This window comes from Cibotium barometz, chromosome 15 (genome assembly GCF_041138505.1).
Source record: "Cibotium barometz isolate CiBa-2024 chromosome 15, ASM4113850v1, whole genome shotgun sequence".
NCBI lineage: Eukaryota > Viridiplantae > Streptophyta > Polypodiopsida > Cyatheales > Cibotiaceae > Cibotium > Cibotium barometz.
The window spans coordinates 34,950,256-35,238,613 of NC_141060.1; the positions used below are offsets into that span (position 1 = coordinate 34,950,256).

The window sequence follows — 288,358 nt, forward strand, 5'->3', positions numbered from 1 at the left end:
AAAGCAACCATGGGCTGGGATCTGTAGGGAAAATGTGAGAATGCAAAATACTAAGGAAATAGAGAAAAGGCAAGGTAAGCAAAAAGAGGATGGCTCACGAGAAATCAACATGGAATTGCCAAAAACAAGCAGAAGAAAGCATTCAGAGCACCTCTATAGGGAACCAGAAGGATGCTGAATGGTTACAAACCAATATGACACCAATGTGTAGCAATATGCAAGCCAAAGAACCCCTCAATATCCAAAGATGATGACATGGCCAAAGTCACAATTCAGTTGAGCAATGTACTCATCAATGATGTAGTTATGGATTGTGGATCTAGACTGAATGTCATCACCATGGAAACTGCATTGGGATTGGGTCTCAAGTGGGAGCCCATTCCATTCAACATAAGAATGGCAGACAACAGGGTAGTGGTACCTAAAGGAATAATAAAAAATGTTCCAGTGAAAATCAAACAAGTTGACTTTAAGATAAACTTAGTGGTGATTACCATAGAAAACCACACTGGGTCTTACCAAGCATTTTTGGGAAGGCCCTAGCTAAGACACGGCAAGGTAAAGCATGACTCAGGTGTAGGAACGTAATCACCATCAGAAAAGGAAAGCGGAAAATGCATGTTGATCTCTCTGACACAAGGGGAACAGTGAAGGCTGCTGAGAGACCCCATGCTGAAACATTTAACATGTTAGAAGGCTTGGATGACAATGAAGAGAACATAATACTTCGTGAACACCTGAACCTAGTGCCTTTGTACATGTTAAATGTGGGGGAAGTAATAAGGCATTATGCAAAAGTAGAGAGTGAAAAAGAAGGAGGCACCAGATAGGCAAATAAAGAAAGAAGAAGATTCTGAAAAGACAGAGGGCTTAAAATTAAGAAAAACCATGTAGGAAAAAGCCCCGAAAGAAATCAAGTGGGCTTGAAATTTTAGAGCAAGAAGAAGAGATTTAGGAGATCTGGGACTGGGTGCAAAAGCAAAAGGAGAACCAGGAAAACAATGCAACAAAGGTGAGCCTAAACAAATTACAGGAGATAAATCTAGGGGATGGAAAAGAAGAAAAGCATGTAAAGATTAGCCTTGCACTGGAAGATGAATTCAAACAGGAGTTGGTATCCTTGCTAAAGGAATACTAAGATGTCTTTGCTTGGTCATACGAAGACATGGAGGGCATTGACCCTAAATTCTTCCAGCACAGCATCAACTTGAAAGAAGGAGTTATACTTGTCAGGCAACAGAGGTATAGAATGAACACGAATTATGCAAAACAAGTGAAAGAAGAGATTGACAGATTATTGAGAGTGGGTTTCATAGTACCAGTAGAAAAGGATGCCTGGATATCCCTGATTGTGGTATTCCTAAAAAGAATACGAAAATCAGGATCAGTGGTGTAGACTATTGCAAGCTGAATGCCGCAACTAATTCAGATCCTTTTCCACTCCCTTTCACAAACTCCTTGCCGGATGAGGTAGCTAGAAAGGAGATGTACTCTTTCTTAGATGGCTGATTATGACGGTGCAAGGCACTTCTAGTTGCAAGCTTCCCAGAGGGTCTCTTAGAAGGCATCACTTTTCATCATTCTTAGATCACTGAACATGCGTGTAGCATGCCTAAAGTTGTGGGAAGCTCTCCAAGTGTTGACTTCTCCGAAGAATTCCTTCCATGCTCTTATTTCTTTTCAGACTTGTTCAAAGCAATTGTAGTCCCAAGGGGATCACCAAGTTTTTCTCGTTGTTTTCCTTCACAGTGGAAAGGCAAGACAGCATTCTATGGTAATAGACTCATCAGGAAATGCCGTGGGAGATGTGCAGTCACCCACCAAAGTTTCTGGGTACAAACACCAACTCCCATATGGTCATGGGGGCAAGCTGAACATAACTCTATTAAGCCACCCTTCACTCTCTCTCTCTCTCTCTCAGCTCACTCTCTGCACACTCCATTAAACATCTCACACACTTTCTCATAAACACACATCATATTCAGCACTAGAGTGATATGACAGACTTAGACATATAAGACACTCAGAACAACAATGAGATGGCAAGCTTGCTCTTAGTTACATTCCAGAAATATGATAGATCAATGCAGAGCAGTTGCCTGAGAGTGCTAGCATTCCCTAATTAAAATCACACTCTCCAGTTCCATAACACAATTGTCAACTATAGTTGAGAGCATACAACTATAGCACTCTTTATCTATCTCAGTATCTAACTCTATTCCTACCTATCAGTGCACTATCCTCTCTTGTCACCGTACATAGTGATCAGTTGCCCTTTTACACTAAGTCTTCTTGTTCTTGGCAATGGATCCTTGGTGGTTACGATTCGCCACCTTCACACTTGTGATACCGAGGTGGTTCTCACAATATGGGGAGTGGGTTGTCGATGCTTTCTACGACCTCTAAGGTGTAGGGCGCAATGTTTAGGAGTGGTGCTATGACATGGAGCAGCAAGAATTAGCCACAGTCACTACCTTGTCAAGTACAGAGGTAGAGTATAGGGGTGCTGCAATGGCAGCATGTGAGGATGCTTGGTTGCGCAAGCATGATAAAAAGGCGATCAAGCGATTGAAGGCAAGATCAATCAGAGCAATTATAAGTTTACAATCGAGCGATCAGAGGCGCCTGAAATCGACAGTGCATGTGCCAAATGAAGGCACTGATTGGCAATTGGAAGAGGGTCGATTGAACCCGGTGATAAGTAGAGAAGGCAATTGCTGATGCAGATTGTGCAAGAGACAGCGATCAATTGTACCATAGAGCTAAAAGCTATGGAGGTTCAAAAAGATCCATGGTGGGTGTGTGGATGAGTAGAGATAGATGTGTAGGTCTTCACATGTAGCGATGGTGGCTACAAAATTGGTGGCATAATAAAAATGAGGAAGCAAGCGGATAATTATAGTGTTAATAACCTTAATTATTTACTATAGTTGACGATGGCAAGGTTGTGGCTAGAAACAATAATAGGTGTTAGTGGTGTGTGGCGACATCATAGGTGGCTGCTGTAGATATGATATGGATGGGTGAATTTTCTTCTATCTTCTTGTCTTCTCTACAACCATTAACATAAAGAGATAAGAGTACATACTATAAGGGAAAGTACTCCTACTATAACATACAATGGTCAGTAGTCCACAGTGTAAACCTGTCTACATGAGTTGGTGCTATAACCATGCCATAACTCTAGTACTCCAAAGTGGTTGTCACATAGCTTGTCATCCACTAGCAGCATATTAACCATAATCTCACCAACCATGCCAGTGGCATAAGGGCAAAAGCAATCACCCAAATGGGTCATCATGTCCGTAGCAAAAGCAATCACCCAAATGGGTCATCATGTCTGTAGCAATCACCCAAATGGGTCATCATGTCCGTAGCATTTGTTGAACTTGATATCTCAACACTCCTCCTCGAGCAGCTCAACTACACTCCTCCTCGAGCAGCTCAACTCACCCAAATGGGTCATCATGTCCGTAGCATTTGTTGAACTTGATATCTCAACACTCCTCCTCGAGCAGCTCAACTACACACACTACACTCAAAGTAAGCTCATAAACCTATGGAGCTTCTTTGTGCCCAATGACTTCGTAACGCTATCAGCAGCAGCAGCCACTTGATCCTCTCTACTGACATATACTAGATCTACATCACTTGTTACTAGAACCTTCTTCCTCACAAAGTGATAATGCACCTCAATGTGCTTCATCCTAGCATGATATACTGGGAGACTAGCCAGATATACTGGGAGACTAGCCAGCTGTATGCACCTCAATGTGCTTCATCCTAGTATGATATACTGGGAGACTAGCATGATATACTGGGAGACTAGCCAGCTGTATGCTACTTACGTTATCACAATAAATGATAATGGCCCTATCCATGGACTCATTCATATCACCAAGTAAGCTACATAGGCAGTACCCCTATACTTTGCCTCTGTGCTCGACAAGGCAACTAGCTATTTCTTGTTGCTCTAACTCATAGTAGCACTTCCAAAGAAAACATAAAGCTGCTAGTAGATCACCTACCTGCGATACTACCAGCCCAATCAGCATCTGTGTACCCATGTAGTTGTATCTCTATACCAGCCTCATAGAAAAGTCCATAATCAATTGTAAACTTTATATACTTGAGAATCTGTCTAGCCACATCCAAGTGTGGCTTCCCTAGGAGCCTACATAGACTGACTCACAAGTCTAACAACATAGCTCAAATCTGGCCTATAAGCTACTCACTATGTACCTATACAGAGTGGGATCCTCCAAAAGCTCACCTATATCTGTGGAAAGCTTTGTGTTCTGCTCTAATGGCATTGAAATAGGCTTATAACCTATCATACCACACTTGGAAAATATATCAAGCCATACTACCTCTGTAATAACAAAATTCCATGAGGTGATCTCACCACCTTTATGCCCAAGAAATATTGTAGCTCAATCAAATCCTTCATCTCAAACTTTCATATCAAAATCCTCGTGACATCATGCATGTTAGCATCAACATCACCATAGCGATAATCAAGTCATCCACATAAAAAGACCATATTAGGGAATTTGGAAAAGTCCCAATTCCCATTTTGCAAGATAAAAAATTGGGGACATGGTGAACCCTTTTAAGATTTTGTCAAAACCCCCTCATGTGACATATTGTTGGAAAGCTCTTGAAGAGTAGATTCTAAATCCTCATTCTCCAACAACTTTGGAATTAGTATGCTCAAGATATACTGAAAAGCAGATTGAAAAGAAAATTCCCATAATAATGGGATTTTTCCAAATCTCCTAATATGGCCTTTAAATGACATAGTATGATCCATATGTCTTTCTTTTTTACATAAAATAAGAAGTCTACATTAGATATCTGAAATCCAATCATAACAATTTACTCCTTGATCTTGTTTGACCATACTTTGGGTTTTTGCTTCAAGCCATATAAGGCTATACATAACCTATACACAAAGTTTGATTGTGCATCACTCTCATAACCTAGTGGTTGCATCGTGTATACTTCTTCTTGTAAATCACCATGCAAGAAAGCATTCTTTACACCCACCTTTGCTCTGCAACCATAGTAATAGTGATAGCTCTCATAGTTGCCATTCTCACAACTGGGCTGAACGGCTCCTCATAGTCAATGCCATAGGTCCATGCATAACCCTTGGCAGCAACCAATCTTGCCTTATACTTGCTCACATTGATCCATCTGCATTATGCTTGACCTTATACACCCACTTACATCAAATTGCCTTATTTTCCTTAGGCAAAGGCACTAACTCCCATGTTGCATTTGTGTCCAATGCTGCTATCTTTGCATTTATAGCATCTTCTCATTTTTTATTTCAAAGTTTGTGTGGAAAATAAGATATGATCGATATACACAATCATTATGCGGAGTGTACCTACATGTAAACTATCTCTTGATTCGTTGCTTTCTTAAGAAATCATTGAACTCATTCAATGATTGAAATCATTGAACTCATTCAAAAAATACTCTCCCCCACCATCCGATTTTATACATTTGATCTACATGCCTTTTTCCTTCTCGACCAAGTCTTTAAATATCTAAAAGTGAGAAAACACCTCACTTTTCTCCTTCATAAAATAAACCCACACTTTCCTCGTGTGATCATATCAATGAATTTAACATAATATTTACAACCTATAATTTTTGTAGACTTGGTCCCCATACATCCGAATGTATAACATCCAATGGTCTTGCCACCACCATTGACATGCTTTTCATGTGGGAAAGCATGTTTAGCCTACTTACCAAGTTGGCATCATGCTTCACATACTTTATACACACCATAAACCTTAAACTTTGGCAAACCTACAATAATATTTTAGGTATGCATAGACTTTAGCCACTGTGTATTCACATGACCAATGTGCTTGTGCCATATGTCAATATCTGCAGCAACAGAGACACCTATTCCATGCGCAAACATGGTTGCCTTCACCTCATGCATGCTCACATACAAAGTAAACATTATGTCATTTTTGTTATCCTTTAACCAAGCGGGCACTAATTTTTAAAGTGTTCCATAAAACATTCTTGAGGATTAAACATCACTTGTAGACCTTGCTCAACCATCTGTTTAATAGAAAGCAAGTTCTTTGTAATATTTGAAATATGAAGTACATTTGTCAAGTACTTCATTTTGTTATCATGTATGGACAATGGTACTTTGCCAACATATACATAATGGGATGTGTAGTATCATCACATTTTTTTACATAACTTGGTTTTTTCATTTTCTACATATCTCTAAACCACTCACCATGGCTAGTCATGTGGTTAGAGGAGCCAAAATCTACATTCCAAACATCTCTAGAACCTAACACATCTCCTATTGTGGAATTGAGCATATGCTGCATCACAAATACCTGCTCACATCATCATCATCATCACCATCCTATTTACTTGATAATGCATAGTTACCTTGCTACAACTTTTCACTTTGAATATCATTCTACTTTTTATAGCAGTTATTTGCCATGTGCCCTAGTTTGCCATATTAATAACACTCTATGCTATTTGTACTCTGATTTCTTTGCCAACCACCTCGAGCCCTCTGGCTTCCCTTGTCTCTAGAGTGGCATCTTCCATTTGTTTGTATATTTGAATCATGTTGTTATTTCTACCCATGATTTATGTTTCCAAAATGGCCTCCACCTCAATCTTTAGACGATCCCTCTACCTCTACCTATATCCGAGTATAAGGCTGGCTCATTTGAATTTCTAAAGAAACCTCCCCCAATATTCATCTCCTCACAGATGAGAAGAGCAATTAATTCATGAAATCAGGAAAGTGCTCTCAAACTCTAATGGAGGTCTAAAATTGGTTGTATTCTTTGCCAAGACCAATCAAGGTCATAATCACCATATCATTGTCATCTACTGGTGTGATCCAATAGACACAAGGGCATCTATAATCCCTTTAACCTTCAATGAGTAATCATTTATACTCAGCTTTCCATTGGTCACATTATGCGGCTCTTGCTTTAGCTACATCTTTTGAGCTTGGGTATTTGTGTGGTACATCTTCACCAAGATGTCCCAAGCCTCCTTAGGCATTTGTGCATCTTGTAAATGCACAATCATATAATTTTTCACATTAATAGACAACCAATACATCACATTTTTGGATTTTGCATTCTTTATATGGCTACACTTACTGAGGAGTTGAATTTTCTTCAACAATCTCTGGCTCCTTTTCATCACTTGTGATAAACTCCCAATATTCTTTTCCCATAATGAAATTAGTCATCCTGAACTTCTATGCTTGGAAGTTATTCTTGTCTAGCTTCTCACTCATAATCTTTGATAGAATGTCAGACATCTTTACTTAGAGAGCAACTTACCAAACAATGCTTACAAAACACCTTCTACATCTTTACTTGCAAAGCAACTTACCAAACAATGCTTACAAAACACCTTCTACATCTTTACTTGCAAAGCAACTTACCAAACAATGCTTACAAAACACCTTCTACACTTGCACAACAAATCTACAACCTTCAACAACCACACTAGAAACTTGTTATAATGTCATTGTATGTGAACCAATCACATATACATACATTTTCCAACACCTACAATATTTAGATTCTCTACACATACTATTCTATAACTAGTTTTCTGTTGCACCTTTGTATTGAGCCAAAAATTGGGGAAATACAATCAAAATTGACATTTTATAATGTTCTTGCTTTGTAGAAAACTTGCAAAGCCAAAAGGACCCGAAATGTGTCTAAATCGCGTAAAAACACAATTAACTACGTTAAAATTGCACACAATATGGTCTTCTTCCTTCACTCAAGAGGATGCCTCAATCTGAGATAAGGAATTTTCATGTCTTCCTGTAGCTCTCTTATTTTCCTCAGCTCTCACACAAATTGGAGCTCTGATACCATAAAGAGAATACGAAGGAGAGGGAGAGCTTGAGTTTCTTACAAGAAAACACACACACATAAGAGAGCAAGACACAAGAGAGATAAATGGATAAATTTTCTTCCATCTGCTTCTCTTCTCTACAACCATTAACATAAAGAGAGAAGAGTACATATTATAAGGGAAATAACTCTCCTACTATAGCATACAATGGTTGGTTCATACTGTGAACCTCACTACCTAACTCAGCACTATATTTATGACATTACTCTACTACTCCATAGTGGCTCTGTCATGCAACATGTTGCCTAGAGGCATATTACCATAATCTCACCAACCATGCCAGTGGCATAAGTTTTAGAAGCTAATCTCATCAATGTTTGTAGCACTAGTGGAGCTTGATATCTCAACATAGATTACCATATGTAGAGAGTGTGTACATGTAAGAATAGGTTTGTGTGATGTACTATATGCACGTAGGTGTATGTGCACATTTTTAATGTTTTTATCATTTTTAGTTTTGTTTTGGGTTTTTTAAGTTTTTAATCATTCACAAGTATATGTGTTATTATGTACAATTGATAGGAAGTTCTATGTTACATATGTACAACAAAGTTTTAAGATTTTAACTTACCATCTGACTTCACTAAGTAAAGGCTGAGTCGTTTGTCCATATAATCCAAACCTTGATGTCACTATTGTCATGTATGTTGGCATAATTAATTAAGGTTTTTCTTTCTAATTCTAGCTAGTGAGTTAGTGTTGGTGAGGTGGTGCACAACACAGGTGTTGTGGTGATCTTTTTAAGCCTCAACACCATGAATGGCTCTTCTTTTATAGGAATAGGAATCGGTAAAACCACCACACATGAGAAAGGTACTATCTCTTGTTGCTTGGCATCCATGGACTCCTCCGGCTTCTGTGGGAAGCACCAACTGAAGCGGTCATATTTTACTCAAGCCATTAAAGAGTTATGTTATGGATTTCTTATAAGACATTAGCTTTAGTCACTATGAGGTTGTAGCTCAAAACATGGTGTATCAGCATTATCTATTCTCTCTCTTTCACTTGACACTTTAATGTTGAGATATCAAGCTCAACTAGTCTAGATATAGATGGTATGCCATGATGACACCTCCACACTAGTTCCCCTGGCATGGTTAGTAAGATTATGGTTGATATGCCACCAATGGTTTACAAGCTCTATGACAATCACTTTGGTTAGTAAAGTTACAGCATAACTAGAGTGCCAACTCACATAGTTGGGTTCATGCTATGGATCTTGTATGTTTTAGTAGTTATTAACTCTTATCTTTATGTTATGGTTGTAGAGAAGTAAGAAGAGAGAAGAAAATTCAGCCATCCATCTCTCTCTTGTTATGTGCTTATATACTCTTATGTGTGTATGTGCGAAGAAGTTTGCTTCTTGCAATGAGCTCAAGCTCACTCTCTCCACCACAACATTCTTCTCATGGTATCAGAGTGCCAATTTGCGTACTGAGCTCAAGAGGCAAGCAAAGGAAGCGTCGTATATGGGTAAGGATACCGCATTAATCTCTTTCCCTTTAATTTAGAAGCAACCCTCTGCAAATAGGTGCTAGTTAAGGATAACAGTATTAGGGCACAACATAAGGGGATGCTATCATATTGGGGAGTCATCTTTGATAAAGCAAAAGCATAGTGTATACCCCCTGTTTACAGTTCAAAGGGCCTTTCTATCATTATTTTGGTCATTCAAGGTCATTTTAGACCCCGTTTTGGCCTTATAAAGTTATCACACAGACACTATAGAAGTGTTGCTAGTGTGATAGTTTTTACCTGTGTAAGGTTATTGGATACTGCAGAATTGTTAACATAATGATCGTTTCTCGTTATGTAGTGGTTTTGTGCATGTTTTGTATAGATTATTATGCATAGTGGTTGATTTGAAGTGCCTATAGAGACTTTGGGATCTGTACATATATGATAGATGTATGTTAATGTGATTGGTTCACATAAAGTGGTTGCATAAATAGGTTTACACAGTAATGCTAGGAATTATGTATATATCTATCACACAGATTATTGGGAGATTACAAGATTGTTGTGAGTGTAAAAGTTTGTGGAAGTTACGTTTGGCCTACATAATACCATATTTGGTGTAGGTGGAAGTTACTATAGGTAGTAATAATGTGTGACAGTCTATCCCTATTAGGAGTATATTACAAGTGACAAGAAGGAGATTCAACTTCTAGAAGTAAATCCCACGTCACATCAGGTGCATCCCTTCAAGGCATGGCATGAGAGGGCTAGCAAGGTTATGTATTATCTTGCTATTAGTGTGTCCAATTCTATGATTGGTCGTATGTAGGATGCAATGACACCTAAAGATGCATGTGATACCTTAGTTAATTAAGTTGTATAGCACAAGTACCAAGACTAGGAAGATGTAGTTAAAGTAAGTGTTGCATAATGTGTAAAGGAATAGGTTATGTATTAATGATTATTCATTGAAGATTAAAGGGCTTGCAAATGCCCTCACCTCTATTTTGGAGCACCAATTGATGATGAATGACTTAGTGTTGGTCACTTCTTTGAATGGGCTTCGAAAAGACTATGGTGATTTTTGGACATCAATCCAATCTTGGGAAAAAATTCTAAACTTTCAGGACCTTATAGCCCTTTTGCTAAGTGAGGAGATAAATGTTGTGAATAAATCATTTTCTAGTAATATGCATCAATGGGCCTTCTACTTAAGACACATGTAGAGGTAGATCTTCATCTAGAGGCTGAGGAGTAGGCCAATATGGAAACTTGAACCATGGACAATAATAACAGGATTCCAACTCACAACAAACAGGTGGAAGATGCCACTCTAGAGGTAGGGGGAGCCAGAGAGGATGAGGTGGATGGCAAAGAAATCAAAGTGGAAATAGCATAGAGTGCTATTACTATGGAAAACCAAGGCATATAATAAAGGACTACTATGAAAAGAAGAATGACATAAAAAGTGAGAAGTTAGAGCAAGGGAACTATGCAAGTAAGCAAGTTGTGTGAAGATAGAAGTGAATAACTTATGATTGAGCAGGGTCAAGTGAGGTTTAACCCTTATGCTAGAGCCAAGTATCTTCACATGAGAGATGCAGTCCCCCCATGAGTTACTAGATGACTTATCACTATGGATTAATCTATGATCAATCTTAAGTGTAAGAGGCTTCATGATAATCTCTAAAAGTCTAGACACTACATCTCTTGATGAGCGTTTTTTGCAAGGTAATAGGCCTAGTAGATAACCTTAAAGATAAGAATGTAGAAGTCATCCACCTGAACTAAGGGATAAGGGCCATAGCATTGAAATCCTCCGCAATGACTAAAGGAGCTTAACCATAAGGACTAGCAAGAGTCTCCTAGTCAAGGACACGAGCATGGAGTAGTGGTAGGGCTAGCCCCAAGGGCAATCCCAAAAACTAGTTCCTCAAGGTGGACACCCAAACTTTTTTCCATAGAGACATGGTTTGGTGTTGTACAATTTGCCATCAAAACCATGCAAGTATAGAGTGTTTGTTGTTGCTAAGGCCTAGAAGCCAATAATATTTTTATGCTTCACCAATGCCATGAGAACCATGATACCACCCATTATTTGTACTAAGGAAACCCAATGCCAGTGCCATGAGAACCATGATACCACCCATTATTTGTACTAAGGAAACCCAATGCCAAAGTAACCATTAGACTACCAACCATTCCAAATACACCTCAATCGCTACATAACCTAGTGGCCTTTGAGAAAACCCCCTTACAAAGAGGTATGTATAGACTACACCAACAATATACCCACCCCAATCGATAGCTCTTGGAAATGCACGATTACAACAGTACCAAGAGTCTAGAATAGAAAAGCTACGAGTCATATGAGTAAATATGATTCATATGAATATTCAAAACAGCCCTAGCCATTGACTATGCCTCCTTGTTCAAAGTGATGGTGTAACAAAGTGCGAGACTTCAATAACATGTTACACATGCCCCACCTCTCTTCAATGTTTCCATTATTGCAAGGACCACACCATGTTGCTGAGTGTCCTCATAGAGTCATTGCACCATAATTGCCTCAAATCTATCCTCAAATATAGTGCCAAATCCCAATATTATTCCATATGGAGGCACATGTTACAAGTAAGGATTAGAACATCCTTTCAAGGATTGTCCCAAGAAAGTGACAATCACACTAATGACAAGAGCAACATCCACTTCGATGAGCCTTATCTTGTTAAGTGTATAAAAAGGATAACTCCAAACCAAGATGAGGGTAGTCGCTAAGGAAACATTCAAGTCTCAACTTCAAAGCCAATAGCCAAAGAGCCCAAGGAGGCACAAGCCCCAAAGGTTACAATAGCCTCTCAAATAGTTAAAACAAACCGAAACAAGAGGTCCAAAAGAAGAAAACACTAAACAACACACATGAAAACGTAACACATGGTCAATTTTCAAGGACAACGATGTTGTGACCATTGAAAGTGGTTTAAATGAGAGGTGTGAATCTACCTTCCTCATCAAGGTGGTAGAGACAACGAGTGATCTCTTGCTCAAACAAGAGAAGAAATCAATTAACTACGCAAAACCTACAAAAAAATCAAGGTGTACCCTAACCCAATGTTGGAGAAAGAGCAAGTGAACAAGAACAAGAGCTTACAAGGAAGGTGTACATTAAACTACAACCATTGAAACAAGCCCAAGAGTTTATGAGAAAGGTGTAGGTTAAACTATAAACATTCCTTAAGCAAGTGTTCAAGTGTAAACCACTGACTTCGCTTGAGCTATCCCTAAACCTCCCTAACCCTATTCCAGAACCAATCATAAAACCAACAAGAGAACCTTAGAGCTTGCCAAAGACCTTAATGAAACCTATGTCCATTCTTAAGAGGCCACAAAAAAAAGAGCTAGTTTCGAAGCCTTCACCTCTAAAACCAATTCACTCGGACCTCACACTGCTAGATGCAATAAAGGAAGACTTAATGGAAGGTGAAAGTTGGACTTCCATGGGTCATCATAGTCACCACAATATTTTCTTAGTGGGAGGTGAAAGTTGGCCTTCCATGGGTCATCATAGTCACCATAATATTTTCTTAGAGGTGATTGGTGAGACAAAATTCCCAACTCAAAATATTGATTCCTCTTCTATAAGAATACAACCATGTTTCTGCTCCCTATGATTCCTCATAATATATGGCTTTAATAATGTTTTTGGAATCCTTCTAGCCTTATAATAAGGAAATACATTTAAGTCAAGAATCAGTTAATTCTTTTTCTTGATAGGAAGTGTGCTTAGTAAGAAAAAAAACTTGCAATTCTAAGAACATATTGCTTGTAACACCAAGAAAATACATTAATAATACATCCCCAGATTAAAAAAACTATTCTTAAACTCCTTTAAATGCAAGAGCATTATTTACTCGTATGCTTTGATTTACCATAAATCCAAAGAGAGCAGTATATCTATCGAGAGTCACCATTCTCTATACCAAGTTTCTGTGAAATCAACAGCTTACAACTCCGTTCTGGTCTAGGTATAAAAACTGTAACACATATTGGAGGAGAAAGAGAGTTATAGGCTATGACAAGTATTAATATCTTCTCTTCTTTTCCTATGTTATAGGTGGAATGAGCATGGTTCCAAGCATGTTTGGGCCTCCGATGGTTCCTAGTGTTTTCGGGGCCCTCCCTGGTCGAAATCCATCACTACCGCCTCGTCTCCCTCAAGATCACTCACGAAGAGGGCAGCAGTCATGAGCGGAGCATTGGGTGCACACACTATAGCAGGCTTGCTATACCTCCCCCATGACACCGTAGCCGAAGCCACACATTGGCTATATAGTAGTAGGTGGAGCTTCATTCTCTTTCTTATTGCAACACTTTATTTACCTTTGTCAACAAATATAGCCGCAATTATGGTAATAACTTTACTCATATCCATGCATTGAATAGGTTTTGAAACCTTAAAGCAATCGGACTAAATACCTTGGCATAAAAAAAAGCCCAATAAGGACTAATTCACATGCGTACTCTAAAAGCCTAAAACTCCTTGCTCACATTAATCAAAATGGGTTTCATCAATTTTATTACCGAAATTTGGTTCCTTGCCATGGTGTGTATGCCTCAAATGATTATATTGCACATACTCATGCACATACACTGCGTCGGATAAAGTAAGACTTAGAAACATTTGGAGCAAGATGTTATGTGCAAAAGAGGATTTGAACTTAAGACAATCGGTCTCCAATGAAAATCTCTTGTAGTTTATTTGTCCGAGTTTACTTTGAAGATGGATGGTCAAGATTCGTGAGTTTACTTTGAAGATGGATGGTCAAGATTCGTGCGCGCAATCTTCATGAAGGGCACGGTGGCCATGGATAGGGTCTTGACCCTCTGGTGTATAGTGGCGCACTGGCGTGGTGTCTGAGGCCCACGTGTTCTGGTCTTCTGTACTATAGCTGAGTGGTCGTACTTTAACCTAATGGCATCTTAATTCTTTGTACCCAAAAAAGTAAAGGGCCTGAGTCCTGTCCGGGCACTGCTTTATTTATGTGAAAGTTGAAACGTATATATAGAAGCTAGTACGCAGCTCTCAGCAGCAGAGAAAAAGAAGAGGCAGAAACCAGAAACGAGTGGTCGAAATGGGAGAGACAGCACAGGCAGAAGCCACCATTGTGAAGCCCCGTAACGACATAAGGGAATATCGAAGGATCGTCCTCTCCAATGACCTCCAAGCTCTCCTCATCAGCGATCCCGACACGGACAAGGTACACACACACACACACACACACACACACACACACACGTACGTATGAGCGATGCCTACACGGACAAGGTACACACACACACACACACATCCCTTATCACCAATCCCGACACGACAAAGTACAAACACACCTCCTGACACGGAGAAGGCGCGCACACACACAATCTACCTTTCTCCTGCACCAGATAAGCGTGCCATCAATCATAGATTCTCCCTTTCGGTGTGTTTCTCCATGGCAGGCAGCGGCTTCCATGGACGTCTATGCAGGCTACTTCAGTGATCCGGATGGCTTGGAGGGTTTGGCTCATTTTCTAGGTTAGTCACCCTCTTGCAAACTGTATGCTCCGGATGGTTGCTTCTCTGCATTTTGTTTTGTTCTTAAATAAAATAAAATAATTCATTTATATTGAACATGCCAATGGGAAATTTTATGTGGTAACATCGCAAAGCCTGTAATTATTTTCACACAATAAAAAACGATTCTTTTTGTTGTGTATAGAATTCAACGGTGTTTTGATGACACATTTTACCGCTGGTATGGGGGCCTTTTATTTACGACTCGAAGAGTTGAACAAGCCACAGCCAGGGATTGAAGCCAAGCAGGCCGGGCCCTTATCATTGGGTTGTTCCATTACACATTTGTTGTCACATAAATAGAGATTGCAATGGAATCCCCTGGATGAAGGATTTGCTTCACTTGCAAACATCTTCCATATCAAAGTTTCTGAACCAATCATGCCTTGGAATCAAGAAACAAGCTCTCTGTCCGTTGTTGTACAGTTGGAAAGCTTGAGGGTAGCATTGCACATAAGTGTAAAAAAACTTATGTACCTTGAAATTCTTCTGCTATTGATGGCACCTCCGGTGACTGAGTTTTGACCTTTCGTGGAAGAAAAATTTTGGTGCTCCCTTCAATACCAGCAAGTTGCCTTGTTCACATCTTAACTGTTCTTTAAACAGTGCAAGTTGGTCAGCTCAAGCTTTCTTCTCTGCTACTGCTTGCTTTGCCCAGCGTTCTAAATCAGCGTAATGTTTATTTGTTTTCGTTGCACCATGCGTTTCATCATTTGCATCAGCATCAGGCATTCTGGAGACTTATCGGATCTGGAACTAGGGCTGTATTCATACGATAATAGAATTACTGATAACACGAACACTTAAAGATAGGGAAACATAAACACATTTGGAACTAGGGCTCTTGGGTGCTAGCACTGTGAATGGGGAGTATGTCGTCTATGCTATGCTTGATGGAGTTGATTATTTAAAACTTTGTAAGTAGACTCTCACAGAGTAACAACTACACTTATGTTAAGTTTGGGAAATAACCTGAATTTTCTGTAGGTTTATTAACATTTAACAAGAGGAGTTTCTGTGGCCGAAAATTGGATATCTACATCTGCTCTAGTAGCCTTGTGAGGTAATCGTTAGATTTGGTCCTCTTTTTCTAAGCTGGCTGCCCCAAAAGACTTCGATAGAATGTGAAGAGAGAGGCAGATCTCCAAAAAGTAGGCCAACTTGTGTTAAATTGCATTGGTTGCGTTATATTTTATTTTATTTCATTTGCAGTCACACTTGTGTTAGTTTGGGTAGGCAGCCTTGTTGCCTGTGCTGGGTGCGCTAGCTTACCTCTTTGCCCTTTATAGATTGGGGCTCACAACACCACCAGTAAACTATAACCCTAATTATCAGCTACAGATCCCTTTTTACTCTAAAGATAAAATTGCTATATTTTCCCACTTTAATTCTACTTTGCAATGAGTGTACACTGCAAAGGCCCTTAGAGGGGTAAGATTCCTTTCATATTTTGTTATCTTCATGCCTTGTTTTGTGATGTAATCATGTCATTAGGTTGCTACGGCCTTAGTGCCGAGAGTATTGGGAAACAGGTGATGTGTGTTCATAATCGCTTTCTATTGAGAGCAGTGCTACTCATGGTGATCTGGATTGTGCTCGGAGTGTTCTAGTATTAGTCATTATGGGAGGGCAGTGGAGGTATTGCGTAAATTGTAATCACTCTTATCATGCTATGAAATTGTCTCATTGGGTAGAGCTTGTCAAGAGCTTTGACTGACACCCAACATGTTATTAATTTATTGAGCATGCCATGTCAGCATCAATGTTAGTGTTGGAGGTATTAGTCAATGTGTCATCATGTAATGAAAGTAAGCATTTGATTAGTTAAAAGTTGGAGTGTCTTCAGTTCAGGGTAAAAGTTAAATGGCCCCTTTTACCAATCAAAATAGTATGCAAGAGACCTCCTCATAGCTTGCTGTATTTTAGCTGGTGTATTGGCAAGATAAGAGATTGGATATGGGCATATTGGATCAAATTTGGCAGCCCAAACGGTACTTGGATGTGCTTAGTGTAATGTTTCAGGAGGACCATGAGAGAACCTCTTGGCCTCTGTATGGGGAGATAGTGATTCTAATATGGCTTAAAAAAAAATTAAAATAAATCCATGTCCCAAATAAATGGGCAAGACAAAAGAGTCCCATAAGTCCAGATATCATAATCATGTCCCAAGTAAATGGGCGAGACAAAATAAGTCTCTTGCCAACAAGACATCGGTCCACATGACCCTTGGCATAGACATAAGTCTTGTGCCAACCAGGTGTCTTGTCCACCTTACCACTTGCAATCTGTGTTGGTACTTTCACCACACACCTTGGATAGGAGGTGGGCTCACGTAACAAGATAAAACAATCACTCGCAGGCATAGATAACCTGGTGTTCAAGAAGCATTCTTGCTGCACATAGTTTATAGGCATTTCGGCCACCAACTCACACTACCCTCTCAAGTGCCCATGTTCCCTTCCATCTGCTGTCTATTGTTCCACCTAGATATGGTAGAAACAATCTCCAAGAGAGCACGTAGGACAAGAGAACACTACACACGGTATGTTGTGCTCGACACTACCCTCTGAAGTGCCCATGTTCCCTTCCATTTGCTCTCTATTGTTCCACCCACATGGTAGAAACAATCTTCAAGAGAGCACGTAGGACAAGAGAACACTACACAGGGTATGTGAACCATGAGTTTCATAAGTCCAGTGCTGTAACACGCGGAAGCTCTGGGTAGTCTTCTTTCAGCCCTAAACACTCTTGGAAACCTTCTGATGCAAAAATGCACCATCTGATGCAAAAACGCAGGTAGAGAGAGAGTAGAGAGAGAGAGAGAGAGAGTAAGAAGTGCTGGAAATTCAGTATATACTATGGTACAAAAAGGTACATATCTTGCAGCCCTTGGCTGCCTTCTTGAAAAGGTGGTAAAACACCAAAACCTGTCCCCTATGGGACCTCTAGTGATCCCAACCCCTAGTGGGTTTGAATGCCTAACACAGAGAGCAAGTGTGCCTTTATATAGGCCTTGGGATCCATGGGAAACTGGCCGACTGCTGGTCGGCCAGCAGACTTGCCATAAACACCAAAAACGCATGTGGAACTGGCCGACTACTGGTCGGCCAGCAGCCTTATTGGTCAGCCGCCCCTGATGAAGCGCTTCAGTCCCTTCTGCTTGCGCCTGCTGCTGCCCCTTATCTGCTGGTTTAGCCGACCATGTTATGGGCAGCCGACACCCTCTTTCTTGCAGCCAGCCGACTCAACTTATCTGGATCATGTGCTTCAGCTGTCTGCTTCCTTCCATGATCCCACTTGTCCTGCTCCATGCTCACCTCAGATGCTACACCTGAAGCTCCTACATTCTGGTTCTACTGGTTCATAGTCTTTATCTGTTTGCCTCTTCTGGATCTAGCCCTGAGAATGTCCATGGCATCTGTGATGCACATGACATCCCCCTCTGCTAAACTTGATGACGGGAATCCAACCTGCTCTTGGATGACTGTCATCATCCCAATCCTGTCCCGAAGTCCCTCTGTCATCTTCCATCCCGGGCAAACCTTTTTCTCTAAAAATCCGGTCTGTTCTCCAAACCACTCTGTCTCTGATGAAGATCTATGCATTTGGTCTTCCTCTTGTCCACAATCCATTCCTGCCCTGACTCTGAACACCGTCTTGGTCTTCTTTCCTGGAACTGAGTCTGGCACTCTCACATCACCCTTGGAGGATCAACCTCCCTTGGGACCGTTACCTGAGAACCTATCTGGCTCACGGAACTGCCATCCCCATCTGGCACTGTGGAACACCACCAACAAACCTCCTGGGAGTTCTTCCCGCTTCTGTGCTCCTCGCCTTGGGCTTCGAATCCGTGTACTTTCCTGTACCTTGGACCTGTACACCATCATCTGGGACTGAATCAGTGTTTAGCTTTGCTGAGCCTGATGCTCTGATACCAATGTAACACGCGGAAGCTCTGGGTAGTCTTCTTTCAGCCCTAAACACTCTTGGAAACCTTCTGATGCAAAAACGCACCATCTGATGCAAAAACGCAGGTAGAGAGAGAGTAGAGAGAGAGAGTAAGAAGTGCTGGAAATTCAATATATACTATGGTACAAAAAGGTACATATCTTGCAGCCCTTGGCTGCCTTCTTGAAAAGGTGGTAAAACACCAAAACCTGTCCCCTATGGGACCTCTAGTGATCCCAACCCCTAGTGGGTTTGAATGCCTAACACAAAGAGCAAGTGTGCCTTTATATAGGCCTTGGGATCCATGGGAAACTGGCCGACTGCTGGTCGGCCAGCAGACTTGCCATAAACACCAAAAACGCATGTGGAACTGGCCGACTACTGGTCGGCCAGCAGCCTTATTGGTCAGCCGCCCTTGATGAAGCGCTTTAGTCCCTTCTGCTTGCGCCTGCTGGTGCCCCTTATCTGCTGGTTCAGCCGACCATGTTATGGGCAGCCGACACCCTCTTTCTTGCAGCCAGCCGACTCAACTTATCTGGATCATGTGCTTCAGCTGTCTGCTTCCTTCCATGATCCCACTTGTCCTGCTCCATGCTCACCTCAGATGCTACACCTGAAGCTCCTACATTCTGGTTCTACTGGTTCATAGTCTTTATCTGTTTGCCTCTTCTGGATCTAGCCCTGAGAATGTCCATGGCATCTGTGATGCACATGACAAGTGCATCCCAAATAAAGGGAACCAAAAATAATAATCCATAAACCTGAGGATAGATCCAAATCCCTAGAAAAGATGTCCAGGAATCCATAGACCTGTATACCATAATCGTTGTATACCATAACTCTTACGACATACTCCGTGCTAACCACACACCTTGGAGTAGAGGTGGACTTTATCCATAAAAGCATCATATCCATAAGATATCCAAAGATTTCTTCTCTATAAACTCGGACAGATTCGTCCATAGAAATTGCTTGTGAAGCCCAATATCTATATAAATCCCATCCAAGAAAAAAATCTCCATAGATATAATCCATCCCAATAAAGGGAGCCATAAACAATGTTTCCCTGAAACCATCTCAAGGCAAACAACACCACCTTTCTCCTTGCATGGCTATACAAGGATTAGTGAACATCAAAAACACTTTATAGTAAATAGCAAAAGCACCAACTTTGCAAACTCAAAGTATACTTAGCTTTTCTTTGCCACGTTGGTCGTGAAGCTAAAAGAAATATCTCCTCACCATATCGTTAAGATATCCCGAGATATATCTCCATATAGCTTGCTTGTAAGCTTGATAATATAATCCACAATATCCATATGGAAAGAGTGCTAAACGTGTGCACATAAAGCCAACTCCACACTTCCAAGATAAAATTTTGTGAATTCATAAGTCCTTAGATCAACAAGCTGTCTATTGCTCATGCTCTTGCTTCATAAGCTATAAAGCGGCTGGCCATGCTTAATAGCAATGATGGTAAGCGTGGTCCCCACTTGAGATCTTTTCTCTTCCTTATTGATAGAAGGAAGCCTCTGCTTCCAAGAAAACCTATCCTCTAATACCAATGTAACTTGCGGCGGGTGCCCGGGGGACTAGGGCCTTTGACACACTTGTTGAACCTTAACACATATCCATCATCACTTTGCATAAAAGCTAGACAAAACATCCACAAATGTTGAAAATGGAGCTTGCACACGTGACACCACATAGAGGCCGGAATGGGCCGACCCCCCCCCTCCCCCCGCTCCCCCCCTTGGAGTATTTTATTACCCAAGGAGAATAATATCATGTACAAGCTTTGAGGGCCTTACTCTCCCCACGGGAGATGCCGGATTATCCATATACAAATGCCATAACACAGCCCAACACGAGGCAACCAAGCCGGAACATAGGTTGTAGAAATGCCGAGCCAACAACATAATCCATATACCTCTGTGTGGGTACTGATTCTTCCCCAAAAACCACGGGTCTTCATGCAATAGAGCTGGTACAGCAAGTACAACTCTCCATTCAGCCGGTACAGTAGGTACAATGGTTGGTACAGTCGGTACAGTGGCTGGTACAGTAGGTATAGTGGTTGGTATAGCCGGTACAGCAAGTACAAATGCTAGTATAGCATGTACAGTGACTAGTACAACAGGTACAGTGGTTGGTACAGCAAGTACAGAAGTTGGTACAGTCGGTACAATGGGTGATACAAGTACAACAAGTACAAGGACTGGTACAGCCAGTATAATGGCTGGTACATCAGATACAAAGGTTGGTACAACAAGTACAATGGCTAGAAATCATAATAAATGATTAAATACCCTTGCCTTCAGTATTTCTTCGCGATGGAAGCCTCCAAAACAGTCCCCAACAGCCGGTATTCTTCATGGGCAGCCTTCAAGAGAGAGAAAGAGAGTAGGCATCATTAGGGCAGCTTGATCCACTTTCTAACAAGTGTCAGGCCACTTGTCTCACTTTGGTCCACTTTCTTGCCACATGTCCCAATCTAAGAGATGGGTCCTTCCATAAACTTTATCTCTAAAGATATCCCAAGTGGTAGACATTCTGTCATAGGTACTTTGCCAACTCTTGGTATCTGCTCAATTCTAGATGTAATGACGCGAACAGAATTTCCATCGGAGTCGGGCCAAAAATAGCAACTCTTCTAAATTTTAGGAGTGTGGTCCTTTGTATTCTAGGATAATCCCCCATTCCCAAAGCTTGTACTCTGCAAATATTTAGATATCCTGAGGTCCACCAGACTCCTTTCATACTGGAAAATGTTCAGGCTGGTGATAGTATCTCCTTGCGGAGACCTTCGATCCGTTTTTCATGTTGGTTCAGGACCTTGACCAACACCTTCTGCTGCTCGACCAATGCCTTCTTGGTGTTGTCCTCCAGAGTCTTGATGTATGCCTCTAGCTCTTGTAGGTTCATCTTGTCTATTTGATAACAGGAGGGGTGTGCAGCAAGGCACGTGGATAGCAGGGAGGGGTGGGTAGCAAGGGACGCATAGCGTGGACAGTAGGGAGGCCCAGGGGTCCGTAGCGCGAATAGCCACCTGTCATGTGCACAGTGCTACACGCACGCAAGACTAGTTTCGAGGCTTGGGGAAGCTTGGAGCTAGGCAGGCTGATTCACGAGCTGAGTTAGGGATAGACTAACGGGCGGGCACCCAAGTATGGACGGGCGGGCGCCCAAGTGTGGACGCCCGATGACCGGCCAAGAGCCTATAAAAGGGTGGCCAAGGTTAGTTATTGTGATATAGAGAGTCTCGCGAGTTTGTGAGAGCTCTATGGTCTTGGAGCCTGGATCTAGTGCAGACATGCACGTGCTTTACGCAGCCGAGGCCGGCAGCAATCTCGAGGCCCGCGAGGGTAGCTTCGTGGCGGTATGGGACGTCGCGAGGAGGAGATTGGTCGGTACGTCAGCCTAGTTAGCTCAGCTCGTGGCTCGGTGGGGACAGCCAAGACTGTGGGCTCGCCCACACAGCTGTCGTGGTTGGGAGGTGAGTCAGGCTTGCACCCCCTTGTTGTTTGTTTATTTGTTTGTTTGCAGGATTCGAGTCTCGTACCAAGAACGATCACGAGGAGATCCTTGGGGATTTGACAGTGGTATCAGAGCATGCCTCGTGAACGAGCAAGTCGGTAGGTAGAGAAGATGAGGTCGAAGAAAGGTATGTGTTAAAAAAGCTTGCTGTTTTTTCTGTGCGTACTGCTGTTTTCAAATTCAGTATGTGTTTTTCTTCATCAAAGAAACCCATGTTGATGGGAGGTGGTAGTCTAAGAAGGGTTGTTTGCTTGGCAAAGAAGAGGCATGATTCGTTTATGCAGTCGCATGAACGTAGAGAGAAAACAGAAACAAAAAAGCATATTCATTGCTTTTGGTTGAACGCGAACGGGAGAGAGAGAGAGAGACAGAGAGAGAGGAGGACACCGCGTGTTGTATGCGCAGGGTACTGCGGGGACATTCACGCTGGCTGGGACTTGTGCGCAGGAAGTCAGGCTCTGTACGCAGGCAGCTAGCCACGTAGGCAGGCGACTAGTTCTATTCAGCGCAGCGTAGGTGCAGGCAGGCATGCTTAGGTGCAGGCGGCCATGCTTGTGGGCAAGTGTGCAACATGGACAGGCAGGCTGGCGCAGGCAGCCACGGTCACTTGCGCGATGGCAGCGTCGGCAGGACATCAAGCGCCGACAGCAGTTGGCGACGGCAGCAGATGATGTTAGCAATGCAACAGCTGACGGCTAATCCAAGAGGGATGAGGGAAAAAAAACCAGGAAAGCACTCGTTTTTTTTAAGTTTATTTTTTTAAAAAAAGTTAAAAAATCCCTCCTCCAAGGTTTCAAGGTGTTTTATTTTTTTTAAAAGAAAATAGAATATATATATATATATATAAACACAAAAGCAAAAGCTAAAGATAGCTTTTGGGGATTTTTAGCTTTTGGGGAAACCTTTATAAACCCCTTAAGTTGGCTTCTTGCCAGACATCTCTCAAGTTTTCAAGCTCTCAAGCTCTCAAGTTCCCTTGCACTTTCATTGTGCAAAGATCGAATTTTCTCCCCTTGCCCTCTTCACGATGTCGACCCAAGAATCAGAGTTGGAGCCCCTTGTGGAACGCGAAGGCTTGTCGGCTACGCCGATGCCGATCTTTTTGACGATTATGTGTCAAAATCAGATTTCCAAGAGTTCAAAGTAGCTCTCGAAGCTTCTTCGTCGGAACGTCAGGCACAAATCGCAGCCCAAATGCAAGCTTTGCAAAACTCCATCGCTCTTTTGACCACTACCCTCTCTACTCTATCGGGTATGGATACCTTGGCTTTTGCTTTAGGCCCCAACATTACTCCGGAACCGTTCGGGGGCGAGCAAAAGCAGCGCACCAAGGAGATCGTGGACACATAGTTCACTTTCAGTTTCATCCATATGATGATGGAAAAAAGATCCAGTTAGCAGCAGGTTTCCTCTCCGGCAAAGCTTTGCTTTGGTGGAAGGAACTCAACCCTAAGCCAACGACTTGCGCACAATTCAAAGACGTCTTCAAGAAGGAATTCCTCACGAAAGAGGATGATTATGATGTTGTTGCCCGGTTTTTAGCTTTGACCATAACCGCGCAGCACCTCACTTATGAGGTCTACCTCCAGAAGTTTAGGGACTTGCAGATGAAAGCTACAAAGATGGATCCCACTACTCTTTTGGGGTTCTTCGTAGCTGGTTTACCAGACTCATATCGTTTATAGGTTAAAAATAACAAATGCAAAGCATTGGACGAGGCCATTCATTCAGCTCGTATCTATGATGATACAATGGTCTCTTCCAAGTCGAAACCTGTTACCGAGCAGGGGAACAAGCATAAAAGAAAGTTCTCCGCATCTATGGCTAATACGATAGAAGGAAAGTCTTCGGACCAACCTTCGAAGAATTCAAGTAGCTGCCTTTGACAGGTACGTCAATTACTGTACTTTCTCGCCCTAGTACTTGTTCTGATTATCTGTTCAATTCTAAAGTATTTGGCTTGCATGATCTTCTCCGAGTTTATGGAGAAGTGAATGGCCATAAGATTCACATTCTTTTAGACCCTGGTAGCTCACACAACTTTGTTAACTACAAACTTGTGCAGAAATTGAGTCTTGATACGACACCCAGCGATCATACCTATGAGGTACGCCTACTTGCGGGAAGGTAGGTATGGGATCGAAAGGTGGAGATGCTTCCAATCCAGATTCAGGACTACAAAGATATTCTGGAATGCTATGTTATGCACCTAGAAAATGTAGACTTGTTATTAGGGATTGAGTGGTTTAAGACTCTTCAAGTCCAGATAGATTGGTCTAGTCATATTTTTTCTTTTCAGCATAGGGACACCAAGTATAGTATTTTAGGTGATTGTATACATCCCTCTCAGGGACCTCTTGTAAATACAATTGATTTTGAAAATATAATGGATTTTTCTTTGTATACCGCTTTCCATTGTGTATTGATTCCACTTTCTTCCTTTCTCATCCCTTCCTTGGATGTAAATGAATTAAGTGTGTTTGAAAGCAAAGAATTACAGAAGATACTTGGTTCGTTTCAAGATGTATTTCCTAAGGAACTGCCATCGGGTTTACCACCTGAACGAGCAGTAGATCATCGTATTGACTTGATCCTTGGTGCTCATCCTGTCAATATTTCATCTTACAGGATGAGCCAAGCTAAGGAAGATGAGTTGGCTAAACAACTCGAAGATTATTTAAGGATGGGCCAGATCCGTCCAAGTAAATCACCTTGGGGTGCACCTGTGTTGCTTAGGAGAAAGAGGGACAACACCTGGAGAATGTGTATAGATTACAAGAGATTGAATAAGCTGACCATTAAGAATTGTTATCCTCTCTCTAGATAAGATGACCTGATTGACCGGTTACCAGGAGCGAAATATTTCATGAAGATCGATTTACGTACTGGCTATCACCAGATACGTATTCATGAAAGGCATGTCAAAAGAACCGCCTTTCGGACTAGGTATGGCCATTACGAGTTTCTTGTATTACCTTTTGGGTTAACCAATGCTCCAGCCACTTTCCAGTAGATGATGAACGATCTTTTTCGTGAACATTTGGGAAAATTTGTGGTGGTGTTCCTGGATGATATTTTGATATATAGTCGTACTCTTGAGGATCATGTCAGACACCTCACGATTGTCTTATCTATTTTAAGACAGAATCGACTATATGCTAAGTTAAGTAAATGTGAGTTCTTTATGACAGACATCATTTACTTGGGACACAAGATCACTCGAGATGGATTGAGCATTGACTATGACCGAGTTCAGAAGGTCCTGGACTGGCCTATACCGCGAACAGTGAAACAACTTCGTTCTTTTCTCGGTTTTGTTGTTTTTCTTTGGAAATCTGTGCGGGAGTACTCTCAGCTCACACTACCGATGACCGACTTATTGAAAGGTCGTGGACGTAAGTCAAATCAGCCTATCACTTGGAATAATGATTTGGATATGGCCTTCAGACTTTTGAAAGATAAAGTCAAGGAAGCACCTATCTTAGCATTACCTGATCCTAGTCGGCTTTATGTTCTTGAAACTGATGCCAGTGACTATGCTATCGGGGCTGCTCTATTTCAAGATGGTAGACCGGTTGCTTTTGAAAGAAAAAAGCTAGACGACACTCAATCTCGTTGGCCAACCCTTGAGAAGGAGCTTTATGCTATGATTCATGCTCTCAAGGTTTGGAGACAATATTTATATGGCTCCAAGTTTGTGGTATTGACTGATCATCAGTCAATCAAGTATGTGTGTGATGCGAATGATTTGAGAGGAAGGAAAGCTCGTTGGACGGAGTTAATGCAAGATTTTGATTTTGAGATCCGTTATCGGAAAGGGTCCATGAATAGTGTTGCAGATGCGCTTAGTCGAATTAGAGAGGTGAATTCTTTGTCGTTCACCGAGATTTCTATTGACTTATTTCAGTCATTGAGAGGGCTTTGCAGGACTGATAGTTATTTTGGTCCATTTTGGCAGAAGATCCAGGACGGGAGCTCATTGATTGACCAAGACACAATGACTGAGCAGTCTATCATTTAGGTTGCAGGAGGCCAGTGGATGATTCGGAATGGTTTACTATTCCGTAATGACAAAATTTGTGTACCACAGATCCAGGACATTAGGTCCAAGATTCTTAAGGAGTGTCACGACGCCCCTTCTGCTGGACACCCTGGGGTACATAGGACATTGTTAGTGAAACACACTTTTTATTGGCCAAAGATGAAAGGGTATGTAGAAGATTATGTTCTCAAGTGTCAAATTTGTCAGGCAAATAAAGCTGAACGCTTTAGACAGGCTGGGTTGTTGCATCCTTTGCAAATCCCAGGTAATAAATGGGAAAGTATTTCCATGGATTTTATTACCGGATTGCCAAGAACACATCAAGGCCACGATTCTATTTGGGTTGAGGTAGATCGCTTGACAAAAATGGCTAGATTTTTACCGACCCGGAAGACTATTACAGCTACGCAATTAGCACGGTAGTTTATCGAGCAAATGTTTAGACTGTACGGGCTACCGCAGGACATAGTCAGTGATAGGGACTCTAAGTTTACGAGTGATTTTTGAAAACTTGTTTTTGAGAAGTTGGAAACAACTTTGAATTTGAGTTCCTCAGATCATCCTCAATTTGATGGCCAGACTGAAAGAGTGAATCAGATTTTGGACGATATGTTTCGAGCATATGTATCCAAAAGACAGAGTTCATGGGAGGATTATCTTCCTATGTTAGAATTTGCATATAACAGTACTAAGCATACGAGTACAGGTTTTAGTCCTTTCATGCTTATGTATGGTTTTCAACCTAGATCACCTGTTGCAGTAGGATTCTCAGGACTTCAGCATGATGCAGCACGTAATTTTTTGCAAGATATGCAAGAAATGTTACAAGTTGCGAAGGAATCTATTAGAAGTGCTAAAGACCGAGACAGGTTTTATTCTAATAGACATCGTTCACCCAGAGATTCTCTGAAGGAACGATGGTGTATTTGCGAGTTCCGAAAGATTCCGAGACTTTACGGACAGGTCGATCTCCGAAATTATCTCCTAGATACTGTGAAACATTTCGTGTTACACGACGGATTGGTTCAGTTGCATATGAATTGGATTTGCCTTCTCATGTGAAAGTTCATCCTGTATTTCATGTCAGTAGACTTAAGGAAGTACTGGGTGGAACATATCAGTTAGTTACTCCTCAAGAAATTATAGATGTCGAAGACATGACATTTGTTCCGCACGAACCTGAAAAGATTCTTGGATTTCGTGAAAGAAAATTGCGTAATACACTTATCACGGAATACAAGATCAAGTGGAAGGATCGTGTTGAGGAGGACGCTACATGGGAGACATTGACTACTCTTCAGAGAGATTACCTTGGCTTTTTAGTGAGCTCAGGAGTGAGCTCAGGAGTGAGGGGAGTATGTCATGTGCACAGTGTGTATCTACTATGTGCTACACGCACGCAAGACTAGTTTCGAGGCTTGGGGAAGCTTGGAGCTAGGCAGGTTGATTAACGAGCTGAGTTAGGGATAGACTAACGGGCGGGCACCCAAGTATGGACGGGCGGGCGTCCAAGTGTGGACGCCTGATGACCGGCCAAGAGCCTATAAAAGGGTGGCCCAGGTTAGTTATTGTGATATAGAGAGTCTCGCGAGTTTGTAAGAGCTCTATGGTCTTGGATCCTGGATCTAGTGCAGACGTGCACCTGCTTTACGCAGCCGAGGTCGGCAGCAATCTCGAGGCCCGCGAGGGTAGCTTCGTGGCGGTATGGGACGTCGCTTTGAGGAGATTGGTCGGTACGTCAACCTAGTTAGCTCAGCTCGTGGCTCGGTGGGGACAGCCAAGACTGTGGGCTCGCCCACGGCTGTCATGGTTGGGAGGTGAGTCAGGCCTGCACCCCCTTGTTGTTTGTTTATTCGTTTGTTTGCAGGATTCGAGTTTCGTACCAAGAACGATCACGAGGAGATCCTTGGGGATACCACTAGTGTAGGCAGAGGGGTGACAGCACCGCGCAGCTTTGTGCACAGGTGAATAGCAGGGTAACACGGGCATAGCAAGGTGCATAAGAGAGAGAGAGTAGCAAGGTGCATAAGAAATGAAATGAAATGTTATATTAACGTCTTCAAAAGGCCATAATGACCTATGAGACCAAAAGTTACACGTGCATAAGAGAGAGAGAGAGAGAGAGAGAGAGAGAGAGAGAGAGAGAGAGAGAGAGAGAGAGGAAGGAAGAAGAAGAAGAAGAAGAAGAAGAAGAGAGAGAGAGAGAGTCTGAGAGAGTACAAACTCCATCTACGTCTGCAACCTCCCGCCAGGAACCGACGAGATCTTGCTGCCTGAGCACTTCGGCACCATCGGTGTTCTGAAGACCTTGCGTGCGTTTTGAAGTCTTTGCAGACTGCTGAATTAGGCTTTGCAGGTGCTGAACTAGGGTTTTCAGGTACTGAATTAGGGTTTGAGAGAACGGGTTTTCTTTGCTTTTGTACATGGATTTGGATGACCCGGCTGCTGCTGGTGGTGGCATGGCTGCCAATAGCCTTAACATGGATCTTATTGAGGAGATGATCGAGAAGGATGTGGGTTATGCTTCAGATGCCTCGGAGCAACAAAAACGTCAAAGGCTTGATGTTGATGCAAGCTACACTCCGGTGAATGTTGGAGAGAATGCAGAGGAAAGTTCTCATGTACCTTCTCTGGAGTTTGCACGTTTGCTGCAGATCACTTGTGAGCTTTTGCAAGAATATGTGAAGGCAAACAGCGTGCAAATGGCTGCAGTAGATAATGGTGGTGTGGCTGATGTATGCATGGAGACTCCTTTGTTGCTACAACAGCTAGTAGATTTTCATGATCGTGCTGCTATCTTCTTCTTTACTGGGCGGATTCCATTGTTGCCTCGTCTTAGAGCATGGTTGGGCCGCTTGGTGTCGCCTGAGGCACTTGAGGAGATTTATGATGGTCCGAGAGGCTTTTATGAAATACTTTTTCGCACTTCGGAAGCCCATACAGCAGTCTTGGAGCAGGTGCCACTCTTTTTGGATGGGCAGTTGGTTCATGTGGTTCCGTGGAAGCCTATGGCAGAGTACCAAGATATGTTGCGCCAGGCTTGCCCAGTTTGGGTTGAAGTGAAACAATTCCCACCAATGTTTTGGCGTGTTTTCCAGGTCTCATGCGAGGTATCGGTGATGTCTTGGTGGTGCCTCGAATGACATCTAGAAACCGAAATCGTCTATGTATGTTGTGGGATACTGGGAGACCTAGGCCGACACATTTGCGTGTCAATATGGCTGGGCTGCAACCTTTAATGTATGAATTGAGGTGGGATACATTTGCTGGCCACTGTTTCAAATGTGGTGAGATGGGCCACTTTGTCTCCAAATGTCCTTAGAAAGAACAAGTTATTGCTACCAAGGATATCGTTGATGGGCAGATGCCCGTGGAAGATGAGCATGACGCTCCTTTACATGATGCCTAGCACATGGATGTACATGTGGATGTTCAGAATGAGGTTGAGCAGCCATGGGTGGAAGTACGTGGTAAAAAGACACGATTTGTTGCCCCGCGGGGAAATTTCTCAGATGCTGTTTGGCGGGGGCCTTTGCGTACTCATCAGGGGCCCTTACATACATATGCTCGTTGCCCTTTGGGTTCAGGTGCCCAGCAAAACAGACCAGGATTGAGAGGTCGGGAGGCCAACTTTCTCAGGGTACAGGGGCTCTTGGGGTGGATAGAGTAGAACGCTATCCTATTAGAAGTCGCCTAACAAAAGAAGCACAACAACAATTGCCTCTTGTGTTTGGTTCGAAGGGTGAGGTCATCTCGCCATGGGATGGTCATTACCCTTTGGCACGTGCTCGGGAACTCCAAGGGCAGTCTGAGATCACAAATACCATGTCTAAAAATGCAATGCTTCAAAAGGTTCGTGATTTGGCAGATTGTCGTGGGCCTAGTACACGGCCTTGTTGATTCCTTTTCTGGGAAGGCTTATGAAAATTGTACAATGGAATGTAAAGGGTATTTCTTCGCGCCAAAAGCAGTTCAGGCTTTGGCTTACAACTTTTTGTCATGGTTGGGATGTTTTGTGTGTAGTCGAACATAAGCAGCATAAGTTGGCTAGCAAAGCCTATGTATATAAGGGGTTTCATGTTTTCTATAGCGGACATCCTGCTTCGCAGTCAGGTGTTATGTTTGCTGTTCGTTCGCAGTTTCAGCCTTCTCTTGTGATTCAAGATGTTCATGGAAGATTTCTAGTGATACAAATTGTTTGGGATGATACGCCTTTATGGTTGTTAGGGGTGTATGCTCCAAATAATGCTCGTGCACGCCGTTTGCTGTGGAATGACTTGTGTGCTCTTTCAATCTCTCATCCTGGCTTTGTGATGGGAGACTTTAATATGTGTGTCTCCAGGGAGCAAGCCACGTTGCCTCATTCTGTAATGGATGGCCCGGAGAGAATGGCGTGGGAAGCTTTTGCAGCAAGGTCGCTAAAACAAGACATGTGGTCTTGGTTGCATCCTGATGAAAGGGGTTACACTTATGCCTCACAACAGTTTCGGGGCACTTATGCTAGATTGGATAGGATGTATATTTTACATCAAGATCAGAGGTTCTTACTATGATGGTTGATCAGCAACAAGTTTTGTCGGATCATTGGCCACTTGTGTTTGAAATGGTCTATCATCTTGTGGATGCATATAAAGGCTTGTTGTTGGGACGCTTGCCTTTGCGCTTAAATCACACTTTTTTGGAGCATGAAGTTTTTGATGTTTATATGTGTTAGTTGATACGACATTTCTCCACGAGAGTGTCCATGGCTGATTATCATGCTTGGCCAGTGTTCCTTACCAATACTTGGAAATTAGCGCGGCATTATGGTCTTGCTAATGCCTCTATACAAAAACAGCATGTGGCTCTTCTTGAGTCGCTTTTAAAGGGCTTGCAGGTGTTCATGTTTACTGACTCTATGGATGCTGAAGTTGTGGATGCCATAGAATGGCTGAAAAAGGAGCTATCTAGGGTGCAGGAAGCACAATATGTTTGCTTTAAACTACTTGCACGTCTTGATGCTTGCGGGATGCTAACTGTCAATCTCATCGCTTCTATGATAAGTTGCATAAAAAACATATGCGTGAGAATATTGTTAGGCTGATGGATGCCCAAGGCAACATTGTTACTCAACGTTCTGAGGTTATTCAGCATTGCATCAGGTTTTATGAAGATTTGCTTGCCCCTCGAGAGGATGTCTCGCCGGCTGTCGTGGCTGCAAGGGAGTCATTGTTTGCTGAAGTACGATATCAAGTTGACCCTGATGTGGTGGTTCAGCTTGATGCTCCTGTTACTCAAGGGGAAGTGGAAGCTGTTCTCTCCAAACTTCCCATGGGAAAGAGCCCTGGTTGGGATGGTTTGACAAATGAGTTTTTCCGAAAATATGCTGATCAGCTTGGAGAGCCTTCGACGCTTATTTGTCAAAGGGTTTGGGATGAGGGATATATGCCTGCCGATTGGAAGTTGGGCATACTTCGTTTGTTGCCCAAAGTCCCTTCGTCTACTTCTTTGGCTCAATGGCGCCCGATCTCACTTATGGGTATTATGTATAAAATCTTTACAAAGATTTTTGCCAATCGCTTGCAGAAGGTGCTTCCTACTCTTATTCATCCATATCAATATGGATTTGTGCATGGCAGGAATATTTTGCATAATATTCTTAATGTTCAAATTGGAGTGGTTTATGCCAAGGCAAAGAAGCAAGAGATTGTGATGGTGGAGCTGGATCTTGAAAAAGCTTTTGATCATGTCAGCTGGTCTTTCCTTTCTCAGTTAATGACAGCCATGGGCTTTGGTCCCAAAATGGCTAATTTGGTGCATTTACTTGGCTCTGGCTCTATCACGCGGATTATGCTCAATGGAGGACTTTCGGATGGTATTTCTCTCATCCGTTCTCTCCGGCAGGGCTGTCCTCTTAGCCCTCTTTTCTTTGCCATTGCGACTCATCCTATGTTATCTCGCCTAGATGCTATGGCATCGCATGGTGAAGTGGTTGGTTTGCATCTCCCTCATGGCAAGCAATTGGTTACTCAAGCCCTTGCGGATGACACTTTTATGTTTCTCAGGGCCGAAAAAACCAATATAGATCGAGCAATGGAAGCTTGGAATAATTTTGCCTTGGCTTCTGGGCTGAAAATAAATTCAACAAAATCAGCCCTCATTGTATGCACGGAATTTGATCTTGAGGCATTAGGGTGGCAAGGCCGTGTGGTGCATACAGGAGACATTGTTCGTCATCTTGGGTATCCGGTGGGTGTGGATGTGGACCCCCAAGCGCTTCTTGCTTGGATTTCTGCTCGGATCTCAGATAAATTTGTGTATTGGAAAGCTCAAGGGTGGCCTATGCACGTGAGGGTTAAGGTAGCTCAGGTTATTATGCTTAGCATGATTTCCTATTTTTTGCCTTTGCTACCTTGGACGCACAAATCTCTTCTCCGTTTGGTTGCTCCCATTCGGTTTATGCTATGGAAGAGGCAAGGAAATATTATGGGTCAAACATGGATAGCTTGGAATCACATTACGACGCCCAAAAGAATGGGTGGGGTTGCTTTACTGGATGTCCGCTTGCATATGGTGGCGCGTAGGTGGGCGCTTTTTCAGGATATGTGTTTGCAGGAGCAACCTTGGGTATTCATGGCTCGTGACTTGATTGAGTTGGAGGGAGTGTCACATGGACGGACACGTGTGCAGGCTTCATGGTGGGACATTGTGAATGCGGCTCATCCTGTCCGTATTCGCTCATCTCACATTTTATCGCATATTCTCCTTTCTTGGCATGAAGTTCTACTATTGGCTCGGTGGGATCCTGGTCATGAAAGACTACTTTTGAACTCTTTGCAGTTTGAAACATTTGTGGAGTCGCGTGTCAGTGTTTGGCCAGACAGAGATGCTTCACGCATACAACTCAACCGCATGGTCAGGTTAGGCTTGGTTAGAATCCGAGATGCTGTGATACCTGGTCGTGACAGGCCATATTCGTTTCGTCGTATTCGGCAGTACTTTAGGGTTCCTCGGACATTTCAGCTACTATGGGTTGACATCATGCATGCAGTTGAGCCTTTTACTCCATTGCCTCGGCCATCTGCAGATCAGCCTTGGCTTGATTGGGCACTATGTAAATCTGGTGACTTGATATCACTTTCAGCTAACTAGGTCTATCATAAGCTCGTATCAGAGAAAGATTGGGTTTCAGCCAAGGCCAATAAGGTGTGGGGATTGCACAAGTCTAAATCATGGTGGTAGAAAACTCTTATGCGTGGTTGGCAGTCTAAACTCCCTTACCAAGGTAAGGTTTTCATTTGGAGGATATTGGTGGGAGGGTTACCTACACGGGATCAGCTCAGCCGCCGTAAAATTACATTGGCCTCTTGCTTCTTCTGCACGACATGCACTGAAACAGTTATGCATCTGTTTTTGAGTTGTCCAGTGGCCCGTCAGATTAGGTCTTTTGTCTCTCGCGTTTGGGAGGCAGTAGAGAGGTCTACTGTTTCGGCTCATTAGTGGATATTTGGGATTTGTGCTCAAGTCATTACTTCGGACAGTCACCTTGTGATATTCCATTTCCTTAGATGGACAGGACTTTGGTATATTTGGACTACACGGAATGGGTTCATCTTTGATTCCTTGTCTGGAATACATGGGCACATTCTACGTATCCGCGGTTTGCTGCTTTGGCAGTTTTCTTCTCTTCTCTCAGCTCAGCTACTGGATGCAGATGTTATTTCGTTATGGTCTACGGCGGCTCGGCTGGCTCATCTTTGATGCTTTTATTTGGGATGCTTATTTGGCTAGGAGGCTTTCTTATTAGTGTACAAGTTTGCATGGTCATGATCCTTTAGAGGATCTTTTGTGGGGGTTTTTTTGGGGCCATAGGTTCTGTGTGAGCCATGTGGCTGATGTACATTTTACATATAATATAAAACACCATTTCACGAAAAGAGAGAGAGAGAGAGAGAGAGAGAGAGAGAGAGAGAGAGTTGCATGACTAATATGAGATTAGATTAATGTCGTAACCTTTACCAAACACGCCTTTTTGTAGGCTTTGGAGAAACTTTGGTAAGAACTTGGCTTGTTCCAGATGTAGGCTCAGTGGCTCAACACTAGCATGTCTCGGAAGCTTAACATGCATGGCTCAAAGGTTCATGTAGCTTGTTCCCATTAGAGACTCAGATACCAAGGTTACACTTGAAATTAGTGGTCCATGTCGTCCTACATTGGTTTCAATCATAATATCCCCCCCTTTCTTTAAACGGTGGGTAAACTAGAGTTAAGGAGCATTACAAACATTAAAGAGAAAAACACACACAAGAATTATTTTTCAGATTTTGGGGGACATCTCGGGCTGAGAACCCTTGATGCACACACAAAAAAATTAAACACATAAAATTTTGAGGTAGATCCCCCGGTGATGCCGCCCTTTTGGGGCGACGCTTCCATGGCTCCAAGACTTGGGTCTCGTGTAAGGATAGCAAAGTCGATTGTGAATTGATGAATCCTAAAAAATTGGTCATTATAATGAAATGCATATGTACTAGGATCCATATGACATGCTCTATGTGAACACCCCTTAAGAAGTTTATTTTACACACAAGAAGGGTTCAATCTAGGGTTTTTTCCACAAACTTCTTGAGCCAAGAAATATGAAAAGTTGGATGAATTCTACCCCAAGAAGGCGGTAATTCCAACTTATAACTGAGAGATGAGTTCTTCTTAATAATACGAAAGGGTCCATAATATCTTGGGCGAAGCTTTGGAAAGACTGATTTCACTGTCTTGTATCGATGAGGGGCAATATATAATAATACCAAGTCTCCTTCTTGAAATTCAGTGTGACGACGATTCTTATTAGCTGTGCGCTGATATTGCTCTTGTACGCTGACCATCTTATCCTTAATTTGTAACAGAATATCTTGCATCTCTTGAATGAGTTGGTCTGCTAAAGCCACTTTATGTTGAAGAACAAAGTTGGCAGGAATAAGAGGAGTATGGCCATAAGCTATTTGAAAAGGTGTCATTTCAATAGCTGAATGATAAGAATTATTATAAGCAAATTCCACCAAAGGTAAATATTCTTCCCATGAAGCTAATCGAGACTGAACATAATGATGCAGCATTTCTTCCATAATTTGATTAACTCGTTCCGTTTGTCCATCTGTCTCTGGATGATAAGCAGAGCTAAAGAGTAAATTTGTACCAAGAGACTTGAATATTGAAGTCCAAAAATGTCCTGTAAATTTTAGATCTCAATGAGAAACTATAGATTTTGGCAACCCATGAAGTTTGAAGGTATATTGTATGAACAATATTGCAATATCCGAAGCCTGGGCTGCTTTCTTGCATGGAATGAAACGTGCCATCTTAGAAAATCTGTCAACCACCACAAGAATCTGTGTATTGTCTTTGCGTGCCGATGTTCAGAAATATATTCCTGTCGATCTTGCCGATGCCATACGTTACGCCGAGCGCGTTGCAGACATTAATTCTCGAAATTCGGCCTCTTCCGATCAAGCTAATAATGCCTTTCAAAAAGCCAATGGGTCTCGTATAAACCGAGATAGTCAAAGAGAATCTTCTGGCACTTCTATCTCCCGGCCTAATCCCCAATGGAATAATTCTCAACACCCTCGCCAATCAGAAGGATCGTCCTCTTTTCAGTCTCGACGTCCCCAATCCTTCTAACTACGCAATTCGGATCGTGGACGTGACCAATCTCGCAATCCTCATCCTTCCACTGTCCCTTCTGGACGGGATCAACAAAAGATAGGATTGTGCACAATTTGCAATGGACCTCATCGTTGGTTTGAGTGCCCCAAAAGACTAACCCATCGACAGAATTCTAATGCTGAACCCTCCACTTCCGAGGAGAAACCCCCAGTTGCTGACAAAGGAAAACGTGCGGTTAATCACCATGCTATTGCACATGCTTCGGTGATCACCGCTACTATCACAGCACAATCTGCCTCTTCACCATTACCGCAACGGTCTACTAAGGTTTTGGTTCTTCAGGGTTCTATTTCTAATCACCCTATTCATGTGCTCATCGACAATGGGTGTTCTCATAACTTTGTGGGAACCACCTTGACCCAGAGATTGAAGATTTGGACTTCTCAAAGTGCTGTTATTTATGAAGTAGAGCTTGCCAATGGTTCCACATCCTTGTGTAACACCGTTGCCAAAAACCTCTCCTTTCGAATTCAACACTATCGTGACAAATTGGATTTCCAAGTCATGTCTTTGGCACATTATGATATGATTCTTGGTCAAGAATGGTTGTATCAATATGATCCCCTAAAACGTTTCACTATCAAAACGAAACAATGCTGAAACGATTTATTTTGAAACAAAATGTTTCAACACCAGGTAGGTGGACAATGAAACGTTGGACCGAAACGATCATATACATAAAATGTGAAGCTATTGGCCAACAGTTATAAGATTATAATAGCATATTTATCATCAGTAAACAAATAAGACATACAAAAGAGAAGAGAAACAAACAAATAGAATGAAAGAAGGAAAGAGAATGATTTATAAAAGCTAAAAAGCACACAAAATCACAACCTTTTTTCCCACATGAAACGATATGGTTTCAATGTGCACATGAAACGTTTCAGTTTCAAAGCCACCGAAACGAGTTTCATGGTGACCATGTTCCGGAACCATTCCATACAATTTGCTCAAAATGATACGCTTAGGGTACTCGCAGGCATCAGAGACCAACCCTCTACACCAACCCTTTCAGCTCTTCAAGCAAAGCGGTGGGTCCGCAAGAGTGGTTGTTCCTCAGCACTTTTAATGGTCTATTTAGCCAAAGATCCTCCCGAGGACATAGATACGAAGATGATGTACCTCAAGCAACCTTTCTTTGCTCCATACTTGGATCTTTTTCCTCAAGAACTTCCTGCAGTCGACCATGCTATTGATCTCCTTCCTGACAGTGCTCCACCTACTCGTGCTCCATATCGAGTTTCTTTTACGGAATCTCAAGAGATACAATGTCAACTTATTGAACTTTTGGAAAAAGGACATATTCGACCAAGCAAAAACCCTTTTGGAGCTCCAGTACTTTTGGTGAAAAAGAAGGATAAGTCTATGCGCCTTTGCATCGACTATCATTCTTTGAAATACATCTTCACGCAGCCAATTATAAGCATATCGGGTCGAATTCTTAGCCAATTTTCATATGACAATTGAGTATGTTTCTGGTCTTACCAATGTGGTTGCGGATGCTCTCAGTCTTATGCTGCCAGCTTCAGTCTTGGCTATTTCTACACTTGAAATGGATATACCTCAAAGTTTCAAGGATCGTGATTTTGGAAATGCATTTCGAATTCTCAATTCTCGGAATGCAACTCCTTTCGAATTGAAGATTTATGGAGCATATACATTAGTGGATGGTTTACTATATTATTAGGACCGTATTTGTGTACCTCATGATACTCATGTTTGAAGAGTCTTGGTGAAAGAACATCACGAGGTCACTTGTGCTGCACACCCAGGCATCAACAAGACGTATCGTCCTTTGACGACTACATACTATTGGCCTCAAATGAAGCAAGAGTCGCAGCATGTCTTTCGTGCCAACATATGAAAGCTAGCAGACAAGTTTCAGCTGGTCTTTTTCAACCACTTCTAGTTCCCAATGAACGCTGGAAAAGTATTAGTCTGGATTTTATCACTTCATTGCCACGTTCTTCTAATGTGGGGTTAAGACCTTCAACGAAAGCATGGAGTTCGTCTGCTGGGGACAAGGAGTCAATCTCCAGTATGAAGTTGGTGAACTGGGAGATACAAGAGGCCAAGGAACCATTTTGGTCCAAATGGCGTAAGCGAGTACGAGATTGGAAATCCGCATTGGTAGGTATGAACTGCTTACGGAGGACCCGCTTGAATTTTTTCCACATTGTAACTGATTTTTTGGCGTGCTGTCGTCGTTGCCACCACAATAAAGCATTGTCTTTGAGGAGGGATACCGCAAAAATCATCTTTTTGGAATCAGAAAGGGTCATGGTTTCAAAGTATAACTGCAGTTTGTAGAGCCATTGGTCTAAGATGCGCTTATTGCGTTGACCACCATAAGATTCAGGGGGTTTAATTTCCAATTTCTTTGATTTACTGGCTTGTAAAAGATGATACAGAGTTTTAAGGTCGTCGCCTTCTACCTCGGAAAGAATGACGTCTTCGTCTGTTGGTACTGTTGCGGAAGCTTCTCCTGTTGGTACTGAACTCGTGTGGGAGTGGCGGTTCGTGTGGAGTTGTTGGATCTGTGAAGCCAAGGATGCCATGGACTCCTGGAGTTGTTGGAGCTGCTGCTAAAGGTGCTGCAAAGCTTGCTGCCATTCTGGAGGAGCTGGTATGTCAACAGGTTCAGCCATGAGAGAAGATGCTGATGTAGAGGCTGCAGGGTGACGGGCTCTGGGGTTTTTGGCTGTTGATGACGCCACTGGACTCTAGTAAGAACCATCAGTTGGAGGGTGCGGCATCTGTAAATCCATGAGGAGAGGCTACGTGCTAGTGAAGCGGCTATGGACCATCCAGTATAATGAGGGCGATCCTCTGGGACTAGGCTCGCACGAGACTCGAGAGTCTGCTACTAGAGAAGAAGGTACAGGGGTAGGGACAGCTGTTGGTGTAAGGTGTATAATCTGGTGTAGAAGGGCGCACCGTGAACGAAGATGGATAAAAGTTCTCAGAATAGGTGCAATATTCATGAAAGATGATGCTGCACTCGGGAAGGATAGCAGCGCCCAGATAAGGATGATGCTTGAGTATAAAACAGTAATGATCTAGATCTTGTGTAGAAGTACAAACACGGATCACCCACACATCGAACTCTCGGAGGTGAGAAGTCAGTGTGGCTATCTGAACACGGTAATGAGCGGGCTGTAAAGAGGGGGGCACACTCATTGGAACAGGGACAGAGACCGGTGGAGCAACACGGGTTGGATTGTGAGAGTGTATCGTGTAAAATAACTGAATTCATAGGTTTCTTTTGCCATAAGCCGTCAGAGAAGAGGATAATGTGAGTCCACGTGATCTGGGAGGTGCTCTTAAACCCGTAAAAAGTGACATTGGCCCCTGATGAGTGGAGAGCATGCAAAAGAATGAAGTGATGGGTTTCCGATATTCTAATGCGCCACATTATGTGAGATTTTAATGCCCAAGAAAATGGAAAAATCACACCTGAAAAAGATTGCCATAAATAATGTTGTTGTAGGAGAATCACCAAGGAGATGGTGGCTGGCAATCATACGAAAGTCTTCAATGGGAAGCGGTTGGTCCAAGCGAAGGGAGTGGACAGTAGGGGCTGAGGCGGGCTGAAGCCGTCAAGAAAGGAGGCGGCTGCAGGCTGGCGCACGCTGAAAATCGGGTGCAAGGTGGCGCACGTTGAAAACTGCACGAACAGTTGGCGTCGGTTCGTGAGGGATCCCGTATAGTTGTTTTTTTTGCTTTTTTTCTTTTCTTTTTTATTCGCTTGTATGCATGGCAACTTAAAACCTTAGACCCATAACCTTTGGGTTTGGTTATGTTATGTTATGTTTGTTTTTTAAAAAAATAAAAAAAACAGCAAGTCGTCGTTTGTTTCTCAATAGGCAGCCGGTTGGGGAAAATCCACAAAGGGATGTGGCTATTCGATGGAGGAGTGCCTGTCCACGAAAGGGTGCTGGTTGAAGAGGTATGCTTCCGTATTGAGGGGTTGCATGTTGTCTTGCCTCTGTTCAAGAGTTTTCTGCACATGGTTAGCCTGACATTAATCAGCAAAAATTGGGAGTTTGGGGTTGAATTTGATGGGGCATTCTCCTGCGCTTCCATTCAATACTTGCTACACCCAATTTTAGGGTTTGGGCTGATTGATTTTAGGGTTAGGGTTAGGACTGATTTTAGGATTGGGGTTAGGGTTTGGGCATGTCACATGGCGGAAAAAGTTTGCTCTAATACCATTGTAAAGCTTTTATAGCTTAATTAACATGATTAATGAACATAAGACAAATGTTGCAGTAGGAAAAGACTGAGTGATTGCATTGAGACTGAGGCCTTTCTTAAATAGAGGCTGAAATGGTACAATTGAAGAGGCACATCCGTGTGAAGGGGTGTGGCTCTTGAATCAATAGTTATGTCCTTAGGACTTAGGGGTGTGTCTTTAATGAATAGGTATGTCCTTTGATAGTGACCCATGTGCAAGGGTGTGACCCTTCACATGTGTCTTTACAGTTAATGAGGGATTAAGGAGTAATTAGGGAGAGATTAAGAGAGTTAGTCACAATTGTGACATTACCGCCACCAGGACGTTGGATAGCCTTTCTATGTTGCTACTCCATTGTTGCAACTTGCGCCTAGGACTAGGTGTGTGAACCAAGAAGGTTGCACTACTGAAACACGGTCTTTTACCGCTTACTTCGACTTTTGTGGAAGGCTTGTTGTTGGCCTAAGAGAGCTGTCTTAGATCTCAACCAGCTGCTGCAGGAATAGCTTCTCTTCTGGCTTCTCCTCCGCGTGGTGCTTCAGTGTGGCAGTTTTGTTTCTTGCGCACTTATTGGTCCTCACCGCTTTGCTACTTCGTTGAGTTATTTTTCTCCTTCTTCTCAACGGTGCTTCTTGGTTGTGTTTTTGGCCCTCATTTGCTTCGATTGCCTTAGTGTGTTGACTCTTGAGGTTTGGTCACTGTTGTGATGATTTGCGCAGCTACTTAAAGTTACTGAAAGTCAGCTCCATGCAGGGCTGAATGGGATCTACACATAGTTGCTAGTTCTACACTAGAGTAGACAAAGATGATGTTGATGTTGGAGGTGCTTCATCGCAGTTAAAACATCCTCTGCATCAACCATAATAGCTCGTAGCAAGTATCCAAGTAAGCACGGTACGTAGCCTCAGTGGAAGAAAGAGAAACTGTAGTTTGATTCTTGGATCTCAAAGAAATGAGGCTAGAACCTAAAGTAAAGCAGTAATCAGAAGTGGACCACTTGGTATCTTGATCATCTGCCCAATCAGCGTCTAGAGTATCCAACAAGCTCAGTGCTTGAAAGAGAGACCATAGTCCAAGGTACCATATAAGCATAGTGACATGGGACGGGGGGAACGGACCCTAGGGACGGGGAACGCCTGGGACGGGGGCGGGACGTCCGCGGGACGGAGGGACGGGGACGGCAGCGAGACTGCGAAACGGGAACGTTCCGGGAACGGCGTTCCCTGTCCGTACGGGGACGGTCAAACTGACCGTTGGCGGCAGTTTTTGACCGTTGGTGGGGCTTCAACGGCTGTCTCTCCTAGCCGTTTGGTGATGCGCAACTCCTCCAAGGCTTCTTCCTTGAGTCTCTCTCTCCCACATGGCTCCCCATCTTCTATATAAGAGACCTCCATGCTCTCCTCAAGCCATCTCCTCTCCAAGCTCTCCCTCTCCAAGACCCAAGGCTCAAGCTCTCCCTCTCCAAGCTCTCCCTCTCCAAGCTCTCCTTCTCCAACATCCAAGCTCTCCCTCTCCAAGCTCACCCTCTCCATTGTCCAAGCTCTCCTTCTCCAACATCTCCATCCCAATTCTCCATCTTGACTCTTTCTCAAGCTCTACCATCCATCTCAAGCTCTACTCTAGTCTCTATCACTATGGCATCCTCTTCTCAAACCCCTTCCTCTCCTCAACCCGGGTCCGCCGCCGCCTCCACCACTTCAACACCCGCTCCATCACGAAGGAGGAGGCCCGCCGTACATCGATGGAGTTGGTGGGATGAGGTAGAGTGCTCGCAATACGGTCAAGGGGGTGGTTCAAGACCATGGGTATGTAAGCTTTGCGGCTACAAGCGAACCGGCGGTGCCCACAAAGTGCGTGCTCACTTCTTGCATGAGCCCGGCAACGAAGTGCAATTTTGCAAGGAGGTTTCGGCCGAGAAGAAGAAGGAGCTTCTTGAAAAGCTTGTGGTTTATGAGGCGGCCGAGTTGGCAAAACGCAATCCTCAAGTGGCCGTCGACCCCACATCCTTTGTGAGGACATCAACGCCGCATGTACCTCGTTCATCAAGAGAGGCATCCGCTTCCCGGGGACGCCAAAGTACTCTTGATGAGAATTGGAACCCTCAATTGAAAGAGGAGGTGGACATGGCGGTGGCACGATTCTTCTTTCATGACCACATAGCATTTCGGGCGGCACGGTAAGTCCTTGGCACTATGCTCATGTACTATTCAAAATTCAAATATCATGCTCTAAACTTTAAAGACTAAAACTTAAAAGACTAAATGATGGTAAAAATATGAATTTTGTTTGTGTTTTGCATATGGTGTTTTGGATAGATCTCCATACTTTCGGGCCATGTGCAAATTGATAGCGGAGTATGGACCCTCTTATGTTCCCCCCTCTTCGGAGACCATCCGCACCTCTCTCCTTGACAAGGAGAAGGCAAGCGTGGAGGTGGCGGCCAACCACATGAAAGAGCAATGGGCTGAAAATGGTGTTACCCTCGTCGTTGATGAGTGGAGTGACACTAGAAAGCGCTCCATCCATGGAGTTGTTGCCTACTCACGAGGGGAGACATACTTTGTCGACTCCCATGATGCTTCCGGGACGGGGAAGAGTGCCGAGATACTTGCTGCGGAGTGGGCAACAACACTAGAGACGGTGGGGGCGGAGAATGTCATTGCCATATGTGCGGATGGAGAACCGGCAAATAGGGCGGCGGGGACAATTCTCCAAGCAACTTATCCTCGCATCACCGTATGCTTTTGCATGGCCCATTGCCTCAACAACCTTATCAAAGACATAGGGGCCTTGGATTGGGTTGCACCTGTCATTGAGGGTGCCAACAAAATAGTGACCTTTGTCCTCAACCATCACAGGGTGCAGCACGAGTTTTCCAAGAAGTCAAGCCTCTCTCTTCTTAAGTATTCCGAGACGAGGTTTGCATTCAACTTTCTCATGCTAGGCCGCTTGTGTACATGTAGCGGGGCATTGAGGGGACTCTTCCTCAGTGATGAGTTTGCACGCACTTCAGAGGCTTCCACGACGGTCGGCAAATTTTGCAGGGAAAGGGCGGATGATGCGGCATGGTGGGAGGAGGCCAAGGCGCTTGTGGAGATGGTGCAACCGATTATTGATCTCCTTAGGGTGGTGGATTCCACTCAACCATGCATTGGCAAAGTGTACGAGGCAATGGATCGCATGACAGAGAAGCTAAAAGCAATGTTCAAAGTCAAGCCTCACTATAAACAGGTCAAATCCCTATGTTTGAAAAGGTGGCAAGCCTACCACTCTCCCCTCCATGCTGCTGCCTACATTGTTGATCCTGAGTTTCAAGGCAAAGGGCAACACAAGGACAAAGAGGTGAGCAAAGGCCTTCGACAAACCTTGGATCGCCTTTACACTAGTGAGGAGGATCGCCGCACAATCAAGGACCAATTGCAGATTTATAGAGAGAAGCGGGGGGCTTTTGGTTTGGCAGATGCACAGGCGGACCGCTTCAAGGTAGGGTCTGCACTTTGGTGGGAGGATTATGGTGCGGAAACTCCAAAGTTGCAGGAATTTGCTGTGCGCGTACTCTCACAGGCTTGCAGTAGCAGTTGCCTAGAGCAACTCTGGTCAGTTTATAGCCACATTGCCTCTAAGAAGAGGAACCGCCTTGGTGTACAGCGTGCAAATGATTTGGTGTTTGTCAGTGCCAACTTGCGAATGCTTTGCAAGGGCTTGACAAAGAAGGCAGATCCTTTCACCGAATGGGAGCAGGCACAGCAGGACCCACATCTCTCTGATCAGCAGAGGGCCGAGATTTTAGAGGAGCTTGAGGTTGTGCCCGAGGCATTGTCCCCCCCACCTCCCCCTCCCCTCCCACTTGAGGACCAGCCTATGGAGGACTTCACCGAGGAGGTCACGATTGATCTTCACCCTTTTCAGCCTCTTGCCTAGTCTCTTGAGTCTTGTATCTTGGCACTTAGTCATTTTGCCTTGAGTGTACACCCTCCTTGGGCCTTTCATTATGCCATTTGGCATTTTTGTTTAGATTGATCATTGTACACTTACTTTTGTTTATCACGCCATCGGCGCCCCATTATAGTTTTTTGCTAATACGACTATGCATTTCTCCTCTTTTTGGTGCAATTTTGTGCTTAATGTCTTGGTTTCTAAGTGTAAATCAAGTGTGTTAAAAAAAATTGCAAAAAAACAATCGTTTTCAGATTGCCGTTTTTTCCACCGTCCCCGGGACGGCCTTTTGTCCCGTTCCCGTCCCGTGCCCCGTCCCCGTCCCCGTTCCCGTTCCCCGTCCCATGTTTCTATGCATATAAGTATCAAAGAACCCTTAGAGTGGCTAGCCAATGAGAATGTCGAGGAGTGGAAGAGAACTGATTGAGAACACTGACATTGTAAGAAATGTCAGGCTTGGTGTAAGTCAAGTGAATAGGAGAATCCACAAGCCTCTGTTACTGTGTACTATCCTCAAAGATGGGAGTAGAATCCTTTCGGGAAAGCTTGGAGTTACGATCCATCGGACAGGAAGGAGGACAGCACTCTGCAAAAGTTTCCTCATAGTCCATACCCTCAACCTGAGAATACCCGTTTGCAACCGATCTAGCTTTGTGTTTGTGTAGAGATTCTTAAACTACTTCTGTACATGATTCTTGCACTGTTGATGAGCCAATTTGTCACCGTGTACCACAGTGCATGGGTGCACGTGACACTTCCTTTCTGAAACACAATAAAACCATCCACTATGCGTGTGGGGAGAGTTTTGGGAGTCTAAAAAACAACGGTCCTTCTAGGAATAGGAGTCACACCGAAAGAGGTGGTCCTCTGGTCTAGAAACCAACCACACAAGCGATTTTTTTTTTTGGGGGTTTTTCTAGTTGAATCTTCACACTTGAAGAAGGCTCTGATACCAATGTAACATGTGGAAGCTTGGTGTATAGAATTGGTAACTTCAATGTTCAGAATTCAGCAATCTTTCACGACAAAGATAATGCACGAGAGAGAGAGAGAGAGAGAGAGAGAGAGAGAGAGAGAGAGAGAGAGAGAGAGTTGTATTAACGTCTTCACAAGGCCAAAATGACCTATGAGACCAAAAGGTTACATCATATCGTGGATACAAAATAGTAATAAAGAAAGATAACAAAAATCGAGAACTTTAAAATGTGATCTAGGTACATAAGCAGAGAGCTCTCATATCACCCTAATACATCCCTCATGGGCCGCTGTGACATGGTGCTCAAGGTGGTAAAATTGAGCTGGCGCGAGAAGGTCCTGCGATGATGGGAGATGATGGCCTGGATCTTCCTGTGGTGGAGTGGCCGTGGGCGAGGGCCATGGGGTCTAGGGCGTCGAGCTTTGCATAACTCAGTGGCTCTGTCGAGTGTCACACCTCTCGGCCAAGCTCCTACACTAGCCTGTGGTTTGGGTATGATGGGTGGATCGGCCCTCGGAGTGCTGGTATGGAAGAAGTCGGTGAGAGCTCTCTGTGCTAGTCCTCCAGCAAGTACAGCTAATCTGGATCTCACTAAGGACTTCCTGTGTCTACGGAGCTCTAGAAGAAAAAGTCCCAACCATCTCTGATCTGGAAAGTCCATGATCTTGGAAAGTGGTCCGAACCCAGCTCGGAAGAGGCACTGGAACCTCCTTCGAATCGCATAGTATATAGGGCATCGACATATGTAATGGTCCTCTGTCTCGGGCCCTGTGTGACAGAGCTGGCATATCCTGTCCTCTAGTGCGGCCACCCTAGGCCCATAGCTAGCAGTCTCCACTCTCAGCTGGGATGAGGTGCGGATCTGGCCGATCGTACATCTCACCCCAAAGGATAGGTGTATGTCCATGTAGCGTGGATGGATGATGAACCTATCCTCTGTCAGGCATAGGAGGTGATCTCTATAGAAGGCCATCTTCGTCCCCAGTGGACGAATAGGTGAACTCCATGTCCTTTGAGTATCTAGTCTGACAATGTCCTTTCTGATAACCCTGTTCCGCTCTGTGCGGCTGAGAGCAAATGACGGGGCCTCTATGCTGTACTGGAACGGGGGGAGTGCCTTCATCTGCATACCGTGCTTGCCAAACCAAGTGCCTACTTGTGCATACCAGCACTCTGTATCTCCCTCAAGTGTCAACTGTCTCGAGGACTCCAGGGCTAGCTGGGGGTATCTATCAAGTGGAAGCTCCCATAGCCTATGCCAGTATGTCACTGTCTGGAATAGAGCCTCTGTCACTATCAGTGCAGCCCCCATCTCTGCCCGCACAATCTCATGTATATATATATATATATAGAGAGAGAGAGAGAGAGAGAGAGAGAGAGAAATGAAATGAAATGAAATGTTATATTAACGTCTTCAAAAGGCCATAATGACCTATGAGACCAAAAGTTACATCATGGTGGATCTGATACAATGAGAGAGAGAGAGAGAGAGAGAGAGAGAGAGAGAGAGAGAGAGAGAGAGAATATTGGGTCCTGAATACCCTTTGTAGGGCCTTCACCACGAATGGTGTATTTGCTTTATTGAAATGATGTACAATAATGCACATCTGTAGAGCTGATGACCTGTTCTTGACTTCACTCTTCACCACCCCGGTGACCATTAAGTGTGAGCCAGGTATTCCAAACTTTCCGCTCATAAGCCACTTGCAGGCTAAGTGAGCAGTCAGGAAAGGCGCACAGTGTGCGATGATTTACATCCAGACAGCCCAGATGGTGGCCAGTGCTTCTGAGAAGTACTCGGTTCTCCATGAAAAGTTCCAGAAGATTTTTCTTCGAGACAGCCTCCCCCCCCAGCTCCCCCCGTCCAGATCGGAAGATCACAGGATTGACCTCCTCCCAGGCTCGGAACCCCCGAGCAAGTTTCCGTATCGCCTTTCTAAGGCAATGGAATCGGAGTTGGACCTCCAACTCCAAGAATTGTTGCAAGCTGGCTTCATCCGCCCCAGCATGTCGCCATTTGCAGCACCGATCTTGTTTGTCAAGAAGAAAGATTGTCTTTCCGGTTGTGTGTTGATTATCGTCTCAACAAGCTAACTATCAAGAGCAAATTCCCAATGCCTCGAATTGACTATATTCTCGAGAGGCTAAGTGGAGCAAAGGTGTTCTCAAAACTGGATTTAAAGAGTGGGTACCACCAGGTACGGATTGTAGAGGGGGACATCCCCAAGATAGCCTTCCGGACAGAACGGTCCCACTATGAATTTGTGGTCATGCCATTTGGTTTGACGAACGTCCCAGCTACATTTAACCGCATGATGATGCGGATTTTCCGGGATTTGATTGGAAAGTGTGTGTGCATATTTCTGGACGACATACTCATATTTTGAGCTACAGTTGAGCAGCATGACATTGATGTGGAGAAAGTCCTTAAGTTGCTGGAAAGCAACGAGCTCTATGTCAATGAAAAGAAGTTAGAATTTTATCTGTTCCAGGTGCATTACTTGGGATATATAATTAGTGCGGAAGGCATTCGACTTGATCCGGCTAAAGTGGCTGAGATTGCTAACTGGGAAGTACCTCAGACGGCTTATGACATTAGATCATTTGTGGGTATATGCCAGGCATATTCCACCCACATCAACAAGTTTTCGGATCTTTTGGCAGATCTCACCGATCTGCTAAAGGGAGTGAAAACAAGAAGGCAAAAGATTCGAATGACTCCACGAGCGTTGGAGGCATTCCAGAACCTCAAGGTGGCTTTATCAGAGGCGCCTTGTTTAGTCCTTGCCTCGTGGGACGAACCATTTCAAGTGATCACCGATGCGAGTAACATCGCAATTAGAGGGTTATTGCAACAGAATGGTCATCCAGTAGCTTATATGTCTCGTAAGTTACTGCCCGCCGAAAAGAACTACTTAGTCTATGATCGTGAACTCCTAGCAGTGATACAGGCCTTGAAACATTGGAAACATTTCCTGTATGGCCGTAACTTCGAGGTTCGCACTGACCATTAGGCATTGCGCTGGATTCAGACGATGCCAAGTGCACAGTGGAGTGATCGACAACACCGCTGGAGTCAGATATACCAGCAGTTCGGTGGTATGATTGAGTACATTCCAGGAAAGGCCAATCCAGTGGCCGACGCCTTGAGCAGGAAGGGACAAGTGTCTACGATTCAGACCTTTAGACTTGACCTTGTTGGTACAGGACTAGAGGACATGAAGCACACGTACGCGGATTCCGAGGAATTCGTTACTCAGTGGGAACATGCATTGGATGCCACAAGACCATGCCATTTTTTGATACGCGATGGTTGGCTTTTCTACAAAGGCCAACTATGTGTCATAAAGTCATTCCGGGCAGCTCTTTTCCATGATGCCCATGACGCCATTACAGGTGGTCACAGGGGCATGAATTCGATTCTGGAGAAATTAGAATGGCAATACTAATGGCCAAAGATGAGGCGTGATGTGTTTACATATGTACAACGCTGTGACATTTGTCAAAAGGTGAAAGCTCCTCGTGGAAAGAAGATAGGGTTGTTACAGCCCTTGACAATTCCTGAGGGTCCTTTCCAGGACATTTCGATGGGCTTTGTCACAAATCTGCCTCCCAGTCCGAGTAAGCGTAATACGCAGTGCTTAACTATTGTTGATAGGTTTAGCAAATTTGTTATTCTTATTCCTTGCAGGGCCAATGTGATTGCCGAGGATGTTGCCCAGTTATTCATTCGGCATTGGTACCCGATTGGTGGGATTCCTAGAACCATAGTGTCAGACCGAGATGTCAAGTTTACCAGTCATTTTTGGAGGGCATTGTTTGATAATTTTGGTACTAAGCTGAATTTTTCCAGTGCATTCCACCCACAGACAGATGGCCAAACAGAGATATACAACCAGTTGGCCTTTGATGTGCTCAAGTGTTATGTCCACGATCAGCAAGGTAAGTGGGAATCGTTTTTGCCTTTAGTTCAAGTTGTTTTGAATGACTCTTTTTCTTCAGCTATTGGCAGGACTCCATATGAGGCAGCGTTTGGAAGACCTTTCCAGTCGTTGTTAACCAGGACTTCGTCTTTAGTACTGGAGGCGAACAGAGTGACGGAGTCTTACCAGTAGATTTTAGAGTCAGTAAAGGACAGATTGGCTAAAGCACAAGAGGCATATACTCGACAGGCCAATAAAGACCGAAGGGATATGAAGTTTTCGGAAGGAGATTGGGATTATCTTCGGATCATGAAGCAAAGACTGAAACAGGTGGCCAAACGATGCCCAAAGTTGTCTTTCAGGAGCTTCGGACCTTTTCCCATCCGAAAAAAGATTAATGAGGTGTCTATGTAGTTAAAGCTACCTCTGAGTTGGACTATGCACAATGTATTTTATGTCAGTTGGTTAAAGCCATATGCAGGTCCACCCCCTTTAGAGGTCAAAGACGAAGCGGAACCAGACATTGTGGATGAAGCAGAAGTAAATGGTTCTAGAACAGATCCTTCTGCACCGTTTCAAGCATGGCTCAGGCCGAAGACTACGACAGTTTCTCACAAAGTTTCAGGACCGAGGAACTCATGAAGCGGTATGGCTTGACAAATAGTTCTTCGAAGACTATCCGGCGTTATTGACAGATTATTTGGAGGCTATGCAGGTTCCGTGAAGTTAAGCAGAAGGGGATGCCACGTGCATCCCGCACTTGGATGCCACGTAGACATTTCTGTACAGAAGGTGCAGGACCTGGGATGGTGAACTGGTCACATGTGAGCCCAGTCCGGGACGAGTCAGCCAGGGATCCATCTCAGTCGTCCGAGGTCAGGTGTGCATTGTCCTGCACATGAGTCCAAGGTCAGGTGTGCACTGTCTTGCACATGAAACAGTGCCAGTCCGCGCTGTGAGTCTCCCTCTAGAATGATGTCAGTGGTTCTGTGTATCTGGTATGGTATCGGATGCCAGATCACTGAGTAGATAGTGGTTAGGACAAGGGGCCAGCCCATAGGGCTACCCCGGATCTTAGTGTGGGCATGGGAATGGTGTGGAACCACCCCCATGAGGGCTAGGAAGGCCGAGGCTGAACCCACCAGTCATGGAGGGGCTGTAGGACAGCCCTAGGGCAAAGATAAGGCTATTTCCAGGAGCTTACAGTCTTTCTATGGCTGTAGGGCAAGTATGGGGCAGCCCATACAGGCTGCTCAGCCCTTGGATTGTGGGCAAAAGTGGTGTCCAACCAATCAGAAGCAGGCGCCTGATGACCAGCCAGCCAGGAAGAAATGCGCAGAATTTATGGGGATTTTTCCAGCATTCAATGGGATTTTTCAGCATTAAATGCGGAATATCCAGTCGTGGGAATATTTGATGCCGGCCAACTGCTCCTGATGGGGTAGTATAAATAGAAGTGCCCATAATCCCAATCATTCTTCTCATTATTCACCAAGAGCTCAAGCAAATCAAGGGCTAGACAAGCCAAGGGAATTGCTAAGCAAAGGGGTGGAGAACTGAAGGTCAAGGGTAAGATTTTCCAGCCAAGAAAAGGTCCAAGGTTGTTGTATTTTCTTTCAGATTTCTCATCATGCTAATAAAGCAAATACACCATCCGTGGTGGGGGCCCTACAGAGGGTAATTGTGACCCAATACTGTGTCCTCTCCACCTCTCCCTCTCGCTCTCTATTTTCTGCACTTCTCCTTTCAGTTTGTGCGTTAATTTCCGTCACGAAAAGCGTGTTGAATTCTGAGTATTGAAGTTACCGATTCTTCTCTGAAGCTTCCGCATATTACACCATTCCCAAAGCTTGTACTTTCCAAATATTTAGACATCCTGGAGTCCACCAGACTTCTTTCATACTGGGAAATGTCCAGGTTTGTGACATCCTCCCTCTAAATAAGTCTCCATAGTACAAATATCAAAATCACCCCCCAAGATAAATGGGCGAGACAAAAACAGTCCCATAAGTCCAGATATCATAATCATGTCCCAAGTAAATGGGCGAGACAAATCAGTCCCATAAATCCAGATATCATAATCCAAGCTCAAAGCACACAAACATGTGCCAATCCACATGACCCTTGGCGTACACATAAGTCCCTTGCCAACCAGGTATCATGTCCACTTTACCACTTGCACTCCGTGTTGGTACTCTGACCACACACCTTGGATGAGAGGTGGGCTCAAGTAACAAGATAAAACAATCACTCGCAGGCATAGATAGCTTGGTGTTCCATAAGCATTTCTGCTACACATAGTTTATAGGCATTTCGGCCACCAATAGTTTGTAGGCATTTCGGCCACCAATTCACACTACCCTCTCAAGTGCCCATGTTCCCTTCCATCTACTTTCTATTGTTCTACCCAGATATGGTAGAAACAATCTTCAAGAAGGACAAGAGAACACTACACACGGCATGTTGTGCTCGACACTACCCTCTGAAGTGCCCATGTTCCCTTCTATCTGCTCTCTATTATTCTACCCACACATGGTAGAAACAATCTTCAAGAGAGCACGTAGGACGAGAACACTACACAGGGTATGTGAACCATGAGTTTCATAAGTCCAATGCATTCCAAATAAAGGGAGCCAAAAAGAATAATCCATAAACCTGAGGATAGATCCAAATCCCTAGAAAAGAAGTCCAGGAATCCATAGACGTGTATACCATAACTCTTGTATACCATAACTTTTACCGCATACTCTGTGCTAACCACACACCTTGGAGTAGAGGTGGACTTTATCCATAAAAGCATCATATCCATGAGATATCCAAAGATTTCTTCTCTATAAACTCGGACAAATTCGTCCATAGAAATTGCTTGTGAAGCCCAATATCTATATAAATCTCGTCCAAGAAAGAAATCTCCATAGATATAATCTATCCCACTAAAGGGAGCCATAAACAATGTTTCCCTGAAACCATCTCAAGGCAAACAACAGCACCTTTCTCCTTGCATAGCTATACAAGGGTTAGTGAACATCAAGAACGCTTCATAGTAAATAGCGAAAGCACCAACTTTGCAAACTCAAAGTATACTTAGCTTTTCTTTGCCAGGTTGGTCATGAAGCCAAAAGAAATATCTCGTCACCATATCCTTATGATATCCTGAGATATATCTCGCTTGCCTGTAAGCTTGATAATATAATCCACAATATCCATATGGAAAGAGTGCTAAACGTGTGCACATAAAGCCAACTCCATACTTCCAAGATAAATTTTGTGAATTCATAAATCCTTAGACCAAGCTGTCTATTGCTCATGCTCTTGCTTCATACGCTCTGAAGTGGCTGGCCATGCATAATAGCAATGATGGTAAGTGTGGTCCCCACTTGTAATCTTTTCTCTTCCTTATTTATAAAAGGAAGCCTCCGCTTCCAAGAAAGCCTATGCTCTGATACCAATGAAACTCGCAGGCGGTGGGCGGTGCCCGGAGGACTAGAGCCTTTGACACACTTGTTGATACCATCAATGCATATTAACACAATCAAACATGGCCATAGCCTTAACACATCCATCATCACTTTGCATAAAACATAAAAGCTAGACAAAACATCCACAAATGCTGAAAATGGATCTTGCACATGTGACACCACACAGAGGCCGGAATGGGCCGACCCCCCCCTTGGAGTATTTTATTACCCAAGGAGATTAATATCATGTACAAGCTTTGAGGGCCTTACACTCCCCACGGGAGATGCCAGATGATCCATATACAAATGCCATAACATAGCCCAACACGAGGCAACCAAGCCGAAATGGTTGTAGAAATGCCGAGCCAACAATTAAATTCATATACTTCCGTGTGGGTATTGATTCTTCCCCAAAAACCACGGGTCTTCATGCAATAGAGCTGGTACAGCAAGTACAACTCTCCATTCAGCCGGTATGGCAGGTACAATGATTGGTACAGCTGGTACATTGGCTTGTATAGCTGGTACGGTGGTTGGTACAGTCGGTACGGTGGTTGGTACAGTAAGTATAACAAGTACAAAAGCTGGTACAGTTGGTACAAGGGTTGGTACAACAAGTACAATGGCTAGAAATCGTAATAAATGATTCAATACCCTTGCCTTCAGTATTTCTTTGCGATGGAAGCCTCCAAAATAGTCCCCAACAGCCGGTATTCTTCATGGGCAGCCTTCAAGAGAGAGAGAGAAAGAGAGTAGCCATCATTAGGGCAGCCTGTAACGGTGGTAGAGGCTAGTGTGCAGCAAGAGAGCCTCCATTAATGAAGAGAGAGGGCTCCAATTTATAGATTTGGGCCTCCCATGAGCTAAAATAGCAAGAGAAGGCTACAATGACAAGTGGAGAGCCACACAATAGCTGAAGTGACAAGTGTGAGGCCACTTGTCTTACTTTGATCCACTTTATAACAAGTGTCAGGCCACTTGTCTCACTTTGGTCCACTTTCTTGCCACATGTCTCAATCTAAGAGATGGGTCCTTCCATAAACTTTATCTCTAAAAATATCCCAACTGGTAGACATTCTGTCATAGGCACTTTGCCAACTCTTGGTATCTGCTCAATTACAGATGTAATGACGCGAACATAATTTCCATTGGAATCGGGTCAAAAATAGCAACTCTCCTAAATTTTAGGTGTGGTCCTTTGTATTCTAGGATAATTCCCCATTCCCAAAGCTTGTATTTTCCAAATATTTAGACATCCTGGAGTCCACCAGACTTCTTTCATACTGGGAAATGTCCAAGTTGGTGACAATTCCACAAGTAGAAAGATCAACCTTCAAAATAGGCAACACTCTACAACCTATCTTTAAAAATAATTCGTATGGGAAGGGATATATAGTTGTCTTTGTCATTCTTGTGCCTCAAGAAAACCCTTGTCATTTGTTGTTACCCACCGTGAGATATTTTGATGCATCTAAACTAACTGAATCCTTCCAATTAGAGTTAGATAAAATGGAACAACACACTTCATAATTATCTTATTACAAAGTTTAATAGAGTCCACTAAATATTGGATGGAGGTTGTTGGAGTTTCTATTGCTGTTTCTTAGCCACGGTCTCATCATAAATCTTAGCATATTGGATAGCATCATCCAATGTCTTACTTCAATTTTTTTTGATCTGGAGCTGATATTCGTTAGGCTATTGATCCACAAAGAATCCAAGAATAGTGACGGGGTCCATGTGAGTTGCCCGAGCTTGTAACTCTCAAAACTTTTGCAAATATGTGTCAAAGGGCATATTCTTCATTTCCAAGTTTTTAAACTTGGAGATATTGTCACACTCATCCTCAGGTTGCAAGAACTCTACTCGAAACCCACTCAAAATCTACCCACGTCATGGGTTTCACGTGTAATTCTTTCCACTAGGTAAGGGCCTTTCTTTTAGGAACCCTTGTACCGTCTGTATCCTTGGAGCCAAGAGTCAGTTGTCTCCCAAGTCCTCTTCTTTTTCTCCCCCGTGTAGGGCTATGGAGTAAAGAGGGTGCCATTGACGTTGTCCCAACTCCCTCTGTCGTCACCAAACCTGCCAAAGTTGCTTGCATAACAACCATGGTGTTGGTGAGGTTTGTAATCTGTTGCTTTAACAAGGTCATCCTTACCTCAAAGTTGACCTTAGTGACCAGGTCATCGATTGTCACATCGTCATTCTGATGGCCGTCATCAAATTGAACATTATCGTCCATCCCACGATTGTTTTGTACTTGTCATTAGCCATGACAAACCCAAGATAATTTGCTACTGCTCAAGGAAAACTCGCGTGTTGAGATGAAGTGTTGCCTGAAATCTTACTCGTCCACAATCACAAGTGCCAATCCCACTCTTGGAAGTGGGCCGTGCACTGTCAGTCCTCTTAACCAAGGAGATTGTTTGTGGAGTGTGGAGATCATCTAAGCAAACCTCCTTTTTATACTAAAAGTCGAGAGGTTCACTCGCTTTTGTTTTCTTTCTCAAAAAACTAAAGTGCTTTTGTCACATGCACGCATGTGCCATGGCTAATCCTCTGCATGAACATCATTAATCAGGGATTAAAGATGTTCATGCAGAGGATTAGCCATGGCATGGGCATGCGTGTCATCAAGTTTAGCAGAAGGGAATGTCACGTGTATGCCCGTGCCATGGCTAATCCTCTGCATGAAAATTTTTAATCCCTGATTAATTAGCAGTTAATTCAACATCATTAGCTACAACATGGGAAGGCACAAGGGCGTGTGAGCTGGCAGACACCCTGCTGGCAGCAGGACCTTGTACAGCAGCCGGTTAGATGCTCTACAGTGGGCAGCAGGTGTGGCAAGATCAGCAGGCACAAAGCGCAGGTGAATTATTGTCCACACAACAGGCCAACAGCATTTGCAGCTGGCCGACTGCATCCCAAACCTAATATATAAGCATGAAGTCATTCTCAGCATTTCAGCAAGTCATCAATCATTCATAAATCATTAGAATTCAGCGATAGTCATGTAGATAGGCTAGAGGTCACCCCTCCGGGGCTGACCAAGGGCCTGCATCATGTACAAGCATTTATGCAAACTTTTTGTACCATATTAAAATACAGAAAACCGTGACACCCAATCTCTCTCTTCTTCTCTCTCCTCTGTCTTAATTATGTGTTTATCAGCATCTTGTTCTTAATCAAGCTTAGGGCTATGGATCAATACAGCAAGGCTTTCGTGCATGCAACAGCTTTTCAGTTTTATTGAAAAAACTGTCTTGTGTTTTTATTGACTTAAGCTTTCCCCCCCTTTTTTCAGCAAAAAAACCATTGCCTAAATTTAATGAAAAATTTCTTGCTTTTCTAAAAAAAAACAATGCAGCTTTTTTTTTTCAAAATGTGCCGGCCCGTTTTTTCATGTGCACCAGCCTTTTTTTTAAACGGCTACTCTGTGCATGTTTTTTGTTCCCTGGCTTTCTCCCCTGCGCATACCATCCAGTCTCCTGTGCTTTCCTGCGCATGGTTCTCTGCTGGCTGCCCCCACCTTGTTGTGCGCTCCCCTGCTGTGCATTCTCTGCGACAGCAAAACACCAAGGGTGGCTGGCTGTCCAGGCTACGTGGCCTGGCTGGCTGCTTGACTGGTCCTGGCCGACTAGCTGGCTGTCTGCACAGCCGCCCATGCCAACCTCAGCCGCCTACCGCCCTTGTTGGGTACTCGCTTTAGCCATTACACACGCACATCAAATCAGCGATTCCTCTTTGCATCCCTTATGACACACGACTAAACTTGCAACCTTGATGCCAACAAAAACCTTGTACAACTTCTATAGAGCAATGATTTGATAGAAAGAGAAATGATGAGAGGCATACCTGGGAAATCTGACATCTATGATGCCTAGACACGAATACCTCTTCAGCCTCTGCATTAGGATGGCTCTGATACCAACTGTAAAGTCCATGAATCTCCCTAAACACAGCTGAAAACCAAGGTTAGTCTTAAACTAAAGCATGAGGCAACAAGCTAGCTCACCTCCCAACCGTAGGTTTTGTACATTGAACCACCCGCGAGCCAAGGCTAGGACTCCACCACAATCCCGTAGGCCCGTGTCTAACTCTAGCGTTCCATACCACCGAAGCCCGCTTGTGGGCCTTCGACATGCCAACTTTAGTACGTACTCGCCATGTGCGTGGCATAGGCATGTCTGCTCTCCTGGTCCAAGCGAGAGTGGTGCATCCTCACAACTATATCTCATATTAACCCAAGCTCTCAATTATTTAGTGATAACTACACCACAAATAGCTAACTCACTAGAAAAGGCCATTTAGCTTGTTTTATCAATTCAGCTAATCCTGCCCCCTCCTAACTCCACGGGATTAGTCCCTAATCCATAGATTAGTGTCCAGGTACATAACAGTGTGTGCACATGACAAAAAGATTACATGTGATCTTTTTTGTAGATTTCATCTGCCTTTCTCTTATTGTTGCCATCAATTGAGAACGTGTTTTGGTTCTTCTGATTTTGTTTGACTTGTAAGTTTCAATGTAATTGATTCAGTGGAGTGTTTTCATCAGCAGTCCAGCATCAGGCCAGAGAGTTAGTTGCTCTAGTTTGCTCTCTTCTACAAACTTCAATATGCTTGGTCTTCAATATGCTTGACCTTTTAGGCGGGCAGCTGGGGTAGCCATGTGAGGCAGGAAGAAAATTGGGTAGTGCCCAACCAGGGCTGTTCGTAGAGTATTAACATCCCACAGTTAGTAGGCTGGGCCAACCAGCAGGGGCAGTCCAACCCTATGAAAAGAGCTCATAATATAATTTGTTATTTTAATTATTATTTTTTCTTTTTGAGTCCTAGAAAGATTAACTAAGTGATTAACTAAACTCTTCTTATTGTTTACTCTCTTGAATTTAGAAAATTATGTAGATTAGAGGTTGTGATACAACCTTCGCTTTTATTTCACATCATATAATAAATTGAATGAGTTGGTGAAGCGAATTGACAACTTTGTATCTTCTATAAACTTTCATGGATAATGTCTCATTTACTTACCAAGTGTCTGGTGCTGTTGTTGCAGAACACATGCTGTTCTTTTCAAGTGCAAAGTATCCACTTGAAGATAGCTACATGAAATATCTTACGGAGGTGGGTTTCCTTTGTACTGGACTACATGGTGTAATTGTCAAAAATATCTCTTGAAGGCTTTATTTGAATAGTTACGTGTGGGATACAGGTAATAATTTTAAAAATACATTCTGCATTTTAAAAAAGGGTCTTTGTTGTTGCTTGTTTAGCTCTGCTTCAACAAAACAGCAAGTATGAGTTGTACTTGCAATAGAACAAGCTTTGAATCAGCAAAGATTTTTTTGCAAACTGGACTTTCTTAGTGCCTCTCATCTATTAGCTGATCATTTATTACCCCTACCCCTGCCCCTGCCCCTGCCCCGCACCCAAGCACCTTCCCTTCGATGCAAAACATATGTACGCCTACCTTTTTCAGAGACTGCAATTGGTTCAAGGCAGCAGCCAAAATCTGATAAACTATTACCACTCTGTGCTTCACAGACTGGGAATGGAGCGCTAAATTCTGGTGCACATGAGGGGCTTCGGAGATTTTCTGTAGTTGCTAAGTTTTGTGCTGTTTATGGATTCTTTTCTGGGCTGATTTTGGGTGTTTTTACGCTGCAAAGCTGTGTGCTAGAGGCTTGGGGCTGGAATGCTGAAAAAGGGGCATCCTATTGAAAGTGAAAAAATGCCCTACCCGGCTGGTTGTCCTGCCAGCCGGAAGAATTGCTCCCTTTTTTATGCCCAATCAGGCTGTCACTTAGGTTTGGTCCTACTATGCCACCCTGGAGAGGTTTTGGCATCCAAACTGCTCCAAAAGAGCCACAAATAATTCGTTTGGCTGCTCAGTCCCATGCTGACCTGATTCTCCTGCTTTTGAACTCCATGAACTTATCCCATAAGTAGCCTGCCAATGCTTTCATAGGCCAATGCCTCCAGGACTTGGAGTCGTCCTTCACAGGCGTGCAACATGATCCCTGTGCATACCTATCCTCACAACACTCATTACGTTTGTTTCTTTATCATCAGGGCTCACAATGATCTGAAAACTTTACTGAACCCTAAGCTTAGTATTCATCTGATGTCATCTGATGTCTGGGCTGATGCATGTGAGGTCAAATTCTTGTTATAAGATTTTTTTGGCAAATTCTAACGGTATACAGGTGATTGGGTTCTAGTACTAGGGGGCACATGACACAGCCTTTAGATCCAAACACAGTATTGTAGAAGTTGCAAACAATGTCCATTAGACAGGAGGCCATGGCACAATGCCCTTGAAAACCAAGCAAGTTAAGAAAATCAAATACGTGTGGATGTTCTACTTGTTCAATGGCTACAAGGAAACTTGCTAAGCATTTCAGCCGTGCATGATCAGGTTATGTAGAAGTCATGATCATTCATAAGGGGCATTTAAATGCTGAATACAACTGTGTTGAAGGGTATTGGACCCAGAGATTGCACAAGCTGTTTCACCGAGTGGAGTGGGACAGGAGGGGTTTCACAAAACACTTGACCATTAATGCAATTAAACACTTAAATTGGCCACAACCTTGAACATATGCCACTTAATTCCACAAAACTGTAAAAGAGAGATGTGCACATCTGACACAACATAGAGGCCGGAATATGCCCCCCTCCCCCCCTTCTCTCTTGCCCTCCCTCCCTTGGAGTAAATTATCATGTACAAGCTTTGAGAGCCTTTATCTCCCCACGGGAGATGTTGGATTACCATATACAACATCATTCGATGATACACATGGGCTCATCAAAAGAAGCCCCAAAATACCATGAATGTGTGTAAACCGCCTCTTCCCATGAGGGTACTAATTTTCCCCATCACCACGGGTCTTTAGGGTGCCATATGTGATAGAAAAACTCAGCTCCAACAAATAATACTTCCACATAGACAATAAATACAAAACACCGGTGAAATACAAACTCGGGCAGCTATAAAACTGGTGTAGAACAATCTAGACAGCTTTAGATACCATCCTAGGCACTATAAACAAGTTGTACAAGAGCACCACAGGCAACCAAAATAGGTCGAGGCGGCACCAATAGAGCTGGTACAACAGGTACAGAATCTGGAACAATAGGGGGGGGGGGGGCATTCTGGCCTCTATGCCGTGTCAGCTCTGCACATCTCTTTTCTACAGTTTTGTGGATTAAGTGGCATATGTTTAAGGCTATGGCCAATTTGAGTGTTGAATTGCATTAATGGTCAAGGGTTTTGTGAAACCTTTGGGCCCTACAAAAGTTACAATACTTGCTTACCAAGCGACTGTACTTCTTGTACGTACCCTAGTTTTATTACCCAAGGAGAAAATATCATGTACAAGCTTTGAGGGCCAGATTATCCATATACAAATGCCATAACACAACCCACCATAGTTCATATCATCCGTTTCATACTGCCATTCTTCAGGGAGAATGATAGGTATGAAAAGGTGTGATTGAGCCCTTGGTGGAGTTTCATACATGGCCTTAAATTTGGGGCCATATATGCCTGTGGGAGTTTGGACTTAATGACACTTAGCCATTCACATTGGAGTCTTGGACAATTTCAAAATTGACACTTGATAGTAGTCTTGTCATGTGCAACCATGCACTGTGGTAGACGGTGACAAATTGGCTTATCAACAGTGCAAGAATAATGTACAGAAGTAGTACCATTTAGGATTTATTTGTCGTATGCCGTGACCCCTGTGTGAGCCCACTCCGGGACATGTTAGGCACGAACTATGGAGGTTAGTCTCCCAGCCTTAGAGTGTCAGGTCAGTCCTCTTAACCCACTGTCGAGAATTCAGCAAGTGTTCATCATTTAGGAGCATGTAGATGTCAGCCATAGTAGTAGATGCATTAGAAGCATGTAGATGCATTGCATGTAGAGGGGGCCAGCCCTAAGGCCAGCCCCAAGGCAGCCCCCAAGGTGGGCTAGCCTTGCAAGGGGGTAGCCAATCCCCTAGCCACACACTTAGGTCAGCAGACAGCTTTGTTGGAGACTATTGTGCAGGCCTCGACAGCAGTCGGGCCAAGTGCCAGACTATTGTCGGCTAGCTTAGGTGGCAGTCGGCTAGAAGATTCAGCAGCCCGACCCATTGTCTCAGCCGACTAGGCATTTATGCTAGTCAGGTACAGTTGTTGCAGCCGACCAAGCCTGTGGCATTTTCTGTTGGCCGACAGGCTGTAGTGGCAGCCGACTTGCATCATGAGGCCATATAAAAGGGCAAGACCAGATCAGTCCATAAATCATCAGACATAAACCAGAGTGTTAGCACATTCATTCCCAGTTTTTGCCCATGTTTGGTGTCCCTTTTGGTCCCTTTTTCATGGCCCTTGGTTGTGGGCTGGCCACCCCTTATATATATATATTTTTCTGGGATTTTTCCCAGCCTGGATGTATTTTCCCAGTCGGCTAGCTTTATTATGTCCAGTTGGCCAGTAGTAGCATGTCCAGTCGGCCAGCCCTTCCTACCTATAAATAGGTGGGCTGGCCTCTCACTTTTCCATCTTGCCTAGTCTTTCTTTTGCTCCCTCACTTATGAGACTATTTCTGTCTCTTGTTTGGGACTGTATCACTTCAGTATATTCAGCATAGTTGCTCCATATCTCTCTCTCTCTCTCTCTCTCTCTCTCTCTCTCTCTCTCGCACTCTCTACTCAGCACACTCTAGTGCTTATTTGCTTCCGCTCTGTGCACTCTTTCATGGTATCATCGCTCCTGGTTCAACGATTCCCTCTGCTGCCCCAGATTCAGCCCTATTTACAACCCCTTCACCTCTGTGTTTTTCTCAGATTTGCAGCCCTCTGTATGCTGCATTTTCTGGACTGCTGCTGCTGATTGCTTTCCCTTCACTTTGGCTTCATCGCTTATAGCCTGAAGGTAATTTCTCATCAACGTTTTCTTCTAGTTGGAGTTTGGAACTAGGCGGCCTGTTTTTTTCAGGACAACAGGCTCCTTTCGAGATTGTGCATATTTCTGAGATTGAGTCCAAGCTTTTGTGATGGCTGCCCCGACTACACTTCATATGTTCTCTGAGTCTGCAAAGTTGGATGATTCCAATTACACCTTGCGGAAGGTGAAGGTGAAATCATCATTGCGTGGCGTGGATCTCTGAGATTGGCTTGTTACGCTTGCCAATGCCACCCCTCCCACCCTTGCTTTTGGTGGTGTGACTCAGGCACATATTGATATTTGGCAGTCGAATGATCGTCGTGTTTTCTCCTTTCTGATGTTGAACTATCAGGATTCTGTTCTCTCCCATGTGCGTCCAGCAGATGTTGCACATGAAGTTTGGAAGGCTTCTGTAGATCTCTATGAGATTAAGTCTCCGGGTCGGATTTTGGTGTTGGAAAAGCAGCTCATGAACTTATCAGTTTTTGCCTTTCCATCTTTATCTGCTTTCATCTCGAAGATGAAAGATCTTTGAGACGAGCTTGCTGTTTGTGGCAAGGATATCTCTATAGAGGATATGGCTATTCGGCTTCTCTCCAAGCTTCCAGAGAGGTTTGATGATTATTTTTAGTCTCTTGTTTCTTCTCCTCGTTCTGTTCCAGTTACTTGGGAGGAAGTTCTCCCCTCCATCATGCAGATTGAGTCTCGCTTTGAGGAGCGGACTGGCACCTCTGGTGGTTCTGATGGAGCTTTGGCTGCGCGAGATAAAGGGAAGAATCAATAGAAGAAAGGGAAAGGGGGTTCTGACAAGAACTCCAAGGATAACGACAAGGATGAAGACAAAAGCAAATCTTCTAAAAACAAGGACATTGAGTGTCATTATTGTGGCAAGAAGGGTCATAAATCGCCCCAATGTCACAAGAAGAAGCAGGATGAAGAAGCAAAGAACTCTTCCTCTACCTTATCTAAGAGATCGTGGGATAGGATATCTACTCTTGACAGTAATCTTATTTAAAGTTTGGTAGTCTATGCATATGCGAAACGTTCCATTCTTCTTTTTGACGAGAAGAACAGGTGCTTCGTATGGTGAACTACTAGGTCTAATAAGCTTCCTATCAAGTAGGTTTTGAATTGATTTTGGATCTCTTTTTGCTCTAGAAAATTTACTCGTTTCTGTAATCCTTTCAAACTTCCATTCTTACCATTGAATACAAAAGATAAGCCATGAGAATCATAATCAATGCGAGGATTATGCTCGTGTCTCCATGGTATACCGAGAATAACATCATATGAGTGCAAAGGGGCAACAAGAAAAATGGGAGGTTACCTATATAGTACAATAAATAAACTACATCTTTCACTTCCTTATTGCAATTATACTTTGTTTCTCGAAAAGTAGTCTTGATCTTGTACTTTGAAAGAATAGCATTCAACTTAAGAGCATGCACAAGCTTTTCGGAAATAAAATCATTTATATATCCTTAATTTTTTCATTCAGTTTTAGAAGCATATGAGGTGCAGGAGGTCGGGGGCCGAGTTTTGAGCTGACCAGATCAGTCCGTCAGGGGTGTCCTCTCGCTCCTTTCCTTTTTCTCTTCTTTGCGGAGGCTATGAGTATGTATTTGTCGGCAGAGGAGGTTGGTTTGAGAGGACTTCAGCTCCCAGTCCGGGGGGAGGATTTGCTTGATGCTGAGTTTGCAGACGACACGGGCTTATTTTTGCATGGCCAAGAGGCCAATCTTATTCGGGCAGAGCAGTCGCTCCAGGTTTTTAGTGCAGCTTCGGGAGCATTGATCAATTGGCGCAAGACAGTGGCCTTTTGGATCAGTAGTGCTCCCACTCCGGCATGGAGTCCGGACCCCGGTTTTAGATGGATTCCTCCCGGCACAGCAGTGCGGTATTTGGGATGCCAGATCGGCCTCGATTTGTCACCTGAGCAGCAGATTGCCCCGCTTCTTCTGAGCATTCGGAAGAAGCTATTGTATTGGAGTACAGCTCGACTATCCTTGGCTGGTAGGGTGGTGGTGGCAAATCAGGTGCTGTTAGCGACTATGTGGTACATTACGTCTTGCTGGATTTTCTCGAGCTCTTGCATCAGCCAGGTACAGAGGCTGATCAGGAACTTTCTGTGGTCTGGGCGGGACGGTCAGCCAGCTCGGGCAAAGGTTGCATGGGCAGTTATTACACTTCCGCTGGCTCAGGGCGGTTTGGGCATTATAGATCCAGTCGATCAGAGTAGAGCCTTATTGGGGAAGCTTATTGTTCGGGGGTTGCTTCCAGGCGCTGAGCCTTGGAAAGAGCTCCTCTTGCAGCGACTGCAGGCCCGGGCGCCTCCTGCAGGGGGTACTTGGGCACCAGAGATTCGCTGGATCTTCATAGAGATGAGGAGGACAGGCCTCAGTAGAGGATGGGAGGACAGATTTGCTTTGAGTATCCTGCGAGCTTGGGAGCTGTTGAGACCGGGGCTCTCTCAGCGGCCTCCTTCTTGTGTTGAGGAGCGGGCCAGGCAGCCGCTCATCTGGAGCCCAGCGGTTCGTACAGAGCAGGGTCATATGCTGGGTTCTCGGCCTCGTCTAGCCTGGGGACCTTTAGCGGCAGGCCCGGCTCGTAGTTTTGGAGACTGGCAGGCTTTCTGCAGTCTACCAGAGGAGACCCAGGTGGAGAGGCTGAGTCACTTCAGAGGGGGATTGATTATGAGGGATGATATTCAGGAGGCACTTTCAGAGGAGTGGTTCACACCTCTCGAGCCAGTGGCCCCACGGTGGATGGGAGCCTTTACACAGTTGGAGATCCTGATTGCTGTCAGAGCTAGCACTGAGGATGGCAGATGCCTCTATTATGAGATTCAGGATGAGGGCAGACTCCAGAGAGTGGAGGTGGAGTCGCCTTTGGTTGCAGAGTGCACATTTCAGAGGATTCGGGTAGTGGCTGCCGCTTCTCGGAAGTGGCATATTGACCCCGACCCTGCGGACGTGCTCCCGGATTGGCGCATCTGGGCATATGCAGCGCGCCCCTTGGCCCGGCTGCAGTGGGACCCCGGAGAGTACGAGTGGCATGATCCTTATGCATCCCTTGAGGCCACAGAGATCACATTTTTCCAGTATACTGTTAGGCTGGGACGGCATATCTTGACGGCGAGGAGGACGGTGTCTCCAGCGGCAGCGGGGCATTGGCGATTGCAGGGACTATCACAGGAGTTCCTGGAGGATTTCTGGGCTCGGCTCTGGGCTAGTCGACAGGCCCGCAGGATCTCGGCTTTTCAGTGGCTGGTCGCCCACAGGGGCTCAGCAGTTGGCACTTGGCTTGTTTACAGCGGTCTTCCGGCGGCCTGCGTCCGATGCGGCCACCCTATGGAGACACAGAGACACTGCCTGTGGGACTGCCCTCAGGCACAGCAGATTTGGCTGCGGATGCTGCGTATTCTGGCCCCCCTCTCTCCAGAGGGTATGTTTACGTGGGGTGCCGCTGCTTGGTCGACTTCGTCAGGGCCTGCTATGGGCTATGAGATGGAGCAGGGCAGTCAGGCCATCAGATTTATTAGGGGCCAGCCTCGCCTGGTTCCGGCACCGGATTTCTCGTCCGCCAGCTGGACACAGGAGAGGGATTTACGATGGGAGCTCCTCAGCAGCCTCACCATCTGGTTCACCTGGAGGGCCCGGTGCTTCACGGCCTTTGAGGGGAGATTGGAGCCACCAGCAGAGACTGTTCGGGGTATTTGGCAGGAGTTGATCCACACCCTGCGAGGACAGTACGACCGCATCCGGGGAGACTCGGATGAGGCGATCTTACGGCGCCAGGCCTTTCATACCACTTGGCGCTGCGGCCCGTTCTATACCCTACACACGGGATCCCCCCGTTGGCACTACAGGCCACCTGTTTGGCTCTTTCCCCCCCCCATTGTATGATTTAGCCGCTCAGTCCTTTAGGCTGATGCTTGTATTTTGCAGCACCTAGGGAGAGTCTCCCGGGCTGCCATGATGTATTCACTGCTCTTCTCTCTGGTAGGAGCAGGAGAGATCTCTTTTGTAGCCCTCCGGGCGTTTTTTACATAACTAATGAAAGGATCTTTTCTCGGAAAAAAAAAAAAGAAGCATATGAGGTGAAACTTTCTTTACAATAGGTTCAGGATACCTCGATCATCGGAAACATCTTCATGTTCAGAATTACCCTCTTGCTCATTGCGTCATCGTCCTTTTGGTTGTTGTTGTTGTTGTTAGCACCATGATTATCGTTGTTTGAAACAACAATTCTAGTGTCATTAGTGTGCGTGTTAAATTTACGAGAAGGAACAAACTTCTTAAATTTGTTAGCATGAGAATCATGGGGTGGTTTGTTCTCCCCTGGAACTCCATTCTTTTGCTCATAATAATAAGCCAAAGAGATTCCCATGGATAGAGAATGAGGTTGAAACATATTGATCTCTGCTCTAAGAGTGGGCTTCAATCCGGCAATAAATTTCTGCGTGTGGTTCTTTGATCTCACTCTTCCAATGGCTTATAGTTGGATTAGAATTTTCCAAAACTTGTCTACATATACTTGCACCGTCTCTTTGTCAGGTTTCGAAGCAGAGTCAGATCCACTTCTCTCATCTCTCTACTCCTCTTTTGTTATCTATCTTGTGAGTAATTGATTACTAAGTGCAGTCATTTAGTAGGCTAATCTGTGGCTACAACGATTACAATCTTAGCATGTAACAAGTTCAATAATTAGCCTATTCAGTTTAGCTATCAATTTGATCTTGGTGCAAAGCGATTAGCTTAACTCCAAGAGTGCCATGTGTATAGAATCAATCATCTAACTCCCCATAACTTGCCAAATAGATTCTCTCAAGAACAATCATTTCATGAGATTTTTACATTTATAATTTGAATTTTTGTTGTTTAAGTTGTAAAAATGTTTTTGTTGAGCTTGTTGACAGTCTGTAATGTGTTTGATTAATTATGTGTCAAATATGTTTTAAGGAAGGGTTTTTGTATTAGAGGGCATTTTTATGCTCAATTTATAAATCACTTCACTCAAATTCTCCAAAAAACTTGAACATTGTGTACTTCAAATCAATTTGTACAAAAAACACATTTCTTTAGGGACTTAATTTCAAAGAAATCCTTCAGCAATATGGATAATATATATTATACACAATACACACATTTTGTATCTATATAAAGCTTATCAGGAAGTATTTCCTGTCCTTGGTTTGCAACCCATTAGACATAGGTGGAATCCCCCTTCCAATTTATTAGAATCAAGGGATCAGATGCCTACGTTGCCCAGTCCACACGTGGAGCATCACTCATGTATGTGGGTACCTTACACTAATGCATCACAAAGTCTGTAAAATGTTGTCAAATAAATTAATAAAGGGCGCAGCCATATGGTCTTAGACTCATGGTCATAATTGTAAAAGTTATCAAAATTCTCTTTCCTCTCTTGCAATACTAGGGCTGCCCTATTGTACGCAAGTACAAATAAATGCTTGTGACAACAGCAATGTCTTCAAACTCTTGTGATTCGTGAAGCACAAACTTGAGAATAGATAGAGAAAAGGAAGAGAGGGAAGAGTAACAATGGAAGACTTGAAGAGTTTTCTCAGCCCAATTTAGCATATGATTGAGTTGAAGAAAGCTTACAAATTATATGCTAGATTTGCTTAGAATTGAGCTGGTTGCTGAACTTTTACTCTGTGATAGGTCAGGGTTGTAAACAGAGGAAAAAATTCTTCTCTATTCCTCTCCCAACTGTTGAAATCTCTTGGAGTAAGAAACTGTGGGCTGACCTGCTTCCTTTGTTTAGGCTGAATCTGCTGTTCTTCAAGACTGGTCTAGTCTATCTTGATTGTTCCAAAATACTTGTGATGAAAGATCTGTAGAATGGATTCACCAACCTCAGAAAAGTAGGTCTTCTTGAGTTAGCTGTGTTGGTTTGTGTCAATTGTGCTAGTTTGCCTTATTTGCGTCATTTGGATTCACACTTGCACAAGCTTGTGGGCAGCGTACTGCTTCCTATTGGGGGCAACTTACCTCACACAGATAGCCTCTTGTCCTTTCATAGGTAGGGCTTTAACCCTAACTAGTAGCTCTAGCATCCCCCATGCATTGGAGTGTTGAGGTGATACTTGTGACAGGACCAGGGTTAGAGGATACACATGGCTTTATTATGGACATGCCTGCACAAGTCTAGGCTCTTTTTGGCCATCTAGATGTACTAGAGTAAAGCCTGTTGGGGAAGGGTCCAGTGGCATAAAATGCATTGGTTCTGTGGTCCGAGGGGCCTAGTTGTATTTTTAAGGGTGTATGTCAGTCTTTATCTGGAGTTTTATGTAGTGCGGTATTTTTCTTGCTCCACATCTTTGACGTTCATGAGATTTTAATTTATCATGGCTGCCTTTGAAAAAAGGTAAGTCACAGCTGTAGCTAGCTGAAGACTTAGTGAGAAGCTGACTTATGCTGAATGCTTTTATTCACCAGCATGGAGGCCATTCAAATGCTTACACAAGCTCTGAACATACAAACTTCTACTTTGATGTCAATGCGGATCATCTTGAGGAGGCACTAGACAGGTCGAATTCTCGTCAGCCTTCTGTATTCCTTTTAAGTGTAAGAAAATATCATTTCATTAATTAGCTAAGACAAACATTGGTTTAAGGATCTAATCTTCTAGATGTGTTAAACAGATTTGCACAGTTCTTCATTTGCCCCCTGCTGTCAGCAGATGCAACTTCAAGGGAGATGAATGCTGTTGACTCTGGTACGTACCTAAAAAATGATCTACTACTTTGTAAGAGCGCATAGTGAAGTTCTATAGAACTTACGTGATGCTATCAAGGGAAAAAAAGTCTTGATGAATTTTTTTTTGTTACTGCAGAGAACAAGAAGAATCTTACAATTGATGCTTGGAGATTTGAGCAAGTAAGTTGGTTGAATACAAACAGTACAGAATTGTGTTGTTTAGTTTAACCATGGTATGATATTTTGAATCTGTTCAATATTTCAAGCAAATTTTGTTCAGCTACTTTTGGGGGACATGGCTTGCCAAATTCAGCTGGATACAAAATGGATACAAATGTGGGGGGTGTGTGTATCTAATACGCTTGTTTTGGCCCCATTCGGTATAAAGATAGTACTAGAAGAGGAGCAAAACATGCACACGCAGGCATGCACGAGTACATGGGTGGGGTGAGTGCCCCCCTTCCCTCACATGTGATTTGTACGTGTACGCGCGCATACATGTGTACATGGGTGAGGTGAGTGTCCCCCTTTCCTCGCTGTGATTCGTATGTGTGTGTGTGTGTGTGTGTGTTTCTCATAATGGATACGTGGAATGTGAATTGTCCAGACAAAAGAGGATTCACATTTCAGCATAATGTTAAATCAGAGTATCAAGCGAGGCTTGACATATGCTATATGTTAAATGTACACAATGGGGATCCGAGCCGTGCAAAGGTATGGGTGGATTATACATCACAATTATCGGATCATTATCCATTATGGGTGGGGATCATTTTGAAATTGCTAAAGAAGGATGCAATCTATCATTATAGAATATGATAGATGGTATTTGGGCGGCAAAGAAAGTAAATAAACCACCGCTGTAAAGTAGATGTGTAGGCATTGCATGAGGTTGCACAAACAAGGCAATTGACTCAAGGGGAAGAAGAAAAGCTTTTAAATGCACGATATATGATAGATTGCAACAATTAGAGGAAATTGAAAAAATGGCAAATACAAGCTAGGCAAAAGCCTTTAATAGATAAAGGCTACTGGTCAAAACATTTTTTCAAAAGCTTGCATGCTAAGAGGTAAAAGCAAAGCATACATCGTGTACAAAAGACTTGATGGTTAGTGGACCAATGATGTAAATGATCTTGAAAGGGAATGTGGCACATTTCCAATTAGTCTTTGCTACACCAAGGCACTTCTCGTGAGAAGAGTTGAAAGTGAAAGCGAGGATGCTTATAAATGTGACATCAATTCTTAATCAACAAGAAACTGCACTGTAGGAATTCCCTTTCATGAACATGGAATTGCAAAGTGCTCCTGCCAGACTGGGTAAGCAGAAGTCACTAGGATGGAATGGATTGATTGTTAAATTTTTGCAATATTTTCGAGACATTGGAAGACATTTTATTGGCAATGATAAATGCTGCATGGTTACAAAGAGTGATGCCTACTTCTTGGTAAGTGGGCCTAGTGAGATTGGCTCCGAGAAAGACTGTATGCCTAAATTTTGTTGATTGGAGACCTAGCACTTTAATGTCATGCTATACGAATTGGTGACAAAGATGATCTCTAATAGATTAGCGAATGTGCTTAACAAAGGGTTGTAGCTTGCCCAATACGGGTTCATTTCTAGACGACAAATATAATGCTTATGTGGGAATGGAGTATGCTAAATATATTGGTCAGGAGGTATTGTTATTGTAGGTAGACATTGGCAAAGCATTTGATATAGTGCACTGGGACTTTATTGCAGCCACCAAGAAACATCTGAGGTTTGGTCTAAAAATGACAGAAGTCATCTACTGGCTATATACAGGCAGCATAGCTAGATGTATCATTGAGAAAGGATTATCGTCACCTTGGACTTTGGAAAAAACGGTTAGGCAGGGCTGCCCAATGTCCACTGATTGCAATGTTGTATGCAATTGCCACTCATTCTTTGCTGATGTACATGGATATTCTTACTCGGGAAGGAAAACTAGATGGGCTGGTGGTCATCAATGGTTGCACATGCATATGCTGGTGACTCTTTTCTCTTCCCAGCAGATACTCCAAGGGATTTGATAGTGATTATGGATGTTTTGCATTTGTTTGGGTCAGTAGTGGGGTTGAAAATTTACTTTAGAAAGTGGAAATTGTTACCACTAAAACATGCAGATTGGCATAGTATATCAGGAGATATACTAACTTACCATGTACTGGTTCAAAAAAGTACCATGATAATAACTACATTGACAACCATCGGCACGGATGCGGGCTACAATGTGTACGTGTTACAAAGTTGATTCAGTTGGGCATTGGAATCTTTCCTACTGGGGTATCTTGGTAGGTGAGGTAAAAGGAAAAATCCCATGCTTCCTCTACTCTTCTAGATTGCTGCAAGACTGGAAGTCTGTGCTCATACATTTGTATTTGGCACATAGGCCAATGCCTCCTGGAAACACACTGGTAGATGAAAATGTGCATTGGAGGAGAGAAATTGATATGCCATTGGCTGTGGCTGAACCAAGAAAAGCTTTTTTTTCTTGCATGAAAAAGAAATTCGCAAGGTGGGAGACGACCATTGTCATTTCCACAAGCACAAAGACGATGACATTTGGGAGCCCATCACTGCCCTGTATGGAGACTTGTTGATCAGCTAGTAGGACATGGGGATATGTCCTATATATATTGGTTGGGCAAAGACACGACGATTGACTACTGAAAAACACCTGACCAGGTTACATTACATGTGGATCGGTTGTGGCATATGAATAAGTCCTTAGGCTGGTCATGGGGGATGCCTAATTCGTGGCTCTCGCGGTGGTCATGGGGGATGCCTTATTCGTGGCTCTTGCCCGATTGTGCGTGGCCCTTGCCCGACCATGATAATTGGCTAATTGTTGGAAGGGGAAATCGGCTCCACCCACTTGAGTGGGCCCCGAGTGTGTGCGAAAAAAAAAAGTCCTTAGGCTGGTGGAAAGGTAATTTGGAAAAGATATGTCAAAGCAAATCGCCTTAAAAACGAATGGTTTTTCTATGGAGATGCCTCACAGGAGAGTATTTGGCAAAGTGGAAAATTGCGGCTCCAAATTGTTTGTGGTGCCATCATCAAATGGAGAGTACTGTTCATTTGCTCTGGTTTTGCACTGATAATGTTCTGGATGTTTGGAAGATATCCTCTTCCAGATTGCTGCAAGAATATGCTCTTTTCTTTGGCTGAACAAGATATTGGGTTATATGGACAATATGGCTGGATCGTAATTATGAGGTGTTTGCACAACCTCGGATTGACGAGTATATTTACTTCTGTTGATCATTTCATTAGTCATTGCATGATAATTTTGAGCTACAACAGATTGATCAGTAGAACTACGAAGTGTTTGTTCACTGTTTTTAGATGGAATTTAATGAGAGCCTCTTGTTTTGAGGGTTCTCCAATATAAGATAAAATAGTGGTTTTCACCAAAAAAAAGTGTGTGTGTGTTTCTCCTCTAGTACATCATTTTATCCGAAGGCCAGCCAAATTAGATCACGTCTTTCTACCGTAAAATTATGCAACATCTTCAATGCCCCACTCATCTATTCTCAGTTCTGAAATAGAAGAGTAATCAATATAAAAGCCTCCATTGCATGCTTGGTGATGCAGTGATGTGTAGCCTGTCGTTAGTACAATCTTTACATAAGAGCAAGAAATGTGGCAGACTGCTTGTTCGCCACTCTACTGTAGAAAAAAAACACTAATCATCATCCCAAAGTTATTGTGGATAGCCATCATGAGTCTGACTATAGTCATTGCCTTAGAACTAATATGAGCTCAGCCAGCTAGTCACACTAGGGTTTTAAATTATAATGCCACTATTTAGTCCCTTAGAAGTTAGGAGGTTGTAATTTGGCTTTTTTGCATGCTTGCTTTCCTTCGGAGCAACACCCCCCCCCCCCCTCTCCTCTTCTCCCACTCTTTTCCTTTTTCTGCTAGAAAGTTAAGTTTGAAGTTCAATTTTTTCATTTTTTTTGTCTTGTGCTATGCAGCTATCAAAACACAATAGTTGCAAAAGTCACCCCTACAGTAAGTTTGGGACAGGTGAGTGAGACGAAATGTAATCCTTGTGAGGTTTGTTGCTGTATGCAAGAGCATAGTTCTGATAAGGTAGATATCTTGAGTAGTGCATTGTATCAATAACTTAGGAATTATTTTTTTCATTTTTGAAGCTCCATAAAAGCTTACTCGATTGCTTGAAGGTCCTCAAAGGCCAGATGCTATAATCTTTATTGATTTAAAGTCCTGCTAATGGCAGGGAATATTGAAACTCTCGATGTTCGTCCAAAGTCAAAGGGGATTGATACCCGTGAAGAACTACTCAAATTTTATGAGAGGCATTATTCCTCTAACCTCATGTGTTTAGTGGTGTATGGAAAAGGTGAGTTGATTACTGTCTGATCGTTTGCAAGCTTGAGTCTCTGTACAACTATAATCAAATCCTAAGTTATTTTCTGATGTTGGCACATTTACTGATTCCACTGAGCTTTGAGCTTAGTGATGCTTGTGGGATGCTCAAATTAATTTGATATTACATGCAGAAACTCTGGAAAATCTGCAAAATCTTGTGGAAGTCAAGTTTAGTGCTATAAAGAACACCAAGAAGGAGCGTCCTCGTATCCTTGGCCAGCCTTGTCAACCAGAAAACCTACAAGTATGTTTATCTGCTACATTGCACCTGCTACTGATAGGTCTCTTTGTAATTTTTTGCACGGGGTGGAATTCTGCTGGATTACCTAGTCTTCTGCAAGTGATGTTATGTGCTGGTTGTTTCAAGTGCAAGACTGCTAAGAAATTTTCTTTTTGTAATAGTGCTTTCATTTGGGCAATTGCAGATTCTTGTAAAGGCTGTTCCAGTCAAAGAAGAGCATTCACTCATTTTATGTTGGCCCAGTGCACCAGAACTCCGTTGTTACAAGGAGGGGCCATCTCGATATATCAGTCACCTACTTGGACATGAAGCTGAGGGGTCTCTGTTCGCACTTCTCAAAAGTTTGGGTATGAAGTAGAACAACACTTAAACCTGTAGGCATTTGTCACCACAAGTACATTCTTTTGTCCAGAAATTCCTGAACCACAATGCACCAGACAGCCATGCATTATGTTTGTCGAGTTTTAACATCCTAGCCCAGATTGAGTGATCTGTATGAGGGCTCAAATCTTCAATAATGCAAATCACATATACATCACGTAGAGATGCGTTAGCATGCGTGTGTATGTGTGTGTATACAAATATAATATACATACAAACAGGTGTGTGTGTGTGTGTGTAGAACAACATCGCTTTGTTTTTATGAATCAAGGGAAAAAGGTTCATAAGCATTTGCTTGTCATTGATATTCAGGTTGGGCTACCAGCTTGGGTGCAGGAGAGACAGATGGAAGTTTGGAGTATGCTTTTTTCAGAGTAGTAATCGAGCTCACAGATCTTGGGCAAAGTAAAGCCTTACTGTCTTGTGGATGCTATGATACTCTGTTAGCTGATACCTCTGTTTCTGGCATGTTTCTATCAGGCTTGTCAGTCTGTGTGTAGCCCATATCTATGTTGGTACGGAAAGGAAAATTATTGTGGGCCTTTTGATTATACTTGTGTGTGCCTCGCAGATCATGTAGAGGATGTTGTTGGATTGACGTTTCAGTATATAAGAATTTTGGAAGAGGAGGGGGTGAAAGAATGGATATTTCAAGAGGTATGCATTTCAAACAAAGAGCAGAATGCAGATCTATGAGATATTTTTACTTAACTGCACACCCAAGCCAATGGCTCTTGCCCAGACAGTTTTTCAAGTGCGGTTATCTGCTAATTCTATCAGGTGAAAGCTGTGTGTGAGACAAACTTTCATTTCAAGGATAAGAATGCACCTGTTGACTATGTCCCCCATTTGGCTAGCAACATGCAGGTGAGACACTGCTAACCTAAAAACCAAGAAGTGTGTGGTATGTGGGACACTGTAACTGATTAGCACTGTCAAATACATGGACCATACACAGTTCATTCTTAGAAAACCTAAATAGCATTACATCGTAGTTGAGAAAAGTTCTTATAGAACATCAAATGTTTTTTTTGTGCAAATTGTTGTTTATGATCAAAATCTGACCCCTAAGTAGGTACAGGTTTTGGTAAAGACACTGTCATAGCTGGACTATAGCTAGACTAGTCTGTGTTGGTCGTGGAAGAGAACAATATAGTGTCTTTGACTCTTTTAAGCTCCAAGTTAGCTCTTAGTGGCTTGGAAGTGCAAACTGTGCATCAACACTTCCCTATGGAAGCAGCTAGAGTGGTCGATACATCTAGGACCTATCACCATCCCCCCCTTTCCAAGAAGCAGGGCCTACATGTGAGTGGGTGGCGTCCCAGCTGAGCCAGGCACGCCAGGAGGTTAGAGAGGCAGAGGAGCAGAGACATGATTTCTACTATCATTGCCAAGCCTCACAGTGGACGCAGCTTGGTGATAGAGTGACTGGGGAGTTCTTTGAGATTACCGGACCCCGCCATGCTCGAGCAGGTGTACGCCAACTCAGGAGACGGGACGGCTCGTTAGCCACTGAGCCCGGGGAGATTAGAGCCATTGCCACTGAGTTCTATAGAGACTTGCTCTCAGCGGAGCCAGCCACGGAGGCACGTGATGCTTGCAGACAGACTGTGTGGGCCCATGTACAGAGGAGGGTCACAGATCGTATGCGCACAGTTCTGGGTGAGCCTCTTTCAGAGGATGAGCTGGTTGAGGCTTTGAGGGTCCTTCCGCGCCATAGTTGCCCTGGGGAGGACGGTTTGACGCCAGCCTTTTTTATGCGTTATTGGGACATTTTGGGGCCAAGCCTCCGTAGGGGCTTTCAGTATGTTTTGGACACTGGGGTGATGCCACAGAGCTTTTCAGAGGGCTTGATCTTTCTTATCCCCAAGGGGGAGGGAGTGTCTGATGATATTCGGCAGTGGAGACCTATTACGATCCTCAATACTGTCTACAAGGTCCTGGCCAAGGCCTTGAGTTTGAGGATCCAGCCCTTCCTTGGGGAGTTGATTCATGCTACCCAGACAGGATTCGTCAAGGAGCGCAGTATCCTTGACAATATTTTCACCTTCTGGGAGGCGATGGCCCGAGCTAGATTTCTCGGCGAGGACCTGGTCGTTACGCTTCTCGACTTTGAGAAGGCATACGATAGAGTCGATTGGGGTTTCCTAGAGGGCACTATGCTTCGCCTGGGTTTTGAGCCACTCTGGATTCGAGGGGTGGCGGCTCTATATTCCACAGCTCGTAGCCAGGTGCTGATGGCAGGAGGACGGGGGCCGAGTTTTGAGTTGACCAGATCAGTCCATCAGGGATGCCCTCTCGCCCCGTTTCTTTTTCTCTTCTTTGCTGAGGCCATGAGTATGTATCTGACAGCAGAGGAGGTTGGTTTGAGAGGACTCTAGCTCCCAGTCCGGGGAGAGGACCTGCTCGATTCTGATTTTGCTGATGACACGGGATTATTTTTGCATGGCCAGGAGGCCAATCTTCAGAGGGCAGAGCAGTCGCTACAGGTTTTTGTTGGCAGCTTCGGGAGCATTGATCAATTGGCGCAAGACAGTGGCCTTTTGGATCAGTAGCGCTCCCACTCCGGCATGGAGCCCAGACCCAGGCTTTAGATGGATTCCTCCTGGCACAGCAGTGCGGTATTTGGGATGCCAGATTGGACTTGATTTGTCACCTGAGCAAAAGATCGCCCTGCTTCTTCTGAGTATTCGGAAGAAGCTTTTGTATTGGAGTACCGCTCGGCTATCCTTGGCTGGGAGGGTGGTGGTGACAAATTAGGTGCTTTTAGTGACCATGTGTTACATCACGTCTTGCTCGATCTTCTCGAGCTCTTGCATCAGCCAGGTACAGAGGCTGATCAGGAACTTTCTTTGGTCTGGGCGGGACAGTTAGCCAGCCCGGGCTAAGGTTGCTTGGGCAGTTATTACTCTTCTGCTGGCCTAGGGAGGCTTGGGCATTATAGATCCCGTTGATCAGAGTAGAGCCTTATTGGGGAAGCTTATTGTTCGGGGGCTGCTTCCAGGCGCTGAGCCTTGGAAGGAGCTTCTTTTTCAGCGACTGCTGCAGGCTAGGGCTCCTCCAGCAGGGGGCATTTGGGCACCAGAGATACGATGGATCTTCATAGAGATGAGGAGGACAGGCCTAAGTAGAGGCTGGGAGGAGAGACACAAAGACATTGCCTATGGGACTGTCCACAGGCGCAGCAGATTTGGCTGAGGATGCTGTGCATTTTGGTCCCCCTCTCTCCAGAGGGCATGTATACGTGGGGTGCCGCTGCTTCGTCGACATCGTCAGGGCCTGCTCTGGGATACGAGACAGAGCAGGACAGCCAGGCTATCCGATTCATTAGGGGCCAGCCTCGCCTTGTTCCTTCACCGGACTTCTCGTCCGCCGTCTGGACACAGGAGAGGGATCTACGATGGGAGCTCCTCAGCAGCCTCACCATCTGGTTCACCTGGAGAGCCCGGTGTTTCAGGGCCTTTGAGGGGAGACTGGAGCCACCAGCAGAGACTGTTCGGGGGATTTGGCAGGAGTTGATCCACACCCTGCGCGGACAGTATGACCGCATCCGGGGCAACTCGGATGCGGCGATCTTGCGGCGCCAGGCCTTCCACACCACCTGGCGCAGCGGCCCCTTCTATACACTACACGCGGGAACCCCCCGCTGGCATTACAGGCCACCTGTTTGGCTTTTCCCCCCTCCTATTGTATGATATAGCTCTCAGTTTTTTGTACTGATCTTTGTACCCCTTTTTGCACCTAGGGAGAGTCTCCCTAGCTGCCTTGATTGGATCTCTGCTCTGCCTTCTTATGAGCAAGAGAGGGTTTTTTTTAGCCCAGTGGGCGGTTTTTTAACTAATGAAAGGATCTTTTCTCGAAAAAAAAAAGAAGCAGGGCCAATTTGGCTTGCTGCCCTGCTTACACTGGTGTTGAGCATCAAGTGGCTCAACTGTGCTGCCCACTTGGTTGCCCCAACAATATAGTGTCTTTGACTCGTTTTAAGCTCCAAGTTAGCTCTAAGTGGCTTGGAAGTCATTTTGGCTGCAAACTGTGTATCAGCACTTCCCTATAGAAGCAGCTAGAGTGGTCGATACATCTCGGACCTATCACCATCCCCCCCCTTTCCAAGAAGAAGGACAAATCTGGCTTGCTGCCCTGCTTACACTGGTGTTGAGCATCAAGTGCCCCAACTGTACTGCCCACTTGGTTGCCCAGCTAGGATACCTTGCTGAAGCCTGACACATTTGGGTGTTGTCGTTTGGTTGTCCTATGTGCTGTCCATTTACACCCTGCTTTCCCAGTATGTGAACTCAACGTCTTAACTTGGTAGTTTGGTTCTTGAAGTGTAGCTGGAAAACCCTCACCCTAGCAACAGCTAGAGATGCTGCTACACCCCCCTTGTAAGGTCTCGATAGAGCACGCCCAAGGATCATCTGACCTAGACCTTACACCCTAATGAGGTTTCATAGACCAGACGTCGTACGCATGGCATGACCATGATAGATTGTAGCTGGTGACCCACCACCCAACCTTAGGTTCAGTGCCTTGAGCCCCAACATTGTATGCATTGCATGACTGTGATAGATTGTGGTTGCTGTGAGCTTGAGGGTCGAGTGCTGCCTGCTTGGTACCGATGGCCCTAGCCTAGCATCCCATATGATTAGGCCAAACCACACACCTTGCAGCTTCATGGCCATGAGGTCTTGCATGGATTTGGTATACCTCTTGTCTACTGAGTGGATACTTGAATCATAGTAACAGGAAATGCTGTTCCCAGTGGCCTGGAATGGCAGAATGGCGTTTCCTAGGCAACTGGAACGGTCAGGAATGGGTGCTGAAGTGGCATCACAGTCGGAACGGCTGCTCCGTTTCTGGAACGGCCGTTCCGTGTGAAGGCACAGAATGCAACGGCCGCCAGTAATACCTTTGCAAGTGGAGGTGCTAGGAAATGGAAGTGCAGGTATTGCAAGCAAGCAAAGACAGGAGGTGCCAATCATGTGCGAGCTCATTTGATGCATGAACTTGGCCATGATGTGACTTTTTGCCAATTAGTTCCAGCAGAGAAGGAGGAGTTAAAGGAAAGGCTAAATGCACATGTGTTTTCTGCTCCACCTCCAAGGTCTGTGGCTGTAAATCCCTGTTTTTTTTGCTTCCAGTGCATCTAGTGGTACTTATGCCGCACAGGCTGGGAGTGCCAGCTCTTCTCCGGGTAATCCTCTTGGGCCTTTTGCTGTTCCCACGGCACTACTATCACGAGGTGGCCATAGAACTATTCTTGGTTCATGGGATCCTCGGAAGCGTGAAGCTGTGGATGGTGCGGTGGCCAGGTTTTCTTTCATCATCGCATTGCATTCAATGTGGCAAGATCACCTTATTTCCAAGAGATGGTCCGTGCAATTGCTAGATTTGGACCCACATATACTCCTCCATCATCAGAGACTTTGAGGACCACTTTGCTGAAAAAGGAGAAAGAGGCCATTGATGCAGCATCAGAAAATATTCGTGTTGGGTGGAAGAGGAATGGGGTATCTCTTATCATTGATGGTTGGAGTGACTCTTATTGTGGCTTATTCACGAGGTGGTGTGCATTTCTTATCCTCACATGATGCATTTGAAATAGGGAAGAGCTCCGATGTGCTTGTGGAGGAGTGGGCAAATGTTGTTGACACCATTGGTCCAGAAGATGTGATTCAGGTCATAGGAGATGTAGAAGCATCAAATAGAGCGGTAGGGGCAAAGTTGGAGTTCAGGTATCCCAATGGGCTGAATAATTTGCTGAAGGACCTTGGGGATTTGCCATGGGTAGCATCCGTTCTTGAGAAAGGGAGAGAGATTGTTAGTTTTATCACTTGTCAGCACCATATTCTCTCAGAGTTCAAAAAGAGGTCTCCCCAAAAGGATATCTTAAAATACTATGAAACCTGCTTTGCCTACAATTTTATTATGTTGGAGAGGCTTCAAAAGGTGGGAAATGTTTTGAAACAGCTTGTGGTGAGTTATCAGTGTATTAATCGGCCCACCTCTCGTTTAGTTAGATTCATGATGCATTTTGGGCTGATGTGGGCCATCTTAATGTTGTTGTGAAGCCCATCATTCACATTTTAAGGATTGCGGACAGCAAGCAACCTTGCATTGGCAAGGTTTATGAGGGCATGGACAAGATGATGGAGCACATTAGAGAGGTGGAGCCTAATGAGGGAAGGCAAGAGGAGTTGAGAGCACTTTCCCAAACTCGATGGGATAACTATCATTCACCCTTGCATGCAGCTGGTTTTGTGCTAGATCCAGAGTTCCAGGGGTGCGGCCAAGAGACTGATGAGGAGGTCACAAATGGATGGGAGAAAGTATTGGGAAAATTGATGCCATATCCTTCCCAAAGGAGGTCTATCAAAGATCGATTATTGATTTATAGAAGCAGGCAAGGAAGATTTGGTTTAGTAGATGCGTAGAGAGACAGATGTAGTGTGGGTGCTGCTTTATGGTGGGAGGATTATGGAGCAGGGGCTCTTGAGCTTCAACGTCTTGCCATTTGTATTTTGAGCCAAGGAGCTAGTTCCTCTCCTATTGAGCAATTGTGGAGTGTATTTAGCCACATTGCCTAAAAGAAGCAGAACCGACTTGCTACACAAAGAACCAATGATTTGGTTTATGTGCTGCAAATGTACGACTACTTAGTCAGCTCTACAGTCCGGAGGCAGAGGGTTTCGATGATGCCCCACCCTTCTTCATATTGAAATGATGTAGTGCATATGGACATGGACCATGATGATGAGATTGGGAGCTCTTCTGGAGCAGTTGATGATGATTTAGTTGCTGATGTTGACATTTGATATGTTGTACTCGATCTTTTAGTTTTTTGTCATTTGTCATTTGGGATTTGCTCATGCGCATTTTATCTATCTTTGTAGCTCCTGTGCATTGCTCCTCTCAGTTTACCTGGTTGCCTCAGGTGGATTTCAAATATAGAGTTGTGATTTAGATTCCAAATGTGTGTGATAAAGCTTGCGTTTTTGCTTTATTATTTTTTCAAGCTGTTGACACTGTTAACCAGTCTGCCTCAGGTGGATTTCAAATATAGAGTTGTGATTTAGATTCCAAATATGTGTGATAAAGATTGCATTTTTTCTTTGTTTTTTTTTTTCAAGTTGTTGACACTGTTAACCAGTCTGCCTGCTTTTTGATGCAGCGTTACCCCCCTCAAGATTGGTTGGTGGGGTCATCCTTGCCTCGTACATTCAATGCAGAGTCAATCATGACTACCATCAAGATGCTTACACCAGAAAATGTCAGGTAAGGGTCTGTCCTTCAAATGAGAAGTTACAACTCAATAATGATTACTGAAGTAAAGCATATGATTACGATGATGCCTGAGCGCCAGCTGCCATTTGGTCTCAAAGGACTCAATCATGGCTGCCATCAACATCTTAAGTTAGGAAAGGGGTAATGCCTAAGCACGCAAGCTGCCATTTGGTCTTAAAAAATTAAAGAAACTCACTCTTGAACCTCGTAACTTCCCTCCCACATGCTTAGTGCAGCGGCACTGAAACTGAAGTAATCACCATTTCAAGAGTTTCTGTGCTTTAAGGGACATTTTAACTTGAAATTCCTTTCATGCAATAATATGTGGAAGATGCCAAAAAATCCTCTCATAATGTAGCTCAAGTGCTGTTTAAAATACTTATCATCACAACATGAGGTCTATTAAGGCCTATGTATGTGAAAAGGCAAGGAGGAGGAGCTAGTGCTTGAAGAGAAGAGGGATTGCATGATGAAAAGCTAGAGAGGTTTACAGGAGCTTGAGAGATGAAATTTGCCAATAAGAAAGTTGTTTTTTGAAATAGAACTCATTCAGTGGTTATTCGAAGAGGAGGAAGAGGGGGGGGGTGTGGAAATATGGGTATGAATGCCCTCACCTTGTCTCCTAAGGCCTATGAATGTAGAAAGAAAGATATATTAATGTCTGCAAAAGACCGGAGGGCCTATGTGACCATGAATAGTACAATGATACTTGCCATGGAAAATTAAAAAAGAACATGAAAACTGAAAACTGAAACATGACTCTATAAGCCTCGTGATGGCAGATGTGTCATGTCATCAGAGAATCTCATGGATTTGTCTATGTGTGGTGGAGATCCTCGGTGCTCTCGGTCGGGGGCACTTGGTAAGTAAGATGGAGCTGGCCTGCTCGGTCAAGACTATGGCTGGTAAGAGCTGATGTCGATGCACCGTGGTCACATGGGTGGCTGATGTGGATGCTTGTGCTGTGAAGTAATCAATCATGGATCTCTGGACAATGTCTTGTATGGGTTGGCCTTGTCTCTCAGCATGTCCTCTCAATACTCCATCCCTATGTAGTATGAGCTTTATAAGGTACATCTCGAGACATCTCTGGTCCTGATATTGGGAGAGGTAGTGAAATCTCCTCTGTATCTCATAATACGGTGGGCATCTGAACATATAGTGGGCCTCGTCCTTACCTCCCCTATGGTGCATACTCTACATATCCGCTCCTCTGGTGTTTTAGGAGAACAGAATTTGCATGATGAAAACCTGGAGAGGAGGAGCTAGTGTTTGAGGAGAACAGGATTTGTATGATGAAAAGCTGGAGAGTTGCAAGAAATTAAGGGAAATTTGCCAATGAGAGTTATTTTTTGAAAAAGAACTCATCCAATTTTGTTTTGGGCGGGAAGGGTCTGAAAATATGAGTATGAATGCCATCACGTTAAGTCCCAATGATTTGGAAAAAGCGTGTTATCGTACCTTGGAATGTATTAGACGAGAGAACTCTTATTAGAAGGTACATGAGCATATGATTTATGGTTACATTAATTGTGAAAACATCCCAATAGAATGGAAACGGAAATCCCCCAAGCATTTTGAAAATGGTAAAAAATGAAAATGGAAACGGATCCCAATGCCATGTCATCAGGCCATGTCATAGGGTTAGTTGTATTCCGTAGACAGACTTACACGAACAAGGAGGATTTTGTGCAAGACTACAACACCAGAAAAAGTTAACTAAAGCTGAACCACAATGCAATGACCCAACTGGACTTGGGATGGCGCTTACAATCTTTCCATTGACAACTAGGTGGGACATTATTTTCGTAAGTGCAAGCTTAATAATGTAGCCTTTCCCAACTTGCCAACCAATGCTTCCAATGTTGTTATCATCAACGGGCTTGGAAAAGGTTGGCTGGCAAGTTTGGGATGCAAACATCTAAATGGTACTTTTAGCTCTGCATACACTACAGGACTTCTAACGTTGCCTAGTGCATCTCTATTCAACTACATAATCAGGTGTGGCCTTTTCGTCTCCACATTTACACAAGGGCTTCGATGTTGGGAAATTTTTGCTACATGCAATGTGCATAATAATTTGCACTATTGATGTAAAATGATGGTATTCCTTGTGGTCCTTTGTAAGACGTCAATAAACTGTTTTCCCTTTTCTTTGTCTGTTTCATGGTCTCTTACATGAATTTATTATAGTCTTACATGCTATTTTTGCTATATTGACATGGAAGTTTGGGCACAGAATTCTTTCGGCATCGAAGGAATTTGACAGGAAAACTACTGACATTGAACCATGGTATGGAACTTGCTTTTCCATGGAGAAGATCTCAGAGAGTCTTGTAAAGGTATGCTTGCTTCTCGAATTGTTCTGTTCTGGTTTTTCAGTTTATCTGTCATACTAACAGGGCTTAGTTTTAACTCCTCGGTTTCAATACATGCAGCAATGGAAGACTACTTCTATTGATGCCAGATTGCATTTGCCGGCTGCAAATCCATTCCTTCCAACTGATTTTTCCATCAAATCTAAAGATGAGAAGGTGATGGGTTATACACTGAATTATAACTCTCTTCTGCTTGCATCAACATCTTGTTATCCCCCCTGTCTGCTCCTTTCAAGTACACCTTTTACACAAAAGCAAAATAGGCTTGCTGTGGCCATTGAAAGTTTACTCAGAGGCATTTTTTTTTGGTTACACTTGGTGGTACCAGGTGGATCATCCATGCATGTTACGGAAGTCCAGCATGTCAAGGCTATGGTTTAAACCTGACTCCACTTTCCAGACGCCAAAGGCATGCATTGAAATTCATTTCAACTCTCCAGAATCAAATGGTTCTCCAGAAACTGTTGTTCTTTCGTCACTCTTTTTGAAGCTATTGCATGATTATCTGAATGAACATGGTAAGGCTGCTCGTGTCTAGCAGATTTTTTTAATCCAACAAGATTTTGCTAGTGTGATGATAATCATGTTCATATGGTAGAGTTTTGATGGCATTAATGCTAATGTGACATTTTATTCAATAATTCTCAATCATAGCGGGCTTGCTACATCTGCAGCATATTTTGCTGAAGTGGCCGGTCTTAGCTACAGCATTTATCAAACGACGTCAGGTTTCCAGGTAAATATTCTAATTTTGCAGTGCAAGGATAGTTTTCTTGAATCTGTGGTAAAAACTGTGCACCTAGTTTCTTAGGCTATTTTTAAAAGCCTATGGGAGAGACTTCTGAGTCATCAAGGACGTGACCATAAGCACACCATTCTTGAGAGCATTTCCTCTGAGTGGCTGGCTTTGCTGTTATGATAGAAAAGCATGCTCGCAGACTATGTTACCAAGGTCTATACACATGGAAGCACAAGTATGTTTATCTGATTGTGTGGTGGAGGTGAAGTAGCAAGATGTTTCTACTTGTGTTTCTTAAACAGGAAGCAAGTATGTTTATCTGATTGTGTGGTGGAGGTGAAGTAGCAAGATGTTTCTACTTGTGTTTGTTAAACAGGAAGCTCTGGAAATTTTTGTCATAGTCAATTTTCCACTTTGATATCCAGTAGGAAGGCAGTTGAGAACCAAGGTCCTGGATTCCAGGTACCCCTCATAGAAGATATGAGGATGGATCTGTTCGGAGGCAAGAATAGTGGTAAGTAGGTGGCCTCAACCCAGAAAGTCTCTGATTTTTATCCAAACCCACAGCGAGAAAAGACCTTGAAGGTAAAAAGAACGTTTCAATAACTTCGAGCTGAAGCCACCACCACCCCCCCCCCCCCCCCCCCCCCGGCGGCACGCGCGGGTCTCCCTGTTCCACCTCTGCCCCTTTCTATTTGCTGGCCACCCTATTCGCCTCTGCGCAGGCTTTCTGTGCGCCCCTTCCTCCCATGAGCCTTTTCGCCCTCCTCCTCCCTAGCCCCCCTCCACCTTGCTCTTTGCGGTGGTCCCTGTTACGTCCTGACAGGCCCATGGTTAGGGACGTGTAATAACCCAGGATTAGGGTTAGGGTTAGGGTTAAGGCTGTCCTTGTTACATCCCAACAAGCCTAGGGTTAGCGTGAGGGACGTGTACTAACCTAAGATTAGGGTTGGTGTTAACCCAAGATTAGGGTTAAGGCTTAGCTAGGGCGTGGGGACTTGGAGGGTTCACACGCGGGCGAAGGCCGCTAGCAGGATGAGGGCTAGAAGTTTATAATTAATAGCCTAGGGCTAACGATGGCTAAAAGCTTATAAAGCAGAAAAGCTTAAATAAAGCAAGGACCAATAATAGCCAGGCTATTACTATATAAGTGACCTTTGGGTCACTTATTAGACACAAGAGGTCAAGTAGTCACATAGTGCCCTGGGGCTATCAAGGAAGCATACAAGATCTCGTGGCCATGGAGCTGCAAGGTACTAATCACATGCTTCAGCCTTCAACCTATACTTGATTTGGAAAATATTGAAGCTAAATGTAGGAGTTACTTATCACTTTGCATGCAAATATTTTGCATAAATTTATATGCCCACAAATTGTCTACATTCACAAATCCTTGTCCTTGTCTATAAGAATTCTTAGAATCTTTCTCAGAGTTGCAATAGCATCCTACATTCACAAATCCTTGTCCTTGTCTATAAGAATTCTTAGAATCTTTCTCAGTGTTGCAATAGCATCCTACATCCTACATTCTCCTATATCATAGCCTATAGGATGTTAGAATTTTCTAATTTAGTATTCTTAGAATCTTTCTCCATATTGCAATAGCATCCTCCATCCTCCTACATCCTATGATGTAGGATGGTGTTAGAATTTTCGAATATAGAATTTGACTACAAAATTTGACCACGAAAGGCCCATTGATGTGGGCAGTGAGGAAGAAGAAGAAGGGGCTCCCACTATTCAAGAAACTGAAAAAGAGGCGGAGAAATTTTGATCCTTTCCTTGATCATGGATGAGCTCAAGGGTGCGGCTGGATGTCCAAGAAGCAATGACTAAAATTGAGCTAGGATCAATGATACAAATGCTGCCAGGACTACGTGGTCTCTTATAACCCCAACAACCACAAGGGCACAATCAAGGATGATCAGGGTAGAGATGTAGAAATACAACTCAATGTTGACATAGTGCGGAGTGCCTTGAACATGAAGAGTTCAAGAAGCAGGCGCTCACAAAGAAGGATAAGATGGCTCTTTGAAAGGGTGGATGTCCTCAACAAAGGGGTTTTGAGTACAAAAACCTAAATCCAGTTTACTCAGTACTAGTCAGGGCTCTACAACTCATTACCACAATCAAGCTCGTTGGTCGATACAATAAGTGAGCTAATGTCAACATGGTACATAGGATCAACCAAGGCCAGGCATACTATTTCTATGAGGAAACTGGAGCGCCATGAAAGTGTCTGAATCCTTGTGACAGCTTGGTCCAAGACCCTGAGATCGCCAGAAGAGGAGAGAAGGTTTGGGAATCCCTCACTTTTCTACTGCGAGAGGCGTCATCCACGCTCAACTCCGGATTTCAGGAGATTAGCACCCTTTTATAGAGCGGAGCTCAGGACCGTCTCACGAGGCTCAGAGAGCAGGATAGGAGTCTCCACAGGGGCTTAGCCTCCCTCCAGCGGCTATAGGACCAGACCCTAGAGAGTCCGTGGGTGGAATCCCAGTTGGAGACAACCTGCACAGAGATTCGATCGATTAAGGAGAGGAGGGTGGAGTTATTGATACCATTCCAGGGGCTCCTTTTGGACTCCAGCAAGGGACACGGTCACATGTGATTTCTTTGTGATAGAGGAGGCCTTCACCATCATAGAGATGGCTGAGTCGTCCAGACGGTTCCATTGAGCATGATTCCCCCATGTTCGGGCCATAGTCTTAGGTTTCTTCAGAAATCTCCTTTCAGCAGATTCCCTCACTCTTCGGGTTGAGGCGGCGAGGGAGAGTCTGGCAGCGTATGTAGAAGGTGGTGCCCCCATGCCTCTAGGCCCTCCTGTGCTCCCCTTTCTCTCTTACCGAGTTACGAGATTCACTCCGTGCCCTTCCGCAGGGCAAGTGTCTAGGTGAGGATGGCTTGCCAGTCTCTCTCTTTCTGCGTCAATCGGATCTCATGGAAAACAGTTTCATGGCTGCCTTCAATGAGATCATGGCCTCATGTCACATTCTGAAGAGACTCTCTGAGGGTGGTGACCATTTGGAGATTCGGCAGTGGCGCTACATCACGGCTGATTCGCTTGATTTTGAAAGAAGGTGGTGACCATTTGGAGATTCGGCAGTGGCACTCCATCACGGCTGATTCTCTTGATTCCAAAAGAGGGTGGTGACTATTTGGAGATTCGGCAGTGGTGCCCCATCATCCCCTTAGGAAACACTTACAAAATCCTCGCCGAAGCCAGTAGTCGTGGCCTGCAGCCTCATCCCCCCAACCTGGTCTATGGAGCCCAAACCAGCTTCATCCATGGCACGTGCACCTTGCACTGGGGTACACAGTGACACACTGGCATGATCATCAGTGCAGCATTTGTACAGAAGTAGAACCTTTTCTAGGATTATTTGTCGTACGCCGTGACCCCATTGTGAGCCCTAGTCCAGGGACAGTCAAGGACGAGCTACGTAGGTCAGTTAGATGTGAGTCCTCTTAACCCACTTGGAGAAAGCATCATACAGAAGCATTTAGATGTCTGCCCTAGCATTAGATGCATGTGTAGGCATGCTTAGGACCATTGCATTAGAAAGGGGCCAGCCTTAAGGCCAGCCCCAAGGCAGCCCACTTGGGCTAGCCTTGCAAAGGGCTTCCATGCCTTTGCCATGCAGTCGGCCAGCCCTTGTGGCTTAGGGGGCCAGTTGGCCAGCACCCGACCAGCTCTACAAGGCAGCCGACTGTGCATGTTGCCAGTTGTAAGCATTAAATGCAGCCGACAGGTGAAGTACAACAGCCGACTAGGCATCATTCCTAGTCATGAGCATAAATGCAGCTGACGGGGTTATTAAACCAGCCAATTGGCATTGTTCGGCCGCGGGCATTATGTCTACAGGCCGACTGTGCATTTGCAGTAGCCGATTGTAGCTAGGAGGGCATATAAAAGCATGGCCTCAGTCCCACACCAATTCATTCAGGTATTTCAGCAAAGTACACACAGATTGCAGCATCCAATCAACTCCAAGCAAGGAAGGAAGATACTCTTCACATTCAGCCAGCATATGTGCTGAAACCGGCCTTCAAAAACTTGATGGGCGGTGGAACAAGCATTCGCACACAAAACACTTCATCACCCATGAGAACCTAGAAAAGAAAAACAAACAGGGGAGCTAGAATGCTTTTGCAAATAGTACAAGGACACGGATTGGCCCCAAAACGCAGTGGCGCCCCTTGCGGTATTTCTTTACTTGATCAAATATGAGTACAAAGTACAACTTGTCGAATCCTTTACCAATAGGATCCCTTTTAGCTTTTCACCCAGGACTTTCCAAATAAGATCTCTCGCTATTACAACAAAGCATTCCATAGAGAAGGCACACGTGTACGACACCTCCCTGCTTGAAAAGGTCTTCTCCATCTCAACCATGGATCTCACAACCCTTTCCCAAACAGTAGTAGGGCTGTGCCAAACCATATGTCCTTCCTATGGTCACAGCCTGCATGTAACCTCGAGAAAACTATAACCTGTTCACATGAATCCGAAAACATGCTTTCCTCATGAAACCAAAGACCTGTATCTAATAAACCATAGGCCTATATCCATAAACCATAGGCGTGTATCCCCGATACCAAAGTCCTGTCTGCTCACGAAAGACCAATGTCCTGTTTCCATAACAGATAAATCCTCATATGCATCATCAATCACGATGCCAAAATTCCAGAGAGAGAAAGATAGAGGACGTGTCAAGCCATCCCTGAATACACATAGGTCCAAGACGAAGAGCAACACACATCTCTTCCAAGAACATCATCCTGTGCATATGTAGCTTGATCCTCTGTATCCCAATCTTGTAAACAAAGCCTGCTTGCGAAGAAAGAGAGAGAGACTCCTTGGCTGTTAGCTCCTCGGTGCCTTCGTCAGCTCACCTTCTTTCAAGAGAGATAGAGAGAGAGAGATCCACTCTGACTGCTTCCACACATTCAGCCATCTGGCGTAGAGAGTCTCCCATCTGACCCTCGTCTGTCTGCCATATTGTCTGCAGAGAGACTCTTGCCTGACGCCTGCCTAGCTGTTGCCCATCTGGTTGCCTGCTTGGCTGCCCTATACTGCCCATTGCTGCCCGGCTGTAATCCATACATAGCAGTGATAACACCTGGTGACAGCGGCAGTACTCAGCGGCAACGGCGGCGACAGCGGCAGCGGCAGCGGCAGCAGTACCCGACTGCAGCGGTGGCAGCGCCCCTTTGTACCCGGCAGTGGCGCCCAACTCTAGCAGCGGCGGCGGCACCTGGCAGTACCCGACTGCAGCAGCGACGCGGTGGCAGTACCCGGCGGTGGCGCTAGCGACAGTAGCTGGCGGCAGCAGCTGCTGTACCCGATGGCAGCGGTACCCAACTGCAGCGAGCGACAGCGTACCCATGCAGCCACGCCATGACCACACCCTCCAATCCACCACCTTCCCTTAAATAAGGAAGATGCGTTTTTCATAAAAACGCCAAAAGCAAGGTTTTCAAAAACGCATGCATATTAAATAATAATATTTTTGTCTTCAAAGGTTTTAAAAACCTTAAGATTTTTGAAGATCCTTTTTGTCCCCTTTCACACTTGGGCTGGCCTCCAACATGGGTTTCCTTTTCACATCTAACTGATGCATGTCCACACTGTGTGTCCTGTGCCCGTGCCCATGCCCGCCTGCTCGTTGTCCAGAGGGAAAAACACAGGCTCGTAACATGTGCAGTCCTACCGCTATCTGGACTTGCATTAGTGCCCAAGGAGGGTCTTCAACAGAGCCTCGGGAAAGGTGGATACTCTGCCGACATACGGTCTTCCTTGTCCTTGGGTTGGGCATTCATATCACTCATACTCAGCATTGTATAACATTTCTCCAAAGAATAATATAAGCAAATACTCCTGCTTGCAGAGAAGGGGGGGGGGGGGGGGGGCTTTAGTGGGTATTGGGACCCACCCACCCCCGCAGCATTGCCCCACAGAACTGTTGGTATGATGATGAGTGTCGTGAGACACGAGCACAGCTACAACGTGAGATTGCCATTGGGACTCACACGCATAGACAGGCCAGGATGATCTTTCGGTGCCTTGTGCGGAGGAAGAAACGAGCCTTTCTAGCTAAGCTAGAGGAGGAGATCTACCAACTCTTCCTGGGTAAGGACAGCAAGAGGGCATGGAAGATGTTTCAGGAGAGACAGCTTGGTACTTTGATTACTGCACCTGAGGTATGGCATACTTATGCTAGAGAGCTATATGATGCACTAGGACAGCCCCCCACCCCCCCTCCACTAGACCGGCTAGCAGCACCTTTTTTACTATGCGGATGGTGCTAGATGCGATAGACAGGTTACAGAATGGAAAGGCACAGGATCATGATGGGCTAGTTGGAGAGCACTTCTCATATGCACGTGACACTTTGGCTCCGCTCATCAAACATGTGTTTAGTCGTGCCATTTGTGAGGGTTTCTCGGCAAGCTAGACAGAGCATATCATTGTACCACTCTTTAAGAGTGGGGACCCCATGGTACCAGGCAACTACAGGACGATCATGATAGGCCAAACTATATGGCTTTATATTGGAGTCAGAGCTGAGCCATTGGGCAGAGAGGCATGGTCATCGAGCACATGGACAGGCTGGCTTCTTCAGGAGAGGATTTACTACCTTAGATCACATACTGACACTTCGGGCACTTATTGAAGAGGGCAGGGCACAGAAGAGAAGGATATACTGCTACTTTGTGGACTTCCGCAAAGCCTTTGATACCGTACCATGTGCTAGGCTTATGCACAGATTGCATGACATTGAGGTACGCGAGGATATGCAGTGGGGGATATATGCTTTGTATGAGTCTGTGATGACAGGCAGAGTCCGAGCTCCAGGCGGACTATTCGATATGGTGACCAGCACGATAGGGGTGAAGCAGAGATGCCCGCTACGCCCACCCTCTTTGGACTGTACATTGATGCGGTCTCTGATTATGTCGACAGATTGGGAGACCCAGGGCCATGCCTGGCACGGGTGTTGAGACCCATCTTGTTATATGCTGATGATATTGTTCTAATCTCAGACTCTCTAGAGGGATTACAGGGACACCTCGATGCATTACAGGCTTTCTGTGCGGATAGAGATCTGACAGTGAACCTTGGGAAAACCAAGGTTATGGTGTTTAACACCACACAGGCATGGGTGACGAGATCAGAGTCTCAGTTCACTTTCCAAGGGGAGCCGGTTGAGTACGTTAGGTTATATGTCTACTTGGGAGTTACTTTCACAGGACCGCGTTTCCCCCTGAAGGAGGCAGCAGCAGCTAGATTAGCTCGAGGGCATGCAGCCTTGGGGGCACTTGAGAGGCAGTGTGCACACATACAGTTTCAGGAGCCATGCACCAAATTGTGGCTATTTGATATGCTTGTCACACCGACCCTCGTGGATGGAGCTCCAATTTGGGGGCCCAGCGTACATCACAGATCTCAGAGAGGCACGGATGAGGAATGGAGGCAAATCGAGAGACCACTAATTATGATGATTGCCCGCATGATTCAGAGCAAATCATCAGTACCACATGAGATTGTTCGGGCTGAGCTGGGTGCCACACAATAGTGACCAAGGCCCTATTCTAGGCAGTTACCTTTTTACAGCGGCTATGGGAGCTTCCTCAGCAGAGGTACTCCCGATTGGCATTGACCTCATCCATACAGTTGGCAGAGGATAGAGACACTCATTGCTTGTACGCTCAGATGAGATCATGGTTTTACCTACATGGTTTGCGGATTGAGGCACTACCACCCTTTCAGTACAGTATGGATTGTCCGTTTTTGGATCTCACCCGCTCAGAGAAAAACCGTGTGATCAGGATGGATATCATCAGAGTGGACACAGAGAGGATATAGGCACAAAAATGGCTCATTACAAGAGCCATTTTCTACACCTCTCACCAGATGATTTTAGCACCTGCCCGGCGTAATGGATGTACACCTATCACATGGGATGCGTTGTGCCATTGGACAGATCTAGACCTCATCACACCAGCTGCGGATTGAGACATGGCGATATGTGCATCAGATCTTGGATGACCGCATTTGTCAGCTATGCTACCAGGAGGTAGAGATAGAGGAGCACTACATTTGCTGATGTATAGTCTATTATGAGATCCGAGGGAGATATCACTGCCTCTTCTGAGAGGGTTTTGGGCCGTTACGCAGGGTCATGGAGTTTGAGGATCAGAGATGCCTGGGATTGTTCCTACTTGAGCCGAGGAGACACAGAGAGACCCTCTTGGTAGACTCTTGGTAGACAGGAGACTGAGCCATGATGTACCTAGACAGAGAACCCTGACAGATTTCTTCCGCACCAGCACCAGCACCAGCACCAGCAACCCAGCCCACACACCTCCTGATACCTTCTCCATTGGGCCATTAGGGCAACAACCACGCTCCCAGGGAGTCACCAGTGATAGAGCAGTCATCTTATGTCATGCTCGTCGGCCACGACCACCAGGATCCCGACCACGGCATCCTCACCATCGCAAGATCAGAGCCATTATTGCTCGGCATCGAAGGCGCCTACCTCGCTTCTACGACCTCTCCATTCTAGATAGCCCCATGGCGGAGATACTTGATCTAAGGAGAGGGCAACACTTCAACTGATCAGCATACATGGATCTTCCTGATATACATTTTCTAGTATTTTTTACTCAGTATCATCTCGGAGTCTTACAATTCCGTTTTTATAACTATAAGACAATTAGTTTATTGTACTTTTAGTCTCATTTAGTTGTTCTCTTTGATGAGACACCAACTTCAGATGTACTCTCAGTTTTGGTCTCATAGGCCATTATGGCCTCTTAGAGACGTTAATATATCATTTCATTTCATTTCATTTCTCTCTACTCTCTAAAGTTGATTCTAAAGATTCTCACCATATAAAGGTATAAAGAAGGCCATGTTGTGTGTTATCACGATCAAGCTCAGTGCATGTAACAATCCAGGATAGAAGCATCGTGGATAACATCTAGGAGGTGATAGTTGCATCCAAACTTCGTAGGGAGGACATGGTAATTCTCCTTTTGGATTTTGAGAAGGCCGATGACAGGGTCGATTGAGCTTTTCTAGAGGACAACATGCTTAGGATGGGATTTCCGGCAGGATGGATTAGAGGCGTCTCTGCTGGGTATTCGACAGCTCGTAGTCAGGTCCCCATCCACGGGGCCTCCAGGGATAGGTTTTCGATTTCCAGATTAGTCAGACAATATTTCCTCCTAGTCTTCTTCCTCGTCCTCTTTGTGACAAAGGCGATGAATAGCTTTCTCTCTGCGCAGGAGACGGGACTCCAGGGTCTCCGCCTCCCCATTAAATCCCAGGAGGAGCTACTTGACTCAGAGTTTGCAAACGACACAGCCTCCTACCTCTCCAGAGATGAGGGGAACCTGCAAAGATCTGCCCTCCTGCTGCTTAGTATCCAAAGCTCAGATCAACTAGCACAAGTTGTGTTGTTTTTGGGTAGGAGCTTCACCCACCCCGACTTGGCGTCTAGTTGAGACATTTTAGGGGATCCCCAAGGGCACCCCGGTCAGCTACCTCGGGTGTCGGGAGGATTGACATCTCGGCCGTGCAGTAGCTTGCCCCCTCTATTTTGAGTATTTGGAAGAAGTTTTTGTATTGGAGCACCGCCCGCCTCTTCCTCACCTTGTGGCCAACCATGTGCTCTTGGCCAACTTGTGGTACATCACTTCTTGCTGGGCGTTTTCTAGAGCTTGCCTTAGTTGGGTGCAGTGACCGATCCAGAATTTTCTATGGGCTGGGTTTGAGAGGTCTAGGCCAAGGTTGCCTTGAGAGTGATTATTCAGCCTTAGACATATGAAGGATTGGGCATCGTAGACCCAATGGTGCAGAGCAGAGTCTTGCTAGGCAAGTTGATTGTCAAAGGCCTTCTACCTGATGGTGAGCCTTGGAAGGGTTTTCCGATTGATCGGATCTCACCCCTCCCCAACACCCCCCCCCCGGGCCCCCGCGGCCGCGTCCGGCCTCGAATGAGGAGAGAATCCTCCAACCGTTGATCTGGAACCGCCTCTTCAGGATGCCCGTGGTCAACCTTTGGGCACGCGTTCTGAGATAGCCTGGGCCCCCCTTAGTTTTGGCCCAATCCAATCTCTTGGTGAGTGGACTAGCTTCAAGCGGCTTTCTAAGGAGGCTCATGATAGATGCCTTGCGGAAGATAGTGCTCGCCATCGACTCAGGCATTCCAACCACACCCCCCCCCCCCCCCCCCCGTGGTTGACAGACCCCCCTCCAGGACCGCTGGCCCCCTGCATTGGCTGGGAGCTTTCACACGCCACGACATCCCTTTGGCTCAGACGGGGGACGAGCTCAGTAGGATGTCATGGACATTTGACCCTTTCCCTAGCAGAGGACTTTAGCGGTGGCTCATTTCAGAGGGTCCAGATCATCGGCTTCCATGAGCATCGCTGGCACATCGCCCCCCCCGCACCCCCCCCTTGGCACACATAGTTGGAGACAGTCTTGGAGATTCTGGCTCTAGGAGGGCCAACGCGGATTTAGTGGGATCCAAGCGAGTGGGAGTGGACAGAACCCTTCAGCCCAGAGAGCCCAACCACCCCTTTTTCCACGACTCGGCAAGGCTAGGCTGCCGGATCCAGATGCACGAGATTCGTGGTACTGGCGCATCAGCATACTACTGGTCCTCCCAGGTCATCTCACCTAGCGTCCTTAGAGACTACTGGAAGCGACCGTCGGACAGCTTCTCACCTCGGAAGGTCACTCTTTTCCCTTGGCAGGTAGCTTATAGGAGTTTAGCACTTTGCATGTGGCTGGCCATTGGTGGTCGTCTAGCACAGTGCACGAGATGCAGCTACACCGGGCAAGAGTCGCAGCGACATTGCCTTTGGGACTGCCCAAAGCACAATAGGTTTGGCTGAGGATTCTTTGTCTATTCACCACCTCTTGGACTTCTTCCTGCTTCATCACTTGGGGGACAGTTGCCTTGGTGACAGAGTCAAGACCCGTCCTCCTTTATGAGGAGATAGATGATGGTCAGGCCCTCAGGCTCACCCATTGCAGGATAGAGTCTGCCCCCACCCCCCGACTCTCGAGTAGTGGCCTGGGCGTCCGGCACTTGTCAAAGGTGGGAGATCATTAGCAACATTGCAACATCGCACATCTGGCGGGTACAGTGCAGCGAGGCCATGGAGGGACCCCCCCCACCCCCCCCCAAAAGCGGAGTCCATTTGTGCCGTATGGACAGGTATCATTCATACCCTCTGCAGTCAGCGGGGGAAGCTTCAGGGAGTTTCCGACTGCATGTGGAGACATCGAGAGGCCTTCCTTCCCATCTGGCAAGAGGGTCCCTCCCTCTCGGATAGTGCCGGTGACCCCACTTGGTATGAGGTAGTTCCCTTTGAGAGCGGCCAGCGAGGGAGGGGACTACCCTCACCAGTGTCTCTTCCTCCTTTGGAGGTTATAAGCATGTATTTCAGCCTGTTGGCTGGTTTTGCTTTTAACTAATAGAAGGATCTATTTCTCGAAAAAATGGGGAAAAAAGGACCTTGAAGTTTAGCCCTCCCATGGTAATTGGGTGCATGAGAAGTTCACAATCCAAAATTCTTTTTTCTTTTAAGGAGATAAAGTGGCGGACCAACTTGCGTAAGGAGGGGACATTACCAGATACCTCAAGCAAGGTCAAAGAGAACGGTTCATGGCTGGATGAACTGCCTGGCTCATAGTGGTTAGGGACATGGGGACTGAGTCTTCATTGGGGATAGCTACGTTAAGTACACTATTCTTTTTTTATTACTCATACACATGGAAGCAAGTATTTCATGACTGTCCCTCAACTTACTGTACCTTTTGAGTTGGAATGATCTTGCAACACATTGAGAATCCTCTTTCCATGTGCTTTCCAACTGCTTACCTTCTCGTATTTTAAGTTGGCTCAACGCATGCGTAGAGAACTGGTCTTGTTTTGGATCACTTTTTTGCTGAGGGTTGAATGTTCTCATGTCCTTCAAAAGAAACAGAAGGGTCTTTGGAATTTTCTGAATAACCTATGCTTCAGAAACTCGTTTTTCTAACATCTCACATGCATTAGAGACTGTCCAAAGATTGCAAATTGTTTTAGCTTTGGCTGCTCGTTGATTGTTTGTTTTCAGCTCACATTAAATAGCTGCTTTGAGGTGTTAATGCTGATAGATTGTGCACGTATGTATTGCAGGTGTCCATATCTGGTTACAATCATAAGATAACCACTCTTTTAGAGAAAATAATAGAAAAGATAGTCAACTTTGAAGTCAGAGAAGCCCGTTTCTCGGTCATGAAGGTAAGACCGCCTTCTTGGTTGTCATGTTTATTGTAGTTCAGGTGCAATGTTAGTAATTATTTATGCTTATCCACATGATATTTATGATTGTGTCTGTGAAAGTGTATATATGTGCATGCATGCTTCTTCATGAGCTTCTAACAAAATTATGAGAGATGCTATTTGGATTCTATCCAAAATGACGAAGGCCATCTTGTGCCCATCCTTAACACTATCTACTATCCTTCCAATACTGTAGAGAAAGAGCTGTTTGTGATGTTTTTGCCACCACAACCCCATGCCACTAGGGATCAGGGCACCACTCACTTTAAACCTACTAGCAAGGGGGTTTGGCTCAGTAGACAGAATCTGACAGTGTTGTCAAGTGCTTGTGACATGCTTCCTAACAGTTGTATAGAATTGTGCTCAGATGGATACAAGAGAAGTGTCAACAAGGTACATGCTTTTATTTATGATAGAGTGCAACGTACAGGCTTGTTCTTGTAGTTGGAACAAGATACAGGTGTGCGACTCTTCTGAGTGCAGGATATGCTTGCTTCTTTGATGAGAGCAAGAGAAACAATGCTTTGTAAGATGGGAGATCTATGTAAATGAAGTGTGTAGGATGTTTTATAAGATGAGAGATTGGTGTAAATGATCCCTTAAACAAGAGTTTTTCATGTCATCAATTTTGTTAGTGTGAATGCCTGATTGATTGGATTTGTACGAGAGAGAATGAAATGTTTTCAAGCATGGACTTGCTTGCGTTTTAGTGCTAGTAATTTTATTGGATTAGATATCTATACCATTTAGGCCTTTTTAAATTTTGGTTTTATGTTATTAAACCCTTATAAATGTCTATTTCTAAACTGTTTACCCAGTTTCTGATTAGAAATTCTTGCAACCAGGAAAAGGTTCTTAAGGACTACACAAATTTCCGATTTCGGCAACCCTATCAACAAGCTCTTTACTACTGCTCATTGATTTTAGAACACAAGAAATGGGATATCAATGCATACATTCAAGCTATTACACCTATTGAGGCCGCTGATCTTACTGCATTCTTTCCACGCTTGCTGTCTCGGCTCTATTTTGAATGTTATGTTGCAGGTACTGTAAATATCCCTATCTACTCAGTCAGCGTATTTTTGTATCATTTTCCTTGATGTGTGTGTGCGCACACAAATAAATGAAGGAAGGTGTATCTTGTATATGGTTTTGTACATTTCACAGGGAACATGACTGCATCTGAGGCTGATTCTTTGACCCTAATGATTGAGAAATCCTTGTGTGAGGGGCATCTATTCAAATCTAAGGCTATCTTTGAGGCTCAACATGCGGAGAGAAGGATCGTGAAGTTAGAATCTCAAGCGAATGTTTACTATCCTGTTACTGCCTTAAACATGGCCGATGCGAACTCTGCACTTCAGCTATACTTACAGGTAAGCTCGTTTTCAATCTAGAGATTCCATTTTGAATGATAGGGGAGCATTTTGTAACTCTTGACTAAGTATGTGTGTGGTTTATGGTTTGGGTACGGTATCTGTCTAAGTATCGTAGCTTAGCTTTAGCTTAGATTGATTGCTGGTCTTAATGGGAGCATGTGGTTTAGTTTACTTTGGTTGTTGTTTCTTGCAATGTCTCAATCTAGCAAGAGACAAGGCTGTGTGGCTGTTATGCTAGCTTCCCTTCATGTATATGTGTAGATAAGGCATGCTACAAGGCTATGTGGCGGTGGTGCTTGCCGTCCCTCATGTATATATGTGAAAAATCTTGTGTGAGGCTTTTTAGATTATTGTAGAGTTTAACCTAAAATTGCCAGTCCCTGATTCTGAGAACAGCTTTCCTTTTATACACAGGTGGGTCAGGATGACACACTGTTGAATGTGCTTTTGGAGCTTTTTATCTTGAGTGCGAAACAAGAAGCATTTCATCAGCTGCGATCGGTTCAACAACTTGGATATATTGTAGCTCTATTAAACAGGTCTGTAGAAGGATTTTTGTTTCCATGTATAGAATTCAAGTGTGGTGTTGATGCTTTCTTAAACTGATAAAAGCATAAGAATCATGCATAGAGATATATTAGATAGTAATACAAGAAATGAGGTCCTTTAACGGTTGTGGACCTCAAGTTAGGATCAATGTTTATGGACAACTTTATATATGCCCTAGAAAATTGCAAGATGCTTCATAAAAGATTTTATGATTAAGCTTTGACATGGACTCTTCCATCCCCCCGCTGACAACCCCCCCCCCCCCCCCCCCCCCCCCCTGAAATGGTATGGGGAGTGGACATGGTATGACTCCTATGACAGAGAGGAGGCTCTCGGCACCTCCTCCTTCGCTTACACTGCATGGTTGGGCACTAGGATTCAGACGCCCACGATTGGGGGCACTTCAGGAGCAGCAGGGCATTGGCAGTCTCACGGCCTCTCTCCTCAATTTTTGTCAAATTTTGGAAGAGACTGCGGGATAGTTTTAGGCTGCGAAAGATCACTCTCTTTCTGTGGCACTTGGCACATGAGAGCTTGGTGGTTGGCACTTGGCTGGCCATCGGAGGTAGGCCAACAGTTTATATTCGAGGTGTGGCCATCTTCAGGAGTCCCAACGACATTGTCTTTGGGATTGCCCGAAGACTCAGCAGGTTGGCAGAGGGTGCTCTGCATTTTCTTTACAAACCGGGCCCCCTCCTGCACAGTTACTCGGGGCACAGTGTGGTGGGTCACTGAGGCTGTGGCTGCCATGGCATATGAGGATGGTGGGGCCCTTGCCTTGCAAGGCTCTCATCTTTATATCTTTGCAGTTCCAGTCCCAACGCCCTCCACTGATCATTGGACTTCCGTTTCCTGCCAAAGATGGCAGATTTGCAATAGTATTGCGGCGTGGCATATTTGGAGAGCTCACTGTAGGGAAACTATTGAGGGCACCCTCACCCCGCCAGCAGAGTCCATCTACAGCATTTGGCTTGATATCATTCATACCCTCTGCGGATAGTGGGGGAAGCTTTAGGGTGGCTCTGACCGCATGCGAAAGTGCAACAAAGTCGTATTGAGGATTTGGCGTGATGGTCCTTTTCTCACTGACAGGGGTGGTGAGCGCACTTGGCATTATAGCCCCCACGTGTGTGGATGCCCCCCCTCAATTGTATGAGGTAGCCTTCTCCTCCTAGAGCGGACCCCAAATAGAAGCGGAGGCCGCATTTGTGGGTAAAGAAGTGCATGTAACCTTGGATCATTTGGGAAGTTGCGCATACATATTCAAGGCTACCTTGATAATGAGAACTTTTGGTTGCACCACTCAATGGATGTGATGTATTGCTTGGGAAACCATGGTATCACAGCATAGAGCCATGCAAGGAGTATAGAATTAACAGGATTACTTTTATGTATAAAGGTCACATGCATGTTATAGATGTTGGCCATGAGGGAGACTCCATCCCAGTTGTATCTCATATCTAGATTAATAAAGCAATGAAGAAAAGTATTTCCATGAACTTGGTCTTTGTTCGTGATAAGGTTGAATGTAATGATGTATATGTAGATACTTTCACAAGTGAAAGATTGAGATTTTTAAATGCATGCAAGGATTGCTTAGCAGATGCATTACTAGGAGAGCTACCTCCTGAGAGACTCGAGGATCATTGCATCGATTTGGTGTTGAGGATCATTGCATTGATTTAGTGCCGGGTAGCTCCTTACCAAATAGACCTGCATATAGGGTAAGCGGAGCACAACAAGAGGAGATTATGAAACAGGTGACGGAGCTTTTGGACCGAGGTTTGGTTCAACCAAGCTCTTCGCCATATTGCTCATCGGCCTTGCTAGTACAGAAGAAGAATGGTTCATTTTGTATGTGTGTGTGGATTACCGGGCTTTAAATAAGCTTACTATCAAGAACCGGTTTCCAATCCGGTGCATAGATGACATCCTCAATAAACTTGATGGGTCTACATGTTTTAGTTGCATTGACCTTAAGAGTGGGTATCACGAGCTGCGTGTGGCACCACATGTACACAAAACGGCATTCAGGACGTCATTTGGGCTATATGAGTGTTTGGTTATGATGTTTGGTCTCACGAATGGCCCGACCACATTCAATAGAATGATGGACCACATTTTTTGTGAGCATCGGAAATTCATAGGTGTTTTTTTCGATGATATCTTGGTATTTTCCAAGAATGAGGAGGAACACCGCTAATGCGAAAAAGAGTGAATTTCTCCTTTTCAAGATTCACTATTTGGGCCATATTGTATCAAAGAATGGTGTCAGGATGGATCGTGCAAAGATTGAAGCCATTTGGAATTGGCCTGAGCTATCTTTTGTACATGAAGTACATAAGCTTTTTGGGTTTATGCTCATATTACAGGCATTTTTATCAGACACTTTGCATGGATTGCTTCTCTCATTGCATGAGCTCACTAAGAAGAAGGCAGTCTTCAAATGGACAGTTGATGAGAAAGGGGCTTTCGTTTGCCTCAAGGATGCCATTATAAGTGGGCCTGTGTTGATCATTCCAGACTTGCAGAAACCTTTCTGTGTGGAGTGTGATGCATTTTGAAGTTGCATTGGGGCTATCCTAAATCAAGAAGGACATGCCATAACTTATGAAAGCCATCGTTTGCATGATGTAGAGCTTTCCTTGGGCATTTATGAGGAGGAGTTGTTGGCTGTGATTCATGCCTTGAGTATTTGGAAACACTAACTTCTTGGGGCTGATTGTATGGTCAAGATAGATCATCAAAGCCTAAGGCACTGCTTGACGCAAACAAAGCTTTTGGAGAAGCATATGAGGATGACAAACTTCTTTTCTATGTTTCATTTTCAGATTATGCACACTCCAGGAAAGAAGAATGTGGTGGCAGATGCATTATCCAGAAAGCAATACGTGACTGCAATGTCAATTGCCTCTCATGGGGACTTGTTTGCCATGTGTGAGTTGTACCATATGGATGTTGATTTTGGATGGATTGATTTAGTGGCTGGACATGCACATGCCTCTTATGTGATCAAAGAGGGGTATCTCATGAAGGATAAGTGGCTATGGTGCCTGTGTTGTGTCAAACATGAGGCATAACATCATTGGTGAGTGGCATGCTCCTCTGTTTGTCGGCGTTTCATTCCCAAATGGATGAGCAAAGTGAGGCTGCAAATTCAACTGTGTTGGATGGTCTCAAAAGTTATGTTGCAGATCAAAAAACAGCTTGGGAAAAGTAGCTACCGCTGGTAGAGTTTGCATACAACAACACAATGCGTACCTCCACAGGAAAGGCCCTGCGTGAAATTGTTTGGCACGTGATATTGCCGCCCATCCTACCCACTAAGGATGAGATCTTTGCAGTTGATGAGTATGCTAGAGATCGTGATGTTGGCTTTGCAGAAGTATGGATTCGCTTGTTCACAAGATAAGCATAAGAGTGCTACCGACAAGCGTAGAAGAGAGGTGGACATCAAAGAGAATGATTGGGTATTGCTGAAATTTGAGAAAGCAAGACTCCATAAGAGGCCAGGAAAGGAGGGAGCATGCACTAAGCTCTCTACCAAGTATTACGGACCTTTTAAGGTGATCAAGCAAATCACGAGGTTGCTTTCCGGTTTGCATTGCCTGATTATTGGAGGATTCATAGTGCCTTTCATGTGAGACTATTGTGGAAGTATGTGCCTGTGAGGCCAGAGGTAGAAGAGCCTATCATAGAAGAGCCGCCAGAGGTTGATGAAATAGAAGAAGTTCTTCAACTTGAACAGATTGTGTTTCACAAGGAGAGAAAGCTACCTGCTGGTAAGCTTTCGTGAGATATCTTACGAATTTCAAGAACCATTTGTCTATAGATGCTAAATGGGTTGATGAAGACTACTTCAAAGATTATCCATTTTTCTTCGAGCATATCTGGAGGCTTTTTATTTGAGGTCAACTATTTAGAAGCCGGGGGGATGTCACCATTTGGCCGCCCAAGTAGTCTTCCCCTATTTTGTGCCAAGGTACGGGAGGCCAGGGAGCTTCGTGTGGCCCGTACTGAGCCGAGGACTTGCGTCACCTACGGGAGGCCAGGCCTCGTGTCACCCGTAGTGTGGCCAAGACTGGAACCCACTGTCAAGGATCCCAGCTTAGGCTTCCCAGTGAGCCAATTTCGTGAACAGGAAGACCTGCCATTTACAAGATCCAAGAAGGGGACATATATCCATTGCATAACGTATATGCACACATCTCTGCCTGCTTGAAAGTGATTTCATTTGGCTTGTTTTCCTGTGACTACCTGCTAAGGCATGTCCAGTTCACGAGCAGGGGACCCACTTTCAAGGATCCCAACTTAGGCTTGCCAGTGAGCCAATTCCGTGAACGGGAAGACCTGCTATTTACAGGTTCTAGGAACGAGAGATATATCTATTGTATAGCACATGCACACATCTCTGCCTGCTTGAAATTGTTTTCGTGTGACTGCCTGCCAAAGGCATGTCCAGTTCACGGGCAGGGGACGTCCACCCGTGAACCGTGTGAATGCCTTGTCATCTGACTGAGTTTGTGGCATGTGAACAAGTGGTAAATATCATTTCTAATCTTATTTATATTTGCAAAGGTTTTATAACCTTAAGAGTTCACACTCACTTTAAATACCGGGCCGCCCGTCGTTGGCCAGTGCTTGGGGCCTAGTTCCATAACTATTGTCCAACTAGCGTAGTGGGCACCCTCACCTCCCTTCTCATCCACGTGAGGCCATTTAATGGCTTGGGCAGTGTCCACCGTATACTTAAGGGCCCTGCCATGTGGCAGGAGGGGATTGAACCCCTTCCACCTCTTCTCCAGCAACTTTCCTCCACAACTCTCTCTCTCTCTCTCTCTCATTAGCTGATCACAACATATCTGACTGTATACAGGATCATCCACTGATCACATGAACTGTCAGATGTTTTTCATTTTACTTTTTCGTTCAGTTTTTCATGGCTGAGTATATCCATGGTACCATTGTATTACTATTGGTCTCAAAGGCCCTTGGGGTATTCCGTAGATGTTAATATAACTTTCTTTCTTTCTCTCTCTCGCTGCCGACATGACATGCTCCCATCACATAGGCTTGACATTCACTCCACCATCAGATTGGTTCTTGTTGAGGTGAGTATCGTCATTAGCTGATCACAACGTATCTCACTCTACACAGGATCATCTGTTGATCACATGTACTGTCAGATGTTTGCAGTTTTACTTTTCTTTTAGTTTTCCATGGCTCGGTATATCCATGGTACCATTGTATTACTTTTGGTCTCATAGCCCCTTGGGGTCTTCCGTAGACGTTAATATAACTTTCTTTCTCTCTCTCTCTCTCTCTCTCTCTCTCCCCCATGCTATCACACATTTGGCAGCTGGCGCATCCTTCCTTTGCTCTCTATCCACAAATCGACTAGCTTGAGTGTGTAACTGCTGTGTACTTACTGTAGGCACCTACTGTACTTGCTGTACCTATTACTGTCATAGTCACAGGAAACGGCCGTTTCAGTCCCTAGAAACGCGATTCTCCGTTTCAGGACCCCATCCATTTCAATGGCCGTTTCTCGTTTCCCAAGTGATATTGTCACAGGAAATAGCTGTTTCCACCCCTAGAAACTTGATTCCCCGTTTCTATTCATCGAACGTTTCCGTTTCCGTGCTTGTTTCTCGTTTCTGGTGACTATGCCTAGTGTACCTGCTTTACTTGCTATCCCTAACTATGTATGTGCTGTACCTGCCTACTATACCTGCTGTACCGGACTACCTACAAAGAACAAGCTGAAACCCTAACTGTACCTACAAGTACAACTAATTGCACCTGCAAGTACACGCAGAAACCCTAACTGTATCTGCAAGTACAAGCTGAAAACCCTACTGTACCTGCAAGTACAGGCTGAATATCATCCTACATCTATTGTGCCAGATGTATGTGCTGTGAACTGGCACCAAGTGTACCTGTTTGAGTACCTACTATTGACACCGCATACCGATATGTGTTTGTGTACTCGTACCAGGGAGACTTGAACCACGGTCTCTGAGAGGGTGTTAGCCATGCTCTAGTACGAGAGCACTTGTCTGTGCATGGTCTTGGAACAACAATTTCACGTTCACTTCCCTCCAAGTGTGTGGTCTAGTGGACAGGCCATTTAGAGTTATTCGACGAGTCTGGGATTGACAAACTACTCTGACACACTTTTAAATACTCCAATAATATACTTCAATATTGAGAGAGGGGGGTGTTTGGCTTGTTTGTGGCCCTAGTGATGGTGTACTATGCAATGCTTGTCTCTTTTGCAGATTATCTTGTGCAATGATGTAGCATTCAGTTGTTATGTGCAATGTGGTTTTTACTTTTAAAGTGTGACACGCGTATTGTTGACGAGATGGTGCCCAAGGACGTTCACATCTAGCCGATGTAGTTTCACTAGGGCACCACATCAACTTCACGGGGTTGGCCTTCGTGCGATGGCCAACCATGTGCCCACCTGTGAGACTGTGATGTATCCACAACTAAAGGAAAACAGTAATCTTCCGAGGCTAGAAATGGTTCCAGAGCCAGTGTTAGTAGTCCGTGAGAAACTTGAAGGTCAGTCTCTAGGTCTGCGAGCTGCTGGAAGCTGTTGCGGTCGGGGTACTATCTAGCGCTTGTAGAAAAATGCGTTGGACCAAGCGGGCCGAGTACTGAAAGATGTATTACTGGGGGCCTTTGGTCGGATGGTTAGGTCCCTCCGATACCAGTCCCTGTGATCCCACTGGCAGGCTAGGGGTGGCTCTCCTAGAGCCAAATTCAGTACAACGGATTGTCTGCAACCTCTAGAGAGGAGGGGTCGATGTGCCACCTACGATTGTGGAAACCCATTATCCTCAGCTGTGTTTTTTGGGGTGGATTGAAGCGCTGGGGGGGATGTCACCAGCCTGGACATTTCCCAGTCTGAAAGGGGGCTGGTGGACTCTAGGATGTTTAAATATTTGGAAAGTACAAGCTTTGGGAATGGGGGATTATCCTAGAATACAAAGGACCACACTCCTAAAATTTAGGAGAGTTGCTATTTTTGGCCCGACTCCGATGGAAATTCTGTTCGCGTGGCATGGATTATGCTATCTGGACTTATGGGACTGTTTTCTAAATGCTGAATTTCATATGCATTGGCATGGATTATGCTATCTGGACTTATGGAACTGTTTTGTCTCACCCATTTATCTTGGGACATGATTTTGATATTGGTATTATGGAGGACTTATTTAGTCTCGCCCATTTCTTTGGGACATGGATTCTTCAGTTATATTGGAATTTTTGAGACTGTCTCGTCTCGCCCAATCGATGGGACATGATTATATCTTGAATATATGGCTTGAAGCTTAAAGTTGCGGACAACTTTTAAGAAGTTGGGGAGGATGTCACCAGCCTGGACATTTCCCAGTCTGAAAGGGGTCTGGTGGACTCTAGGATGTTTAAATATTTGGAAAGTACAAGCTTTGGGAATGGGGGATTATCCTAGAATACAAAGGACCACACTCCTAAAATTTAGGAGAGTTGCTATTTTTGGCCCGACTCCGATGGAAATTCTGTTCGCGTCATTACATCTGGAATTGAGCAGATACCAAGAGTTGGCAGAGTGCCTATGACAGAATGTCTACCAGTTGGGATATTTTTAGAGGTAAAGATTATGGGAGAATCCATCTCTTAGATTGGGACATGTGGCAAGAAAGTGGATCAAAGTGAGACAAGTGGCCTGACACTTGTTAGAAAATGGATCAAAATGAGACAAGTGGCCTCACACTTGTCACTTCAGCTATTGTGTGGCTCTCCACTTGTCATTGTAGCCTTCTCTTGCCATTTTAGCTCATGGGAGGCCCAAATCTATAAATTGGAACCCTCTCTCTTCATTAATAGAGGCTCTCTTGCTGCACACTAGCCTCTACCACCATTGAAGGTTTCTCTAATGATGACTACTCTCTTTCTCTCTCTCTTGAAGGCTGCCCATGAAGAATACCGGCTGTTGGGGACTGTTTTGGAGGCTTCCATCACGAAGAAATACTAAAGGCAAGGGTATTCAATCATTTATTATGATTTCTAGCCATTGTATGTGTCGTACCAGCATTTGTACTTGCTGTACCAGCCACCGTACTGGTTGTACCAGCCATTGTACTTGTTGTACCAGCCATTGTACTTGCTGTACCTGCTGCACCAGCCACCGTACCGACTGTACCAGCCACTATACTTGCTGTACCAGCCATTGTACCTACTGTACCAGCATTTGTACTTGTACTTGCTGTACCAGCCACTGTACCGACTGTACCAGCCATTGTACATGCTGTACTAGCCATTGTACCTACTGTACCGACTGAATGGAGAGTTGTACTTGTTGTACCCTCTCTATTGCATGAAGACACGTGGTTTTTGGGGAAATCAGTACCCACACGGAGGTATATGGATTATATTGTTGGCTCGGCATTTCTACAGCCTATGTTCCGGCTTGGTAGCCTTGTGTTGGGCTGTGTTATGGCATTTGTATAGGGATAATCCGGCATCTCCCATGGGGAGAGTAAGGCCCTCAAAGCTTGTACATGATATTATTCTCCTTGGGTAATAAAATACTCCAAGGGGGGGTCAGCCCATTCCGGCCTCTATGCGGTGTCACACGTGCAAGCTCCATTATCAGCATTTGTGGATGTTTTGTCCAGCTTTATGTTTTATGCAAAGTGATGATGGATTTGTGTTAAGGCTGTGGCCATGTTTAAGTGTTTTAACATGCATTGATGGTATCAACAAGTGTGTCAAAGGCCCTAGTCCCCCGGGCACCCGCCGCGAGTTACATCCGCCGCGAGTTAAGGGGGGGGGGGGGGGAGTTTTGCTTTGTGAACACTACGCTAGGTAGTAGGGGTAAGTCCGGCCTAGTCACTAACCAGGAAGGGCAAAGGGGGGGAGTCGTCCTTGGATGCTCAAGATTGCTGTGGATGTCATTCTTGGAGAAAGCGGCCACCCACATAGAATCAAGAGGCAAGGGATGGGTGTGTGCCACTCCGGAGGAATGGCGAAATCATGCGACCTCCCTGCATCGGGCTCTCCATATGTGCCAAGCCGTCATGCTGCTGATCATCTCCCATTTGTGCCCGTCCCCCTCCTGGGAGACTGCTGAAGAGAAGTCTGGCGTCGGAACCACCGCCATCGCCCTGTCAGAGACCTGGATGGTCACACTGCCAGGGACGTCCTCGTATCCAAGGGTTGGGCCGCTGTCCGTGGCCCAAGCCACACTGCCAGGGACGTCCTCGTATCCAAGGGCCGGGCCGCTGTCCGTGGCCCAAGCGACCGCACCCCACGTCGCCATCATCTCACCTGGCGAGCCTGCAAAAAACCATCCTGAGAGCGCGCTGCCAGAGCTGCTAGCAGTGCCGCTGCGACTCCTGTGCATGGCCGCACCGAGGGCAGGACGCTGGGTGTCTGCCAAAAGCTAGCCAAGCCCCCACAGCCAGTCCTCTATGCGCTGTAAGCCAGAGAAAAAAGCGTCACCTTCCGGGGCCGGAAGCTGGCCCAAAGGCGCTGCCAGAAGTCCCGAAGGAAGGCATGGGAGAGCCCCTGTCGCCGCCAATGCTCGGCCGTCGCCGGGGTGCCCGCTATCCTGTGCCTCTGGATCGGCCGCCCCAGCCTCGCTGTGTACTGAAAAAAGGGGGTGCCTGGGCCTGGTAGGGGCCGAGTAGGGATCTCGCCAAAGCCACTCGCCTGGATCCCACTGAAGGCGAATAAGAGGCCTGCTGTCCCCAGGCCCATAATCTCCAAGAATAGTCCTCCCCTATCGAGGCTGGTGAGGGGTCTACATGCACTGTCTCTGATGAAAGCCGACCACCCGCACCCTCTGAAAGATACAACCCTGCAACTCTAGTCGGGTCCTCTGAAGCTGGCCTCCCTCTCCCACCTCGAAGGTGAGTGGGGCGACTCTCTCTGCTGAGCCGCAGACCGCTAGAAGGATCTCATGCCGAGTAAAGACGCCCATCCACTGTGGAGGTGGAGGGTCCTGTACTGGAGTCCGCCACTCCCGGGGGATGGCCGCCTCAATGTCATGCCTCATCAACTCTCTGCCCCTCATCCCGCTGAGTCTCCTCTCCTGAACCTCTAGAGGCAGCTGCTGAAAACATATCCAATCGTCTAGGGACTGGGCTGGGCCGGAACTCAACGGGCCCCACGACACGTGAGATCGCGATCCAACCATATGGCCACTGGGAAGTCGGATCAAGGGGTTCCAGATCAATGGCTGCCTCAGGCGCTCCTCATCGGTGCCCGGGGGAGTATGGAAGAGTGACGGCCTCAGATGCTCCCAGGCCCTCAGACGGCTAGCTGCAAAACGCTCCTCGAAGCCAAGGCCCACTCCTTTGGATCGCTGCTCTGTAAAGATCCACCTGATGCTGGGGTCCAGGGGCCGCTAAGAGAAGGAGTGCGGCTGAGAATCCTAGAAACTAGAAACTCCTTCCACGGCTCAGCGCCTGGTAGGAGGCAAGGAACTACCAACTTGCCAAGCAAAGCTCGGCTCTGACAAATAGGATCACTATGCCCAGGGCGCCTCTCTCCCTCGGCTGGGTGATCACAGCCCATGCCACCTTGGCCCTGGCGGGCCGCTCGTCGCCACCGGACCAAAGAAAGTTCCTGATGAGCCTCTGCACCTGGCTAATGCACGCCCGCGAGAAGGCCCAGCAAGAAGTGATGTACCACATGGTAGCAACCAGAACCTGGTTTGGCCACAACCACTCGGCCAGCCAGAAATAAACGAGCGGTACTCCAATACAGAAGCTTCTTCCGAATGCTCAGAAGAAGGGGGGCTATCTGTTGCTCCGGAGATACGTCAATGCCCACATAGCATCCCAAATAGCGCACTGTAGTGCCGGGGGGCAGCCACTGAAACCCATCAACTGGCCTCCAAGTCGGGGGGGGGGGGGGGGGGGGGGGGGGGGGGGGGGGGGGGGCACAGAACTGACCCACAACCCACACGACTTGTGCCAGTTGATCAAAGCGCCCGAAGCTCTGCAAAACCTGTCCATGGCTGAGGCGAAGCGGCGGAGGTTCTCCTCCTCCCTGAAGATAGACAGCAGTGTCATCCGCAAACTCCGAGTCTAGGAGCTCCTCCGAGGTGCGGATGGGGAGCTGGAGGCCCCGCAAACCTGTATCCTGTGCCGTCAAGAAAGTGCTCATGGCCTCCGCCACAAAAAGAAAAAGAAAGGGCGCCAAGGGGCCACCCCTGCCGCACCGAGCACGAGAGCTGAAACCTCTCTCCGCACACGCCCTGTATCAGCACACCTGGCTATGAGCCGATGTGTAGAGTGCAGAGACCCCACGGATCCACTGAGGGGGAAGCCCCATCCTCTCCATAGTGCCTTTCAAGAAGGCCCAGTCCACCCGATCATATGCCTTCTCGAAGTCGAGAAGGAGCACTACCAGATCCTCCTGCCGAAATCCAGCCAAAGCCGTAGCCTCCCAGAAAGAGAAGATGTTATCCAGGATGCTCCTATCCTGGATGAAGCCTGTCTGCGTGGAGTGGATGATGTCCGGAAGGTGAGGCCTGAAGCCGCTTGCTGATCGCCTTAGCTAGGACCTTGTAGGCCGTGCCTAGCAAGGTGATCGGTCTCCACTGTCTAATCTCCAGTCTGTCTCCTCCGTCTTTGGGGATCAAGTGAATCAACCCCTCTGCCATGCTGTCCGGCATGTCTCCCGCCTCCATGATCTCCTGGAATGCCAATCTGAAACCCCTATGCAAGAGACCCCAGTACCTCTGGAAGAAAGCCATTGAGAGACCGTCCTCACCAGGGCATTTGCCCCGAGGAAGTGCCTGAAGAGCCTCCTCCAGTTCCGTATCCGAGAAGGGGAGAGAAGGGAGTGCTGCAAATGGGCCGGCACAACCGGTCTCTGAAGCTCCAGACTGCCTCCCGAGCCTCTCTCACCCTGTCATCTGCTGGCTCAGCAGAGAGCAGATCCCTGTAAAAATCTGTGGCGATCGCCCGAACCCTGGGGGGATCCACCACCACCTGGCCATCAGCCTGCCGAAGACGCCTGAGACCCTCTCGTTTGAAGCGAGGCCCTGTCGCCTCAAAAAAATCTCGAGTCACTCTGTCTCCAGCCTGTGTCCAAAAAAGAAGCCCGAGCATGGAATCGGAACTCCACCCTCCTCTCCTCGATGGATCTGATCTCTGTGCGAGCTGACTCCATCTGCTCTAAAATCCAAGGGCTCGTAGGCTCCCTCTCCTGAAGTCTCTGAAGGGAAGCTAGACTCCTTCGCAGGCTCCTCTCCTGGTCTCTGAAAGCCTCCAGACGGTCCAGGGCAGCCTGTCTGAGCATCCTACTGATCTCTTGCAAACCCCTGTCAAGATCGCTGGCTGCCGATCCTCTCCTGAACTGAAGCTCCTGCCAGACCTGCTCAACTCTGGTCGCAATCTCGGGCTCCTCTATGAGACAATCTGGAATCCGGACGCCCTGGCCTCGCTCTCCTCTTGTAGGGTCATCGATCTGGAGAAGCACTGGAAAGTGGTCTGAAAACGAGGAGCCTGCAAGTATACCCACAGTGCCACCTCTATCGCAAGCCCACTCATCAATGTAAAACCTGTCAATGCGGGAAAGGTTAACTCCTGTGGCCCGTCTATCCGAGTGCGAGAAAGATAAACTCCCCTGCAACCTGCCAAACTCCGAGAGAGTCCACGGATCCTGGCCTCTCACCTGCAGCACTAGTTCCTCCCAGGCAGCGAGCTCCGGCCCATGAATGGTCTCCTGGCTGCCCCCCATCTTGTCCTCTGCATCCTCCAGCATGTTGCAATCCCCCCTAGGCACCAATGGTCTGCCATGGGGAGGGACTGCCTAATGGTGCTCCAGAACTCAGCTCTCTCGGGCGCCCCATTAGGGGCGTAGAAGTTGAGGAAGCCAATGCGGTCTTCCCCAACCTGAAGGATGATCCACTGCGCTCGACCTGGACCAGAGTGCCCGAATCCACAACCTCGGATAGAAGCTGCTCGCTGACTGAGATGCATACTCCACCCTGGTTCCCCTGGGAGCCATATGCCGGTGACCAAAAAGTGTGACTCCTACCTGGCAAGATCTTCCCGCAGGTGCGGGTACGCCCGGCAGAAAGGTGGTGCTCCTGGATGAAAAGGATATCTATGGGTCCTCCAACGAGAGCCCTCTGGATCTCCTGGCGAATTCTGCTCCAACCAATGTAGCAGCGAGGTCCACCAAGACCCTGGATGTTCCATGAGAGGATCCTTATGGATGAGCTATGGCAAGTGAAGCAGCCGCCACTGGCTCACCCCTCTCAGCCGGCCCGGATGAGCTGCCCTCCACTCTGAGTCTTGGGCGCCGGCTTGGAGGGAGAATAGTCACTGTCTGTCCGGGTGCGGAGTCTCTCCAGAAAGAGGGTGACCTGTCTCTGTGTCCAGCCCCACTCCGCCTTCGCCCTGTCCAGGGCATAGGCGTGAGACCAATCCTCTGCATATATGTATCTAAAGGTAGGCTGCACCCTCGGGGCGGCGTGGAGGAGAATCAGTAGCACCGCCTCAACTGAGGTGTGGACCGGATCCGCCCGCCAATCTCCTATACCAAACAAGCTCATGCGGGCTGAGTGTAATCGGGTCTGCAATAGGTCCGTGAGCCCCAAGTCACTGAAGTGGTGAGAAAACTCCAGTATCTGATCACGCAAAACTTCCTCTACAGAGTTGCAATCCCATGCTGTGTCTGGGGCAACACTGAGAGGAAAGGAGAAGGCCACCATGCTGCTCACCACATACTGCTCACCACTGAAGGAGAACGAGAGGGATGGCACACCACGCAAACTCGCAAGGGCGCGACCAGTGTCTCGAAAGGGCCAGCAGCCAGCTGGAGACACCTGAAAAAACCGTAATCCACTGGGAGCCCCATCACTCGCGGGGGCCCCCCAGGGGAGGCTGGAGAGAACTCTGTGGCGGGCAAAGCTAGGATCGCCATCTCCACCGGCCCGGAGTGGCAGTGGAACAGCCGAACTGAACTCTGGCCTACCCAGCTGCGCTGCCCCGGGGCAGTGGGTGGTCTGGAGGAGTATCCTGGAGAGGCCGAGGGAGGGATGGTGGCTCGCGGAGAGGAGGGGGGAGAGCGAGGAGAGGATGGAGAGGGCATCTGCCGTAGGCGAGGTGTCAGGGGGGGCCGCCGGGGGGAGGCGGGAGGGGGGGGGCTGTGGGGGGAGAGGGGGGGGAGGAAGGAGTGCTCTCCGAGTGAGGGGAAGAGCGGCCGGGGGTCGCAGAGTGCGGCCCGGGATCCTCAGGAATCTGCTCCATGGAGGGGGCGGGGCCCTCCGCGGGGGGAGGCGGGAGCGGGGTCTCCACGTGGGGGGCTCCACTGGTGGCCTCAATGGGCACTGAGACTGAATCCTCGTCCATCGGGGTGGGACCTGCTGGCCGCCTATCCCTGACTGGAGCATAAGTGCGGGGTAGGTGCCTGGACGCCAGCCGGGGTCGCTTGTCCGCCAGCCGGGGTCGCCTGTCCGCCAGCCTGTGCCACCTGCTGGCGTCTGTGACGGTCCCTGCGGGCCGGGCGTTTCCGCCGGCGAACCTCCTGCCATCCGCCAGCCTCCTGGGACTGCGCGGCATCCTCCGCCGGGCTTGCTCGTCAGATGATGGCGCCTGCTGAGACGAGCCAGGGATGTCCGGTCTCTGAGGTGGATGGCCACCCCTCGGGCCTCCTGAAGGGGGTCCAGAGGCGGCAGAGCGTGAAGGATGAACCCCTTGCGGGGACAGGCGCGTGCGAGGTGGCCCATCTCCTGACAGATGTAGCACTGGCCGAGGAGGCCCGATACTCCACGCGCTGTATCAGATGTCCTCGAGAAAGACAAGGGAGGAGGATCGTCTTCGGGAGGGACTCCTGTGACGGAACCACAACACGAATGGCCGGGAGTCCTGCTGCCCGAGCTATCACTGAGGCCGCTGTTTGAGGCGTCTCCACCACCTGCCCAAACGCCTTGCCATGGATGACAAGAGGGGCAAGTACTCCCTGCGGAGTCCAGGAAAGCAGATAGTGATGGGGAAACCTGTCGCGCCTGCTAGCGGGTCAGAAGCGGGGTCGAAACCGTGAGTCCATCGCGCCAGGAACGCTCGGGATGAGCGGAGGGCAATGCGGCTCCGAGCCAGCACCGTCTGAGCTACCTGGGGGGACTCGAAATCCACCTGGTAGTAGCCACGTCCCAAAAAATCGACGCTGACGATCTTGGCAGGCACGCCAACGAGGCTGCCTTGCAGAAGGTCACGAAGCTCTCTCCGCATCGGACGGCTACGCACTATCTTGCAGACCAAGGAGGAGGCCTCAAGAGCGGATACTGTGGAAACAAACAACTGCTGATCTGCAGCTGTGAACTCCAGACGGAGACCGGAATCGGCAGGGGTAGTCGGAGCGGCTTCCATGGAGTCCTCCAGAGGGAAAAGGCTAGAGACCGGGGTCACCAACGGGAGGGACACAGCCCTACGAGGAAACGGAGAGGCGGAAGGTGAGAGGATAGCGGGGGCGGAGCGGGGGGGGGGGGGGGGGGGGGGGGGGAGCTGGGGCGGGGAAGCTAGCGGTGGGAGGAAGGGCGAGACGGAGGGGGAGGTGAGGAGAAGGCGGGGGAAGGAGCCGCGAAGCGGAGGAGAAGGCCCGGGGGGGGGGGGGGGGGGGGAGGCGAGGAAGGAGTCGGGGGAGAGAGGCGGGGGACAGGGGGGGAGGAGGCGAGGAAGGAGTCGGGGGAGAGAGGCGGGGACAGGGGGGGGGGGGGAGGGGGGAGGAGGGGGGTGCGCGACAGCGAGGAGCAGCTGGGGAGGGTAGATGGGAGGGGGGGGTTGGGGCGTAGCTCGCAGGAGCAGATTCTGTGTATGAGGACTTGGCTATGTATTGAAGAGTAGAGGACGAAGGTGCTCGGGATTCAAGAGGCGGAGAAGCCCATCCAAAGCATGGTGCTCTCCAAGAAGGCCCTCACGCATATAAAGGAGTCAAGTATTAGGGTTAGGGTTTATTGCGAAGAAGCAGTACACAGAACTTGCAGAGTGCAGAGAGATAGAGAGACACCAAGAGTAAACAGAGAATGTGTGGAGGGTGAATGTGCTAGTCAAGTTGGCACACTTTAACATCCAATATAATGTCCAAGTACAAAGGGTACGATAAAGTGTCCTTTTTTTTTCAATTGGCCTAGATCCTCCCATAGTTACCAAATTTCACCATCCTTAGACAGCTGCCCATAGGCGCTTATTTATCCACCCGTAGGTGATGCCATCGAGGAAGCACCAAGGGGGGTTTTGAACCCAGGACCTCTTGGTCCTAGGCAAATAAAGTGTCCTTTCACATTGGATATCCAAGGGGAAAAACCACATGGAAAAAAGTGCCCTTGGTTAAGCTCCTGCTCATACGTAGAACTACCATAAAGTATGCATTTGCCTTCAAATCCCCCCTAGTGTAAGTATGAACCTGTACAAGGTAGCATTTTACTCTTTGTATGAGAGTAAAGCTTTTTGGAAAGCTTCAAACTTCTCTTTAGGCAAAGCCTTTGTAAATAGATGGAGCTTATGGTTACACAAACAAAGCCCTTACTTTTATCCGCTAATGTGATATTGCTTTTGGTTCCGAAAACTATTCGGAGTCATCCAAGCTTCGCATGGCTAGCTTACATCTTAGGGAGACAGTGGGTGCACTCATGGTTGAGGAACATATCCCAAGAAATGGAAAGACTTCAAGAAGCAATTTTATGATTAGTTTTTACCTAAGAAGTTTGAAGATGATGTGCACCTTGCATGGGAAAGATTGCGGATGGAATTGGGTGAGACATTTCAAGAAGAAATTCTGGGATGCATATCTCAAGATTACTCCAATTAAAGAGATTTCCGAGAAGCCTAAGTTACCAAAGTATCGGGTCCGTTTGCATGACAACATTTGAGATTTTGTGAATGTGTGCCCGAATGATACCATCCAAGATTTAATGCATTCAACTGCAGTTGCTACCAGAGTCTACATGGTAGACGAACCAAAGAAAAAGACAAGTATTGGAGATCAAAAGTCTTGGGTACTTGAGAAGCTAAGAACTCTGAGAATAGGTTTCAGCCTATGAAGCCAAGGGGTATTCCAAACTCCTACAAAGGAAAGCACAACTTGACCAATGAGAAAATAGAGGTCTATCGCAAGGAAGGGAAATGCTTTAGATGTGGCAAAGAGAGCCACATGTCGACCCAATGTCTAGATCGTCCTAAGGGACCTAGAGAGCAAGTAAAGTCCAAGGGAAAGTCGAAGCCAATGGTTGGTGGGATTCCCGATGTATTGTGAAACACTTCAGAACCCGAGGCTAGAGAGTTCTGCCCCTCTTTGGGTAAAGTGCGGGATAGGAAAGCTCTAGTGGTGTTGGAAGCCATAGATAATTTCATTTCCATAGAGTTTCCGGAACACTTGGCTCCAAATACATCCTATGCCTGTGCCATCACTTCCTCAACAATGCAAAAAAAACCCATTTCTCTACTGCAAACACAAATGCTAGAGCAAAAGTCCCCAACACTGAACTGTATTCTTGCAAGTGTAATGACTTGTAGCACCAAGATATCTCAAATGCACTTTATCAAAAATACATGATGACTTACAAGGATTCGTTTGTTGACATAGATTAATGTTGCCAGAGTCTTTGCCCATGAGCCACGTGTAGTACCTTGTGCCGCCGGATGTCGCCTATATCCGCCCGTGTAGCTCTTCTTACTGCCAGCCGCCGCCTGACCAACTCCTCTTGCCGTTGGCTGCCGGGTGTGTAGCGCCGTTTGTGTTTGGTCACAGCCCATTCAACGTCAATCGCCACTGTTTACCTTGTGTGTGGAGGCTTCCTTGCTCACGTGGTCGACACACTCAACAGCACTACAATCGCAAAGAGAGTCGACTAGCTGTGATGCCGGATGTTAGAAAATAAGGATTCATTACTTAGCAAAAGTAAAAGGTCCCTAATACAAAAGACTAAAGGGGTCCAACTAACATGTGCCATGTGTCTCTATAGTAAAAGGAGGTGCTACTAAGGTTATAAACTATCCAAATGTATGTGCTAATAAAAGCCTAAAGTCCTAGCACAATAACCCCTAAACTAATGTGTATATCTCCCACACAGATAGAACTAGGGTTAGGGCTAGGGACGTGGACTAACCTAGGTTAGGGTTAGGGCTAGGGACGTGGACTAACCGAGGTTAGGGTTAGGGCTTAGTTCGGGCGTTGGGACCTGGAGGGTTCACACGAGCCTTTTGGGGGCAAGGCCCAGGGAAGGATCACTAGAGGAGCATAGAGATAGGTGATGATGTTGTCACATACGATCAGGAGTAAGCCATCTGTACCACAGGACCCACTGGTTACAGATGCCCTTTTTCAAATTGTCACTTATATTCAGCATGTATACACGCTTGACAAAGATCGCCTCCCACACCTAGTACTAGAGTCCTCTGTGCAATTATACTGCGAGAGGGAGAGGGGGCGATTGAGACGAGCCGGACTGCCCTCCTCCTCATTGACATGGCCACCACCATTACCGACACATGCATGGTACTCTGAGGTAGCCGAGTGGTTTCATGCACATGGCATACAGATGGACCATCTCCCCTCGTTTCAGTATAGCTTGAATTCCCCCTACGTTGATCTCTCACGACAAGAGATCAACCGGATCATCCGGTTAGATCATAGTTGTTTCTCATACCGGTACGAACCCATTTGTACCGTACGGTATCGTATGGTACAAGCCCCTCCTTTTTTTTTTGAAAAAAAATAATTCCAAATGCTTTAAAAAAATATAGAAACCCTGCTTAACGAAGATCCCAAATGCTCGCAATACTTCGCACCTTTCGTGTCCACTCAGCATTCCATATGGGGTTGTTGAGAGACCTAAAAAATCTGGCAAGGTAGACTGGTAGTGTACACTTGATTGGTAGGATGAGAGAATCTTGCTAAATCACTTGGAGATCCCTGGTATAGGTAGGCTAGACAGTTAGATTATCAAGTTATGTACGAGGGAGAAGATTTGGACAAGGCCATTTTGATCTAGAGAGGAGTCCCTAAACCTATCACCCTAGATGCACTGCTCGTATTTGTGCAAGGACGGTCCCTTAGTCATAAACGCTACACTGGGAGACCTTTGGTATTGCATTACCTATCCAGGTTCTTTTTTGGAGACAATCGGGAGATCCAACTGGGAGAGACACATATCCATGTTCTGGTTCCTCAAGCACTGTAGACTCCTCCCCTCCCAACCTTCCCTCACATTCAAGCTTGAAGCTTCATAGGTTGTAAGTGTTAAAAAAGAAAACCGTATGTTATCGTACGGTATCTGAAAATTTCATATCGTACCAAAAATTCCCATACGGTATCGTATTGTGTTTTTGTACCGTGACGACTATGGACCGTTAGATCTACTCGGGCTACACATACACCAGACATGGGTGTCTCCATCACTTCTTGAGAGTCTCCGAGGATGGATTCTTTGAGATACCGAGACACATACAGATACACATGTCACATGCTATGCGTATCACGATCGGCCAGCTTAGGGTATCCTCCCACCGCCTCAGAGTAGAGACTGGCAGAGCTGAGGATATCCCACATGAGGAGAGGGCATGCACAATATGCATCACAGGAGTAGTAGAGGATGAGACCCATTATATGTTCAGTTGCCCGGCTTATTATGATATACGGGGGCGGGGATTCCACTGCCTCTTCCGAGAGGGATTCAGACCACTTACAGGGGTGATATAGTTTGAGGATCAGAGGTGCTTGGGCATGTACTTGATGGAGCTCAGACGACACAAGGATGCAGTGTTGAGGGAGCATGCTGAGAGACAGCCCCGGCTCCGACAGGACACCTCCCAGAGAGCCATCGGAGATTTCTTTGTGGTACACACATACACGTCGGAATCCACTGCCCACAATAGTTCCTCTACTACGACATCAGAGCCCACCGCCCGTAGAGGAGTTCTTAGTGAGAGAGCTTGATCCATTCTGCGAGCCAGACGTCCCCGACCTAGAGCATCAGGACCCTCCACCACACAGAGACGGATTCGTAAGGTTCTCAGTCGACATGACACGCTCTCATCATAGAGGCCTGACATTCACTCCACCATCAAATTGGTTTTGGCCGAGGCGGGTATCGTCATTAGCTGATCATAGCATATCTCACCATTGTATTACTTTTGGTCTCATAGACCCTTGGGGTCTTCTGTAGACGTTAATATAACTCTCTCTCTCTCTCTCTCTCTCTCTCTCTCATGCCATGCAGATTGCAGTGGGCTAGTTGCGGGTGTCATCGCACCGTGTGAGGATAGAGACACGGAGAGCCATGGAGATACCTCGCGAGGAGAGGATATGCACTATGTGCCAGAAGGAGGTCGAGTCAGAGGAGCACTTCATATGCAGATGCACCGTATATTATGAGATTCGAGGGAGGTTCCACTGTCTCTTCAGAGAGGGGTTTGGACCCTTATCTAGGATCATGGATAACCCAGATCGGCAGTTCTTGGGCCTCTTCGTGCTAGAGCTTCATCACCACAGAGACTCGTTGATTAGGGAGTCGAGACCCCATGGGAGACATCCACCCCGGCCCCAGGCGACCAACACTCAGTGCTTCCGACCACAAGAGGATGCCTCACCAACTATGGATGACATACCCACACCCTCATTGAGCCACACATTCTAGGGTGCCCGATTCCCCGCTAGACCCCACTCTGGTGTGACTCTAGACCGGGCCACGGCACTATAGCGAGCCCGGCGCCCCAGACTCCCTGGACCTCGCTAGCGACACAGACATCAGCCCTAGCTTGAGGAGATCTTGGAAAGGCACAGAGCCACCTTCCCACGCCCGGTGGATTCGCAGAGCCTTTTACAGGCTAACCCCATGCTCGATATCCTTGACGGGCCCTCCCCTACCAGGAGGTTAGCTCCATAGGTTGTATGATGATGATGGTCCCACTTTGTATCATATGGCTCGGATATGACATTCCACACTCATAGCTCTAGTCTTTGTTTTCTTTTGTACCATGATGAGATTACATGGACACTATTGTATCACTTTTGGTCTCATAGACCCACTAGGTCTTTTAGAGACTTCTAATATACCTTCTTACTCTCTTTCTTTCTTTCTCTTCCACCCTCTCTTGCACTCTTCATCTCCGCTACATTGTGCAATCGTCAGGAACCAAGGTGCTGAATATTCATTATCAAAGTATAATCCTATCGGTAAGCTTTTGCATGTTACAAAGCAGGCTCAAAGGTAATGTCGGGTCTATGAAACCTTGTTAGGGTTTTGGTTCTAGGTCAGATGATCCTTGGATGTGGTCTTTGGAGATCTTACAACTGCAATGAAGATAGATGTTAATATCTATAAGGTAGGGTTTCGGTTCTAGGTCAGATTATCCTTGGACATGGTCTTTGGAGACCTCACAACTGTAGGGAAGATAGATCTCAATATCTACACGATAAGATATGCAAGATAAGAGTCGCCACTAGGCTATATAGTCTGCTAGTGGCGGCAATGTACTAGTTAACTATTGTTGGACTTGATAGAGTGTGCATAGAACGGAAGCAAAGGAAGCACTAGAATGTGCTGAATTGAGAGAGAGAGAGAGAGAGAGAGAGAGAGAGAGAGAGAGAGATATGAAGCCAAAAGGATGAATATACTCCAATGAATATAATCCCGAGCAAGAGACCTTGTAGGCTCATAAGTGAAGGATACAAAAGGGGACAGGTGTGTCAACACATGAACCACACACAACAACTAATGAACATATGAATGGGAGAGGCCAGCCCACGTATATATAGGTATGGGGCTGACTGACTAGAGTTGGCTGACTAGTCATGAAGGACCTGACTTGGAAAAATGTGAGAAAAAAAGGGGTGCCCAGCCCACAATCAAGGGCCCATACCAAGGAGGCTTGAGACACTGGCTTGGTGAACAAATCTGCTGCATTCTCTGTTGAAGGATGATACTCCAAATGCAAATCTCCCACAAGAATCCGTTCATGAACATAGTGATACTGGATCTCAATGTGTTTTGTACGAGCATGAAACACAGGGTTCTTGGCGATGGCGATGCAAGTCTGATTGTCACACCAAAGAAGAGAAGGTCTGGTAGGAGGAAAGCCAAGTTCTCCCAATAATCTCTGCAACCAAATCGCCTCACATGTAGCATAGCAAGCTGCTTGATACTTTGCCTTTGTAGTGGAAAGCACTGCGGCGGCAGGTTGGTTTTTACTGCTCCATGAAATGGCTCCTGACCAAAGTGAGAAAACCCAACCACTGGTTGAACACTGAGTATCCGGATCTCCGGTCCTGTTTGAATCAGTCCATCCAAGAAGAGTGCACTCCTGGCCACTCAAACTCTTGCTCCAAAGCATCTATTATGACTGAATAGATCGTCACAAAATAAGAACCTACAAAAATGAGGTCAACATAGACCACAATGATAACAACTAACCCCCTCTCAAGGAGGATATAAAGGTTCGAAGTTGCATGAGAGCGGTGCAAGCCAAGCTTTTGAAAGAACTCATCAATGTGTTGGTACCAAGCCTACGGAGCTTGCTTCAGACCGTACATGGCTTTCTTCAGCTGATACACGTGGTCTTGTTTTCCTGGAATCTCAAATCCCGGTGGTTGATCAACATCACTGCCTATGTAAGCTCTCCATTCAAGAAAGCCGACTTGACGTCCATCTAGAATACGGGCCATCTATGACGTCTTGCAAGAGCAAGAATGGTGCGAAAGGTAGTCGTCCGAGCCTACAGAGCGAAGGTCTTAGCAAAGTCGACCACAAGGCGCTGAGCATAGCCCTTGGCAATCAACCTCGCTGTGTGCTTGTCCAAGCTGCCTGTCAGCTTTATACTTTGTTTTGAAGATCCACCGCACACCAATCACCTTACGTTGCTGTGGCCTAGGTACCAAAATCCAAGTGCCATTCTGTTCTATAGAATCCAACTATGCCTGCATAGTAGGATGCCAGGCCTCATGTGAAAGAGTCTCCCACACAGAAGTTGGATTAGAAGGACCATGAATAATAGAGGACATAAGAGAATAGTTAACAAACATATTTCCCTCATGAATTAGTTTCCCTGTAACTATGGAAGATTGCCTTAGAGTACCAGGCGGAGGCGCAGAAGGAAGATCTCTCAACCCATAATCATGAACTATCTGATAATACCATCCAGGCACTGATCTACTCGAGCTCTCTGGAGGAGGAGGAGGAGAATCATCATCATCATCCGAATGAGAACCCACAAGGGAAGTCCGTTTTGGAGGTGAAATAGGAGCAGGGGGGGAGGAGGGGGCAGCGGCGAAGGAGGCGGAGCAGGAAGAAGAAGCTCACCACCCCCCTCTGAAGATGCAAGAGTCTCATCGAACACCGCATTTCGGCTCTCATCAACTTTGCTGGCTTGTTGATCATAATGGCAATATGCTTGGGACACATAACTATATCCAAGAAAAGTCATACGTTTAGACTCGAAGTCCAACTTAGAGCAATTCTCCTTGGGCACATGTACATACGCCGAAGAGACATATCTTCAAATTCAAGAAGAAAACCCAAGTAAATCTGGAGAAGTCATCCACCATCACGAGCATGTACAACGCCTTACTCAAAGACGCAATACTCATCGGACCACACAAGTCTGCATGAACTCCTTCTTTATCCCGCTTCTTCTTGTAACATTGGGGCTTGATGACCCTTCTTGCCACAGTAGTGACACCCTACGTCCTTTTTTAAAGAAGATTTGTCTGTGTCTGTCTTTGTCGTTGTTGCTGTCCTTGGAGCTCTTGTCAGAACTCCCTTTCCCTTTCTTCTATCGATGCTTCCTTCTATCTCGAGCAGCCAAAGCTCCATCAGAACCACTAGAGGTGCCGGTCCGCTCCTCAAAGCGAGACTTAATCAATCTGCATAATGGAGGAAAGCAATTCCTCCCAAGTAAGTGGAACAGCCCAAGGAGAAGAAACAAGAGACTGAAGATAAGCATCAAACCTCTCTGGAAGCTTGGAGAGAAGCCGACTAGCCATATCCTAAGTAGAGATATTCTTGCCACATACAACAAGCTCGTCCTGGAGATCTTTCATCTTCATGATGAAAGCAGATAACAAAGAATAGGCGGCCACTGAAAGGTTCATAAGCTGCTTTTCCAAAGCCAAAATCCGTCCCGCTACGAGATTTGCAAGGGCCTTCCAAACTTCATGTGCCGCATTTGCTGTACACACATGGGAGAGTATAGAATCATGACAATTCAGCATTAGAAAGGAGAAAACACGATGATCATTTGCCTCCCAAGCATCAACTCGTGCTTGAGTCACACCAACTGTAGAGACGGCGGGGGGGGGACGGCATTGGCAGCTGTGACTATCCAGCCCCAGAGATCCACTCCATGCAAGGCCGACTTTACCTTCACCTTCCACAAGGTATAGTTGGAACCATCCAACTTGGTAGACTCAGAAAACATATGAAGCAGTCATCACTGTACTCAAGCTCAAATCTCAGGAAAAACGCGCAACTCAAAAGAAAGAAAGTGTCCACCACCACAGGTACCAAGATGCCTCAAAGCAACCCACCACGCCAGACCCCCTCTGCAAGTGATATTTTTCCATTGGAGAAGAAAACGCAGCCAACGAAGGGCTGCTGTCCTGTTGCCTGCAACAATGAAGTGCAAGGAAGAGGAAATCCGACCAGCAGCGGCAGATCAGAGAAAGAATGCAGAAAGGAGGAGCTGAAAACAGGGTGGAAAATGAGGCCAAAAAAAACATAGAAGGCTAGAGCGATGATACCATCATAGTGTGTGCACAGAGCGGAAGCAAAGGAAGCGCTAGAATGTGCTGAACTGAGAGTGTGAGAGAGAGAGAGAGAGAGAGAGAGAGAGAGAGATATGAGCCAAAAGGCCGAATATACTGCAATGAATACAATCCCGAGCAAGAGACCTTGTAGGCCCATAAGTGAAGGATACAAAAAGGGGCAAGTGTGTCAACACATGAACCACACACAACAACTAATGAACATATGAATGGGAGAGGCCAGCCCATGTATACATAGGTATGGGGCTGGCCAACTGGTCATGAAGGACCCGACCTGGGAAAATGCCAGAAAAATAAGGGTGGCCAGCCCACAATCAAGGGCCATAAAAAGGGAACAAATATGGGCTAAATATGGGCAGCATACAGGGATGAAATGCTAACAGGACCAACAAATAACGGACGACCATACCCCAACTGAGTACATGGGTACATGGTACATGAGTCAATCCTGCTACCTGAGGACAAGGTGTCTCGGGAAGATATTATTTTACACAAGAGTGCCATCATTGACCTGCACTTGCATGCATTGTATTTGGCATTGTGCCATCAAGTCTACATAAGTTGTCTCCTAACCATCTCACTGACCAATGTGTAGCATAGATTTCCAACATTTATTAGGTCGGTAATTCATTTATAAGCAAGTGATATAAGGCTTTGATTTTTGAAGGGGAAACCATCAGTGCATTTTATTGTAACAAAGTGAACCAAAGCATTAGTTATTGGAATTTGAAACTGCTATTTTTGCATGTGGTAAAAACTATTTTAACCAAACTTGTTATTTGCTTTTAAAACAACTACTTTTGCACGTGGTTTAAACCTGTTATTTACTGTCATTATGAAAGGGATGATGATGGCGTAAGAGGAGCACAGTTTATCATTCAATCAGCTGTGAAGGTAACGGTCACATCAATGCAGCAACAAAATGTACCTGTTTTCAGCATGCTAGATCCGCGACTGCCGATTCAACTTTTGAATATTGAAGTTTTCTTTGCATATAACTGTGCATGTGCAGGATCCCAAGGATACGGATGCAAGAGTTGAAGAGTTTCTGAGCTTATTCGAAGACAACTTGAAACAGTTGACAGATGAAGAATTTAAGGTAAAAAGATATGCATTGCCCTTAAAGGTTTATTTCATATGTTTCATTGTGTTGAGTGCTTTTGATATTTTACCTCTCTTTTTTATTTGGTCGCTATGGATCATGCTCATTTGTAAATATGCTTGATAATGACATGCAGAGGAATGTCAATGCTCTAATAGAAATAAAGCTTGAGAAACACAAGAATTTACGTGAAGAAACTCGATTTTACTGGGGTGAAATTGATGATGGTACACTGAAGTTCAATAGGCAGAAGGATGAGGTAGTGTTTAAGATCTCCTTTTTAACATAAATGCTTCTCCTTCTTTTTTTTTGAGATCACACACTCTAGGCTATTGTTTCTGTAATTCTGTTTGTGTTTCTTATCCTCGTCACAATCATCAAACTTTTGTGGTCTTCCATTTTAAGTCAATAAAACCTTATTCTCCCCATCTTCCTCGTCTTCTTTCTCTTATTTCTCCTCTTCTTTTTCTTCTTTCCTCTTTGTTCTCACTCCTTGTCTTCCCCTGGTTTTCTTTCTCTTCCCAGAACTGGATTCCAAGGCCGTCTTGTTTTTTGTTAAAAAAATCTTGTCCACGGGTACCTTGACTGTGTTTAGGTACTTTGTGTGTCTTTGGATTCACCTTGTTGAAGGTGCTCATCATATCGTTGAAGATAACTGGCCACCCATGTATGGCGATGCTGCACAGGTCGCATCTGAGCAAGATGCTTTTAGTGGTAAGGAGAGATGTACATGCTCATTGGCAGCAATGAAAGTGGTATGCTACCTTCCTCCATAAAAGTCAACAAGGATCCTCTTATCATGCCTTTGAGAGAAATATCAAGGAATGCTTCAAGAACAGAGAAATATTACTAAAAGAAGCATTCATATTGGGTCCCCCTCATTGATTCCTAAGATACCTGATTTCCATGTCCTTGCACTCATGTCAGGAGCTGACCATTGTCATTTTACCCGAATTATCACTAATCACCACAATCACATCATCTTGGAACACCAGCACCAACTTCTAGCCCTGATCAACACCCTTCCCACAGGCTGCAGCCTAACGGACCTTCACATAGGCCATTAAGTCCATCCAGAAAAACTCAGAAGGCACCACACCCAGAACAAATGGTATGTCGAGGACCATGAAGCACTGCCTGGAAATGGAACGAAGAACTCTGTTATTACCAGCCATATGCCAGGGAGATAGAGATGTGCCTCGTCAGATGTAAGAAATGAGAGTTTCTAGCAAAAACGGACAATAATTGCTTAATACTCAAAACTCCAAAGATTTCTGGCCACATTAGCATGCCCCCTTAGTGACAGGTCATATGGCAAGCCTTATCAGACACCCTGCTCATCAGCATCCCATTGACCACACTTTCTGGAAAGAAAGCCAGCATGCCCCGTTAGTGACAGTTCATATGGCAAGCCTTATCAGACACTCTACTTATAAGCCTCCCATTGATGATACTGACACACATCAGCACACCAAGGTTACACTTTTTACCAGAGTCAAACGTCAAAACTATCCAAAAAATCCAGATTGGTAAAGCAAAAGATCATGGTGGTCTATAATCAGACCATGGCTGTGAGACTCTTGCTTGGATGTCAGCTGAGCTTTTCAATGTCTATTTTCCATGACCTTGCTCAAACTGGTGGAGAGAGCATGATCAATTCTACTGAGAAGGCAGGATTCAATGAACACAAAAAACTATCCAATCATTGTGGTTGGCCGTTTAACAACTAAGATGTTCGGACCAGCTGCTGAAAGAAAGAAATGTATATAAAGGTATGTCACCATTTGGGCATTCTCTGTGCCACCTCATTGCAGGGGACGCCAAGCGTCATGCAGACTGGCATCTCATGGTTGGGACTTTGTCTATACCAAGGGCCAGCAGGCTGGGGACTTTGGTGCGCACTCAGATTCAGAGTACGGTATTCCGGGTGGCATGGGAAGGTAATGTCTATGGCTGGAGTGACTGCCAGCTACAGGTAAAATGAGAGGAAGATTATCCAATACATTTTGTGATTTGCCTGGCATACTTGCATGGAACTGTTTTTGCGTGAACTGGTTTACTGCTTGCAAGATCTACACATGTAGTTTATGGGCAGGGTTTGCCCTGTGGTGAACCATACGCTTGAATATGTATTTTAACCTTGCTTGTGGGATGTAGACAGGCAGTAGGTGCGACTCTAAAATCTTTGTTTATACTAGTTAGAGTTATTGCTCATTTTTTTGATTTGCAGTGACTGGACAATATATAAGTGAGTTTGAGCATCCACACTTTGTTAAAGTGTGGGCGGACATGTTATAAGTAAGTTTGGAAACTTGTTGCATGGCTAGGCTGCCATGAAACAGGCACCCTTTTCATTAAAAGAGTGCAGATAGTGGGCACCCTCTCCACTTATGGGAGAGGTGTGGATGGCCACCCTTTCCATGATGTAAAGTAGGCTCTCTGGGAGGAGACTCAAAGGGAAGAACATCAAATCATTCACACCACCATTGAGGAGGAGAAGCTGAGGCATGCCCGCCGCCTCAACATTCGAGTCACAGGTATAGCCGAGACACCCAACGCCACTCCCGAGAAAGAAGAGGACCCTCTCCCCTTCACCAAAGCATGGAGAGCGGGGAAAGACTCAACATGCAAGAGCAAGCCTCATCCTACAGTTTGCAGGAGAGACGGAGAGGGTCACCTTCATGAGGAAGAGGGTCATACTACGAGGCCTAGAGGGAGCTCCTATTTTCTTGGATGATGACCTCACGAGGATGCAGCTAGAGCATAGGAGAGCTTGCATGCCACGAGTCTTACACTCGAGGAGAGAAGGCAAGAAGGCCTTCTATCGAGATGGTCGGGTCATCATTGATGGCCGGCCCATGGATTAGCGGTTTGGGGCCTATGGGACATAGGCCAAGCCACTGACAGAGATACACATGGCAGTATGGAACTGTAATGGTTCACTATGGGTGCAGCTTGGACGACTGGAGCATGTTATGGGGAGGAGAGACATCATACTTTTGACACAGAGACATCAGAGCCCAGAGAGAGGGCTACCTCGAGTAGAGGGATTCTAATGGGAGTCAGCATACAGGAGGACTACACGCCAGGGTACCTCGAGAGGGTCGAGGGGAGTAGCAGTTTTATTCAGACGGGAGCTACAAGGGAGACTGAGAGTGGTAGCACAGGATCCAGAGGCCAGATACATGTGGATCAGCTTACAGCTCTCACAGGACAGGGTTATATACATAGCCCTATGTTACTTTCCTCCATCAGGATCCTCCTATGTCATTGCAGAGGACATGCCACAAGAGGAGGAGACAGGAGCCTCGCTATACACTTGTCTGTCAGAGGAGATTATGCATTATTCTACACTAGGGGAAGTATTTCTTACGGGTGACTTCAATGCCCACACACAGAGTAGACACTGTGAGGTGTATGACTATGATGACATGGAGATCCTCCACCCTGTGGATCTAGAGGAGATAGGGGTTAGTCAGGCATCAAAGGACACTGGACTAGACAAAGGACATTATGGGGACCACTTACTAGAGTTGGGAGCCAGGCATCGTCTCGTTATTTATAACGGGATGCTGCAGTGGTCGGGATCAACAGGGCTGACATGCTTCCCACATGGGGTCATACACGGACAGGAGGCACGGTGGTAGACTACATTATGGGGTCTTTGGAGGCATCATAGCTTGTCACCTCATTCTCCATCCCACCTCGTCCTATTGGGACAGATCATACATACTTGGCATTTCACTAGCCGGATCACCAGTATCACCAGCCCCCCACATACCGACGCCACACATTACCGTCTACTTCACACACGACATGGCAGACATATACACTGGCAGAGTAGAGGATGGGCTCCTACTCATGGATCCCCTGGTACCTATGGATACTATTACAGCCCAGCTGGCATAGTGGGAGAGTAGTGGCCATGCACCTAGGCATGATTGCCTCATTGACAAAACAACTAGAGCCTTCATAGAAAGGTCTTGGGAGGAGAATTATCGTGTCTCACCAGATTCCAAGAGAGCTTTGTGCAAGAGAGTCACAAGTTATGTACATTGAGCTTTGTGCAAGAGAGTCGCAAGTTATGTACATTGAGCATGGCACTTGCTTTCTTAAGATGACCCAAATTGAGTTGTATTCCTAGGTTGTGGCATTATTTCTAGACCTTAAAACTGGACAAAGGTCATTTGAGGGGTGTAAGCCTTGGTTCTTGAGATATTCACGCGAACATGAGACATCTTTATGTCACTCATGTTGAGTTCCAACTTATTTATGATATGTTTCGTTCTCTTTTTGGGCTTACAGAGTTTCCTCATAGTACTTGTGAGTTTGGTGGTCCCTTATGCCATGGGAAAGGTGCAAGGGCCAACAAAATGTAGTGGGGCTTCACCCAATCACACTTGGGAGCACAAACAGCTTAACCGAGAAGCCAATTTATTGCACAAAATGCAAATGAGGGTGTGTCACTCGAGTGCAGAGCCCTATACTCACGGCTCCGCATACAGAGAGCCTTGAGAGCCATCACAGAGCTGGAGTCGAGGAGAGAGATGAGGAGACTTACTCGCCGCAAAAGGCGGGCCTTCGCAGAGATACAGGAGCTAGAGATCTTCCATTTCTTCATGAGTAGAGATAGCCCTATCTCATGGCGGCACTTCAAAGAGCCCCAGACACCGACACCCATTGCAGACCCACATACATGGCACACATATGCATAGGGCCTATACCACGCCCCACAGCAGCCACCTATACCTTAGCCACAGGAGCCTCAACCTACCACAGCTAGCTTCTTTACCCACTCGATGGTAAAGGAAGCTATCCGCCGCCTACAGCATGGACGGGCCGCCGACCATATGGGCCTACAGGGTGAGCATCTCATATATGCAATAGATTCTTTGGCTCCTTTTCTTGCACACCTGTTTAACAGGGCACTAGCAGAGGGTTTGCCTGCGGAGTGGACGATGCACACCATTGTGCCGATCCACAAAACAGGGGATATGCTCGATCCGAGCAACTACAGGACGGTTATGGTTGGCCACGTGTTGGCCAAACAGGGGTTGACTACTTGATGCTCACTAACTGTGGGGAGCCCTCATGTTATAAGGAGGCTTTACAGAGGGCAGACAAGGCTCTTTGGGAGCATGCTATGAAGTCAGAGATGGATTCTTTGCACAAAAATGGAACATGGAAGTTGGTGCATTCATTCACAGGAGGTGCTGTGTCATGGATATCCAGGATGCAGAAGTGCACTGCCTTATCTACTACAGAGGCCGAGTATATTGCAGCCACAGAGGCTTGCAAGGAGGCATTATGGCTATCTCGGTTAGTGGTTGATTTGGGTTATACAGGGGATATTCCATTGTTGCATTGTGACAGTCAGAGTGCCATCCAGTTGGCAAAGAACCTTGTCTTTCATGCAAGGACGAAGCATGTGGATGTGAAGTATCACTTCATCAGAGAGGTGATAGAGAACAAGCTGGTTCAGCTTGTCAAGATTCATACGGATGACAACCCGGCTGATCTGTTGACAAAGAGTTTGCCTCCAGAGCGGTTTGCTCATTGCAAACACTTGATGGGCATTGGATGAGGCCAGTTTCAACCTTGATATGGCCTTGTATATTATCATGTACATGCTGATTTTTTTCTTTTCCTTCATTTAAGGGCAATTTGCCTTTAAGTGGGAGGTTATTGGGGTAAAGACATTATGCCCACCCTTATAGTGTGTACTAGCCCATAAGTTTTATAGTACATAGTACACTTAGTACTTTTAATGTACTAAGTGCACTATGTGTACTAGAGCAAATATACATGTGTGATAGGGGAGTCACACACTCATACTTTGAGTTGACTTATCCCCACATGTCTCTCTCTCTATCCCTTCTTCTCTGTTGTATGTCTCCCACATGAAACCCTAACTCTCTCCCTTCAGAGAGCTCCTGAGACTTGGACTTGAGGCCTAGAGACTACTCCCTGCTTACATCCGATGGGTGTGTATTGGTGGTATAGGATGCCAGGGACTTTGCATGTGGAGCCATGTCTCAAAGGCTACTATCCCCTTGTGCTCGAGGTGAGCTTGACCGGCTTTATGGTTGGGCGGTGGAACTAGATGCCAATGTCTGTGTGTTTCTTTTTCTAATTTGCTTAATCGTAGATCTGATAGCTTGGAGGATTTACAATAACCTAAGCTTTGGCGTATCATGCCTTCATCGTGCATTGATGTCTTTTCAACGTACCCCAATTTCCATTTGTTTTACATTTTCATTATCCTTTGTTTTGGCTATAGGGTTTCATGCACATTGTAACTATTTGGTCCTCCAAGCTCTTGTCACATGATGGAACTCATGCCCGGACACTTGGACAAGTTGATGGACACATGGAAACAGGGATCCTTAGGTTGGCACAAGAAAAGCATCAGTCTTGATCAAAAAGAAGGAAAAAGCAAAAAGTCAAACTATGTTGACCAAAAGTTGAGGGCACCATTGGAAAGAGGACATCGAACTGGTTCAAAAAGCTAAAAGATGCTTTTCAAAAAGCAGCTCTAGGGCCAAAAAGCAAGGACCTGAAGTCGTAAAAGCACAAATCAAGAACTTTGGCTATTATTAATATTTAATAAAACAAAAGTAAAGAGGCAAAGCAAAAGCAAGAAAATAAAACAAAAGCAAAAAGCAAGGCAAGGCAAAAGCATGGACCCCCTCACATCAAGTATATAAGAAGCTTGTACCCTCATGGTGGAGCATAGAAACTTTTAGAGCTTAACTACGTGGAGAGTAAGAGTAGCCTTGAGCAACGTCATCATCCTCCCTCTCGGCCTCCTAAGCGCTGCCCAGATCCCCTATATCCGTCCCAGCCACTGTTGTAGAGCCACTGCCACCCGTTTTGCCAACATCGTTACCACCTCCATCGGTGCTTCGCCGCCGATTCTACCTCCTGCCACTGTCTCTACACCGCCTAGTGACTAGTGCCGCCTGCGCCTCCATCTACCGCTCTGTGCGCCTACGCCTCCGCTTGCCACCGCCTCTCTGTGCCCTGACGAGCCTGGCTGTGCTGCCACTGTGCCTCTTGTAGCCGCCTTTGCCGCTGCATCCAGTCGCCACCAGAGCTAGCTAGCAATGCTAGTATTGCCACCTTTGCAGAGCCTCCAGTGCTGAAGCCACCGCCTGTGCTGCCATCAACAGAATCTCCGCCTGTGCCTCCAATAGCGCTGATTGTCGCACTTTAGAGCGCCGCTACCCTAAAAGCTTCGTTGCCGTTCCGCCACCTCCTTGGTGTGAGCCTCTTGGGATTGCCTTTGTCCATATTGCGTTTAGAGAACCTTGTGGATATTTGGAAGCATCAGATTTGATTCAAACATTGGATGTTGGTACTAGCCCGATGTAAGACTCTTGTGGGTCATCCTCATGGTGAGCTCGACATCAGATATCTTGTACCTCGACATCGACTTCGGCCCGCGACCTCGACATTGGCACTCTTGTTTGATATTGTATTCATTTTTTGTATTGATCTTGGCTTGGAAAAGCCCGTGGATTTCTCTTGAAATAAATTCCTGAAGAGGAGGCGGGGCTTGTTCCCCGCTCAGCGTGGTGTACTGTGTGAAACCCCTATACCCATCTGTCTCTCTTCTTTCTCTCCATCTATATCTCTTGTACACGTGGTTGAATTTGTCACTGGACGCTCCACTGGGCTTAGAGTGGTATTAGAGCGAGGATTTCTCTTGAAGGAATCTTTTCTGGGGTGACAGAACCATGTGAAGAGTTGAGGGAGACCAAGGGCCTCAAGAAGGGAACAACTACGAAGCCAACCCAGAACATTAAGGAGGGATCCCAGGCCGCTTATCCGTCTCTCATGAGACCATGACATCAACAGAATACGGAGATTTTCAAAAGTTTAGACAGTATCTTCAAGATGAAGAGTTCCTAGCTTGGAGAGCGCCAAGAAGAAGCAAAACTACAGAAGAGCTCAAATGTTAGAAGACTTTATCAAAGACCAAGCCAGTGAAGCTGAAGGTGTGGAAGCCACCAAAGCATACTTATGAGCTAAAGGGGTTACCATTGGAGAGGAACCCAAAGCTATCCGATCTATCACTCATGGAGGACAGAGAGAAGTTACCCCTAGACCTGCTGTATCTGATGCAGCTTCCTCAGGCCTAGCAAAAGATAAGAAGGCAAAGAAGCCTTCAACCGGCAAAGTGGACTTTAAGCCAGGAGAGAAAAGTGTAAAGTTTGATATCTTTTATGGAAAGCGGGACACCCAGAAAGCCCTATCCTTAATCAAATAGTTTGACGCCGCCTTTGGAGGAGAGGACTTCTCCTAAAAATCCAAACTCCACATGGTTCGTATGCATTTGAAGGATGCCGCCTTGAATTGGTGGCTAAAAGTGGTACAAGATGGGACCGAGCCTACCTCATGGACCGATTTCAAAACCATGTTCAACAAAAAGTTTCTTCCGACAAACTTCGAGGCAGATGTGTAGAAGGAATGGAATGAGGTAAAGCAAAAGGCCGGAGAAAGCATGTTAACATATCTTAACAAATTTTCAGCCGTCTCATTGAAGTTTACTTCATATACCCCCATCTCATCATTGATGGAAATGCGTACGTTTGTCAATGGATTGCAACCAAAGCTTATGCAAGCAGTTTATATGGCGGGACCTAAAACCTTGGAAGAAGCCCAAGACAAAGCCTTGCAAGCCGAAGCTCTACATATGCCTTGGATGGTGGGCAAATCAAGGAATGAGAATCGAGATTCGTCTCAAAAGAAGAGGTTCAAAGGAGGATCTCAAGCAAGGAACGAGCCACAAGAAAAGAAGAACAAGAATGAGGATAAACCCCCATTGTACCAAAAGAATCTATCCCGCAAGCAACTTGAGGAGTATGTTAAAGAGGGTAAATGTTTCCAATGTGGAAAGAAAGGACACGTGGCTGCAAAATGTCCTGATAGAACAAATCAAGAAGCCAAACCACTCCAAAGTAATGCCTTGCCAAAAGAACTCTAACATCAAGATGACACCCCACCAGAGAAGAGGCAACTTTTCAAAGCTTGGGGCAAAGTGGCAAACCAACCTGTGCTTATCCTCTTCGATAGTGGTGCTACCCACCACTACATCCATCCTTGAGTGGTTGAAGCCATGAAGCTCCCTCCGGATAGGTTCGGAACTCATACTACTGCAGGTGCCGCTTTTGAAGGGATGTTAGCCGAGGTGACTCCTATTTTGGGAAAGCTTCGCTTACAGATTGGAGACTGTGGATCATGAGAACTTTGTTGTTGGCAAAGTTGGACATTGTGATTTAATTTTGGGTTTGCCCTGGCATAAGAAGATAGACCCGGCCATTGATTGGGTTGGAAACAAGATTAGGTTTCCTTTTAAGGGCAAGAATGTAACTTTTGATGTAGGAGTTGAGGGGAATTCCATTCCACTCACATTAGTCATGTACAAGTTCCTAAAGCAATAACGCAATCTATTTTTTCGTACTTGATATATGTAAGAGATCCTAAGGAATCTGAGAGTGATGAGTCATTCTCAACTCTTGATCATGAAAGGAGGGATTTCCTAAAGAAGTATGAAGATTGTTTTGCAGATACTCTTCCTGGAGAGCTACCTCCAAAGTGACTGGAAGATCATCAGATTCACATCATGTCGGGAAGCTCACCTCCTAACAAACCTCCTTATCGAGTGAGTCAGGCTCAACAGGAGGAGATTATGAAGCAAGTGACCGAGTTTGAAAAAGGGTTTGATTCGACCTAGCTCATGACCTTTTTGCTTCCTAGTCTTATTGGTTCAGAAAAAGGATGGTTCTTGGCTGCCTGAGGAGATCACATTGGAGCAGTCTTGAACCAAGAGGGCCATGCCGTGGAGCAGTCTTGAACCAAGAGGGCCATGCCATGGCCGGATCATAAAAGTCTTAGGTATTTTATGTCTCAACCTAAGATAGTAGAAAAGCATATAAGATGGGCTAGTTATTTGGCCCAATTTCATTTTCAGATTATGCATACCCATGGTAAAGACAACAAAATAGCAGATGCTCTTTATCTCAAAGACCCATGACCCATGCAGTTTCTATGGGATATCATTTGGATTTCACTATGATGAAAGATCTTTATGCTACAGATGAAGATTTCAAGGACATCTAGGGCAGGTTGCAGAATGGAGACTTGGTGACCTCTTATGTCATCAAGGAAGGGTTTCTTATTATGCAAACCCGTTTATGTGTGACCAAGGATTTGAGACCAAAGGTAATAGAAGAATGTCATGTCCCACCTTATATGGGACATAGAGGTATCATGACAACAACTCAGGCTTTGGAGAGCTATTTCTATTGGCCTAGCATGAGAAGAGACATCGACCAATATGTCCAAGAATGTTTGGTTTGTCAGAAGGTCAAGTTTGATCGACAAAAACCTGAAGGATTATTGCTACCTTTGCCAATTCTCAATATTCCATGGGAAAGTATTGCTATAGACTTCATCTTTGGGTTGCCGAAGTCAGGATTTGGGAATGATGGAATATGGACTATTATTGACAGGTTCAGTAAGCAAGCCCGCTTCATTCCAGTGAAGAAGACCATCCGCACAGATCATATGGTGAGATTGTTTATTCAACAAATTTTCAAGCATCATGGATTACCTAAATCCATTGTAGGGGATAGAGATCCTCGGACTACCAGCTTCTTTCGGAGAGCACTTTTTGACAACATGAGGATAAAGCTGAATTTCTCTTCAGCTTATCATCCTCAAACAGATGGACCAAGTGAGATTGCGAACCTCACTATTTTGGATATGCTTAAGTGTTATGCTCTCGAAGCCAAAGATCAATGGGGGAAATACTTACCATTGGTTGAGTTGCCTACAATAACAATGTCCACTCTTCGACAGAAAAAGCTCCATTTGAGATTATTTATGGCAAACCATTGTTGTTGCCTATTCTAAAGACCAAGGAAGAGATGTTCCATGCGGACGAGTTTGTTCGAGATTTGGCTACGGCCTTTGCACAGGTTCGAAAGGCTATTGAGACATCTCAAGCCAAGCAAAAGAAAGCTGCAGATAAGCACAGAAGGAAGGTCACTTTTAAGAAGGGGATTGGGTCTTATTGTGATTTGAAAAAGCAAGACTTAGAAAGTCTAAAGCTAAGGAGCACAAGGAACTCAAGCTTGTCCCCAGATATTATGGACCTTTTCAGGTTACCAAGAAGATCAACGATGTATCGATTGGATACATAATGCCTTTCATGTCAGTTTATTGAAGCCATATACAAGATTACCCCCAAAGGAGCCTGTATTGGAGGATCCACCAGTAGTAGAAGAACAAGAAAAAATCTTATAGCCGGAACAGATTATATTCCATTCCGTGAGAAAAAGAGGAAGGACAGTGGTTAGGAAATTCCTCTTGAAGTTTAAGAACTATTTGCCTATGGATGCAAAATGGATGCCGGAAGAGTACCTCAAGGACTATCTAGATATTCTTCGACCTTATGAGGAAGCATTTGGTCCAGATGTATTTGAGTACAGGCTTGAAACATCTTGTGATCAAGACAGATTTAAGAGGGAGGGGTTGTACCTCTAGCCCTCTTTATTGTATATATTTATACTCAAATGGAATTGATCGTTATCTTGTATATGTAATGGTTAATTGGACATGCTCTAGTTTGGGTGGCAACGATGTCTGAAAACCCAAGGAGCAACATTTGTACATGGGAGGCAATGATGCCAGAAGACCCATTAGCGTCATTGCAACCAGATGGCTCAGATGACTGTATTGGATTTCACAATCGGGCGGTCATTGTGACCAAATGGCCCAGATGATTGTATTGGATTTCGCAGTCGGACGGTCATTTCGACCAACTGGCCCATATGACTATATTGGATCTCATAGTTGGGTGGTCAATGCAACCAAATGGCCCAGATGACTATGGAAGACTTCTCAGGAGATCCTAGTGGCCAGATGGCCTTGAGGATAGTCTGAGCGGTTTCCCTCTGGAGCCAGATACTTCAGCATGGTTTTGATGAAACCAGACATGACAATCCATGAATAGGAGGATCATTACTTGTGCATTGCATACTGATGTATGTTTAAAATTCTTTGACTTTGTGTGCTGTTTTGATGTGTGGACAATGCTTGGATTTATGGCATGTGATAATTCACTGGGCTCCAGACTACCTGCCCAGTATCTGGAATACCCAGTAGACACGAATGATGCATACTTGTTTGTTGACTAGCTTGTGTATAGTTTTTGCAGAAGGTGAGTATGCATTTATTATATCTAATACATGTAACAGGCTATGAAGAACATGTACCATCAAGAACAAGGGCATCGATCAAAGAAAGGCATAAAGATGTTGCCAAAAGCGAAGACACCACATAAATGAGGAAAGACCAGATGCACAAGAGCACCGGATGGGGTAGCACCATGATCATATGGAATATCTTTACACCACAGTTGAGGACAATTGTGATATAAAAGAGAGAGAATGTATCTATTTGGTCCTCCAAGCTCTTTTCAAATGATGGAATCCATGCTTGGACATTTGGACAGGTTGATGGATACATGGGAACAGGGATCCTTAGGTTGGCATAGAAAAAAGCACCAGTCTTGGTCAAAAAGCAAGAAAAAGCAAAAAGTCAAACTATGTTGACCAAAAGTTGAGGGCACCATTGGAAAGAGGACATCGAACCGGATCAAAAAGATAAAAGCCGCTTTTTCACAAAGCAGCTCTAGGCCAAAAAGCAAGGCCTTGAAGTCGTAGAAGCACAAATCAAGAACTTTGGCTATTATTAATATTTAATAAAACAAAAGTAAAGAGGCAAAGCAAAAGAAAGAAAATAAATCAAAGGCAAAGAGGCAAATGAAAAGCAAGGCAAGTCAAAAGCATGGACAACCCCCTCCTCCCCCCCCCCCCCCCCCCCCCGCCCCCCCCTCTCTAATCAAGTATATAAGAAGCTTTTACCCTCATGGTGGAGCTTAGAAACTTTTGGAGCTTAACTTCATGGAGAGTAAGAGTAGCCTTGAGCAACGCCATCATCCCTCTCTACCTCCTAAGCACTGCCCAGATCCCTCGTATCCGCCCCAGCCACTGTTGCAGAGCCACCGCCGCCGGCGTCACCGCCCGCTCCGCTAGTGTCAGTGCCACTTCCGCTGGTGCTCCGTCACCCAGAGCGGGATTCCGCCTCCTGCCGCCACCTACGCCTCCATTTGCCACTCTGTGCGCCTGCTCTTGCGCCTCCGCCTGCTGCTTTTGTACGCCCTGGCGAGCCTGGCTGCACCACCACTGTGCCTCTTGCAACCACCTTTGCTGCTGCCTCTAGTCGCCGCTAGAACTAGCCAGCAGCGCTAGTACAGGCACCGCCTGCCACCTCTGCAGACCCTCCAGCGCCGAAGCCGCCTCCTACAAGAAAAGCTCCCGCTTGCGCTGCCATACCCAGAGAATTGCTGCCTGTGCCTCCAGCAGCGCCCACTGTCCCACCTTAGAGTGCCGCCGCTCTAAAAGCTCGGTTGCCATTCCGCCACCTCCTTGGTGTGAGCCTCTTGGGATTGCCTTTGTCCGGATTGGGTGTAGAGAACCTTGTGGATATTTGGAAGCATCATATTTGATTAAGACATTGGATTTTGGTACTAGCCCGGTGTAAGACTCTTGTGGGTTATCCTTGTGGTGAGCTCGGCATCAGATATATTGTGCCTCGACATCGACTTCGGCCCGACCTCGGCATCGGCAGGCACTCTTGTTTGATATTGTATTCATTTATTGTATTGATCTTGACTTGGAAAAGCTTGTGGATTGCTCTTGAAATAAATTTCTGAAGAGGGGGCCTGTTCCCCGCTCAGCGTGGTGTATTGTGTGAAACCCTTATACCCCCCTCAAGAGCAAATCCTTCCATGGATGAAATATAGCTATTTTTATTTTGAACCTCAATTTCGAACTAGATGCAATAGAACCCATTGTAATTTAAACTCTTAAGAGTCTTAAGAGTTCATTTTGAGTTATTTCTTTTCAGTTTTATGCCTCTTTGGCATCGATACCCAGAGTGGAATGTAAATGGATGTACCTGATCTGTCCCATAGGTCGGATTCGGCCTCCCGTGGTGGACGTTAATATAACTTTCTTTCTTTCTTTCTTTCTATCTATATCTCTTGTACACGTGGTTGAATCTGTCACTGCACGCTCTGTTGGGCTTAACACACATGGCATACAGGTGGACTGTCTCCTCCATTTCAGTACAGCCTAGATTCCCCCTACCTGGACCTCTCATGACATGAGATCAACCAGATCATTTGGTTAGATATTCTTGAACTACACATACATTGGACATGGGTGTTACTGTCAGAGATTGAAGTGTGAGTTTTACACAGATCACTTCTTGAGAATCTCTGAAAATGGATTCATGGAGATCCCAAGATGCATACATATACACGTCACATGTTATGTGTATCGCGATTGGCCAGCTCAGGGTATCCTCCCACCACCTCATAATAGAGACTGGTAGAGCTGAGAATATCCCACAAGAGGAGAGGATATGCAGAATATGCACCATGGGAGCGGTAGAGGATGAGGCCCATTATATGCTTAGCTATTTGGCTTACTATAAGATATCGGGAAGATTGCACTGCCTTTTACAAGAGGGATTCCAGCCACTCACACGGGTTGATACAGTACGAGATGTGTGAGCATGTACTCAATGGAGCTTGTAGAGTTGAGGCAGCATGCTGAGAGACAGGCCCAGCCCCGACATGACACCTTCCAGAAAGCCATTACAGGTTTCTTTGTGATACACACATCCACATCAGAGTGCACCACCCATACCAATGCCTCTGCTCAGACTTTACACCCCACGATCCATGCCCGCACTGTGGCTCTGCGCCCCAGAGGAGTTCTTATGAGAGAACCCAATCCATTCTACGAACAAGATTCCCCCGACCCAGAGCATCAGGACCCACCACCACACACAAACAGATCTGGAGGTTCTTGGTGACATGACATGGTTCCATCACAGAGGACTGACAGTCTTTCTGCACTGAGATTGGTACTGGGTGAGTTGGGATCATACAATAATAATCTGTTATCTGGATGCATATGTTCCAAATTTTTCATTTCCTTTTTCAGTTCTTCCATGGCTCAGTATATTCATTGTACTGTTGTATTACTTAATGGTCTCACAGACCCTTGGGTGTTCCATAGACATTAATGTCATTCAGCTGCCCCCCCCCCCCCCCCCCCCCCCCCCCCCGCCCCTTCTTTTTTTTTGGAAGGCACACAATTTTCATTCTCTCACACATAGCATGTGAACGAGTATACATTAATGAATTAACACCATGAGTATAGTTTAATTTAGTTTCCTTATGCAGCAGGATCTCTTGAGAAGTGCTGCCATACATTCTCAATTAAGGGTATTGGTGCCTGCTTTAGTGATTGTACGTATGTTGTGTGATGAGACTTAAGTTTTTTGGTATTATTGTTGGAGCAGGTTGCTACACTAAGGAAGCTCAACAAAGAAGATTTGATGGCATTCTATGCAAAGTACATCAAGACTGGTGCTCCAGACAGGGCAAAGTTGAGTGTTCACGTGTATGGAGGAGCACATGAGCAGGAATTTAAATCTTTGAATAATGAGGATCATGTTTTGAAGGAAGTTAATGGTATAACTACAATGGACAATGTGAAGGAGTATAAAAAATCCGATGAGAAGAAAGAAAGAGCCCCTGTTTGTATCAAAAACATTTTCAAGTTCAAACGGTCACAATCTCTGTATGGCTCTTTAAAGTGAAGTTGAACAAAGAGAGTACTTCAGCAGCATGTTCTAGAATAATGAATAGCACTTCCAGGTGCATACATAGCTATTATTTTTGAGCCAGAAAATGCCTGGATATAGGTCGGTTCCAAAAATGCCAACCTACCAAAATTTGTACCTATAGCAGCCCTTTTCCCGTATTTTTAAAGGGAAATCAGGGACATCGAGTCCAGCTTTCAGTCTTCCAGCTGTTTGTTTTCAAATGCTTCTAATTAGGCATGTTACACACATGCCCGTTGCCCTGGGTGGGACTTATTGGAGCCATGGCAAGCCTTTGCTTGTGTAAGTCCCATCCATATGATGATAGGCAGGGAGTAGATAAGTCGGTACACAAATCTAATCTTTCATTTGATTGTCTTCTTCAACGTAGACGTGTTCAAGCGGATTTTCAGTTACTGATCCTTCTCACTGTTGTTTCAGAGTTGCATCAAGTATTCGAGCCAAGTATATGTATACCAAAATGTATATGGTGATCATGTTTGTAGTGATTTCTATTCCACTTGTGTTTTCAATTAATGAAGCCTTTGGTAACAAGTAATTTTTATGAATGAGACCCACTATGAAGGGAGCCTTCTACATATTAGATCCCTTTGTAAATTCAAGATTGGTGGAGGTTTCCCTTCCACGATTGGTGAACCTCAACCAAATTTGTTCAAATATTGGTGGTGTTGCAAAGTCAAACTAAACCCTAGGCAAAAACACGAAATTGTGGTGATGGCCGGACCACTTAGCTCCCCGAACCTTGGCTTGCGCCCCTCCGCCTATGTGCCTGTTTCGCCCCAATCCTTCCTCCGCCTCCCATCCTTCCTCCACTGCTGTTCGCCCCTGCCTCTGCCCGCCCTTCTTCCTCCCGTTGTTGTCTCCTGTTTGCGCTGATTCGCCTCTCCTCCTTCCTCCGCCTCATCCCTCTGCGCAGCCCTTGCTGTGCTGCCTCTGCCCGCCTCCCCTCCTTCCTCTGCCTCATCCCTTTGCACAGCCCTTGTGCTGCTGCCCTTCCCCCACCCAACTTCGCCTGTGTGTCCAGCCATCTTCCCCTCCCCCTTGCTTCCCTTTCCTTTTTGCTTTTCCCTTTTCCACCCTCCCTTCCTTTCCTCCACCTCCTTACTTGCCTCTTCCCTTTGGTTCGGATTGCTCCTCATCCGGGTTCAAGTCGCCTTTCTCTTCGATTAGCATCATGGCTAATCATTCTCCCTTGGCCGGGCGAACCATTGTTTTTTCCGAAGCCGAGCTCGCGGTCCTTGTCGCCGAAATCGAGAAGACTCCAAAACGACCCTCCTTGCCAGAATCTTTGGATCTCACCCTTCCCGTCTCCAAGCTTGGGATTGGGTCCTGGCGGCTCTGCCTTCTGACCTCCTCATACTTTCGAGATGTCAGGTTGCTTGGAAGAGGTTTCTTTCAAGTAGATTTTGATTTCTGAGGACGCAGCCTTAGAGGTTTTGAAGGCATTGCAGGATTTTCAGCATGATGCCGTTGCCCTTGATGCCCCACAGGGCGCACAAGTTTCTCGTACATATGCAGGTACTGTGTAGGGCCTCAGACAAGGGCATGTCAGTGGACTTTGCCTTGTGGATTATCCCGTCCTCCAGTATTATGAGAGGCGTCCTCAAGCTGCCCATCGTCTTCTTAGATCGAGGGTCAAACCCTCTTCTCTTCCATGAGAATCGTCTCATGGAATGTTCAGGGTCTTGGAGGGCTTCCCACCCGTGGTAGGAAGCGCCTTTTGAAGGACCAGTTGCACCTTGCTTTTACAGGAGTGTCTATGGATATCGTTTGTGGCCACACCTTCTGGTCCTCGGCTATTGGACTAGAGGGGGTGTTTGCATTTCAGTGGTAGCATCTGTTATGCCTCATGTTATTGGGCATGGTGTTATCATCCCTGCTAGAGCGCAGTGGATCTTGATCATGCATGAGGGTCGAAAATTGGGAATCTTGAATATCTATGCACCTAACGTGAGGTGAAAGGGTGGCCTTTTGGGACACCATTACAAATGTCATTCCCCAGGTTCATCATTGGATAGTGGGAGGAGACTTGAATATGGTTGAGCAAACCTTCTGACAAGAAGGGTGGACGCAAAGGGGGTTTACACCCTTTGGAGTGAACCTCATGGGAGAGGTTCAAGCTTTCTTTTTTTGGTTGGGATTGCTGGATGGAGGATGACTTCCAGAGAAGGCCAAACTCCTTATCTTTCTCTTGGCATAATAGCAAGAGCGGCGATGAGAGCATCTTTGCACGTATGGATAGGTTTTATGTGGATGATTGGTCCCTGGACAGAGAAGGCACGATTGCTATTATGCTTGGCACCACCAAATCCGATCATTGCCCCGTCGTTTTGTGGTAGGGCAGAAAGTTTGGGAGTGCATGCCCAGGCTCATTATAGATGTTGTGTTCTTCCTTGGATGCCCCTTTCTCGAAGGATGAATTCTTTCATGCACTGCATGCTCTTTCCAGTGGTTCATGCCCAAGGGATGATGGTCTTTCTCCTACCTTATTTATTCTTTTTTGGGATCACATTGGAGATGCTATCACTGTTGCCCTTCAGGAAATGTGGCTGTCCGGGTATGATGCCGCCATACCTCACGGAGGGACTGATTCACCTTATCCCCAAGAGTGGGGACAAGACTGACATCAAGCAATGGAGGCCCATCACTCTCCTTGGATCTGCATATAAGATCTTAGCTAAAGCCTTGAGTATAAGGTTGCAGTCGATTCTCCAAAGGCCTATCCATGATACATAGAATGGGTTCCTCCAAGAAAGGAGTATATTTGATAACATATTTTCTTTCTGGGAAGCTGTCGAGTGGGCAAAGTCTAGTCAGCAGCGTCTTGCCACTCTTTTGCTTGATTTTGAAAAAGGTTATGACAGTGGATTGGGATTTTTTGGAGGGCACTATGGCACACATGGGGTTTTCTCAAAATTGGATCAGAGGGGTGTCCTCCCTATGCAGGGAGGCTCATAGCACTATTTTAGCTTGTGGGAGGCGCGGCGAGCATTTTTCAGATTTCCCGTTCGATGAGGCAGGGCTGTCTCCTCGCCCCTTTGTTGTACGTCATTGTAGTTGAGGCTATGAGGAGGATTCTTCGGGCTGCCCCTGGTCTTGTGGGTCTCAAGCTGCCTTTATGCACGGAGGAAGAGTTTTTGGACATTGAGTTAGCAGATGATACGGCGTTGTTCCCTGAGGCTTCACATGCTTGTTTATGTGCTTTCCAGACATCCTTGGAGGTCTTTTGTTTGGCAGCAAGAGCTACTATCAATTGGCATAAATCAGTTGGTTTTTGGATCAGTGATTCTCCTCTTGCAGGCTAGGGTACAGATGTTGGTTTTACTTGGATTGAGAGAGGATGCTTTGCCAGATACCTTGGTTGTCAGGTGGGCATTGACATCTCCCCTTGCACAACAGTTTGCTCCATTGCTCTCAAGCATTAAAAGCAAACTGCATCACTGGAGTAGGAGGAAAGCTCGACTTGGCCTCTAGAGCTTTGGTGGTTAACCAAGTTTTGCTAGCCACGGCTCGGTTTATTGCTTCGTGTTTGATTTTTCATAAGGGTTGCATTGGGCAGCTTCGTTGCCTTATTCGGAATTTTCTTTGGTCAAGGCTTGATGGAAATGCACACACCAGGGCCAGAGTTGATTGGGAAATACCATTATCAGGCTTGAGCAAGAAGGGGGATTGAATATCATTGACCTTGAGGTGCAATGTAAGACTTTGCTCTATAAGCTTGTTGTTAGGGGCTTTCTTCCAGGCACTGAGCCATGGAAGGACTGTTTTATGCAGCAGATCACGAAGTGTGTCCCTGCTTGCGGAGGTGACTGGACTTGTAGCTCACGCTTTATTTTTTCGGATGTAGATCATCGCTCTCCTTCGTCCCCATTGGTTACGTCCCTCCTATGGGCCTAGGACTGCTTGAGGAGTTTTTTGGTACACATCCCCTCGCGTTTAGGGGAGGAAGCTCACTAGCAGCCCATTTTGTTGAATGATTTGGGGCAGCTATGCATATTCTTTGGGCTGGCTGGGAGACCCTATGTCCCACAGTCTTGGCTTGGAAGAGGCTCAGAGCCTCACCAAAGTGGGTGCAGAGATTGGATTTCATGCATTATTTGAGAGGCTGTAGCTGGAGGATTGCACAAATTGATGCAACCATTCCCAACCCCTGGATTATTGAATCTTTTTTGGAAGGTCATCATCATTCTTGGTTTGGGTTTTTTTCTGGGAGGTGTGTTCCTCTTCAGGCTATGGGTCTCTCCTAGCCTAGGAAGGATGATGTATGGATCCTTTTTTCTGTACAGGAGGGATGGCAGCTGGAGAGATGTGATGTGCAGGACCTTATTGAGGGCCCCCAGATTCATCTAGTCAGAGTTGTTGGCAAGTTAGGGAAGCACGTCGTTGTTGACCCCCCCCCCCCCCCCCCGCCCCCCCCCCCCCCCCCAACGGGATGATCACAGAGAGTGTTAGCCTTTGGTTGTATGGTGGCTGCCCTATCAGACATTTGCATTGGGATCCTGATGAGTGGGAGTGGAAGGATGCTTGTAACCCTTTGAAAAGCATGCCTTTTTTCAGTTATACGGTGCAGAATTCCAAACATCTTATCTTGGGACACATTCGGAGTGTCCCTACTCTTAGACTCCATTGGGAGTCTGATGGCATTTCGATTGACATTCTGAGGGTATTTTGGCGGAGATTGTGGCATTCTTATAGTTATAGGAAGCCACAGGTTTCCTCCTTCATCTAGGTTTCCCTTCATGGTTGTTTGGCCACCAATCAGTGGAGGTCTGTTAACTGGTGCTTGCCCAGCATGCCCTAGATGTGTAGGAGTTTCAGAGTCAATTTACCATTGTTTGTGGGAATGCAGGGAAGCACTGAGGGTTTGGTCTACGATTGCACAGCTCTTTGGTAGGATTAAGAGGAATGCTACCTTTTCTTTTGGTTCTATCATTTGGTTGACACAGTCTTGGCCTCAGTTGAGATTGGAGGGGACTGACAGGAGCTTGGCCATTATGGTTAGGCAAGGGGTTGCTCGGCAGTGTTGTCTTCAGGATTTGCCACTTTCACACTTTGTCCCTCCGCCACAGAGGTTAGACATTTCTTGGGAGATTATTGCTAGCATCTTAGCCTGGAATATCTGGAAGGCTAGATGCACTGAGGCCATTGAGGGTACTCCTGTTCTTGTTTCTCAGTGTCTTTGTAGGATTTGGAGTGATATTATTCACACCATTATGGCTACCTGGGTCCTCCAAGGATCTTCAAGGGTTGCGGAGAGGAAGCGCAACCAGTTTATGAGAGTGTGACGGTATCTTTTTCACATCCTCTCATAAGGGACTCTATTGGCAGCATAGGGTTCGTGATTGGTTGAGATCTCCACCTTGCTTGGTGTGAAATCTCTATTTTGTAAAACTTTTTCATACCTAATAAGAAGTCTCCTTTTCGGAAAAAAAAAAAACTTTAGGGCTAGGGTGGTATATATGTGAGGCCAACTACACTAATTGATAACACCTTTACACTAAATTGTGAAGGCATGAGGAGTGTGTGCTTTAACCCTTAAAGTTTATCTTTTAATGCTTATTTTATACTTCATAGGGGTTGATTGTATGGTTTCTGAGTGTGTTAATGTTTTTGAATTTACACGATTTCTCATACCATAAGTATGCTTTTGTGGTTTCTTTAAGCATTCGCTATAATTTTATTAAGATGGTAGTGTTAAGTTCTTTGAAGTAATGGAAGTGTAACTCTTGTGTTTGTACTATACAATGGAGGACATTTGGAGTTTAGTACTTATATTGAGCTCTAAGGATGGAGACTTATCACCTTGCCTTTATTCTCTTATCTTCAGGCGCACCACAGTTTGTATGTGTTCTTGACCTAGTATTCGAATTTTGTGGTGATTGTTTCACTTCTCTTTGGCTTCATTTTTCCCACCTTTGTTTTTGTTCTACTGAGTAAACCACCAAACCAAATTTAAAGGGGCTTCAATTGCGTCAATTCATGTTCTTGGACCTCGGTCGTGACTTTTGCGTTGATGTGCTTTTTCAAATAGAGAGAGAGAGAGAGAGAGGAGATTATATATGCATACGCACATATATATACATATGATACACATACACATATATAACAAACCTTTCTAGGATTAAACCGCCTTTTTAAGGATATACATACACATTTACACGTTTATATGTCACAAACCTCTCTAAGATTCACTCCCTCTCTAACGGGGAGACACTTGGATGCTTTTGATGAGGGGTCCAAGCACATGCACTATTGCTTTCAAGAGGCTTTTGATGTAGGGGTCTAAGCACATGTGCTCATACATACACTCTTGCTTTTAAGAGGCCACTCACATGGTACACACGTCCATTCACGCAACACCTTTGTTGTAAGAGGTTGTTCACATGTTACTTATGTACCAAGGTGTGCGCTAGCAAGCATAAATACTTGTACTATTGCACTTTCTGAAATCTGTTCATATGCTGCACATGCTTACGCACTTTTTAAAGAGGTCATTTACATTTTTGGAGGCATTTCACATGTTATTTAACATGTTACACATGTTACTTATATACAAGGGTGTGCAAATTTGCAAGTATAAATACTTGCAGTCTTGAACTTTTGACAGGCCATTCACATGCTACACATGCTTATGTTCTTTTTAGTTTGTGCTCTATTGATTCATGTATGCGAGATAGATCTTGCTTGAATATGTTTGCTTAGAGGTTTCCCTCTTCCATTAGCTTCTTCTCCTCCACCTTTTGTGAGAGAACCATCACAAAGGACCATCTCCATTTTCCTTCATCTTGGTGAACATAGCTCTCTCTTCACCCATCGACAAGGAGCATTCTAGTGTGATAATGGAGTGAGGATGCGAAAGATGAGCTAATACACCCACATAGGGAAGTTGCAATTGTGGATTAAGGTAAGGCCAAACGACACATACATCAGGAAGACCAAGGTAAGCTCTTGACTTACAACATATTTGGCATCACTGTGAAATTGGGCCTATCCTGATCATTCGTCGATTCTAAGCTATTGGAACCATCCAATATTGCTCGGTATTGATTTTTTAGAGGTTATTGCAATAGGACATTCTATTTTCATCTCTTGGAAAGAAAAAACCTTGGTTTCTTAGAGATTTTTATGATTTTGAAGCCCATAAGACTTTGATCTTATTGCAATGAGCTACGGAAAAGCTTAGCATTGTGATTAGGAGTGGAATGTAGATCTATTAGGTGTGGATTAGAGTGGAATAGTTAACTTTTGTTTATGCAAATTGTCATGTAATAGCTTAGTACATAAAACCAACAAAAATAATTAAACAATCATAATTTTTTCATGTGATATCTTAGAAGCATGTAAAACAAATTAAAAAATTTAGAAAAATCTTAAACACTTTTATAAATTTCATTAACTAAGATTAGGATTCTGAATCATGTCTCGTCAAGTCTAAAAAATCTCCAAAAAAAAAACTATAAAACTAGACTAAACTTGTTCTCAAGCTAGGAGACGTGAGTCCACAATTCCGCGAAAGAACACGAGAGGCAACACACGTGAGCTTGGGGACGTGAGTCCACAGTCTTGTTAAAAAAACATATGGGTCAATACATATGAGCTTGCAGATGTGAGCCATGAGACATGTCAACAAACAACAGTCTAGAGGTAGGTATAGCTAATATTATGTCAACCAATTATTACTTTCTTAAAATACTTGTAAGGATATACCTTCTTATGTAAGGATTTTCTTGTTGTAGAGATATATCTTTTTATGTAAGGATTTTCTTGTCATACAATTTGTACCAGCTACTATATTTTTAAGAAAAATTATTGTCCTTTGTTATTTGAGATATTAAAGTATAATTATTATGGATAATTATTACTTAATAATCACACGCCAATCTTGTCTAAGCCTAGTGCATAAAATTATGTAGACTTATTTCATAAAAATAAAGTATGTGAGCCTAATCCATACAAAAAACATATGAGTAAACATGTGAGTCAACACATGTGAGCTTAGAGAAGTGGATGTAGATGTCTATAGCTTAGCTTTTGGGCAGACTAAGTATAAGCCATGTCTATGTTAATTGGGGTTCTATTGCATGGTTGACTCACTTTGGATCCCACCTTCTCTTCAAGGGCATGGGATTGGACTCGGTTATTCTTGTTCTTGGGGGCACATCACAGACGCTTAGTGCAAAATACAGCTAGGATATATCTCTTCTTCACAGCATATCGGTTTTTGGAGAGGTAAGTCGACAGATGAACACAGAGATGTGAGCTTAGAAAAAAAAAATCAAAAATCTCAAACTAAAAAAAAATGTGTGAAAAACACGTGTTCTTGTAGCTTGAGCAAAACAAACGTGTATAAAATCAATTTTGGGCGTGCTTTAGGAAGCACTAGCTATTGTTTCACCACCATGATGAAGCCCTTGATGTCAATTTGATTTGGACTAATTGTTAAAAACGATAATACAATCAACTATAGTTTATTAAACCACACTTTCTTGAATCCACCCAACGTTCGGTCCTAAAACAAACAAACATAGAGCATCCAATTAAGAAGGCAAAACTCCTATAGATCCACCTCTAATGACGAGATTTGTTGGGGCGAAATAAGCTAACTAAACAAAATCTCAAGCGGAGGAACAATGAAACACTTGGAATTATGAGCTGCCATGATCCTTCGAACCGTCCTAGATTCACCAATGGCTCTGTAAACACTGCAATAAAACTTCATGAAAAGGGTATTAAACCATCCTATTTGTGGGAGAAGCTCCAATAAAGGAGTGGAATTGGACGAGGAACCTTAAGGTTTACTCCCTCACGGTTAAATTGGATCGATGAACACCACAATGTTTCAAACGTTTAATGTTGATCTTGCGTTGAGATTATACCAAGCTAACATGATCACCGAGCATCTCAATAATTGTAGTTATGAAAATTAGTACATGTATCCTTTATTGTACCAAATTTAGGGACGAGCGTTCCAAAAACTACCCAATAGCAAGTAGCAAGCAGCACAAACAGTACAAGACCACTATAGAAACTTCTTAAACCATGGAGCCAAGTTTCACTTCTACTGCATTCCAACAATGACGAACAAGGAATATGAGAAAGAATAAAGAGCCAATGTCCAAGGCTCCTTAGCAAACCTGGAACCTCAAAGAAGTCAATATAGGATAAGTGCCATTGGAAACAACATAGCCCAACCCCATGGGGAAAAAATTCCCAAACCCACCTGAAACAAATGGTTTTGTGCAACCATTCCCTTATGTTCCACCACCACGCGAATATGTAGAAGACATGCTTAGGATAACGTTTGAGATGGAAAGGGGAGTGGGCAAAAACATAGCACCTCTAGAGGTGCAGAGAGCGGCAAAACAAATCCAATCCACATCTCAAGGATGATGAAAAATTCAATGAAAGTGGAGATTCCTTTTAGTATCTAGAGATCCCATTCAGTATCTAGAGAAGTACAATCAAATTGGCAAGGCCATGGAAAGGATTGATGATCCCACCAAGATCTATTCATTCAGACTTTGCCTTGAAGACAAAGCATTGCAGTGGTTTAGGTCTCTAAACCCACATGAAAATGCTAGCCTACTAGGTCTTGAGACACATTCATTGTGGGATTCTCACCCGGTGGAGCTAAATGGAGCCCCATTTCACAAATCTATAACCTTAAGTAAGAGAAGGGAGAAATAATGCAGGACTATATTGCTAGATCCAAGAATCTCCACATGAGATGAAGCCCCCCGCGCGCCCCCCCCACGGCGAGAGACTAGATGATTTATCATTGAGTGATTTAATCTCAAGAGTAAGAGGCTTCATGACCATTTTCACAAGTCTAGACACACTACATCTTTGATAAGTGTTGTGCCGCTCTGCGAGGTAATAGACTTAGTAGACAATCTGCAAGATAAGGATGTAGAAGTTGTCCACCCTTACCCAAGAGATAGGGGATGTGTCAATCCAAAGCCTCAATGGCTAAAGGTGCCCCACTAGCACTAGCTAGAGTCCTAGTAAAAGGCATGAGCATGGACAGGTTGGTAAAAAATCTACTAAATTATTTAGGTTGCCTAGCTTGGCTAGTTCCAGCCATAATCAAGTCCTCAAGAGAGCCAATTCAAGTCCTCAAGTGAGACACCCACATCTATTTCCACATAGAGATATGGTTTAGTGTGCGGTGATACTGGTAGCATAATCACTAAGGATTGGTGGGAGACCTAGGGAAGCCCACCACTCGTAGGCACGAGCCTCATGATCAAGCTAAAAGCTGCCAATCCCGAAACTTAAGCATGAATGGAGAGCAATGGGATCCACTTCAACTCATGTGTGCCAACACTACAATGCAATTCAACATTGTTTCATTCATTTCCAATAATAGATATGAGTGATGCTGAGTGGATAGAGAGAAGAGTCAAGGAATTATTCTCAAGAACTAGAGCAACATCCCTTAGTAGCACTAGCTCACTGGCGAGCTCCGTATCTACAACACATAGGTATCCTCATAATTAATGAGCTCAAGCACCTATTTTGATCAGCAAGAGCAATAATCGAATTTCTATAGTGTCTAGATCTATTTCCATAATAAACTTATCTTCATCTTCGTCCCATATGTTAGAATAATGTAACAACTTATCATTTTTGAGTGGAAGGGTCTTTTTGAGCCATACGCAATTTGATTTATGCATTATTACTTATTTATACATTATTACTTACAATAAAAGATAAATTTGTAAACATGGAAAACAAAGAACATTTTTTTATTATAAGGATTTATTTATGTATAATGAGGAAATTTGTGCAAAAACCTTATCCCTTCTTAGAATTTAATAAAATACTCAAGCCTTAATCTAATTCACATTCCCTTAAGTAAAAACGATCAATTTAGAATAATATTTGAGCCTTTTTAGTCACACAACCGTAGTAATGTACATACACCTAAGGTTTTTGATTGAGAGTGTGCAAAGAGACACGCACACACACTATATAGCATGTATATGTTCATGTCTCTTTACACACTCTCAATTGAAAACCTTCGTGTGTAAGGAAAAGAGACATTCATGCAACATTATCGTACCCGCCAACATTAATGCTAGGGAGTGGAAGAGGACCAAGAGTTGATCTAACCACTTTATTAGCTCTAGATTCCAATTCGAAAACAGACCAAGAATCATTCACAAACAGAGGATACTAGATCAAGATTGTGGGGCATCAGCCCAATTCAACATCCAAACATGGAGATGGATGAACGAGGCCACGAAGTGTTCATGGGAGGAAGGAGCTGAAAGGCCACAAGCTAAAAGACTAATGGGTGAGAGGAGGGCCATGGTCAAACAAATTAGAGTCTAGGCTAACAACATTGGAACTAGTGAAGTATACACTTTACAACACTATGGCTTCCACATAACTAACCAAGTCCCAATCTTCATTGATGCAAATGGGATACCCTTGGAGAGACGATCAATGCCATCCTTATTTAGAATTGAGCTAGAGCTCTCATACAACCCGCGAGTGGTATTGCCGGCTAGTGGACCATAAGTTCTATTTGGACTCCAACAGAACGATGTATATCCTAACAAGAGACATAAAGAGGATTAGACCTATAGCCATGACTGTTTGAGACAAAAAGGCCTAGGAGATTGCAAGAGCTACTAGAGCTCGAATAGAGAGCCCCCTAGTGTAATTGATAGATTCTTCTTAAGGAGGCTTAGAGTTGATAATGAAGGAATGATGCTGTATGCGAATGCCTCATACTAATACTTCTAGGGACTTGTAGTAGGTATCTTTTGGATTCCCTAAAGCACCCCTAGTAAGCAAGTGTTACCAGCCCACCATAGATCAAATGATGAATGACGATGAAGAAGGTAACATCTATACCCCAAGACTTGCCAAGGAAGGCAAGGAATACAGAGAGGTCTAGGTAGAGGGCTTGCACCTCCCATAGCCTATTAGGGTGAAAGGACATTAAGAGGAAGAGAAGGGAGGACCTCTCAGGAGGAAATCACTTCAAGAAGAGGTAGTCCTATGGAGGAGCAAGAATTCTCATTCTATAGCCAACATGACACCAATTTTTAAATTCCTTCCTCACTGGATCTAATTAGGGAATTAAGGATGAAAATAGTGCCATCCAAAGAGAGGTATTACCTTTCAAAAGAGCAAGGAAAGCCACTTCCTTAGAGCCAAGAGTACCCGCTCACGGATCATGGGAAAATAAAAAAATTTATAGCCACGAACGAAGAGCTACAACTAGTAGGTGCGAGTGGGATCCCCAATGATGCATATGGCACAAACATACTTCCAGAACCATTACCTACCTACGAGTATGTGGGACCATCTATGCTCTAGTACATTCCAAAGCTAAACCTAGAGATGTAGCACTGATGGCTCTAAAACCAGCAGTTAAGTTATACAACCTAGAGCACGAGCTCGTATTCTTGACAAAGCAAGAAGAGTGCTAGATGCCATTCCTGTCTATGAGAAATTATATCAATCTCCTTAAGAACTTAAATAGCAGATGTCTTGTTGAGGAAAAACTAAGCCAAACCAGACTAATCTCATTGTTCTTAGAGGGTTTGGAAACAAACAATTGCATGACATATTGTATGCTAGAAGGCACATAATGATAGTGGAGTGTTGCCTAGATGTAATATATTTTGATGATAACTTATAGGCATCCCTTCAACAGAAAGTAGAAGACCATACTCATTGGTCAAAATGGAACCCAATGTCAAAAGCTAGGACACTAGGAAAACGAAAGAGCCCAGGAGAACTAAAGACATTACTATTAATCAAAGGGCTAGAAGAAGTGTGAAAAAACTCTCCTAGGGAGACAGCTCATTCACGTTTAGCTCCAATGTTTGTAGAAGCAACCACATGTGCCCACAATCTTGAGAGTAAGAGGGAACAAGTGATGTGGATATTGCAAAAGATATGAAAATCATGAATTGTCTATAACTGCTACCACGCACAATGAATGGCTGGAATGATAGGAGTGGCTATATTATGAGTAGCACCTGAGCCATTAGCTTTACCATCCCCACCCATAGCTAGACCAAATGCTACTCATGTAGCAATGAACCCTACATATTGACAAGAACAAGAGGTTAGTTAAAGCAATACGGTCTATAGTACCTTCTCTTAGTCCTAGGACCTTGGGTTAACCATTTCCTACTATAGAAGGAAATGGTTAAAGCACTATGGTCAGTAGTACCTCCTCTCGATCCTAGGATCTTCGGGTTAACCATTTCCTACTATAGGAGAGGCATAGCCTTCACAACTCTTTGTATGAAATTTGTGGTTTCAAAATGCCTAGATGACGCAGAAGGTCATGTCTTTAGAGAAGTTTAGGTTATCTAGTTCAGAGTTGGAAGTTGATTAGTGAAGTAGAAAAGGGTGCCTGGCAAAAAATAGAGATGGGTAAAGACAAGGTAGAAGAAGGCATAGAGATCGAGGCCAAGGTAGATGATAAATAACAAGCCACATCAGTACACAACCTCCAATACAACCACCACCAATACAAAGTCTAGCCACCCCTTCTATAGTCTTTATGCAAATGCAAATAGAAGGGAAATGTCCCAAATTTTCCTTCTACAATCTTTATGTAAATGCAAACAGAAGGCCAATTTTCCAAACTTCAAAAAATGCCAAGCAGACAATGCGGATACAAATGAAGATGTGGATTATGCAACTATGATGAGTGTAAAACTAGAGGAGGGGTGTGTATAGCCCATTATCTATGATGCACTATAGCTTTTGCAATCACACACAACAAAGGTGTAGATGTATGATAATGCTTTAAAAGATGCCCAATGTGTAGAGCAGAAGCAGGAATAAGAAGCCAAGACCCTCTACATAGAAAGTATTATTCTAGAAGATCAAAGTGTAGCAACTAAAATTGGAGGTAGCAATAAAAGAAAACATGTCCATTGAACTCACACAACAAATAGCAATGCTCAATGCCCACCTCTCTAGATCCTACATAAAAATTCAATAGAAAAATCATATTATTAGTAAGTGCAATAATGATCTTATAGAAGTACGATCCAGGGAAAATGAGATGCAAGTTAAAGTAGATAAAATGCAAAGAGCCCTAGAGTAAAACACTAAGGATATGCTAATGCAATAGCATGTGAAGCATAGGATGCCCATATAAGGGCATTGGAGGACGAGTTCCAACAAATGCTCAGACTCTCGAAGCTAGCTAAATAAGGAGAATTAGCCTCCTGCAAGGCCATTGGATGGACAACTCTACACATGAATTGCATAAGGTAGAGAGCACGTCGAGGGAAGGGAAACAACCTATAAGCCTCAACACATTGAGTTTAAAGATCTACCTTCTTTTATAAGCTTGTAAAGGAAGTAACATAAGCCTCGACAATAACCCAACCAAACCCCATGGCTTTTCCTATAGCTATTCCGATGGAAGAACTGTGGGGCTGGGGCCCTCAATCCCTTAGCACACACTAATACTAAACATGAAGAAAGTGTAGGAGAGGAAAGCTCGAATGAGGAGATGGAATTACTTAGAGATTCAAAAGCTGGGTGCTTTATGACATAGTTTTTTTATTGTGGTATGTTGAAGATTTTTCAACCTTTCTCTTTCAATTCTCTTCTTTGACATGATGCCATTTGTAACTTCTTGCTCACGTTCCTCTCACTGTGCACAATAACACTTTTGAGGATGGAAGCTAGCCTAGGTAGGGGGCTTGTTATTGCTTTTCTAACACTCTTTGTAATCCCTACCCTAGCTTACAAATTTCACATGGTATATGGCCAAAGGCTCACTGTTGTAATAAAAGCTGGCCATGTAAGGCTTGTATATGTAAAGAGAACACATGTTTTGGCACCCCATAAGTGTGGGTAAGCCGTGCAAAGCCCACTTATGGGAGTGTATAAGGCCACATTTTCAGAATATAATCTACATTTGAGCTCAAGCTTGGGAGCTCCTTCCTTCTTACGTGTCTTGTTCCTTTCCTAATTCTTGCATGCCTCCATGTTTATTTTTGTCATTAGCTATGGAGTCTTGTTGAGTTGCTTGCTTGCATGTGTGGGTGAGAGAGAGAGAGAGAGAGAGAGAGAGAGAGAGAGAGAGAGAGATTGAGTAAGAAGAGAGGATGCAACGTGTCTTGTTCCTTTCCTAATTCTTGCATGCCTCCATGTTTATTTTTGTCATTAGCTATGGAGTCTTGTTGAGTTGCTTGCTTGCATGTGTGGGTGATTGAGAGAGAGAGAGAGAGAGAGAGAGAGAGAGAGAGAGAGAGATTGAGTAAGAAGAGAGGATGCATGCTAGCTTTCCCCTCATGAGTGATTATATTATGAATGTCCAAGCATTAGATTGGTAGAGCTTGAGGCCTGGCCACCCTTTTGAGGTTTTTATTCTCATGTTCAAGTTGCTGTCATGCTCTAGATGGGTTGTACTCCTTAGTGAAGATAATGCTTATTATGAAGCTACAACTTCCCTAAATAGCCCATGATTATCATAGTAGAATCATTTCACCATCTTCTTCTTCCTCTTCTTTCCATAAGAAGAGGGATTGCTTGAGTCCTTCCCCTTACCTTTCTTTATACTAGCTAGAGAAAGCAAAATCACCACCACCATCATATGGGTTTGATACATCTCCTTCTCTATGAGCATGAAAATATACTCTTCACCACCACACAGGAGGATTACTCACCTGAATGTTTAATTAGGTGAACAAGATATGATACTTATAGGGTGGAATCCTAATGCACCTTCATATTAGATCTTCACTTTGATTTATTAATCCCATTTGCCACCAACACCCAAACTTGTAGGTCCTTGAGCCATGTAATGAACTACCAGTATTGTTGCTCCACTTTAGAAAGCTCTTCTCTCTAATGCCAGTTGTTTCTTAAGGTTATGTATCATAGTCTAATTTATTGTTTCATGCTGTAGAACCACCAAAGCCTCTATGATATGATCATAAAATCAATGACTTTGGTGATGGGATCTAGTGATATTATTTGTAATGGATCTCTAAAATTGGACCTAGTTTCATATCAATCCTAGTTGTTGTGTCTTAAAACTCATAATAATATAGAATGTACTTTTATCTTGGTTCCATCCAACTTCACATTACCAAAAACTGGTAATCGAGCCCTTATAGCTATAGGTTTGTAGTTGTAGGTTATGTCATTTCTCACATCTACTCCCAAATAACTACTTTGTCCTAAGATTATCTCTAGAGCTTGATCTCTGATACCAAAAACTGGTAATCGAGCCCTTATAGCTATAGGTTTGTAGTTGTAGGTTATGTCATTTCTCACATCTACTCCCAAATAACTACTTTGTCCTAAGATTATCTCTAGAGCTTGATCTCTGATACCATGTAAGAAAATGCACTAAGTGGAACTTCTTTATCATAAGATAAAGAACTTGAAGTAAGAAATATGGAGAATAATGCTGTATATTATTATTGTAAACCAAAGTTACAAAAATTGACAGGGCCTGTCCACCCACGCACTTCAACAATGGGCAAGGATCTTTGATGGTGATCTAGGTGGATTTTGTATAGGATGTTATACAAGGGTACACAATATAGTGAAGATAGGTCTAAAGCTATTGAGCTTGACATGATATGAATATTATCAAGCTAGTCTGTATAGAGTATCTAGGGTTAATCGTTCGGCCACACCCTATGATTGGTCCAAATGGGGGTTGAACTAGCCACATTATTCGATGGAAACATATTAAACTACAACCTTAACCTACAATCTCCGCACAGCTTCCAAACCCCATCTGAGGTTGTTTGGGCATTTAAAGGGGCATCATAATCCAAGGACCAAGTTTCTCTAGAAGACCTTCTTCTACATTAACATACACCCTACTTGGCATGGTGCAACATTCTACACTAACATACACCCTACTTGGCATGGTGCAACTAGTGTCTAAAACTAGGACTAGTGGGTGCTTAAGTGCTCATAACATGATGACTACTTCTCATAGAGGGGCCATTATTAAAAACAGAGCAACTTTTCATCTTTGCACAATGACAATGAGCATTGATTTTCCAAAAGAAATGTTATCTATCCATTTGGTTGGATGATAATATGAAGGATAAGGTGGGGAAGCATTCCAAAGAGAAGGCTACCTTGGTTATATCCAATGCAACCCATGCCACCACTTTGATACCCAAGAAGCAACCCATTGCTTCTTAGGTGATGAGGAGCTAAGTGTAACTTTGTTGGTAAAGATGGGATATAAGCTTAAGGCAAATGATACAAGAGATGCTATAGGAAATACTCATTTGTATCCTTGTAGAGATCCAGTGTGGTATTGTGCAATCCATTACTAAAATCATACAAGTTCAGTGTGCAATCTACCACCAAAAATGCAAGTTTATAATGTCCTCATTTGAGGCTAAGGCCAAACTTGTAGTGCTATACTTGCATCATTACTTCTAAATATCTCCCCTTTTTGACTATTAACCATGTCCTTAGTCAACTCTTCATCTTATGTGAGTATTTACTCATTTTTGGAGGATTTTTCTTTTATTCTTCTATATATCTCCTAGCTACATTTGGATGAATCTTATTGGTCCATAGGAACCTTAATTTAAAATTTCGAAAAAATCTTCACCCCTAGGATAATGCCTCTTGTGAACAAATTATACTTAATTTCTAATGCACTTTCTGAAAATCTTTTTGAACTTCTATTTTAGGGAAACTTATTTTAATAAGGAGAGTTATTTTTCCATCCAAAAATATTCAAAATCTAAATATTTTCTCTCTCTAGGCTAAAACAGGTAGAAACAAGATCTTTTATATTTCTGAAGAGGGAATTGATTACAGGGGAAGATGCTGGACATCTTGAGAGGCTGGGGAGGAATCTTACATTCTCTCCCAGTTGAAAAACGCGAGATATCCTCATCTCGCAAACTGGGGGTAATCTCGCAACAGATCGGCTTCTTTCTCCCAGGTGGCATCTTCAAAAGGATAGAACTTCCATTTGACTAATAATTCTCTCAAAATTCTGTTCCTGAGAATCTTTTCTCGAATATCAAGGATTTCTTCAGGTTGGAGTTCCATCTACCCTTGGGTTGAAGAAGTTAAGATTTCATCATCAAGCACATGATTCGGGCTTGGTATATACTTTTTAAGAAGGCTGACATGAAATACATTATGTACTTTAAGACGAGGAGGCAGAAGAAGCTCGTAGGCTAAGTCACCTACTTTCTTTGTAATTAGATATGGCCCACAATATCTGGGGGATAACTTCTTGTCCTTCCCAAGAGATAGAGAACTTCTTTTGGGGCGTACTCGAATGAAGACCATATAAGCTTCTTTGAATTCTCTGTTTGTTCTCTTCTTATCTGCATATTTCTTCTGTCGATCCTGGGTAGCTTTAATATCTTTACGAATTGCGTGCATCTGCTGTTCCATGTCGTCAAGCATCTGTCTGGACATCTCGACCCTAATCAATGGGTTGGACCAAGTTAATGGAGTTAAGCAATCTTGTCCATACAGAGCTTTAAAAGGACTCATCCCAATACTTCGGTGATAAGAAGCATTGTAGGCAAACTCGACTAGGTGCAGATAGCTTAGCCACTTCTTAGGTTCCCTGTCGCGCCACAGCATGACCGAAGTATACCTTCAATTACTTGGTTTACCCTTTCAGTTTGACCATCGGTCTCAGGGTGATAAGCTGTGCTGAGATCCAAGAAAGTTCCCACTGCTTCGAAAAATGTAGTCCAGAACCTTGAAGTAAACTTGGGATCTCGATCACTTACTATTCTCCTGGGTAGGCCATGCAATCTGAAGATTTCCTTAAGGAACACTCTGGCCACATCCACTGCAGTGTAGGTTTCTTTTACTGGAATCAGATGGGCAACTTTGGTTAGTCTGTCGACTACCACAAAGATGGAGTTGTAACCTGATTGCACTGAAGGTAATCTAGTAATGAAGTCCATACTGATACATTCCCACTTCATCTGGGGGATGTCCCCAATGGATGTAACTTCCCAGGCATTTTTACTCTTTCAGCTTTGACTTTCTGGCATGTTAGACATTGACGTACATGATTCAGTACATCCTTTTTCAGACTAGGCCAAAAGAAGCTTTTCTTTACAGACATGTAGGTTTTGATGAAACCTGGATGTCCTGCAATAAGGCTGTCATGGGCTTCATTTAGAATTTGTCCTTTGATTCCCTCATCATTGGGAATGCATAGCCTGCGGTTATAATACATAATTCCATCATCCAGGCTGTACCCTTGAACTCGGTTCAACTCTTGTGGAGTTTTGCTTTCCTGCATAAGTAGGGTAGCAATAGGGCCAAAGAATCTATCCTGCATGTTCTTCTCTCTTGCTTCAATAATCAAAGGATTTGACACTACAGTAATTGCAAGTAAGGAGGCTTTCCTGCTGAGGGCATCTGCTACCACATTTTCTTTGCATGGGCGATAATTGATTTCAAAATCAAATTCCTGCAGGGTCTGCATCCACCTTCTTTGGGGCATGTTGAGATCCTTCTGAGTGAAGATCCACTTTAAGCTCTGATGATCAGTCATCATCAAAGTGAATCTTTGACCTAGTAGGTAATGTCTCCACAATTTCAGAGCATATACTACTGAAAGTAGTTCCAAGTCGTAGACAGCATAATTCCTTTCATGCGTTCTGAGTTTTCGGGATTCATAGGCCACTGCATGACCTTCCTGCATGAGTGCACCTCCCAGGGCAAAACCACTAGCATCAGTTATTACCTCAAAGGGTAGAGAGAAATCTGGCAACTTCAGAATGGGATTGGTTACCAAGTCAGTCTTTAGCTTATCAAAAGCACTATGGCAGACCATTGAAACGGAATATTCTTCTTGAGAAGATTAGTCAGGGGGGAAGCTATGAGAGCATAGTTTGGTATAAAAATTCTATACCAACCAGTCAATCCCAAGAATCCTCTGACTTCTTTCACTATCTTTGGTTCAGGCCAATCTATGACTGCTTGGACTTTTACGGAATCTGGAGAAATTCCATCTTTTGATACCAAAAAGCCCAAGTATTCAACATGGTCGGCAGAGAAAGTGCATTTGCTCTTTTTGGCAAAGAGTTGGTGCTTCCTTAGAATCTCAAGAACTTTCCTAACATGAGCTTCATGGTCAGCTGCATTCTTTGAGTAAATTAGAATATCATCAAAGAAAACAAGAACAAAATCATCCAAGTATTCTCTGAGAATGTCCTGCATTAAGCGATTGAATGTAGCTGGGGCATTTGTCAATCCAAATGGCATGACAGTGAATTCATAATGCCCATATCGAGTATTAACGACTGTCTTTGGGATTTCTTGCTCATTAATCCTGATCTGATAATACCCTGATTCGAGATCTATCTTTGTGAAGATCTGGGCTCCACTTAGCCTGTCCAGAAGCTCATCAATTTTGGGGATAGGATACTTATTCTTAAGTGTCAGTTGATTTAGACCTCTGTAGTCCACACAGAGTCTTAGCGTTCCATCTTTCTTTTTCTGAAAGAGAACTGGCGCACCCCAAGGTAAAACACTGGGTCTTATAAACCCTTGTTCCAACAGTTGTCTAAGCTATTCCTTGAGTTTGATGGCTTAATGAACTGGCATTTTGTATGTGCGCAGGGCTACTGGCTAAGCTCCTGGGGTCAATTCTATCACATGATCTACTTCTCGTATTGGAGGCATCTTTGTTAGCTCTGCTCGGAATAAATCATCATATTCACTTAACCATTGAGGTTCTTTAGCTTTTAACTTTGAGTCTACCGGATTCATTTTGACAAGATAAATGTGCTGTTTCTTTCTAAGTCCTTTTAGTAACTTAGAAGCCTTTACTAACTGCAGACTTGGGGATCCTGAAATTCCGGTTCCTTGAACTTTGTTTCCGTGAAGGTCACGGAAGAAAATGGTTCCATTATGGCAGTGAATGTCAGCTTGATTTTTGTGGAGCCAATCTATTCCAAGGATCCCATCAAAAACTCCCAAAGGTATAACTCTGAACTGACAGTCAGTTAAATTCCCATCTAGATGGAACTGAATATGATCTCTCTCAAGGTGAGTGAAAAGAATCTTCCCACTTGCCAATTCAACTTGCATAGATTTCCCTGATTTTTGATCTAAGACTAGCTTACGCAAGCATCCAGGGGAAATGAAAGAATTAGTACTACCTGAATCAATCAAAAGCTTAAAAAGCTTATCTTGATACTCAGCTGGAGTATTGATGACGAAGAATTGACAATTTGGCCCTTGATTTTCAATTGCTGCATAAATCTGGCCTCTTTCTTCTTCCACTACTTCTGCTATTGTGACTGCTCTGGCTACTGCAGTCTGAGGCGAAACTCTTTCTCTTTGGTTGCCCTAGTTCTGGGAAGGAGTTCTGAGGCTACTCTGGACAGAGGCAGATGGCTGAGCTAGAGTTCTCCTGGGATTTCCCTGATTCTAGCACGGGGGACCCTGATTATTGGACTGATAAGGAGTCTATCTCGGAACTCTGGGACCCTGGCTTCCTTGGCCCACAGAAGGAGATGGGCAGTCCTTCAGCTGGTGCCCAAGACCTTGACATCCAAAGCATCTGTTCTCGCTTCGAAGGTCTTCTCTTTGCATTTTGGAGAGAGTCAAAGTTCCGGAGAATGTACTTCGGGGGAAAGGTCTCCCTTCATTTCTAAAGCTTCCCGTCTCCACATTCTGGTTAGGACCTTGGAGTCTCTTTGGAGGCGGAAAGTTGGAAGAACTTCTCGATGTCTAAAATCTCTTGAAGGATGAGGGAGCTGGCTTTGGCGGAACTTTTACGATGAAGGCTTTGGCAAAGTCCTTCGCCATTCTAACAGCTTCAGCCATGGACATTGGCTTGGCATTTTTGACCAATGTGTCCAAGGGTTCGTTCATTCCCCGAATGAACCTCACCATGAGTTGCTCTTCATCAAGAGGTGGTGAATATTTGAGTAGAAGGATTCTGCCAAAAATTATATATTATTAAATTTTTATATTGATATCGTCGTGAGATCCTAAGACTTAAGAGGTTCGGAAATCAATTTCTTAAACAAGACAATGATCTTATTGGAGATCTATGACATATGTCCGATAACAGATTTTTCTTTATCAGATCGTTTGTAAACAATCACTTATACAACAAGAAATTTTTTCTCCAGAAAACATTTCCTTATTTATATATAAGTTACAATATGTACATATGGCAACTTATATTTCTTTATTTATATATAAGTTGCAATATGTACATATGGCAACTTATATTTCTTTATTTATATATAAGTTGCAATATGTACATAGAGCAGCTCGGCTCCAGAATTCAAAATCTCCTCTGTAGATGCATATGACGACGGTACTAGGCCAAAGCCATGCCCTGATACAAACGTCCACTTACTGACAAGGGAGCTATTATTGAAGCAACTAAAGAGTTTGTAGACTTGACATGAAAGTTTGAAATTTCGAGGTGTCGAATGATATATAATGACACCACGCACCATTTTCAGCTTTAACAGAATCATTGCCAATGAGAGGTTCTGCCTTAACATTGCATGCCGGTCACAAGAGGCGTGGACATACTGCCCTGCAAACCACTTACGCTGTCGTCTCTCCGCTTGGTCAGGATTTTCAAATTTTTTGAAGTTTATTCAACATAATATTAGCAAGCGAAAAACATTATTTCTCAAAATTTTAAGCAATTTGCTATTGTTACGTAAATTTTACAACACGGCTCTGATACCAATTGTGAGATCCCTCTGCCCCCTCCACGGACTCCCGGTAGCTGGCAGCAGGCGGAAGTAGCCCCCTCATGCGCGGGGCAGGGTTTCTCACTCGGGGCCTCGCCCACGAATGTCCGGGCACGAGACTAGGCTGGTGGTCACTCCGAAAAACCAAAACCGGGAAAATTTTCCATGCCCGAAAAGTGGGGACGATTCCACCTTTTTGAATTTTCTTAACGAATTTTTCTAACATGATCAATTCTAAGCTATCCTTCAACTGAATAAACCAGATAGAAGGAAACTATTACTGATATAATTTAATCATTTTAGTAAATTCAACGCTTTTTTCTTGATCAAGATCAGGCACAGCGGTTGATCCACTCATTTGAAAAACTTATCTCAGGGAATTGACTAGCTACTCGAATCCTAGCGTAATCCTAAGATTTTTCAGTTTGATTATATTAAAACTCCACTGATTCTAGCCATCCGGCTCATGGGTTAGCCACCACCCTACCACTGGAATCGGTGGAACCGAACAAGTACTCACCCACCCATAATTGAAATGCCATTCTTAACTTTAGCTTTAGAAAACAGATACGCACACACTCCTCTTTAAAACTTTAATCTATAAAACAATCCACCATTGACAAACAATTTACTGGTTACACATGTCATACTTCAAAATTTCCATTGAGTCTTTGTTTCTCACAAAATAGTATCACTCTGGACTCTCCGTTGAGACCAGCGAGTCAATTACGAGATCCAATGATAGATTACAATAAACATAGGTCCATCATATAATATCTTCCTCGACATATGCATGGATGTCCTCGGCATCGCGAGCCCGTGCATCTCCTGGTCAGAACCCTCCAGGATCCTCCTTAGGTGTCCTGGCACTTCACTCAGGGACCGCTTCGTCAGCCCTCGTCCATCGTACCGGAAGCGCACCATTTTAACCATACCAAGGCTAGTCAAGACCTGGGCAAGCTTTGCCGCGTGAGCTATCCCTTGAATACTCCCCCCGCCAGCTGCTGTTGCAACCAAACTTCTCTTAGAAAACATAAATGCCAAATCCTCCCTCCAGCATTCTGGCGTAAGACAGTCCTTTTAAGAAAACAGGGTTTCTATGCAAGTTTTCAGTTTTGATTTTATTGAATACCATGAATAAATCTTAAATCCGTATCCCAATACTTCTAGATCCAGGTCTGAATTCCAAACAAAATTCCTCGAATTCTGTTAACTTGATCCTCATATCAAAATCAAAGTCTTAACTTAGTTTCAGATTCGGAGGGAGATTTAAGTACATTTTTCCTGAACTGGACACATCGTCTCATTGATTGAAATTGACGAAGGAATTAGGTCTTGGTCAATAGTCTGAATCAAAGTTTGGGTCTGTAAAGGTTCCTCCTAAGCTATCTTTCTCGAAAGGTACTATTTCAATTTCTCTTTTTCTAAATTTCATTCAACGAATATTTACTTACAGATTTCTAAAACATGAATTTCTTATGAGGAATAAAATAATCATTTATCTCGATCTCTAACTTCGATAATTTAATTGAATTTTCTCATTACCATCTTAGTGAATATGAAATGGTAGAATTTCCTCTCACATATTATCTACCTACTCATTTTTTTAATTTTTACGAAAATTAACAGAAGATTAAAAAGAACCCTTATTTAATTATAAAGATTCTATATGCATCTAATTATGCATAAAATCCACTTCTGATGAAAGTCACACTTTTATCACCATAAAAATCATTTATGATGGAAATCACTCTTTTAACATGAAAGAATTTCTTTTATGCATATATTTATGCATACAAATCATTTATGATGAAAATCACACTTTTAATATAAAAAATATCTTCTATGCATATGTTTATGCATAAAAATCTTTTATGATGAAAATCATACTTTTTAAATAAAAAAATATCTTCTATGCATATGTTTATGCATAAAAATCTTTTAGATGAAGATCGCACTTTTAATAAAAAAATATCTTTTATGCACCCATTTATGCATAAAAATCATTTATGATAAAGTAACACTTTTATAAAAAAAATAATCTTTTACGCATACTTTTATGCATGAAAATCAATTAAAAAAATTATTCCTTTATGCATAAAAATCTATTTTGATGAAAGTAACACTTTCATAATAAAAAGATTATTCTTTTATGCATTAAAAAATAATAATAATCAATATGCATCTTCTATGCATGAAAATGATACTTTTAGAGTATAGAATTGATAGGAATTACTCTTTTAGCATAATAAAAGATAATTCTTATTTCCAAAAATTTTGCCATAACCTCCGTTGTATGGTTGATCATTTTTTAATTTTTTCCTACTTAATTTTGTCTTAAAAATTAACTCTAATTGATTTAAAGTAATCTATACTAATCAAAATTCACTTCTAAAAGAGAAAACATTATAAAAAGTTTAATTCCAATAATTATCACTTAACTAGTATAAAGAAGGATTGATTCTAAGAAGAGAGAGGGGAAAAGCCTTTCGATCAAGGCATAGCATCCATTTATCACTTCAAACAATCATAAACATTAGAAAAACATAAAATCAATAAAGAAAATTACAAGAATCTCTACTTACATAATTTCTTGGAGCTTTCCTTTGGCTTGATGGTTTGAGGGTTCAACTCTTGTTTGTAACAAGAGTGGCCACCAATCTTTGGAAGAGGAAAATGTCAAAAACTAGTGAATTATTAATAAATTCACAGTTCTTGGCTTGGGAGGAGTAGAGTAACAGTGCATAAACACTATTATTTTTCAACAAAGAGGGAGGATTCTATTTATAGGAAAAATTGAGCTCTTAACCAAACAAACTGATTCTAAAATTTTCCAAATCAGTTTGGTCAATTTTTGACCATTTTTAGGTCAGTTGAGCTAACTTTTTGGAACTAGACTTGAATTAGGAGAGAGGAGAGATGAAATATCTCAATTTTTTAAGATTTAAAACTCAATTGCACATGTGAAGTAGGTGCCTCATTCATGAGGGGGGAATCCCCCATGCAGAGGTGTCAAAAATGCATCATTACTTCTAAATATCTCCCCTTTTTGACTATTAACCATGTCCTTAGTCAACTCTTCTCATCTTATGTGAGTACTTACTCATTTTTGGGAGATTTTTCTTTTATTCTTCTATTTATCTCCTCATTACATTTGGATGAATCTTATTGGTCCATAGGAACCTTAATTTAAAATTTTGAAAAAATCTTCACCCCCAGGATAATGCCTCTTGAACAGATTATACGTAATTTCTAATGCACCTTCTGAAAATCTTTTTGAACTTCTGTTTCAGGGAAACTTATTTTAATAAGGAGAATTATTTTTCATCCAAAAATATTTAAAATCTGAATATTTTCTCTCTGGAATATTTTCTCTCTCTAGGCTAAAACAGGTAGAAACAAGATCTTTTATATTACTGAAGAGGAAATTGATTACAGGGGAAGATGCTAGACATCTTGAGAGGCTGGGGAGGAATCGTACACTCCTGATCCTAGTCCTCTACTCATGCCTTGCCCTCAATGGCACCACAAATCTCAACACCCCCCCTTGGTACCATGATGTATAGGCTATCGCAAGGTGGTTGGATGTGAGTTACAAAAATATCCATCACAAGTGCTACTTAAGGTGGTCAAGTGTGGTATTACAATATGTCATCATTCCCCCTAGGTTCATAAGTTGCTACTCTCAAGTGGTTAGGTGTGATAAAAACAAAATACTAGGTCTACTCATTTGGTCAGCACCTTTTTATAATCATGGGATAAGGTGGTGAGGCTTGTGAATGTAGCTTTGGTTTAAGAAGAGATACTCATTGGGGGTCTTCTCTTTGCTCGATGAAGACTCCAGTAGTTGGCTTCCTAGTTATTCAGTCTACATTCCTCTTCTTTGTGCCCGAGTTTGTTGTAGTGTCCACATTTGGGCTTGTGTTTGATTTTGCACTTGCTTTTGAAGTGTCCTTTCCTTCCATAGTGGTAGCATTCTTTTGTGCCCTTGTTTGTGTATATTGCTTATTCCCTTGTGGTACCTTGTGTTTCATTCTTAAACTACTTCTCTTCTTCAAGTAGGGATGAAATGCAACCCTAAAATATTGGTTCGGGTACATTCTTTAGAGTGGTCACTAGTGCACCATATTCCTCAGGCATGCTTTTTAGAAGTATGGAAAGTGCATCCTTTTCACCTATCTTTGCGTCAATGCCATCCAACTAGATTGTGATGATTTTTATTTTGCTTATGAACTATGCTAGTGACTCATGAAATTTCATCTCGAAGTCATAAATTTCTATTTTCAAATGGATTTTTTGATTTTTTGCCTTAGAAACAAATGTTAAATTTAACTCATCCCATACTTGTTTTGCCATGGTTTTATAATCAATATGATGAATGAGATGCAATTTCAATTATGGGTGTGTGAGTTTACATTAGCTCTATAATCCCAGTGAGATCGAGCAGATGGCTATACCCATGGGATTGGACGGGGCTAGGCTAAGTCTATGGAATTAGTTTAAGTAGTCTGGAAAGTGGGTGGTAGGGTGGACCCGAGCTTGCAGGTACTTTTAAAATGAAACCATGGGATTGGACGGGGCTAGGTTGAGTTTATGGAACTAGTCTATAAGGTCCCTCCCAAGCCATGTATGTATGTGTCTCTTTTAATATAGATTTCAATAAGGAAAGAGAGTGTAATTAGAGAAGAGTGAGACAATAAGGCTAGAAACATTAGGAAAGTGTTAGAATAAAAATATTAGCTCTAAAAATCCTAAAAGAATTATGAAGACAAGAATAGTTCTATATTAAGAGATAAGTATCTCCAAAAATAGAAATTCGAATTTAGGTGATAAGAGGTCATATTTAGAGTACTTTTACACATTTAGAGTCCATGCACACTAAAAATGTGGAAAAGCAATGCGTTTCTAAAGATGGCGCATTTGTGCATATACAGATGTTTTTGCCTATTCTACCCGCGATGGCTTGTAGAACAAATTACTTCCAGTTCTTTTGACTGGTTATATGACCATATTCTGAGTTTTTATCAGAGAGTTATGGCTGAAACAATTTACTGATTCTGTCAGGGTCTCTACATAGGGAAAACTGTAAGAAGGTAGCAAGTAGCCTCAAGGTAATCCTAGAGCTTGAGATGTATATATCCCTTCATTCTTATCTAATATCTTAGAAAAGAAGCTTAGATTGCTATGGTCTTTCGGAGGAAGAGACCAAAACTCCATAACGTTTCTTTCAGAGAATTAATAGTATGTCATAGCCATGCACAAGAGAAGGCTATTTTGCCATAGACCTTCGAAAGAGAGAAAAGTCACAGTACGAGTAAGAGAAGATAAAGTTTGGGGATGATCGGATGATTTCAATCGTAAGAGAAGGTATTTGAAGACTTTGTTCTCATATGTCAAGTTCTAAAGCTCTTGTTATCGAGCAAAGGTAACGATAAACGATAAATTTTTATAAGGTATATACATATTTTATTTTTCAATTACATATCATTCTTAGGGGTTGAGGTATGGCCCCGGCTTCTATATTAATTATTAATAGTGATTTATTTGATTGATTTACTAGTAAAGTTTGTATTCTTTTAAACAATAGCATATGCCTTAAATAAAGAATGCCTTATCGTAATCTCAAGTTGAAATGCAAAAATCTTTGTGAAAAGGATTGTTTTCTTAAGAAGGTAACATGGATTCTAGTCCTATAGTTTAGTTGAGTAAATGGATTATTATCTTGGTTAAATTAAGGTACATGTACAACTTCTCCCTGCCTTGATGCTGCCCCGTTCTTGTGCTTGTGTAGCCGGACAGCGAAGACGTTAGTAAGGCGTGGAGTTGGCCCATGGTATCCCTCATACCATTGGGAGAATGAGGTTCGCCGATTGAGGTGAGTGATTGTGATACTGCCTAGTTCTGAGGGCCCAGGCTAGTGTGGTGAATTAGCCCACCCTACTGTGTAGACATCCCTCTGAGGGACGGGAGGATCGAGCGATGGAGCCTGAGAGGATGACAGGCTGGCTTGAGTCCTCGCCAGTGGGGCCGACGATGAGGTGTATGGTCCCGTAGGGTTTTTTCCCCAGAGGCTGGAAGGCCGAATTCTAGATCATCGGTGGTATACAGGAAAAGAATAAGAGAGCCGGTTTGGCTTGTATGAAATTGATTCATGTATAAACTTTTAAAAAAAAAATCTTGTCTTGGCATTATTGTATTATATAAAAAGGCTGTTTTAACAAACCTTGTGAAAAGGGCCTTAATTAAGGAACATGTTTATTTATGTCAAACAGTGTGGTAAGATTAATTAGAAGACAAATTGACACGTGAGTAGGGTGGAAAGTGGGAGGATGGAATGCCCCGACGGCATCATCCTATGGACGGGTGGACCCGATTAGTCGGGTAGCTTTCCAACATATTAAGTGAAAGCCCTACGTTAGATAAATAGGTTATCGGGCAATTCTATTCTAGAAGACTAGGCCAGGCGGCTGTGCCTTGCATGGGTGAGGAAAAAAGCGTTGTCTCTAGAAATCAAGACTAGTAGTTGCCCAAATTATGATCAATTACCCTATGGGTGATTTGATTTTTAGAAGACCACGCTCCCCCTGTGGGATAGAACTAGGTCCTACCTATGAATCATATCCTTGAATCTCTGCATGGTCAAGGTGTCAATGAGTAGGAAATTTTCTCCAAGATAAGACTTAGTGGACTATCTTAAGTGTCTCCCCTATTTTTGGAAGGGGGAACCTTACAAGTGGTATCAGAGCCGATCTTAGTTCCTAGGATTTGTTTTTCAAAGGTTAACTGCTGTCAATGGATAAAAACAAGTGATTGTTTATATGAGGACAAATCAATCATCTCTACTAGCCATAGAAGTGGTTTGAATATCCTCACATGTTGAGACAATCACCCTATGAAATTGTGCTTATATCTTGGGGATGCACACGCAAGATATTTGTACAATAAATTTGAGAAATAAGATTGGGGAGGAAACCTTTTGAGGAAAAACATAGGGCGATCAAATTAAGAAACTAGTGAGAGACTGAATGACTAGAAGGATAGACTGAAACTTTGTTTAGAGAAATTTTCACGATATATCTCATTAATTTGTATATTATAAATTATTAAGATTATAACTCCATTAAGGTTTGAATAGTTGACGTGTGAATGCCATCCATTAGATGCTTTACACTAGGACATTCATCCAAGATCTTGAACCCATCTCAAACAAACATGGGTCTAACTTCGGATGTAATTCCTAGAGGATCATGTTATTAGATGTGTTAATCCCAAGATACTAGATATGTAATTTTGAGAAAACTAATCATCTCAGACGTGTTAATCCTCATAATCTTTAAATGTGTCAATCCCAAGGCACTAGATGTGTAATTCTCAAAAAAATGAAGATCTCAGATATATTAATCCAGAGTGCCTTTAGATGTGGCGCTATGATACTAGTATTTGATAGTTTTGAACTTTTCATGGATACAATGAAAGAAGCAAGTTCACCCTTGCTCGTCTAAAAATCGTAAGAAATGACGAATTAGTTGGAAGCACTGTTGTCAATCTAACCACACTGGAACTAGAATCAGTTATGAGATGCCATGAAATTACACCTTCGTGAGAAAGTTTTTGTCCTCCAGGATTTCGAGAGGATAAAATGAATGAATTTTTGGAGCTAACCCAATAAAGAAAGACCCTAAAAGAATACCACCAAACTTTTGTTAAACTTCTCCGATTTGCTCTAGAGATGGATGAGGTAACTCTTCTCCATCGATTCATTTGAAAGCTTAATCTACTATTGAATAACCTCGTCTCAAGAATGCAAAACCATCCTCTATTTTAGAAGCCATAATTATAGCCAGAGACTATGATAAAGTTTTTTTATATAGAAAGTGTCGAGAAGGACATGAGTTCTTCCATGTTAATCAAGAAGAGGTCTCCTAATTCAAGAGGAACGTTAAGCCCACCCTTGGCTACAAGGAATCATGAGCTAGAGCAAAAATTAGGTCAAGAAATAGGGATAGCAGGGTTAAAGATAATCGAATTCAACAAGTATTTCTATGAGTAAATAAAAGAGGATTGGTGCAAGATTCATGTGAAGCAATGTGCATGATGAATAGAGGTATTCTACAAGACGATACTAAGATTATGAAATTACTATCATAGGTTAGATTATGTAAAGGATTGATTCCCTTACGTTTCTCCATGACAATTTGTTAAGTACCATATTACATGGGGGTATAGAATAAGGAATTTGAAGGTTCATAGCATTTGAGAGATATATGGATGCATGAACTTAGGATAATAAAGCCAATTAACTTTAGAATAATAGAACTTTTGGAGGCACAACAAAACAAGCCAAACACATGAAATAAGGGACTCGGAACAATGTTTAGATAAAAGAAGATTTCTACCTAGTGGGGATACCACTTTGAAAGAGACGGGAGGATTTACTTAGATACTACCCCAGCTTGCAAGATGAGGACATCTCGAATCTTTTAAGTGGGGAAGATTGTAAGGTCCCTCCCAAGCCATGTATGTATGTGTCTCTTTTAATATAGATTTCAATAAGGAAAGAGAGTGTAATTAGAGAAGAGTGAGACAATAAGGCTAGAAACATTAGGAAAGTGTTAGAATAAAAATATTAGCTCCAAAAATCCTAAAAGAAATAAGAAGACAAGAATAGTTCTATATTAAGAGATAAGTATCTCCAAAAATAGAAATTCGAATTTAGGTGTAAGAGGTCATATTTAGAGTACTTTTACAGATTTAGAGTCCATGCATACTAAAAATGTGGAAAAGCAATGCGTTTCTAAAGATGGCACATTTGTGGCTATATACAGACGTTTTTGCCTATTTTACCCGCGTCGTTGGCTTCTAGAACAGATAGCTTCCGGTTCTTTTGACTGGTTATATGACTGTATTCTGAGTTTTTATCAGAGAGTTATGGCTGAAACAATTTGTTAATTCTATCAGGGTCTCTACACAGGGAAAACTGTAAGAAGGCAGCAAGTAGCCTCAAGGTAATCCTATAGAGCTTGAGATGTATATATCCCTTCATTCTTATCTAATATCTTAGAAGATAAGCTTAGATTGCTATGGTCTTTCGGAGGAAGAGACCAAAACTCCATAGCTTTTCTTTTAAAGAAAGAATAGTATGCCGTAGCCCTGCAAGAGAAGACTATTTTGCCATAGACCTTCGAAAGAGAGAAAAGTCACAGTACGAGTAAGAGGAGATAAAGCTTGGGGATGATCAGATGATTTCAATCATAAGAGAAGGTATTAGAAGACTCTGTTCTCATATGTCAATCAATTACATATCATTCTTAGGGGTTGAGGTATGGCCCCGGCTTCTCTATTAATTGTTAATAGTGATCTATTTGATTGATTTACTAGTTAAAGTTTGTATTCTTTTAAACAATAGCATATGCCTTAAGTAAAGAATGTCTTATCGCAATCTTGAGGTATGGCCCCGGCTTCTCTATTAATTGTTAATAGTGATCTATTTGATTGATTTACTAGAGTTAAAGTTTGTATTCTTTTAAACAATAGCATATGCCTTAAATAAAGAATGTCTTATCGCAATCTCATGTTGAAATGCAAAAATCTTTATGAAAAGGATTGTTTTCTTAAGAAGGTAACATGGATTCTAGTCCTATGGTTTAGTTGAGGAAATGGATTATTATCTTGGTTAAATAAAGGTACAGGTACAACTTATCCCTGCCTTGATGCTGCCCCGTTCTTGTGCTTGTGTAGCTGGACGGCGGAGACGTTAGTAAGGCGCGGAGTTGGCCCATGGTATCCCTCATACCATTGGGAGAATGAGGTTCACCGATTGAGGCGAGTGATTGTGATGCTGCCTAGTGCTGAGGGCCTAGGCTAGTGCGGTAAATTAGCCCACCCTAGTGCGTAGACATTCCTCTGAGGGGCGAAAGGATCGCGCGATGGAGCCTGAGAGGGCGACAGGCCAGCTTGAGTCCTCGCCACCACAGCGGCCGACGACGATGAGGTGTATGGTCCCGTAGGGTTTTGCCCAGAATGTAGAGGCTGGAAGGCCGAATTCTAGATCATTGGTGGTATAAAGGAAAAGAATAAGAGAGCCGGCTTGTATGAAATTGATTCATGTATAAACTTTTTTAAAAAAATCTTGTCTTGGCATTATTGTATTGTGTAAAAAGGCTGTTTTAACAAACCTTGTGAAAAGGGCCTTAATTAAGGAACATATTTATTTATGTCAAACAGTGTGGTAGGATTAATTAGAAAACAAATTGACGCGTGAGTAGGGTGGAAAGTGGGAGGATGGAATGTCCCGACGGAACCATCCTACGGACGGGTGGACCCGATTAGTCGGGTAGTTTTCCAACATATTAAGTGAAAGCCCTACGTTAGATAAATAGATTCTCGGGCAATTCTATTTTAGAAGACCAGACCAGTGGCTGTGCCTTACATGGATGAGGAAAAAAGCGTTGTCTCTAGAAATCAAGACTAGTAGTTGCCCAAATTATGATCAATTACCCTATGGGTGATTTGATTTTTAGAAGACCACGCTCCCCCTGCGGGATAGAACTAGGTCTTACCTATGAATCGTATCCTTGAATCTCTGCATGGTCAAGGTGTCGATGAGTAGGAAATTTTCTCCAAGATAAGACTTAGTGTATCTTAAGTGTTTCCCCTATTTTTGTGTCATGTGCACACCAGCCAGGTGTACAGTGACATGGCATCATTATGGCTTCATTAGCATCATCAGTTTTATCAGGTGTTTTTACAGGTTTTTAGGCATTATTGGGGTAGACGACTAGCATTAATGGTATTTTTATGGGAGATATGCACTGGCCGACTGCAGCCCACCGACCAGCCCTCTCACCCATATAAAGACAGGCGCCTCTCCATTCAGCAGAGGAGGTTGATCATAGCAGCATTCAGCAGTGTGCTCTCCAACGCATCACACCCAGGAAGCATTGGGAGTAGCATAATCAGCAAACGCATCATCCTCAGCCTCATCATCAACAAACGCATCTCCATCAGCATCATCTTCAGCAAACGCAGCAACATTCAGTTCAGATTCAGCCATCAGGTCTGCGTTTCATCATCCCATCAGCATTCAGCATCTGTTCCAAAGCCTCCCTTCAGCGTTTCCTTCCCAGGAGACAAGGGAAAGAGTGGACAGCAGTTCATCCCGCATATTCAGCATATTCAGCAGTACAGATCCATTTGGATCTCATTGTAACATCATTCATTCATCTAATATAGCTGCATTGCATTGACACGTATCTGTTTGTCTCTTAAACATCATTAAGTGCAGTTTAGTCAGACTAAGGTTGTGTTTACGACGGTCATAAGCTCCCACATGTCACATTGGTATCAGAGCGTTACAGGGTAACCAGCCTTAGAGCATGTTCAGTTCATCAGTCATTCAGTCAGTCATCATTTTTATCGCTTCCGCACAGTTAAACCCAGTTCTCAAAATTTTGCAAGCCACCCTTAGGGATTTTCCCTTAGGTCTGCATCAGTAACCCATCCATCTGCATTCTTGCACAGCATATAGGGTTGCACATGGCTAGCATAGCAGTCATCCTAGCAGTCACCTTAGCAGTCAGTCTTGTGTACATGTTGCCCATGAACTCTCAGGGAAGAATGACATCCATCATCAAAGGAAGACATAAGTTTTGGATTTCAACTGGCAATAGCAGGGAGTTTCTCTTCCACAGAAGACGGAAGTTTGCTCCAACATCGCCTCAGGAGGTTCAGAGCTTCAGGTACGACGGAGATGGTAGGTGAAAGGTTTCCAGAGGCAGGTCAGGGGTGACTCAGGTATTTCAATTCCCGCAGTGCATAGAGTCTTGGCTTAAAGGATTTCACTCCTGCAGACGACCTCAGTCCCAGCAGAAGACAGAAGGGGGCAGTGGTTCGGAGGAGAAGGATCGCAGAGTAGTCGAAGGTTGCCAGGTATACCACCCAACAGTTTAGCAGCGGGGAATGTCACGTGCACACCAGCCAGGTGTACAGTGACATGGCATCATTATGGCTTCATTAGCATCATTAGATTTATCAGGTATTTTTACATGCATTTAAGGCATTTTTTAGGCACTATTGGGACAGCCGACTAGCATTAATGGTATTTTTATGGGAGATATGCACTGGCCGACTGCAGCCCATCTGGCCGACCAGCCCTCTCACCCATATAAAGACAGACGCCTCTCCATTCAGCAGAGGAGGTTGATCATAGCAGCATTCAGCAGTGTGCTCTCCAACGCATCACACCCAGGAAGCATTGGGAGCAGCATAATCAGCAAACGCATCATCCTCAGCCTCATCATCAGCAGCAAACGCATCTCCATCAGCATCATCTTCAGCAAACGCAGCAACATTCAGTTCAGATTCAGCCATCAGGTCTGCGTTTCATCATCCCATCAGCATTCAGCATCTGTTCCAAAGCCTCCCTTCAGCGTTTCCTTCCCAGGAGACAAGGGAAAGAGTGGACAGCAGTTCATCCCGCATATTCAGCATATTCAGCAGTACAGATCCATTTGGATCTCATTGTAACATCATTCATTCATCTAATATAGCTGCATTGCATTGACACATATTTGTTTGTCTCTTAAACATCATTAGGTGCGGTTTAGTCAGACTAAGGTTGTGTTTACGACGGTCATAAGCTCCCACATGTCACATTTTGGAAGGGGGGAACCTTACACTAGTCTAAGTAGAACTGGAAAGTGGGTAGTAGAGCGGACCCGAGCTTGCAGGTACTTTTTAAAATGAAACCAAATTATATCTTAGAATGAGTTAACTTGAAGAGAATGAATTAAATTAAAAGTTATGAAAAGGATAGAGAAGTTGCCTTTGTTAATCGAGGAGCCATGATACCTTGTTGAGCCTTAGGGACGTGACCTCCTTTTGTGAGAATTACAAAGGGATACACCTGGTGGAATCATACACATTTCCTCACGTAAGGATTGTTTTGATTAGATCTTTGAGAGCTACTGGGATAGTCAACCATTGGACATTGTGATATGAGACCCCGACCGAGTCACTCTACCCTTAGTGTAGTTTTCATTACTAGCTTATTGTATAGATAATAGAGGGGGGGTAGGAGTCTCACGTTATCGTAATGTATTAGTACAATATATATATCATAAGCTTGTATAATGTTTTGAAAGTAGACAATTTATATGCCCAGAAAAAAGGTTTTGCAACCTGGTATAGCAAAATTGTCCATATGGTGTGGTAGCCTTAGGTGACCAACTAATTTTAAGACAGACTATAGCAAAAAACAGAGGGCTGATCCTTTCTTAATTTCACCCAAAAAATCACCATCACATAAATGCAAGTGCTTTTTTATTCATCATTATATAAGATGGTTTTTTAACAATAAATCAACTTGGTAACGAAGGAGTTTAAGAGTTAATGGGTTCAAATCTCCCCTTGTGCAAGCGATGGCATCTAGTGTGTGTGAGTAGGTGAGCCAAGCCCAAAAAAAAACAATAAATCAACCAATCAACCTTAAGATTAATTTATCCTCTCTCTTCCTCTCTCTCCACTTTCTCTTTCAACTAGAGACCGTTCGATTAGAGTTAAAACTGGCCGCCGGATTTAGGGTTACTGCTATTGCCATAACTATCAGGTCCACCGCCTAAATATTTCTCTGCTGCTGTGTCGACGAGGTCTCCGCAGAAAGTTATACGTCGTCTGCAGCAGCCATGGTGCAGCGTCTCACGTATCGTCGTCGTCACAGCTATGCAACTAAGTCCAACCAGACACGGGTTGTGAAAACTCCAGGTAAATTCTTGCCTCTTCTCGTCGCAGTTTTCTTCTCATTTCTGTGTGTGTCGACGGAATGGAAGGGTTTCAGTATTATTCAACCTGTGCTGGATGGAAATCGGAGCGAAGCTGAAGCTATGGATTTTGAAAGGGTTTTTGAGGCGCATCAGCTAGGGTTTCACAGGAACCATCTGTGGGTTTGATGGGATTTCAGAGGGGCATCTAGAGTTTCTCCGATCTGTCAAAATTGGTTTAGTAACTCTCCATTAGTGGATAGGCAGGTATCGAACTAGGGGTTTTCCCGCACAGTGGTGTAAAAGTACAGATTGAGGTGTGTCATGCTGCGTGAAGAGGATCGTCTTTGGCCATAATCTGTTTAGGAAATGGGCTTTCAGTACCTGCGCTTTCCCCCCCCCCCCCCCCGAAAACTTACCATACGGAATCCTTGTTATCAATATACATTTCCAATATGGAAATAGGAAATAAACTTTCCTGCTGCAACTGTCATTCGAGCGAGGGTTTTAAGAACAGTTCAATCTAGCGCTTCTACACAGGTGGCTTATCCAAGCAGCTTGGGTTTCTAAAGGTCACATTTCAAGCTGGTCTCTTAGGATTTGCCAATCCAGGAGGACTTTAAGTTAAGGATTTATCCTGAGCGTCTGAATGTAGGCCATTAGCTTCCGATTTACCATTTGCAAATGATTAGCTAATTATTCGAATTTGAGCAGTGTTTTGCTAGGGTTTTCTTCTTGATGTGTCTGGTAACTTTGAACCCATTGACAAGCAGGTGGAAAGCTCGTGTTCCAGTATGCCAAGAAGCGCGCACAGGGACCAAAATGTGCCGTCACTGGGAAGCGCATCCAGGGGGTGTGTATTTTAGACTTGCATCCCATGTATCGTTTTCTAACATTATCAGTTTGTGTTCTGGATCCTTAGGACAAGATTTCTGTGGTCAGGTTCCCCATCTCCGACCTGCCGAATACAGGAACACTCGCTTAAGCAAGAGAAAGAAGACAGTTAACCGGGTGTATGGTGGTACTCTGTCAGGAGGGGCAGTCCGTGAGAGGTGACTGTCTGCTAGAAGTCCTCTTATTGAGATCTAAGATCTTTTTCCTTTAACCCACCTCTGAGGGACCTGGTGGTTTTGTTCTTACTGCAGAATTATTCGAGCTTTCCTTGTCGAGGAACAGAAGATAGTGAAGAAGGTGTTGAAGATTCAGAAGTCCAAGGAGAAGCAGGCTGCCAAGGCTCAAGCTTAAACATTTTACCATGCCTTAGCATTTTGTTAGGCAATCCGAAAAGCTTAGTTTACTCTTATTCTGGATGTAATCAAACACTATGCTTTAGGGGAATGGATTCCGTCAGGTGAGTTCTTTTGGGCAGGTATTCTTATGAAGTATTTGTGGGTCAGTTGATGTACCCATTTGCGTTCTTTTATGACTGTTTTTTTGGGTGATAGTATTTTTCATATCTTGCTTCCATCACCATGAAGTACCATTTTGGGCCACAGTGCCTTCTTTTGCCACATGACCTTGTAGTGTAGTCTTGTTACAGAAAGGCCATAGGCTTTGCTTTCTACAGAAATATTGCAGAGACCTCTAACAGCCCCCCCTTTCTTTTTTTAAAGTACAAGGACTAAAGGTTTGAATGCTTTATGGACATGCCAGAAGGTTGGTAGCTGTTTTGAGATACTTTGAGCTAATTCTAGAAGTAGAAAGCTAACTGAGTGAACTTGTCATCCTGCACGTAAAGACGGCCTCTCTACATGTCTTGATGTGTTAGGTTGTATAACTTATAATGTTGATATTTATCTGAGTCTAGGATATGTGTATTGGGGCTGCTTTCCCCCTTGGTCCTGTTCTGGAGGTAACAATTCACTCTTGCTGAAGTGCATTTAAAGCAAGCCTTTCTCTCACATTGGTATAAGGTTTTGGCTCTTTCACTCTTTTCTGTGAAGATGATTTTCTTGGGGTATAGACATCGGCCTTGGTGTACTAATATGTATCATGAGCATGAGCATAAGTATATGTTTGGCTTATGGATACATGAGTATGTGTAATCTATTTTGGAAGCACGTACTTCACTTTTGTGCTTTGGCCAATTTATTGGTACTAGAGTTATTCTGTCAATGTCCATAGCAATCTCTTTTGGACTTATGATGAACTAGACAAAGATGAGATAAGTACTTAGTAGATATGTATTTTGTAGGAGTACAGGGAAGGATGGATTGTTTTTGGCTCTTGTATGTATATACACGGGGAAGGATGGATTGTTTTTGGCTCTTGTATGTATATACACGGAGAAGGGTGGATTGTTTTTGGCTCAAGTTGTTGAAGGGAAACTTTGTTAATGGTTGAAACAGCTTGGTATTCATTATATATGTAATTAGCATATGAATTTGTGGCTTCCTTTATTTGGATGTATTGGACTCATGGATTGAGGAATTTTATATGGATTTTTGTGATGGCAGAAATTCTTGTAAAACTATTGGTGATCAAAATGTCTAAAAACTGTAGTAAAAATGTTTATGGGACACGGATATGTATGCTTGTCAGTGATTCTTATCAAATGTTACAGACTTGAGTCCACCTCCCCTCCAAGGGTGTGGTTAAAGTACAAACATGGAAGTGGTCGAGTGGACTTGAGTGCACCTCTCCTCCAAGGTGTCGTCAGAGCATCTACATGGAGTGCAAGCGGTAGAGTGGACATGATGCTTAGTTGGTAGAAGACAAACGGCAAGGGTCATGAGGGCTACAGGTTGGGAAACTTGAGAGTAGTTTGGAATCTTGCATGTTAGGGACTTGATGTTTATACCCATGTCTAGTGGATGCTTGACATTTTGCATGCACGGTTGTTTGTTCTTCTATTTCTTGGCTTGGTGCTCGCATGTGTAAATGTGGAATCTAGTGGAGAGTAGCATGTATTTGTCCCAACATTGATGGGAAATGAGACCATTTCTTGGAGTTGGGTACATTTGACATCATCACTTATTTGTTTGGATATACTCTTGGAGTATGGATAGAGATATAAAATGATATGGATATTTGTATTATGGATACTCATTAACCTTGTCTGTTTATTTGGGCCATCATTATGATATCTTGATTTATGGGAATGTTTTTTGTTATAATAATATTTGGGACAATGAGATCTTGACATGGGATTGATGTCTCGTCCATATATCTAGGCTTTGGTAATATTTGGACTTATGGGATTGATTTATCTAGTCCATTTATTTTAGCCATGGTTATGATATTTGGATTTATGGGATTGATTTATCTCGTTTACTTAGTCGAGACATGATTTTGATATTGATATTATGAGGGGAGTTGATTTAGTTTGGTCCATTTATTTGAGACATGGAGGATTCTTCGAGTGATTTGATTTATGGATCGTCTTTCTGCTCACTTAGTGGGTCATGATTTTATCTTGGATAAATAGGTTAAAGTCTAAGAAGTTAGGAGGGATGTCATGAGCTTGGACAATTAATTTTGGGATGCCCAAATATGCATTACTATGCAAGCTTTGAGAATGGTGAGTTATCAAGTATAAAAGATCTAGGGCGTGAAGTTGGGTCTAAGCGCTCGAGATGGTGTCTTGGTCATGGAAACAAGTATTGGTTCTATGCAACCTATTTTGCTCACTTGGAGTATAGTTTCACTTATTGCGTTCCTTCGAGATGTACTAGGATTACGAAGTTTATTGGGTTGGTGAGTTCAATTTTATGGTGGTTCCATGTTTCAAAGGAGATTGAATGAAAAATTTAAGTAAAATTGGGACGTCAATGGTTTTTTCATAATCAAGATGGAAGAGGTGCTAGCTAATAGTTGTCATTTGCATATCAATGTGTTCTCCCATCATGTCTCCTCTCTTGTCTATGTGAACACAAGTTAATGTGTTGTAAAGTAGCTATGGTTAAACTTGCTTTCATCCCATGGTGGTCCGTTTACTTTGAAAGTGTGCCAAACAAGTCATGTCTATGCTTCAAGTTTTCCAACATGTGGTTTACTTTCCCAAATTGTGGTGCACTCCTCAAACAAAATTTCTTTTTCCATTGTCTTCCAAAATGTAAACTCATCTTATTTTGTTTGGAAGATAATAATCCCAATATATGTAGTATTTATTGAAGTAATGGTCTAAAAATACTACTTCCTAGACTCACTTTTTTCATTTATACCCTTGTTTCATTCTTCTCATTTTCGACTCTTACATGCATTCTTGACGGTTTACAAGTTGATCTCAATTTTAAGTGTCAACATATCCTCTAAAAATAGAGGAATACTAAAAAATTCAATGTTGATGTTTTTTAAAAAAAATTCAATGTTGATGTTTTTTTTTGAGCGACTTTGTGATGCTTGTATATACCCTTTGATTTATATCCTAATTATCTCCCTCGTCTTGCTTCTCTTCTCAAGCTTTGTCAACTCATCTCTCAAGGTCCTCCAATAATCTCCCTACACTCTAATCATCTTAACTATGGCAAACACTCCAATGCATGAAGTTCAAGGTAGGCAAAGATGGATAACTAGCCAAAGTATAGCATGCTCATTGCTAAGGCCATGACATTGGATCTCGCTCTGCCACTTGTCCCCTCCATCACGTAAACCTTATTACATACAAACTCTTGTGGTGCATGTTTGTCTCAAAATCAACATATGTATTCCACTAGGTCATAAATCTTCTCTCAATTCTTTTTTTTTTTTTTGGCATTGGGATCTACTTCATGTTTTAACTTGAATTTTCATCTTATGCACAATGTGCACACATGATCTATTTTAGCATGCTTGAAGCCATGCATGTCAACATAGAGTCTCGATGGGCATTTTTAGCACCTCCTCATGGCGCCCCCAAATTAATGCTTTTCATTGATTTGCATCCAATAGTCATTTCTAGTGGGCCCTTGTCAATCTCTCTAATCACTCTCTAATCCTTTCCAACTTTTTGATGAATGTGAGTTCTCTAACGCGGCTAATTAGTTCATGTTTCTTCATTATCCTGTAGCATTCACTTGTAAGTGGATGTTATATGTTGCCCTAAGTTTTCAATAGTACCTTTCAGCCATTCCACCTCCTCTTTGTATTGCCTTTCAAATAATTTTAACTCCTCCACCTTTATGCTTTGAGATGTCTCCACTTTAACCCTTTGATTAATTCTTTAAGGGCTTTACTAGAGGCTACAAACCATCTTCAAGCTTCCATATGATAAACCTGAGAAAGAAGTTTTTTCACTCACTGTAGAAGAGTAACGAACAAATTTCTCTACCATTACCAAAAAAAAAACATCATGCAAAGTCTCAAAAAGTGTGTACCTTCCTGTTGATAGATCTAGTGTGTATTGTTGCCCTTGTACTCAAAAGTCAATATGCTTCTTACCTTCATTCCTAAGCCTCATTGCTCCACATGCCCTACCCATCCACATAGCATACATCAAATCCAACTTTAAGGATGTAGAATCTCTCCATGCCATTTGTAATGTACTCGAGCGGTGCCATCTTGCAGATTCTGGAAACAAAGGGGGAAGGGAGAGTTATGGTGGACAAGATAAAGGTAAATGATAAAAAATGATCAATTTTTTTTTTAGTAATGTGGTGTAGGAGAATGATCAAGAGGAATGTGATGAGAGGCTTATGATGAGACAAGGAGTAGTAGGATGAAGGAAAAAAACATTCAAAGAGTCCCTACTCTTAGACCTCATTGGAAGTCTTATGGTATCACACTTGACATTCATAGGATTTTTTGGAGGAGCTTGTGGCATTCTTACAGGAAGACACATATATCCTCCTTTATTTGGCTTTCTCTACCTGGTGGACTTGCCACCAACCAATGGAGATTGATAGTAATCGGTGTTAGCCTAGCGTGCTTGAGATGTGCAAGAGCTTCAGAGACAATCTACCATTGCTTATGGGAGTATAAGGAAGCTGAGAGGACTGTGATAGCACATCTCCTTAAAGGATGAGGAAGGATGCTTACATTTCTTTTGGTTCTATCAAACAGTCAGGTCCATATTTGAGGTATGAGGGGAACAACTAGGATCTGGTCATTATGATCAGTTAGAGAGTTTCTCGGTGGTGCTATCTTCAGTTAGAGAGTTTCTCGGCAATGCTATCTTCAAGACATGTCAGAGTCAGGATATGTCCTACCTATACAAAGGCTGGTCAATGCATTGAAGATTATTGCTAGAATTATAGCCTGGCACATTTGGAAGGCTAAGTTGCACTAAGGCCATTGAGAGCACTTTGGTTTATGAGCCACTGCATTTGCAGGATTTGGAGTGATATCATCCACACCTCACGGCCACTTGAGCGAGAGTTTAAGGATCTTTGAGGAATACAGAGAAAGAAAGAAAGATAAAAAAAAGGTGTCTACTAAAGACCAAATGGACCTATGAGACCAAGTAATTCAATACTATCCATGGCATATCTCATCATGGAAACCTCATCACACGGAATACAAGGAACATGAAACATGAGAGGAGCATCAACCCCCAATAGATGGTATACCAGTCTCCAATATATCAAGCATGAGTATGGCCGAGAGGTCTCCCTCATCTATGTCACGTGGAAAGGTAGCTTGATGGGGAGATGGAGCATGTCCTGGATTTGGAGAGCTGATGAGTGGATCATGGCTATCGTCCAAGGGGCTATGGTGGGCACTGACATGATGCTGCAGTGTGCATGCCTAGTCCAAGGTAACTCCTCTTGGGGGCAAGGTGGGTTCGTGTTAACCACTCCATTGGCTAACATGGTTTCGCACGCCTGACCTACGATAAGGCACTTTCCCATCTTACTCGGGCAAACATGCACTTAACTTTTATAAGAGGGTGCTAAAATGTATAAAGTAGCCTTACCATGTGCTTAACGTCAAACTAACAGGGAAAGCCCCTATAAACTCCATGTATATAGTTGCTTAAGACGAGACCCGATCATTTTTAAGTTTTGTGACCTAGTGTGAAAACTAGTCATTTTTGACAATCATTCCCTTGCAATAGTTTTTTTATGAGCTCTCATTCTTCCCTCTTTTTTCTTGCTTGCATGCTATTGTATTCTTACTTGGTTGATGGATGTTTGTTTGAATAGGTGTGATTGTAGGTTTCCCTCTTCCATAAACTTCTTGTCTCTCGTCTTTGGTTGATGGATGTTTGTTTTTTGAATAGGTGTGATTGTAGGTTTCTCTCTTCCATAAACTTCTTGTTTTCTTTTCTTTTGTGAGAGAGAACCACCGCAAAGAACGATGTCTTCTTGGCTCTATCTAGGCATTGAGCCCTTTGGCAAGAGCATTCTGGTGTGATAACGGAGTGAGGATGACAAATGAGCTAATGCACCCACAATGGGAAGTTGCATTTGTGCCAGCTCGAAGGCAAGACTCGGCGACACATACTTTGACAAGGCTAAGGTGAGATTTTGACTTAGCATATTCGGCGCTGCTTTGTTGGGGGACTAGCCTAGGGCTTTTTGTCTATTTCAAGCTATTAGGATTTATCAAATATTTCTCAGTGTTGATTAGGAGGTCACACTCTGAAAAAATATATGGTTTTAGAGCCGTGGATGTGTTTGTTTATTGTTTTTTATTTTGATTTAGAGTTTATTTTGCATTAGGACACTCTATTTTCATAATCATTATGATTAAGAGTGAAATTCACTCTAAAAACATGATTTTATTAAGCTCCATTAGGTTTAATTAGAGTGGGATTATTAATTTTTATTTATACATTTTATATTTCTTTTAGAATTTATTCATGCTTGGTAGATTAGAAGCTAAACCATTAAAAAATAATTAAAAATACCTAATTAGTTGCATCATAACTATTAATTAGGATTAAAGAATTTATGGCTTCATAGAGGCTTAGATCATAATTATTGGGTATAACGGCAATAAGCATGATGTAAATATCCCATCAAGAAAAACAATCACAAAACCAGGCCAACAAAAAGTCCATAGTTCCACATAAAAATGAGTCTTGACATATGAGTTATGAGCTTAGACATGTGAACTTGCAAATGTGAGCCTCGTGAAATGAGTCTAGAGGTAAGTATACCTAATATAGTACATACCAATTATTACTACCATAATGACTTGTATAGACACACCTACTCATATCATTAGAAGATTTTCTTATCATACAATCTGTACCAACTACAAATTCCAAGAAAAATTCTTATCCTTTACCAATGATTGGGAAATTAAGTACCCATAATAATTGCACACCAATCCTATTATAGGCCTAGTTCTTAGATTTTTGTGTCCCAAAGGTAGGCATAATTCATACAAGGAAAGTACGTAGGCTGAGTTCATACAAAAAAGGTGTGAGCCTAGATATGTAAACTTGGACACGTAAGCCTAAATACATAAACCTAGAGACATGAGTCTAGAGGTGTGAACCTACATACATGATCCAAGATTCGTGAGCTTGGATAGGTCAACTTGCATACATGAGCCTAGAGATGCGAGTCTACAGGTGTGAAGCTAAACACGTGAGCCTAGCAGCAACAATAAAAATAAAAATAATCATTAACAAAAAAAACTTGTCTGAAACCGTTTTCAGACCTACACCTGAGACACTAGGGACCTTTGATGCAAACCCAATCTAGACTAGTTACAACACAATCAACTGTAGTGCATCAAACCACATTTCCTCAAACCCACCAAGCCTTTGATCCTAGCAAATGACTAACACTTTGAGAATAATGCTTCCGTGTTAAGAAGGCTAGCTCCTTTGGATCCACCTCTAACACTTTCACACACAATGCTCCTGTGTTAAGAAGGCTTGCTCCTTTGGATCCACCTCTAATGAGGAATTTTGAGAAGAAGTGAGCCAATGAAACACAAACGTGAGTGGAGAAATAATGGAACACTTGGAAACACAAGTTGCCACCATGATTCTTTGAGCTCTAGAGTCACCAATTGGCTTTGTAAACAACACCTTAAACAAGTCTAGTTAAGGAGCGGGAGCAAGACCTAGAACCTCAAGGTTTTCTCCCATATGAAGTGATATGTCTAGATGCCACAATGTTTCATTTGGTGTCAATCCTATTTTGGTTTATCCCAAGCAGACCATGACTAGTAAGCACCCCAGTAACTACAGATTATAATAAATGGAACACATCTCTGTTTGCACACCCAAGCGCACACAACATAAGTAGGCATCCTGTTCCCCACATGAGCCCACGATAGAAGTGAACCTAGTTCTAGTTCTTCTCTAACAAGGTGCAGGGAACCCAGGGAAGGGGAAATAGCCAATGTCTAGGAGTACCTCAACATAAAGGAATTAACAAGGGCATTCAGAGAACGTGTCCTTAGCTGCAATGAGCCTATAAACTTAAAGCCAGATTGGTGGAAGACAAGTTCTATTAGAAACTATGCAACCTAACCCCATACAGGGAAAGAGATCCCATGCCCTGAAATAAAGAGTTTTATGTAACCACTCCCTTACATTCCTCTGCCATGTGAATAGACATGTTGAGGATGGCGTTTGAAATGAGAAGGGGTGTGGCAATGAACATAGCACCTTAGAGGCTCAAAGTTGGGTAAAACCAAGCCAAAGGTGCATCATTTATTCAGCCCATGATACAATATCAACTTGTGAAAAAAATGTAGTAGTTGATGCTCTTAGTAGGAGGCCTAGATCCAAATTTCTTTGAAGTTTGGATCAGTATGCACGTGATAATGGTTGGAACCCCAAAGGTAGCTATTCTCATCATGAAGGCTATCTCTTTTATGAACAAAATTATGTGTAACACAACCGCTTAGACGTATGGTCATGGAATAGATATATCAACCTTTGTATATGGGACATAGAGGTGTTTCCTCCACTTCCAGTTGTTAGCAAAGAATTCTATTGGCCTTCTATAAAGAAATATATTGCTCAATTTGTAATTGAATACATGGTATGCCAAAATATTAAGAGCTACACGAGCAAGAGTCAAGGTGTTTTAATGTCTTTACCTATACCTACAGAGTCTTGGGAGAAAATATCTATGGATTTTATTACAGGATTAACTATCACGGCTAATCAAATTGATATGATTTTATTATAGGATTAAATATCACAGCTAGTCAAATTGATATGATTTGGACCATAGTGAACCGTCTAAGTAAACAAGCCTATTTTATTCCATGCAAGAAGACTTTGATATCCTGACAAGCCGCAAATATGTAGATAGAGATTCTAAAATTTTTAGTCACTTTTTGAAGAATGTTGTTTAATAATTTCAACACTAAGTTGGATTTTCATCCGAAAGCTAATCGTCAAACTGAAGCGACCAATAGTACCATGCTAGATCTACTTAGAGCCTATACATTATCTCAATCCAAACTTTGGGATCATTACATTCACCTCCTATAGTTTTCTTAAACAACACACCTCACACAACCACTGGACGAGAACCATGAGATTGTTTATGGAAAAGCCTTACCTATTCCGATTACGAGGCTTTCACATATAATCCAAGTCGCTCAATTTCACTATTGATTTTGATTCTATTCTTTGAGAGGTGCATGTGGGTATTCATTTTGCACAAGAGCATTACGCTAAACAAGAGAACAAGAAACGTAAAGACATATCTTTTAAAGAAGGTGAGTATATTATTTTGAGGTTGAAAAGAGATGCTTACAAAGCATAGAGAAACATCCATGTGAAATTGGCATCGAGGTTTTATGGACCATTTAAAATAATTAAAAAGATCAATAACCACACTAATCGATTAGATTTACCATCACATTGGAAGATTCATAACTCATTTCACATTAGGCTTCTTAGACCTTTTAAAGGACCTTTACCTTCACATCCAATTTATGAAGAACCTCCTTTGATTAAATGAACAAGAACTTATTCTAGATTTAATCATTGAACCATTAGTAGAATACCACAATAATAAGGAATGTATATACCGAGTATCTTATGACTTTCAAGAACCATCCTATTAAAGATGCTAGGTGGATGCCTCAACATTTTTTTCGTCAATATGCAGATCTCATCCACTCATATCAATGACATGGCAACTGAGGTCACTTACAATCTAAGCAAGAGGGAATGTTACACATGCGATGTGCACTCTCTCTATGGTGTACTGGGAATGCCTAGTGTGTCATTATATTTAGCTTAGTATCATAGGTGATTCTATTTAATACTTAATGTGCAACCGGACCTTTAATTTTCTTGAAGAGAATAATCAAAAGACTCATAAAAATTATATCAAATATCAAAACAACTACTTGAATTAAATTGAAAATTAAAGCACATATCAAAACATAGAGCAAGAGAAAGAAATACATCACCATCAACACAAGGCAACACAAGACTGGGTGTAATCTTCCCTCCCCAACGTGAGTGGCTTCTTCTCGCGTGGGTATTTTTATATATTCCAAAAAGTAGGCTTTCAGCCAAAAATAAAGTATACATCCATATTTGGACTTTGCCATTTAATTAGCCTTTGTCCTCAATTAACCTGTGTCCTCAACCCTTCTAAGGTTTGCACTATTTTTCTAATTCAATAATCTAACTTGTGCACATATGCACATTACAAAATAAATCAACTAAAGCTTGTATGCACACTGTACAATAAATTGATGCATGCACACACACACATCACACTGATGTCAAAATAATATCAAATGCCATAGTACAACCACAAAATATTGTGAGATCAGTCCACACGCCATGACTCAATCCACCATCCGTGCGACACCTAAATCAGTTACCTCGCACTGTGCAACACCTAAATCGGTACCCTTGCACACCTCATCACCTAAACTCATAAACATAAACCACGTCAGTAGTAACAATCAATTGACATCACATCAATCAATCCTAACGTGTTCATGAGAAATAGGCATCATAAAAAATATATAAATTTAAATGACCATGATTATTATTCGTCAAATAACATGGGTCATAACATAATGTTGGATATATGCTTGTGGTGGATTGAGCTTAGTATCATAGGTGATTCTATTTAATACTTAATGTTGGATATATGCTTACGTGCATTGAAGTTGTTGTGTTTATGCTTGAACCATTGTATTTAGCTCAGTATCATAGATGATTCTATTTAATACTTGATGTTGAATATACGCTTGTGTGGATTAAGGTTGTTGTGTTTATGCTTGTACCATACGTGTGAGTCAATTTATCAAGTAAGTCCAAACAATTTCGTATTCACATGATAGTAATTGGTTGTGAGTGAGTCCAATTAATTGCTACCACATCTTAGTATTATTATTCCAATTTAATTCGTTATGAGTGAGTCCAATTAATTACTACCAGATGTTAATATTATTATTCCAATTTAATTAGACCTAACATTGTGGATTGTATAAATATAGGCTATGAGTATGAGGATGTCGATGTGAGGGGCATTGGATGTGAACTCTTGCCCCTAGATGCTAGCATTATTTTTGGCTTAGTGCACATGTGTGTACTGTTTTGGAATTAATATGGTAGGCCCATTGTACATAAATATTGGACGAAGGATTTATTATTTTTGATGCCTTAGAATTTGAATAAAGGTTACTTTTGTAATTAAAAAACCTAATTTTGAAGCATTGCTCTATTAATAGGTCCAAGGGCTATTTTTGTTAATATGATCTAAATACCACATGTGGGACGAGAAGCCACACATGTGGCAAGAGGGATATTGTATCCAATATTATATCTCTTGATTATTATTCTATGTTTTGTTTATGCTTAGTGCAAGGGTTTAATTTTTTGTTCATAGTATTTGGATTCTAGTATTTTATTGGTTTACTTGGACAAGACAAATCTCCATGTAGAAGATCCTTTAACACAACCATTGGTCCTCTCTCAAATGCATCAAACATGGATGTAACTTTAGCATTGTCCAACTGTGCAAAGATTGTCCCATGCTTCTTTGGAAGAGTGTCCATGGTTGCAAGTACATGAAACTAGTCCTGGAGTAAGCAAGCTCTAGGACGGACTCATATTCTTGGTCCTCATCTTCACTTGTTTACAAGATCTACAGATGTCAATTAATGTGTTGTGAGCTTATACATTGTATGCTTTGCAAATATGATAAAGTGGTCCAAGAATTACATTTGACTCATTGGTGATAATTTCTTGACCTATTGAATGAGTCTTCTTGATTTTTAAGTTTATTTTCAAGGACTGGTTTACCCTTGTGTACATAGATGGGCATTGGTTCTCTCTCAAATGCATTGAGCATGAACATGAATGTAACTTTAGTACTATCCAATCATGCAAAGATTGCCCCAGGCTTCTTTGGAAGAGTGTCCATGGTTGCAAGAACATGAATCCAGTCCTTGGAGTAAGCAAGCTCTAGGATGGACTCATATTCTTGGTCCTCATCTTCACTTGTTACAAGATCTACAGATGTCAATTAATGTGTTATGATCTTATACGTTGCATGCTATACAAAAATATGTTTGAAGTGGTCCAAGCATTATGTCTGACTCATTGGTGAGAATTTCTTGACACCCATCGATTGAGTCTTCCTAATTTTTAAGTTTATTTTCAAGGATTGGTTTACCCTTGTGTACATAGGTGGGATAAAGGTCTTAATCTTTGCATCTTGAAGGATGCCTAAAGGTTTAGTTATGCTCCCACATCGACAAGCTTGACCATGAGGCTTGTGCTTGCATGGGCTTTTGCAGGCCTCCCAGCAATCCTTGATGATTATGCTGACACTAGCACCACCATCCAAGATTGCAAAGACCTCATTCCTTTACAAAAATGACAAATAACAAGGCATTCATTTCATCACTTTTTAAGTAGTGTCTCAACTTGTTTATAGGCACTTTTGGCTATCCTTTTATCTTGGGTATGGAAGGAGAGTACGCTATGGATAAGTCTCTCCAAAGTTGAGAATTTCTTATAAATAGAACTTATCCAGTAAGAAGGCTGTAAGGTCCCTTATGTCCCTCGTGTGATATTCACACTCACTTAGCTTGTACTTACTCGAAGGTGGGCTAGGTTCTCCTAGTATGTAGGGGACGTGTGCTGATCCTTCCCTAGAAGGCGGTGCCTTTAATGGGGTTGAAATGAAGTCGTCCACCTATCACATTGAAGAAAATATTTTGGTGACCATGATGACCCATGAAAGGCCAACTTCCAGCGCCCCCACTGAGTCCTCCTTCATCGCATCTAGCAATACAAAATTTGGTCCGATTGGTTCCAGAGGTAGAGGCTCCATAACTAGCTATTTTTGTGGCCTTGATACGGTTTTGATCAAGGCCTTTGGTAGGCACAAGACCCCCCTCATTAGTTCTATGATTGGCCTTGGCATGGGGTCAGGGATTTACTCACATGGGATCAATAGTTCTTACTCAACCACTAGTTTGAGTGTACTGGAAGCCTACACTTTCCTTTCAAGCTCTTGGGCTTGTTTCATTTGCACTTTCTCCAACATGGGGTTGGGATGCTCTCTGATTTTCTTGGAAAGGTTTTCGTAGTTAATGGGTTTCTTCTCTTTGGGAATAGCTAGTCTGAATATTCCTCCTTGTCTCTATGAGCGAGGTAGCCACCGAAACACTTTCAATGGTCACGATCTCGTTGCCCTTGACAACAATTAATCATGCGTTGTGTTTTTGCATGCTCTTCAAGGTTTTCCTTTTCTACACCTTTGTTGGTTTTGGTCCATTAGCCTTTTCTACACCTTTGTTGGTTTTGGTCCATTAGCCTTTTTAGGGGCTAATTTGGCCTTTGGGGTATGTGCCTTTAGCTCTTGGGCTGCTAGCTTAGAGGTTGAAGGTTGAGCTTTCTGCTCCTTGCCTCATCTGCTATAATTTCTCTCTGCTGGTTTTTCAACTTATGACTCTCATAGGCTATAGGGTGCTTGTCTTGCATAAGAACTACCCCAATGCCATGACCACTAGCATCAGTTTACAACTACAAAGAATGGTCTATCAAAGTACGTAGTTTACAACATTGGCGCATTTGTGAGAGCTTCTTTCAAAGCTTGAAAAGACTCAATCCAATAGAAGATTATAGTCTTATTTAGGAGTTTAGTAAGAGGATATGCCATATATGTAAAATTCTTCACAAACTTTCTATAGTAACTACATAAACCTAAGAATGACCAAACATCATGTATGTTACGAGGTTGAGGCCAAGTAACAATACTTCCAACTTAGGATCAACTCGGATTCCTTTTGGCAAAAACTATGTGACCCAAGTTCTCAATCTAATCTTGAAAGAAAATACTCTTCTCAAGGTTGAGGAAGAGTTGGTTTTTCTTCAAAAGAGAGAATACTAACTCCGAATATTTCTCGTTCTCTTTGACATCTTTGCTGAAGACCAATATCATCAAACTACAAAGTTTTGATGCTTGAGGAAGATCCGATTCATCATACAGACTAAAAGTTACATAGGATCGGTTTGTGTCCTGATGTCTTGTACACATCTTCTTTAACCATTCTAACAGTTACTTGATAATATCTAGATTTAAGGTCAATTTTACTAAACATCAATCAAGAATAGGATATTTATTTTTTAGTATGATTTTTTTCAATGCACAGTACCATTCTTCTTTTTCACTAAAAGCACATGTGCTAATGTAGGGTGAACTACTAGGTCACATTAATCCTCTTGCTAAAATCTCTTCTACTTGCTTTTGGATTTTGTTTTTCTCAAGCTTATTCACTCTATAAGGTGCTTTGCAAAAGGAGGATAATTTCTTAGCAATATCTAAATCTTGTGATCCTTAAGTCTAGTATTAGGCCCCCCGGTGGTAGTTCATCTAAGAAATAGTTTGAGAACTTGGAAAGAAATGGATGGTAACAAGGATTGGTTGGTGCTATATCTAAAGCAATAATTGTATTAAGTAACACCAAATGGGTCTTCTCTTACTTTCTCTTCTCTTAGAGCTTTCTTTTTGCTTGCATATGGCTAAGCAAAGGAAATAGTTCTCTTTCCTTTTGGCTTTTTAGACAAATGAACTTACCATCTTTTTGAATCCACATCTCATGGGTGTCATAATTTATTTGCAGTTTATACTGATGATGCCAGGGCATACCCAAGACTCACATCCACTCCTTGTAAAGGTGCTATACTAGGAAATCTTAGTTATCGTCATAAGATTGAATCCTGATATGTAGGTCTTTAACCTATTTTGTGTTTCAGATATGAAATCATACGTGCTCTCGTCATCATGTAAAATAACAATTTATTTTCCTTTTGTAGTCCCTTTTCCTTTCAAAAGAGAATGAACTTGAGGTTTGAATTTATCTTCATAGTTGGTTTGTTCGTATTATTGACAAACGCTTACCCTCTTGCTTGGTATGACCGTCGTCGCCTTTATCTTCAATAATGTGCATGGCCTGCCACTCGATTTTTGCTATCCCCCCCTGCTTGATTTTTATTCTTCTTTAGACACTCATGGGCATAGTGACCCTCCTTTTTTACACCTATAACACTTTACCAAATGTGGTTTATGAGGATCATTATTAGTCTTTGAGGATGTATCTGATTTAGTTCCTTTTATGGTTGCATCCAGCTTACTATTGTTGACATGGTTGGTCACTACCAAATTTAGGTCTTTCAAATTATCTAGAAAAGGGTCGATATCTAGGGTTTCTAGATGCTTTTGGACAGTGGGTGGTTGTGGATGCTTTGCCATGATAAGAATTTTCAAAGAAATAAAAAGAGGAATTATTTTTGTAAATAGAAAAAATAGTAATGAATTAAGCAATAAAGATTCATTATTTGAAACTCGTAACTTCCAAAATTTTAATAGCCCTACTCAAGTTGTCACTGAAGGTAGGTGAATTTGGACTATTTTTTATGGCGATATGGATCCACAAATCTTCATGTACAAGATTCCAAGTTGCATGTAAGATCCAGTTAAGTCGGTATTCATTGAGCCGCCTTGATTTGATAGAACTCCCTTTAAAAAAATCAAAGCAATGCAATTTTCTCCAATTTTTTGAAATTAAAAAAAAAGGTTTTCTATAATTTTGAAATCCTTCTTTGAATTAGATTCTTCAAGTAGCCTTTGTATGAGGTTTTTTAGCCTTGAATCAAGGGTTTATAAACCTTATGATGATAAGGTAAAGACTATTTCAAACCTTTAATGCTTTAAAATGTAAGCTTTAAAAGCTTAACTTTCAAAGCAATAAACTAGCTCTTCTTTTCACTAATCTATTGCTATTTTTGCCGCCCTACATCGCTCTGTAGAAATAAGAATGCACTATTCATCACCGATGATGAAGATAGAAGTTGAAGTTGAGGTGTTTCAACATTCTGAGAGTACTATCTTGTTCCCCTTTACCTACTGATTCAATCTATGGAGTTAGATATTGAAGAGGTTAAGCTTTGGGAAAAACCACCTTTCATAAAAAGAGTGGTTTTGAACAAATGCAAACCCATTTTCCCTCCATCCTTTAGATAATAATTTGTAGGTTTTCTTTTGTCCAGTGGGTAAAGAGCCTTAGCTTTAACTCTTCCTTAGCCCTTTGTCTTGTTCTTGACCTTGATGTAAATGCCAATTCACTTTTTGTAGATTGTAGGCTTTTTCCCCTCTCATAAAAGAGAATTTTTAATTTGTTGAAGCTTTCAAATTGCCCAAGACCTCATATGCTTCCACTAAAGAATTATTTTTTTCTTTTTCTTCACAAACCCCCATGCTCAAATTCTTCCTTGAATTTGACCTAGCTCTGATACCACCGTCAAAGAATCTTGTACATGGAGATTTGTCTTGTCCAAATAAACCTATAAAATAGTAGAATTCAAATACTATGAATAAAAAATTAAATCCTTGCACTAAGAATAGATAAAACATAGAATAATAATCAAGAGACACAATATTGGGTGCAAATTCCCCCCGACGTGTATGGCTCCTCCTCCCACACGTGATGTTTAGATCATATTAAGAAAAATAGCCCTTGGAGCCATTAACAGAGTGCTTTTCCAAAATTAGGCTTTCCTTTTTACAAGAGTAACCTTTGTTTAAAGTCTAAGGTATTAAAAATAGTAAATCCTTTTCCCAAATAACTATGTATAATAGGCCTAACCATAGTAATTAAAAAATGGTGCACACATGTGAATTAAGATAAAAATAATGATGGCACTTAGGTAGAAGGAGTTCACGACCAGTGTCCATACTGTCCATAATGTCAGGTCACAGTTAAATTAGAATCACTCAACCAAATAATACTAAGATGCGGTAGCAGTTTATTGGACTCACAACCAATCACTATAATGTGAATACAAAATTGTTTAGACTCACTCAACAAATCAACTCACACGTATGGTACAAGCATAAACACAATGACCTCAATCCGCACAAGCATATATTTAGCATCATGTATTAAATAGAATCACCCATAATACTAAGCTAAATATAATGACACACTAGGCATCCCCTGTGCATGATAAAGAGAGTACATATCGCATCATGTAACATGTGGAACCCAGTCACTTTGAGCTAGAGTTCAACAACAACAAAGAACACCTAGTTGCATGGGCCGCCTTGGTTGACACCATGGCTAGCCCACGATGTTTTGTCTTGGGAGATTTGGACCTTATTGGGCTCATTGGGCCACCCACCCCTTGCACCGCAGCCATCACCGTTGTAAGTCTCGGGCTATATGGTTGATCGGTTAACCAAAGGCAAGTCCAACAGGGATTAACGTGCAGTATGGAATGTGTAAGTTTTATGTGACCCATGTTACCCACTTTGTAGATTAACATGGTTTTGCCACCCGACCTATCATACGATGCTTTTATATCTTACCTACATGAGTATGGACACTTAATTATAAGACGGCACTCGAACATATAAAGCGACCTTACTGTATGAAAGTCTACAGACTTATTGTATATAATTACTTAAAGACTAGTAATAGAGATCGGACTATTTTTAATTTTGGTCGGCCTAGTGTGAAAACTAGTCACCTATATATAAGTCAATTTTGACAATAAGTAATACACAAACATACCCTTGTAATAGTTTTCTTGTGAGATCTCTTCCTTCATCTTCTTGCTTGCTTGTATGCTATTGTGTTCTTACTTTATTAATGACAACAAGCAATACACAATCATACCCTTGCAATAGTTTTCCTTTGAACTCTCTTCCTTTCCTCTTATGTTCTTACTTTTACTGAGATGGATGCTTGTTTGGATAGGTGTGATTGTAGGATTCTCTCTTATATTAGCTTCTTCTTTTCTTCCTGTCTTTTAGGAGAGACAACCATCATGAAGGACCATCTCTTCTTGCCTCCATCTAGGCATTGATAGATCTTCCTTCACCCATTGTGACAATAGAGTGACGTGACGGACGAGCTAGCTCACCCACATGATGGGAAGTTGCATTTGCGGCTCAAAGGAAAGACCCAACAACACATGCTTTGGCAAGCCGAAGGTACACTCTTAACTTGAACATATTCGGCGCTGCCGGGGACTAACCTAGGGCTTAGCTCCTTTTTTTATCCATTTCAATCTATTGGGATTACCCAATATTGCTTAGTGTTGATTACGAGGTCATACTCCAAAAAACATACGATTTTAGAGCCTTAGATATGTTTGTTTATTTCTTTAATTTTGATTTTAAAGTTTATATTGCATTAGAGAATTCTATGTTCATCTCCTATTAGTAGGATAATTTTGGTGATTTACATGAAACTAGAGCCCAAAAGGCTTAGATTTCATTGCTTTGATCCAAGATTTAGCTTAGCAATTGTGATTAAGAGTGAAATTTGCTCCAAAAACATGCCCATTAAGCTCCATTACATTGAATTAGAGTAGAAGCATGCTAGAACATCTAAAAACAATAAAAAAACCTAATTAGTTGCATCATAATTCTTAATAAGGATTAAGAATACTAAACACATTCCATCAAGCCCAAAAATTTATGAAAACCACTAAAAACCAGCTCCTAGGAGTTAGTTCCATGCAAAAAGACACATGAGTTGTGTGAGTTGTGAGTCTAGACATGTGAGCTATGTGAGCGCTGTGATTCTAAACACGTGGAGCTGTGAGCCTTGAGTCTGGACATGTGAGCTGTGAGATTGGATACGTGAGCCGTGAGCATGGGTGGTAGGCGCACCAGCATGGACTAATTATTACAACCATAAAAACCCATGTACACCTACCCATGTCCTTGGAAGATATTCTTGTCATAGAATCTAGACCAGCTATGATTTCCAAGAAAAAAATATTGCCCTTTGTAATTAGTGAGAAATTAAGTACACTTATTATCTAATAAGAACATAATAACCCTGTCACATAGGCCATGTTCTTGGATTTTCATGTCCCAAATAGGCCCATTTTACACCAGGGAAGTACATGAGCCGAGTTTATATACAAAAAAAGGTGTGAGCCTATATACGTGAACCTACATACGTGAGTTGTGAGCCGTGAGCCACGAGCTGTGAACTTGGACATGTAAACCTATAGACGTGAGTTATAGACGTAATCTATGGGCCATGAGCCTAGACACGTGAGATGTGAGCCCTAAGAATAGAGCTATAGATGTAATCTGTGGGCCATGAGTCTAGACACATGAGCTGTGAGCCTCAATCATAGAGGCATGAGCATAGCCAAAAGAAAATCAATAAATTTTTTTCTCTGAAACCATTCTGAGACCTAATCTAAAAGCACCAGGGACCTTTAATGTGATCACAATCTAAACTAGTTATTGGAAACAATAATACAATCAATTGTAGTGCATAAAACTAGACCTCCTTTGCCAAGACTTTAGTCCCAGTAAACGACCCAACACTCAGCAAAGTGCTCCCTAGACTCCTTCAGATCCACCTCAAGCGAGGATCTTTGGAAGAAAAATGAGCCAATGAAACACCGACGTGAGTGGAGGAGCAGTGGAACACCTAGAAATAGGAGCCACCATGATCCCTTGAACTTCAAATTCACCAATAGGCTCTGTGAATATTGCCTTAAATTTTACGAAGAAGGCGTTCAACTGCCCTATCTAGAGTGGGAGTAGGCACACGAAGTGATCAAATCGTGTTCAATGCCACAATGTTTCAGACATTTTGTGTCGATCCTGAGATGGGTTTATCCCAAGTAGACCATGACCAACAAGTAGCCCAACAATCACAGTTAACGGCAAATGGGTTATGTCTCTTTTGTTGTACCATTAGGGACAAGTATTCCACAATGCACACAACAACAAGCATACGCAATGCAAAAAACAAGAGGCCTAATTTCCACAGGATCCCACTATAGAAGTGCCTTTACCCATGAAACTAAGTTCTGGTTCTTCTCTATTTGGACGAGGAATAGGGAACATGGGAAAGGGTAAAGAACCAATGTCTAGCACCTAAGAACTCAGAGTTGGCCAAAACCAAAGCTAATCCACGTCTAAAGGATGATGATCAAATTTTATGAAAAACTAGAGACCCCATTCAGTACTTAGAGAAGTTTGATCAAATTTGTGAGCCCATGGGATGGATTGATGATCCCACCAAGATCCGTTCATTATAGGACTTTGCCTTGAAGGCAAAGTAGGCCAGTGGTTTAGGTCACTAAACCCACTTGAAAAAGCCAGCTTACGAAGCCTTGAGATACACATTCATTGTGGGATTATCACCCAATGGAGCTAGATGGATCCCTATTTGCATAGATTTATAACCTTAAGCAAGCGGAGGGAAACAATGTAAGACTACATTGCTAGAACCAAGTATATCCACACATGAGATGTTGCATCCGCTTTGCGAAAGACTGGATGACTTCTTATTGCTCATCGATTAATTTATGATTGGTCTCAAGAGAAAGAGTCTTCATGACCATCTCTTTAGGTCTAGGCACTACATCTTTGATGAGTGTTGTTGTTGTGAGGTAGTAGACCTGGTAGACAATCTCCAAGATAAGCATGTAGAAGGCATCCACTTGAACCAAGAGATAGGGACGCATCATCCAAAGCCTCATCATTGGGTGCCCAACGAGGACAAGCAAAAGTTGGTAGAGAATTTGCTTAATAATTTAGGCTAGCAATTGGTGGGCCAGCCCCAAGGGTAACCTCAAGGCCTAGCTAGTACCTCAAGCAAGACACCCACATCTATTTCCATGAAGAGATATGGTTTGGTGTGCAATTTGTCATCAAAATCATAGAAGTACATAGTTTCCAATGCTGAGGCCTAAACAGCAACAATATTATGCTCATTGCCCAGCACCACGAGAACCATGACACAACTCATTGTTTGTACCAAGGAGACCCAAAACAAGGTGGACTTCCGCACCATGACATATGCCCCCTACGCGCGCAAAGGCAACAATTGGCCTTACTAGCTCCAATCACTTCTCATCGCATGAACAAGATCTAGTGCCTACATATCATACCCCTTTACCAGTGAGGTATGTATAGACTGCCCCAATCACCATATCCACCTCTCCCGTACTACCACCCCAACTAGTTCCTCCAAGAAGAACCACGATACAATAGTACTCACTGACCCTACCCCCCGCAGAAACAGAAACCTAAAAATAAGAGAGCTATGAGTCTAACCAACAAGACCCATGTGACCATGGTGCACCCATAGACTACACCTTTCTATTTGAGGCCATGGTGCAACAAAGACTAAGAGACCTGCCAAATCCCCCTAGTGCTCCTGGCACTCCAAATCTTGTGCTGCCCAACCCCAATGTAATTTCTTATGGGGGGTACATGCTATAAGTACGAATTCAACCATGCTTACAAGGATTGCCCCAATAGAGCAACAATTGTCCCCCCGTGGTAGAAGCACATCTGCCTCCACTTTGATGAGCCTTAATCTATTAAGTGTACAAGAGGTCTCATTCACATAGTCCCCCTAAATACGAATACAAAGCTCGAAGCCAAGATGATCGTGGCATCCAAAGGAACATCCAAGGCTGCCAAAAAATAGAAAGCCTAGGCTTCGACTTTGAAGTAACTAAAAAGCCAGAGATGCAATCCCCAAAGACTGCAATAGCCTCTAAAAAGGCTAATGAACTAGTTAGATTCACAGGTCTAGAAGAAGTAGACCTCAAAGAGCATACATAAATGCAGCACAAGATCAATTGTAAAGGGCAACAATGTCATGACCATCAAAAATGGTTTGGACGACGAGAGCTTCGAAGTTCCCTCCATTTGCAGAGATAACGAATGTTCTCCCACTCGAACAACCCGATCTTGACAAAGAAAAGAGGCCCATAACGATGAAAACCTTCCAAAGAAACTCAAGGAGTACCTCAACCTCGTATGGGAGAAAAAGAGAATGAAACAAGCCCAAGAGTGTGTGAGGAAGATACAGGTTGAACTAGAGCCACTGTTAGAGCAAGTGGTCGAGTATGAACCACGATCCGTGCCTGAGCATATCCCAAAGCCAATTATAGAACTAGTGAAGGATAATTAGACTTTGACCAAGGCCTTAGATAGACTTGTATCCATTCTTAAGAGGCCACAAACAGAACCAATTTTGGAGCCTCTGCCTCTAGAACCAATCCAACCAAGCCCCTCATTGCTGGATGCATTGAGGGAGGAATCTATGGGAGGTGAAAGATGGCCTTCTATGGATCACCATATCCAGCACACTAACTTTTCTGAGGTGATCGTCGGCGACGAATTTATCTCATATCCTTCAGAGGCACCACCTCCTGGAAGGATGAATGCACATACCTTACACATTAGCATGTCCTAGCCCACCTCAGACTAAGTACGAACCCAGTGAGTGCGATTATTGTTCTCGCAGGACAAAGTAGGCCTCACAGCCTTCTTGTCCTTGGAGACCCGAGTTCCGATAAGTTCTCTTTTACAAAGAAATTCTTAACTTTGGAAAGAATTATCAGACATGATGAATGGAAACTTAAGAGCCCATACAATTGAACTAGAGCCAGAGGAGGAGGAAGACGAACCATTTCCCATTGAGCACCCTCCCTCCATAGCTAGAACCAAAGGACAACCCAAAGTGCCCATGAACAATATGGGACACTATTTTGAAAGCGACAAAATGAACGCAGTGTTACCTGTCATATACAAGGGACTTACAGTCTCCCATGATCTTGGATGGTGGTGTTGGTGTTAGCATAATCACCAAGGATTGTTGGGAGGCCTAGGGTAGCGTACCACTTGTTGGGCACAAGCCTCATAGTGAAGCTTGCCCCTGACGGAAACACACCCAAACCTTTGAGCATCCTATAAGATGCAAAAATTAAGACCTTCGGATTAAGTTTCCACCACACATTTGTGGTGATGGATTTTACAATAATCCTCGGAAGGCCTTATGTGAGAGAAGCAAGGTTGGTTCATAAACCAATCACATCTATATATGCAAAGGCAACCAATCCTTGAAGATAAACCTAAAAATTGGGAAGACTCATCCCATGGGCCGAGGCATTCTCACCACAGCAAGTCTGACACAACTGTCCAAACTGCTTCAGTCACCAACATATGTAAATGTTGCAACAAGTTGTTGGATAGCAAAGATGAGAACCAGGATTATGAATGCTTTGTGAGACGACTCTGAGGATTAGGTCCATGTCTTTTGCAACCATGGACACTCTTTAACAAAAGCTCAAAACAAGGTTTGCACGATTGGATAGGACAAAAATACCTCCCTATTCATACTCAGTGCGACATTCCTCTTGGGAGCCAACAATGATTTTGAGCCTGGAGTAGCTAGTGATTCATCTAGCGAGGACTCCTTTGTAGAAGAACCAAATTCTGTGTTACCACCCATAGTCACCCGGCCAAGAAAAAGAAAACCACATAGAAATCTAGAGAAGTATCTCCTCCCATGGAGACGAAACTTCACTAGCTCCGTTATCTCGAGGCCATGGATTCACATGAAACCTAAAAGTTGACTTAAACAAGATTACTATTCAGCAGTGGTCTGTAAAAGTGACGATGAGAAGCCCACAAGGTTTTGGAAAACAAAGCTATGTCGAGCTTCTAGACGCAATCTCAATAAGGTAAAGGCCGAGGGAGAGAAGGAAGAAAAACTTAAAGAGCTCACTGAGCCTCAAGAGGGAGATCTGAGGCAAGTGTCCATCTATTTCAAGTCCTACAACATTGGGGATAGAGTGGTACATGGCGATAAGGCTCAATGGACCCTGGGGGTAGAGAGCCACACGCCTCATATGATGGTCCCACAGAGGTCAAGGAAATAAACCTTGCTAGTGCGGTAGCCAATGTTCTTTGCCAAGGACCTCACCCACCATGAGCAAGCATGAGAATTGATTGCCTTGCTCAAGGAATGTAAGGATGCACTGGAAATACATTGAAATGAAGGAATTCCTCCGAAAGTGGTGAAACACACCATCCCTCTGCATGAAGGCGTGAAACCCTCCAAATAGAGTGCCTATCATAAGTATGGTCAAATGGTCACAGAAGACCTAGACAAGCTCATTGACATGGGATTTGTGTACGAGATTGAGCACACCGAGAGTGGGTGTCGTCGATAATGCGCATCACCAGATGGTTGCTTATTCTTTTGGAGTTATCACGATGTAAATGGGTTCTGTGCATGTCCATGCTAACCACCTTTTTGGAATTCCAAATAGGGAACGGGGTGGAAGATGGTCTTATTGGCACTCCTTTGTTCCACATTAACCACGTACTAGAATGGAGTGAAGATATCACCCACTTCTTGGCCAATGGATTTCCCACATCAAAAAAGATAAGAGCCAAGTGTCTCATTAGGAAGGCGGCCCCCTAGAAATTTATAGTGGGGATGCTTTACAAGAAGGGTTAAGATGGCATCATGAGAAAATGTGTTCATGAATATGACTTTTGCCATCCTTGCACAAGCCCATTCAGGCACATGTGGAGGACACTTTGATGGGGACACGACTGCCTACAAGGTTCTCCAAGCCGGACTTTGGTGGCCTATACTCTTTGGTGGCCTATACTCTTTGGAGATGCAGCTAAGTTTGTCAAGCACTGAGGAATGCCAAAGGTTTTCTATAGTCCATGAGAAGGACCGAATGTCTCTAGCCCTAGTAGTTTTCGGAACTATTCTTTGAAAAAATGGGGTTGGATTTTGTTCATTCCATTAGCCCTACCCACTTAGGGAACCCACGCATGTTTTATCATTGTTGCCACATACTATTTCACACAAAATGGACCAAGGCCAAAGCAATGTAAAAAGTTGACGTGAGAGCTACCACCAAGTTCCTCTATGTGAAGGCGATTACCATTTTGGTTGCCCACTAGAAATACTGAGTTATCGTGGTACACATTTTATCATCACTGAAGTGGTGGAGTTCTTGCTCAAGGAATTCTTTCTAGTGTACTAAAAGTCGACACCTTACTACCCACAAACAAAAGCCCAAAGCACAAACAAAACTATGTGCACTATTCTCACCAAGACGATAGAAGCATTGAGGAATGATTCGGAGTACAAGGTGCACTCGACTCTATGGGCCTATCACATGGCATACAAGGTGGCTCTCAACATCACACGTTTCCAGCTCACATTCGGGCTTGATGATGTAGTCATGCTAATGGAACACTTGGTTATGAGCCTCCAAATTGTGGCCAGGTATAACCTTGAGGAAAACCTTCTCATGGAGAGGTTAGTTGCCTTAGAACAACTTAGCGAGCAAAAATTGCGATCCGCTTATTATAGATTGATGGTTGAAAAACTAAGGCATAAGTAGTGGTTTGGTGACCACTCAAGGATAAATGTATGAAGGTAAGAGAAATGGTGCTAATGTACAATGTCAAAAACACAAAACAAAAACTTAAGTATAGAGGCCAAGGTCCCTACCGAGTGATACGGATTTCTCCTCAAGGTGCATTAAAGATAGAGAACCTGGATGGATTGAGATGGAAGGTTATTTCATTGGTAGCAGGTTGAAATGTTACTATAGACCTCTCACCCATGACATGCTCTTCCAAATCCACAAGAAAAAAGAGGAAAAGCAATATGTTGATAACGAAAAACGGAGGGAACGCCTCGAGGCAGACACTTGACAAAAAAAGACCCAATCATAGTCCCCCAGCCTATAGATCTTTGTACATGATGCAATTGATCTCCATGATGCGGCTGAAACAAAAACAACCGTACAACTTGCTCACCTTGAGCTGGAGCTCCCCCCAAGGAGACAACCTAGGGATGTGGCCGGATTTGGTTGACACCAAGGCTAGCTATAATGTTTTGTCTTGGGAGATGTGGACCTCGTTATGTCACCCTCCCGTGATAAATACCTCCCAATCTATGACTAAACTAGAATTTCTTATTCAATCTAAACATGCATCATGTAAGCCTTATGTGACCCCCACAGATACATTGAAAGAGAGCATCATCCTCACCTTGGGAGGGAATGGATTGTGACCATAGATTGTATTGTAAGCTGGTGAAGAAGGACCGTGATGCTTGAGCTCCCCTCCTTCGACATGGTTTGGCATGAGGGCACCCCAAACCTATCAACATCCCAAGCTTCGGACTTAAAAACCACCATCTCAGGTAACCTCTAACACTAAACAACCCTCGTGCCTCGCCGTGTCGGCCACCCCCTTGAACCATTATAGACATCCAAAACCTTGCTAGTGGAGTTGAATACCACTTCCCCAACCGCAACCTCCGCAACCCCTCAGGAAGGTGACCAAGAAGACATGGGCACCCAAGAGTACCCTAGCTAGCCAAGGAAAGTATGATGCTGATGCAAGGACCTAGCAGAGCCACCATTTGGTCCAAAACCCAACTGTGAGCAAGAAAGTGCCCCAAACCTTGATCCCCCCCCCACCACTGGATCCCTGTGAAATGAAAAGATGCAGAGGGGAAGAGAGCTTGAGCTCTTGCAAGCACACACACACACTCACAAAACCCTAATAGAGAACACACAAGGTGAGAGGCTGAAAATCTTCTTCTTCTCTACTCCACACTCAACACACAATATACAAGAATAAGAGTACACATAATATGAAATGTACTCAACCAATACATACACGGGTTCTCTATAGTGTGAACCTGACTAAATGAGCTGGCGCTATAACTATGCCAGTCTCTAGAATGGCTGTCACACAGCCTGTCATCCCACTGGCCACATATCACCCAAGATCTCACCAACCATGCCAGTGGTGCAAGTGTGGGGCCTATCCCCTAGGCGGGTCATCAGTGGCCACCGCCTCACTAGACGAGCTCGATATCTCAACACTCCCCGTCGAGCTCAACTCCATCTCATCATGTACACCAAGCGAAGCCCTGAATCTGCGAAGCTTCTCTGTACCCAATGCTTTGGTGAAGATGTCAACTACCTGATCCTCTGTGCTGACATAAACAAGGTCAAGGTCTCTTGCCAAGACCTTCTCTCTGACGAAATGGTAGTGAACCTCTATGTGCTTCGTACGAGCATGAAAGACTGGGTTCCTGGCCAACTGTATACTGCTAATATTGTCACAGAAAATGACAACTTGTCTATCCATTGATAGACCCAAATCTGCAAGTAGCTTTCTCAACCAAGCTACCTCACATGCTGCCATAGCAGCTCCTCTGTACTCGGCCTCTGTACTGGATAGAGCAACCGTAGGCTGCTTCTTGCTGCTCCAAGTCACAGCAGCACTCCCCAAAGAAAACATGAATCCACTGGTAGATCTTCTATCTGAGATACTACCAGCCCAATCAGCATCTGTGTACCCATGTACATATATCTCTGTCCCAGTCGCATAGAATAGTCCACAATGCAAAGTAGACTTCACATACCTCAGTATGTGTCTCACTGCATCCAAATGCAATTTTCGTGGAACCTGCATAAACTGACTCACCAACCCAACAGCATAGCTCAAATTTGGTCTGGTGATTGTCATGTAGATCAAACTTCCTACTATGCATCTGTACATAGTAGGATCCTCCAAGATCTCTCTTGAATCTGCACTCAACTTGCCATTCTGATCCAATGGCACGAAAATAGGCTTACAGCATGTCATACCATACTTGGACAACATGTCCAAGCCATACTGTCTCTGCAGTAATCCAATACCATGTGGTGACCTAATCACCTCAATGCCCAAGAAATATCTGAGTTCCCCTAGATCCTTCATCTCAAACTTCTGTCTAAGCAGGATCTTTACATCAAAGATCTCTGCATCATGGTCCCCCGTAATGATCAAGTCATCTACATAGATGACAACAAGCACAAAACCTCTATCACCATGTCTCACATACAATGAGAAATCTGCATTGGCTACTTGAAAGCCAATAGTGACAAGATATTCAGAAATCTTGTCAGACCATGCTCTTGGTGCTTGCTTTAAGCCATACAAGGCTTTCTTCAACCTGCAAACATGCTCGGGGTGACTCACATCCTCATAACCAGGTGGCTGCAACATATACACCTCTTCTTGCAAATCCCCATGCAAGAATGCATTCTTTACATCCATCTGATGTAAAGACCATTGCTTTGACGCAGCCACTACTATCACAACTCTCACCGTTGCCATCTTGGCAACTGGGCTGAAAGTTTCCTCATAATCAATCCCATATGTCTGCGCATATCCTTTGGCTACCAATCTAGCCTTGTACCTGTTTATGCTTCCATCACTGTTATGTTTAACTTTGTACACCCACTTGCATCCAATGGCTTTCTTGCCTTCAGGCAATTGCACTAAATCCCAAGTCTCATTTCCATATAGTGCATCCATCTCCTCATCACAGCTTTCTCCCAACACACATTTCCAACAGCCTCATCAATGCATGTGGGCTCAACAACCTGCACAACCTTTGCCATATATGCATAGTGATGTGCCACATAACCATCATAGGTAAATCTCTGCACAAGATTTTTCACCCTCCCAGATCTTCATAGCTTTTCATTCATGGCTTCCATAGCCTTCTTTACACCAGGTCTTCTCATAGCTGGGATCCCAAGCTCCTCATCAAGGCTCATATCTGAGCCACTAGACTCTCCATCAACATGAGAATGCCCTGCAGAAATGTCGGGCATACCAAGGGGCTCAACCACTTTCTCTTTTCCTTTACGTGATGTAGTAATCACATTTGCAGGGCTGGTATTATGATGCAGCCTGCCACTCCATGGTCTATCAACAACAGACCCACTAGATGAGGACTCTCCTGGTCCACTCAAAGACTGTGATTGCTGACCTGCATTCTGTGCAACCACACTTCCACTCACATCAGCCCCGACAGCTTCTTTTTCAGCAGCATACCAGTTGCTCATCTCATCAAAGACAACATCCCTGCTTACCCTCAACTCACGTGTAGCAGGGGTATAACACCTGTATCCCTTTTGCTCAAGGGAGTATCCAATAAACACACATTTTTCAGCTTTTGGATCCAGCTTAGTTCTCAGCTCATCTGGCACATGCACATATGCAATGCATCCAAAGACTTTCAGATGAGACAAATCTGGTTTTCTGCTAGTAAACCTCTCCTCTGGAGTTACATCATGTATGGCTGCAGTTGGAGTCCTGTTCATGATGTATACTGCTGTAGAAACAGCCTCAGCCCAATAGCAATGCGGCATATTCTTCTCTTCCATCAATGCTCGTGCAATCTCAGCAATGTGCCTGTTTTTCCGCTCAGCAACTCCATTTTGCTGCGGAGTGTATGTGCATGTAAACTGTCTCCGAATACCATTCTTCTTCAAAAATTCAGAGAACTCATTGGAGAAGTACTCTCCCCCTCCATCTAACCTTAGGCACTTTACATATTTCCTTGTTTGCTTTTCAACCAAAACTCTGAAATTCTGAAAGTGAGTGAACACCTCACTCTTCTCCTTCATGAAATATACCCACACTTTCCTTGTGTGGTCATCAATGAAAGTCACATAATACCTGCAGCCTCCCATAGATATGGTCTTCGTAGGACCCCATACATCTGAATGCACAACATCTAGTGCATTTCTGCTCGCATATCTATTATGTGGAAACACATGCTTTGTTTGCTTCCCAAATTGGCATGCTTCACATATTTTCTGCATACCTTCCACTTTAAATTTTGGCAGCCCTGTCACAATTCCTTTTGTCTGCATAGACTTCAATCTTTGCACATTTACATGTCCAATCCTTTTATGCCAAATGTCTGTGTCTGCAATAATTCTTGAACCATTTGCAAACATCGCAGCACTCATTTCAAGCATGTCTACATTCAACGTAAACATTCTGCCCACTCTGTTGCCTTTTGCAACCAACCTGCACACTTGTCTTTGAAATCTTCAACATAACACCCATCAGGGTTAAACTGAACCTGCAAACCCTGCTCAATCATCTGGCTAACTGAAACCAGATTCTTTGTTATGTTCGGTACATGAAGTACATCTGCAAGGTACTTCACTTTGCCATCCTGCATAGACAATGGCACATCTCCAACGTGGGCAATTGGATGAGCAGTGTCATCCCCTGTTTCCACAAAACCTGGTCTTTCTGGGTTTTTCATCTCCTTGAACCACTCCCCATGACTTGTCATGTGGTTCGAAGCGCCTGAATCCACATACCATACATTATCTTTTTGTGCTGCATCAACATTTTCAGACATGGCATTCACGACACTGCATAACAAACAACCTTTCATTATCCTCATTATTTCTGCTTGAGGATGCATAGTTGTTTTGCTGCACTTTCCCATTTTGCATGTCAGCCTGCTTCTTATAACATTCTGCCTGCACATGTCCAGGCTTACCACAATAATAGCATTCACGTGCATCATTATATTGCCTTTGCCAATTTCCACGGCCTCTTTGACTCCCCCTGCCTCTGAATTTGCCTCTTCCACCTGCGTGTTGTTGTTGTTGATTCTGGGACTGTTGTTGTTGCTGCTGCTGGCCATAATTCTGATTACCTGTTCGGCCACCTCCTTGACCACGTCCACGGCCTGAACTCGTGTAGAAGGCCTGTTGCTCTGAACTGTTTTTGCTTTGTGAAGACTATTGGTCTTCACCCAAGCTCTTCTCTTCGATAATCAGCATAGACACCAAATCTGTAAAGTTGGGAATGTTTTCCCGAGTCTGAATAGACGTCTTGAACGCCTTGTATTGTGGCCCGAGACCACGTAGACAGACTTCCACCTTGTCATCATCATCTACTGACACACCAATAGATGCAAGGGATTCCACAATACCCTTTATCTTCAGCGCATAGTCATTCACAGACATGCTCTTTTTCTCCACAGTATGAACGAGGCTCTAATACCATGAAAAGATGCAGGGGGGAAGAGAGCTTGAGCTCTTGCAAGCACACACACACACACACTCACAAAACCCTAATAGAGAACACACAAGGTGAGAGGCTGAAAATCTTCTTCTTCTCTACTCCACACTCAACACACAATATACAAGAATAAGAGTACACATAATATGAAAGGTACTCAACCAATACATACACGGGTTCTCTATAGTGTGAACCCGACTAAATGAGCTGGCGCTATAACTATGCCAGTCTCTAGAATGGCTGTCACACAGCCTGTCATCCCACTGGCCGCATATCACCCAAGATCTCACCAACCATGCCAGTGGTGTAAGTGTGGGGCCTATTCCCCAGGCGGGTCATCAGTGGCCACCGCCTCACTAGACGAGCTCGATATCTCAACATGAAAGCCATTAGAAGCCCAAACTTTTACGAAGGGAACCGGTCTATCTCGGTACCAAACCCTGAGCCCCCCACCATTGGATCCCTGTGAAGCTGTTAGAAGCCCACACTTTTACCACCATTGGATCCCTGTGAAGCTGTTAGAAGCCCACACTTTTACGAAGGGAATCGGTCTACCTCGGTCCCAAAAACCTCACCGTTTGCACAAACTCAAAAGCCAAAGGGATTCAAGTGATGACTTCTGTACCTAGTACCATCCCAAAATTCTATGCTTCGTTGGGTCCCGATGAAACTGTTAGAACCAGAAGGATTCTACGTAGAAAACCCCCACATCTGTGCATCGAGATGAAAGAAACCCGTGCCTTGAACCCCTGCTAATGCACCCTCAAATGTCAAATCCAAGTGGGTGTGGAGACCCAAAGAGCCATGCTTGTGACGCCGCCTCAAAAAGTCATGCCTTCGACTTGTGTGCCGACACCACCTTCAAAAAAGTCAAAAGTGCCCAAGGACCCTGATCACAACAAGAGGAAACACATTTCCCATATACATTGGCCCTACCCGTCCCCATCAAAGAAGAGTCACACATGGTACCGAACCCCAAAGAGAACTGTGCACACACTTCTGCGGCACAATCAAGCAACCCCAGAGCTCAAACAGATCACCATGATGCCACAACACCTATGTGCATCACGTCACAATATAACTCGCCACCTGGAAGGCCAAATTTCAAACAAGTGCACCAACCAAGCTGACTATGGTGGCATTCAAGCTTTCATCGTAGATACTCAAGCGACTCTTTGCCATCGCCTTGTAGAGCACGCGCACGATAAGCATCCAACCTTAACTCATGTGTACATATGTAAAGTAACCCTTCCTACTCAAGTGTACAGTCCCTACCTTCATGGGGAATAATAAAAATATCAAGAACCCAAAAACATATCCAAAAAAGGAAAAAAAGAGAGTCAAATTCGCGATCTTAAAAGTTTGATCGTCTAATTGATGTTTTAAAGTCGGATCAACATGGGTCAAATCGCGGCTATTTAAGGGGGGTGACAATTTGTAAAGTCAAATCACGATTTGATAAGTAAAATCGGTGATCAAAGAGGTGAATCGTTTGGTAAGAGGGATCGTGAGAGATAGATCACCACGATCCAAGATCGGCGATCAAAGAAGGTGAATCGCCTGCATGAAGAGACGGATCATCATGATCCAAGATCGATGATCAAAGTAGTCAAATCATCAGGGAAGGGCGATCACATGATCTCGAGTACTTGGATCACGATTTTTTATGATGTTACACCTGGATCACTTGTGTGGTATCGCCTCACGCCTCACGTGTAGAGCTAGATTACCTTCATGCCTCTGCCTCATGTGTAGAGAGAGAATTGGCTCATGCCTCACACCTCATGTCTAGAGAAACAATCATCTTACGCCTAGAGAGAGAAAAATTTGAATCAACAATCTCCCAAGTTGGGTCGCTAACGACCGAAGGTTCAACAATTTAAATGGTGCGATCGGTGAGGTGGAATCGTGATTTGAGAGATGGAATTTTCGCTTTGAAGGCAACAATTGGAGGGTGGAATCGAAGAGGTTGAATCGCGATTTAAGAGGTAGAATCATCAAACAATGAAATTGAATCGTCTAAAGTCGAATCGCCACGATCCAAGAATCGGTGATCAAATATATTTAATTGTCTTTAAAATGAGATTAGTCCACGAGTCAGATCACCACGATTCGAGAATTAACGATCAAAAATATCTAATAAAGTCGGGATCCCCTGTGAACCAAGAATCTCACACCTCAAGGGTCGTGGAAGAGCACTGCAGAAGAGTAGCGATCAAGGTAGAAGAAGAAGCGTCGTCCAGCAGATCTGGCGGCTGTTTGTGAAACAATTGTAGAGAGTGGTACAGGTCGACCCTTGGCACCTGCAGTGGAGGGTAGAGTTTCTACAGTTGAGATTATTTGTAGGCACATCACACAACTCAATCCCCAAACCACCCACAAACCCTAAGAAAATCCTACTACCACCAAATCCAAATGAGCTTCCACTTACCCTTGCAAGTTTTCAGTTTGCAATCAATCCTTTTCGCTCACATCCTTTTGCCATTGGCACATAAGCACATAGGGCTAGATAGTCCTCCCTACCTTGTGGTCCATCCCCTACCTTGTGGGCCATCCGACACCCATTCATGCACTCATCACTTCTGTCAATCGTACGCAACGGTCTAAACCACACATTCGATATCGGATCCCATTTGTGCACGCAATATCGATGCTTGGTTGCCCTTGGTTCTGTTGTCTTGTCTCAGCTTCATTCATTGACTCAAGTTGTTGCTTAGTCCATCTTCGTTCATTGAGTCAAGTTCTTAACTTATTTCCATCCATGCATGTAGCACATTTTCGACACACAATTTGTTTCTGTTTTTGTTTCACCATTTATTCTATTTTTAAAAAACAACAACAGAGGGACGCCCCTTTTGCCTTTTATTTTATTTCTTTTCTTTATTATTTCATTAAAAAAAGGACCGCTCTTGCTTATTCTTTTTTCTTCCAATTTTTCTAAAAAGATTTATTTAATTAATTAAGTATTAACCCCATTATTTCTCATTTCTTCTTTATGTTTTCCAATTGAACAATTAAAATTGAAATTCAAAAATATCATTTTTTTTCTTTTTTCTTTATTATTTAAAAATCCCTAATTAATTAATTAATTAACCCCCCCCCCCCCAAAAAAAAAACACAAAAGAAGAAGAGACCCCCCCCCCCCCCCCCCCCCCTCCCCTCCCCATTACTAAACTCTCCTACCATGGTCGCAGCTCCTCATATATTATACAAAATTGTGGTGGATGTTGCACTTGAAATTTGCGTATTCATTCCCTCTTCGTGCCCACCTCCTGGCAACCCAAGTGTTTTATTCAAGCTGATCATGGGCTGTTTAGCAAAAGCAAACAGGGTTTCGCTATGCATGTGGCTATGGCGTCTCAGGGCCATATGGCGTGTTAAAAAAACTAAATGGCTAGGGATGGGAGCCGGGGTTTGACTAAAGATACTCGAAAGTGCCCACCACTCCTTGCTTGAAGAACAACCAACCGTAGTGAATGATTCTTTTCTTGGGTCTTTCAAGAGTTTTAGCGGGTACCACAAACTCTCACCCTTCAGAGAAGGCATGACTTGTGACTTGTGAGGGGAGTGTGTGTATGACCAAGCACAAGTATCAAGAGTCTGTGTTAGAGACTTGTGACTTGTGAGGGGAGTGTGTGTATGACCGAGCACAACACATAGCTACAACCACACGAACCTGGCCTCTTCAACCTCTCCCTCTGCCTCTCCAACAAGTTCCACCACATCCACGACGACCACACCAAAGCCGGAACCACTACACACCACCCCATTGGTACACCAACACTAGCAACAAGGCGAAACCGCCACTGCCGACAAGAAGGTACTAGTGAGGAGAAGACCTCATGCGGCCACCATCGGTATTGCGGCAACAAGCGACGATCAATGCAATGCTAATACCCCCCCCCTTCTCAACAAACTGCTAAGTGCAGGAAACCACTTCACCCTCCTTCTACTGCTTATTTTGGCTCCCCACTAAGTAAGTAGAGTGCTTTCCATGGAAGGTAGAGTTGGTTCAACTAGGTTTGTTTGCAAGTACCCTCCATGAAAGTCCAGAAGTCTCTTCTCGGACAGTCCAAAACCCTTTCCGATCACGTACTCCCCACACCACTACACACATGCACCTCACAATAACATGGCACTATCCACATAATGATTGTACACTTGCCAAAACCTAAGCACTTAATCCATTGCGCACAACGAACCTTTCCGACCACGTAATCCCCACACCATTGCACACATACACCTCACAATAACACGACACTACCCACATAATGACTGTGCACTTACGAAAACCTAAGCACTTAATCCATTGCGCACAAGGAACCTTTGTGCACACCTCATGGCAAACGACGCAACATCCTTTTGCCACCGACACTTGGGAACACAGGCTCAAACTGTTCCTTTTTCCTTGTGGTCCATTTGACACAACCACGCACCCATGCCTTCCGTCGATCACCCCCCATGGTCTCAACTGCACCTTATCAAGGCACTTCAACACCAGATCCCATTCGTGCACCCTACATACATGCCCCATGCCAACACTTTGCAAGCTTGCCTTTGATCTAGTTGCCTTGTCTCATCTTCTTCATTGAGTCTCGTCTTTGCTCAGCCCAGCTCTCTTCGCATCCATGACTCACAATTTTAGCATTTGCACACTCACAAGGGCTACTAGTCTTCCATTCGCGCATGTCATGCTTGGACTTTGTGAAGATATCCACCCAAGAATCCTTCATCTTGTCTAATCAAATGGGTATCCCAATTGCAGTCCATGGAGCCGTCGGATCCATGCACCCAAACGGAGCTTGTCAATCATACCAATGATTCAACCAACCACGGTCAACGCAATACCACCTATTCAAAGGTTGGTAGTGTTCCACAATCCAAAATTTCACCCCCAAGCCGTGGACACACAATAATGCTTCCTTTCTTTCCATTGCTTTTGCCATGCTTCAAACAAGTGTGCCAAATAGCCACCCCTCAAAAGGAGGCTCAAGAAGCACTCAGATCCATTCGTCATGGTCGGCACGCTACCCATAGTGCGTTGTCTACCAATGTTTCAACCAACTTGGGTGTCTCAAATACTTGCATTCTTGTGGAAACCCAATCTCATTCTAACATGCCTTATCTGCCAACCTCATTACACATCAACCCCCAATTCCCTCTCTCAAACCATGTGTAAGAGCCGAAGAAAACAAACAAATACGTATCGAAGAATCTTCTATTGCCCAATGCCCATGATACATCACTTGCAATAACCACTAGCTCTACATGTAAGACATATAGGCACTGTTTTTTCACGAACCTATGTTGAGCCTCATCATCAATAGCCACCCAGGTACATTCTTGGTTGGAGGGACCATGGCAAGTGCTAGCCTGACCCATGGTACGACCCATCACTTGGATCGTTCTCAACTTTGTAAGATCTTCCATGGCCTCTTCTTCGATCACACCACCCAATTGATCCACACTACCTCTACCTCTATCCCAAGTGCTCGACAACGCCAAACCCCTCGAGCCACCAAGACCGCTCAACTCCATTGTGGCTATGAGCAAAGCCATGCACAAGTTTGCCACCATGCCTCCAACAATCTAATGATCTAGACTCCCCATGGAACGAGATGTCACGTAAATGTCAAAGAAAGCAGTTGAGTTGGAGAAGTCTTTCTATTAGAGAAGTGTACACATAAGCAAACCTTCCACCCATTGCCGATACACATCATCTGCATATTTCACTGCCGGCATCACAAATTTTTCACTTCTCCCATCTCATGACACACCCACACGCACCCTCAAATAACCTCATCACTGCTAACCATCCAGGTATATTTCTAGATGAAGGGACCATAGCAAGCGTAAACTTGGCCCATTGTATAACCCAACGCCTAGAGAACCCTCGACCTTGCAAGTACCTCCAATTAGCTTTCATCCATATATCCTATGCTTTAGTTCACAACACAAACTTGCTCTAGCTGACCTCATCTCTCTGCATCAAATTGTAAGATTGAGACATACGCTCATGTTGTGCCATGAAGATTTAGACCATCATCTACCCACGCAAATCATTACATGAAAGTCCTGGCACTCATTCTACCAATCACAAGGTGCGGGTCACTTCTACCAACTACCTCATGATAAAGGATCCACGCCACTGCTACAATCAAGTGGGTCTGGAAAAAAAAAAACCTCTACATTGCCTATCACTTTCCACATTGCATCGACAAGTTGCTTGTCGTCAAGGCTACCCGAAGCTTCCTACCACTTTGCCCTATATTTGGTTGCAGATCAATCTTGAACTATATCATTGAACCTCGGTGACGTATCTTGGACCATCCACTTCTTGACAGTAGCTTCACCCCTAACTTAGGTGACACAAACACGCTATCAACATTAGAAAGGGGGAATATTAACCACTCCATTGGTTAACATGGTTTCACTTGCCCGACCTACTGTAAGGCGCTTTGCCATTGGTGAACCTGTGTGAGTGTTCCTCTTGGGTCCAGAAGAAGTTGGTGATGGTTGGCTATCGAGGGAGGGGGAGGGGTGGTTGGGACCTAAGCCTTCTCAAGAATGTCCTTGTGTCTGCAAAGCTCGAGCAAGAAGAGCCCTAGGTAATACTGGTCCAAAAAGTGGGCCAAATTCCTCATGGAGCACATAGTTAAACCTCCCACGCATCTCAGAGTATACTGGGTAGTGACATATGTAAAACAAATGTCTCAACCTCTAGGTGGCCTAAATGGGAGATCCCCTCCTCATTGGGTCTTTGTATGAGCTATCTGCTGTGAAGACATGCTCAACTCTCCTTGATCCAATTGTGAGGTAGTGGGATGAAACTTGTATGTGGCCATTTGCATTCCGTGTTGCATGCAACATGTGAGCAATCATGTAGCTCAATTACTAGATGAACCCATCCTCAATGAGCCTACCGAAGTGATCTCTATAGAAGTGCATAAATCGGTGGAAGCTTCGAAGGTGTGATTCATGTGCAATGAGTGTAGAGGCTGAGAAGATATAATTGGATAACCGGATTGGTGTCCTCATGAGAGAGCTGGAGAAAAGGGGAGTCCAAACTGTATTGAATGAATGGGAGGCAGCCGATGCGGAGCCCATATCTTAAGAACCAAGTGAAAACTCGAGCCTACCATTTAGCATGGTAAGTTTATGAGTGGGATTATGGCATCTTTTCCACTGGGACCTTGTTGGTAGCATAAGGCACCTGACTCGTTGAGATTTCCCCCTTGTTTGGTTTGAAATCTCCCTTGTTTATATTTCTCATACTTAATAGAAGTCTCTTTTCCAAGGGAAAAAATCTTGTGCAACCATTTAAACCTCTCAAGACCCTTTCTTGGCCACTTCAACATCATCCCTATATTAGGTGCTTAGCAATATTACTGAAAGTTTTATGCAACAACACACATTCTAATATTCTTCATTATTAATTAACTATTTCTATTTGTCTTTAAGTACATGCAATATTCACTAGATCTCTGGTTTGCAACATCACACTTCTATTATGGTTGACTCACCATAGTGAACTTCAACTTCTCTTGCGTATGTGCACCTTCAAAAAGCTTCTAACATTGTATCCATGAACAAAGCTTCAAAAGCATTCAATATTCCATCAAAGAATGGAGAGAGACCAACTCAAAAGGACTTTGTATCAAATGAGCATCTCTTTTGTGGGCTTAAATAAACACGATGACATATCATGGGGGTTGAACACCTGAACCATAGAGTCCACATCATCTTGAGATATCCAACATTGTATCCTCGAACACAGCTTCAAAAACATTCAAAACCATTCAAAGGACATAGAGAGGTCAAGTGAGAAGGGCTTGGTATCATACGAACATTATTTTTTTATGTTTACATAAACATCATGACATAACATGGGGGTTGAACACCTGATGCATTTAGTCGACATTATGTGAAGCAATCCCCAAGCATCTAACATTGTATCCGCAAACATAGATTCAAAGCATTCAATACATACAAAAGATCTCAACTTTTAACCAAGAACAAGCATGCCAACTACAATTGATTGGGCTACCAAACATTGATCTTTTTTCTTTTCTTTTTTTTTTAAAAAAATGCAAGAGGGTACTGAAAAACATGCCACAAGGGTTGATTCAAACCCTATACATCAATCTTTACGAAAAGATTACACTCGTGATAGAGAGGCTTTATTCGATCTAGAGCTCCTTTTCCTTCTTAGTGACTTAATGAGCTGACTTTTTCAATCTGGCTTTGAATGTACGTACTCGTGAAGTCAAACCAGAAAAAAACTCAGCATTGCATACGGAGTTTCCAGAGGATACAGTACATTCAAAGAATCCCAATTTTTGTCAGATTTTTAGTTTACAGATGACAGCTCAGTCCCTAGCTTGGCTACCAGATTAACACAGCTGGGTAGTCTTACAACCCACCCACCCTGGGCTGGAGATTAAGGACAGTGGAAAATGAGACTTCTAAGCACTCGAGAGTACAATTGAGAAGTAAAGTACAATTGATGTTGCGTTGATTACCAGCTGATTGATTTTCTGTTCAGATTCCAAATCCAGCCTGGTGAAATAAAGCCTCAGAAAAACGTGAATCCTTGTTGTAGTGCCTTTTAGAAAAGAACTGTGTTTAAACAACTATGCTTTGCCAATATTGTAGTAGTTTTGTGTTTTTGCACCTGCCGTTCTTGTACAATTTGGCATATAGCATCTTGGTTGTCATGTGCAGGGCAAATTTGGGGACTAATTAGCAACTGTCTTTGGTCAGCTAAAAGCATTTTCCTGTAGGCTTTTGGTATGCTTTGAAATGATATGCCCTATCCAGGGTGAGGATGGCACAGCAAGTATTGGTACATGTGGTATGCCCCCTTTTTTGACACACTAGTCGTTTTGGTAGCTTGAGAAAGTTAGAAATGTAATACACAGCTAAATGTGCGTGTATTACAGAACACTATTATTGAAGACACATGCGAGCTTGCATCCATATATATACTAGTTTTGGTTTAGATAATAGTCCACTAGGAAATACAGAATGAAATCTTTGGGATTCCACCTAAATAAAAAGGAATCACGAGATTTGATTCTTGCATGTGATGGACCTCAAGGTGAAGTATAGATGGTTAAATTCACCTTGGGGCCTTTTTAAGAGGGCTTTACAATAAGCTAGCTATCCTTGATGAAGTCAAGTCGTGGTATCATTTCATCAATGGAATGAGAGCCAAAAAATCCATCCCATGGAAGACCAGACATACCACTTAAAACTCGTAAAGAAGGTAGCCCTTTTGTAAGCTCAGAAAGTTCCGGTTTGGCCAACTTGCACAAAGAGCGCGCAATCACCAAGACAACCAGGCTTGTCCCATGCATCTGTCATTCAAAATCATCAAAATGTGGGCTCAAGTCAAATCTACTTCATTTCATCCATCCCCAGAAGCTTGTAAGAAAACATCTTAATTAGTTTTAAGTCAGAACCTGTGCCAGCTGACAAAACAGTTTGGCGGTCTTAGATGTGATCTTGCAGCCAGTGAGATCCACAATGAGCAGGGACTTGCAAAAACGAGGCCAAACGGCTGCAATTGCACTGTCATTTATTTTGATACATCCTGGAAGTAGTAGAGCCTTCAGACATCTACAATGGAATGCAAGTGCCCTGCACATCAACCCACAAATCACCTTTTTGGGTTCTGTGTCACCATGACAAATTTAAAAATTGTAAAACCACCAAGAGGTCAGCTAAATCATCTTGAATATGAGCCTTATCATCACAATCTCCTTTTGCTTATCCTAAATTTGAAGTAGAAAAACATTAAGAAAAGATTCAAACCCCACAACAAAGGGCACCCACATACCGGAGAGAAGCAACAGAAACAGCAGTACAGCCGGCCAGGCTAATCACCTGCAAATTAGGACACCCTTCTGCAAGGGCTATAACTCCTCTATCTGTTACTCTACTCTGACTCTGTATTACACCACTTGCCGATGCATGACCCTGTTAAAGTGCATGTTCCCACTAATGTGTCAGGATGATTACAGCTTCGAAAAAAGAAATAACATTGTGAATCAATCAATAACTGTTACGCTGTGGAGATTACAAACTTAAAATATGAAAAATACCTCAAAATGAATTTCCTTTAGTTTTGGGCAAAAGCGGCCAAGCTCAACCAAAACTCGATCAGTCACGCTTGGAAGCCCTATTTTCTCTAGACCCTTCAAAAGTCGTGGAAGCCCAGAGAGAACCACCTCTTCAATCTTCAGCCAGCACAACAAAGTATGTAAGCAATCGGAGCATTCGTCTCATTAGAACTGCAATTAATTTTTGGACAACTGCAAGACACAACTTAAATGAAAATAATAATAATAATGAATTTTGACTGAAAGGGTTACAAAGAGCAGAACACTTAGTTATCCACATTTCACACTTGCACCTCCCAATCCAGGAGGCTGGACATAAGGTATACTGCCGCTTTGTATGTGTTTGCCCACCCCCTCTTTAGCAGATCATCATATAAGCAGTTCACACAACAAGCTGTGTCCAAGTTGTTCCTTAGACTTTGATAGAGTACACCTGCCATGCGCATCTTCCCAACCATGGTACATTGCCACCTGCACTTCAAGTTGTTTGCGTCTTTAGACTTCTTGAACTTTGGTCAAGTGACCTCTTGGTCCACCTGCATGATGTCCAGTGTTACACCTACTTCCCCAAGTGCCATTGACTTCATGATGCCTCAGTGATCCTTTTTGACCTGATGTAGCACATGACTTGTTCGGTGCCATCTTAAGCCCTTACTGACTTGATGTAGCACATGTCTTCCCACAGTCCTTTCCTGACTTCACCTCTGATCCATGCTAGGTTGATCACTCCCTTCATCAATCTTCGGGTCACATCAAGCGGTTCAGCTTGATTCCAGATTTGGTTTGAGGTTCTGGAAACTCCACCTGCTTGTCTTGGGTTTTGGGTTTGACAACCAGACACGCCTTTCCTTTGTTTGGCGGCATGGGTTGTATGTGTGCACACCTCAAGCTTCACTTGATTGCTTAGGATTTTTACCCCATAAGAATAGGCCTCTGTTGATTCGGCCTCTTGGGTTGTTCCAACCTGTATTGCAAAATGGTTTTGGATATTTAGCTCACTAGCCTTTTTTCCCAGTGGCATTGTTCCAACCTTGTGCTTTGGCTTTGGATTCTGATATTAAAATCAATTAATGAAATTAGCTTATTGGATGTATGCAGGACCTGCTCACATTGGTACTCTATGAGTAGCCAGTTCTTTCAGGAACGTACATGCTATAATGCATGCCCCTTTGGGAGATGACTATTTTAATGTAATGCGTCACATCGGAAAGGGAAAGAGATTTTACCCCAGTAACTTCTAGTGTAGTGGATCGTCACGTATTAGCATGTGGATCTCAAGAAAAGGTTATAAATAAAGATGAGGAATAATGCCCTGATTTGATTGTTTCGACACCTACATGTACCTCTAGTATCTTGCAAGAAGATTTGCACAATTTTGTAGATTGAGCCTCCTTATCTTCCAAGTCTGATGTAATTCCCACGGCTGTTAATTACTATTGAGTCAATGAGCTTCAAGCGGCGGACAAGCGGCGGATAGAACCCTAGAACAAATAGTTCGACATTATTTGGATAGGCTCACGTGCCCCTTGCATCGGTGGTCTCCACGGCCTAATGTGTTCCCCTAAGAAAACCCTTGTTGGCTCGCGCTTCATTGACCCGGCCCCTTGAACTTCTAGATAGAACGGGGGCTACATCCCCTCCTGGCTGCTCTCTTTGCCAGCCTTACTTGCTGACTGTCAACCTATCCAGGACTCTCCCTCCTCAACACACAATGGTAGCAAGAGTTTGAAACTCGCCTTGCTCCCCGACCCGTCGATAAGTTTCTTTCATTTCCCTGCCAATTTTCTGTTCTCTTCCTTTGTCTATTATCCACTAGTGCAGCACGAGTTTATAGTTGCCCCACTCCGACTCTTCACCACGCCCAACACAACGGTCCCACACCAGCGCATCATGTTTCTTAGAATTAGCGCCCTAGCCCCATTTGTCTGCTTCTATGTTTTCTGTTATGCATTCTATCTTAACTTTCCACCTTTGATCGACCTTGTAGGTTTCATCTACATGCCGTTTCTTCCCAAATAAGTATATTCTGCACCCCTCACGCTGCCTTAAACCGGTGTCACCTGGCACATGCAAACTTCTTCCTTGCATCTTCACAAGAACAAGTCTTCTCCGCTCTACGGTACACTTTCAATTCTATTCTTCTACATCCTTGTAGCTTCACAGCCTCTTCATTTTGGCTTATTACATGCTTCAAGTCAATCTGGCTTCCCACACCATTTCTCCTTGGCACTTACATTGCCATCCGGCGTCTTCACATCATGCTGATTCTTTCTCAATTCCCATATGCTCATGCATTTAAAATATCCACATTCCCTTGAGTTCTATCTCTATTCATGTCTTCAAAAGATTTGCCTCCTAGATCATGCCGTTTGGCGAGCTTCACATGCTTTCTGGTTCCTCTGTCAAATGACAACCCCTACCATATATCGCGGCGGACGGTCTTAAAGCTTTGTAGTCACCTCAGGACACCTCCCCGACTGCAACCACGAAGTCGGGTGCTTCCAATATGTGACGTGCCAGTTTATCTTCATTGCATGCCTTTGCCATTTGCTTCAATGCATCAACTTCCATGGTGACTTCTTCATGTGAGGTCATGAGCCCATTGTTCTCCTTATTTGAAGCATTGTCAACCCCACCAGGATCAAGTTCCATGTTTTTCTGATTCAGCTCGTGTGTAAATTAGGCCTTTAAATGGCACTTGACAGCAGCTCAATTGGACTCTCACCCTGATACCTCCCCTTGTATTCAAACCATCCCTCCACTTGCCAAACAGCTTACTGATCAAATTTCGATTTTCACGAAACAAACTACAAAGTTGCATTCTACTCAAGAAACTAATCATTTTTTCATATGTAAACTGTCCACAAATTCTGTCGTTTGGGCCATCGTTCAGAGCTGCCTTGTTATTCAAGCTTCTATATTTGCAACCAACGTCCTCGGCAGGCCCAACAAAGCACACCGTCCTATACCCTACGTCCACACACTCGTGATAGGTAAATGTAATCACAGACAAATTCCTTCATCTCGATGCTAAAAAATGTGTTTTTCTCTTGTCCGCTACTTCCGTGCTGTTTGCTTGATGGTCATTGCATAGTCCTGCTCAAGTCACTGTTTTTGCCATTTTTTCTGACGTTTTACCCATTTCCACACATCCTAGCATCATACCCCCTTGTGGGCTTCCCAAAGAACTCTACTCTGGTGTCACGGGCCCAAAACGTGGCTCCTGGATATCGAGTTGCAAGGCGACCCACCTCACCATGCATCTTGGTTCAATCGGACTGTCGAGCGCATCATTGCCTGTTTTGCCTTGTCGGGTCACACCCGTCTCATGTCTCCCCGGCCCGGCTCCATGGCCAAGGTAGGCATGGGTCATTCACTCCATCTCAGTTCCATGACCCTGTTGGCCCATCAGCACGGCGCCGATCACTGTCTCGTCTCGCGGCTTCACCGTTTCGACTGTTCTCCTCCTATTGGTCTCATTTCCGCATGAGGACTTTGCTGTCAAGGTGGGGAGAGCATGCCCCAAGGCACACGGCACCTTGTAACCCCTACTCTCACCTAGAAGGCCTAACGTGCCTACCCGATGTGTGAGTGCATTACTAAGTGTGCCAAGGTATGAATCCATGCCATATAGATGCATAAAGCTGGGCACGAGCCGGCACCTCCAAAGCCCCAAGGGTCCTGGATGTAGGCATATGCTCACTTGTCAAGGACCATACAGTGGAGGAAGGGGAACTGAATATTCAGGAGGGTCTAAGGACTGACTTGAAGCAGTTGAAAGCTGCGAGTGATAACTTGCGGGAAGAACTGCAGACCACTAAGAAAGATTGGGTGGAGGTGGTGAAGAAGCACAAACCCCCATAAAGCATCATACATGAGACTCTCGAGGAGGAGAAACGCAGGAAGGATAGGGCCCTCCATGTGCGAGTGCAGGGGCTGCAGGCAGGGACTTCCCCCAAGGAGGATGCCATGACGCTTTGCCAGATGCTAGGAGTGGACAGGATTGCCGCCCCCCCCCCCCCCCCCCCCTTCCCCTTTGCAGATACATGGAGGGCAGGCAAGGATATGACACGAGAGTGGTCCCTCATCATTAGATTCCTTGATGCCACCAGTAGACAGGCCTTCTTAGACAGGTGGGCTGCCCTCAAGGGCACACAAGTGTACATGGGAGATGATCGCACTCCAGCACAGGTGGCACACCGGCGTGAGGCAATGGTGACAGTTCATGAGGCCCAAAGAGCACGCAAGTGGGCTATCTACAGAGATGGTAGGGTCATTATCACTGAGCGGTGTCCCAAATAGGGACACGGGTTCTATGAGACCAAACACCTGAGGTTAGCAGTATGGAACTGCAATGGCATGTTGCAGTCGAATCTAGGAGGCTTGAGCGAGATTCTCACAGGTAGGGATGTCATTTTTTTATACAAAGACTCATCAGAGCTCTGAGAGGGGCTTACCATACATAGCTGAGTGAGAGTGGGAGTCAGCTTTCTGGGGCGAGACCTGCACATCAAGAGGAGTACGTGGCTCGGGAGGGGTAGCTGTCCTTTTTAGATCCCACCTCCGACAGATTCTCAGCATCATCCAAAAGGACGAGGATGCACGGTATCTTTAGGTGCGGCTACAGCTTAGCAGTGACAGAGTCATCCACATTGCAGTGTGTAATTTTGCACCATGCCACTCCCCTTACGCCATAGCATGGCCAGTCACCGTACTTACCATTATATGGGGATATCATGGAGTTCTCAAAGCTGGGGGAAGTCCTCCTGCTCGGGGATTTCAACGCCAGGACGGGAAGTCAGCAGGTCCCACTACTCGATCTAGACGACCCTATCAGACTACAGGAGCTGGACATTTTTGACACAAGGCTGCAGCGATCATCACAGGACCGTGAGGAGGTCACAGTGTATGGGAGATATTTCTTTGAGCTGGGAGCTGCACATGGTCTCATTATCTATAACGAGATGTCCCGGTGCCCTTACCTCCTTCCCTCACTCAAGAGTTACTAGCACCGTGGACTACCTTATGGGATCTCCGGCTTTGGCACACCTTCTCCCTGACTTCTCCATCCCGCCACCCCCTTTTGAAGCTGACCATGCCTACCTCTCTTTCACTCTTACCTGCACACCACTCGTCCCTCCACCACCCACCCCCATCTCACATTACACTCAGGTCCTTTTTGATCACGAGCTTGACCTTGTTTACTCCAACCACATCTACCGCCAACTCCAAGATGTGGAATCATTGTCCCCCTACCCACCCTCACATCACAACTCACCACCATACTCCACACATCCGCCACCACTTCTTTCATCTGCACGCCACGGTCTATTGCCAAGCCACCTTGCGGTTCCATGCCCTAGAACTATTGGTATGATGACGAATGCCGGGCAACACGCTCCCGTCTTAAGTATGAGGTACGGATTGGGTAAATCACGAAGCACCAAGCACAACGGATTTCTCAAAGGCTCACCCAACGCAAGAAACAGGAGTTCGATGCTCGGAAAGAGGATGAGTTATACCGACTTTTCTTAGGGCCGAATAACAAAGAGGCTTGGAGGGAACTCCCAGAACATCGCCCTCCCACACCTATCACCTGCCCGGACACATGGCACTCATATGCACGCTCCCTCTTATCATATCCCCCATCAGCCACCCCTACCCCTACCCCCACCACCTCCACCTTCTTCACAAAGGGCATGGTCCTCAAGGCCATTCATAGACTACACAATGGGCGACCCCAGGATCATCAGGGACTCATTGCCAAGTACATCTCGCATGCCAATGATACACTGGTGCCTCTACTAGCCTACATGTTCAATAGAGCTCTTTGTGAAGGATTTCCACCCTCTTGGTCCACCAACACCATCACCCCCATCCTCAAAGCCGGAGATCCACTTGATCCTAATAATTACAGGACGATCATGATTGGCCACACATTGGCCAAACCCTATGGATCAGTGCTAGAGGCGAAGCTCAGTTCATTTGCAGAGAGCCACAGATGCAGAGCCTCAGGACAAGCTGGCTTTCGGAGGAGCTATTCTACCCTTGACCACATCTTCCACCCCTGTGCCATCATCGAGGAGCGTAGGGCACGACATCAAAGGATTTATTGCTGCTTTGTGGATTTCCGCAAAGCTTTTGATACTGTACCCCGAGCCTACCTCCTACACTATCTACAAGAGATCGGAGTCCCATCTGACATGGTATGGAGCATCACCGCCCTCTATGAGTCCGTCACCGGACGAGTGAGAGTCCCAGGAGGTACATCACAGGAGATTTCCAACACTATTGGCGTGAAACAGGGCTGCTCTCTATCACCCACTCTTTTCGGCCTCTAGTACTATTATGATGAGATCTCGAGCTTCATTGACAGATTAGGTGGGGCTGGTATATTGATCCCCATACTACTTTATGCAAATGACATCGTCCTCCTCTCAGACTCAACCGAGGGGCTTCAGAGACAGTTGTATGCCTTACATGACTTTTGCACTCAGTGGGACCTCTCTGTTAACCTTGGTAAAACCAAGGTAATGGTCTTCAATACCTCTCGCCCCTTCACATCCAGATTGAGCTTCACATATAGAGGGGATCCTGTGGAGATTGTCTCATCCTATGTCTACCTTGGTGTCACTTTCAGTGGCCCACGCTTCACCATGCTTCCCGCAGCACATGCTAGAGTGACACGGGGATATGCAGCCTTGAGCTTACTTGAGCGGCAGTGCTTCCAGGCACATTTCCAAGAGCCCAGGAAGAAGGGCTAGCTTTTTGACACCCTCGTCACACTAGCCTTGATGTATGGAGCAGCCTTCTGGGACCAAATTTATCCGATGAGAATTGGCAGCTAGTTGGAGAGGCCCCAAGTCATGATGTTCTCCCATATGATCCGCAGCAAACTACCAGTCCCACACCAAATTATCCATACAGATGGTAGTGGATGCACTCTTCCAGACAGTCACATGGATCCCCACAAGTACCCAAGGCTTGCCCTGGAGTCCTCGAGACAACTAGCACTTGAGGGCCACTCTGGAGTATGGTATGAACTAGTTTCCACTTGGTTCTCAGTATATGGGCTTCGCATGGACCGCCTACCCCCCCTTCAATATAGTTTGGACTCCCCTTTTCTCCGGCTGTTTCACGAGAATACCAACCGGGTTATCCGGTTAGATCTTCTCAGCCTCTACACCCATTGCACATGGATCACACCTCCGGAGCTCCCCACGAAGATGCACTTCTACAAAGATCACTTCCTCACTCACTGAGGATGGATTCATCCAACAGCCGGGCAACTTGAGTGTTCACATGTCCCATGCCATGCGGATTGCGATTGGCAAGATACAGGTTTCATCCCACCGCCTCAAAGAGGAGACAAGTAGAGCTAAGAGCATCTTCACCTCCTATGGAGACCCAGAGAGGAGAGGATCTGCCAATTATGCACAGAGGTTGAGACGGAGGAGCATTACATATGCCGCTGCCCAATATACTATGAGATCCGCAAGAGGTTTCAGTGTCTATTTCGTGAGGGATTTGGTCCTCTCTCTAGGATCATTGACTTCCAGGACCAGCGTTGCCTAGGCCTCTTCCTGCTTGAGCTCCGTAGACACAGGGACACCTTTTTGAGAGAGATTTGGCCCTAGCCACCCTGCCCCCTCTCTCGCCAGCCAGCCATCACGAGTTTCTTCCGGACCCAGGAGGTGGAGGACACCGACATAGTGGATCTTGAGGCCTCCACGAGCTGCTCTGGACCTACCACACCCAAGAGGAGTTACCTCGGACCAAGCCTCTACGCTCTAGCGTGCCTGACGCCCTCAAAGCCGCCCCCCCCCCCCCCCCCCCCCCCCCGCGACCACGATCATCTCATCAACTCCAGATCTAGGACATGCTCCACCGCCATCGAGCTACCTTTCCACGTGACATAGCTGAGGGAGACCTCTCGACCATACTCATTAGCCCCATGCTTGATTTTTTTTTTTCAGAAAGGAGACTTCTATTAAGTATGAAAAAATTTTACAAAATGGAAATTTCACACCAAGCAAGGTGGAGATCTCAACCAATCAGGAGCCCTGTGCTGCCAATAGGGTCCCGAATGAGAGGATGTGAAAAAGATACCAATGTCCCACTCTCTCATAAATTGGCCGCGCTTCCTCTCCACAGCCCTCGAAGATCCCTGGATTCTGGCCCAGGTAGCCATAATGGTGTGAATAATATCACTCCAAATCCTGCAAAGACACTGAGAAACAAAAACGGGAGTGCCCTCAATGGCCTTGGTGCATCTAGCCTTCCAGATATTCTAGGCTGAGATGCTAGCAATAATCTCCCAAGAGCTGTCTAACCTCTGTGTCGGAGGGACAAAGTGTGAAAGTGGCAAATCCTGAAGACAACACTGCCGAGCAACTCCTTGCCTAACCATAATGGCCAAGCTCCTGTCTGTCCCCTCGAATCTCAGCTGGTCAACCAAATGATAGAACCAAAAGAAATGATAGCATCCCTCTTAATCCTACCAAATCCTTTGTGCTTCCCTGCATTCCCATAAACAATGGTAAACTGACTCCGAAACTCCTGCACATCTAGGGCATGCTGGGCAAACACCAGTAACAGACCTCCACTGATTGGAGGCCAGACCACCATGAAGAGAAACCCAGATAAAGGAGGAAATCTGTGGCTTCCTATAAGAATGCCACAATCTCCGCCAAAATACCCTCTAAATGTCAGTCGAAATGCCATGAGATTCCCAATGGGGTCTAAGAGTAGGGACACTCTGAATGTGTCCCAAGATAAGATGTCTGGCATTCCGCATTGTATAACTGAAAAAAGGCATGCTTTTCAAAGGGTTACAAGCATCCTTCCACTCCCACTCATTGGGGTCCCAATGCAAATGTCTGATAGGGCAGCCACCATACAACCAAAGGCTAACACTCTCTGTGATCATCCCGGGGGGGGGGGGGGGGGGGGGGGTCAACACACGTGCTTCCCTAACCTGCCAACAACTCTGACTGGACGAATTTGGGGGCCCTAAATAAGGTCCTGCACGTCGCATCTCTCCAGCTGCCATCCATCCTGTACAGAAAAAAAGGCCGGTACATCATCCTCCCTAGGCAAGGGGAGACCCATAACCTGAAGAGGAACACCTGTCCCAGAAAAAACCCCGAACCAAGAATGATGACGGCCTTCCAAGAAAGATCCGGTTGGGAATGGTTGCATCAATCTGTGCAATCCTCCGATTAGAGCCTCTCAAATGCTGCGTGAAATCCAATCTCTGTACCTCGGTGAGGCTCTGAAGCCTCTTCCAAGCCAACACTGTGGGGCATAGGGTCTCCCAGCCAGCCCAAAGAATATGCATCGCTGCCCCAAGAGGCCTACCATGCACATCTAAGATCAAATCATTCCACAGAATGGGCTGCCGGTTAACTTCCTCCGCTGAACACGGAGGGATGTGTACCAAAAAACACCTCAGGCAGTCCCAGGCCCGTAGGAGGGACCTAACTAGGGGGGATGAAGGGGAGCGGTGAACTGCATCCGAAAAAATAAAGCGTGAGCTGAGAGTCCAGTCACCTCCGCGAACAGGGACACACTTCGTGATCTGTTGCATGAGAAAGTCTTTCCACGGCTCAGTGCTTGGAAGAAACCCCTAACAATAGCTTACAAAGCAAAGCCTTACATTGCACCTCAGGGTCAATGATATTCAATCCCCCTTCCTGCTTAGGCCTGATAATGGTTTCCCAAGCAACTCTAGCCCTGGTGTGTGCATTTCCATCAAGCCCTAACCAAAGAAAGTTCCGAATAAGGCGACGAAGCTGGCCAATGCAGCCCTTATGAAAAATCCAACACGAAGCGATAAACCAAGCCGTGGCTAGCAAAACTTGGTTAACCACCAAAGCTCTAGAGGCCAAGTTGAGCTTCTTCCTACTCCAGTGATGAAGTTTGCTTTTAATGCTTAAGAGTGCTGGAGCAAACTGTTGTGCAGGGGAGATGTCAACGCCTACCTGACAACCAAGGTATCTGGCAAAGCATCCTCTCTCAATCCAAGTAAAACCAACATCTGTACCCCAATCTGCAAGAGGAGAATCACTGATCCAAAAACCAACTTCAATTGATAGTAGCTCCTGCTGCCAAACAAAAGGCCTCCAAGGCTGTCCGGAAAGCACATAAACAAGCATGTAAAGCTTCAAGGAACAACGCCGTATCATCTGCTAACTCAGAGTCCAAAAACTCTTCCTCCGTGCATAAAGGCAGCCTGAGACCCACAACACCAGGGACAGCCCGAAGAAACCTGCTCATAGCCTCAACTACAATGAGGTACAGTAAAGGGGCGAGGGGACAACCCTGCCTAACTGAACAGGAAATTTGAAAACGCTCACCGCGCCCCCCACAGGCTAAAACAGTGCTATGAGCCTCCCTGTATAGGCAGGACGCCCCTCTGATCCAGTTTTGGGAAAACCCCATGTGTGCCATAGTGCCCTCCAAAACATCCCAATCCACTCTGTCATAAGCTTTTTCAAAATCAAGCAAAAGAATGGCAAGAGGCTGTTGACTAGACTTTGCCCACTATTGGATAGCTTCCCAGAAAGAAAAGATGTTATCAAATATACTCCTTCCTTGGAGGAACCCATTCTGGGTATCATGGATAGTCCTTTGGAGAATCGGCTGCAACCTTATACTCAAGGCTTTAGCTAAGATTTTATATGCAGATCCAAGGAGCGTGATGGGCCTCCATTGCTTCATGTCAGTCTTGTCCCCACCCTTGGGGATAAGGTGAATCAGCCCCTCCGTGAGGTATGGAGGCATCATACCCAACAACCACATTTCCTGAAGGGCAACAGTGATAGCATCTCCAATATGATCCCAAAAAAGAATAAAGACGGCGGCAGAAAGACCATCATCCCCTGGGCATGAACCACTCGAAAGAGCATGCAGTGCGTGAAGGAATTCATCCTTCGAGAAAGGGGCATCCAGGAAAGAACACATAGCATCTGTAATGAGCCTGGGCATGCACTCCCAAACTTTCCGCCGTGCCACATCTCTCTGAGGAGAGGGCATTTTTGCAGTCAACAAAGACCGATAAAAATCTGAAGCAATACCCCTCACCTTATCAGGCTCAATCTGAAATTCACCCTGTGAATCCTGCAAGTACCTCACAAAATCCCTGCTATGGGAAGGCATGTGTGCTGAAAAAAACTCTTTGTTGCATCTACCACCCATCTGAGTCCAAAAAGCCTCGTTTGCATGAAAGGCAAACTCAACCCTCCTGTCCATGGCCAACTACAGCTCTGCTCTAACTGTGGTCAAGAGGTCTGTAATCCAAGACGCATGTGGATGCTTTTCATGTTCCCTCTGAAGAGCAGCAATCCTACGCCTAATAGCTCTCTCCTTGTCCAGAGCCTCCTTCTTCTTGGACAAGGCAATGCTATGATAATGATGGCTGGTCCTCTCAAGAGCTAGCGCAATATTATGACGAGGATCAGGACCGTCACAAGATCTCCATCTCTCTCTCATCTCAAGGGAGATGTCAGCATCTAGATAAAGAGAGTCAGGGATACGGACATGGGAAGAGGCCGAGCGAGCCCTAGGCTCCCTGAGACACAATACGACGGGGCAATGATCGGATTTGGTGGTGCCAGGCATAATAGCAATGGTGCCTCCTCTATCCAAGGACCAATCATCCACAGCCAGGCATAATAGCAATGGTGCCCCCTCTATCCAAGGACCAATCATCCACATAAAACCTGTCCAGACATGCAAAGATTCTCTCATCCCCGCTACTGCGGTTATGCCAAGAGAAAGATAAGGAATTTGGCCTTCTCTGGAAGTCATCCTCAGTTCAGCAATCCCTGCCAAAAAAGGAAAGCGTGAACCTCTCCCATGAGGTTCGCTCCAAAGGGTGTAAACCCCCTTCGCGTCCACCCTTCTTGTCAGAAGTTGCTCAACCATATTAAAATCTGCTCCCACTATCCAATGATCAACCTGGGGAATGACATTTGTAATGGTATCCCAAAAGACCACCCTTTCACCTCACACGTTAGGTGCATAGATATTCAAGATTCCCAATTTCTGACCCTCATTGCTCTAGTAGAGATGATAACACCGTGCCCAATAACATGAGGCATAACAGATGCTGCCACTGAAATGCAAACACCCCCTCTAGTCCCAACTGCCGAGGACCAGAAGGTGTGGCCAGAAAGCATCTTACCAGTTTTGCCACAATAAGATCTATCCAATTTGTGTTCCTGCAACAAAAGTACATCCATAGACCCTCCTGTAACAGCAGGGTGAAGCTGGTCCTTCACAAGGCGCTTCCTACCACGGGTGGGAAGCCCTCCAAGGCCCTGAACATTCCATGAGATGATTCTCATGGAAGAGAAGAGGGTTTGACCCCCGATCTAAGAAGACGATGGGCAGCCTGAGGACGCCTCTCATAATGCTGGAGGACGGGAAAATCCACGGGGCAAAGTTCACTAACATGCCCTTGTCCGAGGCCCTGCACAGTACTTGCATTATGTATGAGAAACCTGTTCGCCCTGCGGGGCATCAAGGGCAATGGCATCATGCTGAAAATCCTACAATACATGATCCCCACTGCGCTGAACATCCTGCATATCGCTCCCTCCAAGTAGAAAGGACTCAACAAAATCATCCTGATCTAAGATATCATCTCTCTACAAAGATGCATTAGCTGACACATCCCTCTGACAGCTCGCCACACCTGGCGGACTGAAGGACGTGGAGGAACCAAGGGAGGTGGCGCCTGAGAAGCACGCTTACGAGGCCTCCTGCGACCTTGAGCCCAAGGGCAATCTCGAGCAAAGTGACCCTGTTGGTGACAAACTCCGCACGGATCAGGTTTACCTGCAATCTCCATACGTTGCTTCAAAGGGCCACAAGGGCCCAGAAGCAAAACATAGTCCTCAAAGAGCTCAATGTCACGGCTTGATATTTTGGAGAGTGGTATACCATCTACTCGGAGCTAATGTTGCTCTCATGTTTCTATGTTCTTGGTTTTCGATGCATCTTTCGCCCAACCATATGATGCTTCTGCAAAAGCATCAAACTCCGAAAATTTACATGCCCAAAACGAGCATGCCAAAGCTCTTTATCATGCATAGCAGGAGTGTGGGCAGCCACTGTATGTGCATCATAAGTACGCTTGTCATAGCTCTCGAGCTTATACAAGCCTTTGTATCGTGTTCCGGAAGTGACTATTTTATATCCCTTTGATGGGTCTTTCACCAAACACTTCCCATCTTCAAATTCAACCCTTACACCGTTCGTTTATGGCTGAGATGGAGAGCAGATTTTTCTTTATCCCTGGAACATACAACACTTTTGTCATACATACATTTGCACCATTGGCTGCAACAAGTATGACATTGCCAATTCCCTTTACTACTGGATAAGTGGTATGATCTACACATGATATAGTGCGGCCATTAGAAGTATAAACCAAGTGCTGAAATACATCTTTGCATGAAGTGATGTGGCTCGAAGCACCATTATCAAAATACCATGATACATCCTGTCTATCGGATGCAATGCAAGACATAAGCACTAGTACATGTGACCAAAAAAGTGTACTCCTGAATTACATAAGCCGATTGCTCTGCTTTGTCATCAGAAGAGTCTGCTACTGCATTGCCTGCATCTTTCTTCTTCTCTTTTGCAATCCGCTTTCTACATTCATTGATGTAGTGGCCAGGCTTATGGCAGTAGTGACATTTCCCTTCTTTCTAGGCTTGTTTGTATCCCCTTTGTCAGACTTTTCACCACCAGAAGAGGACTGTCCATGACCAGCCTTACTAGAGTGGTGTTCCCCATGCTTAAAGCTCTTTGCTTTACCCTTATCCTTAGCTGTAAATGCTTTGTCTCCACCACGGTTACTAGATAGGTTTGCTCTTGTTTGCTCTTCCTGCAAGAGTAAACCCACCAGCTCTTCAAAAGTGACAGGATCAACACCTCCTCTCATAGAGAGGTTGAGAGAGGTGTGAAAGCCCAAATAGGAGGATGGCAAAGAATTCAGAGTGTTGGTGACCAACTGTCTGTTTGGGATAACCTCATCAATGTTGAGCAATTGTTCCTACAAATCTTTCACTTTGGTGAGATGATCTGACATGGAGTCACCCTCATCCATAGAATGAAGATCCAATTGCCTCCTCAAGTAGGCAACTCTTGCCTCGTTGCGTACCTAATTCATTGCTTCCAATGTGTCCCATGCAAGCTTTGATGTCTTGTAGGACCGAATGTGTGAAATAATAGTCCTTTTCACTGAAAGGGCTATCAAGGACATAGCCTTTGCATCCCTATAGTCCCATCTCTTCTGCTCTTGTGTGGAAGCAAGTTCTACTTCAGGAGCTCTTTGAGCACCTACGCTTTGAAGCGTTGCTAGCTGTATGGTAAGTGGGCGTGTGTTGTCACCACACCCGATTCCCCAAAGCCCTTTGGTTACCAGTAAATTACGGATCATGAAACTCCATAAGGAGTAGTTTAATCCATCCAACTTGTCCTCCTGGGTGAGCACACCAAATATATCTGTTGCATTTTGACCCATGTAGACAAAATACACCTGCAAGCAAACCAACCACTAATGTGCATTACCAGGCAACCAAATGTCCTATGCAAACTTTTGTCTGCAACCTCAAGCAAGTATAAACCTGCACCAAATTGTCCAAGTACACTCAATGTGTATACATATGTGACACATATGTGACGAATCATTGCTGTAATCCAAACTGATATGCACTGCAATTGCTTCAATGTGTAGTCAATTGCCCAATTTTCACAAAAGCCCCAAATGTCTACAACTAAAAGAGGCTCAATTGGTTGATTTTGGTCTCAATTTGAAAAACCCCCCAAATTCCAAGCAAAGCATGTTCAATTTTTCCAATTTGGCATCAAATTGAGAAATCTGTAGATGATGGTTCCTGACATAGCCTTCAATTGTCCATGCAAAGGTGAATTTTACCAAACCCCCAAATTTTTGTACTTGCAAATGTCTGAATGTTGTGATATTTGTAAAAGCAAATTTATTTACCTTCACAACCGGTACACAGGACACGGGCAAGTACACGTGGAGGCACCTTGTTGACGAGGCGTCGTGGGCATGGGCTTGTAGGCGTGGAGGCATGCTGTAGACCAGGCGTCGTGGGTAGGTGCCCGTACGGTGACGTTTGGCTACAGGCAAGCTGACATCAGTCGGCGCTGGAGAGTAGCAAGCAGGCTGGAGACAGCAACGTTGGCAAGGACCAGTCGGGCTGGAGATGGCAATGTCGACGGCAAGCTGTAGGCGGAATAGTCGGTGATGGCGAGTAGTAGGCGAACGGAAGTCAAAGTCGAGGTGCATTGGAACGGTGAATTTCGCTGGCTGTCGGAACCATCGACGGACAGACTCATTGTCGGAAGTATGTAGCCCAAAAAACACAAATTTCCGGCAAATGCCACCTAAGCCCCAAGTGCGGCTGAGTGTCGCCGTGCCGCGCCCACTGTGGTGACAGCACTGCTGGTTGGTTGGGTGGAGCTCTTGGCAGTAGTGCCGCTGCCTGTGGTGGTGGAAATGGGTCGAGACAGGTTGGGTGGCGGCCCACAGAGGAGATGTGGTCCCCGGAAGGAGCTGCCGCACACACAGAGAATGACAGAAGGGACTGTCGACCGAGGACCATTGGCGGAAGTAGCAACAACCGTGCAAGAGTAGGAAGTCTCTAATACCAACTGTTGGGACTCACACACTCACACACAGCAAGGTCTCCTGCAGATTAGGGTTAGATGCAGAAACAGGAAGCTCACAAAGAGAGAGAGAGAGAGAGAAATGAAATGATATATTAACGTCTTCAGAAGGCCAAAATGACCTATGAGACCAAAAAGGTTACAACAATTGGTGGATCTGATACAATGTCTATGTAAGAAAAGCTAAAAACAACTAAACAACTAACTGAAACTGAAACAGAGAGAGAGAGAGAGAGAGAGAGAGAGAGAGAGAGAGAGATTAAGCGTCTACTAAAGACCCAATGGGCCTATGAGACCAAAGTGAGACAATAATGTCCATGGCATATCTCATCATGGAATGGAAAATAAGACAGAAAGAAAACGTAAACATAGCTATCTCACTGGGTTGATACAAAATTGTCCATGGAAACTCATCATGGAAGGATGGAGCTCTTAGAGCTAAAAGTAAATTACAGCTCATACATTGTGATGTATGTGGTCCAATGCAGACACCATCCATAGGGGGGCATCTTTATTTCGTCACATTCGTTGATGACTACTCCAGGTTTTCTTGGGTTTACCCCTTGAAAACGAAAGCAAAGGTGTTTACATGCTTTTGACACTTTATAGCAATGGCTAAAAATATGTGTGGATGTAAAGTCCAAACACTCCACTCAGATAGAGGTGGAGAATACATGTCAAATGCATTCAAGGATTATATGCTTCAAAAGGGCATCAAACACCAATGTACTGTGCCTTATACACCATGGCAAAATAGTGTAGCTCAAAGGAAAAACAGATCTCTCATGGAGATGGCAAGATGCATGGTGAAAGCACAGAGGTTGCCTCACAATTTTTGGATGGAAGCTATAATGTGTGCAACTCATGTGTTGAACAAGTGTCCAACAAAAGCTTTGAAAACCATAACATCATTTGAGGCTTGGTATAGCCAAAAACCAAAAGTGGATTATATGCATACATTTGGGTGTTTGGCATATGCACATGTGCCAAAACTCACAGCAAAACTAGATGATAAAAGCAATAAAATGCATTTTTGTGGGCTACAACAATGAGAGCAATGGATACCGTCTTTATAATCCAGCAACACGCCGGATTTTTGTCAGTAGAGATGTGGTATTTGCTAAAAATTCAGTTCAGTCCATGTACAGCTTGTATAAAAGTAATGATACAAGCATACAAGACATGTTTGATGGGCTATATTACCCATTGCAATTAGGGGGGATTCAGATCAGCCAGCCCCTATACAAGAAAATCCTCATGTAGAACACGTGGAACACCCTTCTATGGAAGAAGTTGAAGATCTTGTCAGGGAAGAGCAAACAGCTATAGACACAGCCAAGTCGGTGCTAAGATGGTTGCTAAGAACTTTGCAAGATAGCAAACTTGCAGCTCCACTGACAGGTTGAACAAGGGCTAGTTCCAGCCATGCATTGAATATGCATCATGGGGAGTCTGCATTAGCCATGGGTGGTCTCTTTGATTTAGAAGAGACTTCTTCTTATGAAGAAATATAGAAAAATGAGCACTAGGTGCAAGCCATGCATGATGAAATCTCTTCTATCATGAGAAGAATACTTGCGATCTTGTGGACTTGCCGAAAGGCAAGAATGTCATTGGAACAAAGTGGATGCACAAAGTCAAAGGAAGTCTGATGGTACAATTGACAGGTACAAAGCAAGACTTGTGGCTAAAGGCTATTCGAAAAAAAAGAGAATATATTATGAGGAGACTTTTACTCCTACTTCAAGGATGACTACAATCCAATTAGTGAATGCTTTGGCTGCACATAAAGGATGGAGCGTGCATCAATTGGACATAAAAACTGCATTCTTTTACAGGAGGAAGTATATGTAAATCAGCCCATTGGTTTTTGAAGTTCTTGGTGAGGAACATAAAGTATGTAGGTTACACCAAGCATTGTATGGGTTAAAGCAAGCTCCAAGAGCTTGGTATGATAAAATACATGCTCATCTAACCAACCAAGGTTATGTGAATAGTCCGCTTGACAGCATGTTGTATGTGAAGAAAACTGGTATCGATATTCTCATAGTCATCTTGTATGTAGATGACATGCTCATAACAAGGACTAGCACATAACAAATTTTAGATTTCAAGGCTGATTTGAAAGCTGAATTTGATATGTCAGATTTGGGGCCTTTACACTACTATCTTGGCATACAATTCATGCATAGAGATGATGGCATTGTTATGCAGCAAACTAAGTACATAAAAAGTTTGTTAAAAAGGTTTCACATGGAAGAATGTAAACCAATTTCTACTCTCCAGTAGAACCAAGTGTAGAACCAAGTGTAGAACCAAGTGTACGGCTTACTATGCATGATATTGGTAAGCCTTTTGAGGTTGGCATTTACAGCCAAGCAGTGGGATGCCTCATTTACTTGTGTAACACGAGGCCTGACATATCTTTTGGAGTGTCTCTGTTGAGCAAATTCATGCATAGCCCAAGCACAAAGCATTGGCGAGCAGTCAAAAGCATTTTCCGTTATCTTCAGGATACCTTGGATTTTGGTTTACTCTATCCCAAGGGGGGAGCAGCTTGCAGCTTTATGCATACAATGATTGAGACTGGGCTGGTGATTATGATACCAGCCAATCCACTAGTGGGAATTGTTTTTTTCTTGGCAATTCATGCATATCTTGGTTGAGCAAAAAGCAACTAAATGGTGCCACATCTACTTGCGAGGCCGAGTACATGGCAGTTTTCACAGCTACAATAGATTTATTTTTTTTCCAAGAAAAGATCCTTTCATTAGTTATATAAAAAACGCCCGTAGGGCTACAAAAGATCTCTCCTGCTCATAAGAGAGACAGAGCAGTGAATACAGCATGGCAGCCCGGGAGACTCTCCCTAGGTGCTGCAAAATACAAGCATCACTACAAAGGACTGAGAGGCTAAATCATACAATAGGGGGGGGGGGGAAGAGCCAAACAGGTGGCCTGTAGTGCCAACGGGGGGATCCCGTGTGTAAGGTGTAGAAGGGGCCACGGCGCCAAGTGGTGTGAAAGGCCTGGCACCGTAAGATCGCCTCATCCGAGTCTCCCCGGATGCGGTCGTACTGTCCTCGCAAGGTGTGGATCAACTCCTGCCAAATCCCCCGTACAGTCTCTGCTGGTGGCTCCAATCTCCCCTCAAAGGCCGTAAAGCACCGGGCCCTCCAAGTGAACCAGATGGTGAGGCTGCTGAGGAGCTCCCATCGTAAATCCCTCTCCTGTGTCCAGCTGGCGGACGAGAAATCCGGTTCCGGAACCAGGCGAGGCTGGCCCCTAATAAATCTGATGGCCTGACAGCCTTGCTCTATCTCATAGCCCATAGCAGGCCCTGACGAAGTCGACCAAGCAGCGGCACCCCACGTAAACATACCCTCTGGAGAGAGGGGGGCCAGAATACGCAGCATCCCGCAGCCAAATCTGCTGCGCCTGAGGGCAATCCCAAAGGCAATGTCTTTGTGTCTCCATAGGGTGGCCGCATCGGACGCAGGCCGCCGGAAGACTGCTGTAAACAAGCCAAGTGCCAACTGCGGAGCCCCTGTGGGCGACCAGCCACACTGAAAAGTCCAGATCCTGCGGGCCTGTCGACTAGCCCAGAGCCGAGTCCAAAAATCCTCCAGGAACTCTTGTGAGAGTCCCTGTAGCCGCCAATGCCCCGCTGCTGCTGGAGAGACCGTCCTCCTCGCCGTCAAAATATGCCGCCCCAGCCGAACAGTATACTGGAAAAAGGTAATCTCTATGGCCTCAAGGGATGCATAAGGATCATGCCACTCGTACTCCCCGGGGTCCCACTGTAGCCGGGCCAAGAGGCACGCTGCATATGCCCATATGCGCCAATCCAGGAGCACATCAGCAAGGTCGGGGTCAATATGCCACTTCCGAGAAGCGGCGGCCACTACCCGAATCCTCTGAAAGGTGCACTCTGCAACCAAAGGCGACTCCACCTCCACTCTCTAGAGTCTGCCCTCATCCTGAATCTCATAGTAGAGGCAACTGCCATCCTCAGTGCAAGCTCTGACAGCAATCAGGATCTCCAACTGTGTAAAGGCTCCCATCCACCGTGGGGCCGTCGGCTCGAGAGGCGTGAACCACTCCTCTGTGAGTGCCTCCTGAATATCATCCCTCATAATCAACCCCCCTCTGAAGTGACTCAGCCTCTCCACCTGGATCTCCTCTGGTAGACTGCAGAAGGCCTGCCAGTCTCCAAAACTACGAGCTGGGCCTGCCGCTAAAGGCCCCCAGGCTAGACGAGGCCGAGAACCCAGCATATGACCCTGCTCTGTGCGAACCGCTGGGCTCCAGATAAGCGGCTGTCTGGCCCGCTCCTCAACACAAGAAGGTGGTCGCTGAGAGAGCCCCGGTCTCAGCAGCTCCCAAGCTCTCAGGATACTCAAAGCAAATCTGTCCTCCCATCCTCTACTGAGGCCTGTCCTCCTCATCTCTATGAAGATTCAGCGAATCTCTGGTGCCCAAGTGCCCCCCTTGCTGGGGACGCCCGAGCCTGCAGCCGCCGCTGCAAGAGGAGCTCTTTCCAAGGCTCAGCGCCTGGAAGCAACCCCCGAACGATAAGCTTCCCCAATAAGGCTCTACTCTGATCGACTGGATCTATAATGCCCAAACCTCCCTAAGCCAGCGGAAGTGTAATAACTGCCCATGCAACCTTTCCCCGAGCTGGCTGACCGTCCCGTACATGGCATTGATCATGCACATGACATCAAAAGCTCTATGTAAGAGTCGATCTGATGGCATATCTCTGATCCTCTGTATGAAGCAGATCGTTTGGAAGACGGCCTCTACTAGCATAGGAGGTGCAGCAAACTCCGTCCGGACAATGTCATGTGGGACGGAGGGTTTGCTGCCGATCATCCGTGAGAGCATGAGAATCTGAGGCCTCTCTATCTGAGACCATGTGGAGGTGGCGAGCCCAGGTGCCCATACTGCTGCAGCATACATCAAAGCAGGAGTGACTAGTGTGTCAAACAACCACCCCTTCGTGCGGGGCTCCTGGAAGTGTGCCTGGTGATACTATCTCTCTAGCATGGCCAGAGCTGCATACCCTGGTGTGAGTCTATCCCTGGCTGCCTGTGCCATAGTAAATCTTCTTGGCGGAGTCGTAAATGTAATCCCCATGTACACAGTATCCACTAACATGTGGCATGGACTGTCCAGGAGCCTGATGCGTCTCACAGTAGAAGATGATGTCCCTCCCAGTGAAACTATCCTCAAAAGCACCTACATCAAGGCGTAGAGATCCATTACAATTCCAAGTAGCAACTTTGAGTGTAGTCCCATAGGTCTCGTGCCGTCATGAAGAGCGCCTCTCCATAATCACAACTCTTACCATCTCTATGAAGGCCACATTCCCTTTCTCTCGGGCTGCCCTTATCTCGAGCATAACTTCTTTCATGTGGGCAAGTTGCGAGAGAGTGAGGTCATCTCCAAGAAATATTCCCGTCTTCTTGAGTGTAGGACGTCTCTTCAAGAAGTCCTTCTTCGCTTCCATGGAAGGGAAACGTATGATAAGTGCTCTCTCCTTAGAAGATTCGCCACTACCTTCTCTCTTCTTTCCCACTCTCCATGCCTTTGTGTGCGTGGCTTCAATGCCCATCATAGAGAAGAGCTCCTTGGTTTCCCCTTCCGCATCATCACGGTCTTTTAGACCAGACACTCGTACATGTAAGGCCCGGGTCTTCCTCCTTTGCTCCTCTTCAAGGGTCATGTTGATGATGGTGGGAGTGGGGATGGATAGCGATTCTTTACCTTTCCCTTTCTTGGCGACCTCGATCCATTTCTCTGCCTCGTCCATCTTCTTTTGTGTCTCTGTGATCACCTCCACCCATGAAGATGTCCTCTCTTTATGTTGCTCCTCCTCCTCTCGAATGATCCTCATTTGTTCCTCGATAGTATTCAGCTCTTCAATAAAGGAGGGCTGAAATTTTCCATCCTCAAGCTATCCTTGTGAAGTGGCTTCAGACTCCTTTTTGAGGGCTGAGATTTCAGCCGCTTGACTTTTAGCATGCAATTTGGCCTCCACTAGTTCCTCCTTTAAGGCTGAAATCTCAGCCTCTTGCTTGGATGTTCTCTCTTCGAGCTCTTGGATTTTGTCAAATCCCTTCTCGAGTTCGGAGAGGCGGTTTATGATTGCGGTAACGGAAGAGTCGACCATCTTCTTGTTTTCTTTGATAATTGTGCTGAGCTTGTCCTCCACCTTCACAAGCTCCTCTTTAACTCCGGTCTTGGCCATGACTTTTTGCAGTACTTCCCACGGCCAATGGACTGGAAATTAATCCATGACACCTGCGCGCAGCGCGAAACAACAGCAACAAGGGGGGGGGGGGGGGGGGGTCAAGCCATGTAGAGAAAAGAGAAGAGATTCAGGAGAGAGAGAGAGAGAGTTATGTTGCTACCTTGGGGGCCTGAGGAAGGGTGGGTGGGGAAAGGGAGGGAAAGCGAAGACAGAGAGGGTGAAGCGAACAGCAGAGAAGGCGCAGAGAGAGAGGGTGGCCGGGGAAAGGGGGCGAAGACAGAGAAGGCACAGAGAGAGGGCGAAGCGAAGAGAGAGAGGGTGGGTGGGGAAAGGGGGCGCAGAGAGAGAGAGAGAGAGAGAGGGTGGGCGGGGAAAGGGGGCGAAGCGAAGAGAGAGAGGGTGAAGCGAACAGCAGAGAAAGGCGCAGAGAGAGAAGTGAAGAGAGAGAGGGTGGGTGGGGAAAGGGGGCGAAGCGAAGAGAGAGAGGGTGGGCGGGGAAAGGGGAGCGAAGCGAAGACAGAGAGGGGGAAGCGAACAGCAGAGAAGGCGCAAAGAGAGAGGAAAGGGGGCAAAGACAGAGAAGGCACAGAGAGAGGGCGAAGCGAAGAGACAGAGAGAGAGAGAGAGAGAGAGAGAGAGGACCTATGAGACCAAAGAAATATATGCAATCCATGAGAGACTGAAAGTCAGTTATCGAAAGAAAAGGCTCCTAACTAAACAGAACACTCTCGAGCATAATGAATTATGCCACGTAATGTCTTACAAAAGACCACAGGAATGTGTGTGTGTGTGTGTGTGTGTGTGTGTGTGTGTGTGTGAGAGAGAGAGAGAGAGAGAGAGAGAGAGAGATGAACTCACCCCAGTTGCTGAATATGGTATGGCCCGTGCATGAGATAAATCCAAAGTTTGTAAATTGGCACACCACACTGATACCGTGTGCCAGCTTGTATTATAGAGAGACTGTGCATGCAGGTGGCGAAGCTGTTGACCTTTGTCCTTGAGCAATCCAAACAGTGGCGTTGAATCAAGTGGTACGCAATGGTGAGGTGAGGAATAAAAGCGGATGGATTGCAGAGGTGCATGAACAAGAGACCCAAGATTGGGATGCTGAGAACCTATATTAAAAGACATTTGACGCCGTGATCGGAGTCCTCTGATACCCAGCAAAGCTCCTTCATCCTCGTCACTAGAGTTTTGTTCCTCACCCAGACGGCCTGATACAATTGATACAGACTCCAAAAAAGTGCAGCTTTGAAGAATCTTCGAGACCTCAAGCCAGCCAAACATATTACTTTGTAAGTGAAGGCTGCGAAAATGCGGGATCGCCAACAACAGATTGTCCAAGCACTCTGTGCTTATGTGGCTGCAAAAATCTAGGTCCAAATGTTTCAAATTTGGACACTTTTTTTGAACTTCTTGAATGAAGGTGGTAAGATCCGGTCGAGAGGTGTCTCGACAATCTTCTTCACAGCTACCGCTGAGGAGATGGTCATTGTGAAGATCAAGACTGGTAAGGTGACAAGGGAGAGCATCGACGATGCCCTCTAGCTCAGATTCCATCAAAGAACATGAAATCAACCCCAATTCTGTAAGTCGTGGTAAAGACCTCACAAGAGAGATGATCTTATCACTAATCGGTTTCTTGAGCCTACAAACATAAAAAGAACATCACAAAGACATTAGTGAAACTTTTCAACATGTTTACATTCGGAAGAAATGCTTTTAATATGGTAAATTCTTTAAAAACTCAGCACACCATGGACAAGTAGTTCCAACTCTCAGTTTTATTTTTTCTGATTATCTACGATTCCTGCAATTCTCTCTTTGGTCGGACAGTTTTCTCAAAGAAAAGTTCAAAAAAGAAGAAAAAACTTCACCTAAAAAAAGCACTCCACTAGCACTGCTTTAAGTAAAAAATCATCAAAGTCCAAAGGTCTTGCCAATTATGAGAGCCAAATGGCAGCAGAAAGCAGCAAGCACAGTATGTCACTACATCCATAACGGTATGGCATCCATGTCAGATCAAAACGAGATGTTTTCCAGGTGTGGAATGTTGGACAACAAATGCTTCTTTCAATCATGTAAGAAATATGTACTGAATGGGTGCCTGTGGTTATAACTCAAGCCTATCAAGGTCAACTAGACATAGAAAGGTTCAAGATCCACAAAACCTATCAATAAAAAATTGCATGATATGGGAAAATAGGTGCAATCTCACATGCTACCTATGCCTTTACTTGTACCTCGGCAAAGCCCCTTCAAAGGGAGCTCTGCCATGGTACGCCCTTCTCTGATTAACCAGCCTGCCAACTCCTCACATGAACAGCCTGATCTTGTTGTATCAGCCTATAGTTGTTCCTATATTTGGCAGTGTTACCACCGAACAAGTACATGCTTTGTCAGGCGTGGGACCCAATGGATGCATACGATCGCATATAACTGCTTATGTGCTCAAGTGTGAATGGGTAATGTTTGTGGGTGACAGTTGTGGGCCAAAGATCCAATCCACGGTACCTGCGGCGGGCGAGCCCCCAACATGTGACCAATAGGCAAACAGCATAGGGGAGTCCAAATCAGAGGTTGATGGAGGCACTCCTCGGATGCAACTAGAGTGGACTGTTGAAGTGCCGGCCTAAGGTGATCCCAACCGCTCAAGAGCCAATATCCGAATGACCAAGCGGAGCCCATACTTTTAGAGCTCCCCATGATACATGCGCATGAGCCCCCAACATGTGACCACTAGACAAACGGACCAGGGGGTTCCAAATCAGAGATTGGCGGAGGCACTACTCGGATGCAACTCGAATGGACGTTGAAGGGCTGGCCTGAGGTGATCCCAAGCGCGCAAGAGGCTGGCTGCAAATCTGTCCTCAAATGCAGGGCTAAAGCCACAAGCCCGCATCTCCGTGAAAATCCATCTCGTACTCTGGCACCAAGGACCTCCCAAAACCGGGGTGCAGGCAGAGATCCTGGTAGGAAGTCCTTCCAAAGTTTGGCCACGAACTATCAACTTGCCTATAAGGGCAGAGCTCTGAATAGAGGGGTCAATTGGCTGAATAATCACTCTCCAAGCCACCTTGGCCCGGGCAAGCCTCCCATCGCAAACAGCCCAAAGAAACTTGCAGATCAACCGCTCAACCTGAACAATGAAGGCCCAGCAAGAGGTGATGTACCACATGGTGGCGAGAAGAACCTGGTTTGCCAGCACGGCCCAGCCAACTAAGGAAAGCCTGGATGAACTCGCGTATAGCAGCTTCTTCTGAATGCTCATAAGAAGAGGTGCTAGCTGCTTCTCCGAGGAAATATCGATACCAACCTAGCATCCAAGGTAACGAGACGGAGTGCCACTCAAGGTCCACTCAAAAGCCTCATCTGGCCTCCACGTCGGGGTGGGTGCTGAGCCAACCCAGAATCCACACAACTTGTGCCAAATGATATATGGTCCGAATGCACAGCTGAAGATCTCTATCAATTTGGCGAATCTCTAGATATTCCCCTCATCTCTTGATAGGTATGTTGTTGCGTTATCGGCAAACTCTGAGCTCCTCCTACGCACGGATGGGAAGATATAGCCCCTAGAGCCCTATCTCTTGAGCAAAGAGAAAACTGCTCATGGCCTAGGCTACAAACAAAAATAGCTAAGGTGCCAGTGGACAACCCTACCGGACCGAGCAAGAATGCAGAAATCTGCCGCCTCTAGCTCCCTGAATGAGAACCTAGCTGTGAAAAGCTAAATAGAGCCCAGAAACACGTCGGACCCACGCCTCGGGAAATCCCATCCCGCACACCGTCCCCTCCAGAAGCCCAAATCCACCCTATCATAGGCTTTCTCAAAATCCAAAAAGGAGAACTGTAAGATCATGTTGCTTCAACCTGGCCGAAGCGGTCGCCTCCCAAAAAGTGAAGATGTCCAGAATGCTTCGATCCCAAACAAAACTTGTCTATGTGCCACGAATCAAATCGGGGATGAAAGGCTGCAACCGCCGACTAATGGCTTTGGCTAGGATTTTGTAAGAGGTCCCTAGGAGAGGGCGATGGGCCTCCACTTCCAAATCTCCAATCGACCCTCCTCGAGAATCAAATGAATCAATCCCTTTGACAGCGTCTCCAACATGGAGCCCGTGCTCATAATCTCATTGAAGGTTGCCTTGAAGCCGCCTTCCATGAGATCCCAATGCCAAAGAAATAAAGAAACTGGAAGCCCATCTTGTCCTAGGAATTTGCCCCTAGGGAGTGCCGTTTGAGCCTCTGCAAGCTCCTCTGAGGTAAAGGGTGTCACAAGGAAAGTCCGGAGAGTGGGGGGGGGAGGGGAGGACCACCTCTCTCCTGTGCTGCCAAACCCACTGAGGATAGGGGGCATCCACGAGAAGAGAACAGAAGATATCTGTGGCAACGGCTCGCACTTGCACGGGATCCACAACTATGGATCCATCTTGGCCTCGCAACCTGCAGATACCTTCCCTCTGTCAATGTGGGCCAGAAATCTCCGGTGAGCTAGTCGCCCGCCTAGGTCCAAAAGGAGGCTCTAGCATGTTGTCTGTACTCCACCCTTCGCTTCTCGATGGAACAAAGCTCTGTACAGGCTGCAGCCAACTGGGCCTCAATCCACGGGCTATCCTGGGTACTCTCCTGAAACCGCTGCAAGGAGCACATGCTCCTCTCCTGCTCTCTGAAACTAGCCAGTCTGCTCTGCGCAAGGCCTCCTGTGATAAATTGATGATGTCTCTAAGGCATGCATTCAAAGCTCCTGCGTCTGAACCAGTGTGAAAATCTAGGCTCTCCCAAATCTCCTCTACCTTGCTGCAAATCTTGGAATCCTAAATGAGGTTGTCTCGGATCTGAGTGCTCAAATGTATGTTTTACCTCCATGGGTCCTCCTGGATAGAATGAGCGGGTGCATGATCGGAGAAAGTAGTGCCTACCAAAATACCAATCATGCCACGTAATCCACAAGCCCACTCATCCACATAAAACCGGTCTAGTCTGGAAAGGTCACGAGCTATATTCTTCCTGTTGGATCAAGAAAAGCACAGACTCCCAGGGCTGCGTCCGAACTCTCGTAAATGCTAAGGGTCCTCTCCCCTCAAAGCCAAAATCAACTCCTCCCAGGCCGAATACTCCATGCTTGAAATTGTAACCATGCCAGCTCCGAGTTTATCCTCTCTTGCCTCGAACATGTTAAAATCACCACCCATGCACCAAAAATCCGCCTGTGGGAGGGACTGACGAACCGTACTCTAGAAAGTGGCTCTGCCTGCCTGTGGTATTCGATGAGTATATGTTCAGAAATCCCACTCTTTCCTCTCCAATCCTAATGATCGCCCATTGGGCTCTCCCATTGACAATGGTGCCAAAATCGACCACTACAAGTAAGAGTTGCTCACTGATGAAAATGCATACCCCACCCTGGGTCCAGAGGGACCAAAAGGTGTGACTCCTGCTCTGAAGGATCTTCCTGCAACGCTGCGTACGCCACTCGGAAAGATGATGATCCTGGAGAAGGAGAATGCCAATAGGCCCACCAACTATGGCTCTAGGCCCCGCACCTCTGAAAGCCTTGCGGTCCTCCCAAACCCTGAATGTTCTATGAGACAATCCACATAACTAAGAACAGTGGGAGGCAAAACTGCCGGAACAGCCCTCCAATCGAAGAGTAGAGTAATCACTATTTGTCCTCAGTGAAGCCACGCCAGATGGGCACAAATCCTGCCCTCCATGCAAAGCTACTCTATTTGGGCCTTGGAATATGCTTACTCTAGAATCCATCTCTCACAATGAAGGTACCTACAGGAGGGAGGGAGAGGAACTGCCATCGAACCATGAAGAAATACAAAGAGAAGCACCTCCAAACTGGAGGACACCAGCTCCCCTCCGTGCCAATGGCCAGAAGTGAGTGAGCACGTTGGTGATACACAGATCATGCAGATGGTGTGAGACCTCAATCGCCTATCCGTGAATAGCGGAAGACACCAACTCCGTGCTACAATCCATCCCCGGAGGATGGTCCTAACACATTACTTAAACCCGTCCAAATTCACTTTTCCCCACAATAGACAATATGTGGCACTTAATGCGATAATAAAAATACAAACATCATGTAATTTCCATCATCAACAAAATACAGAGCATCCTTTGGAAGGGAGCATTACCCTGAAAGGCTCACTTTTTCTAAGGTTGATGCATTAAGCCTTGCTAGCTCTCGGATTTCCTCCTCTCCCTGTCACAGATCGATCTCTTGTAAGTGACCATGTGTAAATTGGAAATCTTTACAAATCCAGTTATAGTCTCAGCTTTTATAAGAATGCACATGCAAGAAAACACAGAGCCTAGCAAACACTAAAATACAAAAGCTTAATGACACAAACAAGAGCAAGATAAAAATCATAGAATTGCTTAGGGTAGAGATGCAGAAAGCTGAAATATAAAAGTGGTAAGGCAGTGTGGGAGCATTGGTGGTGAGAAACAGATGTAGAGTGGCAGAAAGTAAGAAAAAAAGAGGAGGAGGGAAGTGGGGGCGCCCTTTGAATACCTAATCCCCTTTGAATACCTAATCAGCTGATCCTCTGCAAGCTTCCTGGTTGAGCTGCAATGAATGCAACCAGTGAACTCCTTCCCAACCTAGAAACTAGCATTGCCATCTTTGCCCTACTAGAGAGAAGACATTTCTGTTTACTTCAATGCTTTATTAAGAAATTCATTATGTGACACATCTTTCAAATCGTTGTTCTCACATTCAGATATTAATAAACTACCCTTGACCCGCGCGTAATTCTTTGACCACCAATGCCCTTCTATGGAGCATGACCTAGTCCTCTAAGTGAAACATATTTCATATCATACGTTTCATACTGTCATACATCAAGGAGAATGATAGGTATGATAAACTATGATTCAGCTCTTGGTGGAGTTTCGTACGTGACCCTAAATTTGGGGCTATATATGCATGTGCGAGTTGGGACTTCAAAATATTGACAATTCGACACTTGAAAGTTGAAAGTTGAAACTTGAAACTTGAAACTTGAAAGTTTCAACTTTCAACTTTCAAGTACATACTATGTACTATAGTATGTATTATGTACATATAGTACTATAGTATGTATTCTGTACATATAGTACATACTATGTACTATATGTACTAATAAGTATGTGCAATACATTGGTACAATGTAGGGCTTTTTCTATCATGTGCAAGACATGTGAATGCTCATTCCCAGGGCTGATCCTTGAAGGGCAAACGAACCAGTTTTAGAACCAGATTCAAGAGCTTGAGCTGCTAGTGTGGGTAGGGAAGAGTTGTGGATGGACCAGGTGGCTGTCCGCCCGCTCATACGTGTAACATGCTTCTGTCGGCTGCAGCAAATCCAGGAACCTGGCCAACAGTAGGTCAGCCAGTCCATAAGGGATTCCAAGGCCTATATAAGGCACACGCTGCTCATTGTGTAGGCATTCACTCCTCTAGGGACTAGAATCAGTCGACTAGGCATAGACTAGGTGTTTTCCACCTTTTGAAGGGCAGCCTATGGCTCGCCAAGTTGTACATCGTTTTTGTACTATATGAATATATTGAAACTCAGCTGTCTCTCTCTCTTCTCTCCATCTCTTGATTGTGTTTTGCATCAACATGTTCCAGGAAGGTGTTTAGGGCTGAAAGAAGACTCCCACATCTTCCACAAGGGCCATTGGTATCAAAGCTTGAAGATGGTTCTGAGATATTGTTGCTTCGCATGTCCCATGCACCCACCCACCCACTTTTTGGGAGTAGAATCAGTCGACTAGGCATAGACTAGGTGTTTTCCACCTTTTGAAGGGCAGACTATGGCTAGCCGAGTTGTACATCCTTTTTGTACTATATGAACATACTGAAACTCAGCTAACTCTCTCTCTTCTCTCCATCTCTCGCTTGTGTTTTGCATCAACATGTTCCAGGAAGGTGTTTGGGGCTGAAAGAAGATTCCCAGAGCTTCCGCATGTGACATTGGTATCAGAGCTTCAAGATGGTTCTGAGATATTGTTGCTTCACATGTCCCACGTAACCTCTCACCCATCCACCCCCCCCCCCTGCATCGCGCGTGGATGAAACCATCACCTGTGTCTTGATCTTAAATGCCTAAAAAATACCAAAAAATGGTAGAAAAAATGCTGAAAAATGCCTTAAAAATACCAAAAAATGTCGGCCAGCTGTGGCAGGCCAACAACATGGCTGCAGCAATAAATGCTATAAAATGCCTAAAAAAATACCAAAAATGGTAGAAAAAATGCTGAAAATCTCTGCTAAGATATGCTAATGCAAGGCTTCATATGGAGCCAATTACAAGCATGAATATGCATGGGAAAGTCCATCTGGGGATGAAATAATTTCCAACACCTCCTCTTCAGCGCCAGATGGGTGGACCAACTCTGGCACGCTCCAAAAAATCCTCCAAAGAGTCTAAAGGAACAACCTCCTCATAAAAGGCACAAAGCTCGCGAAGATATGGTACATCTGAATACCAAGAAGGTCTCCGGAAGAAGCCACGAGAAGATCGAGAAGATATCGAAGACAAAACACCAGGATCAATCTGGAGAGAGACGCCCTCAGGAGATGGAACGATAGATGGCTCCGAAAACTGTGGTACCTCCTCTGCATCTGCAACAAGTATCAAGACCGAAGTAGAATCCTCCTCTGAAGAAGAAGAAACTGAAACAACCCACTGGAACAAATTGATCATCAGTGATAGCTGAATTTGCCATGTTCGAAGTAGGAACAGGCTCCAAGATAGTGGAAGATGCCTCCTCTGAAACATAAGAAGGAGAAGCAATTGCTAGGAGAGAAACCACCAAAGTAGGAAGCTCCAGAATATGTGAGGATATCTCAACAAAATCATCCTCCTGCTCTGTAGAAGAACCATTATCCTCCTCTGAAAGAGAGGAGAGAAAATCTGCAATAATAGCATCAGCATGAAACAGCACAAGGAAAGGGAGATACTCATCCAAAGGGATTACATGAACTAAGAGGCAAACACGAGCTCTATGATTGGTGATGTAGTTGAGGAGGCAGAGAGCGATTGTTAAACACATGAAGATGGCATGGAAGAAGCTCCACCAAAGGAGGAACACGAGGATGAGCTTCAGAAGGATGAGGCTATTTCTATAGCTTAAGGAGTCAGGACTCTGGACTCTAGAGTCTAGACTCTAGAGAGTAGCTTCCTTTTGGCATTTGATTTTACACTTTTCTATAATGACTTGGTCTTGAGGCTTGACTCATTGATGATTGAGTGATGATTTTAGCTTATTTTGTGATTATGGCAAGTTCTAAATGGTTTGATTTCTCATGCAACTTTAAAGTTTTAATCTGTGAAGTTTCAAATCATAAATGTAGTGTGTACACTATAGACTCTAGATTTTCCTTCTTTAGCACATTGTGTACTCTCAACTTAGTGACTTTCCCCACATCCCCCTCTTAGGATAACCTAGGATGACATGGCTGTTTCCCCCATCCTTAAGATTTTCGTTTCCGTTTTTGTCTCCGATTTCATTTCCCCGTTTCTCGTAATTATGGCCTGAACATGGAATGCCCAAGTGCCATGATGGCTTCTACACATCTAGCTCTCCCAATCCGCCATTAACATCGAAGGAATTGCTAGATGCCTTTTCAAACCACTCCCTTCTCTTCCAGGGTCAGTAGTGGTCGATAAGAAGACCACATTGGTGAGATCACCGTGTTACTAGAGTCATGTGGGCTTTCTTCAAGAGGAGTTGTGGAGCTTTGGCAAAAGGCAAAACGTCTTTTAACTACCTTTTAGCAAGTGGACATCAGTTTTGGGTGGAGCCTGAATTGTCCCAAATGCACTTCACCATCAAAGACCACTCAACAATACCATTGGGTATGCATGAAGGTCTAAAGAGTATGTTGTAGGATTGTGTTGCTTATGTTTCACATTTAAAGAGGACCGTACTTTATAACTTCGAAAGCAATTGCACAGTTGCAGATTCATAAACCCATATAATGTTTGTAAAACTGTAGGGCACATCACTTAGCAGAAGATTTAACTTGGGAGATTATTGGGAGCTTGAAGGCAAAGGAGCAAGTGTACTGAAACTATTCATAGTATTCACCAATATGAGGTTCATATTTGTTCCCAACCATGCTGTCCTATACAACACATACTGATTCCATGTGAGCAAAGTTGAGATAGACCGCTTTGATGTATATTTGTGATAACAATGTTCTCCTCAACTCACATTCACATGGAAGGGGGAAATTTGACAAAAAAAAAAAATTGGACGGTAAGAAGTATACGGAGCTAAAAGGCTTGATTAAATCACACTCTATTTGATAAAGGGTGTAGAAACATGGCTAAGTTCAATTGTCTTAGAAAACATCTCTTTTTTTACCACATAGAAGATAAGAGAAGGCCTCAAGAAAATGTCAAACTGAAAGGCCATATATCTACAGAGTATCAGGGCTAAGAAGCTAAATTGCTTGATTTGTGGCATTATAAAATGTTAACGTGTCTTTTACCCAAACCTTAGCAGGGTTGATGCTACATTCTCTACTTTATGAGAACCTACAGTCTCACAATATTTTGTTGGGGTCAGAAAAAATACGTAGTATACAAATCACAGACCGTAAGCTGTCTTATGCTTAGAAATGAAAACATCTTATGCAATGTAAAAAATGTAAGAAGAAAGAATAACTCAGAGACGACCATACCAAAGAGCCCCAAGGTAGTTTGTATGCACTTAGAGGGGAAGGAATTAATTCCAAAACCTGCAAACAATGGAGAATTTTGATAACCAAAAGCACCAAGCTCACATCTACCAACTTCCATGTTTGATTCATATAAGTCAATAAGCAATTAGGACATTAGCCAAAAAAAAAAAAGGAAAGAAGGGGAAGGGGAAGGGGGATCGGGGGTGTGGGTGTTGTTGTTGTTGTGGGGGGGGGGGGGGGGTGTTGTTTTTATACATAAACCAAAGAAGCCAAAAATGCAGATGGTAAAGCACATATATTTACAAGGCAACTTGGATACATTTCCAGTATGTTTATTAAAAAATCAAAATCGTGCCAGTTGCAATAAACCTGTTGGATTTCATGGTAAATAGTGTGAGCAAAACAAGAAATTGGAAACCATTGAGAAAGACATACATTGGGTCTCAGACCATGTGACTCTTGACGCCATGTGCAGGGTAGGTTAGAAAAGATATAGATGCTTATGTGCCCTAATCTATTAAAAAACATGGAAATTAAGTGTACAGTCATGTAAGTGTGCACTAGGGAGATGGGAAAAATCAATACTCGAGGCAATTGGCCTATTATAAGAAAGACAAGCTCGGAACAAACGAGCAAGCTGGGATAGTCAAAAGGAAGAAAATCAGGGCTAGCAAACCTACTCCCTAGAGTCTTGGGAATCCCAATTGGGCACCCTAGAGTGGCCAGCTAGTTCCCGAGCATTATGTTGGGTATTTCGGAGTCTAGTAGTGTCCATTGGTGTAAACACCCCCTTAGAGTGTGAAGGGCCCTTATTAAGGTCTAGGTCAAAAGATGAGCCTTGATGCCTATAAAAGCACTGTACATGGTGGAAGTATTATCATAATTCATTCATCATTGTGTTGTGCAATCTCTCTCCATTGCGCTCTCTCTCTCTCTCTCTCTCTCTCTCCGTTGTCATCATCACACAGCGGCGTCCCAAATAGGGACGCAGGGTCTGTGGGACCATACACTTGGGACACTATGGTCGGACATTGGGGACTTACGGAAGTTTTTACAGAGAGGGACATTATCTTCTTCACAGAGACCCACCAGAGCCCGGAGAGGGGGCTGCCTGCCACGCATCTCAGGCTATGAGTGGGCATCCGCCTACCAAGAGGAGACGCGCACATGTGGTTGGGTACGCAGGTCTGGCGGAGTGGCAGTACTATTCAGGACACACCTACAGCCCATGATGACCATAGCCCACAGGGACGCAAAGGCACGCTTTATGTGGGTGAGGTTGTAGGTCACACTAGAGAGATGTATACACATTGCAGTATGTTACTTCCCACCTAGGAAGTCCCCATATGCTATTCTGGAGGAGGGAGAGCAGTTTTATCCCCTTCATGTAGACATCATTGAATTTCACGCTTGGGCGAAGTTCTCCTTTTAGGGGACTTCAACGCCAGGACTCGGAGCAAGCAAGCATTTGTATATGGCCTGGAGGAGCCAACCATGCAGGAGATAGACTCGGAGGAGACTGGCATTCAGCGAACATCACAGGACAGAGGGGACATTACACCATCAGGGAGAGAGTTCCTCATGCTGAGGACCACACATGGCTTAGCCATCTTCAACGGGATGTCCCGTTGGCCTTCGTCCAGAGCTCCCACATGCTTCCCACATGGCGGAGGCTCGAGTACAGTGGATTACCTGATGGGATCTCCAGCTTTAGCCACATCCATACATACCTTCACCATTCCCAACAGCCCCCTTGGAGGCGACCATGCCCATCTCTCCTTTAGCCTCAGCTTTTCCCGACCATCCTCACCACCACCGCCCATCTCCCACTACACCCAGATTCACTTCCACCATGATGGGGACTCGACTTACTCCGACCATCTCTAAAGTTCCAACATCTAACATATGTAGACCCCAATCTCCCACTAGCTGACCTCACCTCTCAACTCACCACAATCTTACACACCTCTGCCATAGCCACATTTCCATCCACCAACCGATCTACTGCCAAACCCCCCACCGGCACCATGCCCCATAACAATTGGTATGACGAGGAATGCCGCACAACACGTGAGTGTCTCTTACGCAAGGTTGCAACTGGCCAAATCCGAGAGCGAGATGCTCAAAGGATTAACCAATACACAACCAGGCGTAAGAGACAAGCACATGTTAAGGGCCAATACAAGGACTTATACCAATCTCTCAAAGGTGTGAACTGTCCTAACGGCTGGAAGAAAATCCGGGAGAAACACCCACCCACACCCGTCACATCTCCATCCCTATGGCAAACATATGCACGATCCCTATACGAAGTACCAAATCAGCCCCCCATCCCACCACCATCACATCCACTTTCTTCACATAGGACATGGTAGCCCGAGCCATCCAGAGACCCAAAAACAGTAGATCACAAGACCACGAGAGCCTCTTGGCAGAGCACATCTCCCATGTGGGGGAGACTCTGGAACCCCTCCTGACCCATATGTTCAACTGGGCTCTTTTGGGAGGCTTCCCAGTGTTGTTTGCTACAGTCCCTCACATACGAGGTTTTCTCCCCTCTTGCTCGAGACATGTATTCCTTCGATGATATTGAGAACAGATTCTCACCTGTGTTTCCTCTCCATTTTCTCTCTTCCCACCCGCCGTCTCTCTCTTCGCTTCTCTTTGCCTGCATTTCGCCCCCCCCTTCTCTCTTCCCCCCGTCGTCTCTCTCTTCGCCTCTCTCTGCCTGCATTTGCCCCCCCCCCCTCTCTTCGCTTCTCTCTTCCCACCCGTCGTCTCTCTCTTCGCTTCTCTCTGCCTGCATTCCCCCCCCCTTTCTCTTCGCTTCTCTCTTCCCACCCGTCGTCTCTCTTCTCGCTTCTCTCTGCCTACATTTTGCCCCCTTTTCCCACCCACCCTTGCTCAGGCCTTTCTCTTCACTTCTCTCTTCCCACCCGTCGTCTCTCTCTTCGCTTCTCTCTGCCTGCACCCCCCCCCTTCTCTCTTCCCACCCGTCGTCTCTCTCTTCGCTTCTCCCCACCCACCCTTGCTCAGGCCCCTAAGGCAGCAACATAACTCTCCCCTGCACCTGTAGCTGAGCATCTTTGTAACGTGCGGAAGCTCTGGGTAGTCTTCTTTCAGCCCTAAACACTCTTGAAGACCTCCTGATGCAAAAACGCACCATGATGCAAAAACGCAGGTAGAGAGAGAGTAGAGAGAGAGAGTGAGAAGTGCTGGAATTTCAGTATATACTATGTACAAAAAAGGTACAAATCTGTACAGCCATGGGCTGCCTTCATAAAAAGGTTGTTAACTCCTAAATCTGTCCCCAAGGGACCTCTAAGTGACCCACACCCCTATTGGGAGTGAATCATCAATGCTATGAGCAAGGGGGGCTATTTATAGCCCCTTGGAATAAATGATGAACTGGCCGACTGCTGGTCGGCCAGTTACATGTCCATTAAATCCCCTTAAATCCAACCAACTGGATGTGCTTTTGGTCTTTGATGCGCCTGCTGCTGCCACGTCAGCCGACATACTTTCTGGTACAGCCAGCAGCTCCTTTACTCAGCCGACTGTACCCTGGTTCTTCTCCACATCCAAACTGGCCACTTGTGCTCAAATCCCTGGCTCTGTCTGGTTCTACTCTTTATCTGGCTGCCTCTTCTGGATCTAGCCCTGAGCATGTCCATGGCATCTGTGATGCACATGACATCCCCCTCTGCTAAACTTGATGACGGGAATCCAACCTGCTCTTGGATGACTGTCATCATCCCAATCCTGTTCCGAAGTCCCTCTGTCATCATCCATCCTTGGCAAACCTTTTTCTCTGAAAATCCGGTCTATTCTCCAATCCACTCTGTCTCTGATGAAGATCTATGCATCTGGTCTTCCTCTAGTCCACAATCCATTCCTGCCCTGGCTCTGAACACCGTCTTGGTCTTCGTTCCTGGAACTGAGTCTGGCACTCTCACATCACCCTTGGAGGATCAACCTCCCTTGGGACCGTTCCCTTAGAACCCATCTGGCTCACGGAACTGCCATCCCCATCTGGCACTGTGGAACACCACCAACAAACCTCCTGGGAGTTCTTCCCGATCTGTGTTCTTGCTTTGGGCTTTGAATCCGTGTACTTTCCTGTACCTTGGACCTGTACACCATCATATGGGACTGAATCAGTGTTTAGCTTGGCTGAGCCTGATGCTCTGATACCAATGTAACGCGCGTTACATTGGTATCAGAGCATCAGGCTCAGCCAAGCTAAACACTGATTCAGTCCCATATGATGGTGTACAGGTCCAAGGTACAGGAAAGTACACGGATTCAAAGCCCAAAGCAAGAACACAGATCGGGAAGAACTCCCAGGAGGTTTGTTGGTGGTGTTCCACAGTGCCAGATGGGGATGGCAGTTCCGTGAGCCAGATGGGTTCTAAGGGAACGGTCCCAAGGGAGGTTGATCCTCCAAGGGTGATGTGAGAGTGCCAGACTCAGTTCCAGGAACGAAGACCAAGACGGTGTTCAGAGCCAGGGCAGGAATGGATTGTGGACTAGAGGAAGACCAGATGCATAGATCTTCATCAGAGACAGAGTGGATTGGAGAATAGACCGGATTTTCAGAGAAAAAGGTTTGCCAAGGATGGATGATGACAGAGGGACTTCGGAACAGGATTGGGATGATGACAGTCATCCAAGAGCAGGTAGGATTCCCGTCATCAAGTTTAGCAGAGGGGGATGTCATGTGCATCAGTAATGCCATGGACATTCTGAGAGCTAGATCCAGAAGAGGCAAGCAGATAAAGACTAGGAACCAGATAGAGTCAGACTGTGGAGCACAAGATGCAGTAGTGGACAGGTTGGACTTGGAGAAGCAACAAGGAGCTGTCGGCTGAACCAGGAAGCAAGGCGCATGAAGGCCAGACAAGAATAACCAGTCGGCTGATATAAATGACATTTAATTCATTTATAACTGGCCGACCAGCAGTCGGCCAGTTTCCAGCAGTCCTAGAAGTCCAAGAGCAAGTATAAAAGGCCAAGGGTGCTCCTCATTTGAGTGATTCCACCCACTAGGGGTGTGAGTCAATAGGAGGTCCCATAGGGGACAGAATTTAGGGTTAGGAACCTTTTTATGAAGGCAGCCCATGGCTGCAAAGATCTGTACCTTTTTTGTACATAGTATATACTGAAATTCCAGCACTTCTCACTCTCTCTCTCTACTCTCTCTCTACCTGCGTTTTTGCATCATGGTGCGTTTTTGCATCAGAAGGTCTTCAAGAGTGTTTAGGGCTGAAAGAAGACTACCCAGAGCTTCCGCGCGTTACATTGCCGTCAATAAAGCCGGATAGTCTTCGAAAAATTCTTTGTCGAGCCATACCGCTTCATGAGTTCCTCGGTCCTGAAACTTCGTGAGGAACTGTCGTAGTCTTCGGCCTGAGCCATGCTTGAAACGGTGCAGAAGGATCTGTTCTGGAACCATTACCTCTGCTTCATCAATAATGTCTGGTTCCGCTTCGTCTTTGACCTCTGAAGGGGGTGGACCTGCATATGGCTTTAACCAACTGACATGAAATACATCGTGCATAGTCCAACTCGGAGGTAGCTTTAACTGTATAGACACCTCATTAATCTTTTTCCGGATGGGGAATGGTCCGAAGCTCCTGAAAGACAACTTTGGGCATCGCTTGCCCACTTGCTTTAATCTTTGCTTCATAATCCGAAGATATACCCAATCTCCTTCCGAAAACTTCATGTCCCTTCGGTCTTTATTGGCCTGTCGAGTGTAGGCATCTTGCGCTTTAGCCAATCTGTCTTTGACGGACTCTAGGATCTCCTGGTAAGACTCCGTCACTCTGTTCGCCTCCGGTACTGAAGACGACGTCCTGGTTAACAACGACTGGAAAGGTCTTCCAAACGCTGCCTCATAAGGAGTCCTGCCAATAGCTGAAGAAAAAGAGTCATTCAGAACAGCTTGAACTAAAGGCAAAAACGATTCCCACTTACCTTGCTGATCGTGGACATAACACTTCAGCACATCAAAGGCCAACTGGTTGTATATCTCTGTCTGGCCATCTGTCTGTGGGTGGAATGCACTGGAAAAATTCAACTTAGTACCAAAATTATCAAACAATGCCCTCCAAAAATGACTGGTAAACTTGGCATCTCGGTCTGACACTATGGTCCTAGGAATCCCACCAATCGGGTACCAATGCCGAATGAATAGCTGGGCAACATCCTCGGCGGTCACATTGGCCCTGCAAGGAATAAGCATCACAAATTTGCTGAACCTGTCAACAATAGTCAAACACTGTGTATTACGCTTACTCGGACTGGGAGGCAGATTTGTGACAAAGTCCATCGAAATGTCTTGGAAAGGACCCTCAGGAATTGGCAAAGGCTGTAACAACCCTATCTTCTTTCCACGAGGAGCTTTCACCTTTTGACAAATGTCACAGCGTTGTACATAAGTAAACACATCACGCCTCATCTTGGGCCAATAGTATTGCCGTTCTAACTTCTCCAGAGTCGAATTCATGCCCCTATGACCCCCTGTAATGGCGTCATGGGCATCATGGAGAAGAGCTGCCCGGAATGATTTCATGACACACAGTCGGCCTTTGTAGTAAAGCCAACCATCGCGTATCAGAAAATGGCATGGTCCTGTGGCATCCAATGCCTGTTCCCACTGAGTACCGAATTCCTCGGAATCCGCGTACGTGTGCTTCATGTCTTCTAGTCCTGTACCAACAAGGTCCAGTCTAGTGGTCTGAATCGCAGATACTTGTCCCTTCCTGCTCAAAGCATCGGCCACTGGATTGGCCTTTCCTGGAAGGTACTCAATCATACCACCGAACTGCTGGAATATCTGACTCCAGCGGTGCTGTCGATCACTCCACTGTGCACTGGGCATCGTCTGAATCCAGCGCAATGCCTGATGATCAGTGCGAACCTCGAAGTCACGGCCATACAAGAAATGTTTCCAATGTTTCAAGGCCTGAATGACTGCTAGGAGTTCACGATCGTAGACTGAGTAATTCTTTTCGGCGGGCAGTAACTTACGAGACATGTAAGCTACTGGATGACCATTCTGTTGCAACACACCTCCAATTGCGATGTTACTCGCATCGGTGATCACCTGAAATGGTTCGTCCCACGAGGCAAGGGCTAAACAAGGCGCTTCAGACAAAGCCACCTTGAGGTTCTGGAATGCCTCCAACGCTCGTGGAGTCATTCGAATCTTTTGCCTCCTTGTTTTCACTCCCTTTAGCAGATCGGTGAGGTCTGCCGAGAGATCAGAAAACCTGTCAATGTGGGTGGAATATGCCTGGCATATACCCACAAATGATCTAATGTCATAAGCAGTCTGAGGTACTTCCCAGTTAACAATCTCGGCCACTTTAGCCGGATCAAGTCGAATGCCTTCGGCACTGATTATATATCCCAAGTAATGTACCTGGAACAGATAAAATTCTGACTTCTTTTCATTGACATAGAGCTCGTTGCTTTCCAGCAACCTAAGGACTTTCTCCACATCAATGTCATGCTGCTCAACTGTAGCTGAAAATATGAGTATGTCGTCCAGAAATATGAACACACACACTCCAATCAACTCCCGGAAAATACGCATCATCATGCGGTTAAATGTAGCTGGGGCGTTCGTCAAACCAAATGGCATGACCACAAATTCATAGTGGGCCCGTTCTGTACGGAAAGCTGTCTTGGGGATGTCCCCCTCAACAATCCGAACCTGGTGGTACCCACTCTTTAAATCCAATTTAGAGAACACCTTAGCTCCATTCAGCCTCTCGAGAATATAGTCAATTCGAGGCATCGGGAATCTGCTCTTGATAGTCAGCTTGTTGAGTGCACGATAATCGACACACAACCGAGAAGACCCATCTTTCTTCTTGACAAATAAGATCGGTGCTGCAAACGGCGACACGCTGGGGCGGATGAAGCCAGCTTGCAACAATTCTTGGAGTTGGCGGTCCAACTCCGATTCCATTGCCTTAGAAAGGCGATACGGAAACTTGCTCGGGGGTTCCGAGCCTGGGAGGAGATCAATTTTGTGATCCTCCGGTCTGGACGGGGGAAGCTGGGGAGGGAGACTGTCCCGAAGAAAAATCTTCTGGAACTTTTCATGGAGAACCGAGTACTTCTCGGAAGCACTGGCCACCGTCTGGGCTGTCTGGACGTAAATCATCGCACACTGTGCGCCTTTCCTGACTGCTCACTTAGCCTGCAAGTGGCTTATGAGCGGAAAGTTTGGAATACCTGGCTCACACTTAATGGTCACAGGGGTGTTTGACACATTCCGATCAATCTGGAACGTGTGCTTGTCCCACTTGACATCAGGAAGAAACTTGTGAAACCACTGGATACCCAAAATTATGTCTGCTCCTACAAGAGGGGCAACCATAAAGTCACGCACAAACTCTATGCCCTGAATGACTAACTTAGCACCTAGAGCTTCATACTTGACGCTTGTAGTCATACCTGTGCTAAAACCCTCAACTTGTTTGTCCACCGGAGTGAGCTCGAAGCGGGCACGCCTAGCGGCCTCTTCCGTGATCACATCCTCCGTGCTGCCGCTGTCAAACAAGACAACGACTCTCTGGCCACCTATGTAGCCAAAGGACTTGAGCAATTCGTTGCGCTCATACTCCTGGTCATGGGCGCCCTTCTGCTTATCTTCGAGCTCCCGGCTAATAATTGCTCCAACTGAAGCACCGGGGGTTGAAGAACTAGGGGTAGCCACTGGGGTCTGTGTGGGAGCTGTGCTCACCACGGAAGCTGTGGAGGCGGCGGCGGGCTTTGGAGGCTTCTTCGGACAATCCCGAGAAGTATGTCCTTTTGTGTGACAAAAGTAACATCTACCCTCCTTCCTGTACTGAGCAAGCTCCTCAGCACTCAACTTGCCACCTGTCTTGCCTGCCTCCGCTTTCTGGTCTGGAGTAAGCTTAGACGCATTGTTCGAGTTCTTGGAGCCAGAGGCTCCCGGGCTCTGTCCTGGGGAAGCCCCCGTCTGGTTCTGGCTTTTGCCCCCCGAGGTGTTAGCCTTGGGAGAAGCCGGCTGGGAAGTCTTGGGCTTGCCACCATTGTGTTTCATTTCTGCACTCTGCGCAAGCGAGAGTGCGTCCTCAAAGGTGGCTGGTCTAAACATACGCACCTCCCATTGGATGTGCGTGTCCAAGCCATACAAAAACTGCCCTTTCTTGTCCGCATCAGATAAGCCTAATTGTAGACACAAGGTCGAAATTCTATTGGCAAACTGAAGGACTGGTTGCGCATTCTGACGCGCACCCCTGAACTCGTCTTCGAGTCGCTCAAGGTAGTGGGGCGGTAAAAACCGCTGCTTAAGGTCACGGACGAACTCGTCCCACCCATAAGCTGCCATACCTGATCTGGTGTGGGCATGAGCCCACTGAGTCCACCAAGGAATGGCCTCACCTTCCAAATACCAACTGGCTAAGATCACTTTGTCAATATCTGATTTCCTAACTGCGGCAAAGTAAGCTTCAAATTGATGTAACCATGAATACAGAGTAGTGGGATCGAGTTTACCATTATACTTACTGAAGTTCATTTTCTCGGGAAAATGATTCGAGGGCGCCGCCGGTGTCAATCTGGCGTCCAAAGCTCGGAGGTAACGCTCGTGTTCCACTCGTCGCATGGCTTCGTCTTCTCGTTGTCGAATCTCCAATGCCCGTATCTGCATCTCAAGCAAGGAGCTTGACTGCGGCTGTGACCCCTCGAGAGGGTCCCTGTGACGAGGATCTGGTATCTGGGGTACGGAAGGAGAGGGAGGAGGAGATGGAAAGCGCGACGCTGGAGAGCGAGAACGCTCCTCCAGAGCCAAAATCCGCGCCTTCTGCTCGTCCAACTTGGTTGTCTGGTCTGCGATTGCTCGCATCATCTGCTGGAACATGTCTTGTACACTCAAGCCGGGTGCCCTAGCTGGGCTGCCTGGTGCACTCTGGTCCCATGGTTCTAGTTCTCTCTCGTCGCCAAAGCTCGCCATAGCGGGAATATGCAGTTCCTTTCCGGAACGCAATCTGACCATCCACTATCTGTGTGGGAGACTTCCGGAGGCTTCCGGAGGCTAAAAACCAACCGTCCTTCGAGGGACAGGAGTCACTCCGAAAAGGGTAGTCCACCAGCGTCTAAAAACCAACCACACGAGCGAAAAATTTTCTGGTTTTCTTTGCTGAATCTTCGTCCTTGAAGTAGGCTCTGATACCACTGTAACGTGCGGAAGCTCTGGGTAGTCTTCTTTCAGCCCTAAACACTCTTGAAGACCTCCTGATGCAAAAACGCACCATGATGCAAAAACGCAGGTAGAGAGAGAGTAGGGAGAGAGAGTGAGAAGTGCTGGAATTTCAGTATATACTATGTACAAAAAAGGTACAAATCTGTACAGCCATGGGCTGCCTTCATAAAAAGGTTGTTAACTCCTAAATCTGTCCCCAAGGGACCTCTAAGTGACCCACACCCCTATTGGGAGTGAATCATCAATGCTATGAGCAAGGGGGGCTATTTATAGCCCCTTGGAATAAATGATGAACTGGCCGACTGCTGGTCGGCCAGTTACATGTCCATTAAATCCCCTTAAATCCAACCAACTGGATGTGCTTTTGGTCTTTGATGCGCCTGCTGCTGCCACGTCAGCCGACATACTTTCTGGTACAGCCAGCAGCTCCTTTACTCAGCCGACTGTACCCTGGTTCTTCTCCACATCCAAACTGGCCACTTGTGCTCAAATCCCTGGCTCTGTCTGGTTCTACTCTTTATCTGGCTGCCTCTTCTGGATCTAGCCCTGAGCATGTCCATGGCATCTGTGATGCACATGACAATCTTGTAGATCGCATTTTTTGAGTCTCCCCCAAAGGGGAGAGGGTACCCTTGAGGGGGGACTCGTTCCACCAACAGCCCTCTCCTTTATCAGCAGCAACACATGGAAAGTAAGAAGTCTTTTGCCTCAGTCACCGCTTCACGATTACCGCCCATTCCTCCACCCGTGAGCAAGCCGACACCATGGGAAGTCTACCTCATGCAAGAACTGAAGAAACTCCAGGGAGAATTAGCAGCACTGAAACACGAGACTATTAAGAAAGATGAACAAATCAACGAACTAAAAGTGCAAGTGCAAGCCATGAAGACGAAGCAAGAGGAAGCACGAGAAGGACCCATACCCACAACACTACAAACAGAAACGACAAACCATGTTTCAAAGGTAAATTCAGTTGAGTCGGTGGTCTTCCTCAAGGCTGGGATACGGCAGACATAGCTCAAGAGCTTCGAGAAGACTACATATTAGATACAGATGTACTTACAGCACAACTGAGCAAAGTAGTCTCCTTCGTGGACTTAGGAGACCCTGTCTCTATTATAGTAAAGGATACACAGGCAAAAGTCTCCTATATGGACAACAATGAGAAAATAGCAGTGATGAAGCAAACAAGGTCTCTCCAAGGGACAAGGTCTCTCCAAGGGACAAAGGTATGGATAGCTGATGAACTCACCTCGCTACAACTCAAGAACAAATCGGCAGGGCTAAATAAAGTTAAAGAAGCAAGAAAGAATGGCAAATGGGCAATATACAAAGGAGGACAAGCAATCATTAAAGAATTCCGTACCCCACCCCCCTCAAGAGCAAATCCATCCATGGATGAAATATAGCTATTTTTATTTTGAACCTCAATTTCGAACTAGATGCAATAGAACCCATTGTAATTTAAACTCTTAAGAGTCTTAAGAGTTCATTTTGAGTTTTTTTTTTCAGTTTTATGCCTCTTTGGCATCGATACCCAGAGTGGAATGTAAATGGATGTACCTGATTTGTCCCATAGGTCGGATTCGGCCTCCCGTGGACGTTAATATAACTCTCTCTCTCTCTCTCTTCTCTCTCTCTCTCTCTCTCTCTCTCTCTCTCTCTCTCTCTCTCCTCTCTCTCTCTCTCTCTCTCTCTCTCTCTCTCCTTTGTTTCCACTTTCCCTTCTTCCGCTGCACATTCTATCAATCTCACCCTCCTACTTATCATGAAATACCACGGTTGATACTGAGTTTAAAGCGGGTAAGAGCTGTGCGGCATTAGTGGCCGATGGTGGAGGTGTGGATGAAGCTGTAGCAATGACTACTGTCGAGACAGATGTCTTGGAGGCTTGTGCAGCCTGCCAGTTGTTAAAATATTTCTTACCATGCCCCACGGTGTGGCAAAAGAAACATCGATTCTCCGCCTTGTACCATGTTGGCTCATTTGGTTAGAGATATCCACCAGTGATGCCCTCCTTGGCCTTTTCCTCAAGCGTCTGCTTAGGCTTGTATTCCCTATTTTTCTTGCCTCCTTAGGTGTTATGAGAATCTTTCTTTGTATCCTTACTCTTCAGAGCTCCCTTCCCTTATTGAGTCTGCTTTATCTCTGAGCTAAGGGATCTATAAGCCGGGTGCGGATTCTCTTTGAGAACAACTCTACTCACAATTTTATTTCTTCACATTTGAACACTCTAGCTACCCACAGTGGCAAGTGATCACCGTTATGTGGTCAATCTTGCAAGGGATACAGACATGTAAGTGTGGGATAGAACGGTGCCTAGGTTGGAGGTCCATATTCAAGACTACCAAGACGCTTTGAACTTCCACATCATGAAACTTAACAAGGGTGGACGTGATCTTAGAAATGTCCTGGTTTTTTTATAAGAGCGAGACGATAATGTTACATTATCGGTCTCATAGGCTCTCCTTTGTTCATGACAATGAACTGTATAATCTCATGTTAAACTTATTCGGCGTTCGATTATCACAATGACGTTTTCCAAAACCACATACATTCATTGGATGACAACTCCAAATACACCAAGAATTTCGATAATACTCTCGTAGTCAAAAGGAGTGGTGAGCCCGTGAAGGTGATTCCTCATGCAAGAGCCAAAAATCCTCTAAAGAAGCAGCAAGGGCATATTGAAGCATCCGTGACAGTCAGTCATCGCAGCACAGTCCCTAGAAACTCTCCAAAGGCAAGGAAAGATATGCCATGCCTATCGAAACAAAAACCTATGCTTTCAATCAACATGGTCATCACTACACGATCTGGGTCATGTCATCTCAATTGATGGTGTAAGAAGTGATACAATAAGTTCATACGGTCCTGGAATAGCCCATTCCACACACGATTAGGCAAGTGAATTCATTTCTAGTTTCACAGGCTTTTTTAGGAAGTTCATCAAGGCTTATGCCAAGATTGTTGCCCCCCTGACCGAACTTTTAAAGGGGCTGAGAAGCAAGAAAGGCAAGTTAGTCTTCTTGTGGTTTGGAGTGACAAGTTGGATCAATGTTTTAGAGCACTAAAGGAGCTAGCCACCTAATGCCTATGTTGCAAATTGTATATCCTAGTAAACCCTTTGTGGTTGATAAAACGGATGCCAAGTATTATGCAATAGGTGTTTCCATGTTCCAGGCTGGGAGGCCCATAATCTTTGAAAGCAAGAAGCTTTCAGAGACTGATAGGAATTCTACCTAGGAAAAAAAACTTCTAGCGATTGTCCATGTGATGAAAATCTAGAGACTACTTGTTCGTGTCTTGATTTGTAGTCTAAACAAATCACCATTCGTTGAAGTATATTTGTGATCAGCTGGACCTGAGGTGTGCAGAAGGCCAAATGGGATGATATAGATGGGTTGACCTCATGCAAGAGTTCTACCTTGAGATCCGTTACTATAATGACATGCCCACATTAATAATAACATGGGTTGCCAATATCTCCTTGCACAGAATGTGCAAAGCTGACAAATCCGATGTCCCTTCACTATACTGCTGTAAAATTCAAATATTGTATTTGAAAAGAACCAAATGCTTACTAAAAATGCCAACTATCACCCAATCTCTGCTTCTACTTGCAATCACAATGTATCTAAAAGTATAAATGTTTGCATTCTGAATGAAAATCTCTACAAACCCTTTGCTTGATTTGCATGTTGAGGCATACCGGATGTGAGCAGCAAAGGCGGCGCCAGCGGCGACAGACAAGTGCGGGTGAGGAGAGCAAGAACCGGGTGGGCAGGTTGCGCAAGATTTGCAGGATGTTGTCATCAGAGAGGATGCCCAGGATGGAACTCTCCTCTCCTGTTTCTGCAAGCCCTTCCATTTCGCATCGCTGAGGCGGACGTGGTCCATGAGAGTTCTCGCCTTCTGCTTCTTGTTGAGGCCTGCAAACTCTCTTCGCCCTTCCCATGTCACTCGTCTGCCCTAAAGAGACGACTTACGTAAAAACCCTCTTTCTTTTCTTCGTTATGCGTACACATAACCACTCGATCATACATGTTCCAAGGGCTCTTTTTGAGAGGCAAGGTGCAAACCTTGGGCTACATGTAGCTCAAGAGCCATTTTCCTTCAAATTTGTATTTGAATTTTGCAACTCTCTTTGAGACAATTGGAGAGGAAGCCAAAAAGTTCTTCCCTTCTCCCATGCTTCTTTGCCTCCTTTTTTACATTTCGATTTACAACTAATTCTTAGTTTGTTTTCAAGCTCCATCAAGCGTTACAGGGTCTCCCAAAAACAAAAGAAAAGCGAAAGGGGGAAAGGGGAGGGGAGGAAGCTATGGCAAGTTTTGATTTTCCTCTTGGTCAAGCCTGCAACCAATTCGTTTCAATTGTGTGTGGATATAAAGCACTATTTTTACCATTAAAAAACTATTATTTTTATCTCGACTGCAAACTTTTCGACCGTATCAACTGTTGTCAACTCACTCCACGATGAGAGGATTATTCATTTGTTCCTTTAACCTCCAAGGCTAAGTGAAGGCACCTCCATGATAATCACCCTAGACATGCCCTTGCGAGTTGATTGGCTTAAGCTTCTCCTTGGCATTCTAAAAATCAAATTGGTCAAGCCAACAATGAAAGAAATTACAATGCAAAACCTCAGTGTAATCTTAATTATTCATAAATTACATCTTGGTACCTCGATGGCTAGAATTCCATGTCTGCAAACATGGCAATCTTAGTGGTCTTAGTGGCGTTCGCCTTTGTTGTTAGAACACCACTAAGAATTACATGTTTACATAAACATGGTGATCTTAGTGGCATTCCAAATTTTAGTTCGAGAGATGGAGAAGTTACCAAGAGCCTAACATGCATGCCTTATTCCAATCATGATTTTCTTATTTCATTGAGAGGGCTCTTTGAAAGTGATTGGTAATCCATTTATCTAGTGTATTCTTATATTGGTCTCTTTTCTCCCTCCCTTTTTGTTTATATTGCATGCATCTTGGGCTAAGAGGCTCAACAATCATAAAAGGATGAGCATGCCTTCGAGGCTAAAAGGCTGAGCAATTGTGTGACAAAGGATGAGCATGTTCTTAGATAAATCCCCTTAGCACTCTTACAAGCAACATTTTTTTAATGAGGATTCTTTGCAAAACAAATAGATCTTATTATCAACAACCATAAAAGACAAAGATTGATTATGGATTGAATCATAAAATAATTAAGCATGAAAGTTCAAGGATTCTTTGCAAAACAAATAAATATTTGATTATGGATTGAATCATAAACCAAATAAGAGTAAAAGTTCATTATTAAGGATTCTTTGCAAAATAAATATATTTTTTATTATGGACTGAATCATAAAATAATTAAGTGTAAAAGTTCATTATTAAGGATTCTTTGATTAAATATATCTTTGATTATGGATTGAATCATAAACCAATTAAGAGTAAAAGTTCATTATCAACAACCATAAAAGATTGATTATGCATAAGAGTAATAGTTCATTATTGAATATCATTTTATCCTAAAAGATTGATTATGCATTAAATCACTATGTGTATAGCAATGCCACAATGTAAGTGCCAGAGTGTGCCTCAACATCTTCCTACCTGTACAAATAAACTTTAAAATAGAATCAAAAGCAACAAACCTAACACATCCAAGGCTTTAAAATGGTATGTATTTTGGAGTGTGACCTCCTATGAGCACCTGGGAATATTGGGGAATCCCTATAGCTTATAATGGATGGATGAAACGAAGCTAAACCCTAAGCTACTGCTTGCCAGTAGAAAAGTGTCAAATATGTTTAAGTCAAGAGATTACCTTAGCATGGCCAAAGCATGTGTTATTAGGCCTTGCCTTATAGCACAATTGTAATTTTTCGATAGAGGTGCGCTAGCTCCTCCATGCATCCTCACTTTGTTGTCAAAAATTTGGGATTAACAAAAGCACTCTCTACTACATATAAGAGTAGAAATAACTATCATGAAAAGTTGTAAATATATGAGAAAATTTTCCAATGACCAAGCTTATTAGTTAGTTTTCAAGTTTTGGGCACCCAAATGTGAATAAGGGCTTATGTGTGTGCGATAACCTACAACTTAGAGAGATGCACCTAGAGCTAGTTGATTTATAGATGGAGAGGTACGTAGAGATGCACCAGCTGTGAAATGTGAGATAAGAGGATTGAGAGCAATTGTGGGAGAGGTTTGTGGGCTTGAGGTGGAAAGGGTCCAACCCCCGGTGCCAAGTGGCACATGTTAGCATTGCCTTGCTAATAACATGCTCCTACTACATACATAGCCATGGAGTACACATGTACACATGAGTGTGGAGTAGGAGGCATGGATTTAGAACAAGATAAAAGATACAAGATAAACATACAAGCATAACAACATATCATCATAGTGTATTCTATATCTGTATCACATATTGTGTGTCCAAGAATCATGTACATACAATAGCCATGTCAGGTCCAATTTGCATATAAGAGGGCCTTTATATAGCCATCGAACCATGTGACTCTTGGGATACCCATGTGATTGTTAGGCTACCCATGTGACTATTGGGCTCCCATAACCTCCATAAGATCCTAACTCCTCACTAGCCCTCTTGTAACCACTTCTTGATATATGACATCTTGTAATAACCAAATCCCACAACTCATTAGCCTAAGCTCATGCTACTAATGCTAGGGGGTGTTCACACACAAGCTAATGCCAAAATGCTAGGGGGTTTACACACCCGTCAACACCTCTCTTCCCCTTTGTTTAGTTGGGCATGTACTATCTCCTATCAAGGCCAAGTACATCATAAAAATCTATGAATAAGTGGTTGCCATAAGGTACAATACAAGCCATTTCAAGTTATACAATATATCATGTAGAACCACAAAAACTGACGCAGTAGACCAAGGAGATGACGGGAAGATGATTTCCACCAATCTGATGAAAAGTCCACAAGTATATATGCTAATGAAGGATCTTGTCCATGGGCACTCAAGTGTGCTAATGTCTATGTTGATGTAGCCACCTGCTTCTGCTCCATGTGTTCGAGAAGTCAGCTTCATCTCCGAAAGTCCACAAGGTGAGTCCTCCCTTGGGTCATCCTAAAATTATAACACCCAACAAGTAACTGTATTCTAGAAATCATTATGTCATTTTCTTATGCTTTTAATATTTCTATATTGGTTTTTGTTTGTTCCTTTTCCTTATAGGCAACTCAGTAGAGACCTCATTGAACCTTTTACCTAGACCTCATGCCTTCTCACTAGGTCTTACAAGCAACTTGGCAGGTATCTCACTAAGCTTTCTCTTCCGACTTTCATGCCTCTTTATCCATGACTTATTGGCAACTCAATAGGGGATCTTCAATTGGGCTTCCTTTGGCCCTCATGCCTTCTCACTGGGTCTTACATGCATGTCGGTAGTATCCTCAGTGCAAGACTCTTCCTCTAGTCCTCATACCTTGTTTTAGGACTTATAGGTGACACGGTCGGGACCTCACATGGGCTTTCTCTGGACCTCATGCCTTCTTATTGGGTCTTATAGGCATATTGGTAGTATCCTCATGTAAGTGTCTCCTCTGGCCATCTCATGCCTCATTCTTTCAATATTAGTATCGTTCGGGACCTCCCTGGGCTTCCTCTGGACCTCATGCCTTCTCACTGGGTCTTAGAGGTGTTTTGGTAGTATCCCAGCGCTAAGTGTCTCCTTCATCCTCTCATGCTTCATTCAAAATTTTTCCATTGACACCATATTTCAAGACAATACTTCAACAATTCATTGTCCCATTACTTACCATTCAAGTTCATCAAGTCATCCACCCCGAGTTTCCCACGGAGGTGAAGGTTGCATTTCCATGTACTCCATGCAGTAGGCATAGATGAGCTGGATCATCAAAGCCAACATGTTGTATGCCATTTTTAGTGTTTGATTTGATCAAATCCCCCACAACTAGTGCACCACACTAGCGCAAGACTAAGTGTGCTTTCAACAAGTAGAGCTTGGGTGCAATACCAAGGTTCTTGCCATTCACACACAAGGCTTCTTGATCTTAACTTTAGTGTTCATTTTATAAAAAACCTCTTGCTTATGTGTATTTCCCATGCATGGAAAGGCATTATTCCAAGGTGTCCAAGGAACCATAATAACTGTATCATCCTCCTTAATATGAGGGTCATCATCAAGAGCCCATGTGCATCATCGGCCATAGCTACATCAGCAGTCGCGCACCTTAAAGTAGCCTTTCCTTGGCTTGTGCGGGTTAATGAGCACTTCAATTCTAGATATGGTTTTGTTTAAACTTGTATGCACCTTGGCAGCCCTAGTCTGAAACAATTGCACTCTTTACTTACCTCTATAACAATCACCTTCCTAGCGTTGTCGCTATCCAAAGCTTCCTTGTCCAACATCTTCCTCATATTTGCCGCCCGAGTCCTTAACATCATCATCAGCACTATTCTTTGTGGAGCAGTGACAACCTTTTTCGCAGCACAGCTTTCAGCTTACGGCCTCGCTTCTTCTCCTCCTCCACCTTGGTCGTCTTGGAGAGCGGTTCAGCTTTTGCTTTGATTTCTTCTTCTTTGGCAGCTATGGCTTCCTCTGCAAAAGCAGAGAAATCTTGCTTCTCCACATCTTCAGAGGGGAGCTTGTCTTTTATAGCTGCCTTTTTGCGAGCCCCGCCCTTTTGCTTAGGAGCCATGAAAACCTTGAGTTCTCAGAGACTAGCTCCACTCTTGCAAAAGAGTGTCCTAGCTTCTCAGAGAAGATCTTGATTTAGAAAGAAACCTCAATATCCAAGGAAAGAACTAGACAGAAAGCAAAAAAAATTAGAGGGTACGCTTTGCCAAATCAATTCTCTCTCTCTCTCTCTCTCTCTCTCTCTCTCTCTCTCTCTCTCTCTCTCTCTCTCTCTCTCTCTCTCTCTCTCTCTACACAAGAAGATCACTTTTAGATAACTAAGAATAAAACTCCTAATGATTTATAATATAATCTCAAAAAATTACCAAATAACCATGGGGTTTTGAGAAAAGCAACAAACATCATGGTTAATCTAGAATCAAGAAAATCAAGAGCTTGTGGGCAAGGAGAATATTGAAGCTTCTCATCCTATCGTAATGGCCAAGTGTTAGCATAGGCTTGCTAACATGGGGGAAAGAACATGCTCCTACATACATAGCCATGGAGTAGGAGGCATGGATTAAGAATAAGATAAAAGATACAAGATAAACATACAAGCATAACAACATAACATCAGTGTATTCCATATCTATGTATCACCTATACACATGAGATGTGGAGTAGGAGGCATGGATTAAGAATAAGATACAAGATAAACATACAAGCATAACAACATAACATCATAGTGTATTCCATATCTATGTATCACATATTATGTGTCCAAGAATCATGTGTAAGAATCATGTACATACAATAGCCATGTCATGTCCAATTTGCATATAAGCGGGCCTTTATATATCCATCCAACCATGTGACTCTTGGGATACCCATGTGACTGTTGGGCTACCCATATGATTATTGGACTACCCATTTGACTATTGGGCTCCCATAACCTCCGCAAGATCCTAACTCCCCACTAGCCCTCTTGTAATAACCACTTTTTGATATGACATCTTGTAATAACCAAATCCCACAACTCATTAGCCTAAGCTAATGCTACTAATGATAGGGTGTGTTCACACCCAAGCGAATGACAAAATGCTAGGGGGTGTACACACTCGTCAATAGCACAGCCCCACCTCAAACGGGGGTGGGCACCTCTTTTAATAGTTCACATTAATGTGTGTTTATATGGCTAAGGGTGTCCATAGTTTGGGAGCTTGGGGGATCCCACACAAAATGGCCAAGGAAGTATCTTAAGTTGACCATAGGTAAAAATTATAATAATCTTAGAGAAAAAGAAGGCCATATTTGAAGCCATAAGAGAAGGCTAACAAATGTATGCTGAAGTTACAAAGTAAGGATATGAACAAAGCTCCAAATATTTTTGTATGGCCATAAGCTTGACCATAGGAAAAAATCATAGGAGCCATAAGAAATGTATGCTAAGGTTACAAAGAAGGGATATGAACAAAGCTACAAATATTTTGTACCTTTGATTTATACATTTGATGCAAGTTTACCTTTGTACTAAGATTAATCCTCCCCGCCTCTCTTTTTCTCTCGTGCACATGCTGGATTGAACTGCATGACCTGACTGTCAAAATAAGGAAGTGAACTTACTATCCCTATCACTCACTCACAATGCGATGAAGCATTACTAGTTCTCTTACAAAAATATGAGCGATGTTGGCCACTATAAAGGTCTTCTTAACTTAGTTAGTCAGTAATACCTTTCTTATTAGAAGATCAAAGTGGAAAGAGTTTAGATTCTAGGGAAGCTTCACCCCTTGGAGATTCTATAAATGAAGTGGGGATGTATGAGTATATGGGCTTCATCCACTAGGCTCTGACTATGCAAGGTGGATATGATTCCATCGTGGTTGTGGTGGACTAACTAAGGTAGCCCATTTGCCACTAGTTAAGAAGACCTTTATAGTGGCCAACATTGCCCATATTTTTGTAAGAGAACTAGTAAGACTTCATCGATTGTGCTTTATCACATTGACAGTAATAGGGACAATAAGTTTGCTCCTCGATTTTAACTACTTTATTTGGCTAAGGGGCATTCACTTAGATATGACTACAGCCTATCATCTAGAGATAGATGGATAGATCGAGAAGGTAAATGATTTAGAGCCTACTGACCCGTCTCACACAAGAACCTAAGAAATAGTTTAAAGTTTTTCATTTAGTAGAATTTACTTCTTATAATGCCTCTTGTCATAGAATCCTATGAATGTATCCATTTAAAGCCTTGTATGGGCAAGAATGCATTACACCTTTGACTTGGGTAGATGCTCTAATTAGGGTTAAGGCTACAAAGAATATGCTAGACAAAGCAGATCATCAAGTCAAGCTAATTTTAGAAGATCTTAAGGCCACTCAAGATTGACAGAAGAGTTATGTAGACCTAACAAGATCCAAGAGGCTATTCAAAGGAGACATGAGGTTTCTCTGAGAGATTGTCAAGTCAAGCTAATTTGACAAGATCTTAAGGCCACTCAAGATCAACATAACACTTATGTAGACCTAAGGAGATACAAGAGGCTATTTAAAGAAGGAGATATGGTGTTTCTCTGAGTTAAACCAAAGAAGAGCTCCCTCTCCTTGGGAAAATTTCAAAAACTCTCTCCTAGGTATTGTGGGGGCTGAAGTGGGTATATGTTGGAATTAGGGTTGCAGGAAAGCACACAAAGCTTGGAGAAGAAGAAGCAAGAATGCACGAGCTACCGAGCATGAAACAAAAATCACTTGTGGACACTCTTGTGTCATAGCAACCAGCCCAATCTGAGTCCGAAAAGGTATGTAAATCTGGCGACAACAATCCCCCCTTGGGATAAAACAACCCAAGATGTATGGTGCCACTCAAGTAGCGAAAGATGCATTTAACTGCCTTCCAATGCTGAGACCCTGGGCTATGCATAAACCTGCTCACCTGTGAGACTGCAAACTGAATGTCCGGCCTCGTAATGCATACATAAATGAGGCAACCAACAGCTGTCTGATAGAGTGTGACATCAAAGTGATCTCCAGCATCATGAAGACTCAACTTCAAACCTGTCTCCATTGGAGGAGCAATAGGCTTGCAGTCTTCAAGGCCAAATCTCCGCAACAATGTCTCAATATACTTTGTTTGACACAAAGCAATACCTCCATCACACTGCTTAAATTGTACCCCCAAATAATGATGCAAATGCCCCAAATCTGACATCTCAAAAGAGGCATTTAAATCAGCCTTAAAATCAGCAATATGACTCTCATTTGGTCCTGTGAGCAGCATGTCATCAACATAGAGAGCAATGATTAGATGTACACTGTGAGGTGAAAAAAAGAAAGAAATACTTGCCTCTATAGCTCTTCCACCTCCCAAACTTGGAAAAACTACCACGAACGGGGCACCACCAGCCACCGGCTGGAACACTCTCTCAACATTCGCCACCCACCCACACCATAAGACAGCTCAAAACCATGAAGGACAGATGATCATTCAACAAGAAAACATATACAGCATCAACCATGTACAAACTCAGCAAATACACCAAAGACCAGGACTCTGGCCAGGATTTACTGCCAAGGGAATCACACCCTTGCATCTGACGACCAAGCCTCTGTCTCCCGGTCCCTGTAATCTCCAGAGGGCGCCCACACCAGCAACCCTTCTTCACTTCTTCTGTAGCCCGGCTACTCTCTATCTGCTGCTACCTGCCAATTGTCGTAGGCGAGCCCCACTGTCTCCAGCCCACACATCAGCACCACTTCTGCATCCAACCCACACAAAAACCCAAGGCTCCCTCTCTGGTCAGCATCCACGCACTGCCTGCAATCACCGCCCACACAAGACCAGCTACTCTCTCCAGAAGGCGCCCACACCAGCTAACCTTCACTCAGCAGCTCCCACTCTCTGTATGTCGTGACCAGCAGCTTCACCAACCACCAGAGCCTCGCACAATCCTCAACACCACAACCCACTGCTCACCGCAGCATCCCAGATACCTAGCCCAAGCCACATCTCATGTACCCTTCTTCACAGCAGCCCTCTATGCTGCTCCAATCCGATGCCCACACATAACATCACCCAAGAGACCTGCAGCCTCTTTCTCTGTTCACCTGGCTGTACTCCAGCCCACTTATAACCAACACACAAGGCCCCTACCAACCTCTGTATTTTCCCGTCATCACTTCAGAGCCACAGCAGCTCTCCACTTCCCTGTATACTGTTCCCAGTAGCCCTCACGGCTGCTTTCTCACACGGTTACCTACAGCTGCCTTCCATTCCAAAGCAGCCTCCATACATCAGCTTGTCCTTTGGCCTCCTCTCACTTCGAGGCGGCAACTCCACACTTCCTCGCCTCCACGCAGCTCCTGCAGCACCTCACACTTCAATACCTATGAGGCTTCCAGCTCTCCTTCATAGCGGCCGACCACCTTGTTATCTTTTGGAGCTGGCGCAGCTTTACCTACCCTCTGCGTTGTCTGCACTAAACAAGGGGAGGCTCCACATATGTTGTCCACCAGCCTCTCTGCGCTGTTCGCTGCACACACACCCGAGGACCTCCACTACAGCAGGCGCCTTCTCTCTTACCCAGTCGGTTGCGCCTCTCTACAGACCTGCTCTAGCCCTTAGCCTTTGACGCCGGCACTTCACACACACAACAGCCGCTCGTCTCTCCCCTGGCTCTTCACTGTCAGCAAGGCGGCGATCCTCTTGGCGTTGCAGCCCACTCGCAAGGCGACTCTCTCTTCTCACGCCAGCTCCTCAAAACGGCCGCCTTCCTGTCTGGCGTCTCTTTCCTACAAGGCGACGACCCCTTGTTGAGCAGCTCCTCTCTGCGCTCTGCAGTACCTTCGCCAGCTTCTGCAGCACCACACTAAGAACACATCAGAGCCTCGACCAGCTGCGCTCCATTAGCCTCCCAGCCGTCAACAGCACACACCCGAAGGTCTTCTTCTCTTCACACGGCGGTCCCTCAGCTCTCTCTCTCTCTGCAGCTGGCCCGAGCTCCAGCGACTACTCCCCTTCCGGTCCTTTGAACAGGCGGCGCTCCCTCCAGACTTCCTCGCCATCTTCTCGAAGCAAAGCTGGCCGCCACCTCTTCCCTCCATGTGGCCTTCTAAATTGGCCATAGTTATATATACTTTATTTTATTTTCCAAAAAGCCTTAAACCCACAAGGTAATGGCCACACACCATTATTACAAGAGCCCCTTTTCCTTATACTTTTCCAGATCATCACACCGCGCTGAACCTTCCAATAAATGCGAGAGTTGTCTGCATTCTCGTCAGCTACATCATTATCATACTAAACACGACGATTGCCCATCAATTTCCAGTCGGTGCTCAGCTTAGTAACCACCCGCACACCACACAATGCAATAAAACTCCCAGATCACCAGCATTTTCTCCGGAAGAAACACGTGCATGATCCAGCTTTCAACAAAACCACCCAGCCTGTACACTTGCCAGGGCATTCAGGGCAAAATTTATTCACACACCACACGCACCATATGTACACTGACCAAAAAACCCTCTCAGATTTTAACCTGACATACTTTGCCCAACCCCTAGCCTGCTGAATCATTTATGATCAGCAGAAAGCATATAACCATGTTTTTTTCCGATGACCACGTTTCCCTCCATCAATCCTCTGAGCATCATACAGTGTAACCAGCACATCTCTATTCCAGGTGATCCAAGAAACTCTGTCAACTTCCCCAGGCATAATCTTCCATCCCACATCCCACAACACAACACCAGAGCTTCTGGAAACAAAGCTCTTGACATAGACACCATCCTGCCTCATCTCAAACCCAAAATCCCTGATATGATCAGCATCAATATTGGAGAACCAGTGCAGCAGCTCCTGCTGAGGGTAAAAACTGACGAAAGCCTCATCAAAAAAGACCTGTTGTACCATAACACTTTCCTGTCCATCCATATAAGAAGCCTCACCATCAAAACCAGCCACCACAGGCAAAACAAACTCCTCTTCAACAGGCACCATTGCCAAAGCATCCACCTCAGTTCTTGTATGCTCATCTTCATCAAAACCACCAAGAGATTCATCCATTACAGCATCCCTCTCATCTATAGCCGCAGCATCATTCAAAGTCTTCTGGTGTTTCTCTTTCTTCATAGCCTCAATTCTGATCATGGCTTTTTTAACATTCATGCACATTTCGTCATCCAGTTCCAACTCAGGCTCATCATCCTGTAGACTGTCTATTTCCCACTCATCCCACACAGGTTTATTATCCAAAGACTTAAAAGCAAGCTCTTTCACATCACATGCATACCTTTGTTCAGGATCCACTTGTACCTCCTCGCATTCCTCATGTATGGCTTCTTCCTGTTCAGCAACCTCATCAGCAAGCATTTCTTCATCAATAACCACGGCATCCATCTCTGCATCCTCCTCACTCGATGAAGTATCCTCTGTTTCCTCATTAGTAGTGGTGCTACTGGTATCATCACTTGAATCAGCTTCACTCTCTTCTTCATCATTGACAGGCTTTTGGTTATTCATATTAAACTGTTTCTTATCCCCTCTCCTGTCATATAGAGTAATAACCCCTTTCCTCCAATCTTGCACAGCCTTCACTGCTCTCAGCCATGGTCTTCCCAGAATAATGGGGAATGCACCCATTCCTGCAGGCATAACATGACAATCTACAAGCACCTTCACATCAAAAGCTTCCAATTCTAATTCCTTAACCATACCTAAACATTTGACTTTCTGATGATTAGCCAGCCGAATTCGGAATCCAGACGCTTCGGTAAAATCAAGACCAAGCCTTTCCACAGCAGCTAATGTGATCACACAAATCTGTGCTCCACCATCTATGTATGCCTCTCCCAGATTCTTCCCTTTGTACCACACATTCACCACAGGACATATATCAGGTAACTCCTGAACAGATAGAACAGTCACTATCCCTTTGGCCGGCTCCTTCTCTCTCGGATTCACAAGTCTTTTCCACTGACGCTTCAAATTGGGAGCTAACTCTATCAATTGCCCAAAAGTAATGTTAGCCTTCCTTTCAGCCATATCCTCCTGTAAACTATAGCTATCCTGCCCACCCCCTAGTGGAAAATCAGTTACCTGAAACTTCCTACGAGGCTTCCTCTTCTGCTTGACCTTCACATCTTCTCCTTCTTTCACTTTTCCTTTCTTCTTGCTGGGCCCTGCAGCATCCTTGCTTTCCCTTTCCTGTGGCATCCGCTTCCCTAAAGGCATCAAATCAGCTTCTGCCTCTTTCGTCTTCTCAAGGGTGACCACATCTATCACCTTAGCTTTTCCCTTTTCTTCAGCTGTGATTCCACTGGGGCCTGCTTGATTCCTGATATCAATACCATAATCATTCGACCTGTCAGATAGCTGTGAAGGTAGTGGGTACATGTCACCACCCATACGTTGAGGTTTATCACAATCTGTACTCAGATGACCAAGCTCACCACAGTTCCAGCATGTAGGGATGAAATGACGGCCCCTACCGCGACCACGTCCATATCCTGCTTGTCCATCTCCCCCCTCATAATTATTACCACGGTCTCTACCACGTCCACCACCTGTACTTCCCATTAAATTCAAGCTCAAATTCTTCATAAGATCAACCATCTGTTTCATATCCTGTCGCAATCCCTCATCAGAACCTGCAGGAACCATAGGTACTCCCTGACTAGCTTGAGGTACCACCTGCATAGCTTGACCTTCAGTGGGCTTCATCCTCTCCATCACTGCATTCATGGGTGTAGCTTCCACTCTACGAATCTCCGGCTGTGCTACAACTGGAATCATCCCCAGCTGATTCATCCGCTGCAGTTTCCAATCTTTTGACTTAGCAATTTCCACCGCATCCTCAAAAGACCTGGGCTTCTTCAGTTCTACTTTCCAGCGAATACTCCTCTTAAGCCCGGCTACAAACTTGTTTTTCTTCATCATATCAGGCGGTACCTGATTTTCTCCCAAAGCCCTGCATAGAGTCTCCCATAGCAAAGAAAATTTCTTCATATAATCATCTATTGATTCAAACTCACCTTGTGTCAGAGCTTGCACCTCATGCCAAACCTTGTCGGGGTCTTCCACCTTCTTGAACCTGTTGCTGAGTGCTGTCTTCAGTCCATCCTCAGTCATCTCAATGCGTGGAACAGCATCCCTCAACGACTCCTCATAAGCCCTGTACCAGGTCCTTGCATCCCCTTTCAAACAGATGCTCAATAGCCGCAACACCTGTGTCTGCTCACTGATATGGTTGCTTATACATGCAACCTCCATCTTTTCCAAGAAGTCTGCCACATCCTCATTCGGACCACCATAAAACTCTGGGTAAGACATCATCTTAACCCCAAACTTCACTTCCAATCCCAAGCAAAAACCCAAAAACACCTTCCTTCAATCTCTCACTCTGGGGCATACACCCTCGTAAGAGAAATCCCTGAGCTATCCTCTGTTAACTGAGCCACTCCTCAGTCACACAATCCTTGAGAAATCCTCAGTGGGGGCACCAGAAGGATGTGAGGTGAAAAAAAGAAAGAAATACCTGCCTCTATAGCTCTTCCACCTCCCAAACTTGGAAAAACTACCACGAACGGGGCACCACCAGCCACCGGCTGGAACACTCTCTCAACATTCGCCACCCACCCACACCATAAGACAGCTCAAAACCATGAAGGACAGATGATCATTCAACAAGAAAACATATACAGCATCAACCATGTACAAACTCAGCAAATACACCAAAGACCAGGACTCTGGCCAGGATTTACTGCCAAGGGAATCACACCCTTGCATCTGACGACCAAGCCTCTGTCTCCCGGTCCCTGTAATCTCCAGAGGGCGCCCACACCAGCAACCCTTCTTCACTTCTTCTGTAGCCCGGCTACTCTCTGTCTGCTGCTACCTGCCAATTGTCGTAGGCGAGCCCCACTGTCTCCAGCCCACACATCAGCACCACTTCTGCATCCAACCCACACAAAAACCCAAGGCTCCCTCTCTGGTCAGCATCCACGCACTGCCTGCAATCACCGCCCACACAAGACCAGCTACTCTCTCCAGAAGGCGCCCACACCAGCTAACCTTCACTCAGCAGCTCCCACTCTCTGTATGTCGTGACCAGCAGCTTCACCAACCACCAGAGCCTCGCACAATCCTCAACACCACAACCCACTGCTCACCGCAGCATCCCAGATACCTAGCCCAAGCCACATCTCATGTACCCTTCTTCACAGCAGCCCTCTATGCTGCTCCAATCCGATGCCCACACATAACATCACCCAAGAGACCTGCAGCCTCTTTCTCTGTTCACCTGGCTGTACTCCAGCCCACTTATAACCAACACACAAGGCCCCTACCAGCCTCTGTATTTTCCCGTCATCACTTCAGAGCCACAGCAGCTCTCCACTTCCCTGTATACTGTTCCCAGTAGCCCTCACGGCTGCTTTCTCACACGGTTACCTACAGCTGCCTTCCATTCCAAAGCAGCCTCCATACATCAGCTTGTCCTTTGGCCTCCTCTCACTTCGAGGCGGCAACTCCACACTTCCTCGCCTCCACGCAGCTCCTGCAGCACCTCACACTTCAATACCTATGAGGCTTCCAGCTCTCCTTCATAGCGGCCGACCACCTTGTTATCTTTTGGAGCTGGCGCAGCTTTACCTACCCTCTGCGTTGTCTGCACTAAACAAGGGGAGGCTCCACATATGTTGTCCACCAGCCTCTCTGCGCTGTTCGCTGCACACACACCCGAGGACCTCCACTACAGCAGGCGCCTTCTCTCTTACCCAGTCGGTTGCGCCTCTCTACAGACCTGCTCCAGCCCTTAGCCTTTGACGCCGGCACTTCACACACACAACAGCCGCTCGTCTCTCCCCTGGCTCTTCACTGTCAGCAAGGCGGCGATCCTCCTGGCGTTGCAGCCCACTCCCAAGGCGACTCTCTCTTCTCACGCCAGCTCCTCAAAACGGCCGCCTTCCTGTCTGGCGTCTCTTTCCTACAAGGCGACGACCCCTTGTTGAGCAGCTCCTCTCTGCGCTCTGCAGTACCTTCGCCAGCTTCTGCAGCACCACACTAAGAACACATCAGAGCCTCGACCAGCTGCGCTCCATTAGCCTCCCAGCCGTCAACAGCACACACCCGAAGGTCTTCTTCTCTTCACACGGCGGTCCCTCAGCTCTCTCTCTCTCTGCAGCTGGCCTGAGCTCCAGCGACTACTCCCCTTCCGGTCCTTTGAACAGGCGGCGCTCCCTCCAGACTTCCTCGCCATCTTCTCGAAGCAAAGCTGGCCGCCACCTCTTCCCTCCATGTGGCCTTCTAAATTGGCCATAGTTATATATACTTTATTTTATTTTCCAAAAAGCCTTAAACCCACAAGGTAATGGCCACACACCATTATTACAAGAGCCCCTTTTCCTTATACTTTTCCAGATCATCACACCGCGCCGAACCTTCCAATAAATGCGAGAGTTGTCTGCATTCTCGTCAGCTACATCATTATCATACTAAACACGACGATTGCCCATCAATTTCCAGTCGGTGCTCAGCTTAGTAACCACCCGCACACCACACAATGCAATAAAACTCCCAGATCACCAGCATTTTCTCCGGAAGAAACACGTGCATGATCCAGCTTTCAACAAAACCACCCAGCCTGTACACTTGCCAGGGCATTCAGGGCAAAATTTATTCACACACCACACGCACCATATGTACACTGACCAAAAAACCCTCTCAGATTTTAACCTGACATACACCATCCACACGTTTAACATACAAAGTGCTTTCTGTTGGACTATTCTGAAACCCATGTGCAGTCAAATATGCATGTATCTTTTCATACCAAGCTCGTGGAGCTTGCTTTAAACCATATAAAGCCTTTTTCAACTTGCACACTTTGTTTTCCTGCCCTCTTTGAACAAAACCACGAGGCTGCGATACATACACCTCCTCATGCAAATCTCCATTCAAGAACGCAGTCTTTATGTCTAGCTGATGTACATTCCAACCATTATGAGCTGCCAATGCACAAATGCTACGAATGGTAGTCATACAACAAGTGGGAGCAAAGGTCTCATCAAAATCAATGCCCTTTACTTGAGCATAACCCTTTGCAACAAGTCGAGCCTTATAGCGATCAACACTGCCATCTGGCTTTCGTTTCAACTTAAAAACCCACTTACATCCAATGGCCTTTTTACCAATAGGCAAATCACACAAAGACCATGTACCATTCTTGATTATAGCATCATATTTACTTTGCATTGTAGCCAACCAATTTTCTGATTTTTGTGCCTCATCAAATGAAAGAGGTTCTTCCTCTTCACACATACTAGACATAGCCAAAGCATAACAATCTGATGCATAAGAGGCATGCTGAAAACCTGAACGAGTACGACTAGATATAGGTGCATCAATTTTACTATCACGCAAGGTTTGCACTAGCCATTTAGGCATACCTCTAGCCTGCTCATTTTCAACCCTATCCTCAGAAATTACATCCTATAAATCTACATCAAAAATAGACTGATCTATGATGTCGTTTGAAATCTGCATAGGCTGAATATTTACCTCATTAGGACTTACATTTGAATTCCCACCTGTGAACACAGGCAACAATGTATCAAATACATCCCGTGAGCTCACACCTGTCTCTTTGGTACATGATAACAAAGGCTGCACAGCATCTTCCACAAAAACAACATCTCGACTAATCAAGATACGCTTTGACTGCGGATGATACAATCTGTAACCCTTGCTCTCAGCACTGTACCCACATGAACAGTACATCTGTCATCCACAAATTTGACTACAAGTCCAAGTCTAGCAAGCGCAGAGACAGACAATAGATTCCTCTTTATCCCTGGCACATACAAAGCATCTGAAAGTGTGAAAGCGCTGCCATTTGCAGCCGTAAGCATAATTTTACCAACGCCCTTCATTGGGTAAGAAGCATTATTGGCACATGTGACAGTATTCCCATTAGGGACAGCCTCAAGAGAAGTGAACATATCACGATGCGAGGTAATGTGCTTTGTAGCACCACTGTCAAAATACCAAACATGAGAGTCAACAGAAACTGCCAAACATGCATCATGTATAGATGGGTCATACTGGCAATACACGCTAAACGCCCATTCTGTATCCTGCATAACATTTGCAGAATCTGCATTTGTAGAAGCATCCGCTATTGTGGCTGTATTTGACTCTTTCTTCTTTGCCTCTTTAGCCTTTAGCTTAGGGCAATTCTTAATGACATGATCATTTGCCTTACAATAGTTGCACCTGGTCTTTTTCTTGCCTTTATCAAGAGCCTTCTCAGACTTATTGTTGCTACCTGTGGAAGGAGAAGAAGTTGCAGACCTACTAATAGGAGGAGAAACAGTGGAAGGGGCTGCCTTACCACTTCTTCTCTGCTTCTGCTGGGCAGCAATAAATGCTTGATCAACTGCACGCTGCCTGGCCCTATTTTGCCTGGACTGCGCTTCTTGCAAGAGTTTGTTGACTAAAGTATCATACTTGACAGCATCAGGTCTGTCCTCATTAAGAAGTCTCCATGTGGAAGCAAAAGTCTGATATGTCTCAGGTAAAGCATCAAGAACAGTCTGCACAAGAGAATGATCAGGAATGATCTCACCTGGAGAAATCAACTGTTCTTTGAGATCTTTAATCTCAGAAAGAAAAACATTCATGTCATCATCTTCTTGCATAATCTTCAATTCTAGCTCTTTATGCAGGTAAGCGATTTTTGCCTCGTTACGACTTGCATACAAACCAGCTAGAATATCCCAAGCCTGTTTTGCTGTTTTAGCTGAACGAATATGTGGGGTGATGTTACGTTTAACAGAAAGTGCAATCAAGGCATGAGCCTGCGCATCTTTACCATCCCAACGAGCTTATTCAGCAGTGGGTAAAACAGCAGCAACAGTGGAGCTGCTAGAACCTGCAACATCCTCAACAGATCCTACATCCACAGAACCTGGACGTACATCCATACCCTGCACAATGTTCCACACTTCTTTTGCAACCAAAACATGCTGCATCATGTATGCCCAAAGTGGGTAGTTGCTGTCTTCATCCAATTTGTCATCAGCAGATAACATGCGAAATACATCATTGTTGTTATTAGCCATGGCCACTGACTGAAACTGATGCAAAAGCTACCTGTAATGAAGCAAAGATTGAATAGAGAACAACTCGTGCTACGTAGCACGGTCCACAATAGAATACATATGCCTGTTTTGCAGAAAACTGCACTGTCAAAATTTCTACAGAAAGTGACGAAAACACCTGTGCAGAACTTGAAATGCAAAAACGGAGCCCGAAACGACCTCAGATGCAAATTCTGAGAACGCTAAGCCCTATGGGCTTATTTGTAGAGTATAGGGACCTGCAAGCGCTCGTGAAAACTCACCTCAATCGGAGAACGTGAGTCGGAGGGTGCTGGCGACGTAGCCCTGGGAGCCGATTCCTGCTTTGATACCAATTGTTGGAATTAGGGTTGCAGGAAAGCACACAAAGCTTGGAGAAGAAGAAGCAAGAATGCACGAGCTACCGAGCATGAAACAAAAACCACTTGTGGACACTCTTGTGTCATAGCAACCAGCCCAATCTGAGTCCGAAAAGGCATGTAAATCTGGCAGCAACAGTATATGGACTTCTGCCACCAGGCTCTCGAGTATGTAATGTAGATATGATTCCACCATCATGATTGTGGTGGATAGACTAAATAAGGTAGCCCATTTTCCACCAATTAAGAAGACCTTTACAACATTGCCCATATTTCCATAAGAGAACTAGTAAGACTTCATCGATTGCTTCATCGCATCGTCGGTGATAGGGACATTAAGTTCACTTCTTGATTTTGACTACTTTATTTGGCCGAGGGAATTCACTTAGATATGAGTAGGGCCTATCATCTAGAGATGGATGGATAGATCGAGAAGGTAAATGAGGTTATTAAAGATATGCTTAGAGCTTATTGCCGTCTTACAAGGATCTAAGAAATAGTTTAAAATTTTACATTTGGTAGAATTTGCTTCTTATAATGCCTCTTGTCTCATAAATCTTGTGAATGTATCCATTTAAAGCCTTGTATAGGCAAGAATGCATTACTAAAAGGTATTTAGCTGACCCCCTAAATGATGCCTAGGTGATTATTCCTAAGCAAGGAGAATTTGAACACTAAAACAGACACTAGATTTTCAAGAGACTACTCTGAGAGATTTGGATAAATTAGAAACACTTACCACTAGAGGATGCTACTTGGGAAAAGGTTGATGATATTTGTCATACCTATCCCCATTTTTTGAGTTGAGGACAACTCATTCTTTTTAGGGGGGAAGGATGTAAGGCCCTCCCTCTCCAAATCTAATGATATAAGTCATTTTTCTTTTATAGCACTCTTATGTTGTAGAAATTAAGCTTGTGAATTTTTCCTGAGTAGCAAAAAGGGGATGGATTGCAACCCTTTACTGATTGCATCATTAAATTGGCAAAGAAGAATAGTCACACTGGAGCACCCTATGGAATGTTTATAATACCTTTGATGAATGAGGAAGGAGGATATCCCAAACCAATTAACATTGCAAGCCTCCCTTATGGATGATGCGCTCCCCTATGGAATGTTTATAGTACCTTTGATGAACGAGGAATGAGGATATTCCGAACTAATTAACATCGCAAGCCTCCTCATCCAACAATTCACCTTCATTGAGAGAGAGAGAGAGAGAGAGAGAGAGAGAGAGAGAGAGAGAGAGAGAGAGAGAGAGAGAGAGAGAGAGAGAGAGAGAGAGAGAGAGAGAGAAGAAGAAGAAGAAGAAGAAGAAGAAGCTCTTTTAACGTCATAGGAACAATCCCAAGAGACCAAATATGATCTATCCGACGGGAGTGAGATTTGAACACAAGACGTGTTGAATTAACATCGCAAGCCTCCTCATCCAACAATTCACCTTCATTGAGAGAGAGAGAGAGAGAGAGAGAGAGAGAGAGAGAGAGAGAGAGAGAGAGAGAGAGAGAGAGAGAGAGAGAGAGAGAGAGAGAGAAATGTCAAATTCCAAATGTGGATTGCCCAATGTTAAAAGCTGACTTCTGAATGCGGAAAGCTGAAAGGTTGATCAGGCAAAACCAATGGGTGTAGTTGAATGGCTAATCGGGAAAAATCGACCGGGAATGTAGAAGTCCAATGCTAAAAGTTGAAAGTTGATACTTAAACAGTACACCAACAAAACAATAAAACTAGTGGAAATCGGTGGACACGGAAGTATGACACTAAAAGCTTCTTACTTGAGCTGTGTGTAATGCGTGAGCATGCCCAGAATGTGTTTTTTCCAAATTGGTCATTGTGTGATCCTAGGATTTAACCCACATGTGATCACCTCATACCAAAAAGGAAATTGTTTTTCCAAGAATTGGTCAATGTGATCCTAGGTTCTAGCCCACGTATTGTAGCCTATAGTTTGACATCTAGTGAGCCAAAAAAGACCAATGCTTTTTAGGAAAATTTATTAATGATTCACATTCATTGATGCACCTTCAGTCTAGGATAATTGTTGGTAATAGTCACCTACTTGGATGCAAGGAATCTATTTACACTTCTTTAAAGCCACCCCAATTTTGGTTGCATCAATTCCCCACTAATCAATGGAGTGAAGGATCACATATGGCCAAACCCAACATGACATAAAGGCACATCCTTGCTTATATCCATAAAGAGATATGATTTGGTATGCAATTTTCCACTAGAAGAATACACTTACTGAGTGTCCCTTCCTGAGAACAATGATCTTAACATACTATGCCCATTGCTAATAATACAAGAACTGTGACACTTCCTAATGTTGGAGCCAAGAGACCCTTAAGGGTGGAATCAAGGCTATGCTCCTTACATTGAGGCAAATCTTGCACCTCCAAATGTTGTTCAAGGCACTAAACTTGTACTTGGTCCTCAAAATCCTTTATTGAGAGGTAGACCATATCTTTTCCACCTTTAGACACCATGCATTTTTCTACCTTTAGTATTACTAGCATAGCCTATGCCTTATGGTCCTTACATTGAGGCAAATCCTACACCTCCTCCAAATTTTGTTCAAGCCACAAAACTTATGTTGGTCCTCAAAATCCATTTTTAAGAGGTATGTATAGATTGTAGACTATAGACCATGCATTCCACCTTTTGTATTACCAACTTACACTACTGCATCAAGAAATATGCCAACCTTGCCACCATTAGATACTAAAAGAGCTACTAATTAACATCTTATAAATGCTTCATGTAATACTTTGGTGCTCAAGAATAAAGGCCAATAAACTATAAGGCTATTAGTCCATTAAAACTTAACTTTTTATGTTTTGGGTGGCCATAGTGTGAATTAAGAGAGAGAGAGAGAGAGAGAGAGAGAGAGAGAGAGAGAGAGAGAGAGAGAGAGAGAGAGAGAGAGAGAGAGAGAGAGTCGGTAGAATGCAACATAAGGGCATATAAGACCAATGGTGGGACTTGAACTTGAGTGGATCATGGCAAAACTGAGAGTGAGAGTGATTGGAGAAACTGAGTGACATGGTATGAAGAGGACATGCGGGACAAAATGGAAGTAGCACTTTGAAGCTTAGGTAATAGGTAAGTTCCAAATGGAAGTTACATTATTTCCATTCCATTCTAGCCTAGGCCACGGTGGGAAGTATTGTCTTTGACACTGCTACTAGTAGGGAGTGAATTGTTGACTTCCCTCTTTTGCATTGTTAGCTTAGCTCAATAGACGTGAAAATCTTGCCCATGACTCTTGGGAGCATGGTGGTTGTGTGTGTTTATAAGAAGAAGAGAGGATCTGTTTTTCTTATAAAAAAATGTTTTTGCTGTTTTTTGTTTTGCGATAAAAGGTATTAGGTGAGTAAGTGCTTACATTATCAAGTTTTATCATTAAAATTTTGATAATTTTGCATTTTCCTTCATTTTTTCTAAAAGCACAAAGAACCAAAAACATTGGGCTTTCAAACTGAATGCAAAATTGGGTGTCAGTCGCATCCTATGAAACCCAAAAACACCCACACACAAAATTTAATTTGGTTGAAAAATTAGAAAAAACCCACCTTAAAAAATTGATTTGGTTGAAAACCACATAAATTTAAAAACTTATAGGTACATATTATTATCTCTGTAATGATACATGCGGTCTTTGGAAACCAATCTAAATTTTTTAGTGGAGCGGCAATGAGAGACGTTAGGGTTTCAACCTCTGGTTAGGGTTTTAACCCCTTTTAGGTTCAGTTCCGTCGCTTCTCACATTCCCTCACATTAGCCTTCCAAGGAATCAAAAGTGGGGGAGGCCGTTAGGCGCTTCCCCTATGTTAATACCTCTGAATCAGCACCCTAGTGTAGCATCTATAGATTTGCCTTGGCTGCCATACTTTGTCGTTGCACGCTCGACATCAATGTCACCTCTCCCAGGTGCAATGGACAAGATGCTTGGCATGCAGGAACAGGAATGGCACATGGCGGAGGAGCCCCCTTTTCCCACCATGCAACAGAATCCTATCTACAAGATGATGTCCTTTCTTGAGGAAGCTCAGCTTAATCTGCAGTCTTCTCTGGCCCCGGTGCATTCCCTTCCCATCATCCTTCATGCAGGGAGCCAAGCAGACAAGAGTGATGGAAGCCTCCTGTTATGGCTCACCCTAACCCCCCTTGAAACACATGAAACACATCTAACAGGAGATTACCTGGTGAACTGTAATTATCGTGAGGATCTTTCCAATGGCTAAGTTCGTAACCCTCGAGGTCTCCAAGCTCTACAACTCCTTGAGAAGAAATTCCATTGCGTCTCCCACGAGCGTTGTCACACCGCTGCGTTGCACTATGTGTACTCGTCCCTCCTCTCACCTCACATCATTCACACACATAGACTAGTATGCATTAGAGAGAGAGATTATCAAGCGCAAGAATCTATTGCACAATGGGAGAGTATCCTTGTATTATGAGAGATATTCACTTATATATATGGCCATACGTGTTCATAGTCACTTAAACTATGGCCGGCTGGGAACTTTAGGCTCATAAGAGGCCTAATGCTATTACAATGACTACTCTCATAATATATCCATGAACTACAACACTTGGGACTTCATCCTAACTTACTACCAAATGCTCTTGAGAAGCAGGAATTGCCTTAAGGATTCCATCGGCAGACCATTTACGAGCGCCCGTCCAAGTTGTAGATTTGGACATCATTGCTTCATATCTTGAATATATGACCTTTTGGTGTATCTACCTTGACTCCTTGATGTAAGATAATAGTGGTAGCTCTTGTTAACCCTAGAAATGGGTTAACATCCCCTCCTTCCTGATGCCGATTGCGTCCTCGTGATCACATTGAAGACCTTTGTGTGGGGAGAATTGACAAGCTTTTAGATGGCTTTGATGTT

At 44.3% G+C, this 288,358-nt stretch overlaps 3 protein-coding genes across 5 annotated transcripts; 2 read left to right on the forward strand and 1 right to left on the reverse strand.

The window, feature by feature from the left end:
- The first annotated feature begins 14,132 nt into the window (after positions 1 to 14,132).
- LOC147631227 (Insulinase (Peptidase family M16) family protein) lies at positions 14,133 to 140,215 on the forward strand. Its single transcript, XM_086809562.1, has 26 exons — positions 14,133 to 14,669; positions 14,908 to 14,983; positions 57,847 to 57,914; positions 68,192 to 68,283; positions 68,398 to 68,471; positions 68,589 to 68,632; positions 72,455 to 72,506; positions 72,721 to 72,843; positions 73,004 to 73,116; positions 73,298 to 73,460; positions 73,807 to 73,899; positions 74,066 to 74,151; positions 74,275 to 74,361; positions 80,663 to 80,766; positions 83,015 to 83,117; positions 83,214 to 83,309; positions 83,482 to 83,671; positions 83,828 to 83,889; positions 96,099 to 96,203; positions 97,091 to 97,292; positions 97,416 to 97,624; positions 98,042 to 98,166; positions 123,790 to 123,841; positions 123,960 to 124,046; positions 124,186 to 124,308; positions 139,497 to 140,215. Exons 1-26 carry the CDS (start codon positions 14,544 to 14,546, stop codon positions 139,794 to 139,796), a joined length of 2,955 nt encoding a protein of 984 aa, XP_086665688.1. The 5' UTR covers positions 14,133 to 14,543; the 3' UTR covers positions 139,797 to 140,215.
- Positions 140,216 to 176,102: 35,887 nt separating this feature from the next.
- On the forward strand, positions 176,103 to 177,686 carry LOC147631228 (large ribosomal subunit protein eL34-like). Its single transcript, XM_086809561.1, has 4 exons — positions 176,103 to 176,272; positions 177,042 to 177,121; positions 177,211 to 177,320; positions 177,414 to 177,686. Exons 1-4 carry the CDS (start codon positions 176,194 to 176,196, stop codon positions 177,511 to 177,513), a joined length of 369 nt encoding a protein of 122 aa, XP_086665687.1. The 5' UTR covers positions 176,103 to 176,193; the 3' UTR covers positions 177,514 to 177,686.
- A 39,518-nt stretch (positions 177,687 to 217,204) lies between these two features.
- LOC147631229 (uncharacterized) lies at positions 217,205 to 265,458 on the reverse strand. 3 transcript variants are annotated; one of them, XM_086809563.1, is made up of 8 exons: positions 265,047 to 265,458; positions 251,089 to 251,145; positions 246,545 to 246,612; positions 241,254 to 242,043; positions 218,411 to 218,545; positions 218,146 to 218,285; positions 217,769 to 217,946; positions 217,205 to 217,663 (listed from the first exon to the last, which is right to left on the reverse strand). In XM_086809563.1, exons 1-8 carry the CDS (start codon positions 265,290 to 265,292, stop codon positions 217,463 to 217,465), a joined length of 1,815 nt encoding a protein of 604 aa, XP_086665689.1. In that variant the 5' UTR covers positions 265,293 to 265,458; the 3' UTR covers positions 217,205 to 217,462. The 3 variants fall into 3 exon arrangements, 2 of the variants coding, with proteins under 2 accessions (XP_086665689.1, XP_086665690.1); XR_015267552.1 differs by having other exon boundaries at positions 217,296 to 217,663; positions 218,193 to 218,285; positions 265,047 to 265,425; XM_086809564.1 differs by lacking the exon at positions 251,089 to 251,145 and having other exon boundaries at positions 265,047 to 265,402.
- Positions 265,459 to 288,358: the final 22,900 nt, after the last annotated feature.

What these genes read in the sequence shown, in the direction of transcription:
- LOC147631227 (XM_086809562.1), top strand. Translation starts at nt 14,544, where the DNA reads ATGGGAGAGACAGCACAGGCAGAAGCCACCATTGTGAAGCCCCGTAAC. An exon ending in CTACAGTAAGTTTGGGACAG is followed by an intron (nt 72,507 to 72,720) that starts GTGAGTGAGACG and finishes TGCTAATGGCAG; the next exon opens with GGAATATTGAAACTCTCGAT. An exon ending in TGATTATCTGAATGAACATG is followed by an intron (nt 83,672 to 83,827) that starts GTAAGGCTGCTC and finishes CTACATCTGCAG; the next exon opens with CATATTTTGCTGAAGTGGCC.
- LOC147631228 (XM_086809561.1), top strand. Translation starts at nt 176,194, where the DNA reads ATGGTGCAGCGTCTCACGTATCGTCGTCGTCACAGCTATGCAACTAAG. An exon ending in ACGGGTTGTGAAAACTCCAG is followed by an intron (nt 176,273 to 177,041) that starts GTAAATTCTTGC and finishes ATTGACAAGCAG; the next exon opens with GTGGAAAGCTCGTGTTCCAG. An exon ending in GGAGGGGCAGTCCGTGAGAG is followed by an intron (nt 177,321 to 177,413) that starts GTGACTGTCTGC and finishes TTCTTACTGCAG; the next exon opens with AATTATTCGAGCTTTCCTTG.
- LOC147631229 (XM_086809563.1), bottom strand. Translation starts at nt 265,292, where the DNA reads ATGGGAAGGGCGAAGAGAGTTTGCAGGCCTCAACAAGAAGCAGAAGGC. An exon ending in AACTACCTTGGGGCTCTTTG is followed by an intron (nt 246,613 to 251,088) that starts GTATGGTCGTCT and finishes GATCTGTGACAG; the next exon opens with GGAGAGGAGGAAATCCGAGA. An exon ending in GAAAAAGTGAGCCTTTCAGG is followed by an intron (nt 242,044 to 246,544) that starts GTAATGCTCCCT and finishes TTATGTTTGTAG; the next exon opens with GCTCAAGAAACCGATTAGTG.